The 288,358-nt window shown below is 41.9% G+C and overlaps 1 protein-coding gene and 1 long non-coding RNA gene across 5 annotated transcripts; one reads left to right on the top strand and one right to left on the bottom strand.

Moving 5' to 3' along the window:
• Window positions 1–20,555: 20,555 nt before the first annotated feature.
• On the bottom strand, window positions 20,556–236,141 carry FBXL7 (F-box and leucine rich repeat protein 7). Of its 4 annotated transcripts, XM_072035020.1 has the most exons (5): window positions 235,932–236,141; window positions 207,499–207,537; window positions 157,757–157,846; window positions 30,299–30,910; window positions 20,556–23,627 (listed from the first exon to the last, which is right to left on the bottom strand). In XM_072035020.1, the coding sequence occupies exons 4-5, from the start codon at window positions 30,894–30,896 to the stop codon at window positions 22,891–22,893; spliced, it is 1,335 nt and encodes a 444-aa protein (XP_071891121.1). In that variant the 5' UTR covers window positions 30,897–30,910; window positions 157,757–157,846; window positions 207,499–207,537; window positions 235,932–236,141; the 3' UTR covers window positions 20,556–22,890. The 4 variants fall into 4 exon arrangements, with proteins under 4 accessions (XP_071891121.1, XP_071891119.1, XP_038030569.1 ...); XM_072035018.1 differs by lacking the exons at window positions 207,499–207,537; window positions 235,932–236,141 and adding an exon at window positions 206,136–206,255; XM_038174641.2 differs by lacking the exons at window positions 207,499–207,537; window positions 235,932–236,141 and adding an exon at window positions 205,639–206,020.
• Window positions 223,838–225,866, top strand: LOC106019934 (uncharacterized). The gene is made up of 3 exons (XR_001195166.5): window positions 223,838–224,359; window positions 224,531–224,615; window positions 224,879–225,866. It is a non-coding gene; the product is annotated as an uncharacterized lncRNA (long non-coding RNA).
• Window positions 236,142–288,358: the final 52,217 nt, after the last annotated feature.

A 288,358-nucleotide genomic window follows, 5' to 3' on the forward strand; every position in this document is an offset into this window, starting at 1 on the left:
ACTGCTAGAGTCAACCCAAGACCTTATATTCAAACCTAAAAACTGCGTAAAATGAAGTTATTCCCCTGTTATATATACAGTAACTGTAGCTGTATACAAAGTCCTAAGAAGAAAATACGAAGCCAATGGTTGTGATTTTGAAGCCAGCTTCGGTGAGGTAAATTTTATACATACAGGCCTATAAGTATAGGCATTTTTATAGAGCCTTCCTTTATAAATCAAAATAAGTGTTTCTGAAAAACAGTCATCCTGATTTTACACAGAAATTTAAGAGCCTGTAGCATTTTAGCTTTTGCTACCCTGGGCCTCTGTGCTTACAAGAAGCATCTTTCAAACCGGGCTGTCAGCTGCTCTTTGGGATTTTTGTTTTTTCCTTTCGTCCTGTTCAACTTGAATTCTCAAGTGGTTTCCCAATGACAAAACAGTTTTACTTAGCCAAAGTGGAGGACAGCCAAAATATCCAGATAAAGAGATTTTCAGATGAGCTAGGGGAAGTTCATTATGCTGCAGGTACGTCATTATTTTCGGTAGCGTTTGGTAATGCGGAACAGGCAGTAGGTGATTATTAATCATAGGAACATTAGCACTTTGGCTCCTCTCTGCAACCTTTCATCCTCTTGTAGAAGCTTCCTCTGCAAAACTGAAGTGTGTGATGCTGCTCAGGAACACAAAAGCAAGCAGTAACACTATTTTAACCCACAGCACTGGGTACTACAACCCCCAGAGCAGAAGTGCGCTATGACCAAGTATTTTTCTGCTTGCATAAAAGAGAAACCATCCTCACTTACTGATATATATAATAAAAACAAATAATTTGGGGAGGGATTATGGACACACTGGAGGAAGGGATGTGCCAGTGGATTACTTGCACAAGGTCTGCACCCATGTGAGTGGAAATCAGAGCTTTGATACAAATACTTCTACCTCTTTTAGCAGCTTTATGGCACAGTATTTGCAATGAGTTAAAAGATACACTATGAGAACAATAACTTTCTTTCCTGCAGGGTTATATGAAATGTAACCTTGGTCTAACCTGCAAGATAGATAAATAAACCTTGATGATATCTGGAAAATGCTGTTATTTAGAGGAGAAGTTAGAGCAGAAGAGAGAAATATTGCATAGGAGACACTCCTTCCCTCCCTCCCCAAAGAGCCTTTATGAAATCACAGGGTATTTAAATGCAAGGTTTATTTGAAGAGGACTAACACAGTAATTGAGCCATGGATACCCAAGCTTAGAGCCACTCTCTGCTTCTGAACATGACAAAAAGGAGACAAAATCATTGTACTCCAAATTTCTCTGTGTGCACCGCAAAACCAGCAGTTAACGGTGAACTGGTGTTTTTGGAGTAAGCTAAAGGATTAAAACAAGTGAACCTAGAAGATCATAATGGTGGCATGAGTGAAAAATGACTTTTGGTGGTGATAAGCAGGGCACAGCTGTAGCTTATTTAACCCAGAAAATGCTCCTTTCTGTTGTCCCTGGTAAAAACCGTGTCAACCAGCTCCAAACCAGTCGTCAGAGAGAGCATCAGTTTGCCCTGTGGCAATAAGCTCAGCAGATCTTAGCATCTTCTGTAAAAGTCCATCCTTCTGCATGCCGGCCACTTTGGGACAGCAAAATACATATGCTACATCAAACATAAGGTATTTTTTAGGCTGTTTCAACCTACTAACATTAATTACCTAGAAGTCAAAATTATTAGACCGAAACCATAACTGTTTCTCTGGCGTTGAAGTTGGTGTGCTGCTGCCTTCCTCCCTTTCCCCCAGAGGTCAGCTGCTTTAAATTGACATTTGAGGACCATGTAACATAAATATGAGCCTCACTACAGGTAATAGGGGAATAGGTAAGCTCCCACAAAGGAGCTCTCCTTGCTGACATTACTTCCAAGCCAAAGTTCAGTCTTTGCAGTCCACCAGCGGATCAGGTTACTTGATGATCATGGAGTTTTCGTGAAGTCTGGACTGGGATCCCACTGTATATGCACAAATTTGTTTATCCCTGATACCTGAATAAAATCCAACCTCAGCGAACCACAATATCCCCTGCACTCCTGGGCCATTTTGTCTGGAGAGAAGAAGTAGATGGCTACGGGCAAGGAGAACAATCCTAGGAACAGCAACATGAAGCAGCACCAGATGAGCTGGTCCATAAAGTAAAATAGAGCACATGTGTGCCGGGCTGCTGCTTGATAAAGGGGATGAAACTGAATGTCTGGGATTCAGACTCTCACATCACAGCAGGATTATCTCAGCTGAGAGAAAGAGTTTGTTCTCCCCCACTAAAAAATAGTGGAGGAAGAAAGTTTTGGTCCTCTTCACATTCAGATGACAGGTTTGTCTGTGCTCTGCAGGTGAAGAACGGAGCGATGAGCACTGATGCAAACACCTCCAAGGAACCGGCTGCCCGCTCCCTCTCCCCACACCCTGCAGAGCATCAATAGCCACGTGCAAAGTGATATCCAATTTGTTTGATAAGTGTTTTCTCCTCTAGAGCCAGACATAATTGAATATTGGGTGCATAAGCAATTCTACTACCTAAATTGCCTATAATTTGTTCTTAAAAAAGAACATCCACTCGATTCCGCTGCCGTGCGGTGCCCTGTTCAAGTCAGGTTAATTAAAGCAGTGCCATTAGCTGCACAGGAAGGCATTTTCAGTATAAGCAGGGCAGTGAGATCTGGGCCTTACACCTTCCTGGGATGACTCTGTAAAAAAATAATAATAAAAATAAACAAGTGGTGCCCATCACAAGGCAATTAGCGCTCCTCTGCTGTGATTGAGCTTAGCTCGACAGCCAGCCAGCCTCACGGTAACGCTCATCACGATAAAAGCAGGACAATTAATCAGACCACTGCAAGGACGAGAAGTTAGCAGTGCTGAAAGCAAGCAAAGGAAACCTTCCTGTATTACAATACGTGGTTTTCTTCCTCAGGGAACTTTTGTGATACCTATCGTGGAAATGTTTACCTCAGGAACACTGCGGGGGAAACGGTGCAGTGACCGCTGCTCACGGCGATAGCGTGGATGTTTCACAACATAAGCAGTCATCTGTACAGAGGGATAGGTAGCAGTTACAGTCTTCCCTACCTCTCGTGAGTCTCAACAAAACTTACAACAGAGAGGAATACACTGTGCAATTCAGAAACTGACATACTGCATCACAGATAAACCTTTCCTTATTAAAATCGGGGGGAATTGGATGTGGCTAATAATTAGCAGACACCTTGTGGTCAGCTGTAGTAATCCCCAGAGTTAAAAGGATTGGTGTCAAGGCACAAGAGCTTCCTTCTAATCCTTCACACAAAAATATACCACTTTTCTGCCTTAACCATGGCTTCTTACCAACTCTTCTCAATATCAGCAACACCATTACGGTACAGAAACGGAAGACAAATCCTTGTGAAACAAAGACTTGGGAAGCCCAGGTTCAACATCCAGCCCCTGGGCGAGCAACCAGCACACTCAGAGAAATACCTGGGTAGGAACAAACCATGTGCTGAGACCTTTGGTGCTGCACACCTGGAGGCCAAACATGATTCAGCTCCTCCACAGATCACTGCGGTTCTGCTCCGCTGCTGACAAAGCATTGACAGCATCACCAGGCTGGAGAGAGAGCACCCGTGAGGGAGAAGAGCAGCACAGATCCCAGCAAGGGGACATAGGAGGGGAGCAAGCTGGTGATTTCACAGCTGATTTGGCATCTGCCTAGTGGGTGATCCTTCTCAGCTGGCACAGCCCTGGGTAAGAGAGGGTGTGTTTTGAAAATTGAGCGCCCTGCATGTATTCAATGATCATGGTTTTGTTTGTTTGTTTTTGTTTTGTTTTGTCTGTGGCTACAAGGATGTTTCCTTCCTTGTGAGTTTATTTATTTATTTATTTTTCTTCTGCAGAAAACATGCACAGCCCCAGACAGAGCAAGTTTACAGTGGTGGTCGTGTTTCATCCAGAGCCACTGGGCCTGGGGTTCATGCTAAGCAAGTCACCAAGCTGTGGGAGGATTCTCATGTGATGAGATGACTCTTACACATATGTGGCCTCCAAGGCCCAAAGGAATTATTTTCACAAGCCTCATGGATATCCTGCAGAGCCCATAATGCAAAATGCAGTTCCATGTGTGGGGACCTTGAATAAAACCTCCTCTTTATTAACGTGTAACTGAGCTTGGACCTTGGAAAGAACAAGAAAAAATGCCATTAGGCCCATCCAGCATGGTAGGACACGGGAAACGTCACTAGGTGATGACAGAAATAATAGGCAACAGGTATGGAGAGGAGGTCTCTGTCACAGAAATAAATCTCCATCATTTTCACAAGGGCAAGGCAGACCCCAGCTGTCAGTGAGCCACATTTCTCCCTCGCTAAACCAAGACGTTGCAGCGAGCCCTACCTAAATTCAGAAGACGACAGCTCACAGACAAATTACAGTAAGTAATAAATAATAACAATAAAACGAAGAGGTAGCTGCCTGATTATTATGAGGAAGAGCTGTGAGAAATCACTCATCCTGCTGGGTGTTCCCAGGAGGCTTTTCCCCTCTTGGTACCAAGCCGTGGCATCGCCTCGGGGCGGACTTCAGTCCTTTTCCCTTAGGCGGAGCTCTTGCCCAGCGCAGCAGCCGCGCAGCCCCAGAGGAGGCTTGGCTGGACGGCTCCAGCAGCCAAGGCAGAGCCAGGCTTCAGCTGTTCCTGCTGTCAGTCTTATCAGATTGTGATTTTTCACTCCGGGAGATTTATATTAAATGAGCTGGTTTTATTAGCAAATTCCAGGCGAAGCCAGGGTGGTTGGAAAGTGCAGACTGAGCCCGACAGCTCGCTGCTGACCTGGTAGGGGATCAGGATCACAGCGGGAGTTGAAAAGATATTAAATGTATGTAAGCAGAGTTGTCAAGTAACCACGGGTTTTGCCAGGAAAGGATTACGGTCTACAGGAACCTGTAAAACCTTACGGAGTTTTGATCCAATTTCCTAGTGTTGCTTCTGACTATCAGGACGATTAGCCACTGACCTTCCTGTAAGACTCATTTATAGATGCTCAAATACTTGCAAAAGTGAGTTATGCCTCACAGGCTGCCATCTACGCAAGAGGAGTGGAGAGGGGTAAAGCTATGTCTCCTGGAAAGAGCCAACGCCAATCTGCAAATGCCATTTTCCCGTAAAGCACCGTAGGTTTCAGATTTTGTTTTACCCCGAACTAGGAGAAAACAATTTAAAAAGTGTTCACAGAGTGCAACCATACATCCAAATGAATCACGCTAAAACCAGTGAAATGCTACATGTTGATGAACTCCAAATGTTTTATTTGGAAGTTCCTATGATCCCACTGAGTTGTTTTTAAGTGTTTTTGTTCAAACAGTGAACTGAAGCATTTCTGGAAGGAGGTGGGGCAGGTTGGGAGGAAGGGAATGTAACACAGGTTGTATCCAACCCAAGATTTAAGAAGGCCAATATTAAAAACAGTTCTAAAATTGTTTTGAAAATACTTTGGTTCTGTGTCAGTGCAATTGATCTCATTTCACAATTCATGGAGATTTAAATAGTTCCATCAAAAAAAAAAAAATTTTTTTTTTTTCTCAAGAATACAACCAGCAATAGTTTTGATCCCAAAGCACCACATTTCTTGGCTTCCAGTGTAGCAGAGAACTAGATTATTATAACGAGACAGATGTTATCAATAATAGTAGGCCAAGAAATAGCTACATGCCTCAGTATGACAGAGTCCTCTGTATTTTGAATCTGGTCAGGCTATAAGGAAATACAACAGCATTCCAGGAAAATCAAGCACTGTGACACTAACTGGGGTTGCTACTTGGATAAATGCACGTACCGAATATTCTGCTTTCACACTGGGTGAGCAACGAAGCGTGGGTCCCCACAGCCTTAAGGCTTTATTCAATACAATAAAAATATTTAGTTATTGATGATATAGAACCAGCAACTTTTCATCAATTGGAAGGGAACCTACCTCATCTTGAGTTACCTGCATCTGGGTGCATCTGACAAAACCAGCATGCTCCTTTTCTCTGAGAAATGAAGAATTAAAATGAATTGCTGCATGCCAATAAATCTTCAGCAGAGGAAAGGTTGTTCAGACTGCAAGGACCAGTCCAAGGACCACTGTTTCCAGGCACCTGAAGAAGTCTCCTTTGCTCTCATAAAAGGTGTTTTCATCTCAGCATGATGCAGGTAGCAGAAGCCTGCAGACCAGCTTCGCGAGATGAAAGAAACACAAACAGCAGAATCTTAACCATAAGCTATCTTGTAATGGGTGACATGATTTGTCCTACTGATTTAATTTGCCCAGTGTGAGAATGGACTGTTACAGGAGCCACAGCTTTTAATCTAACACTGCTGTGACAATATGTGGATTCATTTAGGGTAATTTTTACTACTTAAGTGAATAGAAATTTGATCTTCTTATTCATTAGGAGGGTTTAATCTTATTAAAATGGCTGGAAAAGGAGAGAAGGGAAATTTCCTCTGCAGAATAAATGCATTAATACCTCCTTCTAACAAAATAAAACCAGATAATCTTCCTGAATGTTATGAGGATACCAAAGGCATCCCTATCTTTTTTCTTTTTCCTTATTTTCTTTCTTTTTCTTTTTCTTTTTCTTTTTCTTTTTCTTTTTCTTTTTCTTTTTCTTTTTCTTTTTCTTTTTCTTTTTTTTTCTTTTTCTTTTTCTTTTCTCTTCCTTTTTCTTTAACATGTCATTGCTTAGCAACTATAACTGATATTGCTTTCAATGTATCACAAGCACCACAATTCAGCACAAATATTTATCATTTTCACATGAATCATTCACCTTGGGTAATGATCCAGGATGACTGCTTTGCAGGAAAACATGCTTAAACCAGAAATGAATTAATTTCATGCTGTCATCAGCCACCAGTTTTTTTCCACACAAAACAGCTTTTACTTGTGAAGAATCTATCGACTGTTTAGCTACTGAAAATAATACCATTTAGTGGGTAGTTTTCAGCATTTTATAGTCTGAAATCATGGAAAGCAAGGCCGCTGATCCTCTTTTATACATGCAGTTAATGCTTTATGGTAACATTTTCCCAGCTTGGCCTGCTGAGGGAAAAAATAAAGAACATCAAAGATTTCTGAGAGACCTTCAGAGCATCTGCTTGGTGGAATAAAAGTATGCTGATTTTAAATAAAAAATAAGCATGTAGGATGTGAAAGCCACTGCAGAAGCAGGAAAGGAAAAATGAGGAAAAAAAATATATCTAGGGAACAAATAAACAGAACAAAGTGACTGTTTAATAGCAGATTATTTATTGCTGAAAAACAGGCAGCAGTGTATGTTGCTATTACCTCGCAGAACATCCTGCAGGCAAAGCAACCTGGGCAACTCTTGCGACACCCAAAGCACCTCGGTGTGCAGCAGCCAGGCTTTCTGCAGCAGCAGGCAACAGGGGCCAGGGAAAAAGGGGATGTGGAGCCCTCCCGGCCCTGTCCCCGTGGAGGTCCCCAGCTCCCCATGCTGAATTAGGACTGCTCTCACACAAGGCTCTGGGGCTCAAGCCCTGCAGGTCTTGCTTCTCATCAGCCCCAGCTCGACACCCCATCCCTTGCACCATCCTCAGCAAGGCATAGCAAGATAGAAAGTATCTCCTGTGCAGGGCTGCAGAGGAGCCTGAGCCTAACCGCAAGGTGCAACCAGCTCTGCGTCCCCTCCAGTCCCCCTGGGGCTCAACGTGAGACGCTGTTTCTTCAGCAGCTAAATGACAGAACCTAAAACAGAGCAGAGCTGTGTCCTCGCAGCTATTTTAGGTGTTAGGATATCCTCAGCGATTCCTAGACTATGACTCAACATCCCCTCCCCTTCAGCTGGGGATGGAGCCAGTGCTATGGTTTCAGATGACTTCTTCACTCAAATCCCAGAGAGGGGCCTGCAGACCTCCAGGAGCAGCTAAGATGTCTGACTTTTTTTTTTTTGTTTTTCTTTAAAACATCAGAAACCCTTTGGTTTTGAAAAGGAAGCCTGAACCATCCTTTCTCAAAGAGTAAATATTTGCATAAAAGTTGTGGCAGCCAGCTTTCCAAAGTGACCATATGCTCATATGACAGTCATCTCTGTACTTGCCTGCGTAGCCAGCCATTTGTGGCTTTTCTGCATGTGTGTTTGTGGCCCAGTGCACAGCCTGCCTGACATAACCCAAACAGATCTGCCCTGTAACTTTTGGAAGCACGTTTGTCGAGATAAGGACAGCTCAAGCCATGGAGTTGAGGCACCTGCCTGGGCTCCCTCTGCCAAAGCAAAAGGGCACAAATCTTCCTCAGGGTCTGCCTCAGCCCTGCCAGTCTTCGTGGATGTCTTGGACAACCTGCTGCATCTGCAATGGTAATGAATATCCCTGTTTTGACAGATGAATTGAACCCTTGGTCTAACGCTTTTCCTGAAATGCCAGCTCTGATAGGGAATAAATGCAGGCCTGCAGATGTGCTAGGGATCCAAAAACGTGTAGATTCCTTCAGAGTGACAGATGTCCCTGCAGACTGCTGCTCCACACTGCTGTGAGCTCCTGCAATACGAGCCCATGTTTATATTAAGCTGTAAGGGGCACTGCAGGAAGAACACCTTATTAAAAAAAAATAAAAAATAGAAAAGAAGGACAAGCTGAGATTACATAGCACAGAGTTCTTATTGATGACCCTGGAGAGGACACAGGGTATATTTAAGCACCAGTACTGCTGCTTGTACATTTTATCTGTACACTGTGCATTACGGGGCAAATCGTATTAAAGTATTGCAGGCATTTCTGTGGAGAACATTAGGTGAAGTACAGGAACATTTCAAATAGTGTCGCAGTACCCTAAGATCAGCACAGGAATTCTGTTTGCACTTTTTTCCTCTCTCTCTCTCATCTTAAAGTATGGGTGATCTCAGCCATCCTCAGAGCAAGGACTTGACCCCACTGTATTGTTATATTATTGTCCATCCTCCTCCTTTGCTTTCAAGTATTGCCAATGCTCTGTGACCTACAGAACAGCACCCTGAACAAACGAATGTGTATTTTGGCCTCAGAACAGAACGAGAAATAGACATGATTTCCCTATCTTCTTAGATGTATTTTAACTTCAGTCGATAATGGTCTTTCCTTTCCTATTTTTTTATCCAGGTTTCCTAAAAACAGTACTGAAGAAAGAGTTAAGTTCTCCAACACTCCAGTCTTGGTCCAGTCTTTCATTTAAGTGAGAGCATTTGGGGCATTTGTCTGAAAACCTTGGTGTACTTTGACATCCAGCCGTGAAGAGAATGGACTCATTTTTTCCAATCTTGGCAAGAAAAGCACTCTTAAATCAAAACAACTTAGTCATATTATGAAAGCTGAGACCCTTGTGAGTTTATATTCCTTGCTGTGTTTGGGTATTTGTGTGGGCCCAGGGCCAGTAGTAGGCAGAAGGTTTTTAAGAAGCAGAGGAGTAACTTTATGTTGCTGATTTGGACAGCACCTCCGCCTCCTTCAGGCAAGTGTGGGAATCACATAGCCATGAACTGCCACTTGGTGCTTGCAGTTTGTACCAAATTTGTGTTCACTGGCCATGCCCTGACTTCCAGGCATCTAACAGGGATTAGGTTTTGTTGTTAAGCACCAGAGCCAATTCTTTAATACTGCTAAATACCTGATGGAGCAGATAAATGCCCTTACTTGGCCTCTTATGTCTGAAATTAGCACAGCAACAGAATGCTGCTTTTAAAAACTGATAGAGGAAAGCAGAGATGCTTAAACTTCTTTGTCTGAGCAGAGGCTGCAGGCAAATTGTGGTGACAATTACAAAGATACAGCACAGCCATCTTAAAGAAATTGAGCACTTCGAGGGGTCCCAAGTTCTCCCTGTAGGTGACAGGAGTCAGCAGGACCTGAAAAAGCAGTGTATCTTTGTGACCAGCTTCCCCAGTCTCACTTCCCAACTTGTGTGAGTCCAACAGAGTACAAAATACTTCAGATGGTCTCTCTTCTGGGCCAGTGTGAGCAGGGACATATTTGCCCGCTCGCACCAGATTTGCTACAAGAGATATCTTTGTTGGAGAAGGGGGAAGGCAAAGTCTGAGACTTATTTTTAATGGCTTTGTTGACTTACTCACATGGGCCCTTAAGCTACGGAGAAGGGTTATGTCTCCGTTACATTTGTCTTGAGCTTGGAAACAGGTAGTCTTTCACTATATCAGGTTCCTTGATAAATAGCCGGGGGCTATGAAACTGAAAACTAAAATGCATCACTGATATTTTACTGCATTATCACAGCTTTGCATCTGAGAAGGTAGCAGGGCTCCTCCATAAAGCTGCAGGTGTTGTCATGGCTTATGTACTGGAAGTCATTACAACACTGGCTGGGACAGAGAATGGATAGGCAATTTCTTTCACATTCGTATTTGTCAGCTCACCTCTTCTGCTTGTAACTTTCTTGCCCTTTGTCTGTCTTGTCTCTTTTAGCTATGATTTGACATGAATATTCTGTAACTACATATTTACAGAGTGTATTTCCAATGGCTTTAAATGGCTTTTTTTTACCTTGGCTTGAAAGTACCCCCTGTCCCTGGCTCCACTTTGGGAACCATGCAGATGACCATAAGTTCTGCAAATGGCATCGAAAAAGCAGATCTCCACATGCTGGAGCCCCCGTTAGAGAAAATCCAGAAGCCCAACTCAGCTTCCTCTTTATTCAGGGGCTAGTAGGTAAGAAATATAAAGAACATGACATGCACAGGGGAAAACCATACAGAAACATTAAGCCAGGAATGTAATGGCTTAGGACACAACGTACTGGCATCCTTTTTGATCCAAATACACAGATACTTTTGTTGTGGTCCTGCAGCATTAGGGCCAAAACACGCAGCTTACCCAAGCCCTAGGAAAATTTCAAGTGCATATTTCCATGAAAGTCAGTAGAGGAGGATGTTAGCTCTTGGAAAAGAGGGTGCCAAATATATTTAATTTGAAGGACCTTGAGCAACTCTGACTAACAGCATGGTGACCAAGAAGTAAGCGTGTGTTCTGCATCAAGGATAGACTGAGACAATACCGAAATATGAAAACAGATGCTGACAAAAGGTCCATGTAGCTGAATGATCTGTCTGACAGTAGCCAAAAAGCAGATGCCTGGAGAGAAGTGTAAGAATAGAGCAAGCATATTTTCCCAGAATAGTCTGCCAGCCTCCAACACTTTGTGCCGCAGGCATTTCCTGAGCCAGAGGTTGTCTGTTTTATTTAATAGCTGCATATAGACTTCTCCTCCATGAACTTGTCCAGTCTTTTCTTGAACTGATGAGAACATTAAGCATCCACAGCATCCTATGGCAAGAGTCCAAGGCCTTAATAAATGGCAGGCAATAAACTACTTTAATTTGCTTTGAATACACAACCGGCTGGCTTCCTGTGATGCCCCCTAGAAGTAATTGGCAAATATTCAGTCCCCTTCATCCCTTAATCTGTCTGTGACTCAGTGACCTTTGTCATATCTGTCATACCCTCCCCCAGTTATCTGTTCTCCAGGCTGAGGTGTCCCAGCCCACAATGTGATGCTACATGCAGAAGCCATCCTTGAACCTTTTCCAGCTCTGGTGCATCCCCTTCACAGATGGGACACAGCACACCTGAGATGAGGCCAAGTCAGGGAGAGGGACATAGCAATACCCTGCTTTGTTGTCTGTTCTTTCTGAACATATCCTGATATTTCACCTTTTTTTTTTTTTGTTTGTTTTTTTGCCTGCTGCTGAGCATTGTGTGGATGTTTTCTGTCAGCACCTCAAGACAAGACCTTCATCTTGCCACAATTGTCCAAGTCCAACACAAAGGTTTGTTTTCTCCTTGCAGTGTGGCACCCTCTGCTCACACTGTGTTTAGTCTGCCATTTTATCATTCAGTCACTCACCTCTGAAGTTTTTGCACTGCTGATGCTTCTCTCTACTACCACCACTGCCAAAAAGCTGCATCTCCTCACTCATCAGTCCCTTTTCCAGCATATTTATGAATATGTTGGAAGGCTGGTGACCTCTCCATTGTGATAACTTACCAGTTATCCCTAACTTCTCTTTGTTTCAACCTTTTGTCTCTGTCCATGAAAGGGTTTTCCCTCTTATCCCAGGTTCCCTAGAGCCTTTGCTGAGTCACCTCATTAAAAGTCTTATTGAAAATCCAGGTAGGCCGATTCAGGTGCCTCCTGTCATGGCCCAAGGGCACCACCAGTCCCTCCCATCCCTGCCCAGGCCCAGGCCCCACAGCAGCCCCAGGGCCCCTGCCCCACTGAGGCCGCAGCAGGGCCAGGCTCCAGCTCCCCACAGCCCTGCCCTGCCCAGCCATGGCTCCTGCCCAGCCAGGCCCACCCGCGGGCCCACAGCCAAGCCTGGCCTCAGCCCAGCCCCAGCAAGGCTGTGGGGCTGTCCTGGTGCCCTGGTGCCCTGCTCCTGGTGGGCCCTGCCTGGCTCACCCAGGGAGCTGCCAGACCTCACAGTGCCCTGCCAGGTCGCCCCCAGATATCTGTTGACTCATCGTGAGGATTTCTTGCAAGAAAAGTTCTTTTAGTCTTCCCTATTGTCACATTTACCCATGTGCCCTCTGCATATAATCTTTATGATAGATTTTAATTTACCCTCCTGCAGCACGGTTGAGTCATAAGGGAGTAAATATTTTTAAAGTACAAGATCATGCATTCACACAGTACCATCGGCAGCACAGCTTTCAGCCCTGAATTCCTTTACTCTCTTCATTGGGAGTTTTGATGCAATTTCCCCTTGCTTTTTCTTACTATTATTTTTTTTTCTTTTATTTATTTTTTAGCAGTGGAAGGGGAGGCCAGATAATCCTACTCTCCAATTTAACCTGCCAGAGGTTTATGAACTCTGCAGGCTGAAAAGCCTTCTTGTTCCTTCATGAATTTGCCTTACAAAAAGAAAACCAATGTTCAGAAATCAGACGCCATTCTGATTTAAAGATTAGCCAGCCTCATGAAGTTTCTGAATGAGTTTTACCTATGGACTGTAAATAGCCAGCAACTCTAATAGGAAAAGAACAAAACAAACAAACAACAACAAAAACTAACAAAGAACAGAAACAAACAAACAAACAAACAAACAAACAAACAAACAAAAAACCAGAAAACAAAACCACCCCATCTTGTGTATTACAAAGAAAAGATAATTTGAACTGTATGCGATTTTGTATACAAGGGAGTCAAGCTGCTATTCGGGCAGATGAGATTTGCTTGAATTTATAGCCACATAATATTCATGTTTCTGCTGATTTAGCTAAAACCATTAGAACCAAGCACTAGTCCTGGTATTAGTGTGGATGCAGCATGTCCAAGGAAGATGCATTTTCCTGAAGGCAGATGTGGAATGGGCATGTGAATGGGGAGAGTGTCAAGAGGGCAAAAATCTTGCCAAGGCACTGGTGGATTCTAGGGGGTTTGCTAGTCAATTATATGGAATAGCAGCAGCACCATGCATATGCAGTAACACAAAGCTGGAGTGCTTGGAGCATCTGATGCATGGGTTCCTCTTGCACCTTCAACAACGTCTCCAAATTCTTTGTTTTGTATCCTTACTGCCAGTCAGGAAACCTATGGTACCTCATCCAGGCTTTTCTGATAGGCAGTACTCCCCCTTTGACTAGTGCTAAGCCCAGCTCTCCTGTCACAGCTACAAGGTTCTCCTCCCTTGTTACACCCAGGTGGTGGCCAGGCCTTGAAAAGTCCATGCTTTGAGCAATTTACTTCAGCTTCTAGGGATATGGAAACACCAAGATGTCACCTACAATTGAAGTTGAGGCTGCTGCTGCAGCTGTAGCAGGGAGACTTTCTGTCAGGTTTGGTAGCTCCAGTGCAAGCCATCTCAACATGGTTGCCTCTGCCTTGTCACAGCTCCCTTTGCTGCTTCTGAGCTGTCTCTGCACAACATACACTGCAGAAAATCAGACCCATCCAGATGGAGCTGCAAAATGAGCATTTTTCAGAGGAACCCCTGTCACCTTTTCTTCTCTCTCTCTCCTTACGTTAAGACAGAGCTGACAGGCCCAGCAGCGAGGACCCCTCATCCAGTCATACCGCACCAAGCAGATTTACCACTCATTTGCAACTCCAGTATCCAACAAATGGCATTTAAGTGTCCCCACCTGTCAGATACCTGACAAGCCATGGCAGGAGGGCCAGAGCTTCCCTCGCTGTCAGACCCAGCTCCCCTGGGAAGGACTGCATTCCTTCTCCCTTCTTGCTGATGGGATGCCGGCAGTGGGCTCCTTGCTTTAGGACTCCAGGTCCCTCTGCACATATAACCATGAAAATGCCTTGATGACATGCTGGAAAGCACTTTTTGTTGCAATGTCCTCTCCATGTTTTCATTGCATCCCAGGCAGTTTCAGGCAGCTGCACTGCCAGGACACTCCTCACTGTCCTGACAGATGAAGTGCCTCTCTGCTGCTTCCCTTCCACAGCTGCACAGCTCTCCTGCTAATGTCATACTCCAAATCATGTGCTTTCTCTTCCTTCTGGGCTCTGGGAAATGCAGTGCATCACATCACAGTGGCACCGCTCCTCTGCTGCCAGTGTGAAAGAGGGAGGTTACTGCGGTGAGTGTATTTCAAGGAAAAGAAAATGGAGAGGTGGCCACCCTTCAGAGGGAACGCTGGTGAGGCTTCAGGTTGAAGCAGCGAGAGAAGCTCTCAGCATGAGCAGGGAGGGGGCCACAGCTGAGATACATCCTGGCCTGAACCTGCTGAGAGCCCTGCTATGCCCCAGCCCCCAGTGCCAGCTCGTGAGGGGAAAGGTGCAGGATTGGAGCTGGGTGGATGGAGATTTAAACACAAAACACAGAAGCTTGCCTGTCACTTGGGAGGGCAGATATGGAGAAAGAAAGCTTGGATCATTTCTCTGCTCTGTGGGCACAGAAATACAACACCAGAGAGCAAAAGTCCTGCCACACCAGTGTCACTGAGCAATGACATGCAATTTTATAAAAAGTCACCAGGAGCTCAATCTTAATACTGGAATCAGAGAACGCTGTTGTGGCTCATGATACCTGTGCACCTGATTTTCTACTGTGCTACTTTGACAAAGGGCTTTAATTATCCAAATATGCAGACCCACCTCTCTGCCCCTGATTCATCCTGTAGTTTTATATCACAATAAGAACAAATGTTGGCAAGCATCATATTTACTGACATTCATGCATGTACTTTCTGACTCCACTGTGAAATGTGTGCAAGATTTGGCTACTGAACGGTTACTGACTTGCAGTCAGTCACCTCAGTCCATCACCTGGACTGCCTGCCAAGCAAATGGTTTTACTCATCTTGTTAGCACTGATCCATTCGCCACTTGTATTATCCATGTCTACAGAGGTGAAATACCTCAGGCTCTTGCAGGAGCTTGGATTAGTCTCTAAGGCCGGAAAAGGAAAGGAAAGAACATAGAGAAAAGGTCACAGCTCTGTGTCTTCATCAGAGCTGGTGTTCAGGTTAGAGTTTAGGCCTATAATTTATCTCCAATAAAGCAGAAGAAAGCTTCATTCAGTCAAGGAATGAGTCACGGTAATGTACTCACACTGCTGTGGTTGGGCATTTCCAGGCCCCCAGCAGCCAGTTAGTTGCACACGACATCTGAGCTCTCCTAACTGTTAAATGTAGCATACGTATTGTGTTAGGCAATTCTCTTTAAATGCTGAAATGCAGCTAGCCACTCTGCAGACTCGTGAAATACACAGTATGATTCCTGCTTCCCACAGATGAGGATTTCTTTGTCTTTGTGCAGTGAACACACAGCCTGTCCTGCTCCCTCCCCATCTCCCTTGCCCATCCTGCCCTCTGGATTGCTCCTCACACTCAGCACAGGGACAAGCACTGGGCATGCCAGCTGGTGAGTGGGGACCAGCAGTTCCCTACCCATGGGACCTACTGGCAGATCCTGCCACCAGCCTGGTCAGTCTCCGATGCCCCTACAAGCACAGGTGAAAAGTGATCACCTCCCTGTCCCCATAATAGCTGTTGGTGAAGCAGTTCCCAGTTATAAGTGCAGGAAAACAGAGTTCTCATTTCAGAAGCTGCATAAGATTATGAAAATAAATACCTACTTTTTTTCTTTTGCCATACTGAAGATTTCAGTAATTCTGTTCTGTATCAAGCCATGGATTCCATAGTGGGACAAGGAGGTTCAAAAACATGACAGCTCACTGCACGTGCTGAAAAAAAATCCGTACAAGTAAAAATTTGCTTTTTAAGTGAAGTCCATCAAGATTTGCCTTCCTAATGCTCATGCCCTTTTTCTCCTTTAGCACAACTCTGAATTTAAAAGAGCATTATTCATGCCTTCATCCTAATGCAGGAGCATGACGGCATTCTGTGGGTAGATGTACTTCTGATAAGCACCTTCAAAAGAAATTGAGAGGTATCAGGCTATGACTTTAACACAAGTAGAAAACAAGCAAAAGGAACTCCCCCCACCTCTTTTATTTCCACAGTGCAAGGAAGGCTTAGGACAAGATTATTATTATTATTTTTTTCTTGTCTTGGCAGACTGAGAGGGTGAGCTTGTATGTGTGTCTAGAGCCTTTCAGCAGCACAGACCCTCTGGGACTCCACCTTCATTGCACGTCTCTACAGAGCAGAGCGCAGGGGATACAAGTGGGCAGCTTAATGCGGTGTTAGGCTCTAGGGACACACAGCCAGCAGTAGGAAATAAGACCAGTTATGGACAGACATTTCAGGTTACTAATCCGCAAGCAAGAGTTCATCATTTCCAAAAGCCTCAGCATAATTCAAGACCAGAAAAAAAAAAAAAAAAGCTGTTTTCCTCAAAGTATTTTCAAAGCATACAATACACTATGATCAGAAAAACAGAAAAATTTGGGTGTAGAATAAATACAAATCATGATTAAAATAGCAAAATGTTTTATAATCTATTTTATCAGCCTGATAAAGGCTTAGGATATACCTTTTATATGAGACAAATGATAAAAATGCGGAAACACTCAATAAAGAAAAAAAAGTATAAAACATAAGTTATCTATTATTCATAGTAGCTAGAAAATCAGGCCTTCAAAAATCAGATATATCTATCTGCTGAGGCAATTAGATAAATGAAGTATATTCAAGATGTAATGGAAACTTCTCAAGAATGGCCATTTACTTAATTTTTAAAAAACATTTTAGGAACCATCAAAAATGGATAATGCAACATTAAACTGTTAAAAATGTTCCTTCCTTCTGGCATAAATCCCTCTTTCCCTTCTCTCTCATCTTTTTCAGATGACTTTTTCCATCTTTACCATTCATGTGAGCTTGAGACTACAGCATGTAGTATTTCTTTTAAAAAAACAAAGGAAAACTAATCCATTTTAAACCAAAGAAAGCAGTATCATTAGTCCTAGAAACAAGGGTTAAGGTTTCTGTTCTGCATTAAAAGCATCAGGGACATTTATACAAGCTTTTTTTTTTTTTTTTTTTTTCTTTTTCATTTTCATTTCTTTTATTTTTTTCTTTTCTTTTTTTTCTTTTTGATTTTCTTTTTGATTTTTTTTTTCCTTTCTTCTTTTTTTAGAACAAGAACCCTCCTTCTGGTTTCTCTGGTTCTCTCTCTGGTGTCTGCTTAGTAACTTTTATATTTATAATGGCTTAATTTGACATATCTATGGCCAACTGGATCGTTGCACTCATAATATTTTTTTTTAACTTGTATTATCAGAGCCTACTTGGAAAAGATTTCCATTAACTAGTGTAAATCTAATATGCGCCTCCATGATCATCCAGAGGACAAGGGAAGAAATGACCTGGTATTTCTGTCCAGTTCTTACAGAAAACAAAAATAGAGGAAAAACCTGCTCTGAAGCATACAGCTATACAGCAGGGGTGCATGAAAATAAACATCCCCCAATGGTTTTATGGAGAAAATTGATTTAATCTGTTTAATAGTGAGCAGCAATGCAGTCCAGATAAATGTATTTTGTTAAGCTAAATTTGAATTCTGATGTCTACTGCCTGGCAGTAACTTGAACCTATTATTATTATGCCCTTTAACAGTCATCAAAAGGACAGGAATTTGAATCCACACTGACGCCTGCACCTTGGCAAAGCAACACAGCTGGTGCTGCTGAAACACAATGCAAAAGGAAGCACTGAAGTTAAAAATCTGCCTTGCTGTGTTATTCTCAGTGGAAGGCCTTGCACGAAGGTATAAAGGCAGCAACAAGACACTGGGATTGACAATGTTGTAGAACCCAAAATGCATTTGCAAAGGCAAAAGGTCTGCCTATAAAGTTTTTCTGGCTTCATAAAATATTAAGAAAGGGTAGATATTGGATGCATTAACTCCAAAATTACTATTTAGTTTTTGAAAGACTGTTTCAAATTTGAGACATACCAACAGAGTTTGCCAGCCCTTCTCTGAGACTTCCCTGGAGAGAGTGTGCTGTATTTACATAATGTTCAGGCAATTTTCTTCATGTTTCTGCTCCTGCCCCAAACTTCATTCTTCGGTACTTGACTCACATTTTCTCTGGCCCAAATCTCTCTGTCCAACAAGTCACACAAACCCAGATCTCTTAATCCAGCCCCATTTTCTTTACTGAAAATCATTCAATCCCTTCTCATCTCAGTCCCAGTTCCCTGCCTAGGAAATTTCCTTCATCCGTCTTCTTGCCCCAGTTCTTCAAACCTCGTCTTTCAACCCTGCCCTGACTTTCCAGGCAGCTTCCACATAATTCAGGTTGTTTCCTCCTTCACACTGCCAGAGTGATAAACGCCTCCTAGCCTTGCCAAATCTCAGCCTCACCAGACTACAAGCTCGGAAAGATCCAACCATGCCCCTCTTCTGATTATGGAGTTGGATATGTTTGAAGACATGCAATGTAGCTAAATTTGGGTGAATTTTAATGGGGAGATTAGTAAGATACGTCCTTGTCCCAGAGCTGACCTCCTGGCAAGGCTCACACTTTCACTCCAAAAGCCGTCGAGGAGATGGAGAGCAATGAACTGTTTCCAATGGAAAGGTCACCAAGAGTTTAACATGAGCAAAATGACATTTCCTCCTAGCTTTATTTACAGAACCAGATGAACCATTTCAACTAACATTTTCAAAGCCCAGCATGGGAAGTTTCAGCCTGAACAGCTAAACTGAGAAAACTACAAAAACCTAAAGGCGGGTTACTTTTCTGGGGAAGGCGGGGGAAGAGAAGCTTGCTAGCTTGCTACCATAGGATTTTTCCCCTTTTAACTAACACTGGTAGTGACGGGGCAGCCAGCCTGCAGTCCAAACGGTCACTATATTTCTTTTTAATGAGACTTTGGACCTGCTTCAAGCCTAGTGCTAAAATTAGTTTTTTTTTTTTTTTTTTTTTTTTTTTTACTAGCTTTTTAGTTTTCCAGTTCAAAGGCTACAAGCTTTCAGAAACCACTACTGAAAGGTTGCAGCCTGGACCAACATTTTGAATCCAAGACAACCAACAGAAGCTGTTTCAGATTTTGTAGAAAGCCAAACATGAGTTGAGCATAATTCAAAAAGACAAAAGTGTTGCACTTCACATCAATCTCAACCCATTACCACAGGGAAAATATAGTTCCACTTTTTATGAAAACCAAGGGAATGAGAAGAACAAATGTCTAGATACATAGCTCTGGCTGTAATCAGTGTATGGTGGCTCTGATGTGCCTTTTCTAAGAGACCTCTTTCTACACAAGTTATTTGAGAGTCGTAAACAACACGCCAGCCTGACTGATGTGATTCATGGTTGCTTGCTTTGTTGAGATCACTACATGTTATGGCAGAGCAGAAGAAGCTTCAGTACCTGAGCGTGAATTTTATGGTTCAAGAATCAACAATGTTTAGGAAATTTAGTCTTTGCCAACCCCAAACTGGAAAAAAGACACATCACTTTGTTGCAACCTTTCCAGCAAACTCAGCTGCACGTGCACTATTTTCTGGTCGTACCGTTTTGCAAGTAGACATTGAAAAAGGTTAAAAGTCAAAACAAGGAAGCCATATCTTTAAGTTAAATTCAAATTTTCTTGAAATAAGTAGCAGTCTCAGAGTAGCAAATCAGGCTATGTAAGGCTATATACTTAGAAATGTCTGGCTTAAAAAAAACCAACAACCTTTATTCATTCTCCACTAGTGCCCCCCCCAGAGTGGCTTTTTTAGAACATTCACAGGAAACATTGCACTAAGTGCTCTACCCTTGCAGTCACGCCATTTTCATTTTCACATCAAGTATGTTAACTTGCTTTTAAAACAGTGCAGAGGCCCTCCTCAACTTTTTATATGTGTGCTTTTAATACGCTGTTTTTTCTTTTACTTACACTTCCAGTTACTGGTTATGTTTCAGGGTCAAGAAGAATCACATGAGGAAAATCAAATTTTAAAGAGACAGATAGGCAAGGTCATAATCTTTAAAAGTTCTTCTTTTTTTTTTTTTTTTAATAGTCATCCACTTACTTGATGTGATGATGTGCTCGTTCACCTGCCTGGTTTCAATAAAACAAAGTTTTACACGTAGTTAATCTTTTCATTTTCACAAGAAGTTAATCAAATAGTGCAAATGACGATGCATGCTCATAGTTACCAATATATTGCTTTATTTCTTGGTAGCAAATTAAGGCTTTTTAGTGAGATTTGTACAGTACAGGCCAATTTAAACATTAGAAACCTTTAAAACCATGTAGCACTATTCATTCAATTTATCGTAGCCAGAAAAGTAGCTTTTTTACTTTTTTAATTATTATTAAAAAGTTAAATGTTACTAATGAGGCCTTATATTTCATGAGTGCAAATGGCTCAAAATCCCACCATCTTCAGGAATGGGCTCAACATTTACTATTTTGGGGGCCATTTTCAGATAAAGGATAAACAGAGAGTATAGCTGGCTCGGATAAATATACTGTAATACTTGCTGGAGAAGAATCTCTAATTTTAAAAATACAGAAAGGAAAACTAAAGTGATGTTAACTCCTCAAAGGATGATATCACCCCCTGCTAGCCACTGGCCAGTAATAGTAGCAATGACAAATTCATTTTCCTTGGCCCTCCTTGCTTTAGGATAACCTTATTTATAATTCAGAGGTGATGACATCCCATAAGTTAAGAAACTCAAAATTGGAGGAACATAGATACATTACAGGACTCTTTGCCCAAGAAGGACAAGTTCCCTCTGCAGGGACATGTCCAAAGCACTGCTTTTTTGTAATCTGAGAGAGCATTGCTACAAGTATTTCCTCAGCAATTATGTATTTTTCACGAGCATATGGATTTTCACTTCATATCAATGATTTTATTAGTGTTGTCTGGAGATGATGGAACTACTGCTTATGAAAACCAGACACGGTGCTTCCCTTCTTATGTTCTCTACCAAGACATTTATAGCATTTGAGCTGAACGTATGAATTCACCTGTCAGTCACGCACAGGGGGCCTCCCTGAAAATATCATCACCCCTTACATGTCTGGCTTTCAGATCTGAGCATTACATGTGAAAATGCAGAGAAACGGCTGCCAGAAAACTGTGAAGAAAGTAACCATGAAATGACCGTGTGCTCTGGGGAAGGAGGCAGCAGATGGGGGAAGCTCCCAGCCACACGTGCTCTTGCATGAGCACGAGTGACCATGAGAGTACAATGGGCTTCCAGTGTCACAGGGCAAAGCTGGCACCATGATGCCATGTTGAACAGCAGCTTTTCTCCAGCTTATGGGAACATGCACAGAGAAGGAGTCACAAAATTTAAACCTATCATGTGAATAACATTCCAAGCCCTTCTCTCCCCCAGGGTGTTATCTAACGCCTTTGAAGTCTCAAGATCAGCTATCTGTTGAACTGTAAGGCCACAGAAAAGGGTCAGGTTTCCACATGTACTAAAGCACGTATTGAACACAGCTCAATGCAGGTGCCTGGTTTGCTCAGGGAACATCAGCTGCAGTGGTGCCATGGGTGCTGAAGAGGTACCGTGAAGGAATAAAGGCAGACTTTCTGGCGGCGGCAGCACAGTGCAGTGACTGGGACTGCCTTGTGCAAAGCTCTCCACAGCACCTCAGGGTCCCTGGTGTACTACAGCACTAGCTTAGCCTGATGCAGAATTACAGTGGCTTTCTGGGTGGATTTGCTGGCTTTTCCCCTTGCCGGGCCATCAATCTCTCTATTTTCCTTCACTAAGGTGAAAACGTCACTGCTTATCAGACCCTGCAGCCCCTGTCTGCTACCAGAGGGTGGTACTGCACATGCAGGAGGGGCAGATCTAGAGTTGAAGGCAAGTAGTGATGATGCATGAGTGACCTGGAAGTGAGCTTTCCAGGAGAAACCATGCCTGGGCACAATCTCCAGGTTCACTCCGCAGAGTGCTTGGCAGTGACCAGCAGGTCTTATTCTGCCTCTGTGAAGTGTATTTAAGAACATCACCCAGTATTTCCTGAGGGGTTACAATGATTGGCTACCAAGGAGAAACTACTTGGAGATAAGGGGATGCTTTATCAGCCCTGTTGGAAGAAGTTGGGGAACACAGACACATATTGCATAGTCAGCTTCAAGAGCACAGCTGGAATTCAGATGCATTTGACACAGCTTGGTAGCCTTTCCAAAGGAGGATTACGTGCTACTTCCTTTGGAGGTAGCTACTTTAGCCTGGGACAAGATCGTGGCTGTTAAGGAAATGGCACCCCGACAGGGATGCCGAGCACTCACTGCTTTTGCATTAAGGCAGCCTCTCGACGGAGACCCACCGCACCTTAAAAAGTGATCATACAAAAAGCAAACAAAATAGTCCTCTAGAAACCCCCCCACCAACAACATACAAGAAAAGCTGACTCCCGTGAGCTATAGAAAAAACAGCATTACCGAATATGGGAGCATGTGTTTATACATCAGTGTTTTTAATACTGCATTGCAACAACGGGTGTGTGGTATCCTTTCAGAAGAAGGCAGGGTTGGTGTGCTCTATAATACAGCGCTTGCAATGTCGTTTTACAAATCGCAGAGCATCCACAGACACATCGCAGTCCTGCACATTCAACATCTGCAGGTCAAAACAGTTGGCGGCCACAATCTGCAGGCCTTGCCCAGTGATGCTCTCACATGATTTCAGACTCAGGCGCTTCAGGTTGAAGCAGTTGAGGGCTAGAAACTCCAGGCCGGTGTCTGAGACCAGAGGGCACTTGCCAATATCTAGCGATTTGAGTTTTGTGCAATTTTTGGCGAGGTACTCCACGCCGTGGTCCGTGATGCCCTCGCAGCCCCGCGCATTGAGGTAGCGCAGCTTGCTGCAGTACTTGGCGATGTAGCGGATGCCCACGTCGGTGATCCGCCCGCAGTGAGCGATGCTCAGGTATCGCAGGCGCGACTCCAGCTTGGCGATCTCCCGCATGCCGAAGTCACTGACGAAGCGGCAGTCGCTCACGCTCAGTTCCTTAATGGACGTGCAGTAAATCATCAGGTAGCGGAGACCCTCGTCGGTGATGCGGACGCAGCGGCGCAGGTAGAGGTGGGTCAGCTGGGTGCAGTGCGCGGCGATGGTGTGCAGGCCTTCGTCCTCCAGGACAAAGCAGTCCGTCATGTCCAGGTAGCGGATGGAGATCTGCTTCCCGTGCAAGGGAGACAGCTTGATGGAGGCTTCGCGAGTCAGGCTGATGCATGTTACCTTGGAGCAGCCTAGGTGGAAAAACAAGGTCAATACAAGCAAGCAGACAGCAAGGCCAGAAAGGTGGCCGTGACATTATGCACTGAAGATAGCTTCATGCTGCACAAACAGATACGTCCTGACTGACCAGCCTGGGTTTGCTGTGATGTGCACCAGGGGAAATAATAAACTCCATCGGAGTGAGTTTGCTTGGGGATTTTGAGTACCAGTAAAGCCACAGACCAATTTCGTCCACATCCCAAATATAAAATAATGGCCCTAGGTTTACCTAGGGACACTCTACGGTCTATTACTGCAATAGACACTCGGTGACAATTTGAGAAAATGGTATTACATGACAACCATGCAGCTTTTTGATCCGAGGCAGTCTCATTGCTGACGGGCTGAGTTTGTAAACCAACATCAGAGGCTCTTTCACCATCAAACCCCATTATAAAAGAGAAGGAAAACCCCACCCACCCTCCAAAAAGCATTTGGGGAGCAGATGTGAATCCAGCCCCAAGCCTGCAATGTGGGAATGATGCAAAACCATGGCAAGAAGATGTGTTTGCAGAAGGGTGGAGATTTGGGTAACCTAAGGAAAATGGGGAGAGTCAGCAGGAGCCTACAGACTTGTAAGGGCACGGGAGGACAAGGACAGACACAGAAAAGGACTATTTCAAGTGAGAAAGTCTGGCCATGAATGGCTGTAACTAGACTAGAGGAGAAACACCAGACCTTGCAAGGGAAGAGAAAAAGCTAGATGAAAGGGAAAACCACAGTCACAGACTTCCTCCATTTTTGATCTCCACTCTGTGCATGTTGGTGAATGAAAGCTTTTTTGGCAAGTGCTGTTTCTGCTCCATTGCAAACTGTAGTCTCAGGGCTCCTGAAGGGAAATTCTTATCTGTGTCCAGTTCGTCTGGATACATTACATTAGCATGGCTAGAAATAGCTGCGAGGATGACCTCCTAGTGCTCAAGGCCCATCAGTTTCAGCCACAAATGTCTACCCAGGCAAATTCTGCAGCTTACACCTAAAGAGGTGCCCTCAGGTACGCACAGAAGGAACTTTTCTGTATTGCTAAAATGCTGGCCAACAGCAATGAACTGAGCCATGAAAAGCCAGAAAGGCTAGAATGACAACCTTAGATCTCCACGGATCATAAATGCTGCACAAATCCTGTAGTCTGGAAAAAAAAAAGCATGCCAATCTTTGTATAAAGTCCACCTCAAAAACTCGGATGACCCAAACCCATACCATTTGTTACAATAGGCTCTTATTCAGAAGCTTACTGGAAGGTTTGAATATGCTTCAGAGAAAAAAAAAAAAAGAAAAAAAGAAAAACCTTCTGATAATCCAGAAGGCTCACACAAATGCCCTAAGAAGCATGAGATATGGACAGCTTACAACCTACAATTAGATTCCTACATTCATTGCTTGAGTTTGCAGCTGGATTTTTAATTTAGACTTCAAATCTATGTGAACAGATGCAAAGTTTACCTTAGGCCTCACCAAATGAAACTGGCAAATTGTCCACAGGTCATGCAGAAGCTCTGGGACCTTGAGGCAAAGCACCTTGTTCACAGAACAACATCTTCTTAAAACTGAATGCAGCTAATTCCTCCCCTGGCTGGGTTGTAGATCCATCTGTGCTATGGTGCAATTTTTGGAAATATGTTTGCCTTCAAATAAATAATATTTACACGCTCCAAAATACAAAGTGTTTTCACTAAAGGGAAGCAGAACAGTCCAATATTAATAGTTTAAAATTTCTCCCCTAATACGCTCTTTGGAGTAGGCAAAATGCAAAAATGCACAACCCGAGTCCCCATCCTTGAGCTGGGTTTTCATAGAAAAAACTGGCACCTAGGCATAAATCTGTTGGATCTGATATAGCTGTCTCTATTGTGCTAGCACAAAGAGGCTGCTGGATTAAGGGACCAGTCCAGAAATTTCACATGCTGACCAGAATTCAGTTTTACAATGTGGTTAAGTGAGAATGAAGGGTTGATGAGGCAGAGGAGAATGTTCTGCCTGCTGTGGGTCCAAGAAAGGGGAGTGATGTAATGACGACAATTAAAAAGTGAATAGGTCAGAAGTCTCTCAGCAGGGTTGGAGTCACTGTACAGAAGAGTGTGATCACTGTTTTGACAAGCTCAGCATCGTCTTGTCTAGTTACTTTGGCCACAGTGTAAAATATTTCAGGGGAAGGGTATTCAAAATGGTTCCACCAGAAAAAGAATCCATGTCGATATACAACTGGCTGATTTTTAGCCAAAATGACAAGTTTCTGGGTCTGCAACTATTTTTCTGTCCTTAATAATAAAAAATGTAAAAACAAAGCTCTTGTAGCAGGATTTTCCATAAAGGAAGTATAACTGATTTTTAAATGGGAGATGAAACTTCCAAACAGATTAAAAAATTGTTGGCAGGCATGTTAGATAATAACTTGCAGTCAAGCTCAACCAGCTTCTAGAGATATCTCCGACTTGCCCACAAAGTGGATGCTGAGAGTGACAGAACTTGTATTGTGGAGAGCTCTGAAAGTTAATACGAACGTCTGGTTCTGACATTACATATTTTGGTACTTTATTGCTGCCAAGTAACCATCCAGGAGGAGAGGGATTCAACTCGATGTACGAATGTGAACTGGGTTTTAACCAGCTAGCTGCAAGGATGGTGTTATACTCCAGCACAAGTACCTAATTTTTCTTGCTCAGTGTGAAACCCGATCAGCAAACCACTTCAGTGCTGAGATTTACTTGAACATCAAGATGAAAGCCTAGTCCTAATTACTCCCTGGACCTGATTACAGAAGCAATCTTTTCACATGAGATCTCATTTTAGCTTCAAATTTATGCAAGGTCCTAGAGTGCAACCCCATTTCAAACAAGTCCAGGGAGAGCCTGTCTGTACAGCAGTCAAAATTGCTGTCTGAAACCTTGTTGGAATTCTTTTCATAAGACACTCAGGTATGAAAACAAGCGTCATTTTTCTTTCTTTTTCAAGTGTTGTTTTTCTTCCCCACCCCCCTCTTTTTTTTTTTTTTTTTTCCCTCTCTTTCTTTTCCCCTCCCCGGTCTCTTTTCTGGCCTTCCCTGTCCTACCTTCTATTTAAACTTGGTACCCCAGGGGCAGTAGGAGAGCAGTCTGGCACAGTCTGAGGAGGGCAACTGCCTTCACACCACAATGCAGACTGGTGAGTCTTGGGCCCTGACCTTTGAAGACGACTACTTACAACCACAGATGCATGGATTGCTTTTCCCAATTTGTTTGTAAGCTCAGGGATCACCTCTTCTCTTTGAGAAAATGGAGAGAACAGAAAGAATGAGAGCAAGCAAAATCACTTTATAGGAAACATCCCCAGAGATGGACAAGGTGAGGCTTTAAGAAGCACTTTAAATCTGCCCAACAGCATCACTGTATGTTCAAGCAAGGCTTTCTCTTGCTTTGGTCCTTGATGTTCACTAAACTAATTACACTTTTTTTTTTTTTTCTCCCTCAAATCTGTTTCCCCTCTTCACAGAATATCTGCTGGACCTGGCTTTTCCAGGTGCTGTAAGATGCCTTTTCCCTGTCAATTCTGCAATTTGTTATTGAGCAGAGGTGCCTTTGTGGTGAGACTCCAACAGGAGTTCCTCACTAAAGATCCATGTGCTGACAGAGGGGGTGTCCTGCCCTTCCAGCAAGGAAGAAAAAAATGGGGCATAATTGAAACGATTAAACTAGTTCCTGTGGATAACACAGATTTTTTTTTTTAAATGGAGAGGTTGGCATTATACACAGAGCAATCTCCATAGGAGCCAAGGAGCCATTACCTTGTGAAGGTAATGCAATCAGTGGCACACGTAATATGAAGACAGATCAGACTCACCTTTCATCTGAGCACACTGCTGTGGCGTATTCACCACTGTGGGCTTTGCTACAACTGAGGTCACTCCTAACCCTATCAGATAGTGTTTGGTTTGATGAGAAGGGTTCATTTCCCCTTCCTCTGCCACCAAGTACAGCACTGTGTGTGAAGCACGTGAAGAATAAAGTTACTCGTGGATCATCACTACATATCCTGACAAAGTGCACAACAACCCTTAAAAAACAGAGTGCCCCACGGAAAATAATCACAGAATGGTTTGGGTTAGAAAAGGCCTTAGAAATAACCCAGTTCCAACCCCTGACCATGGGCAGGGACACCTCCCACCACAACAAGTTGCCCAAAGCCCCATCCAGCCTGGCCTTGAACACTTCCAGGGATGGGATACCCATAATTTCCCTGGGCAACATGTTCCAGAAGAAGTAAAAAAAAAAATAAATCTTTATGTATTTGATTTCAGCCAGACAGGAGTGGAAAATGGAATCCCGCTTCCAAAACATTCTCAAAAATTACCTGCACCCGGAATGAAAAATGCAGGCTCAAAACAAGACCCCAGAGATTCACTCCCCTCAATTCATGTGCAGGCACACGCTGCAAAAGCTGTGTCTGACCCCAAGCACCCTCACCTCTGAGACTGTTCAAAACCAGGGTTTCTCTCCCGTTTGTTCCAAAAAGGAAGGAGCTTGTTCAAGAAAAATCTGAGATTAAAATTACTTTCCTGTCCCACTCTGAGACAAAATTTGAGGAAGACAGGTATTTTACACCACCCCCATCTTCCCATCCCTACCCCCTCCCCACATTTTGGGCCAAACCAACGATCCCTTAGGGACAGTCACCATCTTCAAGGTCTGAAAGTAACAGGCTTGGGGGAACCACCCAGACAAACCTCCAAACAGAGCGTATTTTGAGACTTGGTCTCATCTTTTCTTTTCCCCTGTTTTTGCAAAAATAACTTTGCATATCTATCAGTAGAAGCTGTGGACCTAAACAGTCTCAGCCACTCCCATGGAAAGGCTCTGAGCCTTTCCTCTGTGTCAGCTAACACACTGGTTTGCTGAAGCAGTTCACCCTCAGCTCAGCAATTCTGTTTCCTGCATGTCCAGGCCCAGAATATTTTGAGCCCGTCAACTCTCCACACCACCCTAGAAGATGAAAGTAAGAAAAGCATAAATGTGCACAGGATACAGCCAACCTTCCAAGTGGTATGTAGCTCCAGGTCTAAATCATACAGGCATTTACTCCTGATATTGGACACACTTCAACCTGAGTATGTTGTAGCAACCCACAGCTGATGTCTGTATGTACTGACAATAAGTAATTCAAATGCAAGGTCGCTGTGAATAGATTCCCTGGGACAGAATTCCTCATCACCTGTCAACTGTGGACACTGGTCACAAAAAAGCGAGTAATTCTGATTTGTTGCTGTTTGCTTTATTGCTATCCATGACATTGTGCCATCCTAGCAAACACTAGGTGAAAGAGTTGGACTAATCAGTTAAGAAGGAAGGAAGGAAGGAAGAGAGAGAGAGATAAAGAGAGATAAAGAGAGAAAGAGAGAAAGAAAGAGAGAAAGAGAGAAAGAGAGATAAAGAGAGAAAGAAAGAGAGGAAGAGAGGAAGAGGAAGAGAGAAAGAAAGAGAGAAAGAAAGAGAGAAAGAGAGGAAAGAAGGAAGGAAGGAAGGAAGGAAGGAAGGAAGGAAGGAAGGAAGGAAGGAAGGAAGGAAGGAAGGAAGAGAGAGAGAGAGAGAGAAAGAAAGAAAGAATACAACAACCCATAAGTAAATCAGTGTGCACCAGCTGGGCAGTCTTGGAAAAATCAGCTTATCTGGGCACAAATGACTCAACATCATTGCTTCCTATCCCTGCTTTGCCCTGCTTTGTTGTGTAGCCATCAATACCTCTGCAATGGCAAATCTGGTCTAGCTGATCATGATAAACAGACTATTATTAGACTGATAACAAGGTGGTATCACAAAATAAGTACTGAACATTAAATTTATTCTGGTGCTCTGCTTGGGTGCATCCTTTAAACTAAATGTCTGTGTATTCACAGAGAGGAAAATGCATGTGTCTGACCTTGGGAAAAAAAATCTTCTATCCACAGACACATCTGGGAAAAATTGTCTAAAACATTTCAGCTGATCTAAACAGCTGCAGTGTGATATATTGAAACTGTGGTCAAAGAAAAAGGAGAAAGTCACTAAGCAAGTGTATACACTATAAAAAAAAAGTCACAGCTAGCTACATCTGGTTAAAATAGGAATGGAAGCAAGAGGACCTTGAAGTTTAGCTAGGGATGACATTTGATATTTTTACCCAGACAAAAACCTAGGACTGATTCTGAGCTCCTTCTCAATTCACTCACCAGATTACAGATATACACATCATATATACAGATGATATACTTGTACATATGTAGAGATGGTATCATCTACATACAAATTATATATATATATATACACACACACACAGAAGATTTTAAAACTTTTGCTCTTGCTCCAATAGCTAGCCTTTGCCATGCTACATACTACCAACTGCAACATGGACCCCTGTAAGGCTGCTTTATGCAAACACCTACAAGAGTACTCTTGCTGTTTGAAGGGGTCCCCTCTGTCAGCTGGTCTCCATCAGAGGGGGCCAGTCCGCTCAACTGGTGCTGCTGGCATCTGGGGCATGGGGACTGACACGGTGCCTGGCACACCATGGTGGTAGGAGATGAGCACTCCTACCTCGAAAAACAGCGCAGAAAGGGAAAGAGCGCAGTGTCAGGGAGCAAGGGTAGACTAGCAGGAGGCGTTTTGATGTCTGTGTTTTAAGTATTTCCTGTTACCTGACACATCCAGGTGTTCCAGGTTCGGACACAGTGACACGACATCGAAGACCGCCTCGTTGGAGATGTTGTAACAGCCGGACACCTCCAGCCTCCTCAGTTCTGGGCAGCACTGGGCAATGGTGTAGAGTCCTCTGTCTGTGAGCCGCCTGCAGCCACTAACAATTACCGTCTCCAACATGAGACATACGTTGGGTGTATCCTGACAAAGCCTCCGGGTCAGCACTTTAAGAGCCCTGTCTACGTTGATCGTCTCGCCGGTCAGGCGTATAGTCCTCCAGAGCCGTGGGTCCCAGGCGAGATTGTACCAGCGGCGGCACACGCGGGCACAGCGGCACAGCTGGTTGGTGGGCAGGAAGGAGAAGATCTGGATCATGGAGTGATCGGGCAGCCGGTCTACGTTGGCCTGCTCCTTCTGGTGCTTGGACGCCAGCCGGATGAGGGGATGAGTGAGGCGGGTGGGAGGCGGCGAGTGGACCATGGCAACAGTCTCCCCAGTGACTGAGGATGACGAAGTAGACGAGCCTCGGCCATTCTGGAAACCCTGGGTATTCGGTGGGAATATCAATGCTGGACTGGGCGTGCTGAGCGTCCGCATGCTCAGGTCGGAGTCTGGAAGACAAAACGCAGGGATCAGTAAGCGGCCGGAGGCTGCAGAGCCTGTCCCGCTAACCTGTCTGCTCATGGAGAGAGAGGGGCTGCGGGGTTTGGGCAGGGGGTGAAGCAGGTATTTTTAGCAGGTCGAGTGGGAACACACACTCCCAGAGCTATCTCCGAGCACCACCCCATCCGCCCTGGTGCTGCCACACAGCAGTGACAAGCTGCCCTAGCACAGGGCAGGCTGCAGGCCTGAGCCCTGCAGCTCAGAGGAGACAGCAGCACAACACTAGGGATTTTACATCTTCACACCCTCAGCTGAATACCCCAGGAAACGAGGGCAGCTGAATCAGAGGCTTGTTCGGTGGGGAGGAACTGCAATAACCTCAGCAGCACCTGGGAGCTGCTCAGGGAAGAACAACGCGGGCCTTCGCCTCTCCGCTCTTCCAGGGAGAAGCCGGAGAAAAGGGCAGAAGGCAAATGCTGCTTTGCTCAGCATGCCTGGGCAGATGGGAAAAACACAACCACATGCAAGCATCCTCATCGTGTCGTTAAAGAAGTTCATTTCTCCTGCATGCCAACGGGGACTCAGCAGGTCAACCGAGAGCCTGGCAACTGGCTCTTGAGCGGTTTGGCTGTGCTGCTTCTTGCATGGGCAGAAAGGCACAAGGGGAAAAAGGAACTGCGATCGGGTTTCAAAAAGCAAGACCAGAGAAGTAAGTGGCGAGGAAACAGCACGCCTGGAAGTTTGTTACAGAACCACTGCGCAATGTTTACACCATCTTTTTCCTAGTGCTGCTGCCAGGTTGAAAGCCATCAACCCAAAAAACACACAAAACTATTTGCTATTTCTTTAACATCTTGCAGGCATAAAAATAAAGGGAATCTGCTGCTAAGTAAGCTTGTCTTTGATGAAAGTTTATTTCAACAGTTTTTTTCTTTCTGCTGACATTGCTGCCCAAGAGTCATTTCCACTCCTGCTCCCAGCTCTTCAGCTATGCAGTGCGACAGCAAGTCCTAGACTGGAGAGAACCAGGAGGCATTTCTGACTGTCAAACAAATGCCATGGGTGATACGCTTAGAGACCCTAGGGCATCTCAGCAGTATGCTACACAAAACGCAACCATCGTGTGAGATGAGAGATGGATGCTGGCACAGCTTGCTCATTCCCTCTCTGTCTGACCTCTCCATACCAATCACAACAGAAATGCTTTACAAAGAAAAGCACTGTCCAGATGAACACAGGAACCAAAATGTAACACCCAGCAGAATAACAAGTACCAAGAATGGAGTGAGAACACAGGTTTCACAGCATCAAGATTTCCTCCATGCTGCATCTTGTGCCATCTCTTCAGTGTTCAGACATTTCAGGGAAGCATGCAAAGCCATCTCCTTCAGTAACACCAGCTCTACAGCTTTGCAACTGTGGCTGAATAGAAATGGGTTAAGCAGGGCACACCCAAGAATGCATTCAACAAACCCACACAAATCTGGGTTTAGGCAGAGTTTTCAAATAAACTAATTTTTAGATGAGCTGGATCAATGTTTTACACAAGAATTTCCCCATTCGGCTTTTACTTAGTCCAGCACAGGCATGGTTTCACCTCACTAGCTGCAATAGCAGCAAACAAAGGGTTGCATTCTCACAGTGGGTCTGCAAAGGAGAGAAGCACAACTCCTTAGGTGAAGAAACCAAGGCACAAAGTCCATCAGTTTGCCCAAGACCACCTAGTTCAGGTGAAGACAGATCAAAATCATCATCTCACCCTGTGAAGAAAAATCCCACACTACACAGCTCCTTCCCTCTTCCTTTTTTTGTGTCTTGTTTCACTTAGACAGAAACTCAGTATTTCAGCTAGTGACAGGAAAAACATTTTTTCTTCAAGGCCTTTGAGTCTATTCTATGGCTGTGTGGATCTAACCCAGGGATTTGTAAATTGCTGAGCGAGAACTGTATCTTAACACAGAGTAGGTTTTGCAGACACTCTGCTCCCCTTTGAGACCTCCTAATACCCCCCTGGCAGCTACAGCAAATAATTGCACGGAGGAGTGTTATTTGGAAAGCGTGTAGTATACTTTGGTATTTTAAAAATGAGATTTACAGCTGTAGAGGAAAAAAAAACCACCAGCAGCAGCCAGGCTCCTGCAGACAAGTACTGACTCCACAGACCACTTAGGCAACAGCCCCCTAGATTAATTGTTGCAAGGACTTACCATGTGTTTGACCTCCCTCACATCACCACCAATGACAATGCCTGAAGTTAAACATGTGCATACGATATGGCGGATCTGGAGCCTTTACCTTTTGTTCTTTTCTTCAGATTTTAAGACAAAGAAGCTTCTAATATAAAAGAACATGCATTTTTTTTTTCAAGTGCTGGATGTAGTTCCTACCGCTACATATATTTGGTATTGAGAATTCCTCCCCTTTCCTTTTACTTTTTCATTTGCTTTGGGGTTTATTTTATTGTTGTTGTGGTGTTGTTATTGTTTTTTTTTTGTTTGTTTGTTTTTTTTTCTTAAACCAGTACAAAAAGGAGAAACAAACCAATAAAAATAAAACCCACATGAGAAACACTTGTTTCTACACAGCAAAATAGATGGATGAAAAATCAAAATCAAAAAGTTTCATTTTTTAAATGTTTGCTATCAACATTTTCTACCACTGTGAGAATGTGGTTACCTCCTGTAAGACAGTCTCCCAGCACAACTTGAAAGCATACATTTTTAGTCTGTGATTGCTGAAAACACCAAAAGATCTCTACAGGGTTACATTCTTCCCTATGCTTATACTTCAGTATAAAAAAGCTTTTAATGCTCCATGATGCTCCCTCCTGTGATCAAAGCATCAAGCTAATACGGCTAATCTCCATTCCTTTTGGACCAAAAAATGGCATTCCTTCCTCACTCCTTTGCTAACTGTGCATAATCAATACCTTAGACATTCCGGATGCATAATATATTACTAAAATGTGGTTTTTAACTTAGACCTAGAGCTAAAAAAATGTGACCTTCTGTTTTATGGTAACACTCCGTGCTTGCTTCATGCTCTCCTAATTCTCTCATTAGTATAGCTGTTCCAGATGTGCATCCTGTATTTCCTTTACCTCTAATCCTGAAGGTGCTCCATGTGAAATTTGCTCCCCCCACCTTCAGGACACGGACTTCCAAATGGATACACACACATGCATACGCACGCACCTCTTCCCAACCCTTTTCTTTCCCCCCCCCGAAACAACGTTGTCATTATGTTCAAACAAGAGAGGTGAGGGAGCATTAGTGGTCTGCTGAGTCTGTAACGCAGTATGCTCCTAGGCAGGAATTTTGCCAGTAGCTTAGCTGAACTCCTTACAGAGGTATTCCCACTTACTGCTTGTCGTGCACCCCTGAGAGGAAAAGAAAAAATAGCAGGTGAGTTCAGGAGGTTTTTGCCAGTAAAAACTTGGAAAGCTTTTTGCTAGCATTTAAAACTTCAGCAAAACCCTTGGTCTATTGTACGTTTTCCAGGCTTTTCAAGTATTGTTGGGAGGGACTTCCTGCATATCCGAGCTTCTAAGACTTTCATTCAAATTTTGTTCTTCACCATTTGCTGAGTGCCAGCTAACAGACGGAGCTGGGCCGAGACAGGGCAACCCACTGACAGCATGCCATCAATAAACGCCATCCTGCAACTGCAAACGAAGCTACTGATTGCAGTTCTCAGTACAATCATTCCAGACACATACTGTAACAAGCACATCTTTTCCTGAAAACCACTGTTTAAAAGCCCAAAATGCAGCTTTGCATTTTCGTGATCTTCAAAAGTAAAAAAATGTACAAAGCAGCCCTGTGTCTCCCTCCCTACAACCTCTTCTACCCCTCTTCCTCCCTAATTACCAATGCATTTCTGCAAGATGCTTTTTATTATGGCTTTGTTCAGGCTCTGAAAACTGTTTGTTGATACAAGAGAAAATTTCTTAACAATCTTTAAAGAAATCTCAAAAGACGCGTGCCAAAAACACAACTATAAAAGCTGACACAGAGGGAGAAAATGCACTGGAGGGAGTTTTCTTATTCCATCAGGAATCTGGTTTATTTCAAAGTTGGAGTTTTTTTAGTTCTTTTTTTCTTTTTTTTTTCCCAGTTTGGTTTCCCAATGTGTACATACATCTGGGGAAAAGGAGCCTTACCTATGTATGACTCAAACCAAGGCTAGGTCTTTGTGCATTCTGGCCTTGACAGCAACACACAGTCTCTGGTTTCGGGACCAGAGGAAGAAAACAATGTCATGCTTTTGTTCGACCAGCAGTGGGCACTAACACAGGACACCTGATGTCCGGATCCCAACGCGGACTTTTTGAGATTGAACCACTGCCTGTGTTTAAAGTGTGACTCCGTGTAACCATAGTTTTCACTAGGGAGCTGTGTGCACCTGTCGTGAAGTGAGTGCTATACTGCGCTCCCCAGCTTTACAGAACTAAAATGAAACTTTCAATAAATACCAACAAAATTTCAGGTCCTTGTCTGACAACTGAAATGCACCCTTCATGTAGATCTGCTGTCACTGCTGAGGCTTTTAGCAACTCAAAGGAGAGAGTTAAGCCAAAATATGTGTAGCCTCTGAAGAGTCAGTATAGCTGAGAAAACTTAAAAGAAAATGGCATTTTTATTACAACATTAGATGCAAAATAATGTGTGCAAAAAAACACTTAAGCATAGTATAGACACAACACAGTCTCCTCACCAGTAAAAATGGTGCATAAATATTGGCTATTTTACTAAGTGCAATGTTGGTCTAGACTTCACGTTTTTACTATGATACCATCCCCCTGCCCATGCCAAAACTACTTGTTTTACTGAGTGTGTGGAGAGGGGAGCCTATAGCGGCTGTCAAAGCTGTAGAAATGGGGACAGAAGCGACCTGCAGCAGGAACACTATGAGCTGGTTCAACAGGAGACTCCTGAATGCGACAGACTGATGCCAAACACGTCTGTCTTTGAGGAAGACACCACAGCATGCAGCTAACACAGCAGGATGTGACAGGGGTGTTTGTACTCCAGGGTCAAGGGCATGGGGAAGTCCCAGAAAATCAGGCACCTGCAAAAAAGAGTGTCTTCCACATCCGAAAAGTCCTTACACATTTCCCACAGGCTGAGGCACCACCACCGACCTCGCATTGTCCCAGCAGGGCTTGGAGAGTCTGTGACAGCGAAGAGGCAGCCGGGACAAAACTCACTGCATGACCTCGCACAGGGCTGCAGCAGTCAAGGCCGCTAGCAAGGGTTGCTCAGCAGAGATACCGACGTGATTTTGCAACTTTTTATGAGTGAGAATGTACAGAGCGTGAAGCAGGGCTGGATTAGCTCTCTTGAGGTCTCTCTCCAAGAACACTTAAACCGTCTCTGATGTACATGTCTGCCCTGTTCTTAATTTCCAGGGAAAGCTATAACTCAACTCATTGAGGTGCCTGTTCCAGTGTTGTCACCTTATCGAGTTTCTAAGTTTTTCCTATTACCCAACTCATGCAAGAAGCTGTTTCTTCCCTTCTCCTAGTGCTTGTGAACAAGGAGAGATCTTCCCTCGTTCAGCAAGGATTTCTGGCAGGTACTTACTCAGACTGCAGTCCTTTCCTCCCAGTCACATCACCAACATTGGCAGTGTCTCCTTGTTTCTCCTTTAGACTTTTCCAACCTGTGTGTACATCTCCTCAAGCCCAGTGCTCCAAACTGACCACAGCACTCCAAGCCAACCCCAGCAGTGGTTACAGCAGAGTCCTTCCCTCCTGTATTTCATGGAAATCACACTGTCAACCTTCCAGACTTTAACAGTCTCAGAAGAATGATGCATTCAGTTTGTGATTCAATGCATCGCCCAGATTCCCACGTGTCATACAGCTGCCTGGCCAGTTATTTTCTTCTATATCCTCTATTCATCTTCCTCACACCTGTCTCTTTTGAGAGTGGTACTTTTTCTCTCCCCTTAATCTTTAATATTTTCAAGAGCGTTTTAAGTCCAGAGCAACCTTCTCAAATTGTGCTCATTTTCAGTTTTCTAAACATACCACATGTTCAGTGTCACAAAATTTAACCCATTCCTCCAGTTTTGTGTGTCAATTTGATTCAAACAGACGGCTTCTGGAGAGGGATGGAAAACCGAGTAAATTATTAAAGAAAACTGTAAGGTATGGCAGGGCAGGTCCCTACAGGGCTCTCTTTGAAACACCATCACAGTCGACAAATACGCAGTGATAACTATGCAACATGCAATTCCCCTTTGGTGGCCACGTTATGATGATTTCACTTAGTCGGCATTGTTTCCTGGCTCGCTTCCAGCACAGACATGCAAAAGTCTAAATAACCCTGAGATGGGTTATATCCCCCGTTTCCCTCTCATCAGACTATTTGTCCTTACTAGCACAGAAAATCAGCCTGAAAATGTAAGTAAGATGAAGGGAACAACAGATCTTTAGCAAAGTTGAAAACTTATTTCTTATCCTGTGAGAACTTGTAGGTCAAGCAACTCTCTTTTCGAGAGCAAAGACCTGTGACAAAGCTCGATTTTTCAGTGTAAAAACAAGCAGCATCAGAGCTCATGAAGTAATTGCATCCACATGCTCCTGGAAGGAATGGTTCCATGGAACTTAAAATAACCCTTTATAATTTTTAAAAACCTCCCACAGAACGTAGTAAGAATGTGTACCTATTGTACAAGGCTGGAGACAGTGTTACAAGGCCACCTGGAAGAGGGATATGTTAACCTAGATGTGAAGCCACCTCATAGTAGTTTCTGTGTGACATTTTACACCTTGGATTATACTGGTGTAACTTCCCGTTGATGTTGAACTCCAGTTTTCTTTAGTCCATAAACTCCTCTAAATACCTTTAGAGACCTGATCTCGCATTCCTGGCATATTCACACTAGATACTTAAAGTCAAACAGCACTGCAAGTGAAATAATCGTTACAGTTTTATTAAGCAAATAATTCTTCCTTACAATGCATTTGTCGAAAGCTGGAACTAATTTGCCACCTATTGACTTTGTCCCTTGCCACTTGGCAACAATTAAATTTATCCCCACGGTTTTGAACAGAGCCAAAAAATATGAAGACTGTGGGGAAAAAAAAAAAAAGGAAAAAGTAATCTTTCATCATATTAATTGTCATTGTATTAATTCATCATTTTAATTTCTGAAGTCAGAGCATCTTAATTTTGCCTTTGGTACCACCAGTGATACTAGCACATCAGTTCTGACAAAAGGGTTCGTCAGTGTGTCATTTCTGGTAAATAACATAGTGATAGATGGGATGGCGTGTTTTTTCCATGTTCAGTAAATATCTAACCCCAAAATGAATTCCATACATGCTTAAGAACAAGCTCTTCTTAAACCCCTTAAGGTCAGATACTTTCCTGACTCCTTGCTGTATGCCAGGGAACTCCTCCAGCAGAGTCAGTTTGTATCTACATAGGCAAGGAGTGCAGCCCAAGAAGAGGAGATTTATGGATCAAAACTGTTACTGCTGAGAACCTGACAGCCACGGGTCTGAGAAGTGGATGCTTGTTTTCATGCATCTAATTTCATCCCCAAACCAGACTGCTCAGCAGGTGTTGTCTCCTGGTACTTCAGGTGTTCTGTGGAGCATAGTTTTTGCCTTAGTTTCATCTGAAAGTAACTGTGCTCATACACCTGTGGTGATAACTAAAGATGGTAAGCAAGGACTAAGAGGAGAGTTGTCTCAAAATTGAGTGCCTGACCTGCAAAATGCGGGTGTGCCCACTGGCCAGCAAAGCAGCACCCACCATCCATCTCCTCCCAGCCCAGAGTTACCACTTCCCAACGTAACCCACACCACTTGGGGGAGACGCATCCTGTTCCTGCTAGGTTCTCAGTACTGGATTATCCATGGACTGGACATGTCGTGTTTTATCGTTCCCCATTTTCAGGATTACCACATCAACAGGGATCCAGTTCTTTGCTGTTAAATGCATTGATTTGAAATATGCAAAACACAACTGTAGTTAAAATGGAAATAGGCATTTACAAAATCCCATGCCATAAAGGTTTAGGATAAAATTAGGCAGCAAAATGACATCAAGTTTGCTTAACTTCACAGTCATACTGAAAAGCTTACCATCCTTTCTCTCTCCACCTGTCAAGTTGTTAGGGAGGCATATTTAACCTCCAACTCCAGCCTGGAGAATACAAAACACCTTCCCAAATCATCCAGAGAACATCCTGGTTCAGTGAAACGGGTTTACAGCTATGTTCTGTCTTTCCTTCGAGTTAGTCTGAGATGTTTGAACAATTCCAAGGTCAAGATTTTGTAAGGTAAAACATTTATATGCCTGCCTGACCAGGCAACATTTATATTTCTGTGTTCCACTTCTTTATGTGTTGATCTTCACTTTCAATTTCAAACCTGCTTTACATGAATATAGATGAGTGCACATTATTCACTACTGGCTCTCACGCTACAAAGATGTGGCCAGAACCAATCACTTGGAGTGACACTGAGCTGGAGCAAACAGATCTTACTCTGCCTTTGAATGATGCGCAGACACGAAGTTCCTGTTGATACAAACAGACCTTTGCAATTTACTTGGAAAACTTGAACAAATGCCTTGTGACTCCCCACTTCAAAATGCAGAAATCCAGTCAGCTGTTCCGGTCAGTTGTAGCTGTTCTAATACTTCACTTCTCAAAAATGGGAACATTTAGAAAAAAGGATTTATCAGTTTCCATTATTACAGAGCAACTTCAAGCCAAGTTGCTGTACACTAATTTATGGGAGAGAAAGATCTTCAAAAAACTTCAAGTTGCTCACATGGATTAAAACCAAGCAGACCTGCAGAATCTGAAATTTAGTTCTGTGAGATGTGCATTGCTCTAAGTGGAAAATAATATACAAACCAGAGGAATGCTTTCCTTGGGGAAAGCTGACAACAGAAAGATATCCTCACTTTGTGGACATATCAAGATGGCTTGTGTCCGCAGTTGGTAACCAAACCTACAGCAGACAAATAATTCCCCAAGAATGACTGTCTCCAGCACATCCACCAAAAGTTAATTCTTTGCGGAACAGAACATTGCTTTTCATAATCAAATACTTGCATTTTAAAAATGAATGACTCTCAGAAATGATGGATTAAAATTAACAGGGGATCCATGATATGACCTCCAAAGCTGCAGAAGTACACGATAAACAATAGGGTAAACACAAGATGGAACAGTAGCAATATATTTAAAACCACAAATTTGTGCTCCTCTCTTAACATTCAAGTTTCAATGCTAAAGATTCATTAAATCAATGTAATTTATAATAGTCCAAATATCCTCCCTAAAATAAATTCAGGCTTTGTAAACATAGGCTTAACTGATAATCTGTGAAGAGACAACCCTCCAAATTATGGGACAGAATTGTACACAGCAGGAGAAGAGGTCTCTAGATTTAAAGGGGAAAAAGAGACAGAGGAAAAGCAAAGCAAATTCTGATTCAGCTTGGTTCAGCCCAGCTCCCACTGGATTCTCCTGTGAGACAACTACAAAGCACCCAGATGAGGATTCATATGCTAAAGCAGATGAACAGGGACACCTCCTCTCTTCCACTCCACCTCCACATGCCTCTCCCAGCTGGGTTATTGCTAAGGGAGCGGTAATAAAACACGAATGAAAAAAGCTGCTGATGGAAAAGAGAGCACAGCCCTCTCCTGTAAAAACTGCTGGATTAGTTGCTGGATATGTTGTTGCTCACTCCAAGGTGACCTTATTCAGGTGAAGTCTTCTGAATCCTGTAGGAGATTACACTGAGGTGGTGAGCATTTTCCAAGCTTTTAGGAATCAGAAACAGTGTTTACTCTCAGGATAATGCTTTTGCAGGCTGGAAGACGTGCCACCGAGAGCCCAGCCTAGATCTGGAGTATGGCCACGGATTGCTGAAAATCAGCTGAGTTTTGCAGAGTGTAACTGAAGGCTGACCTGAAACACCTGCTCCTGATCAGCTCAGATGTGTTTATACTTCAGTTTCCAAAGTTTATTTTCTTTCCTACAAATGAGATTCCTTCAAAAACACCTGCTAGCATCCTGGCAAGCATTCTCCCATTTTGCGGGCAAATACCTCATTTCTAGGGCTGCATCCCTCTCCCTTTTGACACATGGCCAAACTGAGAAAGCAAAGCTGGTCTCCAGGGCTTTTCAGGGGAATGGTAGAAAGCTCCACTTAATCCAGTTTTATGTTTCTTACAAATCCACAATGCTACCACTATGCTTACAGACAAAGGAATAAATTTGGCAAAGATCTGGCCAAAGCCAGTTCCCCAAAGCATCGGCTCTGGGACCTTAGTGACAAAAATTCTCTGGAGGGGAGGAAAGAAAAGAAATGTAGGTCTCCAAAGCAGAAACCCAGGATACCAGCACTAACTTATCCACCACCTTTCTGCCAAAGACAAACAAACTTAGGATTTTTTATAAAAGACATCTCACATCATAAAAGGACTAAAATGATAGTCGGCAGTCCCCTCTTCTGTTGCACACACGTGCGATATTCATACAGTGATGCACCGAGCATGCACATAACGCTTATTCAGAACCACAGGGATTAACATTTTGTTTATGGGAAATTCGGGAGTTAAGCTGGGAAAGAGACACGGCCACTGGCAGCTTTCTCCTACCAGAAAATGTAGCTGGCTGCAGCCCAACTGTGCTAAGTTGCGTGGATTCCTGACCACCAGTGCGATGCAGTCCCAGACTATGTCAAAACAGATGGTACTTACAACGGAGAGAGCAGTGCATTAGCCATCCCCTAAACCCAGCCCTGCCGTCTGAGTTCCCACTTGCTGTGTCTGTGACTTGTGATGTATAAATTGTAGATTGCTATTTATATGCAACAGCATATGGTGCTCTGACATTTGAGGAGTATCAGATGTACGTACATGTAAATAAATCAAGAATTCTGCACTCCGTATTTATGGCAACTTCAATAACTTCCCGGTCTACTAGAAGCCATAATAAATAATTGCCTCATTTTGCATAAAGTATTAACTGACTGCAATTATTCCTTTTCAATTTAATTTCAATTTACTGAAATGAGACAAACAAAACTGTTCACTGATTGTTTTTCTGCTGTTTTGACATCATTAAATCAAAATCAATATGGGGAAAAAACCCTGATGTTTACATCTGTACAATCACTGAAACAGTTATTATTCAAAGCAAGAACTCTAGAAAAAAATAAAAAAATAGAAAAAATAAAAAAAGCATGATTTTAATCCTGCAGCCTCTATGTTTCATATTAACCTAACTGTATCAACCACCATTGCTGACTTCTGGCTTTACATGCAATTTCACATTTATAATCGGATTTAATATGACCAGTTTATAGAGACACCTTAGATATCTACTTTCTTTTACAAAGCCCCCAGAAAAGAACCATGCTGAGGAACCTCATCAACTTGTAATACATACTTGAAGGGAGGGTGCAAAGAGGACGGGGCCAGGCTCTGTTCATTGGTGCCCAGTGCCAGGACAAGAGGCAGTGGGCACAAACTGGAACCCAGGAGGTTCGCTCTGAACACCACGAAGCACTTCTGTGTCTCAAAAATTCCAGCAGTAGCCCCACATCTGACAAAAAATATCAGGTTGACTTGAACATAAGGTTAGTGTCCTATCGGTAAAAAAATCCTCTTCGTTAAAAAACAAACAAACAAACTCAACATTACATAGATATCATCTCCCCTAATTTCCTTTATCAAAACACTGTTGAATTACAGACTAGAAGTGAACAGTAAAGAGGACTGAAAACTGGCTGAACTGCTGGGTTCAAAGGGTTGTCATCAATGAGACAACGTCCAGCCAGAGGCCAGTCACTACTGGTACGCTGGGGCCAATACCATACAACCTCTTCATTAATGGCTTGGATAATGATGACACAAAACCAGGAGCAGTGGCTGATACACCTGATAGGTGTGCTGCCATCCAGATGGACCTCGATGGGCTGAGAAATGGGCTGACATGACAAGAACCTCATGAAGTTCAACAAAGCAACACGAAAAGTCCTGCACCTGGGGAGGAATAACCCCACATACCAGGACTGCCTGGGGGCTGACGGGCTGGAGAGCAGCTTTATGGAAAAGGATTTGGGGGTTGTGGTGGGAAACAAGTTGAACATGAACCAGCAATGGCTTTTTCTTGCAAGAAAGAAGACAAGAAGCTTCCTGGGCTGCATCAGGTGGAGGACTGCCAGCAGGTGGAGGTTGTGATCCTGGCCCTCTGCTCAGCATGGGTGAGGCCACACATGAAGTGCTGGGTCCAGGTCTGGGCTCCCCAGTGGAAGAGAGACATGGAGCTACTTGTGAGAGTCCACTGAAGGGTCACAAAGAAAATTAATGGACTTGAGCATCTGACAAGAGGATGCTGAGTGAGCTGAGAAGAGAAGGCTCAGGGGCATCTCATCATGATGTATAAATACCTGAAGGGAGGGCGTAAAGAGGATGGAGCCAAACTCTTCCTGGTGATACCCACTGAGTGGACAAGAGGTAGGGGTCATAGAAATACAAAAAAAATCCTATTTAAAGGAAGACTTTTTATTTTTTTATTTTTTTTTAATGGCAGGAGTGGTCAAGCACTGCATCAGAGTGCCCAGAGAGGCATGGAGTCTCCGTCCTTGCAGATACTCAAAACCTGACTACAGAGTGTCCTGGGCAACATGCTCTATTTGACCCTGCTTTGAGCAGGGGGTTGGACTCCAGAGATCCCCTCCAACCTCAACTATTCTGTAACTGACAATTCAATTGAACTCACACTGCCTCTTCTCTCTGAGGCCTCACACAGCGGAACATATACCTCATTAAAGCAAATCCAAACCTTATGGAAATATAACAATATATGTGTTAATTCACAAACATTGCATGAAGAGGTTAGGTAATCTTGACCTGTGCAGCAGAAGATTGAAAAGGACATGCTAATACATCCCATTACCTACAATGTATTCAGATAAGAGACAGAGGTGATGGAAAGGTTACCGTACTTCAGATGGCACGTAAAACGGAGCAGTAGCAAAGTTTGAGACTAAGCGAAAACACTATAGTTGAGAGCTAAAAATTATCATAAAACACACAGTTAGGTCAAGGTATAGGCTGCCTGGAGTGGCATTTGGGATTGACATCTTGAGCTTCCTAGGAAACAGTATGATTAAGAAGACAAAAGAAGAACTCATCTACAAAGAAAATTCTGCTTTAAGTTGCTGTTTAGACAAGGTGACCCAAGAACCTTCACCATCTTTAAGCCATGATTTATCAGTCATCCTTGCCTTTCTAAAACAAATTAGTAGAACCCCACTGAAAGAATTTAGTGCATGCTGGCAAGGTGCATGAAAAATAAGGCAAAACAACAGACTGTAATCAGTGCTTATTTTCAGAAGTGAACCTCTGCTACTCTTCTATCAGGTCAGTACAGGGATGCACAACTTTCTCAAGGTCACTTCAGCACATACTTTTGCAGATTTTGCACTTATGATTCATTCTATACTGATCAAATTCCATTTTAAAAGAAAAAGAGGATGAAGTTCACTGCAATGTACATGATCCACGGAAGCACATTAAACCCTGCTTATGGGGGTTGACAAGACTGCCGAACTTCAGCGAAAGTTCCTCAAGAACTCTTTTTCCTATAATACGATGAATATACTGAAAATCTTTGCAAGTTATAATTTTAGTTTGAAAAACAGCATTTTCTGGCATCAGTTCTGGGACTCCTGGGTAGCACATACCATTGCTAATCTTCCTCCTCAGTGCAGAAAAAGTAGTGTATTTATTCTCCATCTCCATCCCTTTGTGGTAAAGGTAGAGCTGAGGCTAAAGACTTCTTAGTTGGATGGATTATTTTAAGCTTGCGGATGAGGACTACTTAAACTGCTAAATTTTTACTGAAGTCCTAGGAGGCTCCCTTAAGAGAGGCTCCCTTCAGTTCAAACAGCACTCTTCCTGTGAGAAAGACTTCAGAAATCATGCTGATTGACACGAACCACAGGTGAAAGTAACACTCTGTTCAGCTGCACAGGGAGCAAAACAGTGCCCTACTGACACAGCACTATTACATTTAAGCAGCAAAGTCATGACAGGGTTGTGTTTACAGGACGTGTGATGTAAATTAAGGTGTATGTAATGAGCCACAGGTTCTATGTAAGGCATTTGATACTGTGCTACAGTTGCTCTAGGTACTGAAGTTTCCGGACAACTACAGTAATGACTTCATCTCTTTCTCAGTTGCAAAAGACTTCAAGAAAAAGACTTGCACAACGAAGAAATCATATAAAAAATGTATTTCTAGCATTTTTTCAGTATAATTTGGAAACATGGAGCACAGCCAACAACGAGAGATCAGTCAGGCACATTTTAAAACTTCTAATGAGGAGGTTGAAAGAGTTTATAATAGGAAATGTTTTAGAGACCCACAGTGACTTCACATTTTCCAGCTCACTGGATTTACAAGCAAAGAGGCTGATACTGCAGTATCTGGATGCTGAGTACTCCCTAAGATGTGCAGAGTCCCTTGCACTACCAGAGACTACCATAATGTTACAGCAGTCAGCATCTCAGAGGACCACGACTCCCCCACCCACACTCACTCTGAAGCACTCCCGCCTTGGTTCACTCTCTCTGGTCTATTTGTGGCAGCGAGTCGTTTTCTGCTAACATCAGTAATTGCCTGGAAAGTATTCCCCTCATTTCATTATGCTGAGCTACACTCCACTCATGCTGGATTAGTGACTATTTATAGTGTGCACCATGTATAGTAACATGTCACTGTGAAAGCGTCAGTATGAGAAACGCTGATTTAAGAAATGAGACTGCTAATACTGGCCCACCAAGCTACTACGATGAAGATAAAAAGTTACAGTGATTATCTACTTGTTCCTTCATTTTAATTCCATTTACAGAAAGTGTGAGCCATAGACAAGGCAGTGATAATACTGGTATTACACACAGTTCAGGAAAATACTTGTGTAGCCCCGAGGGTGATTCCAGAACTACTACAAAAACATAGTCTTTTGCTATTTAGTCTTATCTAGTTTGGAAGAAAGCAGTATCTGTTGCCAGCTCCTCATTACTCTGGTTTGTGGGTATGGGTGTCTGCACCAGAAGCCACCTCTCTTGTTCACTTTGGCTTCACTGCTTTGACACAAGATATGGAAGGAGATGGCAGTGGCAGGGGCGCTACTCCTGAAGGAGGACTTTTTCACTGACAGGAGTGCTGATGGCAGCTTATGTCTCACTCTGCAGCACAGAACTCCTTCCATTTGAATTTTGTGCTCTTTTGAGCAATCTCAGTTAGTTAAACTCTACACAGAAGCATCTCTGTACCACAAGAAATGGGCCTTCTGTTCACTACCTGCTGAAATCAGATGACAGTACCTCAACCAGGAGCTGGAAAACAAGCTATCAGTGGTCACAGAGCTTCTCTGCACACAGGCTTTGCAGTATTTGAATTCTGCCAGCACAACATCAGGTTGTGGTTTAACTGTGTAAACCCGTGGCATGAAAGTAGCTCATACCTCACAGCAGGGTGCCTGCCGCAGGGCCTGCACCAGCAGCAAGCAAGGCCGATGGTCAGGCAGCCTGCTCAGCTCACTGGGAGCTTTTCCTGTATCGAACAAAACCCCATCTCAACCATCCTGCCTTTTCAAGGAAAACACCTCAGGAGGCTTTAATTTTATTGAAACGAGGTGACAAATGCGTGTTTCTGAAGTGATATTTGACTCACAAGGCCTTTACAGTGAATGGCCTCCATTGATTTAGAAACCCCTGTTTCATAAACACTGAAGGAGAGAAGCCTGTGTTCCCAAGCGATCTGCTTCATTATAAAATAGCCAGAAGCCATTTGAAAACCACACAATGAGAAAAGGCATCAGAGAGGTGCACAGTGCCCCTGCTCTGACAGCTGATTACTGGGCATGGACCTGAGCTTTTCCTTCCCCCAAAACAAAGATGTTATGCCTCCCTTGGGACTGAGCCCTGGTCCCAGCACACCCCGGCCAGTCAGTCATTTGTCTTCATTACTCTTTGTATCTGCAGCACTCACTGGTGGCGTGATGATGGAGCCCTCTGTACCCAGTATAACAAGCTTCATGCAAGTGCAGCAGCATCTGGGGAACGACTGAGGCAGAGAAAGTTATTTTAACTGATATAGTGGTGCTGATCCCCGATGCAGAGTTCACTGACTGCTGATTAGCTTCACGTCTTCACTCAGTTCATGTATTTTAAACTGAAATTAGGATGAAAGCAGTTTATTAATGCAGGCACCGCAGCGGCAGCACAGTCTGGCTCTCCAGCAGGGAATCACAACCTTGGTATAATCCAACTATCTCTCCAGACATCTATGTATATTATTTCCATATAAAGCTATATTTGGCTGTATTTATAGGCAGATCACTACAATTACAGATGGCCAGTAAGAAAACAGCGGTTCTGAATTTTCTTACTAAGTATAGAAAGTACTGGAAGCCACAGAGGTGCCACGACTGAATGAAAAGCTTACTTTTCATTTATAGAAGTGTGCGGCAGGGAACACTTAATATTATATAACTACTATGACTAGGAAACCAAATTAAGGACAATTAGATATATTTAAATATCTTGCTAGGGAGAGGTGTCAAAATCCTTATGAGGATATTCCAATCTCAATTTCAACAGAATGATTTTGCCCTATTAGCTTTATCTCTCCTCTCTCTCCCTCTCTTTTTTTTTTTTTTCTCAAAATACTTATGATCAAGAATTGGCATGCTACCATAGAAAAGCTTCTTTGCAGAATTATAAAAGAAAATGAACCAGAGGCACACTGGGAATGACTATTTGAAGCTTTAGGTTTAATTTAGCTTATTATGGTAAAATGAATCAAAAATTAATTAAATAAGCCACAGAATATTTTTTTCTGACAAGAATTTGATAAATCTTTACAACAAGGGTACTTACATAGGTTTCATCTATGTAAAATGAAAAGGAGACACTTCCACAGTACTGCCCAAAGAACACATATTTCCTGTAAAACTTTTAGGAGACTCCAAGTACAGAAATACTGTAACTGTACATTTACACCATGAGCAAGACAGCTTCCAGGGTGTGTCCAGGGCAGCTCCTTCCAATTCAGCCAGGCAACTAACCATGCTACCATCTTTTCCAGGTTCCTACCCATGTTTTAACTGAATTCTCCCACATTAATCTCCCCTTTCATCAGAGCAGCACCAGCAAAGGGCCAAGGAACTAAAAATGATCTCAGGTAGCATCTGGTCCTCACCTGAGCTCCAGTGCCACCAGCAGGGGATACACAAATGCAGGACCAGAACTTCCCATCACAGGAAATACAGAGCCAGGGATGGCTGCAGACAGCTCAGCTACTGTTGTGGGAGACAGACTGCAGAAATGGGACACGTTCCCAAATTATGGAAAGCATAGTGGTTTCTGAGGATAACACACAATGAGCTGGCTTCAGTACGAGGGTAAAAAAGTGCTGCCATTTCACTCATTTCCCTTTTGTAATCCCTCTGTCCGAACTCACAACTCCACTGCACAATACAATGTCAAAAATGTCTTACAGATAATGACGAATGGAGCCAGAGGACTAAGCCAGACATTTATTCTTATGTTTTATCCAATGCAAAATGGATTAGGAAATTCAGTTTATACTTAATTGTATATTTTAAAGTAAGCTGCTGTAACTATTACACTAACCTACAAGGCATTCAGAAACTGTTGGCTGTCTCGGCAACCTTGATGTAAATTCATATTCTGCTTTTTTCAAAAGGCTGTATCCAAAAGAAACACTGCATCAACATTCCTCATATATGTTGCAAAGACTTATCCCAGCACGTGTTTTGACATTCAGGCATAGTTTTATGACTCAGGGTGGTTGAGAACTTAGGTAAGAGACCTGATGCTTCCGCATCTGACAGACTCAGCACTTGGAGAAAATAAGTTGCCTCTCTTCTTTTGACAGCTGACCAGGACACCTCCACAGCTTGGCTTCATGCTCCCTGCCAACACACTCACATCAGCATTCTCCAACTGCAGCAGCCAGCCAGGGCTGAGGGTCTCCCAAAGCACCCACCAGGGCTGAGTGGCCTCTTCTGCAGCTGGCACTTAGGTGCTCCTTGTAATGTGGGAGGAACAATGTAGCCCCACTGCACTTTGAGAAATCTATGCCCTCAAAGCCAGCTGATGGGCACCTAAATGCTATCAATCATCTCCAAGTCCTCCACAGTATTTATTGCCTCATGCATTCCCCACCACAGCTTTGGCAGTTTACTTCAATCACATCAAATTAGTGAAATCAACAGTCACTGGGCAGCCTGAAGAGCAGCCCTCAGATGGGAAGCACAGGCAGGGCTCAGAAGAGATCTGTTTCCTTGCAATTCTGCATTCTGCTGCCACGGTGCCAAGGCAAGTGAGGCTCACAGAGCTGAAGAAAGATTTTTTTTCACCAGAGTGCCAGAGTATGACTACATGGGTCCCACCAACCTGACTGCGTCAGCTATCTCCTGAAGGCAAGGCAGAATATGATGTATTGGAAACCACAGCTAACAACACATTTAACACTTGTGCTCAGCCTGCTATGCTTCTTCCTCTGTGCATCTCTATGCATCTATTCTTAGCATTCAGCTGCTGCTGCTGAGATGCAATCTGCTGTTTCCCAACACCAGCACTAAAACCAGTGCAGCTGGAGCTGGGCATAACTTGCCTACCATCAGGAGCAGTAGCTGCGGCAGCTAAAATCTGAATATACAGATATAAAGTGCTTTAGTTTGAAGGAAAAAAGCAGATTGTAGATGCTTGGGAAAGAAGCTGATACATAATACAGCACAAACTTTTCCAAAGCATAACATTACAGATGCCATCACATTTAAAATACAGCCCTCTGGACACACCATACTACATGGAAAACTATGCAGCTTGCAAGCAACTCAGAAAAAAATGGGAACCCTAAGGCTCATTATTTGACGTTCAGGAGATTTTCAGCTCCAGCTTTGTTCACCTGCGTGGCCAAATGCATCCAAGATCAGACATGATATGGAGATTCTGCTACTAATTCAATACTCATGAACAGTCTTCTTCTTGTACAGACTGTATTAACTCTCACCCGTGACCTCTTCCAAACCCTTATCAAGAAAGACTAAATGCTGTTTTTTAAAGATGAGAAATCGAAACAGACAAACTGACCTAAACCACGGAGTTATCTGGTGTCAGGGGCCTGCGGTGAGAAGGCCAACTCATAGCTCTTACTACTGTTTTCTACCATCTGGCCAAACATGACACATTTAAGTTTCTTATATATTGTACCATAAACACATACTAAATTTAACTTTTGTATATGAGCCTTACACCTGCAAAATCCACAGCACGGAGCCGCGTGTAGTAACAGAGATTTACCATCCGCAGGAGGGTTTGTTTGTGCCTCTGCCTCCTCTCTCAGCACCACCACCCATTACCATGGCTTTCTGCAGAGCATCTCCCAGAGCTTGCTGCTTCATGCTGCTATAAACACATACGGCAAAGCGCTGCTAGCAAGTAAACTTGGCGGAGGCTCGCCAAACACACAACTTAACAATCAAGGGCCTTGTTGAGTTGGGGCTTTTATTGAACACAACCACGGCCCTTGTCTCCCCTCTCTGTTTATAAGGCTTACCAAGTATATAAACTATTGCTCTTAAATTATGAGGACCCACATTTATGAGAGCAATTATCCTTTGTTTGTTTAGAAAGGCTATTTGTCTGTCTCCTGTATTTTAAATGCCTCCCTGCCTCTTTTGCCCAAAGGGAAGCAAAATGTTTGGATTTTTATTTGAGGGTGGGCTCCATCTGAAGTTCCCTTAATGAGAGGAAATCTCAGCCATAACTACGGGACGGGGGAGGAGCAGAAGGGAGAGATAAAGCCCTGTTCCAGCTCAAATGAAAGCTGGGCAAGGGAGTTGTTTGGAGGAACAGATAAAGTTTTTGCTTTTATACCTCTATAAAGTTCATTATAAAGTCGGGCCGGTTTTGTTTAAAAAATTCATTCTGCAGATCAATGAAGAAGTACCTCGCTGTCCCTCTGCACTAGGGCAGGGGAGGACTGAGTGTTTGCCTGGCCCTTCTACTGTCTGCGCAGACGAGATGAAGAGTGAAAATTCACTGCTGGGGGATTAAAAAGAGCACGCTATCCCTAGAGGGTGCATGAAACTAACTTCCAAAAGAATAAAATATATCTTTGTAACACTGCTCTCCACTCAGAATTAACACTGCCAACATAAAACACATTTGAGGTCTGCAAGTAGTGCACTTGGCTGACTGACTATGCTTCCCAGTGAGTTGTCAAGTACCTAGCGTGGATGGATTTCCTTTAACAGGTTCAGAAGGATGATCCTACATATCCGCTGTGTTGTTCCTGTAATTCCAAGGAGCCTTTAGACCTGAACAGCCCTGTGGCCTGCAGCCAACCCCGAGGAATGCTGCTCTTCCTTCCTCCCCAGAGCTTGCATCACGCGCCCTCTGCTACACAAGGCAACACTCAAACTGAGCCTTTGAAACCCTCTCTGTAAAGAAAAGGCAAGCTTAGCTGCCTGTCCAACAGCAGCAGCAGCAGGAAAGTTGTCCTGTGCAATGGGGCCACACTTCCTCAGCTGCACACCTTGCAGCCAGCAATCACCAAAGTGACAAAATGACCATGCACAGAGCCACTGCACATCTACCAGCCACTGGAACATGGAAAAAGTCTTACAGATGAGATGATACCTGATGAGAGGATACCTCGGAAGTGAAATAGATTCATACCTATTTATATATATCAATACATACTATCACTGCATTAATGTGTTATATTTATATATATTATAAGGGGACTCTTAATTAAATGATAAGGAAAACGCATGCCTTTAACTGCAGCTCAGTGGTGGTTTTATTTTTCCCATGGCAGCTGCCCATTGCCTAGGAGACTCTTATTCCCTGAAATTCAATGTTTTAAGGCAGAGAGAGGAAAACACCAGTTGCTTACAGGCTGCAAGTAAGCTTACAGGCTGCCCTTTGTAAGCCAAAAGTTAGCGATGTTCTTTACATCAGTTTGCATGTCCAAATGCAAGACGATTAGCAGAGATCTTCTAATGGGACTTTATGATACCCTTGTCATAGCATAATAAACAAACTTATCTTCTATGACACTGGATAACTTACATTCTCACAAGACACCTCTGAAATAAAATCCGAGTTATCCTTTTTACAGAACCTGTTTTCCAAGGCTAAATGATTGCAGTCATTTTTCAGTAGAAATATGAAACATTAATCCTGAAAAGCATAAAGATGAGATCACACACGAACTAAATACCATTCTACTTTCCAGAAGCGGTCTTTTTACTCCCCTAGTCCTCAGTTTATGTTTTTGTGTTTTGTGTGTTTGTTTTTGTTTTGTTTTGTTTTTAATTTTGGTAAAACATCAACAACTGCTTTTATGGAACAACTTTACGCCATGTCCTAAACATGAATTTTATGGAAAGCTTTTGCTGTAAAAGAGTTGTCTGGCTTGATTAATAGTCATCTTGAACAGGAAATACTTGCATAATGTGAATACATCTTGGACGCAGATCTGGCTCACAGTAGGTCTTTTGTGCTGCAGAGACTAACCTGGAACCGTTCCCACTGATACTGCCTTAAACAATACTGCTGGACTGCGAAGTGCAGGAGACCAGCATCTCCTTCTGCAGATTTGAAGCTATCCAGCTTCAGAGGGGGCTTTATGCAAGTTCCACCAACCACGGACAAAGAAGAAAAACTGCCCCGTTACTGAGCTGTACGAAGTGGTGTTTCAGCCAGAGCTCTGGACACAGAGGGGCAAAATATGGAAAATCTTGGGTTACCTGCAATCTGGCAAACAAAACCTCTGCAGCTAGCAGCCTCAACAAGAAAAAGTATGAAAAAGACAAAGAAGGATCTGGTGGATATAGCCCACTTGAATGTCCAGAAGATGTTCACTCTTCCTGAAAAGGTCTTGAAAGAAACTGAGCAGCCACAAGGAGAAGTAGGAAGATCTCTGAGGCAGAGTTTTTATTTATGAGGAGAAGAAACAGAGTAGGACTTGCCATTAAACGAGGGATCCAGACTGTTCAATATGCTCATAAGTAATCTAGACGATGCATTTAATGGGAAAATAATGAAAATGATGGTTGATAATAAGCTGTTCAAGGAGACAAAGGTAAGGCTTAGTCTGAGAGACTGCGGAAAAATCTTAATCATACTCTGTTACTGGACATTACATTGACAAGCAATTTAATGTAGATACAAATGAAATGCAGTTCAAATAAACTTAAAAGCATGCAAACAAATACACAATTTCCATATAGAGTGACACAGCCTGAGCTGACAATTGCTGCTCAGGAAAAAGATCTTGGCATTACCATAGACAGCTACATACTGTAGTTCCAAGCAAATGCTCTCTCAAACAAACAAAAAGCAAAACCAAAATGCTAGCAAAGGAATAAAAAAGCAGGAAAAGAAAAATCAATTTCCAGAGAGACAGTACACGTCAGTACTACGTGCAGTTCTTGCTCTTTCCCCTCACAATTCAGTATAAGCTGAAATGGTCCAGAGAAGCACACCGAGGGCAATCAAAGGCAAGGAACAGCTTCTGCGTTTAAAAGAATTACACGTTCTTCAGTCCGATAGAGACAATTGACAAAGAGTATGATGGAGTGCTGTGCAGTCACAAGCAGCACTGAAGCGTTTATTCTCTTGCACTAGAGAACAGAGGAATCAAATCAAACCAACCATCGACGGGCTCAGAACAGATGGCAGCGAGATGAGACTTCACACAAGCTGGAGTTGGATGATGGCAGCATGTGCAGAACAAGACTCATCACCTGTCCTCCTATCCTATTCATAACGCTCGGACTTCTTGCTCAGCTCCATCACTGTTTTACGTCTTGCTCCTTCCCCTCCCACGTGGTTTTTAAATCATGCAAGAATGCCATATAAGCACTTCCAATAAGTGCATGGCTGAGAACACATTATTCTGCAAAGTGTAAAGATTTGTTCTCTCTTCTATAGAGTACTGCAAGCATGATTAAAACTGATGACTGCTCTCAAACCCTAAGGCTGACCAGAAGGGGCAATTAAATGTCCCTTTTTGTAAGGACAGCTGGAGCCAAATGGTGGAGAAAAACTGGTGAGGGCCATAAGTCAAGTAAGTAAGCTGTGAACCAGGTCAAGGAAAGGTTAAGCTGTAAGCAGGCAATACGGCATTTAGAACTAAAAAAAATAATGTGCAGTCAATTGCTTAAGCTGGTAAAGATTAGGCTCCCTAATAAATGTCTGAAGATAAGAGAAGAAAGCACAGCAAGAGATGGGCATTTTCTGGCAGCGACACAAAGGGAAGGCAGAGTGAGGTAGCACAGAAGCTACTGACATGACTCAGAGGAATGGCACCTATAGACAAGAGGCAGGGACACCTCTGGCTTGCTAGCACCGGTGTGTTAAGGCCTTTCCGATGACGAGAGAAGTGGAAGAGTAATTCTTAGACCAATCCTTCAGCTCTTCAAAGAAGTTCTTCAAAGCTGACGGAGCTTTCTGGTTACAGTTTTTAAGTTTCAGCCAAAGACCACCTGTAAAAATCACACAGGAGAGCTGTGATTCATTCCTGACCACCTGCAGTGCTCTACCAGAGCTCTGGTGGAAACAATAGAAATTCTATTTCCTCAAGGCCCTGCAAGAAAAAAAAACATCCAGAAAATGGTTGGTTTGACACTGCTTTTATTACAGTCCAGTCAAAGAGGAAAGGAGAATATTTTCCCAGCTACCCAAATCTCAAAATGAGTAAACAGAACTGTAGCAGGTATGTGCCAAGAAAAGACAATGCTGATTGTTCAATACTAAAGAGAACACTAAATGTTTAAATACTTATGTGATCTAAAAGTTATTGCTTATTAATTTCAAAGAAAAAAAACACCAGAATGCACAAGAAACACAGCTCGTTTCTGCAGGACACAAGAGCCAAAAGAAAGTGAGGAACAAGCTTACACAAGAAGCTGGCATTTAGAAGCCACAGCCTGGGAAAACCTGATGTGGAAAGAGCAATTCATTTCCAGAGAATGAAGCAGCAAAAGCTGCTGTTGTCACCTGAGGAAAGGAAAAGGGTGTGGTGTGGGAAGGAAGAGTGACCTAGTGAAGTCCTTGCATCTGCTCCGGGACTGCAAACAGAGTTATCAGGCAGCCTAAGCCACGCTAGGCCATTTACAGAGTAAGTGTGCAGTGACATTTCTGCAGAATATATTTCATCCCTTTCAGTATCTCCTCACCCAGGCACACACACGTGATCAGAGATGCCCCCAGGGCTCCGGATGAGCTCCCAGAGAGCGATGTGCCTTGCAGTGAGCTGTACTGCACACACAATTTTTGCTGTCCCACAGCTGCAAGTGCTGCTCTCGCTTGGAGCTGGATCACTGCTGAGCAGCGTAAGCGGCTGAGGGTGAGCTGAGGGCGCAGGGAGAGCATGCCTGTGGAGGGCTTTAATGCCAGGAAGGGAGAAGTCAGTTTTAAGCGAAGCTGATTCAGTGAATTGTTCGCGCTGACCTTCAAGGCTGCCCTGATTTTACCACTGCAGAAAGGTCACTGGTGCAATTATGTTCTCAGCGCTCCTGTTAAAATAATGTTTTTGATAGAGTTGCACACAGCAGCTTTGTAATTGATAAAACAAGGAAACTCCACCAAGGTGTTTTCAAAGGGTTTCGTTAGAGGAAGAAGGTAGAGAGGGCAACTTAATGAAAAAGCAGCAAAACAAAACACGTAATGCACAGAGTTCACTGGAGTTCAGTTTCCATATTTTAAGGCATTTTTTTCAATACTATTACTGTTTCTGAAATGATCTGCTGTACGCAAGGAACATCGAAGAGTCCCAGAAATAAATTAGCTTAGAACCAGGTTTCCTCTGGGCTATTTGAAAAGGAAGAGATATCATCTAACAACTTTATTATAGTTGGGCTTTGTTGTTGCTTAAGTACACTGAACACCTGTAGGGAATGGATACGTAAGGAATCATAGGTGGCTTTTACACTGGCTGCAACAAAACACTACTAACTTGGACTTTAAACCAGGGCTCCAACAGCCTGTACACCAGAATCAACCACGTGTTAAACCTTCCTGTGCACGGTGTATGGGGGGGTTTAGCACCGGAGCTCATAAGGGTCTCATCTCATGAGAATGAGGCTACCTGATCTTCTGACCCAAAACTTTCTATGATTCTGTGATACCACAGAGGAGAACTGCACAGGTTTACCTGATGTTATTTAGTTACAGGGAAAAAAGAAAAAGAGAAAAAAAAAAAGAAAAAAAAAGAAAAAAAAAAAAAAGAAAAAAAAGATCGATATAGGTAAGCTTACACTCACCTCTAAGTCATCACTTGCTTTAAGCCTCATCCCTGCAATGGCTATCTTTATCCTGCATGGTTATTTAAAAATAGTAAATTATTTAGTGTGTGTAGCTCGCTCCGCTTTATTTGATTATCGTCATCTTCTGAGCTTCATGCTACGTCTGTTACTTCTTCCTGACAGACTGCTGTTGCACTGTTTAGTGTCCACTTGATCATTGAGTGTAAACATTTATGCAAGAGAGTAACCCTAAAGCTGTGCTTACCAGCAAAACCCTGCTCAGCCCTACCTTTTGATTGCCATCCCCTCCTCTACCTGAGCAGTATGCATTTTGAAAGATCTTACTTGAAGAAGGTTTTCCGCACTCCCTGAAGCCCCCTGACCCTTTTGCTGTTGCCCTTTACTCAGCTGACTGCTACCCAAAAAAGCAGCCTCAGCTCACCCAGAGACTCCGTCATTTCACTTGAGTTGCAGGGAGGTCACTGAGCTTCTCTCAGACTCTCCTCCAGTGGTTTCTCCCAGCTCAGGCAAAACCCTTTCCTCTTTTTTAGCATTTATACATTTTCTTTCTTCTCTGACCCCAGGTCTGGAGATAGTAAGTTATTCACAGCTGGAGGGAAATGTGCCTCTGCTCACCTTCAAAACCTCCCAGATACAAAGCTCACTGTCCTATATTCCCAGTTCTTTACGATAATAAGCTTTTTATAGCCTCCATCACCTTTGCACATTCAGGAAGGAAACAGTATCAAATTGATCAGAAAAACAAAAATGTTAAAGAAAAAAACAGACACTTGCTGGCTCATGTGGTAAAACACTGTTAACACTTCTACAAACCACGTTAATTGAACCAAATTATGAACCAATTATGAAAAAAAAAGTGTCTTGTCCTGTCCTCCCTCCCTCTCCCCCCCAACACACCCTCATGCTGGAAAACCTTTTCCTTGTCAGAAACAAAGAGAAGGAAAACAAAAGCAAAGAGTGTGTGGCCTAAAACACTGAATTCAAAGTCAAACAGTTGCATCAGACTGAAACACTCATGCATGCAAAACCAGGTTTGACTCTCCTACGTGCCTCTTTGCAAGAAGAGGTGGTGTTGAACAGAACATTGGTTTTTAAATGTCTTTCAAGAGACATACTTAAAATTTCAGATTTTACCTTCAAAAGGTTTACTTTAGCTACTGAAGAAGTTAGCATTCACTGCATGCAAGCCTCTACTAAGTAGCTGGATGGGAAGCACATTGCAACGTCAAATAAAGTGCACCTGATCCTGCATGTAGGACAAGAAAGATGTTTCATTGACCAAGCCATGGTATATTAACACCTGCAAATATAAAAGAATCAGGAGTTTAAGGCTGAGGAGAGCAAAGAATTAAAAACTTTTTTTTTTACTTTTTTTTCTAACATACAAAAACCAGGGACTTGAAAGGAGGTTACAAATTTATAAACAGCTCGGAATTTAGACCTTGTGCTGGTTGACCTGAATTGTTTTCAAAGAATTCAGACTCAATCTTTATGCGATAGGCTAGAATTCCTTAGAAATATTTTATTATTATTATTATATTTGCACAAGACCCACTCACTGCTAATGTAAAACATTATTTAATCTGGAACTCAATATTTATACTTACAACTTCTTCCAAAATTGCTCAAGTTTACGTTCACACCGCATAGCGTTATGAAGCACTGCTTGTACTAAAGAGTGGCAAAGCTATTCCATTTTCACTCTGATTTGATGTGACTATAAAGTTTTCCCTAACGTAGGCCTTCACTCCAATACAGAAACTTTTGATCTTCATAAAAATGTAATGACGAAAGGAAAGGACCTGAACATACAACGGTCTTAACCCAGCCAGACCAGTATTTAAATTTTAATGCGTTTTACTTTAACAACGTGTAAGTGACTCTAGGGAGAGCAACGTTAATAAACATGATCATATAAAGTTTATAGTGAAAATTCAATTTTACCTTTAATAGCGTCTGTCAAACAGTAAACTTTATTATAAGACCAATAATTCTTAATCAGATTCTACCACCAAAATCAGGTGTTTCATTTGCAATTTTTAATCAGTTTGTCCAATTGCTCCTTGGAATATTTCATGCCCCAAATAAGATAAAAAATGTCAATGAAAGCGTCAGATTCTGATGGGAACTGGAACAATGCCTTCACTCTTCTCTGTCCAGGAAAATTTTTCTTGACCAAGAAAAGCATTCCTCTTTGCTTACTCTAAGATTCCGTATCTGAGAAGCAAAGATACTAACACAGGAGGTGAAAGACTAGAGTTTGTCCAGAAAGCCATTCTAAAACTTGGGTTAATAGCAATTTCGGATTCACACTACTATGAGATGAGAATTTGGCCCATATTCTATCAAATGACAGTGAGAAAATAATTGTGATAGAAGTTGATTGTAGGTCTCATGTTTGCTTGTTCTATTTAAGTCTCAATAACGCCCTACACCGTATTCCTCTGCACTATCCTCCTCTGCACTTACTCCTCATCTTTCCACTTGAAGTTTCCAGAAATGCTCCAGGGCATTTTCACTCTGCCCTCATCACAGCATTTGCAGCACACAGATGTGCACAGCCTGGGTTTTCCCATAAGTCTACTTCATGTTTTAAGACACTATTGTTCTTTACATGCAAACCTATAATTTGCCAGACACTAATTTCTTTCTCAAGCCATAATGTCTTTAGCATATTTAAAGGCAACTCCACAAACTTTATATGCTAGGTTTGTGCATCATTAACTTTTTCAGGGATGCTATTTACATCTCCTTCCCAAGAACACATGGAAGAGCTCTTGCCCATTTGGAAATTCTGCATGGAGCCAAGCTTTCCATACTTAATGCAAGCACTCAGAGTTTTGGGAGTCACCAGTTCTAAATGTTCTGTTCAATACACTACGCCCAGACTTGCCATAAACAGTTGCTTGAGTTTCTGCAATGTGGCATAGGAAAGAGAATGAGGATGCCAGCATAAGCTGCTCTCCCGTTGTCACATTTCAACCATACCATGGGAAAAAAAAAATCTGATTGACTTTCAACTGCACGTAGCTGAAGTGTCTCAAGAAAAACAGCAGTCTTTGATCCACACATGCAATTTGAAGTCAATGTTGCTATAAAAACAGAAGAAAACAAAAACTGTCCCTGCTAAGTCAATGCTGAACATAAGCACCCTATATACAGCTTAGGAACAAGATACTTGGATTTTGCATGCTTAAGATTTTTCCAAAACACAGAAATAGTTGACAGGAAATAAAAGCTGTCTTACACAAAGTAAGTCTTTGCAGTCCTATAGACTGTCAGGAAATCATGAAGTACAAGAAGCTTCCCAGAAATATAACTTTGTTATGACTGAATCTTACACTTTTGTCTGACCATTGTTTCTGATAACATTGAAAAACAATGGTACAGACTGACTTTGGTATAGTTACACCCAAGAACCTGCCATAAAATCAGTACTTATAACATGGAAATTAAAAGACGTGGCGGCTATAAAATGTGTACATTTTTGTTATGTCATAAAAATATCCTTTTATGTACATTTCAGCCAGTTATAGCAACTATTTAATTTTTAATGACTTGCTAAAGGTAGGAAAGAATGCAAATCAATCGTATCCTCCTCCTTTACGTGCTACTGTAGTTGTAAAAGACAAACCTTGCATATGCAGTACTATATGGATGGGCTCATCTCTGCAATATACTACATTACCCACAGGCACAAACCAACCCTTCCATGCACTCTGGAAAGAAAAACACAACCAGTTCTTGAGAAATTCCTCCAATCCGTTACCCTGAGATTCTGGACAACAGGGATGTCCATTTCCAATGCTCACTCCTTTTCTAATAACCTAACAGGACCACGTTCTCTTAAGATAATTCAGACTTGAGAAACTATGTGCCAAGGTGAAGGAACTGCAGTGGCATTACTTGGGCATGCATGTAGACAAAAGTGCTCCCCAAAGTCAGCAGCATTAAGGAGCAAAGCAATTATTCTCACAGAACACAGCTCTGCAGCATTTAACAGAAACTCTGAGGAACAGATTATTTCGCAAGGTAAAATGTGCGTTTCTCACTGCTTGCAGAACATTTTTAAAGTTCACAGACCAAAACAGCAGCTGCCCTTGATTAACAGCTTGTTTCTGCTCTTCTGGAGACTGCAGACCCGTCACACCACCAGAGGACGGAGTTACAAGATAGACTTTTTTCAATGCCAAGCCAGAGGCGGGAGGTTCCAGCCTGTCAGCTGGGTTGATGCGACTCCAAGTGGAGCCGCATCGCTCACTACATTGCCGAAATGCTCGAGCTGTAAGAGCATCTCATTGTGGTGTCACAGCACCGCACGACTCTCACAGTCGAGTCCCTCCTCTCAGGAGTTTGGCTCTAGCTCACGTTTCAGGAAGGCAGCACCGCAGTCTCTTCTCTCTCATGCCAGAAGAAATGGATAAATGAACCCCTGGTGGGATGTGCTGTGCTGCAGCCAAAACGAGGACAGTTTTAAGAGGCCAAGAGCAGCCCTCAGAAGTGTGGAGAGGTGTCTTGCTCCCCACCACCTCACACACTGGTAGGGGCCACAAGCTAACCCAAAGTTTGCTATAGGGAGACATGGTAAGCAAATGTTTGCTTGTCATGAACTTGGACAAAGCATGGACAGCCACTGCACCTTCAGCACCAGTGAGGCATGTTGAAATCGGGATATATGCAGCAAGAAAGAAAACAGATACAAGACCAGACGCACAAATCAGCTACAAAGACCTTATGGCCAGTTAGTTTCGTGACAGTGAAAGTGCAACGTGAAGGTGCTTACGGAGGTCTGGCAAAGGATTTCCAGTGCTTAACCTTTGCTTTCAAAAACAGAATATCCAGACATTGGAAAAGAGATGAAGGTATAGGTTCTGCACCACTCTCAGCCTCTGCAGACTTGTAAGATGTATGAAATAATACACTTTTGTTCCCAAACAAATGTCTTTTAAATGAATAGTATGGAACCACTGCAAATTCTCCATGGGGAGAAACGTTTTAAGTACTCGCTGCTCTTGCCATACAACTACCCCAGACACTATACTTGCTGCTCACAGATGAATTCAACTGTTTAGTGAGTTTAGATGAGTGTTAGAAGCAATTTTTTCCGCTGCCTTTACTTTTCCATCTTTATAAGCTTCTCTTCCTACACACCTCCTTGCTATTTTGTTACAAAGCATGCTCCCATTGTGAATTTGACTGCAAAGAAAACGACATTGTTTACAACAGGATTAATTCAAATTATTTTAACAATTTATAAATTGTGTTTCTCAAAACACAGTATATAAAATCCCAGTTGCCTCAGTAGGATTAAAAGAGAACATGGAAAACGTGCACAAAAAAAATTAAGTACAATATGCTTAAATCCAATCTTATTTAGTAAGCACATGTTCCACACAGCTGGATGGGTTCCAGAATGACGCTTCACACTACTTCCAAATAATCTTTACTGCCCTATAAATGGGTCCATTGTATGAACTTTTTGGATTGGACACATAAGCAGATAACACAGACGCATTCATTTAATACTGTAACTAAAACCAGGCATATATTCAGTACAAAACTTGTCCCAAGGTCAAGAATCACCCAAATGCTTTGGCCAAACTAATGAGAAGGCAATGAGAGTCCTGAGAAACTAGATCTGAAGGCTCCCAGTCCCCTTCCCAAGACACAAACTACACCCCTGAGGGAGGCCTTCCTCAGATCACTTCTATCCTGCTACTGTCAGGGCATCTCACCAGCTTTTCTTAGAGATGCTACAGAATAAAGCAGTTGCCCTTTCTGCCTGATGCTGTGAAGAGGGCTCCATTGCATCCATTCTCCTAGCAAAATTCCTCTTGGTCAATGCAACCGAATGGCACAGTGAAATATCTGAAGTTTATTTCTCTGGAGTAGCACTGCGACAACAAGAAATGCTCAAGTAGTTGTCAGTACTTTTCCTGCGGGATGTCGGGGTGCAGCCACTTGTGCAGCCTTGCACGGAGGCCCCAAGACCCCACCCCCCTGAGTCCTGCTCCTGGTGTGTTTTGCATTCATGCTGCTGGCTGACTGCAAGACTAAAGTTTGGAGCTCAACTTACAACAAAAAGTGCAACGCAGGGACAAGGTTCTGGTCTTATTCAGACGAACGTAACATGAGAGAATGAGGACAGAGTCTAAACATTTTGCTCGTATCTCTCCATGCCAAGGCACAGGTACGGTCCCTGCGTGGCTGCTGGACAAGTCAAAGGAAGCGATGGCAGACAAGAACCGGACTCCGTGTTTCACCCCTGAGTGGCAAAGTGGCGACGTGCAGCCAGATCACCTCAGCTAAGCAGAATTGCAACTACAACCCATACTGGCCTCAGAGAAAGGTTTCCCCAGAAACCTTCCCCCATCTCTAATTACACTTTTAAACAAGCCCGCAACTAGCTAAATTCATACAATATCAGAAATGTATTAATGCTTTTAAGTTATATGAGCCAAAAGGAACTAAACCATGCTTGGTCTAACACATTTTTCCAACACATTTCCACAATCGTGGTGGTAAATCCCCCTTGCAACACAATCAGCAGCACAACAGGAGCCAAGGCTTGTGCATCCCAATAAGCAATACGTGTCATCTGGTGGACAAAACACTCTCAGGGAAGCTCTGTGGGTAAGAAAGAGCTGCCAGTAGATGTCTGAGTGAATTCATAGTCGATAAAGGGCAGAAATATCCAGTTACCAGAGAGAAAAAACACACACACACATTCACTCGGTCTGGATCCTTTAAAGAAATATGTAAAATCCCTTCAGAAGAGAATCTGGAAACTAAAATTCATAAAGATTCTACTGGATTCCAAAACATAAAATAAACAAAATTACGGACTCGACAGGAATATTGGTTTTAGGGTATTTACAAGTCCCTCTCTCCTCTCAGCTAGCCTCTCCACTATCCAGAGGCCAGGTAAGTTTCGGGTCATGCCATTTTCCATACAAGCAGAGTGCCTGTCCACCCGGCCTGCTGCTCTACGCTCACTGATGGCTGCTGTGTCAGGTGGTTGGACCCAGCAGCCCAGCTACGCTCCAAACACTTGTTAAACTGTTAACGAGCTGTGAAGACGGCTGCAGCTATTTTGGATCCACAGAAGGGCTTCTGCATCCAAAAGCTTATCTTCCCCCCACCCATTATATTATATTATTTGGGCCAAAAAATAAATTACCTCTCCTCACAAATCCCGCCTGTGAAACTTGAAGCGCGCTGCCCACTGCAAAGTGGGGTGCCTGCCAAAGCTGCATCAGGAAGATGCAGCTCAGTGCTGCCCTCCAAGCCTGCAGCATCCGTACCTTTATCTAAAGTCACCTTTAGTTGTTTCCTGTCCCTAAATCAAAGCACTTCATGCTGCCAGGCAGGCCCTCCTCACCAACATGTGATTTACTTAAGCAATACTAATGATTCATCTGGACAAGGTCTTTAAGGAATGTGGGTTATTTTCTGTGCTTGTATCTGCACTAGAAACTTCTCTCTTGTTTGTATTTCCTTTCACAGCCCCCAGACTGTTTATTAAGGCATCAAATATCAGTGCTGTCCTCCAGACTGGTGATGCTCTTGGCTAACCACACTGATTAGACCAAGGCCAAAGTGTGACTGAATTGACACATAAGTCTGTGGTAAGAAAGATATTAAATCCCTTAGGGAGAGGCGCTTTATCCCAAATATGCAGTAAATAAAGATACATATACATTTAATGAATGATGTGATTGCTTGGTTTCATTTAACCTCTTAAAAAACAATGGTTTAAAAAAAAGTGGTTTACAGAAAAAGAAAAAAAAAAGATTCTTCCAATTCTTTCTCCCTCATTCATTTCATTTCCTTGTTCTATTGTGCTCCAAGTGTTTGCTTCACTTGTCAGCAATTAAACTCGTGACTTACACATTTCTGGATGTTAAGCCTATGCAGTGAGGTAGGATCCAAGTACGTCAGAAGACAGTGGGTTGCACTGTGGCAGCGGAAGAGGCGGTTCCTAGCTGGCAAAGATGATGTAACCCATTTTGGAGGTGCTGCAGGTCCTGCTGGACCCAAGTGAGATATTGTCAGGGCGGTGCCCTTGTGATCCAGCTCAGGCACCTCTGCTCTGCACTGCCAGGTAATACAGATTCAAGTGAGTGTTGAGACACCGTTTCTGCCAGGTGATCAAAATCATCAAGATTTCTAAAAGGCATAGAAGAAATCAAGTGTTGCTCAAAGAAGTCCGGTTGGGAAATGGGAACATCATACATACCAGCATACTCTCTCACATGCAGGATGGGATGCAATCAGGTTTTGTTTGTTTGTTTATTTAACTCTCTACATCCCATCTCCCTGCCCCCCAAATCCGCAGAGAGTCACCACAGCTCACCCTAGAGCTTGCCTCTTCAGCACAGGAAAAATACCAATTTTAACTCTGGAAGTTCCTAGTCCCTTTCATCAGCATAGGTGGTACCTGTTACAAGTGGTCCTCATCAGGATTTAAACTACACTGCCTTTCATGTATCCTCGTACCCTTTCTTGTGATGTCCATGGAAAACAACCCTGTAAGGGTGCACTGCAGATAGCCCTTTTAACACAACACAGACAAGAAAAGCATCTGTTACAGATTCCAGTCAGGGTTCCTCTGTTCAGCCAGAAGGCAATTGCAAAGGTACTAGATTTTTATTCCCCAGTTCCGTGGAAAAAGTACATAATCCAATATTACCATCTTCCATGAGTAACCACAGCAGAGTTGTGGTTTGGTACGCGGATAAGGAAATGCCAAGCAGGAAGATGATACTGCCCCTACTTGGCAGTAAGGCAACCTCTGCTAGCATATCACGCTGTTCTGCCGTCCACAACACAAATAATATGGAAAAACTGGAGAGAGATCAAAAAGAGCCACAAGCATGACTGAAACATTTTTTATCAGACCAGGAAATTTAAGAAGCTCAAGATATTTATCTTACAAAAAAGGTTCGGGGTTGCTGTTTCTAAATGCTACTAGGAAAAAACAGATTTGACAGAGGCCTGCTCAGCTTTGGATATAAAGCGTATGATTAGGTATAACATCTGGAAACTGCAGTAGACATTCTTACTAGAAATAAAGTGTTGCATCTTTTTTTGTTTGCTTGTTTTTAATTTTTAGTTTAAACATCAAGTCCAATGAAGCTCTGGAACAACTTACCAAATGTTGAGATTGATTTCCTCCATCAACTTTTTAGCTGATATGTATGGTTCTAAAAAACATCCACAGACATATATGGAAAAAATGCACTCATGACAGTCCCTTCTGGTGAAATAAATGACAAACTTCACAGAAGCTTGAAAGATATTTTGAAACATCTTTAAAGAGATTATTATTCTTTTGGAATCAACACTGGTTAGGTCTGGAAATAATTACTGTTATGCAGAAATTTGGTTTCAACTTTTTAAGAAAAATTATTCTGCCACCATCTTTGTAACCACTTAAGCAATATCCCTGAGTAAGTACAAAGAATGAAAGAGAAATGCTGGAGAAGAGGAAAGAAACCAACCAACCAACTGAAAAAAAACACAATATATGATCATTGACCTGCCTAACGCAAGAGCATCTCCCATAGAATTTAATCACTTTACTTCCTAAATGTTCCAAAAAAATGAAAGAGCACCATTTAATTCTCATAACTCACATTACAGTTCAGTAGTATCTGAAGCCCTTGGCTCCAGGAGCCCAAACCTCCCCTGCACAGGCGCTCAGCTGCCAGCGTGCGCCTTCTCATCTGCTCCTGCCAAGCGCTGCCTTCCCCGCTGTGGTCACCAAGCTGCAGCTCCGGAGTATCTGGAGAGCTTCGCCTGCTGCTTATGTACTGTGTGCTCACCCACTGCCATCCAAAATCACCATCTGGAGGCTAACCTGCAGAAAAGGAATCTGCTTCTCTGCTTTGATCTCTTCCTTCAGCCAAGCTGCCGGCCGGCGACGGGCCCGGGGCGCAGCCTTCCCAGCCCTCCTCCTCCATGGCGCGAGACGCCGCCACATGTGTGCGGCACATGAGCCGCCTTGCCCCGGCCTCCGGCGGGGAGGGCAACCTTGTGGCCGATAAGTGTAGAGGAGATGGTGACTGCTTTGCTCCACCACACGGAGGTGCTCGGGGTGGCCCTGAGGCCAGACGCCTGAGGGAAGTAGCCACCTCCGTAGCCCTTTCCACCCAGGGGAACCTCTTTGCTCCAGCACATGGAAGGACACCGGTGCTTGGCGAGGCCAATCTGTGCTTGAAGCCATCTGTGGCTATGGGGGCCTTGAGAGGAGTCACACGAAGCCAGGACGAGCCCTGCAAGGTCCATTCCCCGCCAGCACAGCGCCAAGCGGGAGAGGTCTGGACAGGCCAGAGAGGCTGCGAGCGCCGCTGGCTTGCAGCTTCGTTTGCTTTAGGAATCCAGAGGGGAAAAGCAGACCCGTTTATGAAGGCATGAACCATCTGCATGTGGAAATTACTTCACTGATTCAGAATCCGATGGACAGTTTGAAGAATACAAACTTAAAAAAATAATAAAAAGGCAATGATATAATCTGGCAACTTTCTGCTCAGGAAAGAGCTGGGGGGAACATATCCCTGCTGATTATATGTGTAATAGCTCCAAAAGCTGTGTTCTGTATCAAAGAAAGCTGTGCAGCACAACCCTGTCTGCAAAAGGGAGAGCAATTCTTTAACAACTGTCCACCTTGAAATGATGTAAGACTTCTACAAGTGAGCAAGGGAAAAGAAAAAACAACACAGCCTTATTTGTGAAATTAAGACATATGCATTGCAGTAATATATATTAAAAAAACATGCTGTTAAAACCTACACTATTCCTTTACCACACCACTTGTACGTACCAAAGAGTGAGACAGTACGTGATACTGTTGAGCCATGTGAGAAAAAAAACATTGTGCCATGAAAACCAAAATTAGGGAAAAACACAATGGATGTTGCCCTACTATTGCCCAACAGACTGCTACATTAAGCACTTACTAACATAAGAAAATTATTAACCAAGGTCAAAGGATTTACTTTGATGGTTTTAATCACTGTGAGCAAAAAGCCAGAAACATTCATTCTAATCCCAGCTCTGACAAAGCCCACTTTGTAATGCTAGACAAGCCATTTAACTGCCTAGCCAAGCTACACTATCAAAAGCCTGGGTGACGAGTCAGAAGTTACAAATAGAATAAATGCATATTTAATTTTCCTTCAGAGGCAGGCATAAGCACCTGTCCTTGGAATATATAATGGTGCTAATTATTTAATCATGGTGGCTTTTAAAATACCAAACTCCATGTACCTGAAATATTTGTGGTAAAACAAAGGCAACGTTTTAAGAATTCAGACTTAAGCTTTGTCCCATATTTGAACAAAATGTAAGTCTATTCTCCGCAGAAAGGCACCTGAAGACGTTTTTTCAGAGGCTTTTGATTATTATTATTATTTTTTTTTCTGATTTTGACAATGGATTAGAGCACAAATCAACAACAACAAAAAAAACCAAAACAAAACAAAAAAAAAAAACGGAGACTTTTCAAAACAAACTTTTCTGTGGGAGGCAAATATGGCTCAACATGCATTTTCTAGTGTTGTGGGATGTGTATTCTCATTTGCTTCCCAAACTGAACTGAGAGGTAGGGGAGCACCAGCACTTTCTTCTATAGCTCAGTTTCAAAAGGAACACCTTCACTCAACATCAAATGGGCGGATCACTATGAGCAGTGCTTCAGAGCAATGTGTGGTTTGCTTCCTGCCAGGATCAGGAGGCCTTCTGGCTCATCCAGCTCAGCAGCAGTAAGCACTACTGCTCATCTCAGGGAGCCTACTCACACTTCCACTGCACGCCTGTGCATTATCACAAGCTGAAATGTGTCTGACTGCACGGGTTCTAGAGGTTAAACAAGTGGTTCTCTTGCAAATGAATACACATCCAAAATCCTTTAAAATCATTAAGCGGTTGTCTCCTAAAGTCCCTAGAGGATCAAGAGTTTCCGAAATCAGACAATTGGCGGACCTGTGGTTCTGCTCCAAGCGGATGCTGGCCAGCTGGAATGAGATGGAAGAATTTCAGCTGGATCCTTAACTCGGCTGACAGGGTGGCAAACCCTTAAGCACTGAAGAAACTGAGGTGATATTCTTCCTTTCCTTGATGCTACTACTACATTGAGGGGGAAAAGAAAAAAGAAAAAAAAATGATGAAAAGCTTCTACTGCATTTGGGTGCCCTGCCGCCTAACCCATGCAGATTTTGCATGGGTAATACATTATATCCATGCATGCAGGAGGAGTACATATCTGCCCTAAACCTTCCTCTTCTCTGTAGCTCCCACCAGCTTTGGATTTGTTTCAGGAGACCAGGCATTTCAAACAAGTTTAGGAACTGTGAGCAGCAGTCACTGATTGGCCCCAGTGCAGGAGTTTGCATGGAGTTCTTCAGCAAGCAGGCTGATGGAACAAAACACGGGAACTGCAGGGGATGGACTCCAGATTCAAAATAAATAAAGAGTGGCCCTCAGAAAGATCAGTATGTCTGTAGGTCACTATATCTTAGACAACTGAGGATAAAGGTCTCCATGTTTTAGACTCATTTTCACGATCAAGCCTGTCGTTAACCTGTGGTAATTGCAATAACTCCAACTAATATTCTATTAAATATTTCACATCTTTTGTATTTTAAACAAGTTCTGAAAACTGTAGAGGAAAAAAACACCAAAACTGTTCATATTTATCAACTACATCTTAACTGGCATACAGAAAAAAGTTAAAAGCCCTGTAGCAACTAATGCAACTTTTCATTTAACTCTCTTTAAGCATTCAAGTTCTTCAGTCACGAGGACAACTGTTTCTAAAACCAGATGAACAAAGTGGTTTTAATCCTTCATTTTAAGAACAAAGACAGTGTAATCTACTCATTAAATATTTGATGATCTAGTTTAGTCACATGTGAAAAAAGTGCCTTGGAACAGCCTGGGGAACATGTGCTAGCAAGAGCAAAGATTCCCATCTTGCTGTAATAGAAGAAAACCCATGCCAGGCCACTAAGAGGCACTTGCAAAAATCGAGCCTTTAACAACAGAGATCAGATGGCTGAATATCCTAAAGTACAGGATCTACATTAGCAACAAAACTATTTATGATAACTTGCTAGAGAGGGGAAACAAAGAAACAAAAACAAGGCAGAGACATCCTAAGCACACAGTAATCCCAGAGACCTTTCCCTTTGATTTAGCATTAACTGAAGTGAATGGAAATGGGGGGATGGGATGGGGAACATAAAAAAAGGAAGGCTAATATATAGGGTTGTTGTGTCTACAGACTCTAAAAAAGGAAGGCTAATATATAGGGCTGTTGTGTCTACAGATTATTCTGTAACACTGCAAATGGTAATATATATATATATTTTTTAAAGAAGCAAGCAACAAAACTAAGAAAGCAAATACTGGCCACTGAACAATAGCTGAAGGTGCTGCTTCATTAGAAAAATCTGAAGGAGATCTTCTAACTGCTGACCGTGCAACTATACATTCTGTTGCAATTGCAGCCTCATCAGCTGTGTAATTCTGGAAATGAAAGCTTTGGGGATGTACTAAGAACACCATGAGAAATGTAAGCAGCAACCTAATCTAACACAGATCCACATGGAAAATGTGAAAACACTGAGAAGCAGAAATATTCGGATGACAAAGCAGGGGGAAGGCCGATTTGCTTTCAGAGAGCCAGCATTGCCCAGAACACTCCCCAGACGACTGCTGCCCTGCACTGAAACCTGCCTGAACTCAGACAACCGCCCGCACCCGAAATACAGTGTTTGCATTTAATTACTACTTTCTACTACTTCTACTTTAGATGCAGAGAAGTTGCTCACTGCCTCTGAGAGGCACTGAAACCCGCGCAGAAAAACTCCCCAGCGTCAGCCCCAACAAAGGCTCGAGCTCCTCACTCCCTCCCAGGTCAGACACGAGAGGGAGCCAGCAGTATGGGATCGGCAGCACAAGAGATCAACCAAAAGCACGTCCTCAAGCTCCCGCCGAGATTTTCTGATATGCTCTTAACGAAAATTAGGACCGCTAAGCGAAGGGAAGGCCGCATGTGCTCGGCTGGGCACGGCTGGGGCTCAGCAGCCACACCAAGACATTGTGCTTTTTTGGTTGCACAGGGAGGGGAGGCTGTGTAAGAGGCAGGCTGGCACGTCCCAAGTGACTTTAGGGTCCACTTCTCATCTGCACCTCCCCAGCCTTCCCCTCTATGAAGCAGCAACCTCTTAGCAGCAAATAAAAGAAATGAATTGAAGGGTCTGAATGAAAATCCACTCTTTTCCTTTTTTTGATGGTAACATCAAAACACAGGAGTGCTTGGCTATTTAGCGTCTTTAACAACAACTACACACAAGCTCCTAAAAAACAGTCACAGATCACAAATATCAATCACTGCCTCAGTAACTTTTCATCTCTTACACTTTGCCTTTCTAATACTGACGTGTCCCATTCCCCTCCCTTCTGTATTTATAAGAAAGGTAAAACCACCATTCTCATTATGTAAAGTATTTATATGCATGTGATAAAACAGCCTTCCCAGGTTGGCTTACAATCATACCTCATTTTTACTTTCTACATTTTCTATCCAGATGTTTGTGTTATCCTAGGCGCCTACAAACCACTGCTACTGGAAGAAGCACTGAAGACGAGTTTGCTTCAAACATACCAAAGGAAACAAGCAAACAAGAAGAAACAAACATCCCCCTCACACATACAACACCAACCAACCAAAAAAAAATCTGTTACGAGTTTCTGCTGGCTGAGTTGACAGAGCAATTTTAGCACTAATATCAGACAGCACCCAAAGCAATTGTGTATGTAATTGGCACTTTGAATTGCCTACTAGTCTGGCAATTTATGATACAAGATTATGGTTTTATGTCTAGATCCCAATGGAAGGCTGCTTTCATAATCATGATTTTTGGTGTTGTGAAACTTCTAAGCTCTCCCTGATACTCAGTACAGCTACAATAGAAGCTATTAAGAAGTAAAGATTTATCAGTTGTTACTAAGAAGTTGCCATGAAGTATTTTCTCTGTGTGGAAGGCTCCTGCAACACAGCCCTCAGCATGTCCTCAACAACAGGGAAGAGAAGGGTTTGGTTCCCACGCAGATGCCTCCACTGCATGTAGAAATCCTACGACACCATATTCATGCAGGAGAGGATCAAAGAGGTATAGAGCAAGATTTGGGCAGCACCCTTTTCAGCTGGGCCTTCGTCTCTTAAGCCTGTCTTGGCTTTGAGTAAGCTTTGAGCTGGGTGTCAGCACTGAAGGAGCCCTTTATCATCAGAGTAGTCTTTCTAGAAACTTATTTACCTACTCATTACTGTACTTCTAACACTTGCAGATGAAGACTACAAGAAACACTACCAGACCTCATGTTTTCTGACATCAAATGTTCCTAGGTCAGCTAGGAACAGGCCTCTTCCCCAGACCACAGCTCAGCATATGTATTGGGCACATTCTCTCTCTCAGACCTCTCCATCAGGATACATGAAAACACTGTGCTGGAGACAGAAAATCCTCCTCATGTGCCTAACTTGTGCATTTTTCTTGTACCATCAGGGCCATGGCTCCAGGAGGAATTCCCCTCCCAGGTCCTGTGACACTGGAGGACACACACCGTGACAGACCATGGTGTTAGCGGGAGAGTCGACTCACCCTCTCCTGGAAAATATGTCCTTAGTTCTCTGCCCTGTTTGCCACGGGCTCTGAAATAATGCCCCAGAAGGCCAAATAAAGACTATAATTACAGATTTCTTTTGTGCCACATCCAAGATTAGTGATGAGCACTGCCCTCTCCTCCACGGATCTGGTGCAAGACACCAGAACCTGAGTCACCTCGGACAAGGGGTTGGACCACGCAAGTGAAGTGTAGGAAGCAGGCCACACTTATTTTAGCTATATTACTCACTTGGAGCTTAATTCAACTTTGAATTTTTGCCTGGCTAAAAAGCTGAAACCACGTAAAACCATCAAGTTTTACATGTTTCCATCCACAAAGAATAAACTGACCTAGATTCTCTCATTCTTAGATTCCCTCACGGTTCTGGCCAGATTTTCAGAGGCTTGCTAACCTTGGCTGAGTTAAGGGTTTATAATGAAACACTAAAAACCAAGTATGTTTGAGCTGGTTTGGATTTTATTATGAATGTTTTGGATGGCTGTAATGTTAGAGTCAATTCAGACATTCTGGGTACTTTTCATCCAAAAAAATTGCTGCTTGGAAAAAAATCCCATGTTTACAATAAATTACAATCAATCATTATTTTGGGCCTGATTCTCCACCGCTCTATTCCAGCACAGCATCTGTTTTCAGATTAGGCTCCTGCAGTTGCAGTGAATGTACCTTGTTTTTATATCCTCTTACTCACTACAATAACAAAAATAAAACATTCATGGAAAAAGTTACTTGCAACTTCAAAAGTATAAGGTGGCAGACATAAGGGTGATGAATGCAGAAATAAAATGCTGTGAGAAAATTCAGGCAGAAAAAATAATGCTGGCAATTCAAAATATATAAGTAGTAGACAAAAAAAAGTGTCTGCAGTTAAAAGGACAGTATCTTCAAGCTCATAAGAAGACTTAGCACCTTGAGACACCTACAAAGACACCCCATTAAATTAAGTTTCAAGGAAATGGCTTCTGATTTAAGTAAGAGCTTTATCCTCAAAAAAATTAACCCAAGACATACCTTAATTGCCAATGTACAGCTCTGAAAGAATTTGAAAGAATGTTATCTGAGGTACTGGTATTGCAAATAAGAATTTTTAACATGCTGTTAAAGCAGACAGGGCCCAGCTAAGAGGGCTTAGGCTAATTAGACACGGCATATGAAGGAACTTAAAAGTTATCATGAATACACCATGCTACAAGCTAAATAATGAAATGAGTGATTTTCAATACCTGAAGATCTCCCATTCTTTAATTCATAGGCTGTGAAGTTCTGTTGGTGTGTACTGTAGCCTAATTTTTCCCCTTCTGTCAGAATGGTGATTTCAAGCAAAGACAGTAGGATATAGAAGAAAAAAGAGGTGAATGATGCTGATACCATACTCTAACTTTGGAGACATCAGGCCATGCATATGCTACCTTCATGCACTTTTAGCACTTACTTTAGTTGTTCCTTCTAAAGCAAAATTCGTTCTCCTAAAACAAACAAATCAAACCAAACCAAAAAAACATTCTTCCATGCTCAACTCCTCAAAAATAAGGTCACAAAAAAGAGAAGAGTTTCATAGCAGGAACAAAATATTCTATAGGATGCTAACACTGTGCTTACCTTAGCAATAGACAACAGAGATGCCTGTTTTCACTTACAAACAAGGACAGAGTAATTCTTGGTTAATTTTGTCTGTGCTTTATTGAAATAGTTATGAAAGGAAGAAGAAAAAGCATGCTTCAAACTTTGCCAATATCTAAACAAAACAAACAGCAGCAGGGTTTTGTTTTCACTTTAGTTTCATTATACTTCATATATAGGGAATTAGTGCAACTTAAAACTGTTTTGTATTTAAACACATGTGTACAACAAGAGTCGCCAACACGCTTATTTGCAAGTGGAAAAGTCTTACTCTTGCCATTATTTCCTAGCATAATGTGTTTTCATATGTTCTGGGAATCTTTTTCCTAAAATACAAGTAAACCTTAACAAATTAGCAGACGTGAACCAAAAGCCCAGTCAAGAAATCTGAACTTCACGGAGTTTGCAATTGCTTTTACAATTTTATGGCTGATTTTCTTCTCTGATAACTGAACTTGGGTAACAGTGGCAAGAGAACGCCGGTCACACAATGTTGTCTGGAACACAGCAAGCAAAAAGCAGCCTCGGCAGGGCTTTTGCAACTGTCTGAAAACCAAACAGCCAGCCAGGAGCAAGCTACATTTTCCGTAAGTCAGTAGAGGTTTGTCAACTGAAAGCTCTTTCTCTTCCTTGATGCTGTTCATGCAGTTTGGTAGCTGAATCATGTCCTCTTGATTTGTGTTACAGCCCACTGCAGGCCACTGATGTACACAATTTTTATTATTTCTCTTGCTGACAGTCACTAAGTTCAGCAAAATGCACCAGTTGTAGGTATCTCTGATGAAAACAACTCTCAGCCAAAATGCAACTCATGAATTCGATAATGTACCTGTGAAGGCTTGGAAGTTACCTGGAAAACATTACATGCTGGGAGACAGATTAACCTTGCAAATGTTAGTTTCTAAATGGGAATTCAAGATGACTAGTCATATATGGGTGACAGGCACTTCAAATAAGCAAGCCTGGAAAGAATTAACTTTATGCAGAGCAGCAAATTCACACACATTAAACTTCAGACAATTCATTAGACAAATGCATGTTCAAACAGTACATTTTGCTTCTTTGTTACCTGCTTGAGTGGCATACTCATTCTTCTTACATCATCAAGAGGAAGATGTGATGAAGTAAGGTAAATGAAAGGGCAATTAGGTTTCCAATTAGTAGAGGGAGCGACAGGATTTTCACTCTTACTGAAGTGGAAAAGACAAGAGCTCTCCTGAGCCAGCTTCTCTGTTGTGTGTGTTAGTGCTTACTCAAGAACTCTGAAGAAGAAATCCATCAAGAAGCCCCTATAAAGCAACCATGACCTCATGTGATCTGACTTAACAAGGAACCAGAGGACAGTTTACAACAGTTTCCAAATTGAAATTGCTCAGTGGCATTTCAGCCACCAGTTCATTGCTGAGTCATCCAACAAATATTAGGTCTCTATTACCATATTTTTGTGCCAATTTCTCAAGCAAGCAAAACATTTCTCAAGCTTCCTCCACATTCTGACCATCTTTCTACCAGCAGTCGGTCAGGATACAGCGTGGCCAACTTGTGATACAAGTCAGCACAACTTTTGTTATAATCATAGGGTGAACAAGAGCCTATAGGCTAAAGGCAAATGGCTCCATGTTTTCATCAGCACTCTTATAGCACCTGCTTCCCATCTCATTGATTAGCTTAAAAAATAACAACAACAGCAATCTCAGAAGTACCTTACAGAGGCAGAGTGGCCGTGAAATTTCCACCACACATGCTTCAAAATGATAGCTCCCTTCCCCACCCATAAGCTAAATGAAAAATGTTAGAAGCAAAACTTAGAAAGTAACCACATTTTCCCAACTTGCATGGTGGGAACTCCAAAGAGTTTGGAAGGAGTGATAACACAAGTGGTCTTCCAGTTGGGAAGTAATGGGTATGTTGCAAAGTGGATGGATATTAAACATAAACGATGCAGAGTGTTAAGACAGGAGAATTGAGCAAAGTAATGAATTAAAGATTGCCAGAACTTTCACAGGCTTTTCAGAGATGGGAATAAATTGTGAGGATGAAGAAAAAAGATTAAAATGAGAAAAGGTCTTGTAAGACTATTGGAAGCACAATACAGTTGAAAAATATCACTTAGATCCCTAGCATTTAACATAAAAGATTCAAAACAAGAACAAAATCATCACTTTGAAGATACTGAGAAACCCTTAAGAAAAAGGAATCTCCAACTGACACAAAGTGCAGGTGATGCTCTGAGATGACAACACACACTATGACAGTCCATAAACATTTAGGAAAAGCTATTTGGTCTCATTTGTCCCAGTTCATTTAATATCTAAACAGAGAACCTCATCTTCTCAAGTTAAGACTAATGAAGAATGAATTTATTCAGCCTAGTATGTCAAAAGTAAACATGTTTATAATTAAACTATTTCCAAAACACTAAAAATAACCCTACCCACGCAGATGTTCACAGTCATCCTCCTTGCCTGAAAGAGTCAGTCCAGACCTGACTCAAAGTTTCTTGCTTTGAGTTTTGTTCCAATCCAACGCCATTACCGTTTAATGCAATCAACTGCAAAATGTATATGCCATCAATTTACTGGGCAGATTTAAAAATACTGAGTGGTCTCACTGTGACTGAAGAAGAAGTTGATAATTTTATATTGCTCAGAGAGCCTTAGATAGCAAGAATCTCCTTCCCGGAAACTGATTGATGAGTCCGCTATTAATACTGTTTCCAGCCATGCTCCTGCTTCCCCTTTACCATTAGATCCTTCTGTACAATCCCACAGTTCTACCAAGGGTTGGGCAAAGTATGTATGAAAATGCTGGAAAAAATCTAAAAAACCTACCGCCTCCACCAACAATAACAACAGAGCAACAAAACCACCACCATTTAAAACAAAAAAGCAAGAACAAAAGAAAATAACACAAAAGAAAAACAAAACAAAATAAAACAAAAAGCCCCACAACCCAAACACAAGCAAAAAAAAAAAAAAAAAAACAAAACAAAAAAACAACCCCATATCTACCCAAATATTTATTCTTTAGAATTTTATACATCGCATTAAGTCTAACCTGAACAAGGTACGTTTTTGGAGGACTTCTCCTTCTAACCAGCATGATGCAAATACAAGAGTGTAGTAGCTCTTTTTCAGTCAAGTTTAGCATTACCATCAGCAGTAGTGCTTCTTCATGTAAACTGTGAATTTCAAATTAATTTAAGAGTCACAGTGAGAAATGCATTTAAATGTCTCATTGTGTATCAGGTCAGCTTCAAAAAGCTTCCAGGGACCATCTAGGCCATCCCCTGAATATGCAGAATCTACTTGAATAACGAGACAGTATCAGGAGATGTTATATGGCTGCTATTTTTATGAACATGCCACTGAACGCGCGTTTTGCTGCGTTTCACAGTACTTCTGTGGTAACCAGTACCACACAAGTACTGGGAATAGCAATGGCAAGTTGGGCAGTAGGGTATAACCTCTGCTTCTGAGGAAACACAGAATCGCCAGGCACCTGACAGGCCGCGTGACAGCACAAACTGAGGTTAATCCACATTAATCACAAAGTAGTCATAGAAACCTGTGGTCTCCTTCATACAACAAAATGTATTTCAGATGTTTAAGTTTTTCTTTATGACCCACTTTGCAACATCTGTGTTGATAAGCCCTCCACTCACTACTGCTTTGCTGTCATTCAATTTAAACAACAGTGGCCTTCCAATTTCTGAGCATAGCTTCTGGGACAAAAGCATTCATTGGTACGGTAAATGCCATTAAATCAGTTTTGTACACTGGATATTCATATTCCCTGAAGCAAAAGTGAATTCTAAAGGAATTGGAACTACATCTGAATTAAAGCTAATGAATTACCATCCCACATGATAAATTCAGACGCCTTTAAGTGGAGGCAATTCAGTGGGTATTTGATCAACCCCACAGCTGATACAGTGGAGCACATAGATCAGGACCCTAACTATCCAAATTCATGGCTGAGGCTTGCCCCTTCCCCACAAGCAGGATGTTGCACACACACAACTTCTCTCAGTGCCCGAAAGTCCTACCCCTCCTGTTTCATTTGCTGCTATCACTGCTTGGGAAACACCTATTTGATGGTAAGTATGAGAAGTTCTTGCCGAGAAGAAACTCATTTAACAATGCCGAGGTTTTTAATCTTCATGAAAATTGACAGACCATGCCTGCAGGGGGTGACGGGAGCTTATGAATTATCTGCGAAGAAACTAAAGCCTTTCCGCTTAAGCATTAAATTACATTTTCTAATCCAGCCCTTCATGCGCTTACCCTGCTTGTGAGCTTCTCAATGGGATGAAAAGTTATTAATGTAGATTATTACCTGTAATGGACGTTTCTATAGAAATAGACTTCTACAACAGGCAAACAGCTTAGCTTTGAGAACATGCGCTATTAGCTAACACTGCTTCCAGCAGCAAAGAAATACTTCAGAGGCCTGTGTCTCCAGCAGTGGGAGCAAACAAAAGGTATTTTTGTCCTTGTGGTTCAGTGGGCCATGAAACAGCAAAAACAACTGCAAGGAAGACGGCATCCCCTGGGGAATCCCAGTCACCTCTGAGCAGTCAGTGACCTTAGCTCTTCCTAAATCCCTGCTTACCAGGTTGGTCAGGAGAAGCGACAAGTGCAGTCTCAGCTTTTAGCTAGCAAGAGGGGAACTCCAAGGGATCTTTTTCAGTCATGCAGACAAAAAGCTGTAACTCCCTTAGAAGGGAAAAGGGAGCGAGAGAGGTAAGCTCCTGAACAGCGTTAAGTTGTGAACACTGACCTGGCCCTCCAATGGACTGGAGGAAAAAAAGGAAACAAAGCACCACTTGCTTTTTTTTTGCTCCTTTCCCCGTGACATGTGCTTGGCACTTCATGTAGACGAGTCTTATTTTTCAACACGGGCCCCTGTGCAATGCCGCTGCTGAAGGAGCCACAGAACAACACCGTATGCTCGAAACACGCTCTGCGTGTTACAGCTGTCACCCCCAGTGCTGAGCAGCTGATCAGGGCATGACAAATAGAGAACACAGGAATGGATCAGGTAGTTGTGGTAAAATAGTGAAGCTGTTTACATAACACCAAGGCAAACGCATTAGGCAGGTTGAAGGTGAAGCCTCCTCCAAACCTGCTTTTTTTCTTCCTGCTGTCATTAGCTTCAACTAACACTTAATCAACCGTGTTTACAGCTCATTTATAGTGAGACAGTTCACAGATACGGAAAGGGTTTTCAGTATTGTAAGCAAACTCATTTCCTCCTCCAAGTCATGTAATTGCTTTATGAAAAGAGCATGTTGGCCACGAGCTGGTAGAACCTCTCTGTTCAGCATGTCTTAATTTTTACATCCACTATAGAAATTGGGGGAAAAAGGTTACATATTTAGTACAGCAAAACATCTCTACTTCCAAATTCAGCAACAGAGCACAGCCTCAAAGGAGATGACACAGCTGGAATTAGAGCAGATCTCCAAATGAGACAGTATCAGCCTTTCCCTTAGAGATAGCAGGATACATCAAAAACCAAGTTACAATTACAGTTCTTTACAAACAGAGTCTTAAAAGACCTGCAAGAGAAATTTTACCAAAGGGAAAATCACTTGGAAAAACATATTTTCCTATTTTTTTTTCTTCTTTAGATGCTAGAAATAGCTGTACAACCTTTTCAGCAAGCTATTTCAGCAAGCTATTTAGGCAACTGAATATTAATCTACTTAACATTAGGATAAAGACATGTCTCTTCAAAGATGTTTTCCTGAAGACTAGGATTTGCCTTACTCAAAGATAGGTCAGGTTTGGGTGCAAATGTCCCATGTCTCAGACAAATACCCTTAGTAATTGAGCTTCTGGCTACTTCAAAATCAGATAGTACCTCCACTTCTGCAGACGCACACGTTCCTATTAAAAAGTTTTGATTCCAACAAGTCAGCATTTTCCAAAGAAAAAAAAAATCTCTCCTCAGAAACATTCTCATTGTCAATTGGCAGAATAGTGCCTTTGACATCCATCTTTGAAAATATTAGGCAACTTAAGTGCTTTGTACTCCCTTATTAAATTTCAAATGACTAAAGGGAATGGAAAAAGGAGAGCTCAGTCCAGCAACACAGACATTCTCTTAGAATAAAGATGCTTGGGTTTACCTATGGCCATGCCTTTGTGCTAACCTCTAGGATCAAGCACTGTAGCTCTGCATCTAAATCTTGTATTTGTTAAGCTCACCCAGAAGGCAAGAGGCATTTCAGTGCAAACCATCTGCTCTCTTCCCTCTCCAGTTTCACAGTGTATCATCAACAAGTACTAGTGAATTTTGAAAGCACGAGCACTTAAACATATACAATGTGCGTGTGCGTAGTGTTTATTTTAAACATACATACATGCACACACAGTTTAAGAAAATCCCTAGAAAAACAGGAACAGGGGAACATGGATTCTAGCCGTATGAAACTGGATTACACAGATGCCTTTGAATTCATCAGCTGTCAATCTCTGCCACCACAGACAGGAGAGGGCAATGGGAACACTATTTACAAGCAGCTTAACTCACTGCCTGCTATAAACAGAAGATCTGTGTCAATCACCTGACTTCTCTGTCAATCAGTATGTTCATGGAAGCTTTCTTACTCAGAGCTTAAGAAAAAAGTACACAAAAATTAAAAACAAACAAACAGAACACAAAAGCCTACATCTTTATAACTCTGCAGGCAGACCTGGGCCAAGCTTAAACACAACCCAAACTTCCCAGAGAACTGAAGTTTTGAGCACATTGGAGAACTTCTTGTTTAGGAGCAGATGTATTATGCACTTTGTGAAGCTTAAGAGAAGGCTGAGAACTCCCCACAAATTTTGCAGCCGATGCCCAAAGCTCCCCTAATCACTCCCATGCTCACCTAATACTACGTATGTCCATATTCTTCACCACAAACCCATTTTATTTCTCCATTTACTTCCATCCTACCTGCTAGAAGCTGCCACTTAGAATATATGGATAAACTCGTTTACTGAGTTTAAGCAGTGCTAAGTTGATAAACTCAACAGTGTAAACTCAGTAAACAATGTACATTCAGCTAACACGATTTAGCAAGCTCTATGTACAGATAGGAAAGAGATACAACCATATTTCCACTCTCACAGAAAAAACACAGGATCTGACTTCTGTGGCCTTAACTTCTATGATCTGCAAGATTTAACTACCACTTGTTTGATAACAAGCTATGCTAACAGCATATCTTGCTGCTTCTCAATCAACACAAGAGCCTTTTTCCTTCCTCCCTCCCATAACAGACTTCTGATTAGAGAACAATTAATCCATCTCCCACTTCGCTTAAAGCTTGCATTTAACATTATAGTTACATAACACTGTTAACTAACTTAATAAATACCCCAACATCTCCTGCCCTCGTTGACTAGGATCCCTAACACCTCCTGCAGGCAAGCAACACCTGCTGTCACTCGCCACGACTTCAATACCAATTCACAGCATCGAGCACCTCACAGGCCTGGGCCTTTCGAAGAGCTCAGCAGGTCTGCAGATATAATGGAGTTAGTGAGGAACGATGTTTCCATGGAGCAAAGAAAGTTATTCCTTGGATGAAAACTGCTCAGAGATGTTTATTAAAGTTTTTTGCCTTCTAAGGGTTATCTTGCATCTACTTCTCTTCATGCACACAAGGGGGTAAGTAGCACCACTGGCAGCGCATGCCAGCGAGGACAAGGTGTTTTCTCCACCCATGAGAGGTGGGCAGAAGACCCTGTGAGGGTTTAGGAATGGAAAGGGCACATCCAGCAGCAGTGAAAAACTACACACAGCTTTCCCCCATAAGGGCACACACTGCTGCAAATTGTAGTCCCATAAAATACACGCTTTACTGTTATCTAAGGTCAAATGGTCATGAAAAAAAGTGGATGATTAAACCATGTGCATTTTCCAAAGTGATTCCGTCTCAGGGAATGCGGCAGCGTAACAAAATATCATGCCCACAAAATAGTCAGATGTGGTGGGCTAGTGGTCAAGGTTTTTTTGTTTGGTTGGTTTGGTTTTTGAGAAAGGAGTGACAGAAGAAGCGAAAGAGAAGTGGGATCCTGCAACAGACTTTGGGGAAGATTAGAGGGAAAGGACAATAGTCTGGGGAGAACAGAAGGACCGCTTTGTCTGATGCTTTGCCAAGCCTGCATTAAATAACAAAACAAAGTGCTAAAGGAATTTGTTAAAGTGGCAACAAGTCTCTCCTGGTGTGATGAAAGATAAGGCTCCGTGAAGCACCACTACTCTATTTGAACACCAGTTTCTGCTACCTGAGCTAAAACCACAAAGCCTGGCTGCTGGAAGCCTGCTCGGTCAGGATCTGCCTCTCCACCACCAGCTACCCCACAGCAGCCTGGAAGCACTGGGAGTTCAGCCCAGCAATTTTCAAGTCTTTTTGGAGGACCACTGCTTTCTAAAGCCACCAACGATTATCTGCAGCAGTTTCAGTCTGCAAACCAAAAATGCCCGGCTGGCTAGAGAAATCAAGCTACGCCTTACTAATCTGAAGATCACATTTTTCGGGAGAGCTCTTAATATCTTCTGATCCCACTCAAAAACACCAAGCGAATAGAAAAAACTCCTTCACTGAAAGTCTCCTCTGTCCTCTAAGCTATCCCCAGCCGTACCCACCTGAGCTGGGTATTTACGTTGTTAGATGGCACCTCTTCTCAGTGCAGTAGGTGAACACAGAGGCTCTGCCCCCAGAGAATTTCTCCTATTTAAGCCAGGATGAGATGAAGCGAGATGGGGACGACTAACTGGAAACACTGCATTGGAGCTATGTGGTTAAGGGATGGTGTAAAGTGACACCACAGATGCATGGGGAGGTGGCCAACTGGTATCTAGCAAGATGCCACTTTACATAACACCCCACGAGACACTAGATTCAAACGATGACTGTCAACTTGAGAACAGCACCTAAGGAAGGATTTCTACATGCAACTGCTTCCCGTGATATTCAGCATATGGTTATTGACAACGAGACTCTTTTTTTCCCTTCCTATAGTACACACTTCTGATTATGTTTGTCTTCTCTCCTAAAGCAGAATTTTCCATGGAAAAAAGTCATGAAAAAAGAATCTTGCAATGAGAAAGTGTTACATGCTCAAAGCAGCACCTCCCTCCTCTCCTATGAGCATCACAGACAGCTTGTACTTATCTCAGTCACCAGCGTACACATGCAGCTCAAATCAAGGCTGCGAGGAACTTGGCAGCGTTTGTCTTCGCAGGCTGGCCACTCCCAGGATTTTCTTGCGTCTTGACCACAATTACAACACAGAAGCAGAAGCCAGAAATACCTAGTTTTGTTTGACTCGCGTCACAGCAAAATGAAAAAACGCAAATTTGTACAGATAAGGTGGAAACTGAACTAGCCACTTAATTTCCCAGAGCTTGACTGAAGTACAGATCCCGTAAAAACAGTTTGGAGAAACTGGGATTTTCTTTTCCTAGGACAAACTTCAGGTTAGGACTGGAGACCACACTGATGTTTGTATTCAGTTCCTGATACACAGTTCCTTTCAAGTACAAGGAGAGACAAAAACATCCACTACTACTGCATTTAAGTAAGTATACCAGAATTGGGGTCTGTGCTCTTTATAGCCTATGAAATAAAACTATATATATATATATATATAAACATATATAAACAAATATACATGTATATATATAACAGGATTTTATTTTCTACCATCTAAGGAAGATAATTACAGGATTTCAGTTTTAACACTTTCAAACTTCCAGTGCTGTTTGTGTGACCTTCAAGACTCCAGCTACCTTAGAAATGCAAAAAGAAAAAAAAAAAAAAAAGTGAAATTGCGTTCAGCATTTTACAGAACTGCTGCTATCACAGGTCACTAATGGCTCTTAAAAACCTTCCAAAAGCGCAGAGATGCTGGGAAAACACTTAAAAAAAAAAAAAAAAAAAACTGGCCTCAAAATAAAAACAACAATACTTGATTAAGACTAAAACAGTGCAGTGGTTTCAATGTCTGTTATTTGCACACAAAAGTCCAGGGAATTATAAACTGAGCTAGGAAGGGAATATGATGGGACAAGAAGAGGCATAAACCCAACAGCTCCTACCCTAAACTGTCCATTTATATATAAAAAGAGAGAAAGTGCTTTAAGGCAGAAGTGTGTTTGTGAATTTTGGCTGCAACTGTTGCTGCAGCACACAGACAGTTGGGGATCTGCCATCACAAATAAAGCACACAGTTTGCCAACAGCATACCAAACATTAGTGGTCTCTAACATAACTACAGGTTTTGCTCATGATAGCACTGCCAAATGACAGCAGGGTTTTTGTTCGACTGCTTGCTGCACTTTCTCACTGCAGAACAACTGCTTGTCTAGCGATTTGAAGCTATCCATCAATAAGCATGTTTTGTTACATGCATACATACAGTGAAGCCATGAGGTTTTTCAGTCATTAGTGCTCAGCTCCAGAGCCTTTAAACACAAATGTTTATCAAAACACTGCGTGAACAGTGGAAGGAAAATGCTGCTTTCTCACAACAGAGACTAAGCAACCCAAAACTGGAGATTTCCACAGCAATACTCAAAGTACACAGCAACTCTTCAAGTTTGTTGGCTTCCTTTGATTGTCATTTTACAAGCAATAACTCTCAGTTTAAGTATGGTCTTTTTGTTTCAGCGTGGTCAACCCTTACAGGATCGCTTATAAGCTCTCAAAGGTAAAAACTGTTTGGGAGTTCCCGTTGGTGTAAAAAGAACAAAATACTACACTGTTCTGGCTCAGGACTGTATCGAAGTTCAAGTGAAAGCACTTCAAGTTCTCCAGTGAAGCACACAGAGCAAAAAGTCAGGTGCCTTCTTTAGTCAGCTAAACCATGTTGAATTCCCACTGGCATAAGAGCATGTTATGGCCAACGTGTCTTGTTGTGGAGGCAGCATCAGTCACAAATTCTAAGCAGTCTCCTGGTAAATGCTATTAAAGGAAACTAAAGGCCAGCTCAGCACTACTTCTGGCAAGGTTCATTAGTCCACACACACACAAAATAAATAAATTATGCAACCAGAGATATTCATGTCTTGTCTTTGTCAGTCTAACAGAGTAGAAAGTTCCCACATCTGTCTTCTCCTCCTCCACGTGGAGCCACATCCCGCAGTATGGAGGTGGCCCTAGAAGCTGTTGTGCCACAAATGCCACCTCTCCACTACTCAAGCCTGTCATAGGGCCCCTCTGAAACAGACTGGGGGGAGGAAGGAGAGTGTAAGTCTGACAGCAAATGACAAAATAGGGTCCAGCCACTCTTTCCAGAGCTTTGCATACCCATCAAAAGTTATATGACATTTGAGGTATTTTGTTAGATCATTACTTTTCAGGAGTGGATTTTCCTAGAAGTGGCTTTATACACTAGCAGACTAGAATGTGTCTCCCAGAAAGGACTATTATGTACTACTTGTTATACCTCAGCAAGTCCCTAAGTATTTTCTTACTGCGGTATGCTGCTCCTACCAAGTGTCTGAAGCCTCCTCAGTCAGACAGAGGAGCACACACCCAAGGTCTGGTTGCTCCTCCACTAGGATTTAAAGATTCTAAAAATCTAAGCCTGAAAAAAAAAAAATAATAATAACAACGAAAGTTTCCAGAGCTACACTAGTCATAACATCAGCTCACAGTCAGAAATCTACCCTACCTGACTTTGCAGTTGTATCGTGGAGTACACTCTCTATGCATCGGTAAAAGACAGCGAAATGAAAATGCAAACTGGAGAAGCCATTTCCAGAACAAACTCTTCATAGCTCTCTCCCGCTTGCAGCTAAGCCAACCTTCTATCTAGAGGAAAGACCTTTGTGATTTTTTCCTGCTTTATTATTAGGCTGGAAACAATAGCCTTTTTGTTCTACAGCAAGAATACAGGAGCCGAAGCCCAGCGCACAATTGTGTGATCATCGCGCAGCCCCGTGTCCCAACCTTTCTGAAACCCTGCAGGCACAAAGCTAACCAGCTGACTAGTGAGAAGATAAAGGAGGGTCCAAGGGAAACAATGAACAAAATTGTCACTTTGAACAATGCAGAAGGCCACTTCAGTATTCCCACAACCTCTTGCCAATTTTTCTTTCCTTGTGTGATTTCCTCCATCAAACAACAGCTGTCAGTTTTGACTGCTTAAATGATTAATTATTCTTACTGCAAATGTTCGTAGGAGAAATGAGAACACTGACCTAAAGCCGGAATGTTTGACATTTTTAATATTTATCCTCACTTTATGTGGTTGAATATGAAGGAGGCTCTGAGACACGGAGCAGTTTACTCCCCAGGTTGCAAAACGCAGCCCCTGCCCTGCTTGGCACCTCTGAGGTAGGTTCAGCTTACAATGGCCAGCGTCCAGCTCACCTAGTCACTGCAAAGGATACCCACATAACAAAATTACTTCACAAGCCAAGGCAGAAGTATCATTCCAGAGACAGAGAGACTTTTCTAGAAGTGTTTCTGGCTGGTTAGGATCTAATTAGAGCCTGCTGGGCGTGCAGCAGCAGTCACTGTGCAGATTTTCAGCTGGTTGATGGCTGTGTCTGCTCTCTGCAGCACTCCAGGGCCTGATGGCATCAAAGGCTTTCAGTTAGCTGCTTCATACAGCCATACTGCCAGATATCACGGTAATAGGCTGTGCCTGAATTGTGTGCTTCCAGTAGGTCTGAGTCTCTCAAACAGCTATGAATTTTTTATGTTGTTTGTTCATAAGAGCAAATTGTCCCACCTTGGAGAAAGAAAAAAAAACCTATCAAGGGAGAACTAGATTGCCTTCACCTCAGAGAACTTTTCAGTTCTGCATCTAATAGACCAAATGTAGAGGCAGGGCTGCAAAGTGCTTCTGGAAGTCCTTCACATCCACTTTGTAGAAGTACACACAGAGCTTAGTGGTGAAGTTATGCACAATTATAACCTTCTGCTGAAAAATACATGTTCTCTGCGTACTGCTAGGTGAAGAGATGCTCCAGCACTGGACCCAGCACTCCAGGTGAGGCCTCACCAGCGCTGGGCAGAGGGGCAGGATCACCTCCCTGCACCTGCTGGCACCACTTGGCCTCACACAGCCAGGATACCCTTGGCCTTCTTGGCCACGAGGACACAGTGCTGGCTCGTGGTTAACCTGCTGTCCACCAGGACAACAGGACCCCCTTTCCTTCTCCACAGAGCTGCACTCCAGCAGGTCAGCCCCCAGCCCGTACCGGTGCACGGGGCTATTTCTCCCCAGGTGCAGCACCCTGCACTTGCCTCTGTTGAATTGCAAGATGTTCTCCTCTGCCCATTTCCCCAGCCTGTCAAGACTCACACTGCTATAACTTGACAGCTCAGGTACTTGTGATCCAAGTTTGTCTCTTTATTCATGTGCTGAGGAGGAGAAAACTCATCCTAAATTCACAGAATCACAGAATATCCCGAGTTGGAAGGGGCCCACACGGATCACTGAGTCCAACTCCTGGCTCCACACAGGACCACCCAAAGATCAGACCATGTGTCTGAGAGCATTGTCCAAACGCTTCTTGAACTCTAGCAGGCTCGGTGCCGTGACCACTGCCCTGGGGAGCCTGTCCCATTGCCTAAGCACCCCCTTGGTAAAGAACCTTTTCCTAATACCCAGCCTGAAAGTCAGTACAGTTCTATAACAGATACCATTCAGTCTCAGACTGATTATTTTTCTTTGAACTCTATGCTTCGGTCACTCTCTCTCTCCAAAAACAAAAAAAAGGAACAAAAATTTGAACTAGTTTTTTCTTCACACCTGACTTCTTTCCATTGTCCAATGTAGTAATCCTGCTATACAAGAGCCTCATGGAACATTTACCTCTTGTATTGCTGATGTTCAGCTACTAAATAGTATCTCATTTAAAATGCACTACTCGTGGTACACAAACCACATACCAGTAGCATGCAAGCATCTTTTAAGCAGCACTAAAGCATCACTGTTCTTAAGGCGAAAAATCTCCTTCCAGGCACTGAGGTAAAAATAAACACTGTATTTGGGAAAAGCCCCTCCACTTGCTTCGCACCATAAGTGCATGATAAATGTTCTGCAATTCATTTACTTGACTAAAAGTAGACTTGATCTGCAAAGCAAAACCAAAGTAAAATAACACAACATAAGCTTGATAAAGAAAAATATTTAACGTATTTCATTTTTTTAACATAATATGATATAGCAATGTATTTTAATGTTAAAATAATAGGTACTATAATTTTATATCAACATGACAATTATGGAAATTGAAAAATGCTTTTGATTTCAAACGTAACATCCATTTATTTTCTAAGCAACACACATTTAAGGAATTAACAGCATTACATTAGACATTACAAACCACACCTTAGACATCAGGATGCACGTGAAAAAACAAGAGTGCGTGTTAAAACTACATGCAAAATGGTCAGTCCAGAAAGAATTTCAGGTGACCAGTTTCCAAAAATGACACAACTCTTAAAAATCATGTAAAGTCACATTACAGTAAAATTATTACTTTAAAATTATTTTAGAAATTTATGTATAAAGGCAGGAAGTAGCAGGAGTCACTACAAGGAAATCTACAACCAAAAGGCAGGATCTTTGGAGAGGCTGTGCTAATCAGTAAGAAAACTATATATAATGGAGGTTTAACTGTGGGCATTTTTGTTTCCCCTCCTCACCTTCACCATCCGAAATAAAAATCATTTGGGGAAACACCCTACCACTTATATTATACAACACCTTCCACAACAGGGCTCCCAGTACGTTTTGCTGCTTTCAGGTCCTGTGAAAGTAAGTGCTGCAGTAAGAAACGGATGAAAGAAAGCATTTCCTCAGATATCTGAAAGCTAACTTGGCAAAATGGTTACTTATTCCTTACGCAGTGTTCCCTCTAATGACACAAGGCAGAATTTATGACCCTGAGGAACAGTTATAGGGATCTCACTGGAAAATGAACTCAAAACACTGGAACATCCTTTTTCTCAAATATTAGAGTACCTTTTCCTTAGAGTGATGACTTTTGTAATACAGTCCTTGGCAAGAAAAGTAACTGGAGAGCAAACAGCATTTTTTATAAGTACTTTATGCAGTAAGATGTCCTAAGAAACATCTGCACAGCTTCCCCTATCAGCCCACTCTGAAAGAATTAATATTGCAATTAAACTTTACACAGACTAATGTTATGAAGTTCAGTTATAGTTATGCACACCTGAATGCTATATGCAAAATAAAAGCAATTCTCAAACTCAAAGAACACAACTGGATGCCTGCTGGTTCTCAGCCTCTCAACTATTTGTTGTCATGAAACTCAGAACAGTCACTGAATTAAAGGCTTTTCATTATCAGATCATCCTTTTTGAAATCCAGAGTGCAAAAAATATGCTGGAAACACTCCCTCTAGTTTAATTTTAAATGACTCCGGTATTTGTGTTTCTACATTTTACACAGGCAATTGTTTTACCAATAGGCTCCAGGACTCAGCAGCTACCTTTTGCCCTCAGGTAACATTTTCTTGGTACTGTTTTGCATGGGCATCATCTCACTCTAGTACTGGTCATATCACTCGTGCATTAGTGGCCCTGCGAAGTCTTCGCTTATCGTGACAGAACATCGTGCCAAATTTTGTCTAATTTGGTCAGGTAATCATTACCTCCATAAAGCATAGCAAATGGCAGCTTTGTGAAGACAGAGCACAAGGAATGGATTGCAAGGACAGAAGCTACAGATAGTGTAAAAAAAAAAAAAAAAAAAACCACAAACAAAAAAACGTATCCGCCCGCTGGTGCGTTTTTCCCATTTACACTGAGAAGGCAGAGAACTGATTATTTTGGGATAAAGTCCTAAAGACACTGGCACAAGGAAGTCTACTGAGAAATAAGAATGCTAGCCATAACAACTTATATATCACAACAGCTGAAGGCGAGAGGATGACTTCATTGCCTAAGAAAAATAAGCTCATTGTCATTTACTCCTTGGCAGTGAAACTAGAGCTAGCAGTACCTTGCTTGCATGGACACTGGTGACAGTCGGGGAAGTTTAATAAAGACACTTTTTCCTCACTCATTCACTCTCTACTAAATTTTAACCCTTCTATAAAAGCATAGCCTGATCCTCACCACCACAACTATCTATACAGATGGGCACAAGCTACTGGAAATGGCTGCAGGACAGCTACGGCACCAAGGCACGATGCATCACTGGAAGCTCTGCAGCTGAAGCATTCAAAAGGGAAATAGGGAACAAAATACAAGAACTCAGTACACATGTCAGGAAGGCATGGCAAAACAGCCCAAAGCTAAGTGAAGTGTTTACGCTGCGCTTCTAGAGATGTAAGTGACAGGAAGCAGCAGCAGCTCACACAAATCAAACACTGAGCCTAAGGATGCCAGTTTGCAGCCCTTCACTACAGAGGTTTCAGGCACTTATTTTAAGTTAGTATTTTAGCGAAGGCACTATGTAATTGTATATGATGACAATGGAAGCCACAGTCTTTGTACAAAGATTAAGTCAGTTTAACTGCTGCTTGCTACAGAAGAAACTTGAATTCCTAGAAGTTTGATGACTTCCTAAATCCTACCGTACAGTCAAATGTCAAACACTTAAGAAAGCTGGATTGGCTTACTCATTTCACTGTAACTTCATGTTTCATGCTCATGTGCACAGATGACAAAAAGTTTTACTAAAAAACAGAAGTTGAATGGTAAGGAAGATGACAGATGAAACAACTGGAGTATGTTAAATGTGATCTTTCACTTTGGGATCATCTTCTTCCCATCTGACTACCTCTGGGTTACAAACAGTAGTCCTTTTATTAGGTTACACTGCTAGATATGTGCTGCAAAGCATTTGTAGTACTTGCGATATTAGCTTGTGCTGATACCAGAGGATACACAGTCATCCTCAAAATAGCGTAAAGCAATTCTGACAATTCATGACATACATTTAATTGTACTATCAGATTGCAAGGGGTTTCTCCCAGGCTCATCAGCCTGAGATTTAGTGGTCTGACTGTTCTGCACTGGATCCCTCGGCACACCAGCTGTAGCACTTACCACTGCAGCCTAATAGACAAAGCAATAGTAGAGAGTTGGCAGGCAAAAACAAGAATGTGATTTTATGGGCTAGCATATACCCACAAAACCAGTGGTGGAACACAAGCCCAATCAATATAGGGCCGTGGGGACCCCTGTTTATGTAACGTGAAGCCAGAACACATTAAACTCTCAAGTTCTTTCCAGTGTTAGAGGTTTGCAGCATGCGTTCTACAGACCTTGGAACGATAGCTGGTTTACTTTGCCAGCAAAAACATTACAGATGGAACTGTCAAGTCTTCTTGTTTAGTGGCGCCTGCTTTTCTAACACGTGACTCTTTTAAATAACAACCGTCACTCATCGAACAAGCTCAATGTCTTTTCCAGCACCTGCAAAAAATGTTTTGAGGACAAAGAAAGGACTTCAAAAACAGACAATCTACAAATTTCCCTTCAAAAAGCCATTCTAGACTGTTTTAAACTGCATGCTTTTCACTAGCATGTTTCTGGTTTTATTGCTGGTGTATAGAACTGGATCTGCAATTACTTAGCACACATTATGCCATTTCTTTGTTTTTCCACAGTAAGCAAATAATGGGCATGTGCTAGATGATGTGATCATTCTAGAGATGTCAGGTATGTGTATGGTGCAAAAATGGCTACAAGCTCGTCTCCTGTCCTAGAAATCCCGTCCATAATTTATTTACTCACACAACTCAAGATTCAGAGAAGGCTTAAGGGTATTCGCACTTCTGTCAATGGGAATAGAGGAAAACCATCACAAACAGTATTTGAAAGCCAGCCTTGGAAGCAGAACATCATGAAATTTCACTGGGATCAAATCCTAAAACCAGATGCTGAAAATGAGTTCAAAGTTGGAACTCGGAGTCTGGCTCCTGCTGCTTTCCTCACTTGTCCTTAGTGCTACACCTCGTGCTACACCTAACCTGAGACTTCATAGAGAACTGAAGACTAAAAAATCGTTAGTATAAGTTATAAAGCAGTCTTTTTGTTTAAATATATTACTGAAATTTTACCTATTTTATAACAAAAGAACACTTATTTCATAACACACACACAGAAAGAATGCTTCAGCCATACAAACAGAGAAAGAGTTAATAAGTAAAACACAACGTTTTTTGGGGCTTCCCAAAATTATGTGGGAAGTTTGGAAAAAATCACTGCTACCAAATAAAATCATCTAACAATTAATTTTAGAGTATAAACCTTCTATTATGAAAACAGCAGCAACAAATGCTGTTAAAAAACAAAATAAACAAACACACAAAAAAACACCACCAACAAAAAAACAACACCAGCAGAGCTGTAATTAATCAGAATACCAGGAAGGAAAAAAGCAAACTTGGAAGACTGACATTGACAAAACCCTTACTGATAAAAAGGAAGAAGCAGGCAGGTTGTGCTATCTGGCTTAAGCAGTACACATGCAAAGACTTAAAGATCTACATATGGGAAAATGTGTACATGGTATGAAAAATACACATCACACAAACAGAACAGTAGCATTTATAGAAAGGCCTATTCATAACAGGGACTTTGTTTTTTTATGATTTAATTGGTTGTTCTTGTGTCAGACTTGTGTTTTTGCAAGTTGTTTCTTGTAGTTCAACCAGATAAAATTTTACACTTCCACCACAGGTGCAGCATCAAGACCTGAAATTATATTTTTCTTGTAAATTTACTTTACAAGTACTTAAAGAGTACCACAAAAAAAGCTGAGTACAAGGAAATTCCTTTAAAAAGCTTTTCTAATGCTAAATCACACTGATTGTCGATGCTAAATGTGCAGATATTTAAAAAAAAAAAAAAAAGTCTTTGTTAAAGATGAAGTTATTTTGCTTAGGCTGGTAGGACTTCAGTCTCTCTCTGTCTAGCCTGAACTTTGATGCATTAAGAAAACGCATCTTTTGCCAAAACTGCATTTGGTATTAGCAGTAATTCTTGGTGGAAACAGCTGAAACAAACTTTACACCATCAACTGCCCTCCAGCGAGGTAGCATTTAGCAAAGCTCACCTAAAATATAAGCGACAAATAGAGCTTTAATACATATATTCTAATTCTGGCAGTGAAAGAGAACTGCAGCAACATGTCTCTGTAATAGAGATAACCATTTAATAGGAAGCAACTGTTGACAGTGGTCCATTAGATGCTTACATCTAATTAACTACACACACTAGTCAACACTTCACTCAAGTGCTCAATATTAATCAGAGCTGCTGGCTAATAAGAGGCCTATATGCTTGCACATCCACATTTATATAAACATGTGGTGCTAAACATGATACTGTCAGTCTCCTTTAAGAAAAGATTTTAAGTTTGTCAATTCAGTCCATGTTTCTTGCAGATGTTTTTAAATAAGTTTTTGTTTTTTTTTTCCCTGTTTCTTTTCTTTTTTAGGGGATTTTGGGTTTATTTCTTAGGGAGTGGTTGCTTGCTTATGATTTTTTTAGACTGTTCATTCTACCAAAATAATGTCGAGAAACTCTGTTCTGTGGAAAATCTGTATGAAGACCTAAACAGAAAAAAAAATAAAAAAATAAGACCCATCTTCATCTTTTCTACAGCAAAAAGCCAGTAACACCTTAATAACAAACTGCCTATTATTCAACCCAATGAAGATCAGAGACGGCAAAACAAAGTACTTCCTTTCTTGCAATCCTACATTGAGGAAGCTCACAGATCATTCTTGCTTCCCATAAGACTAAATTTAACATGTACTTCATTGGCAGAAGGTAGTCATCACAAGAGTTTACTGTAAGATTTCCATTTTAATTAACTGAATCTCAAACATTAAGCTATACTCCTTTTACTTTGTGTAATGAAAGTGGCTGGGAAGTTTCAGCAATCCACAAAGCATTTCCTGAAGGTGCAAGACACTGCAGCTTTATCAGTTATGACGGATCTGTCGGATCTAAAATATTAATGAACACAGCAGCCTGACAGAGTGGCCAAATGAGCAATAGTACACCTAAGGCAGCAGTGAGGCAGTTGCTCTGCCCAGAGCTTCCTGAGTACGCCTCAGGATGCTATGGAAAGGTGCTGCTCCTGGGCAACCTAGCATCCATTTTGCTGTAAGGAAACAAACACAGAACAAAGTCACTTTTCCGCTGAGAATTCTGCATTCTTCTCCCCACTTTATCTTATGCCAGGAACCACCCTTACACTCCACCAGCTGAGCAAAACAAATTACAGGTAAATTACATTTAACACGTGCTAAGTCAACAACAGTATTGAGAGCCATAAAACGACTGCCTCCATCTCTCCCCAAGGCCTTTCTCCCTCACGAGCCTCAGAACTCCCTGAGCAGCAAGAGAACATTTTTAAAAAGTTTTAAAGGTTTTGAAAACATTGCCCAAGTCATCTCATTTTTGTGAAGGCTTAGCTGTAGGAGTGGAGAAGCATCCAAGACAACTCAGCTTGGTTCACACACTCCAACATACAGCTCGCAAAGCTCCCTCCTCTTTGTGCATCTAAGGGGCCTGCCATCAATCAGCCACCAACCTGCACCTCTGTCACTGAGCAGGCACCTAAACAGCACAGGGCAAAGCAAATCACACCCTTCCAACCCAACCATACAATGCTTCATTAAAGGTAGACAATGAACTTTGTGGCATCAGTCAGCAGCATTGGCTCTGGCCGTTTGGACTAGGATCCTCACATCAGCTATTCCCAACTCCGCTCCCACAGGAATGACGACGTATCACTGTGCCAACTTTTGGCAATAAAGCTGTACACAGCTTCCCAGAAGCAGAAGGAAAGCCACTAGACCATACTGGTCTCAGCTGAGCAAAGGGCAGCACTTGTAGATGAAATGGGAATATGCCTGAAGCAGCCTGCTGTGGCCTACAGAGGCTGGAAGAGTGCCTCTGCTCAAGAGGCCTGGATCGTCCATAGCGATTATCTCGCTGAGGGCCTGAGCAGGAATCAACCACAAATACTAGCTGGCATCTGCAACTTCTTCCCTAAAGGAGGCCACGTTTCTAACACATTCCTGTGCCAAAGCCTCCTCTGGAAAAAAGTGGGGTTTTGAGAAGGGGCTTTAGAGTTTGGGTTGTTTGTTTTGGTAGCTTTAAGTTTCAGAAGGCAGAACTACAGTCAGGAAGTAAAGCAAGGAGTCTTCTGGATAGTCTAGATGTTCCTTCAGTAAAGAAAGTACTTCAGTAAAGAAAGTGCCATCACTCTGAGGAATCACGGGAATGGTGTATGTGAGATACAATCACAGTGAAGTTGAGATCTCTACATGAATGAGCGGAGCCTAACATCCCGTGATAGGTTTAAATTTTCATAGTCCTACAATGTGAAAGGCAGGAACAAAGTTGTACATCTGAACAGAGAAATGAGCCTCGTGGTAGGGGTAATTTCTTCAATACACAAACATTAGATTTCATGCCTGCGGGAAAAATACACCTAATACTCTATCTCTGCTTCATTTCCATTCTCCTTTTCTAATAAGATTCAATTCTTGACTGCCTCTAGCTAGCTGAAAGACAGGCTGATCACCAAACTGTTCAACTACCAAAAACAGACTCAGTGGAACACATGATTTTTATTATTTCCCTTTGAGATTCGTAAGATCACAGGTACCTAGGCTACCCTGTTCTGTGTCAAAGCAAGGACAGAAAAATATCCTTTCCAACTTGTGTACATACATGATGTGTTGGCTAAAGGAAGATGCCTCAATTCTTCTCCCCTCCCCTTTTGGTCTCAATGCCTTAGCCACTGCCTGATAAAAAACATATGAAAGAAGCAATGCAACAACAAAAAATTCTCACATTCCAAGCATTAGCATCGCATATGCTGAGCACCAGACTCAATTATACTTTTAAAATGCATTACAGATGTAGCTCAAACCAAATGGGTGCAAGATGTACAGTGAGATATGAATGTACAGACGAGTGTTAGCTGGCAATAGGCAAGCAATGTTGCTTACATGTTGCCAACCCAAATCTTCTCCCTTTTTTCTTCCCCCTCCTCCTTCCTCTTGAGGAGTGTTGGCAGCTTTGTCTCAATCTCTTCAAATTACTCTAATTGGATGTTTCTATGGAAACAGACTAGGAGACACAGTACCTCTCCATTAAAGAGCTATAAAAACAAGAGGTGCACCATGAGAAAACAACAACAACAACCTTCTTACCAACCAGGAGAAACTGTACAGCCTTTAACAGTTTAATGGCACATGGCAAACCAGGACCATACTGAAGCTGCCAAGTTACTGTGTAACCAGCTGGGATTCTGCAAGGATCACTTTTGACTGAAGCAGAGCTTTTGTGTTGTTTTCTTCATGAAATCTCTGCAGGCCCCAAGTACCTAAACAGGTGGCCTGATATTACTCCCTGTCAGATCACGTTCTGTAATACCGGATATGATCCTCTCATGACTCCTCTACAACCATTTATGTTGACAGCCAGTGCATTTAGCATCATCTCAGAATGGAGGTTTCTTGCATGGTGTAGCAAAGTGTTTGCAAACTGTCAAGAAAGCTTACTAACTACATCCAACCCCTAATTATCTAAGGCACCTAGGTTCACTCAGTGGGAGTTGCATTACAGAAGATGAGCACAAGACTACAGTCTCATGGCTTTGTAGGTGGCAGGCCTTTCCTGACTGCAGCAGTAGCACAGCCCCTCTTGTTCCTAACACCCACACAGCAGAGAGCTGGCTGTCCATGCTCCGATGATGGCTGTGAGAAGCTGTAGCATGTTGCTGAAAACACACCAGGTGCCACTAGCCCAGCAAGGGAGTGCTACATGGGATCCAAAACAGGTGTGCTTTAGCAACAGGATTTCCATCGCTTCAGAGTCTGTGCCTATTGTGAAACAACTGAGATGCACTGTCTGCCGGTGAGGGAATGTCACAGCTGCCACAGCTGCAAAGCAAGTGAATTCACAACTTCATTAAATTACAGCATTCCATAACCACACAGCCCATAGCAGGAAGGGATCGGATGAGGAAAAATAAACAAATAAATCAGTTCAGAAGAATAGTGCAAAATTAAGAATGAAGGGGGAAGGGTGGGAAGTAGACTAACGCTTCATTACTGAAGAGGTCTATTTTGCTGATTTTTTTAGCAGGAGTCTAGGAGCATTCAAGAGCTTTGCTTTGCCAACCAAACTTACTGTAAAACTGGAGCTGTAATAGCAACACCAGGCCTTCAGCACTTTCCAGCCCTGGTCACAAAACATGGTAATGACACCTCATTTTATTTATTTATTTTAAAATGATTCTTCAAACATTCTTCTCTGCTTTTAGAAGATACTGAGGACTATGACCTTTGGTGAAAATTTTTCCCATCCCCCTAAATGTGATACATGCCTTTAACACCTTTAACATCTGCGTTTACTAACTCCACCGCCCCCCCAATTGTTGACCAAAATGTGTCAAAAAAGAAGTCCTGCTAAATATCCAAGGAATTTCTGCCTTTAAACAGTGCCAGCAGCTGCTGCTATCCCAGCTCTGCTCTCAGCTATGTTGAAACAATTTAATGCTGCAACTTCACCAAAGTAACAAAGCTGAATATGTCACTATTTTTTCAGGGTAAATAAAGAGGAATTACACTTATATTACATGCAAGATTGTAATTTATGGTAAAATAAATAATCCCTACACCATTGCTTTTTTAAAAGGAATGTATTTATTTCCAGCAACCAATGAGATAAAGGCAGAATTTATGAAACAACCTTTGACGTGAAGAAGCAGCACTTAGGACAAGTCAGGGATTTTTAACCCTGAAATATACATCTGAAATCCACTGTAAGTTTTATGCTCCTGTAGCATCAAGGAGTGAAACAATGAAATATTTTTGTTCAGGTTTGTTATGTTGGCTTTTGGTTGAAAAACTTGCTAGAAAGCTACACTGAAGACTGCTGTACTTACCAACATAGAGACTTTTAAGCAATATAATAGTTTTCTAATCTGATCTTGCTGCTGCCAGAGTCTAGGAGCTAAAACTGAGGTCCAAGGCAGACAACAGTAGGTCATGAAGGAAATAAAACATTAAATAAAGTGGCCAGCTGCCAAGTGTTGCCTTGACATCAGGAGTTTATTCTTCACCCTCATCCTACCCCACCTTTTCCAAATAATTCTCTTGAACAGGACAGTGTAATTTCACACACAATTAGTAGATAAACCACCCCAAAACTACCATACTGTTGGGAAAAGCTTTCTTCTGAACTATAACAGATCGCTGCCCTCTTCCATCCTCTCCCCAGAAATTTCTCTACTGTATTTGGAAATATAGCGACACAGGTATTTGGTAATTCTGTCATCCTCCTACTTAGACGATCACAAGCTTGTCTCCCAGAAGCATCAGTTTCTCCTGTCTTCCTAACAAATGTAAAAGATGGTAACAATTGCCCTGCCAGCACAAAGGATGTTCACATCAGGGAAAGGGTGCACTGGATTTCAAAACAGAAAAGACTTTCAAAATTAAGAAAAGCTTCTTTTATTCATCAAGTAAATGTATTATGTATGACAAGTATTCATCTTTTCGTACAGTGCTACAAAGAGTCTGTATTTTCATCAGTTTCTTGATTAGTCATCTGAATTTCCCCAGTGTACTGGGAACTCAAGTCCTTAACATCTGGAGTTCTTGTCTTTATACTGTAAGCCGTCTGTTAAGAAAAAGGCTGAAAACAAAACCCCAAATAAGACAGCTAATGATTCATTTTTAAAAACCCATTGTAATATTCCTTTAGTCAGAGAATATTCTCACGCCATGCTCAGGAAAATCAGTAGCAAAAAAGTACATCTCAAGGACAAGTTCCCCGGTTCTCACTACCAGGAGTGAAACCACCTGGTATTTCAATAGAATTGAGAAAAAATATCCATTTCCTTTAAGTGGACAGATATAAAAAAACACGTGATACTTGCGGAAAAGTTGACAGCTTCCTTTCTTGAAATCAACAGCCTATAAGCTTGCCTTTGAACAAGCAACGTAATTTCATGAAGCCTTGTGCAGCTTCACACAGATGAGAGAAGTAGTAGGAACTTGTACTGCTGAGCGCATGCACACAAACCGAAGAGTTACAGGGCTCTCACACAGGCAGTAAGCCAGTTGTACCTAGATACAACCTGAGCCAGGCTACTAATTTACTACAAAGTCAGCTGGGTTCACTGTCTAGAAAAGTGAGCGTTTGCATGCACATCCAAGATAATTCCAGCTATTTCCGATGTAGAAAACAGTTCCCATATAACACAACTCCCACTTATACACAAGTAATTCTTGCTGCCACTGTGCTGGACAGCTGTGGTATGTCATTGCCATTTTCCATCTCAACCCCAGACAAAAAGCAGTGGTAATTTTGCTGCGCACACTGCTACAATTATTTTAAAAAGGAGAGAAAAGGAAATTACCTACTTAAAAAATTAATGCTGCATATTACTCAGCAATGCACTGAAACAAGGGAGAGGAAATTGGAGAATCATGTTCTTTCCAACGTCAACGCAATACATTACTTCTCATAACATCCTGGTCCTCTCTGCGCGCACCTTCTGCTGTACCTGCCCTGAACACTGAGCAGAAGGGGACAGCTTCCAATTCCAGCACTTTGAAGGATATGTGTAACTGCGTACACATATCAAATACACATATCAAACCAATCCCATTTCCCTGCTTTCATGATCAGCAGTTGTGCACTTTACATTGTCTTGTGACATCTCTGCTCATCTCCCAGCTTCTTCTGAAAAATGCACAGGGAGCAAGCCATGGACAGGGGAAAATTCAGTTTTGGTATGAGCCAAAAATAAGCAGCTTTTTGGATGACACTAGCTCTCAAACTGGACTTGAGACTAGCTGGCACATCTTTGCAAAGTTCCCATAAAAGCCATTAATTCTGGTCTATTATTTATTATTACATGTTTAATATTATTTAACATACATTTAATATTATTAAACTTCTTGCAACAGGTAACTGAGATGCTTTTAGCAAATATTAGCAAATAAATCAATACATGCAGAATCAAAACACTAATGACCAGTTTAATGGAGGTTGTTTCCGACTCATCAGGCCTAACAAATTATGGGTACTGCTTTTAAACTGCCATAAAGTTTGACACACCTTTCCTTTCTAGAGCACTCAAAGTCTTTTGCTTCCAACTCGAATGCACTGAGCTGTATTAAATTTTTACAATAGAACTACCAAGTCTCCTGCAAGCGCTACCTATTATGTTTGTTTCTAAAATGTATCACTGACACTTTCTGCCCATTCCAAGCCCTATACAATTGTCACTCAAAGTGGTGACATTATCTAGCTTTATAGAAGTCTGACAACAATTTGGATGACAAAAATATTCAGCCTTTCTAAAATTAAAAATAAAATACAACCACCGCTGAGGCACTGCACACGAAGACAACTGAGTATTGTGTATTACCAATTTTAATTTTTATTCAAGTACTTACCATCACGTTTCTCTTACACTAACTGATGTACTTATTCAGCCACCTAAACTTTAAGTAAGCTAATTCTATCATATGAAACTGTGGTTGAGGTGGTGTGAAAAAAAATCTCGCTTTGATTGTCCTAGTGGCTTATATGCCCTGGAAGTACTTGGGCATAGCAAACCAAACTCAGCACAGCTTGCCCAGAAACACTTTTTGGTGTGAGACCAGGCATATCCTTGTTCAGATCTGATACTAGCTTGCTTTTAAAATATATATATATATATATATATCCCAGAGACAGCACATCATAGCCTTAAATAGGCCACCAATGGTCACTAAATTGATCTAGTTTACTTCAAGCAACAGGATTGCAACTTCTGGGGTTCACTAGGGTTGTTACAGGAGCATTGCTCAAATAGGCACAGTTGGCACTGAGGTTTAAGCCTGGATAGGGCTAAGCCAGCAGCACCTCTAGACTGAATGCTGTGAGAATTTGCAATTTTGTGCAAATCCAAGTACTAAGCTTGAAGATAGTATACGGAACTCATGAAGATGGGCGGAGGGATTATTTTCTGTTACAGGACTTAACAGAGAACAAGCGTAGCACACTCACCTAACTGCATTTTAAAATCATGCATTGCTTTTTGTGCAGAGTACTGCCATCTCAGTCCTCTAAGCACCTTTGAATAACTTGGCTTAGTATCTTTTGCAAAAAGTTATTGTCAAACATTTGGAAGGACTGTGTGTGCACGTGTGTTGTTTCCAAGGGAAGGAAAAACGGCTGGGCAGGGTGGGAGAGAAGAGTTTCCTTCATTTCCCCAGAAGGCAGCAAAGAGCAAGGAACACCCTCAGGCACACGGTGCCATATCATACGCTGCCTAAGCAATTTCATACTTGCTTAGAAAGTTAGAAGGAAACGTCACAATTCATCTGGTGGAACAGCAAACATAAACCAGCACCTGCCACAGCTTAAGTGATTCCTCTAAGCCCTGGATGGGCAGGAAATGCCTTTTGTTCACTCCTTATAAACACTCATTGCTGCGATGTCACTAAAAATGCGATAATATTTTGGCAACCAGCTGGCTCTGACTGATGGTGTAATGCCGTTTAGTCACTCAATTTATATTCATCTTATGCTTCATCGGTACTTACATGGAGCATATCAACTCCTCAGCTTAAGCCAGTTAAATAATTTAAGATTAAAACTCTCAAGGGTCAATATTGAGGTCAGCACTGTTTAACATCTTCACTAAGGACTTGGATGATTGGACTGAATGCACTTTCAACAAGTCTGTGGTCAGGACAGGGCAGTCAGCACACTGGTGGTTGGGCTGGTATTCAGAAGGATCTTGACAGGCTGATAAAAATAAAGGCAAACACAAATCCTATCAGCTTCAGGGGCAAACAGCAGGTCCTGCAGCAGGGGTATCACCCGTGGCCAGGGCCACAGCTGTGCAGAAGAGGACCTGGGCAGCCCCATGCACAACCAGTTCAACACCAGTCAGAGGCGCACCCTTGCAGCAAAAGCGGTTGCCCACGGACACTGGAGCTGCCACAGGAAAAGCACTCCTCCCCTATGGCCAGCTCTCACCAGAGCCCACCAGGAGGACTGAGCCCACTTGGGGGCAATGAGGATATGACCAAGCTGCAATGAAAAGCCAGGAGGACCTTCAGGTGAAGAGGCAGGTGGAGCACAGGGCCTACAAGGGCAGACTGACACAGGTAGCTTGGGCCTCTCTGAATGGGGAAGGCCAAGGGAACAGCATCCCGCTCCCTTCAGCTATCCCCAGGAAGACTCAAGAAGAGATGCAGACAGACTATCTTCAAAGGTGCATAGTGACAGGATGAGATGCAAAGGGTACAGGTAGCAAACAACAACATTTCAAATAGAGAAGGAATTATGCTTTTTCCCTGCCACCTTGAGGGTGGTCAGATATGGGACTGGGCGTGAAATCTTCATCTTTGAAGCAAGCTGATGCAGTTGAGCCAGATTTGAGGAGGAAGCAGCACTGTGTGATCTGCAGACATCATTGCAATATAAGTTACTACTTGATTTTTGGTAAAATGGTACAACAACAAACAATCAAAACAACAACAAACTGAGACATTTTTCCTTCCCCCCGATAAAGCAATCATACGATTGCTATCTTCAGAACTTTCAGCAACCTGGTCCTCAAAAACCTCTCTTGTCCTTGGCTTTCATTTCAGAGGACACTAGGACAGCTGCATGTACAATAAGAGTAGCCTTTATAGAATGGATAAAGCCAGACAGGTACAAATCCATAGCAGTATGCCAGAAAATCACCAAATACATTTTAAAATTAGAAGCATGTAGCTAATTTTCTCGGAGAAATAACCTGTGAAGAAATGCAAGCAAGGGTTACCACTTGGACATCTGAAGAATCAATTAGAAGTAAGGCATCCGAATATTCCTTCTAATAGTCAACAGATAACACACGAGAGAAAAAAAAAAAAAAAAAAAAAAAAGAAGATAATTATTTCTAAGGAAAATGGTATTATTTAGCCATGCATTCAGATCACGGGATGGTTGAGTTTGGAGGGGATCTCTGGAGATCATCTAGTGCAAGTCCTTGCTCAAATCACGGCCAAACAGAGCAGTCTAATGTGTTTTCTGATGTTTTAACAAAAATATACCTTTAAAAGGATTAGCTTAACTGTTTTGTAGTACCTTAATGATGCTTAAGGGTTACAGTGGTAAAGTTGTAAGCTTGACATCATATTATCCAAGATGATTATGCAAGACAAGGAAGTGACCCGTGACAGCCAGCACGGCTTTACCAAGGGTAAATCATGCCTGACTGATCTGGTGACTTTCTGCAACAGAGCGACTGCGTCAGTTGAGGCAAAGGAAGATCAACCAATGTCATCCACCCGGACTTCTACAAGGCCTTTGGCAGTCCCACAACACTCTGGCCTCCAAACTGGAGAGAGATGGATTTGATGGGAGGACCATTCAGTGGGTAAGGAATTGGCTTGAAGGTCATACCCAGAGAGTGGTGGTCAATGGATTTATGTCCAAGTGGAGGACAGTGATGAGTGGTATACCTGAAGGGACCAGTACTATTTAATATCTTGACCTGTGACATAGACAGTGGGATCAAGTGAGCCCTCAGCACATTTGCAGATGACACCAAGCTGAGTGGTGCAATTGATAAAACAGAGGGAAGAGATGCCATCCAAAGGGACCTGGACTGGCTGGAGTAGTGGGTCCACGTGAACCTAACGAGGTTCAACACGTCTAAATGCAGGGAACTGCATCTGGGCTGGGAAAAACCTGGACATGAGTACAGACTGGGAGAAGAATTCAGTGAGAGCAGCCCTGCAGAGAAGGACTTGGGGCTTCTGATGGACTAAAAGCTTGACGTGAACCCAGAAGGCCAACTGCATCCTGGGCTGCATCACCAGAGGAGAGGCCAGCAGGTACAGGGAGGTGATTGTGCCCCTCTACTCTGCCCTGGTGAGGCCCCACTTGGAGTACTGTTTCCAAGCCTGGAGCCCCCAGCACAAGAAGGATGTGGAGCTGTTAGAGCAGGTCTAGAGGGGGGCCACAAAGACAATCAAGGGCCTGGAGCACCTCTCCTACAAAGATAGGATGGTAGAGCCGGGGCTATTCAGCCTACGAAAGAGAAGGCTCCAGGGTGACCTTGTTGCAGCCTTTCCATACTTAAAGGGCTCTTATAAAAAGGATGGAAACAGACTCTTTACTCAGGTAGATAATGATAGGAGAAGGGGAAAGGGTTTTAAATTAAAAGGGGGAAATTTATATTTGAGGTTAGAAGTAAATTTTTCATTCAGAGGGTGGTGAGACACTGGAACAGGTTGTGAATGCACATCCCTGGAGGTGTTCAAGACCAGGTTAGATGAAGCCCTGAGCAATGTGATATAGTGAGTAGCATCCCTGCCTATGGCAGGGGGGTTGGAACTAGATGATCCTTGAGATCCCTTCCAATCCAAGCCATTCTATGATCCAACAATACTAACAGGAAAAAGCATTTTCAGGCTGGCAGGTAAAGAAATGAAAAGGAAGGCCTTTTGAGATTGACTCTAATGGAAGTTAAATGCTGCTCTTTATTTTCCATTAGAGACAAAAGACATAGGTGAATCCATAGTTAAAAGCTGCAATAACATTTCACTTATGATACACATCATACTGTCTGTCACAAGTTTCTCAAGATGCTTGAGAAGGGTGAGAGTGGTCTTAAACTCCAGCACTGAAGACTCCCAGTTTGTAGTTGGGAATGCAAATAATCCAGAATGAGCTTCACAACCCCAGCTATTCATAATTTTTCTGATTAATCCAGTATTATTGAAAGTGAGTATTCGTTGAATATGTTGTTTGAAATATCTGATGTCACATTTATGTCTAGCATATGGAAGGACTACTGAAAAACCGAGTGAATCTGCAGTGGCTCCCAAAACTCTGGCCATACAGGTTCCTTGGAAGGTGATGTTCCATCCACACTAGAGCCAACAAGCTCCTACAGCCACCCAAGGAAAAGTGACGTGTCATAAATTGACCTGGAAGGAAAGCACTCAGTTTGAAGAGTAGCGAACAAGTAGCAAACATATTAAGAACTACTTAAAGACAGTTAATAGAGTAGGAGGAGGGCTGGCTCAACATTTCAAGTGCTTGAACTCAAGAAGTTATCCTACATGAGAAGTACTCTAGAGGGAAGGAAGTCTGTAAGAAGGGACCACTCATTTCCTTGAAAAAGTGACACCTAAGTACCTTAGAATACAAGGCGGTGCTGTTAGAGAATATGACAACACCAAAGGAAGTACTGATGACAGGTCAAGAAGCTAAGGGATAAGCAGAAACTGCCGTAAGTCAATTTATTTAGACCTTGATTAAAAAGATTATAACATCTAGTAAAATGTTCAACTGTATATATATATAAATACATATATATATATATATATACATAAATACATATATACATATAAACAACAACAAAAAACCCTCCCCCCCATGGAAAAGGTAAGGGATGCTATCCAGAAAGAACTACAGATGAAAATCATTTAAATCATTTAGGAGTAGCCCAAAAACTAAGATACAACAGCAAGAGAAGAACTGTTTTTACTAAATGGTATTGCTTAAGAACAAATGGGCATTTTGGCCCTCAACAATTTTAGGCTTTGAATGAAAGAAATATTCTGGATCCTTAGAGAAATAAAGCTTTGAAATAATTTCCCACAGAAATAGAGGGGAGGAGAAGTACTTTCAAGAAGGACTCAACAAGTTAATGAAAGGGATTGCATAAAGCAGAGCAGTTGGCCCAAGTGTCCCAAGCCATCCCTTTGAATTCTTTGTTCTCCTCCAGAAAAAGCCAGTAAAACCCTTGCCCACCTTTATTACAATAGTCAGTACGACATTAACACAATGATTTGCAAACCTTTTTTAGCTGCATAAGTATTACTTCTTCACTATGTGCAGAAAAAAAAATCCATCTAAAGAACAAAGTATCACTGCTAAAGATCAAAAGCTTTAAAGAATTGTTCTGCATAACCTTTTCCCCTTCACATATAGTTAATACATCTCCAGAAAATGGATCTGTACAGAAGCCAATCAAAAGGTTGCTAAAATCCCAGATCACTCTACAAGTAAAGAGACACTAAGAAGTATTTTTTCCATCCCTAACTATGTTGGTCCCAATTCTGAGATATACTCAGGACAGTTTGTTAACATGTGCAACTGCTAACTCAGTTATACAGAAAAATGTTTGGAAAACCTTCAGAGGAACCACTTTGGTGAGATGTAGTTCTCTTGAAACGAGTGTCTTTTGGAATAATGGTCAGCAATTTGCCGAATTTTAGAAAGAAGGCAGCAGAATGGCAGAAGACTTTCAGAGGTAAATATTTTTTTTGTTGTGAAATCAATACTTTTTTTTTTTAATCAGGTATCAGCAAAAGCAGTGTTAAAAGTCAAAATAGAGAAAGTTTAAATTGATGGTAATCAATTCAAAGTTCTGATAATCAAATGAAAGAGTATTCCTTTTTGGAGTAGTCCTATAATGTGAACTATCTTTACAGCAAATTTTGATCCTGAGCTTGCTCTAGCAACTCTAGTCCCTTACTGTATAAAACCACCACAATTTCTAAACCTGTACTGTCTCTCATCCTGATGACAAAAGACAAAAGTTTGCTTTAATGAAAGTTTACTAGATATACTAGGAAGAGATTAGCAACTGAACGCAGAGAAGACCTCTCCCCTTGCAATAAAGAAACTTGACTCTCTCAGTCAATTAAATACAGACTTAAATTGCTCAGCTGAATGCAGAAATCAGAAGAAAAGCAGAAGTGGAGCAAGCCTTTGGGAATGTACCACGTCTATTGCAGCAAAATGCTACAGGCACATGCAATCGCAATACAAGCTTGGGGCAGGAAGAGTTGGGTCCCTAGGTTTGCAGCATGCTTGCAGAGGACTTCTTTTCAGCTGCTGGAGTGTCAAGTGAAAAGCGGAACAATGTAACTTAAGCCTCCATAAATTAAATACTATTCTAAACTGCAGAGAAGTTGTTCGCTGCTACCAGTTTAATAGTCCCTGCTTGGTTTCATCTTCAGCTTTCCGTGGCTTACATTCCTTGCCTGGATACGTCAGTCTGTATAAACCACAGCAGAAATTGTTAAAACTGTGGTGTCTAGGCAGCTGTGCATACCCAGCCAAGAGCAATCAAAAGCATATATATAAATACAGATACAAGGAAGAGAACACTATATATATATATATATGCTTAAAAAACAACAACAGACTCAGCACGGCCTGTAGAGGAGTCAGATTAAAGTCAGTCACTCATCTCTGCTGGAAACATCAAGAACCATTTCAGGGCACATGAGCACCATGGTGGGAACTGGCCTAGGCCCTGGGGACCCCAGAGAGCAGAAGGGCAAAGGCAGGAGGGCTGGCGGGGCACTAGGGGCATCGGCTTCGCTGGACAGCCGCACCTGGAGGCCTGCTGGGCCACGGCTGAGTGGGGACAACACAGCTGATAGACTCAGCTGGGGACAGAGGGTTACAGGGAGCTGAAATCTGTCGTTTCCAGGAGCTTGTGCTGTGTTTGAAACACAAGGGTGCCAATGGAAGAGCCCCTTTTCCTGCTGCTGGAACAAAGCCATGAGGGAGCGCAGAGGGAGCTTGGCAGGAGCAGTGTCGAGCCTGGAGGCCTGCGCAGAAAAACAGCAGCCCCCACGCAAGCAAGCAGACAGCAAGGGTGAACAAAGCTGGGGATGCCAAGCACTGAGTAACAGCACTGGAGTGACTGCTGGGGAAATTCCTGATGCCTCCTCAAAGGCAGCGGGGACATCTCTGCCAGATATTTAGCACCTATTGGGCAGTTAGGAAACCATCGGCCAATTCAGTAGTTGTTTTGAAAGTTCATCACAAGACTATTTCTTGCACCACACAAAGCATCTTTAATGTGACACTCTGCTGAATGCTTCAGTCAGCCCTGGATCTGGTACCAGGGCAATGCTTTGTGTCAAAATAATTTGCCTGTTTAGTATTCAGTCCTGCAGCGCTGTTAATCTGTATTAGCACCATTAGGCAGGAAAATGCACAGAGTTTACAGCTTTGTCAATGAAATTCTTTACATGGCAAAGCCCTTGGTATGAGAAACTGCAGCAGAATAATCATCCTGCAAGTAACTAACTTCCTGAGCTGAGCCTATCCAGCTCCCACTCACATCACCTCTCCCATCGCAGAAGAGGGACCAATTTCAGAGTTCACATGGGTCCCTCTGGAACCCTTGTCTGGGCACAAGTAATATAGGAGAACAGCTTTACCAAGGGTAAATCATGTCTGACCCACCTGGCTGCCATCAGTGACTGAGCAACTGCGTTTGTGAGCAATGGGAGAAAACAGATGACATCTACCTTGACTTCATTGAGCCTTTCCATGATACCCCCTTGTATAGGGAAACATCACTACAGAGTTATTTGTGCACCCAAACACGTAGCGGATCTGCTAGCAGAGGCCTACATTAGCTCTGTGTACGCAAAATTTTCCCAGCATGAACAACTCATACTCAACACCATGAAAGAAATACCACCCAAATTTTACAGAAGGGTCTATGACTAAGAAGCTCAAGAGTGCCTCATAGCATAAAATCATTCATACGGTTGCCCAGTACTAAAATTGTTAGAAATATTTTGTACAAAAGGAATGAAACATCCCTGGTAGAACAAAAAAGAGGTCTGAGGCCTGTCCCACGCGACTGGATTCCAACTTCTGTGCAGCATTACAGCCAGCTCTATCCAATGGGTTACTATCAGCAGAAATATTAAGAGATATTTCTACAATTTGCTTTCATCAATGACAAGGTCAAGGCCTTGCACGCACCTCACCCATGCACTGGACTTTACTCAGTATGTCTTCATTCTGCCAACTACTGAATGTTGAGGTCTCAGTCCCTCAAGATACTCTTTATAACAAACTTCATACCACAAGTATTACAACATCTAGTAACCAAAAAGATACCTACAGCACATATAAGTACCACGTCACTAAGGCCAAGTCTATGCTGAAAGCTACCTACAAGCACATAAAAAGTCAGCCAAATTAGTCTGGAAGAGACTAAAACAGAGTGAAGGCATTTATTTCCAGGTATCGCCCTACTGTACTATATACTTCTTTGATTCTTATGACATATATACAATAACAGACCTTTACGACAGCATTTATTGATATATTATGCTATTCTAAAGCAGAAAATAAGTGTGAAAAATCTTACTCTCACAGTAAAAGCATTGCTTTTGGGGACAGAATGTTTTATTTTTACTGGATGGAGAGGGAGGGAAGAAGATGCAGATCAAAGACTTTCAAATGATTCCTAAATCCACAGATTTTCCACCTCCATCATGTGGAATCTTTGGCCAACCACTACAGTTTGGAAGCTATCTAAGTAATTACTCACTTTTGGAATATTCCAGCTGTCCCTGATCTACTAGAAAGATGTCTCAACAAATTAAAATGCTTTAGCATGAGTCTGGTATCTCCAGCCAGAAAAACCTCTCATTAGTAAGTCAGTTTTATTGCAAGTCTCGAGATAGTGCTAATATAAATGCATTTTGTCCCCTGGGTATCAGTATGTCTCAAATTTTGGGAAGGTTTCTACTTACCGAACCGGACAATATGAATTCATAGAAATTCAAACAGCTAGCACTGCTCCAACACAACAGTGAGCACATACCCACTGGCAGTTCATGGAACCCCAAAATTATTTTTAGAAATCTGGACTCTGAGAGCCAGTTTCCAGATATTTCTTCTGGAATAGGACCAGAATTGCACTTTTAAGTGTAGGTGAGAATGGCAAAAACTTTCTTTTTTTTTTGCCACTACTGCATTCAAGCTTAATACTGTAAAGCTGCACTTCTGAAATAACATTTAGCTCTTCTGAAAGGTGACAAGGTGCCTTTATTTCAGAGCTGCTTACTCTTCACATAAAAACATTCTAAAAGCATTACTTCCATCACATGGGAGGGATAGGGAAGCTTTCAATCATTTGCAGATTCAAGTTACTGCATATACTTAAACACCTGATTTATGGGTACAGGCACTATTTGCCTCTGCACATTATGGTAGGAGGACTTCACATTTTATTTTTTGTGGCTCCAATTTTGCTTCAACAAGTCAGTTGTGGGTGGAAGTAACCAAATAGCATATAAGATGCCAAGTAGAGGCCTCTGCAAACTTGGCCCACAGCATACATACTTGCTACAGTCTTCGGTTTGCTGTTCTCATTTTAATCCCCTGTGCTTCTAGCATCTGCAAATTGTTTAGCAAATTTAAATCCTTCATTTATCTACTTACAACCCAGCCTGCTTTCCTATAATATTTTATCATCAGATTTGTGGAGCTGCTATCTTTCCACTTGGATGTGAAATGAAGTTGCATAGTGAATGACTCTAATTTTCAAACTATTGCCACCAGGAAGTTGCAGGTATCAGCAAGAGCACTCACTTGAAATATTGCTGCCACAAGATAAAGGGCAGTGTGAAACACTAGCAGCATGTTTGAAAGGGCCTTAAATACAGCTCCACCATATCTCTAACCATTTTATTTTATTATTTTATCCTGTCAAATTACTTCCTCGTGATGCATAAATATGAACCGCTAGGGAGATGTTAACTACGCTACAGATTACAGATTTCTGAAGTTGATCTTTTTTCCCCTCCCCAAACACAAAACAGAGGAAAAGATGTGCTTATCTTGTTACATTTGTAACCAAATTTTGTACAACACAAAAACACATGCTGGAATGATATCTTAAGCTCATATGATCATTTGGCCTACACTTCCATATAATATCACTGTAAGGAATTATTGCCTTTTTTAAATTTATTAATATTTTTCCCTTGTAGAAAGGAACAACGAATAACATGATATAATTACAGCAGAGACAGTGGCATTTTTCTGGAAAACCTGATGCAGAACTTTCTTAGAAAACCCCACACAAACACTGAACAAACAAGAGTAAAGCTTAGAAGCAGCTCCCCATTGCACCTACAAAATAAAATAAAATACAATAAAATACAAAAGGTGTTCAGCAGAGCAAAAGAAAAAAATCTTTCCCTCACTTCAGATGGCAATGAGTTGCACATTTCCAGACAGCTGTTCTGCTTCAAACAATTAGGCTAAGTCTGCCCCTGCATATGAATGATTTTCTATTAACATGTTTTCAGCTAGATAGGGGTAATCTGCCACTAGGCACCTATATCTGGATATCCTAATGAACCAGGATTGCACCCCCATTACTCAAAAAAAAATCTGTCAGGAAACACATTCGTACTGTAAGTAAGAAATGCTATGGGTAGCTTTATTGCCATGGCATAGCATTGTTCCTCAAGAGCCCTGTCTCGCACCAAAAGCTTCTCTTGCCTTGCAGATCTGCTTTCCAGTTCCTAGATGGATTGCAAAAACGAGTCCCATGGAGTTCTGGGTAATTCACTTGGCTCTCACTGCTCTTCCAGCCCTTCCAAGACCGCAACTGTTCCAAGGCAAGCACAGAAACCCAAGCATACTTGCCATTTGATGTACTATGTAAGCAAATAACATGTCTCTCTTCTGGAAAGAGACTCAAGTCTGACAACTGCGTAGAGGAGGTTGGCCTTGCTTCATGCTGCTTAATTTATTTCAGACCTGAACAGCTAAATGACTTAATTGGTCTCAGCAGCTGACCGCTATGATTTGATGACCACATATGGCCAAATATTGAGGGAAAACGAAGGCCCGAGTTAGCAGTTCAGAGAGAGCTTTTAAATGCACAACAGGTGAGAATACAAAAATCATCTGGTTACCCAAGACAGTCAGCTGCAGGCACAGAAAAACAGGACAGCTGCTTCCAGTTGGTAGCATTGACTGCTAGAAAACTAATTTTCCTTACAGACCTATACATTTGTAATAGATATCCCCAGGAAGATGACTAGAAGGGTACATAAGGATTTTAATTCCCTTTAAAAAAAAATCATAGTAACTCAGAATATCTATAACTGATATTCATTTAAAAAACAAACAGGAAAAAAACGCACACACGGAGCCCCCAATCAATTTTTTTCACCTGCAAGATTTGAATGAAAAAAAACAATAATTACATTTAATGCATAGCATCATACATGGACACTTGTAGCACAGAAGATGCTGGTTGACAAAGATGCTAGCTGAATCCTGCCACCAGACAAGAAACCTGGAAATGCAGACACAAATCTGTACTTTAAGACTTGAAATCTGCAATTGTTTTGAGTGGCAAAGCACCCCTCTCTTCTTTCCATAAAAGCGCGTGCTACAAGTCAGAAAAAACTGTTCATATGACAAAAGGAACAGTAGCTGACTAGTGGGAGAATTAGAGAGTTGCAGTGTGCATAGCTGATGTCTGAGAAGGAGAAAGCATTGTGGATATAAAAAACAAACAGCTGCAAAGTTACTTTTTTTTTTTTTTAAACATTTGCCAGAAACAACTTTCCAATATTGAATTATACTTTTTTTTTTTTCTAAAAGAGTGAAAGAAAACACAGAACAAGAAAAAGACTTGAGAAGATTCACCAATGGGGTTTAAAACAACACATAATAGCAGAGTGAAGAAATGGCTTAAATATGGTAACATGCTGGAGAGAATTTTTCTCAACCATGAAGTATAATTTGACATGACTATTATTTCTGGCAATAGGCATCCATAAATAGCATCATCAAGAGTGTGCTATTGTGCCAGAAAAAGTCATTACCAATTAAACAAATTCAGTCTCCCCTTCTTCCCCCTTTCTCTCACTATATTCAACAGCTCTGCAACACGAAACACACAGCTGAATTTTAGCTAGTAGCAACGTACTTAGAGCAAGCCTTCCTGAAGTACGGGTTGAGTAAAAACCCAGAGGTTCATCGGGGACAAAACTGATCTTCCATGCTACTTGGGTGAGAAACACAGACACTTCCAATTTATTTTGATTTCACCCACCCCATCCCACAGCTCCACACCCCGTCTCGTACAGCAACATTAGTACGGACCTTGAGAAGATTTCATTGCAACTGTGCTGCCATAAAAGAGCAGAATTCATCAACCACAGAAGCCGGCCAGCCTCACCTGAACCAGATTTAAAACTGGATGCACTAGTACAGAACCAGATGACCTCGCACAGCGATCTGAGCCCTCTCTTGGTTAACAGCTATCAACTCACTGAAGTGCCATGGGGGTTGAAAAAAAAAAGAAAAAAAGGAAAAAAAAAAAAAGTGGAAATCATCCTTCCTTCCAGTTTGCCTTCTGTGTTTCTACGCTGCCCTGCCTAGTTGTACCAGATAGAGTTAGCATTTAATGGGTTAAAAGTTAGAGAAAAGTTTTTCCAGGATAAAGAAAAATGGGTGCACTGGGGGTTGGAACGAACAATATTTCTGTACTCGAGATAGGCGCTTTTTGTTTTTTTAAACACACGAGTTAACTCTACACAGGAGCAGCACATTTAGGTGAGGATTTCTGAAGCAATCTAAGGTCATTAAATGATCAGGTGAATTATTATCATCAAGACTTTGTAAACAGACTAATTGCAAGCTTACCACTTATAAAGATGTTTTTATAACAGTTAACTAACATGAGCAAAAAATTTTAAGTGATGCTCATGCTCAGAGTTTACAAACATATGTAAGGGACTTGACTTTTGGCATAGATGAATGAATCAAGTACTTTGAAATGTAATGTCGAGGCTAATGGATGCTGAATCTAAACGCATTCAAATGGAAATGTACTAACACTGTAAGAGTCCATTTACTTCTTGCTTCTTTTACCAGGGTAAAGAAAGGGCCTGGGCTTTGGTTTTCATTCAGTTGCACTTCTTGCTGAATAGCCTGAGTAGGCAATACTGCAGAGTAATATTTCAGTGTAAGGAAACCATTGATCATACAAATATTTGTTAGGTCATAAAAATCCGATTATACTGCAACAAGCCTGTTCTAAATCAATGCTAAGTGCTGGATTTTAATACTGTGTGTGTGGCAAACATTCACTGAGAATTACGATCAACTTTGTTTATGCCCATTTTGAATGCTTTTCTCCTCGGATGATTTATAGTTTTATTTTTTCTTTCAGGGCTCAGTTCCTAGAATTCTTAAACAGTTCCATCTCAACCACTTCCAGATTGTTCATTAGCTGTTCCATCAATTTTGTGATCTTATGGTGCCCCTTCAGCATTCCTGTCACTGTCTCTTTTTCAAACGAGAAGTGAGTTTTGAGGTTTAGATGATCTGCATAAGGTAGCATTCCAGTGAGCATGCTGCCACCACACGGGTATTTCTTTCACAGTATCCTCCCAGGAGCCACTTTTGGACTTGTTTGGAGATTCCAGACTCCAGTCACGTTTAGCCCACAAGCATCCCATCTCCATCAAATCCCACATCTATTGAACAATGTCAGAAATGTAGTCTTCCTTCATATTCCCTCCTGGCTTATGCAAAATATCCCTGCCTTTGGGCAGCCTAGCCACATCTCCTCCTCCTCAAGTTGGGAAGAACTTGGAAACAAATCTCTCTCACCCTGTGAGGGACTGATTTAGAATAGCCCACTCATGTCCAAATCAACACTGAAAAACACCTCTTCTTTCCAATACAGCGGCAAGGCTTTTATAGGAGGCACTTGAGAAGCCCAAGTATCACCACCAAGCCTGTGCGAGGCCAGTCTCCACGAACCAGGAAGACTGCTTTCAGTCATAATTCTCTGTAAACACAAGCAGAAACATTTCCACCTTCCCAAGAACACCAAAAGCGGATTGCACAGTACTGCCCTGTGTTCCCTGGCTATAACAACGGGCTAGTCACTAAGAGGATCGACTAAATGATCAAATGTACATCATGAGCTCTATAGGAAGACTATGAAAAAAGCCTGCTAGAATCAGAAGACTTTTTTCCTCAAAACTTTAATACGGTTTCCTATAGATAGTTATTCAGAAATACATCCAGAATATCTAACTTCTAATGTAAATTCAGGTCTATATTCAGAGTGGGTCACTACATTTTGTTGAAAACAGGCTGCAGTTGCAACAGTTGCTTTTAAATTCACTTTTAAAAATTGCTAACATTTTTATTAGCTGCTTTTTATTAAAGTTCAATTATACATAGCTTAAGAGATTATTAAAATGCATGTTATTAATGAGTACGATTCAGGCTTGCACATATGCTGCATCACTTGAAGGTGTAATAACTTGTTTTGAGTAAGCATTATAAAAATCCACTGATCCACCAATATTTCAAAAGGATCCTTCTTGAATTTTACATAATTGGCATGACCATACAATGTAGAGTAATACCTGGAAATACAAATGCAAAAAAAAAGTATATTAGTGCTATTTAAGCAATCCTAGATAAGTAGAAAGCTACTTTGTTAACATCACATTCACTTTGACTGTCTGAATCCCTCTAGATTTTTTTTTTTTTAATCAAGTTGTGTGGATAGCCTTTAGATGGAGCAGCTTTTCCTTCTCACATTATCTATTGCTCATCCGGTGATTCACAGTTAAGTGCTGTGCTGAATTGCTGAATTACACTTTTTTCCCCCCATTTTTCCAGCAATTCCTGTAATGTTCATGCTGTTCAGATTACAGAAAGGATGTGCTTGATTTACTCCTCATTTTCTTGATAGCGTGGTTCGCTTTGAAGCCTCCTAGTAGCCACTAGAAAGTGAGCCATAGCAACAAGCCTCTCAAAGGTAACTTCAAAATACTTCCAGTTCAATCAGTATTCAACTCTCAGTAAAAATACAATCATTATGTGCCACTTTTTTTTCATTTTTTTGGTACCTTCATAAAGTGGGGAAAGACTGGAAAAGAGTACCTGATGCCATTACATTACATGCACTTCCTTCAATTAAATAAAAGGCAGAAAAAAAATCAGGCCCATCAGTCACTCCGTAGCCTACATATAGAAATATATGCTGGCAATGCATGGTCAGCCACATGCAAAACAAACTGCATAGGTTGATGAATACAAATACCGTTGTTCACAGAAACCCGTGCTTACCTGGAACATCAGATACGGTATACTGGAAAAGGCTAACACTGATCAGTGCTTTTTCGAGTCCGAAATTAAATATATTGTACATTCTTTTAGGTATCAGATGCCTCCAGGAGACCAATAAACCAGCATTTCAATGGGAAATTCCTGGATTAACAAAGTTATGCACGTGGAATACTCCTCCTGTGATCACATGTTGACTGTAATGCCTCTGAGAATGTTATATTTCATTGCTAAATAAATCACTGCTCGTTACCGAGACATGTCATTCACCTTCACGAGAAACAAAAATGTCATGTACTAGAAAGAATAAATCTCTTTAATAAGTCTGCCTAACAGTACTTTCCCTCAGCACTACTGCGTTTATTACTCATGATTCCCATGTAATACTTATCTCGTACAGTAGCCAGTGTTTAGGTACACCTTAATTCCTGCAGAATGAGTGCCATCACTCAAGGGGTGAACTCCGCACTCACATCGCAGCAATGCTTGTTGGAAGCCCAGGGTTAAACTGACATAGTCTGAACAAAACAGAACCAAGTAACTTCATAGACTGGTGATCAGCCAATAGTCTGCTACTGGAAAAAAAGTTATTTACCAGCTTTTGAGCAAGTAGGCACTCTCAACCAGAAGAAACAAGACTCTTGAAGCTAGAGGATTACATTTAGATGGCTTTCACTAATGTACATTTTCTCAGACAGATTATAAAGGGCCAGAGAGCATCATGCTGCTGGTGCACATTTTGTAACCTAGGTCTCCACATTAACACAGAAAGGTTTGGTTTGGTTTTGTTAGAATCAACACTGACTGTACCCACTCAGTTTGCTGGCATGTTTCACTCCAAGTAGGGCTGAAGCCCACATACCAGGACTCCATAGGCTTAGTGTTTTCTGTAAAACACTGAACATCTTTTGCAAGTTGGAGGTGTGAAACTAGAGCCCTGTCAGGAGTTCACAACTCCCGATAATCTCAGAAAAACAAAAGGGACAGTCTCTAACTTCTCTTCACATTTCCACAACAGCTAACTCTGCCAAAATAATCTCAATCATTTCAGAACACTTCCTGTTTCTGAAACTCTACATTTACAGAGAAGGATAACTTAAGATACTGCATTAAGGGACCTCCTCCCAAGCCCATGGACTTGAACGCTTCCAGCACCGCTACCAAGAACAAGACTTGTGTCACACCAGTAGCTGGAATGCAGACAAGCAATGTTTTTGACATTACAATGTCATGTTCAGCTGAGGACTTGTTTAAAGAGAATATTTCATTTAAATTATTTTAATCTTCATCCAAAATACGAATTTAGCGTATTAGCATACCAAATTTTCAATTATTTCTTCTGCTTTGCAAAGTTGCAAGATTCCTTTCTCATCAAGCTAATACTGCACCGGTCTCTGCTGTCCTATGCAGAAAAAAAAGGGGAGTCCTAAAACTCCCCTGGCGTAACTTTAGCCCATTCCTAAAACTCCCCTGGGAATGGGCTAAAGTTACGCCAGGGGAGTTTTAGGTTAGATGTTAGGAAGAATTTCTTTACTGAAAGGGTTGTGAGGCACTGGAACGGGCTGCCCAGGGAGGTGGTGGAGTCACCATCCCTGGAAGTCTTCAAAAGACGTTTAGATGTGGAGCTTAGGGATATGGTTTAGTGGGGACTGTTAGTGTTAGGTTAGAGGTTGGACTCGATGGTCTCTTCCAACCTAGAAATTCTGTGATTCTGTGAAAAATCACCCCCACTATGCTATGCTTAAGAGAAGTATGTCGGTGATAATAATCCAAACTTAAAAGTTGCTGCTGTACTTTTAGAAAACAAATAATGCTTGCTTAGCACCATACTTAAAGGATAAAAGTAGGTTCCAAACCAAGCAACACTGCATCAAACATTTCCCGTACAATATTTTATCCACTAAGATGTGTTTATTTAAAGCAAAACGTTTTTGTAGTTGCAAAACCAAGCCATGACTTTAAAAGCCATAGGTAAAGCCCTGAGTTTGAGTTGGGAGTCTTCAGAGGCTTGTTTTGAAACCTGGCATGCAGATGGGCGCTCAAGACTAAAAGTTGCCATGCAGACATTTTTGCAAAGTGGTTCTGTATCACTGGAAGTCTTTGTTTTTCACCCTACACTCACTGAACGTAACAGTCAATTTGATGCATATGAGCACTCCATTACACTCTGTCACTTCAGCAGTTTCAAGTTAATCATGCTGCTTTCCAGTGGTTCAAGCACTCTAGCCATTGTTAGCTGTCAACTGCAATTACCACTTCGATCTACACCCAAATAATGACACATTTTTACTCCAGTATTTCAAAGGTCCCTCAAAGCAAGGCTCCACCATGAAAAACATCCTCAATTCATATGTGCAATGTTCATTAGGATGTCCACTACTGAATAAATGAGATTTTTCAAAGAATTAAAAATTTCCTCAAAACTTGGATTCCAAGTTGAACTCAAACCCCTGAGTTGAACTAAAACCCCAGAGACAAACTGCAGGTTTTAGTTTGTAATGCACCACGAGAATGTCTCATCCTTTTCATTACGAGTATTATCTGAAAAGAGATTTTAGAGAGGGCTAATGGCTTCCAGAACACAAAGCGCTTGACTCCAAGAACCTACTGTTCTGTCAAATCTCTTGGTCTCCTCTAGGAAAGACGTAAGAGCAGAATAGCTTATTATTCCATGTCAGAGCTGCTCAAAATTTTACATTTTCCTGGCATGCACGTTTCCTCCTTCCTTAATAACACCCATGGATCTGAATCTAATCTCAATGGGAAACACAACTGAAGCTGACAATGTAACAGCTTAATTATTGCTGCCTGCTTACCTTCCAAAACAAACGAATCCGAAAGAAATCAAGAGGAAAACTGAAAGCAACTGATTGTGTCTCATGAGCCAGAGCACAGAAAACACTGGAATAATGCAAATAGGATAATGATTGAAGGATATTTTTGTAGTAACATTAATTGGTATAAATTTTATTCTGGTAAAGCTGTAGCAACCATCGGTGTTATCATTCACCCTTTTAAACTGATGGTGTAAACAGGCACTTCATTCCTAGGCAGTGTCAGCAGTTTAATTAATAGCTGCTACCGCCTTCCTGCAAGTCTTCGAGCACAGCAGAACACGGCAGGAGCAGTATCTCAAGTTTACTTTCCCTCCATCCTGAGAGAGGAAGCACGTTCAATCACTGCGCCGGCTGAGGCTGAAGCCGAGCCAAAGGCGAGCATGCTTCTTTTGGGCTGGGTGCTTCGGAGGGAGCAGCCACTTGCAGCTTTTGGCCAGTGCCAGTCTGGGCTAAACTTGAGCTGCTGCTTTAAAGAAATAATTAATGCAAACAACAACAAAAAAGCCATAGTTTTCACCATTTCTTCAATTCAGTTATACAAGGAATGTAAGCCCCAAAATTGAAAACCGGACTCCTTATACTTTAACTTGCAGGACTGCACTGAACACGTCTTTTTCCCCTCTCCTTCCAGCATGTGGAAGGCATTACCTGCAGTAACATTTTTTGAAGTGCTGCTGTTTACAGAGCCATTCTCATATAACATTTTATTCAAGTTTCTAAAAAGAGAAACCTTGCTGAGAATTCTTCCTTCTGTTATCACACGCACAGGTTTAAGGTTTTCAAACAGTCAGCTCACAAAACTAAGCCTGCCCAAACATCAAACTGCATTCAGGTTTTATTGTACATCACCTCCAGGAAAGGCCATGTAAGCTAATGCTGTGCTCCAAAGCAGTACTTCTGCAACTCCATTGAAAGCAGTACTCATTGCCTAAATGCTAGTAAACAGAAATCGCTCCTTTGACTAGTACAATAAAAAACAGATAGCACATGCCTGATTAAAGCACCTTGCATGCAGTACTTTCACGAAGCCACACTTTGGCATGGGACTTAAGTCATCTTTGGAAAGTGAATAATGGTCTTCCTCTAAGCAAAGCTGCTACTGCCACCTCCCAGGAACTGGCAGACAGCCTAATGGCAATGTGTTTTGGTTCAAAACAGCCCCCGCACCAACACGTGTCCATCCTTGCTGCCTGAAACAATATCGAAACCACCCTAACATGGGACATTCTCACTAGCAGCTGGTCCTCCCAGACAGGACGGGGAATCAGAGAATCATTTAGGTTGGAAAAGACCTTAAGACCAACAAGTCCAACCATCACCTAACACTACCAAGGCCACCATTAAACCATGTCCCTCAGTGCCACGTCCACATGTCTCAAACACCTCCAGGGATGGCAACTCCACCACTTCCCCAGGCAGCCTGTTGCAATGCCTCACCACCCTTCCCAAGAAGAAATTCTCCCCGATATCCAATTTAAACCTCCCCTGGCACAACCTGAGGCCATTTCCTCATGTCCTATCAGTTGTCACCTGAGAAAACCTACCAGGCACCTTCCTTGCTGCAGTCTCCTCTGAGGTAGTTGTAGAGCAATGAGGTCTCCCCTCAGCCTCCTCTTCTCCAGACTAAGGACCTCGTGATGGAGGACCAGCAGGTAACGCTGCTGCACGCCCACAGAGATCTCAGGCTGAATTTGACCCATTCCTGGGGGTGAGGGGAAAGCTGAAGAAACCACACAAATGGTACTCTGACCTTTGCTCTTAAAAACAGAAAAAAAAAAGAAAAAAAAAACATACAAAGGCCTGAAATACTCCCTGGGTGGCACATGTGGCCTCTCATCTCTACACAAAGGTTTGTTTTTCTCCTTTGATCACACTCGACTGGTCGGAGAGCAGCACTGCCAGCAAGAACCTTTACTGTCCAGCTACCCCATGCTGCATGCTTGCTGAGGACTCCAGCTCAGATTGCCAAATCCCGCTATGCTGAGACAAAGTTCTATAAAATATTTGGCTATACTTGGAGAAAAGTCTAAAGACCAATTGCTCTTGCCATAGAGAGAAGGCACCGTGAATTAAAACTGAATGGCAGTGCTTTGAAACATCCCATCTTACACTAGGTTGGTGGTTCCCGCTCCAACACAGCAAATATTACACAGCGCTCCGCAGCTCGCCAGCACTGAGATAATTATTGCTGCTAGATTATGTCAGCACAACCCATAAAATAATTTTATTTGAGGCTTCTGTTTACATACAGCCCCTAAGGTATTTTCTTTGTGTATAGGTTGCTTTAAAAGGGCTTCAGCACAGCTTCAGCATTAGCATTATGAGCTCCATTTTCAAACAGGGTTTCTCTGACCTGATCTAATGAAATAATTCATCCACAGATGCAGGCAGTATTTATGGAATCCCTGTGTGATCTTAAAACAAGAGTCATTATCCTTCCATGTTTGCAAAACAGCGCTGATATTTATTTTAAACACTCAAATGCATCTTCCCTCCCTCTTCTTTCTCTCTGCAAGAAGAAACCTATTATTTTCACAGCTGAACACAGTAATTTCTAAGTGGGAAAACATTAACAAATTAGAAACTTCTGATTATCACCAAGGCTTTCAAGGTTATTTTGTTTGTGTTTTGTTTTGGTTTTGGTGGTGGTGGTGCTTGTTGGTGTTCTTCCCCCTGTTCTTGCCAACAACCATCTGCAAAGAGGGCAATGTGTAGGAAGACACAATTACAGGGAAGCAACTCTTCAAAGCATTTACGCTTTTTCTAAAAGCACCACTAACACAGTTCACATTTGGCACTGCAGTTGTGCTCTGCTAATCTTAGGATAGGAAAAGCACTTTACTCCCAGCACTTGGGGTAGGAGCATGAGCAATCTTTCAAAATCTTACCTATTGAGTAGTAGCAATTTTCAGACTGTTTTTTTTTAATAATTGTCACAAATCAGAGGCTAGTTTCTGCAAGAACCATTTTTGGCCTAAATGTTCTTAAAGGTTGAATTCTGCGAAGTGAAAAGAGTAGTTCTGGTTTTATACAGGCTCTCCTCCACTGCTGGTCCTAAAGCTGCCACCAAGCAGCAATCATACGAAGATTACCTAAAACAAGCCAAATCTTTGTTCACAAGTCCTGTGACCACACAGATGTAAATGTGCTGAACCCCACTCAGTTTGAAAGGATTCCAGCACTAGCCTAATACAGAAATTCTTGAATAACATGGACAACACGTACTGGAAGAAAGACTCAAAGGATGGAAGCATGTTTGGTTGAGTACAGATGATCATAAAACACAAATCAGTTAATATCAAGGGAAAAGCAGAGTACACGCAGCTTTCCCAGAAACTGTCAGGAGATTACGTTAAATAGAGTTTCTCCTTGGCATTTCACCACAATGCAGAGACTGCTTTTATAACTATTGGTGGGACTTAGATTTGATTTTCTTAAATTGATTGAACTGAATGAGAGCAAACTGAATTCAGGTATATTATATATATCAGGTGTATATATTGAGGCCTACATAACCAAAAAGTGCTCCTTTTCAAGAATATGTATTATTTCAGGTTAACAATAGGAAAAGTAATATCTCTAAACTAATAACGACAGTACACTCTTTATCAGGTTATATCAGATTTTTTTCCCTACAGGATTTCAGGCTAAAACAGTAAGCACTTCCTTCATGAAGGAAGCTGTAAGAAGAGCATCGCGTGTAACCAGGGCTGACCAAGAACTCAAGAGTTACTATTCCCAAGAAAACTGCATTTTTACACTTGGCTTTACCCAAAATAATTCTTCAAAGAATGAAGTTTTATAAAGCAGATTCTTCAGACCCTGACACACCCTTCTTCACTGAGCTGTACTGTCTGTTTCTAGAGTCCTTATTCAGCCACCACACCCTAGCTGCAATCTGTCACTCACACCTATTTGAAATCCACAGCATACCACAGTCTGCATCATGGCACACTGCCAGCACAGATCACCAGATAGAGCAGAAGTACAGAACACTGAACTGTAACTCATTGGTTGTTAATTATCAAAATGCTTAGCTCAAATTATGGGTAAGCCTAGTTTGGAAGTACCATCTTGTGCTTCTAGCCACATCCACTCCCTCCAAAATGTAACGAACATGAACAGTAAAGGCTTCCATGTACTAACCCAGCTACCCACAGCAGAACCAGACTTCAAATATTGGGCTGTGTTTTTGGAAACTGCTCTACAGGTACAATATAAACAGTGAACAACTTGATGGCAGGAGCCGCTCTGTACGTGTGATAAAGACAGGCTTCTCTAGCACACAAGTGTGTTTTCCAAAGGTATAACGGAAGCACTTCAGGTTTGGTTGAAGTTACTTCACAGTCAAATCATTTTTGTCTTCTTGAAAGATCAAACAAGATGTATCCATGGTCATTTTGCAGCTATGCTGTTGACATACTTTTCCGACCTTCTACCTGCTAAGGCATGTCCCTCCATTCAGAAATGCCACAAGCACCAAAGAAAAACATCACCTGCATGGGTTACAGTGAAGGGTTCTTGAAGTACCGATTAGGAAACGGGCAGTTAAATGCATGCAGTCCCTAGTACAAGTACAGCTCTTTTGGTATTAAACAGTGTGCACTGTATATCCTGGTATAAGCTACATACTGAAGTTCATCCTTTCCAATCTGCTTGCTGCTCACCTGGGATCGCTCCTCCTTGCAACAAGGGAAGTTTTTCTTTTCTCCAGGCTAAAACCACCTTTGAATAAAACCTGCATCTAAATATAGCTGCCACGCTGCTCTAGCTGGGAGTTCATCCACGAAGGAGCTGCTGTTGTGGCAGCCTCCAGCTCCTCACCCTGGGCTGATGCTACACAGCGCACAGGAACGCAGACGCATGCTCTGTGAGAACGATCAATTCTGCATGCAAACCAAGCGGGGGCTTGGATGTATTCTACAGCTGGAAATTTCCATTTGTGGCCATAATTCTTCAAGGCAGGTATCAAGCAGCGCCTCAAAACTTTTGGTAGTGAGTTAGTTACAAGGAACAATATTCAATGAAATTGCTCCAGAAGCATCTTGTGTTTCTACAACCACCAGGCTGAAGATTCCACCTACCAAATACATAATGATTTCATAATTTCAACCTGAAAAAAATAAACTAGCTCAGAGGGTGACTCAAATGTTTGAAAGATCACAAGTAAAATGTAGGCAGTTTTGAGGTTCGGAGCCTTAAGCCTGTCTTCCACCTATCTGTTCATAAATACATTTTAATCTTCTGAAGGACTTAATACTAGTAAAACCCATTTGTCTATCAGGAAATATAGGAAGACTTAAGTGGAGACAGTAGTGCTGCTTTTTCAGAGAATGAATTCCAACCCCCTATCTTTTTAAAATAAAACACTAATACTCCCTATGCTTTCTCGGCCTTTGGTGTATTCCCAATATTGATTACGATTAACCTGAGTTACTCATGAGGCCATTAACTAGATTCATGGATTCAGTCTACAAACAAAACGGCTTTTCAAAAGCCTAACCACAATCACTTCCTTTTATATTCTTAATTAAGAAAGCCTGACGACCTTCCATTCTAGAAGCGTGCCCATTTCAAAATCATACCTTTGACAAGTGGTGCGAGTTCACGTGGAAGATGCCTAACTAACATAGAAATTAAGAGAGTGAACCAAAAATTAAATTATGCTATAGAGCCTGGTAAGAACATATGGTTTTTCCTGAGATACCGCATACAATCCCACAAAACTACCACCTGCAAAGGAAAGCAGTGATGGTGAGGTAACACTACGTTTGTCCTTTCATTGCGACATTGTCCCTACCTAGCTTCACACATTCCCGTGCAAAGGGAGTAGTGCTGAAGAAAGAGAGGCAAAGAACAAAAACACCATGGGGTAAGGACTCCCTCTGCTCAAGCACCAGCAGTAACTAAGTTTTGACTTTAAAAGTTAAAAATAAATACATAAATAAAACATTTGACCTTGAATGCTAGATCACAGTTAACTGCTAAATGTCTGTTAAAGAAGGGTTGTGCTTTTTGGGAGGGGGGAATAGACGGAAAAATACTTCAGGGGATTAAACCCCCTCAACTTTGTAAATTCTCACAAAACCTCACAGCAAAGGATAATGAGAACCAGCAGAAAGTTGTAGATTGGGAAAAAAAAAAGGGAGTAGGTATGCACAGGAAATTGAATTAATTTCTATGGGTATAAAATGGAATGCAGACAAGAATAAATAAAGTTTGGAATTTTAAGGATCCAGAAGGACACAACCAAGTACTGTAAGCAGCTGAGATTTAAGGGAGAGAAAAATACAAGCAAAGACATGACAGGGAAAAAAATGTTACATTTTCCTTCTTTGAGCCAAGCCTAAATACCTGAAAGCAAGGGTGTGATTGCCATAGAGGACATTTGGTGGTGATGTGAATGAAAAGGGGAAGGAAATCCAACATGTGGAACCACTCAGTAGTTTTTACACAGTAACAGTCTTCTCCACCCTAAGTACTCTACCCAGGGCCCAGTGGAATTAATTCTGATGTATTTACAAGCAAGTTACTAGCCAGAGGATGCATCCCAACTGGGTTAGGATAAAAGCTGGACTTGGGGAGAATTTCATTCAAGCCTCCCCTACTCTGGACTGTAACAAATCCTCTGTAGGGCTTTGGAGCTCAGCAGAAGCATCTCCATCCTCTTCGGCTTCATGTTGCTGAGTCCTGAAGATGATCATCACTCCTTTGCTTTTCCTGCATACTAAACCGCACAGCAGGTTTGCCAGTGGGCATCTAGCCATACATTTTGTGGCACCACTACAGTGGTGCACTTATGCACACATCAGCAAAGAAACATCTTCAAGTAGAGAGGAATGCTGATGGACTATAACCTACCCTGTGACATGTCCTGTGCTCCGACAGGACAGCTGATCCTCATATTATCAACCAGGTTTCATTAAGCCTGCTACACCAATTCCATACTTTACAGTAAGCCAAGAACCCTGTGCCTGCAAATAAGGTGCTATGTGTGCCTTTAGCACTTCCTCATAAACCCACGCAGGAAAGTAAAGATCATACTCTAAAGAAGTGCAAGTTCCTTAGCTGTAAGTGAGGATCTTCAGATCCTGATGGCACTGAAAAAGGAATATCCATGCCTTTATTGCACTTGAGGAATCTACTTAACATATTAAGCATGTGTGGTGAAAATTCTACTTTTCATTTTGCCTTTAAATGAGGAAATGCCTTGAAAAGAATAGTCATTGCACAAAGTGACTCCATGCTGTCTTGTAGGTGCGATTTATGCAACCATGAATGTGATCATCTGTGTTCTTGTTCTGGTCTCTCATTGCCCAGTTGCAGTGTGTAAACCGTTTCCCCAAAGTTAAAAAGCACATCTACTTACTTTTACATTTCTTACAGACAAGACATGAAAAACTGCTAAGAAATTCAAAGCCTGACACCTGTACTTCAGATTTATTATTGCTCTGAGTCAGCTTTGTTCATTTCAGTTTCCAGGACTGACTGCGAAACATACATGTACAGTTGTACTATATTCTGTGGTATTCTTGATATAAGGTCTAAAGATGACTGGTCTGTGTAGAGTAAAAACATTTTGCATCTTCTCAGTTGTACCTTTGCCTCTTTAAGTAATGGTCTTCACTTGCATGAAACAGAAATGCAGTCATGAATGTCAGGGCTGAATCTTGCACTGTGAATAGTTAGTTGAGATTGTAAGCCATGCCAGCACTTCCTCAATGCTAGACCAGAAATTTCCATAAATGTATGCTTCAATCTCAATCCTACTCACTAAAGAAGTGATGCTGCAATAATAATTACCTGATCAACTCTAAGATGGATGCTGACGTGCAGAAAAGGAGGTTATATTCTGATTACCTGACTGTTTTCTTCTCAGGTATAAAGCATGACTTATTTTATTCACTGGTGTTAGTGATAAACTGAGCTTATCTTATGCTTTGTACCTTTGTGTTTTAACAAATGCTTTGGGGCTGCTCTTCCAGTTGTACATTGATGTCTAAAATATAATGTCATGGCTAAACCACGTAGATGTGAGTCTCAGTACACAGAACTGCTGGTTCAGACAGTTTAGGATTATTCTGCTGCTGTAATAATATAAGTAGCACTAAATTCCCCTTAGACTATGCTCATTAGTGAGACAAAAAGATATTAAGTAGATGTTCTTTGCATAGATAAAAATACGTTTGTCTTAGTAGCCCCACTTAGAATTTAATTCATGATACTGTTATACTGATGTAAGCACTAATCCTTTTATTTTTAGGCTTCTGTTAAGTAACCTGCTACGTAGTGGTGTGAAATAATTTAAGGGACAAAACCAGTATTTGTAAGCTTTCCTTATGAACACTCAAATTTAACATTTTTAACTAGAAAGTGGAGAACGCTGGAGCTGCACCAAGACAACACAGCACATATATTTTTTCCCACAAATTTGCCTCATTTATTTCTCATCCACCTATTTAGCACTATAGATCGATTTTCTGCTCAAAACATGATTTGTTGCACTTTGAAGTATGCTAAAATACTCAAAACCAATGTGAGAGTGATACCACATGTTAAAGTGTAATATAGATTCCTGAAGTGCATTAAGGGCATGGATACTTCTAATTCTGAGAATCACGGAATCCGAGAATCCAAGAATCTCCATATTCTCCAAACCTCCGAATCTTCAGAATCTCAGAATACGAAGACTGTGAAGGTTCTGAGACTGTGAAGGTTCTGAGACTGTGAAGGTTCTGAGACTGTGAAGGTTCTGAGACTGTGAAGGTTCTGAGACTGTGAAGGTTCTGAGACTGTGAAGGTTCTGAGACTGTGAAGGTTCTGAGACTGTGAAGGTTCTGAGACTGTGAAGGTTCTGAGACTGTGAAGGTTCTGAGACTGTGAAGGTTCTGAGACTGTGAAGGTTCTGAGACTGTGAAGGTTCTGAGACTGTGAAGGTTCTGAGACTGTGAAGGTTCTGAGACTGTGAAGGTTCTGAGACTGTGAAGGTTCTGAGACTGTGAAGGTTCTGAGACTGTGAAGGTTCTGAGACTGTGAAGGTTCTGAGACTGTGAAGGTTCTGAGACTGTGAAGGTTCTGAGACTGTGAAGGTTCTGAGACTGTGAAGGTTCTGAGACTGTGAAGGTTCTGAGACTGTGAAGGTTCTGAGACTGTGAAGGTTCTGAGACTGTGAAGGTTCTGAGACTGTGAAGGTTCTGAGACTGTGAAGGTTCTGAGACTGTGAAGGTTCTGAGACTGTGAAGGTTCTGAGACTGTGAAGGTTCTGAGACTGTGAAGGTTCTGAGACTGTGAAGGTTCTGAGACTGTGAAGGTTCTGAGACTGTGAAGGTTCTGAGACTGTGAAGGTTCTGAGACTGTGAAGGTTCTGAGACTGTGAAGGTTCTGAGACTGTGAAGGTTCTGAGACTGTGAAGGTTCTGAGACTGTGAAGGTTCTGAGACTGTGAAGGTTCTGAGACTGTGAAGGTTCTGAGACTGTGAAGGTTCTGAGACTGTGAAGGTTCTGAGACTGTGAAGGTTCTGAGACTGTGAAGGTTCTGAGACTGTGAAGGTTCTGAGACTGTGAAGGTTCTGAGACTGTGAAGGTTCTGAGACTGTGAAGGTTCTGAGACTGTGAAGGTTCTGAGACTGTGAAGGTTCTGAGACTGTGAAGGTTCTGAGACTGTGAAGGTTCTGAGACTGTGAAGGTTCTGAGACTGTGAAGGTTCTGAGACTGTGAAGGTTCTGAGACTGTGAAGGTTCTGAGACTGTGAAGGTTCTGAGACTGTGAAGGTTCTGAGACTGTGAAGGTTCTGAGACTGTGAAGGTTCTGAGACTGTGAAGGTTCTGAGACTGTGAAGGTTCTGAGACTGTGAAGGTTCTGAGACTGTGAAGGTTCTGAGACTGTGAAGGTTCTGAGACTGTGAAGGTTCTGAATCTCAGATTATCAGAATCTCAGATTATCAGAATCCCAGAAAATCCAGATTCTCAGAATCTCCAGATTATGAAGATTCTGAGAATCTGAGATTCTGAAGATTCTGAAAATTCTGAGATTCTGAGGTTCTGAAGATTCTGAGATTCGGAGAATCTGGAGATTCTGGCAATCTTCACAATCTCAGAATCTCAGATTCTCAGAATCTTCATAATCTCAGAATCTGATTCCCAATTCTGAAGATTCTGAGATTCTGATAATCTCAGATTTTGAAGATTCTGAAGATTCTGAAATTGGGAGATTCTCAATCTCATATTCCCCGAATCTTCAGAATCTCAGAATTTTCAGAATCTTCATAATCTCATAATCTCAGATTCTCACAATCTCAGAGTCTTCAGATTCTCAGAATCTCGGAGAATCTGAGATTCTGAAGATTCTGAATCTCCAGAATCTCCAGGTTGGAAGAGACCTCAAGATCATCACGTCCAACCTCTGACCTAATGATGCTAACCTCTGATGCTAACCTCTGACCTAACGCTAACAGTCCTCCACTAAACCATATCCCTAAGTTCCACATCTAAACGTCTTTTAAAGACCTTCAGGGATGGTGACTGCACCACTTCCCTGGGCAGCCCGTTCCAATGTCTAATAACCCTTTCAGTAAAGTTCTTCCTAAGATCCAACCTAAAACTGTCTTGGCACAACTTTAGCCCGTTCCCCTCGTCCTGTCACCAGGCACGTGGGAGAACAGGCCAACCCCCATCTCTCTACAGCCTCCTTTGAGGTATCTGTAGAGAGCGTTAAGGTCCCCCCTGAGCCTCCTTTTCTCCAGGCTGAAGAAGCCCAGCTCCCTCAGCCGCTCCTCGTAGGACTTGTTCTCCAGACCCCTCACCAGCTTCGTCGCCCTTCTCTGGACTTGCTTGAGCACCTCCATGTCCTTCTTGTAGCAAGGGGCCCAAAAATGAACACAGTACTTGAGGTGCGGCCTCACCAGAGCCGAGTACAGGGGGACGATCATCTCCCTAGCCCTGCTGACCACACTGTTTCTTATGCAAGCCAGGATGCTGTTGGCCTTCTTGGCCACCTGAGCACACCGCTGGCTCATATCCAGCCAACTATCAACCATCACTCCCAGGTCCTTCTCTGCCTGGCAGCTTTCCAACCACTCATCTCCCAGCCTATAGCTCTGCTTGGGGTTATTGCACCCCACGTGCAGGACCTGGCACTTGGCCTTGTTGAACTTCATGCAGTTGACCTCAGCCCATCAGTGCAGCCTATCCAGATCCTCCTGCAGAGCCTTCCTACCCTTGACCAGATCGACACACGTACCTAACTTGGTGTCATCTGCAAACTTACTGGGAGTGCACTCAATGCCCTCGTCCAGATCATCGATGAAGATATTAAAGAGGACTGGCCCCAGCACCGAGCCCTGAGGGACGCCACTAGTGACCGGCCTCCAACTGGACTTGACTCCATTCACCACAACTCTTTGGGCCCGGCTATCCAGCCAGTTTCTAACCCAACGAAGCATGCGCCAGTCCAAGTCAAGAGCAACCAGTTTCTTGAGGAGAATGCTGTGGGAGACGGTGTCAAAAGCCTTGCTGAAGTCAAGGTAGACCACATCCACAGCCTTTCCCTCATCCACCCAGCGCATCACTTTGGCATAGAAGGAGATCAGGTTTGTCAAGCAGGACCTCCCTTCCATAAACCCATGCTGACTGGGCCTGATCGCCTGCTTGTCCTGCCAGTGCTGCGTGATGACTCTCAAGAGGATCTGCTCCATGAGCTTCCCTGGTACTGAGGTCAAACTGACAGGCCTGTAGTTCCCTGGGTCTGCCCTCCGGCCCTTCTTGTAGATGGGCGTCACATTTGCTAGCCGCCAGTCAACTGGGACCTCCCCCGATAGCCAGGACTGCTGATAAATGATGGTAAGTGGCTTGGCCAGCTCCTCTGCCAGTTCTCTCAGTACCCTTGGGTGGATCCCATCTGGCCCCATCGACTTGTGCACATCCAAGTGCCGTAGCAGGTCACCAACCATTTCTTTGTGGATAGTGAGGGTCACATCCTGCTCCCTATCCCCTTCCACCAGCTCAGGGTACTGGGTATCCAGAGAACAACTGGTATTGCCGCTAAAGACTGAGGCGAAGAAGGCATTAAGCACCTCCACCTTTTCCTCATCTCTTGTAACTATTCATCACTTCTCATTTTTCTTGAGGGTTAAATTAAAACCTCTCCTGCTAAAAAAGGAAGAGCTTTTTTTTTTCCCTTGCTCCCTTCTTATCCGACAAAGAAAGGACTCCTCAGTTGACTGGTGGCTAGCAAACATGATGCCCATCTACAAGAAGGGCCAGAGGACAGACCCGGGGAACTATATATAACCCCTCTTTCATTTGATTTAAAAATGGTATCTTAAGAAACCCAGAGGTTTATAGGCACACATGCCTTCTATTACATTGGTGTCCCCCCATCTTTGAGGTGATTTCTAGTTTAATATAAAGTAACGGCATTAATAATTTAACCCTGCTTCTTGCATGTTCTCAGGTATGTGTTTAGTCTTAAACCAACTGCTTCTGAGTCATGTGAAACAGCAGCAATGTTACGGAGATGCAAAGAAAACGAATGATGAATGAGGATTAACTTGGTTTAAGAGTGATAGATGATCTCAGCGTTTGTTTAAAGTCGTGCAGTGGTACATAACTGCAAACCCCTTCTCCTGTTTTTGAGTAAGAGCAGCGAGTCCTTTAAAGGAAACATTTGGCCTCAGCTTTTAACAAGGACAGCTAACTCATCTCAATCAACTTGATACTTCACCTTTTAGCTAAATATGAATTCCCATTTCCCCTCTTCCCTTTTGTCCAGTGAAGTCCCCACAATGGGCATCCCAAAATGCTGCCCCTCCTCCTTCCCTTCCCCCTTCCCCAAAACATCAGGCATGTTTGGAAATAACAGAAGGCTGGTGAGCAAATGACTTCAGAAGAAGTAAGCTTTGAGTCTCCTTCACTCTGGGACTGGAGAACAGCAAACTGGGGAAGGGATTTTGCTGTCCACAGCTGTGAAGTTTCAGTGGTCAATTGACCACATGAACTTCAAGCTGTCAAATTTACCTTCTTGAACAAACCTGCAGTATACAGGTTATAAAACAGAACACTGGCATTAAGGGGAAGCATCTCCCACCTACCTATATGTCCTTACGCAGCTTACGGTAAAGCCTAGCTCCTGGGAGACAATCACCTGAAGAAATAATTACAAGGATAAATGGTGCTTAATTTTAAGGAACTCATGATGAAAGGGCAAGGAACCACATTTACCGTGTTCAGGTAATAAATCAAAAATAATCTACATTCTCTGTTTGGAAAACACGAGGTTTTCTAACTAGCCTGTGTTCCCAGAACTCTAAAAGCAGGCATCCGCAATCGGAGTCAAACAGCACTGTTGCCGATGCTTAAATTCTCTTGTTAAATCTCCCCCATTTTATAGCTAATCACATTTTTATAGCAGGCATGAAGCACTCTACAAGGCCCTCGCTGAGCTGTTCCTGTAAATCAAAACCTTATTCCATCGTTCTGCTCGCTGGCAGCGGAGCAAGGTTACTTTTACCATTTATGGTTGTAAAACCCATCCAGCTTTCCCCCCCTTCAGTTGCTGCCTTTTTTCTGCTATTCTCTCCTTCCCCGTCTTGCTCCAAGAAAGATATTCCAAGCTCAGCTAAACAACTTCAGAGCTCATCTTTAAGCTTCTTCTTGTCTTCCAGTACACTTACAACCTCGTGAAAACATCTAACAAGATGACAAGTGAAATATTAATGCAGTATCAGGAGCCTCCTTTCCCAGCTGAAGTCGCATGAAACAAACCAAAGCCACACAAGAACAGCAGCAACTCAAAAGCTCTTTATGCTGAGTTATCACTACGTGCCCCTTACATACACCGGCTCATAAAATAAGCCCCAGGTCAGACTGGAGGTGCCCAGAACCATAGTTTAGCAAAAGATATAAACACTCAGTCCAAGGTACGAGTGAAAATAAAGAAGCAACACAGTTACATCTTACTGTCAGACCACCTCTAAGCAGCTGCCACACTCTGGAATAAAGCAAGCTTGAAAACAAGGGAAAAAAAACACCTTTAAGTATACTGTGCATGCACAATCCTGGAGCACCAGGCATTAAACTCAAACAGCCTCTCCTCTATTTACTATGGCTACAGACCAAAACGCCAGATTTGGGTTTTGCCAGGTCTGGTTCTGCTCTTCCCCTCTCCTGCTCACAGCCATCATCCTGCCACAAAACCAGAAGAATGAAGGGGCTGTCTCTGCCCTTCCCCAAGCCTGAGCGGGGCACTTCTCAGCACCACTAAGTAAGAAGCTTCCACTTCACACAGAAGTACAACGATGGAGACTCCTGAATTCCCAGCTAGAAAGGACTCTAGCCCCCAGCATGTACGTGAGCAGTCTGTGCACACACAGCATGACAGGGATGTTACTGCAGGAGGACACATGGCCGGTTAGAAAAGCAGAGCAACCCTTGCTGTTCAGCACTAGAGCACTTGAATTCATTGCTTTTTCCAGCTGACCTGAAATCTGCACCACCTCACAGAGATCGGGGCTGGTTATATAGACTGAATCTGATTTCAGTCTGATTTGACCGTAAGGAACAGTCTTTTTCCTCCAAAACAGCACTCCACACATAGCAGCCTGTTGTTTAAGTTGTGCCATTCAAAAGGAAGTTACGCAGACCTCATTCCCATTCCTGTTTTCATCTCAGCACAGGAGGTGCTGAATCTCTGAGACACCAGCACTGAAAAGTTACTGACCTTTCAGTTTACCACTTCCTGGACCTTATCGATGAAATGAGCGAGCTAGGGAGACTGTAATATACACACGTACAGAAAAGGGCTTTCCAAAGAGACCATTCTTCACATTATTAACTGGATGGCTCAGGACAGCAAGCTGGTTTACAAACCCATGCTGCTCTAAATCTGCCTGCCTCAGCAAAAATCTGCAAGCAATGAGTAGAACTGATGCAACTACCTACTTATCAAGTGGGTTCACTTTTTCTGACTTCTGGAAGCATGCCCTAACTAACGTTGCTCATTGAGATGTTTGATTTTGTGTGTAATTTATTGTCTATATTCTACGCAGATGCAAGAGTAACTAAGTGTTGTTACCATTTTCCACCTGGAAAAGCACAGTGACTGTACTGATTAATGGTTCCATGATGATTACATCATTCCTGACTTTGCCCCTTACAGTTAAATACATTTTCTGAATAATGCAACAGTGCTTGATCAAAGGAAATCAATTTGCAAGGTCGTAACTTCTTGATGCATACAGACCACCAACACGTGGTGCTCAAAATATCTTTGCATCCTTAACTCTTAAGGGAGCTGAAGTGTCTCGAATAAGAGCTGGGTGCCTGGCACTGGGGGAATGGAGACACACAATGAGCAAAAGGCATCCACGCAACACCCTGCTCTGTCTGCAGAAGCCACTACTCAGCTCCCTGGGCCCAGAAGACAAGGTACCATGGAGAAAACTTCCTTTACCCCAGAGATGGAGTCCTGGGAGAAGAGCTGCAAAGAATGTAGACTTTTCAGGTATTTTCAAGCTTGCATTTTCTCTTTGATATAATAATTTCTTTTCTCACATAACTTCCTGAAGATGACTAATGCTAACACAACTGCCTCCTCTGGTTGTGGTCCTCACAGCTGCTAGCTTTACCTTCCTGTCAGGCAGAGGCATTAGTTTTTTGTTCACTGATGTATAAAAAACTTCAGAAACAAGGTTGCCTACTAAAGCTGCACTTTCTGGTAAGAAACTTCAGGACAGCAGTCCTCTCTCATGCTTAAGCTAATTAGCTACAGATGAATGCCCTTGAGAGCTCATCAACAGAATGGAGAGAAGGAACTTGCCGCAACGTTCCAGCTCCACACCCCTCCTATCCCAATCGCAGAACAAATCAAACAGGGTTGTTTGTTTGGTACGAGGTCAGGTTACACTCCCCCAGTGAGATGAATGAATACCTGAAGTTACTCTATTAAGTCAATGGAGTTACCCTGGATTTGCACACAAGTGCAAGTGAAAAAGATTTGACTCATTATATCCCAAACTGCTTAAAAATGTGGCTGACATCACGATGTAGCACAGTAGCTGGAAGTTTTAAAGAAAACTCTGCTTGGATGTGCTTGAGCAAAAAGTGCAGAAGGTTAGATGCAAATCCTACCGTCAACATAGCAAGGGTCAACAGTAATATTTTCTTCTCTTATGTAATGAATTGTCAGACCTTAGCTACACTGCTGTCCCATTATCTCCTGGGAGGAAGGATAAATTGGCTAATAAAGTTCTTTCCAAAAAAGCCTTCAAAAGTAGAAACATCTGCTACGTTCATTAGTCACTATTTGGCCCCAATTCAGCAGCAAGGCAAACTACAAACTCATTCCCTTCTGTTACCCAAAGAGGTCACAGTAAACGGGATCCTAGTTTATGGGAGCAAGAGCTGACTAGAAGGAAGGCGGCCGTGAAGCTTGCAGATACGCTTTGCTTCCAGTTTGGGCACAACAGCATACGAATGCATTCGCACACGCCAGCATCTAATGGTCAGTCAGGAACTCGTACGATTTATGGTAGAGAGGTTCAGTCACCCCCCAAAAATCTTTAGATGTAGCATTTAACAAACACAGAATATATATTTAAGTGTACGTTATGAGCCGGTTCAAAATCTAAGCCTGTCACACTGAAAACTGGGAGAAGTTGCAGAAATCAGGCAACATGAATCAGTCTGATGCAAAGCTGGGAGTTGAATTCAGATGCCAGAAGCTTGGGTTTAACTCTGCTGTTCACTTGAGACAGCTGAAGAGTGCTGCCATAACACCAGCCTCACAAATTGCATGTTTTCCCATTTGCTGGGTGCCCAGTGCACAGTCTGATTTCCAGACACGATGCTAAACTTTGGCCGATGGATCCGTGCTTCAAACGATGTGGTTTTCTTTGAAAAAGCAAGCCCTGCATGTCTGGACATGAGCACACAAAGCTCTCTTGATACAGTGGAAAGAAAGGCAAATACTATCCCATCCAAAATATGCCAGGAGGACTACACACGAAGTACTGGTACCACAGTTAGAATGACTGAAGAAAAGGTTTAAAAAACAAAAACAACAAAAAAAAAAATCAAAAAACATCAAACCAGCAGCTTCTTGATTGACCATTGATCTTAATACCAACCAAGGCAGAAAAGCTCTGAAATATAAAATTTTAGAATGTGTAAATATGACAAGAGTAAGTTGAAGTTTTACAGAATTTGCTAATTTTTGAGTGCTTGAGTTCATAACCATGACAGTCATTTGAACTTGTGGTATAAAACTTCTATTTTATTTTTTTTTAAAGACTAACATAAAAATTTAATTTGCAGTCTTGCATTAAGATTTGCTTGTTTCAACAAGTGTTGACCACCTTCCGATCCACTACACAAACCTCTGCTATTCAAGCAAGCGGAGATTCAAAACGAGCAGTCGTCACTTACCATGGTGAAGGGCACCAAACTGGAATGAGAACTGGCCAGTGAGTGTTTGCAATAGCCATTTACAAACATGAGACACCAAGAAACCCCACCATATAATTTGGAGGTTTTCTACCCCGTCGTACCCTTTATGACCAGGCAAGAAATCTTACTATTTAACCTTTTGTTCTCATTTTTCTTCCCCTTTCAGATAACTGTTCAGCCTCCTTATCAGAAATGGCCATAAAACACACGCTTCCTAGCGCACTGAATCTTCTATGGTTTATAACTCAACACAATTTGGATCAGGCACCCCAAGGATACATGCTTCTGACAAACACTACCCTAATTCCAAACCAGGGACTCCACATGTCCACACTTAGAAAAATAAGCAATTAACTTCCAGTTAAAGTTTTATACAATTATAAAATATTCTTCCCACTTAACCTTGTCAGATATAGTTAATCTGTTGCAATAAAAAAAGGCTAAAAAAAAAGATAGATAAAAATCAGCAATCCATACCGCAATCACACACTGTCAGTTCTACACAGCACCATTATGAACATGTATGCGTGTTACGTCAGCTGTAGAAGGCAGCGGGAAAGATATTCTACATCTGGCCAATACTCTAAGCCTACAGTCTTACCAGTTCACTAAGAAACCTGAGATTTTTTGAAGAAAGCTACTACAAAGTAGTAATAATTGTCAAAACAAAACCCAAAACCAAACAAGAACAGTTACTGAAGACAAGAGGCAACCTACTGTTGTCCCTTCCTAAACCAACTATCCTCTATCAACTAACCAACATGCTAGGGCTTAAGGAAAAGCTTTGATCTATTATAGAAATGCCATTTGATGTCTAGAATTTAGAAATAAGTTTTAAGGCAGCTAAACTTTACAGTGAGGTTAACGCCGCCAAATCATATCCTAAAATAGGGCATGGATATGTCAGAACCTACAAGTTTTGACAAAACAACTAAGCAGATTTTATTAGATTTTATTAGCGTACCACCTGACCTTTTTGTCTATAGAAAATAGTGAGCCCTATTATCTACGCATATTTACTCTCACAAAATAATATATTCATTTACCATGCATCATATTTTCAATGAATCAACAGATTTTCATATATGTCACTCCTTCTCATGAAGGACAGAATATCTATGTTCTGTTTTATCTTATGTGTTTTTAGGAAGAGAGGCCAAATCATTTTTCCATTTGCCCTTCTGCTAGATTTTACTATTGTTTTAATGCCTCTGAAGTCGAGCCAACAGCAGAACAGGTAGATCAAAGACACTGAAAGCTTCCTGGAGTCCCTTTACAATACATCTCAGCCACCTCAGAACTACCTTGGAAATTACATTGTCAGTGATGCTTTCCAGCCTGTGAGGCAACTCAAATCTATTTTTCTTTAGGCTGGTATTCTCCAAAGGCAAAATCCAAAATTCTGTAGTAAAGCTGGAAAGATGTTGACTTCCACACAGCCCAAAAAAATGAGTAATCACAGTTTACAAATTAAGAGTGTAATGTTCAATTTACAGGTTACAATTAGCACTACCATAAGGAAAATGTTCATTTGTGAAAAAGCCTGAAAGGACAGCAGGTAAGAGGAGGAGAAGCAAAAGGTCTTCAGTAGTCCCTTTTCATCATCAGCTGCTTCACAGCAGCATTTGCTACGACAGCATAAGTGCCACAGGTATCTAGGCCAATCTTTCCTTCACATCTCCAGCAGACACACCAGAACCTGCCGCCATCTAATCCAACACATACAGGAAAAGTCTGATCTAGCATTACATCAATTTTTTCCTTTCAGATCTAATTATCTTATCCATAGCAAGCTTGAATAGCTCTTAATCCTTTCTTCTTTGCAATAACCATTTCTGTACTCAAACACACCCTTGTTTCCTCTTCTTTTGCTACTTATCATGGACTAAATAAATACAGGTCTTTTGATTATCGCAATTTTGGGGGGCTTCTGTTCATTCTTGTTATTTTCCCTTAGATTTACTTCAGTCATTACAATTCTAATGAAATATGCTCATAAATCCTCAAATCAACCACCAAGATGCTTCTTAAAAGCAAGCACGCCCCTTAAAATGCAAAGTACTCAAATTCAGTTGTAAGAGAAGGTTGCTTATTTTATCTTAGTGCTTTGCAAGCTGAAGGAAGGCATTTGAAGTGCCAATGTGAAAGAGTGTCATTTACATTTGCTTTTCTTAAAACGCTGTAGTGCTTGTTGCCACCTAAATTGCAGTTTTTACTTTAAATACAGGCGAGCTTCTAAGGTGTCAAAGGGTATAGCTGTGCCTAGCTCTGTCCCTTCTTCCTTACCAAGATGAGTGAAATCCCACCTACATGCTGCAGGACGTGGAATTCATTCATTACAAAGGTACTTGCCTCTTGTGACACCCGATGGACCACATATATCTGAGAACGGAAATGCCTCTAAAAAGCCCCATGGTGTTAGAAAGTGCAACACTGGACGAACTAAGCTATTCCACTCAAGTTTGTTTTGGCAGATTTTCAACCCTCTAGTCTATCCCTGCCTTGTTTTCACACACAAGACTTGGAACAACTCCATTTATCAAGTCTACCTAGATGGAGAATTAAGTTGGCCTCTAAAATGAAACAGGGAGGAAAAGAGAAAACAGTAATGCAATTCAATACTGCTGACAATTTTCTCACTATGGTTCTATGTATGCAATACAAAGGTGGAAGGTGGACATGAAAAAAAATGAAACCTGAAGACTCAAAAGACTACTTTTCAAGTCATGCCATGTGACATAGGACAATGTTGGCTAGGTATGACCTTTTTCCACAAAAATAGGTTTTCACAACACACAAATACTGCCTCTGAATTGTTTTCTGCTAAGGACACAAAGAAAAATATGCTTAGCTTCCACAGTTAAGGGTTTTACTACAATTGCCCAAAATAGGTATTTGCTAAAAGTTCATACAGGACTAAAGAGTTTCCAGTCATGCACACGTTTTATGATATCTATAATATACAGATAAATGAATTCTAAATTATTTATAGCATATAATGTCAAAAAAAATCAGCTTCCATTTTATTCTCAGACGTTTCAGTAAATCAAAATCAAGTTGTCACAAATAAAGATTTTAATTATGACCAACTAGCTTTGATTTAAATTAAATAAATACTTATGAAAAGTAAGCTACCTAAAGACACATTTTATTTTTTTTTTTTTTTTTTACTGTGGCCTGAATTTGACTCCTACAAACCAGTCTACTTTGGTAGACATTCATATTGACAAAATGAGAAGCACAAGAATACAGAAAGAAATGAGGCAGCGTTGCTCACAGGCATGTAATTTTTCTTCTTAAAAATTCTCTAGTAATCTTGTCTTGTAATAATTTTGCTGATTAGTTTACAGACCTTTAAAGAAGCTGTTATTCTTACGCTCACACAGTTCCTACAACAACTTTGCCAAACCTATTGAGCATGTTTAAGCACTGCTCCAGGACACACACTACATCCTTGCTAGCGTATTTTCTCCTCTGTGACACAGCTAAATTATCAAGTAGACCACATGCTCAAAGCCATTCTTGTGCTCCAAGCTTTTGCTAAATATTACAGTTTTATTTGGATCTTTAAACTTGTGTCAGAGCCTGTGAGTGTCAGACCAAGGTATCTTTAATACATGTTTACTCAAATTAGAAATAAGTTTATTATTTACAGGACAAAACAGACTATAATTAGATAAGTCTAATATTATAGGTTAACATCAATATTTAATGAAGTTTACAAAACAAACAAGAACCAACAAGCAAAAACAAACGAACAAAAAAACCACCTGCTGCTATGGCAGATAACTGTCCTGCTTCTTTTCTGGACCACAAAGGGATTGAAATGATAAACGATGACTTAAAGGGATGGGTTGTAAGATATGCAAGTTACCTGATTTTAACCAAAGTAACTCCATTTTCAGCAAGGATCTCATTGCATCAGAATTTTCTCCTTGACTTGGAAGTGACAGGGCTTCAGGACTTTGAGTATCAAGGATGTCAAAGAACATGTATAAAAAAAAGTTGACCTATTGTCAGCATGCTTAAATTCACAGTTGGACTCTGTACTCCATGGATAAATGTTGAGGTCTGCAGATCAACAAGTTGACATTCACAGTACATTACTTCAACTCTGTTAACTGTTTTGGCAAGCAGTGACTCCTTGTACAGTCATCAAGAAGTATGGGCAATAATTCTTACATTCTTCCTTCTAGGTCTGCACAAGATGCTTAATTAATAGTGTCTGAGTTGCACTAGTAACCTAAATTGAAATATGAAGTAGGAAAGCCATATAAAATTGTTTGTCCATAAGTAGGAGTTAATCACACAGGTCTTGCAGGAAGATAGAGCTTACAAAAGATGGGGCAATTTGCAGAAGGACAACAGACTGGTAACTCCCCACAAGAGCTCTTTGGGAAAAGCACTGCAAGCCTCATTTCACGCAACAACAAATAAGCAGCTAAGTCTCAGTAAGGTAATATTGCAAGCCTGCGCTTTCTTCTGTATTAGCAGAATAAACAAGGAACACTTGCAACTCCTGAACTCATTTACTTCAGGTATGTTCATTTTCAGTGTTTCCCGCAGAACAACTGAGATCAAGCTACTCGGATACAGCTTTGCTTCTCAAAGCAATTTAACCAGACATTTAAATGATCCAGGACAACAGTTTAACCACTTCTAATAATTTAATGACCTTCGGAGCAGGCTACAGGTAAATCATGATTGCTGAGGCTGAGGACGTTCACAAATCTGAAGCCCTACAAAGCTTTTAGGTTAAAAAAAAGAAATAAAAAAAAATCGGGCAAGGTTTTCACACCTTCCTTGTATGACATTTTGTGGAAGAATAGTTACAGTTGTCTCTTCGGCAAACAAGCCTATCTTTCTGCTTTTTGAAATAGATCAAAAAGCCATTACGTTTTTGTTTGTTTTGTTTTTTGAAATGCATCTGTATGGAATGTCAATTAGTTTCAGGTGGGATTATCAAAAATTCAAAGCCTGTAACTCCAGAAAAACTAGATAAGCATTTATTTTCTGGATGAAGAGGCATTCAAGTCTACTTTACAATTGCACAAAACTCTGTCACGCAATTCCATTTAGTTTTTGTCTCCTGCAGGCAGCCACTTCTCACTCCTTTCTCCTGTATTTTCCACATACAAATAGGCCAGGTACAGCCTATGAATGTTTCAAGAAAAGCAATGGGCCACTACTCCACGCCTCCGTCCCTCATGCCAGCTGGCCTCAAAGTCTTTAAGAGACCCTGAATCCTCCTGCTGGCCAGCCCAAACCCAGCATGAAGAAGGAAAGTGGCTGTACAACAGAACCAGTCACTGTCCCTAAACCAGCCCTCTCAAAACAAGAACAGCAAGAAGTAGGTCTCCAGCCTTACTGTGGTACCATGTCCAGAAGTGAAGCCTCCAGAGCTTTGCTCAGTCTCAGCCAAGATGCTTTGACTACATGAACACACTCCTTTGAGGACTCCAGAGAAAATGGTGACTCATTTTGTCTTTAATCCTGTAATTGAATACAAACTGCCAAAAATGCCTCATGGTTCTACAGTTAACTAAACTTTTGCAAAGTCATTTGTCTAGCTATCATTAAAAGAAAAAGCTTAAGGTCTTCATGCTCAGCAATTCCAGCCCAGAGAACCAAGGCAATAGAAAGGGGCCATGCATACCAGTGGCTTCTGACACACACGCAACCAATGGTCCCTCTCACCCTCAACTTGTAAACCTCAGTGCAACCATGCTTTATACATCCTTGGAGAGGATTAATTTAATTTTGATTTCCTCTCTGTGTTTGCTTTGGAGGTTTGCAGCTTGAGCAATATATATATGACTAAAATTTGGCAGCCAGCTTGTAATATGATGTATATCATTTCAGCCTGGCCAGCATATTCAAGAAAACAACAAGCTGGCAGGGAGCAGAGCCTCATCCCACATTCAGAAAGTGAAAGACTGATGCAGGAACAAGCAATGGCAGGACACTTTCAGGAGCTAAACTTAAGAGGGATGGGGTCCAATATTGTCCATGTGGCTAAGAAACCACAGGGCCCAGCAAAACAAGCTTAGAGCATTTTGGAACAGAGGAAGAGGAAGAAGGCATACAGGTCTATAAACCTGCAGCCTTTCCATCATCCAATGGAGTTGTTAGCATTTTGGTTACTAGTGTAGTCCAAAGCTTGCCAGAATGATGGTAGAACTAGGGCCATGAAAAGAGGTATTGTGGCCACCCAAAAGCAGACAGAAATAAAAGGATTTCGCTGGGCTGACTTGTATATTTGAGCACCATGCTAGGTTAAAGAACATATAAATCATTTTCTTCAATGAGAGAAATAGGAATTAAACTGTGAACTGTGCTGTTTCCAATGTAAACTTCTGTGAAACATGACAAGTTTCTGTCTCAACTTTTACTCCATCAGTTTCTTCATGAAGAAGCCATAGCATGCGTAACACTGAACCCGTAATGCTCCGTGCACAACAGAAAGCAGCTTCTATCGCATTCCAAGTACACAACAGGGCCTTCTTTTTCACTCAAGCATGTCATTTTTCATGAAATGTGTTTGCTGAACTGATTCAAATACTCAAGATGTAGTTCTTGGCAAATAGTGTCATAACCTTAGCATTTAAAACACTTGGTAGAGTGAGAATGTTTCCCAGCATCTGTAACAGACCATCTCTAAGGACAGGCAAGCTTCTGACATGAAGTGCAGTGTTACATACTTACAGTTGTAAGCTCCAACCAATGCATACAGAAAGCAATTATAGCGTAGTGCAAAACAATCCAACCATCCTGACACAGACAGACCTTGCTCCAAGGATAGCACAGTGCATGAGGACTCTTCAATGGGTATAAACTCAGAATTATTCATCAGCACAAGCTATCATTGTTTCAATAAGCTACTAATCTTCTAGCATGTCCAGATTTCTACTCACCTAGAATAGATAAGTTTCCTTTTATTAGACCACTGGTATTAGTTTCATATAATGGTTGTAGGTTGGAAGGGCCCTCTGGAGGTCATCTGGTCCAACCCACCTGCTCAGTCATGGCCACCTAGAGCAGGTTGTCCAGGACCATGCCCAGGCAGCTTCTGAAGATCTCCACAGAGGATGCCACAACCTCTCTGGGCAGCCTGTGCCACTTCTTGGTCACCCTCCCAGTCTTTCTGGTCTTCAGACAGCACCTCCCACGTTCCCACGTGTGCCCATTGCCTCTTTTCTGGCACTGGGCACCACTTAGATGAGCCTGGCTCTGTCCTCTTTCTACCCTCCCTTCAGTGATTCGTGGACGCTGATGAGATCCCCCCTCCCCCCCCCCCCCCCAAGCATCCTCTTCTCCAGCCTGAACTGTCCCAGCTCTCAGCCTTTCCTCATGGGAGGTGCTCTAGCCACTTACTCATCTTTATGGCCCTTTGCTGGACGCTTTCCAGTACATCTTTGTCTCTCATGAGGTGCACTCTACCCCCATCATCCAGGTCATTAACAAAGATGCTAAACAGGACTGGACCCAGTACTGACCACTGGGGTACTTCACTTGTTACTGGCCTCCGACAAGACTTTATCGAGATTATGTTGTTGTTTCCACCAGAACTTTTCTGTAAAGGGACACACGGATGGAGCACAATGGCCTTTGTCTGCCTTGATGTCTGTTATCACTTCCTTAGCAGTTTCTTGCTCCTACATGTGAGACCTGAAACTATATCTACCTTTCCAGTACTATACAGCACTGAAGCTTTGTTTTTAGCTTATAGCTTACTACCTCTTCTATTATCTTTTGGCATCACTGTTTCATTTTCCCAGTCGGAATCCAATGCCTTTAGTTCAAGTAGTCCCTTCTCTCCCCAAAATAAAATTCAATTTGGTACTTCTAATATGGTACCAAACTAACTAAGGGCAGAAATGGCAAAAACAAAACAAAAAAAAATCGTAGCCCATTCAGACTCATTAGCTTTAGTATTGAGCTTGAGACTACGTATGACCGTTCAATTCAATGCAAAAGTTAGACATGAAAGAACAGGAGTTACCAGATTCAAAAAAAAAAAGTAACAAATTAGTGTTTAAGTTTCCTACACAGTATTTTATACAGGCCCAATATAAAAAAAATGTGACCTCCAAACACCAAGAATCAGACCATGTATTTTATTGCCTATGTATAATCCCCTCCCCCCCCTTAAAGCTTTCTCACAGAGTGCTTCATTACCCTTGTTTTGGTTCAAATACCTGTATGTGAAGACTACCATCGTATGGTTATTTAAGACCAGATGATTTACAAGACGGTGTGACAGTTAACAAGCAGCTGGTTTTCCCTGGCCTTGTTCCGTTAGCCTACAATTCTTTCCTCGAGAAAAATCAAAAAATGCTGATTTTTCTACTACTTCCAGATGTAGAACAGGAATGCCTTTGACCAGGATACCTGAAGCTCCAAAAGCTTCAGCTAATCCGCACATCTGCATTCAGATGAATCACCCTAAACACATCTGACTGGGCAAGCAAAGGCATCACGGTACACTTTCAGAGTGCTGCATAGGATGTCCAGGCAAATCTGGGGGTGCTCTTCATTTGGATGAAGTCACCACAGACACGATGTACCAAAGAGGAAGCCACACTAAAGCAACAAAACAGTCCACAGGCCCAGGATTTCTGAGCCTGGTAGAAGATTTAATCCTGAGCTGAGCAAAGCTGTTCACAGAACGGAAGGGTGCCCACAACACCAAGTCAGAATTGAAACAGCAATTACTGTCCAAGGAGCAACAAGTTATCCCAGTTGATATCTAAGACACACTAGTCATTAAAACACACTCAGAATTGCTGTTTTATTTTCAAGAAGCAATGAAGGCAAAGTCTTTTAAACTGTCTAAGGAGCAAGCACATACCACAGAATGGTTTGGGTTGGAGGGGACCCCTAGGGATGACCTGATTGCAACTCTCCTCCCCCTCCACCGTGGGCAGGAAACACCTCCCACCAGACCAGGTTGCTCAAAGCATCCTCAGCTTCTCTGAGCAACCCATTCCACTGCCTCGCCACCCTGAGTAAAGAATTTCTTCATAATACCTAATCTAAGTCTTCCCTCTTTTAGTTTAAAGCCATTCCCCCTTGTTCTACCAACGCACCCCCTGACAGAGTCCCTCCCCAGCTTTCCTGTAGGCCCCCTTCAGGTAGTGGAAGGCCGCTGTAAGGTCTCCCTGCAGCTTTCTCTTTTCCAGGCTGAACTCCCTCAGCTTGACCTCCTTGCGGCCTACAGCTTCCTCAACAAGCGGGAGCAGAGGGGCGGCCGCTGATCTGTTCTCGTTAGTGACAGGACCTGAGGGAAAGGTGTCAAGCTGCGACAGGGGAGGGTCAGGCTGGATATCAGGAGGGGGTTCTTCACTGAGAGGGTGGTCACGCACTGGAACAGGCTCCCCAGGGAAGTGGTCACTGCACCGAGCCTGTCTGAATTTAAGAAGAGATTGGACTGTGCACTTAGTCACATGGCCTGAATTTTTGGGTAGACCTGTGTGGTGCCAGGAGTTGGACTCGATGATCTGTGTGGGTCCCTTCCAACTCGGGATATCCTATGATTATCTTCATAGGAGAGGTTCTTCAGCGCCTTGATCATCCTCATGGCCCCCCTCTGGACTCATTCTAATACATCCATGTCCTTGTCCTTGTGCTGAGGGCCCCAGAGCTGAGCGCAGGGCTCCAGGTGGGGTCTCATAAGAGCAGAGCAGAGGGGGAGAACCATCTCCCTTGTTCTGCAGGCCACACTGCTTCTGATACAGCCCAGGAGATGGTTGGCTTTCTGGGCTGCAAGTGCACATTTCTGGCTCACGCTGAGCTTCACCCATCACATACTGCACACTGTTGCAATACAGCATGCAGAGGTGAGGACCGTCCAAGTGTTTTCAGCTGAGCATCCTCCCATACCAAGCTTTTAGAACATTCCGGAACACTCAGAGGGGAGGAACTGAAGCTCATCCAGATCTTGAATTTAGTTTACTTGAATTTAGTTTAACACAGTATAATGAACATGAACCTAAATAAACAAAACCATACATGAAAAGCACCTAAAATATACACATTTTCCTTGCTATAGAGAAATCCATCAGCACCCAAATGGAAATTGGTATCACTGACAGCGCTCCTTTTCATACCAAAGGTGACCTTGGTCCTGAGGCTAAAAGAAGCTGAGAAACAGGCCTTATATTTGCAGTGATGCTCCAGCTGTTTTATTTCTGTAGAGTTAGTAATAAAACATTACACAAACTCCAGGGATATTATTTTTATACATCCTTTTAACGAAGGAGTAACTTTTTGACCAGTCCAGTAACAACTTCATAAAAAGATGGGTGTGCTTTTCATCCATGAGACCCCTACCCTCGTGGAAATGAGTTCTTACAAGGAAGGCTCAAGCAGTCAAACAGTCCCATTTTTATGGAAACTTACCGATGGAACGTATCCATGAGATTACACAACACCCTTCTTAAACATTAACTGAACTCTTTCAAAATACTGAAGAATCATGGCCTCTATTAGGACTTGAAATTAGTAACTTAGACATTTACTCTTGAATTTGTTGAGATTAAAAGCAATTCAATCCAGATTGATAAGCAATACTGAGACAGATATATAAACTATTTTTTAAACCACACTCAATCTCAGGGTAAAAATCAGGAAGTTTCACATAGTTTATAACTTGTATTTTGGATTCACAAAGACTATCTGGTTACTGAAGCAACGCGATGCATCAGTTTTTCCAGGAGTCACTAAATGCCAGAGGTTCACCAGGATTACATGTGTTGTTAACTAAACCATCCGCTACAAAACGCTTGTTTCTCTGACTTAAATTGGCTAAGCATTCAGACAAGGGGACGCAATTTCTACAAATGGGCCCAAAGGAAACAATTTATCCTTTCAGCAATATCAGCCTGCTTAGTTTATAAGCATAATACATCATATTGAGCAATAGACAGTAGGATACAAATGTTTGGTTAGTCATATTTTTAACCACTTTTTTTTTTAATAACTTCACAGCTAATATATTCTGCTTTTCAGTTTCTTTCACCTAACTAGCTTTACTGCTTGCAGTTCCCTACTATGCTCCCCTTCCCCCTCAACCCTCATCAGACCAATATTTTAAGCTACGTTTTGTTATTGTTCTTTCCTAAATAGAATAGTATACAACATACTTAAATAGGGTTGCTCTGATTTAGAGCTCATAAATATTAAAAGGTAAGAGTTCACAGCATATTGTCCTTCTCTGCTCATCTTATTTTGACGAAAACATTTCTGGCTTAGAGAGGAATAAGTAAGCAGTTGCTCTATAATTATTTTTTCCAATTTAAATGAAACTAGCAGGTACAGAACCAAAGCAGCACAGAGCCACATAGGATTCTGAGTTGAAGCATGCATAAAGAGTAGCACAGTTACAAGAATAATCTGTGCACTAATTTATCAGCCAGTTTGAGAGGACATCCCTGTGCTTCTCATTTGCCACATGTCCAAATCAGACCTAAAATAACCAATAACATAAATCTAGACATGAGGTAAGTATCATGAGTTCTGAGTTGGTTTGACTTTGAGTTCACACAATTTCGAAATAGCAGACAAACACTGGGCACCTGTAGGTAACCATGATGAATACTTCATTAGCTTCTCACAGCAGAATTGTGTGATGCTTACTTTTGCAGCCTCCTAGTCTCTTCCTTAGGAACAATATTCTTCAAAAGTCTGGTATCATCACAGTAACACAGGAAGATCAGTTAAACTGTCAGGTTTTGAGTGTTTCAAGTCTCCCTCCCCCCCAAAACACACATGCACATTCCTTAAAAAGAAGCGTACAAAATTAGTAAGTCAGTATAAAAAAGCATTAACACATCAGGCTGAAGAAAGGATCAATTATCATCCCTCATTCCAAATAGCCATTAAATCTGATCGGCAGAGCCTGAACTCACCAACTGAATGGCAGTACTGTTACTTTGGTTCAGATACAATTTCATCAGGGATGACATATTCCTAACATAGCCCAGCAAAATATTTAGATTTCATGGAATGCTGTGGGAATCTGTCTTGCTCGATTAGATGCTGACAGAAATGATCTTCATTAAATACTGAAGGACACCAGTGTATTTATCACCCATCCAATACCACGTCAGCAAAAACAGATATTCCTCTAAAGACTTTTTTCCCCCCCAACATAGATTAGTCAAGTAGTTTGACAAAGCAACAGCACCAATTGACACCTACTGACACCAGTTCTTTTATTACAAGCTATTAAAGCGGATTCAGTGCAGCGAATTTCGTTTAGATCCAAACTAATCTCCCGTTAAAACCAGATACACCATCTAATTGATCAGTCAGATTCACATGCCTAATATTGCAAAAGCCTTCCAAACACAAATGTGAGGCAGGAGTAAACATGCAGTACAACCGTATCTGAGACACAAGGGCATAAAAAAAGCACTGTGAAAGTTGACTCTACTAAAACAGCAAAGAGAAGGCCCATTCACAGTTAAAATCAGATTGGACTGTAATTTTGGCTGAGATTACAATGACTTAAGTCTTGTTTAATAGCAAAAGGGTCAACAGCAAAGAGCACAATCATTTCAGAAAGCAGAGTTCAAGCTAATGGTTTATCTCAGACCACAGTAAAGAAGGACCAAGTAACCATCAGTCTCCCGAACTACAGCCAACTGATTACAGTCCAAATATGCTTTTATCGTTTAGATCACATTTGTTCCTGGTCTGAGGAAAAAAAAAAAAAAGAAAAAACACCACACACCCACAAATGTACTGCTGAAAGAGTCCTTCCCTGTGCCAAGTAAACAATTACTCCGCACTGTGCAGAGCTTCTGAAGGTTCAGGTGGCACACAAAGTTTTGATAACTCAAGCTGGATCTAAAAACCTAGATCTAAAACCTGTCAAGGCTTACACATGTTTATCTTGCCAGTTAGGGGAAATAATTTATATATATATAGGCTATACATAACTATTTACATGTCTGCATGAACACAAATATTTTCAGATTAAGCACATCACAGTGAGGAAGAGGAAGAAGGCTCCCACAAAATACCCAATAGTACTGGAACATTTCAAACTTTTATATACAGTATGAAAACTGATTTCAAGTTAGGGAAAACCAAAAAAAGGTATAGGTTAAATTAGGCACTGCTAAAAACTGAACCTTCAGTATCATGACTCTGGTGATAATTTACAGTGGAGATTTATGATTTATCCAAGTCATCACAAGCAGCATGACAGTCATCCAATAAAGCCACTGAGCTTCTTCCTAATCAGGCATTCACATCTGTAAGGCAGCCTAAACGCATCAAGGTACGCTTGGCTTTGCTGGAGGGTAGTTCAAAACTAGCTTCTCTAAATACACGTAGATTGCCAGATCTTACAGAGGATCATTTACACGTATCTCTAAAGAAATCTTTCCTGCCTTCTGGCAAGGCCTTATGTACTGACTAGATGCTGGAGTAGATGAGCAGAAGTCTCCCAGCTCAGCTAGTTATCAGCCGCCACAGGTACTCATTTTGCTGTATCAGAAAAATATATTTTATTTAAACCATTAAAATGGCAATTATACTTTGATCTTCTTCAAGGGGTACAAACTGCCAATCCATCATCACAGTTAAATACAAAAACAAACCTTAAATGTGAGAGAAATACCAAGATGGGCAACTGCTGACCTTGCAACAGGCATACCACCACAACAACACAGATGTTAAATGTTGAACTGCAGCTGATTAAGGCTTGAGGAATACGTGAACTGCTAATCACCAGATTATACTCAGGCTCATAACTTCTGCTTATACCTAATCTGCTGTAATTGCCTAAAGCTATAAGGATCCACCAGTCAGAATTAACAAGAACATGCAAATTATCGTTATCTGTTCTTAAACTGCCATTTCCATCAGCCAATCTCAGAACATGCTTCAAGGTAAATGTGAAGAAAGCAGCAGAAACAAGGCGATGCCAAAACAATAATGTGAGAAAGCCACTATGGTACCACACAGCGAGAGGAGAACAGAACGAGTCAGCAACACTATGCAGGCATTTATCTAGTTTTAGCAAATCTATTTTGTATAAATTATACAATTATACATCCGTTTGATAAACTGGCAAAAAGATAAGACGACACAGGAAAATAGAGGCAGGATATTTGATGTAATAAATGTAAGCTGCAGTTTGGCATCTTAACAGGGATTGTTAAGTTAATGGCAAAAAATGTGCTGTTCCAATTTTATTTCAATCTTATTGTCAAGTTTTAGAATTAACCTGAAACAACTTGCTAATATCAGCTCATAAATTCTGGAAAACTGATAGCCCCAATGTATTTAAGTACACATTATTAGGTTATATATATACACACTACAACCAGTTCAGAGACAGTCTAGCATTTAAGTAAGATAGCTTATTAGACTAGCAAAGGTCGTAGAATCATCAGGTACTTCAAGATGACTTCACTTTGCAGAGAAGGAAACTACTTAAAATGGCCAGCATACGCAGTAACATACAAAGAACAGTTTAGGGTCAAAAACTCCCCACAACAGCAGTATACAAGTAGGTTGGTACAGCATTTTACAGAAAGAATTACATTTGGGATCTTGGATTCCTTAAAATCAGATTTACAGGTAATTGAGTAGCCTGTAATCACTCCTACCAAGCATCATTCCTTACTTTGGAAAAGCTAACGCCAGGTTTTTAAATTGGGGTCATTTCTCTCTGACTGTACTGTAAGTGCATTTGCTCTGGTAGGTCTCACATTTCAGGCAGCAGATCAAGTAAGACTGCAGTTTTATGTACCTTTCCAATTTGTTCCTAGCATTGTTTGGGCAAGTTTTAAACATTTGGCTATAGCATTTCAGTACAAATTAGCCAGAATAACGTAAGGTTTCAATTTGCAGCTTTAACCTTGCCAACGCCCCAACCACTTCTGCCTTGTATCTGAACTCTGATTTAAATGCCGATTGCAATGGTATTGTTACAATTAGCAGAACAGCTTCACAGGAACACTGCCTGTTAGATAGCAAAAGTACAACAAGATGTGGCTAAACATGAAAAATAAGGGCTAAGAACAAGCCTCTGTACTACCTTGTACCTCTACATGCTGCTTGAGGTGATTATATTTGCATATGCATTGAGATATGTTGGTTACAGGAATTTAAATAGAGAGCTCTGTTTATTCTGCCAAAGTGTTTATAGTTTTGGATTTATTAACTGTCATGCCTCCCACCCCCCTCTTATTACTCCCCAGTTTTTTTGGCTTCAAATGATTCTGTTTTGGCACATTCAGCGATGCAACATTTCACTTTTCTAGAAAACTCCACCGTTAGAAAAGTAACACGAAACCCTAGGAAGCTTACCTGGTCTCCGGTTTCACTACCAACTCAAAACAGCCACAGTTCACTCAAAGCCAACTGAATCTCAGCCCAGTTCCAAGCAAGCAGGGGCAAATTCAGGAATTCGTATCAAATTCAGACATGGTTTGTTGCTCAGAAACTCTACTTAGACAGTACTTCAACGGGAGGAGCAAGAGCATGAACTCCCAGTCAAAGACACGAGGACAGAAAGAAACAGGGAGAGAACTGCCACCAAAAGAACTAGGAATTACACACATGCTTACGTGCATCTGGAAAGAATATAGATAGGTTCACAGTTCTGATACTAAATGAGTAAGCTTCTAACGTTAAAGGGAGGATGAAAGGAAAAATATTAAAGAACCAAAGTGGGAAAAGATTTCTTAACAGGTGTTAGACACGGGAATGGATCTAAAGAGCTCTTCCTGCCAAAAAGACAGTCAAGAAGAACTGGGTGAAAAACAGCACCTCTTTTAAACAACAATCTTTTGTCACAACACATAATTAGTTAAACATCCACAGAGGACATGAGCCGTTCAAATGCTTCAGTGTATTGAACATAGCTACTTATCTTACCCCATGAACACAGAGGAGTTGTCTATTCACTGACTGATTCTCTGGGATTTTACCTACCTTTGAAATAACACCAGTATCATACTCACCTGAATTTTCAAGCTCAGATGCCTCTCCATCAGGAAGCCACTTGAAATATCAAAAGGATTCAAAATCAAAAGGACTTGGTTCCATCTTTCCAGTTTTTTCATAGGGTCCATCATTGCGTAAAACAAAGATCCCCTTAAACTCACTGAATAAGTTACGAGTTATTTGGGAGATCTTAAGGCACACAGCCTTTTGAAAGAACGTGATTATGAAGCCAAGAGAAATTAACAGCATGACATCCTCCCTGAAAAGATCCTATAACATGGACTTTGTCTAATTTTCTTCCCTCACCGGTAAATGTGAAACTTTGTGTTCAAGAAATGATACTTAATATATTCACACACACAGCAGTGACAAAGGTTTTCTGATCCAGAAGTCAAATTTGTCTTGGCAAGGAGATTCTATAAAGTTATCTTGGAAAAGAAAAAGATACCACTAATATTCTACACTTCAGAGTATGAAATCCAGGGACAAAAATGTCTACCACTCACGACTGCCATTCTTAGATAAAATAAGCAAGGGTGCGAAACTACTGTTTTGAAAGTTTTCCCACATGGATAAAGCTCAGGCTGTCTTTCCACAGTTCATGAAAATTATTTGAAAACTAGTTGCTTGTTCCATTATTTTCTGCAGTTCTCCAGAATAATATTTTAGGTGTCAAAGTAGGAATGGTATGACTGAACATTCTCTACTCCTACTTTCCTCAACTAGGTAATTAATCACACATTAATTCACTTGCAGTTCATAGAATAAATCTGCTTTTTTATTTGCTATTATTACGTGAACAGAGGCTCACTTCTCTTGGAAAAGCTTATCCAACTGTGCTTTGTTCTTGTTAAACTGAATATAAATCCAGTTTCAGCTACTTAAGTAGTTGATATTTCTATAATTAGGAAACTTTAATGAATACCTGTAGTTATATATCCAGAATAGCAGTTTCACTGAAAACTCTGAAATCCAGCAAATTTGCACCTAGCTTGAACTCTTTCCACTATTTTTTTTTTTTTTTTTTTAATTATTTTTGAAGGACTTCAGCAATTACAGACACAGCAGAATGAAAACCACAGCTAAGAGAAGGGTACTTCCTCATTCACAGACATCCTTTCCTTTGGAACTGACTGTGTATGCCAAGGGGAAGACGACAAAGGAGAAATTGCATGGCATAGACGGACTCGCTAACATACCAGCTGCTTAAGTTTCAGTATCAGGAACCCACAAGAGTAGGACGCTGAGGGCCACAGCAACATAACCTGATTGACTTCAGCTACGTCATCCCACGCAGTGTTCAGTAACACTCTTACGTGAGTAACTAAGGCATTAAATATTTGTAAAATGCTACATTTTCCCATCGCTGACCCCCAAGCGTGATTTAACGAAGGGAATGGTTCCTAATGCATGTAGTTATTCCAGTCATGCCATTGAGCCTGCTTCTCAAATAAAACAGAAAGGAGGGTACAACTATCAGAACTGTGACAGACTCTGTAGTTCTCAGGGTACCGCAGAATGGAAAAAAAGTTAAATAAATTTTCAAAGTCCCTAAAAGTTGGCATCAGTAAAAGCAGATACAAATTTAATTTCTGCAGAATACTGCAGCTGACTTAACTGTATTTCCACAGAATTCTAAATAACAATTAACAGACTATATTTAGAGGTATTTCAGCACTTAACCCTTCTGCTAAAACAGCGTTTTGTTTCAGGCCTAACCCTCCAATTTGATTTTACAGAAACTAACAAGTAAATTATAACTCTTCCATGGAGCTCAGACATGAGCTCTCAATTTAAAACAGCCTCTGGATTATCATTTAAAAGCCATCTAGACATGAAGTGCAAATAGGATCGATTATTATTATTTTTTTAATCTGAAAAACAGTCGAGTTAATATGAAGCATCCAGCCTGGACGTAACATTCCACACTCTGCAAGTAAGTGTTAGAAGAAAGCTCCCTGACCAAGGTAAACCAATAGAAAAACATTCAGTCTAATCTTCTAAATCAAGCTTTAAACAATAATATTCCAGCTGAGACTGTGTCTAGCAAATTGCATTTAAACGGCCCACAAAAATCCATTTAGTCTTTCACTTGCCAGAACAGCAACGGGGGGTAGCAAAAACTCATGTGTTCTCAAGTTTCTAACTCTAATTGATTGATGGGGTAAAGAATTGCAGACAATGTCTGAAACTGGAAAAGAAGTAAAATGTAGTGTATATTCAAAGCTAAAGAAAATTGCATCCTCAGAAGAGGAGAAAGGGCAGAAGCATCATCATACGTGCACATCCACGGTCTGCTATGCTTTCTTCCGAGCCAAGCTGCAGCCAAACTTCCTCTATAGCTTATTCAGTTATTTACAGAGAGAAGACCAGACATCTGCTTTTTGCCTTCCACCCTCCACTGAAATACAGAAAGTAAAAGCCACGATGAAAGCAATTTAACTGCAGACTGAACGCCAGCTCCGCCTCGTCGCTGCATCCTTCTCAGATGCATCACTGGTACCCCTCAAGTTCAGATTTAGGAAGTTGAGTGGTCCGACAGCTGCTGTCCACATTCCGCCAGGTAACAGAAGTAGAGGACTTGTTGCCATCTCTGATGCATTGCTGAGCGAAACTAGTTTGGCTAATAGGGCTGCTAAGTACGGGCAGCTCTTCCCTGGGAGAGGCTGTGCAGCTCACCCAGACACATTTGATAGCGTGACATGCCTCCTACCTCTGTGAAGCAAAAGATCACCCCCCACAGATACAGAGGTGTTCAGAATCTCTCATTCCCACCTAAAGACTGAAGTGCTGTCACTTCAATAGCACGCCTAGGACTGGAACACCACATAAGCCATTTCAAGCCACCAGTCATTCATTTCTTGAGCTCATCCTGCATGGAAACATCACAGCACTGAAAATTCACAGACAGAATGGGTACAGCAGACAAGAGTAGAAGTGTAGTTCGTCTGATGGCTCAGACAGTGAGATAACACCTGCTAGGAAACAGATAGCTCCTGAGGTGCTTTGCTCTTTCAAGGAAGAACCCTGCCTTTTTGCACTCTTTGGGAATCTATACCTGCCTGAGAAGTGTTTTATATGACTGCTTCTCCAATGTTGAGTGCCACAGACCTGACGTGGATCAGCCTCACAGACTTCCTTCCTAGCTGTTTTAAGGCTTTTCATTGATTCAGCTTCAACAAATGTTGTGTCAACTGTCTTAAGGAAACAGCAGAGAAGACATGTTGTGCAGAACTGAGGAGAATTAGGTCTGTTTGCCAAGCTGGAAAGGAGGAGACAAAGGCCTTCAGCCTCGCACACAAGTTCTGTGCTCTCCACAGAGCTGGGCACCCAGGAGTTCAGCCACCACTAGAAACTGAAGGCTTGCAAGGAAGCTGTCTGCAACTTGTGAAGAGTATTTCGTGCAACAGTGAAGGTGAAGAAAAGTTCACCATTTGGAGTCCTTCCTAGTCCAGACCTAGGACACACATTTCACCACACAGGCCTGACTCATTCATTGGACAGCATACAGCACTATGAATTCACACTACAGAGTTAAAGCAAGGGGCAGAATTAATAATTTATTTTTTGTCCCTGCAATAAAGCTGCATGAACTTCAGCGTCACGTTGAAGAACAAGATGTGCATATCAATCTCTGGGGTGGGCAGGTACTACTGTATCACGACAAGCAAATATTAGAGCATGAAGCACTATGAAGCTAAATTTTACTAATGGTTATAAGAAGTTATGTGAACACCCCAATGAGAAGACATAACTGCTACTGCTTGTACAGTGTCCAACACAATACAGCTCCTGTTCTGAGCTGGCCCCTAGACACTGCTCTGTAACTGAATTGTATGAAAGCATTCAGTCCTGCAAGCTCAGAACTCTACTCATCTTGCAGAAGGTATGAGTCTCTCTTTTACTTGAATCCTCCTACGGGGTAAGTCTACTGCACATGGGGAAAAGATGCAGCATTAGTTAAAAACACCACCAAAACAAGCAAATACCCACAGACGCACTGGTTGATAAGCATGCCTTTCAGTAACAGCACTGGTTTATACAAGCCCTGTTCCCCCCACCACCACCACCTCCAATTCTCTGCTCTCACACTCACTGGTTAAGTCATTTCAACTATCTGACAGATTAAACAGCAATCCACATTAAGGCAACTTATATTAAACTGACTCACATCAACTCCTCAGCAGAAGATCTTGGTAGCATAGCAGTAGTAGCACAGGCAATGGACTACCACTGCTGCTATCAAAATAAACACCATATGCTCATCCTCCTATTTACACCCTTCTATGGCACAGAAAAATTAGGCTCATATCTGAAATTGCCTCCAAGCATGAAAAACACCAACCTTCACTGCTCTGAACTCTTATTGATTTTGCATGAGAACTCAGAACACATCTTTACTACAGCATCTGCTGGCCTGCATTTAAATTTAAGCCTTCCTTCACTAATTAATTAATCTGCTGCAAACCAGTGGTAAAAATTTCACAGCAAACACTGGTACCCACTGGCTCTACACTGGGCTTGATAAAGAACATAAATCTCAGAGATTAATAAAAGATTATTTTGCATTATCTGATTTGAAAATACAGGGGGAAAGCATGTTTTACTGATTGAAGTAAAACAGAAATTTAAAGCAATTGTTAAAGGACTGACGTCAAAGTTTCCACTACTCCTTTACGATTTTTTTTCCTCTGGCTGTCATACAGAAAAGCTAAAATGCTTTTATACATTTCCTGCATTTACTTGGCGTCTTGGCAATTCACCTCCTTCATGTACCTCAAAACCTGTGGATCTAAGGCTTAGAGAAACATGAACTCTACTATTCAACTCATCTTTATTAACCATATTCATTTATTGCTAAATTTATTGTTCAGACTGAAAAGCAGAGACTCTAGAACATAATTTCTCATGATTCACAGGTGCCAGATCTTCCTTCCTGATATGGGATTGTGCATGCCTAACAATAAATTCTTCTAACTTACACAGTCATTTATTACTTACACAAACTGCTTTTACTGTACAGGTTCTACAGTCAGAGCCAAACTAGAACTATTGGAAGGCTAAGGTTTCCTCTAACCATAAGAAATAAAGCCAGACTGAGAGCAATCAGAGTTTGTAACTTAATTTGTAATTGCAGAACCGTAAGAAATCGGAATTAATATTTGATAATTACCAAGTACAACTGATATATCATGAGTGATTTGAGTAGAGATAGTAGCTATGGTGTATAAATGCATCACTTACAAAAAAAAAACTTTCAGTTTACATCATTGAACTGCATATAGATTTACTGGTTTCCTCTTAGCCTTCGAAGACACTCTTGTAAAAACTAGAGCCAATATGCTTCCATTTAACAGAGCACACCTACTCATACGTAATAAGGCAGAAGGAAAGGATCGGCATTTCTCTTTTCATAGGTCAGTTAGTGCAATGTCACATTAATCTTGACACACAAAACATCTCCTTCCCCTAGACATTAAAATCTAAACCCAGGTAATCACATATTCTAGTAACTGCAGGTGAGATGCATCAATCTGATGAAATCCTTGTCCTTCATGCCCAATCCTTCATGCCCATAATCACACTTCGAAAATTCAGTACAAACGACTTGCATTTTCATGATGTTCATGGTATGAAAGCAAGAGGCTGAGTTTTAACCTAGAACAGATGCCAAAACACCTTCTATCAAGTATACTTTTCACAAATAAATTCAAAATCAGATCACATCAAATCTTAAGAGTAAAAGCCTTCGCTGAAAATGTAACATGAAACATTAGTCAAAACCCTCTATGCTTTTGTTCTGCAGAAGTATCTTAAATCCTTTCTCACAAGCTTAAACCAGGAAAAGCAGCATGTAGGAGCAGAAACAAAGTTCTTTTCATTTCTAGTATGCTGATAGCATTGTACAAAGAAAGAACAAGGAGGAGGAGGAGGGATTCCTTTTCTGAAAATAGCCGGGATTATGCTGGGGGGGGGGCCTGACCTGGGTAACGAGTACCAGATGCCTACCTTCACTGGTAGCTGCATTTTTCTGGGCTTTGGTGGGCGTGTGATCTGTACTTGAACTCACGTCGGATGAGATGCTTGAGCTGCCTTTGCCTGCAAAGAAAGAAAGGGGTGGAGAGGGTGAGAGGGAGGAAGAACAAACACGAGTATCAACAGTGAAGATGACAGACCTTCCATATCAGAACCTGGAACAGTTCCAGGAAGCTTTAAAATCAGTTTACTGCAGCTGATGTTCATTTTGTACACGAGGGTGGAAGCTAACTGTGCATCTTTATCTGTACTAAGGCTGTAAACAGCCTCCTGGGTCAGAGGGGCTCAATTGCATATTTGGAAAGCTTCATTTTAAGTGAAAAGTTTCTGATTAAGAGAACTTTCATAACCAGATTTCTCGTTCAAATACTTCTAAAATAGATCTGGAGGAACAGACACTGACCCGCACCAGCACTAATGATGAAATTCAGGATGCATTAATGGAGTTTACATCACGTCAACACATAAAACAGAAATCTGTTCAAGTCTTTTGCTCATGTGAAAATGAAAGCAAGGTAACTGCTGTTTCCTCCTACATCACATTCACTGCTTGAAATAATAAATGCTTTTGAAACCAACACTTTTATGGTTGCTATTCTTCACCACAACTTTTATGCCCCTCTTAACTGGAAATCAGAACAATGGAAGTGTCTTTTCTTATTTTCTTTTCTAAGACTTTTTTTCTGCATTTTCTACATCAGGTTCCCCAGTCCTCTGTGTAAGGTATCAGACCAAGCAGAAATTAACAACAGGAAAAAAAAGACCAAAAAAAAAATATCTTAGGTGCTGCAAAAGAACAGAGGGAGCTAAAACAAAGTTGTCTTTTTGTTGACCTCTGAGGATCAGAGAATGATTTGTTTCTCTTCCCCTTCACTCGCACTACTCAATAACTACTAGCAGGGATACACACACTCTGCTACTCCAGCAGGAACTGGAGCAGCCACTCCAAGCATTACATGAAATAAATCTAGAGAGAGGCAAGGTAATGAATGCTGTTACATTTTCAGGTGTTACCTCTCCCCACACACACTGCATCGGTGAAGCCTTTAAGAGCTATGTTAGTTTTTGAACCAAAATTACACTGCAGGCAGAAAGCTAGCTGACACCGTGTTTTTGTCACTTGAGTAAACCTATAATCACAGGAATGTTAGCAAGAGACTTTCCTGATCTGTTATTTCAATCAAGCATTCCTCAGGGTTCTGGGTTATAGTCTGCCTGGTTTTCATAACATTTAGATGTAAGGAGGAGGTCTGCTTTTTAAAGGTGCCACAACAGAACGAGGATTTAAGTTTTAATGGGAAACGACTGGAGAATGTGCAAACGTAGGTTGCTGCACAACCAAGGTACTGCCACCACTTAATCCGTCAGCCAACCCTAGAGGATCTTTCCCCACATAAAGTTGCTTAAGTTAACATGCTTCGATTTGAGAGAGGACTACAGAGTGAAAGGATATTAAAAAGGCCAGAAGGAAGTGAAAAAGAGAAAGAATGGCTAAAGCTAGTAGTTGGGCGGGGTGAAGGGAAAAAGAAGTGCACGTTCAGTGATTCACAAACTGCTTTTTGCATTCCTTTAAAAAGTCAAGCAAACCCAGGAAGCAGTGCCTCCAGAATATCACTGGACTGCTTGCAAGCTGTGGCACGAGGGAGTAACGCACTGTGGTCTTTCTAGAACAAACTGCCTCAAAATAGCTCTCTGGCTAAGGGCAACCAGGGTTGGGATAGGAGAAAAGCAAATGAGAAAAGAGAATAACTGCAAAATGCTAATTCCCAGGAAGAGGCCAGAGAATTTGGAACACCTGCAGTAGCCGATAAGCAAATAATGAATTATGGTGTATGTATTTAGATGGTTTTGCTACTACCAGGAACTGCTCATTTGCCAAACATTAGAGCTGCAAAAGCAGGAAAACTTCCAAGGAGTATCAACTCTCCTGACAGAAAGAAAAGAAAGAACAAAGAAATCAACTCAAAATATGATTTCCTCCAAGCAAATAAAGAGGACTTGCTTCCTCTGAAGGAAAAAAAAATCTTCTGGGGGAAAAGGAAGTCAGTGATACCAAACAGCAGCAGAGTTGCTAGCTGGGCATCTGTGGCATGGGTTATTTTCACAAAGTCATTGTTTCCTGCAGCTACATATCTCCCCCAATAACATCAATATTAGACTGCATTCAAGTAAGCCTCCAAGAGCACGACAAAAATGTTTTACCCACTGTAGGGTGCTGATCGCCAGTACATCCCACAGCAACAGATTTACAAGGGCACACTTCTGTAGTAACTGCAAAATACCAGATATATGTCAAGGCAACTACCATTTCTGTCTACTTTAATATTAAAATATTTTAACTCCTTGTAAGAAGTTAAAACTGGAAATTAAGAACAATCTATTCTTGTTACTGGTGGCACTGTATAAAAGTTCCTCCTGCAACTATACTTTGAATATTTTGTGATAGCTTTAGAGTCTTCCCTTACTACACAAACCCCAAACAAGCCTTTCCCTGTCTACACTGAAACACTCCCTTTGGGTAGGCAGGGGAAGCAGGAGATGCTTTCTAGTAAATTTTCAACAAATATTTTAAATAGATCAGCAGGCCCTATTCTTGTAAAGCAAAATAAAGCCGTTCACTTCTAATAGCCTAGAGGTTGCCTGCTGCAACCTCACGTACACATGCAGGAGCTAACACGACAGCGTGCAAGCATTCCACAAATGAGTCTGGTGGTTGGAAAAAATGCACACTCAGCAAGTTCACAAACGCCACAAAATAAGCCGTTGTGGTTCATGCACCAAGATGTCACTGCCAACCAAGGGACCTTCACAGGTTGAAAAACGTGCTGGCAATAGCCTCAGGAAGTTAATTCGACAAAAGGAAATGCCAAGTACTGCATCTGGGGAGGAACAACCCCATGCACCACAACACATTGAGAAAGCAGCTAGACAGAGAGAGACATGGGGGTGCAAGGAGGACACCAGGCTGCAAGGTGAAAAGGAAAGAGGCAAATTATGATACAGCATACGGGACTGGTGCTGCCAGGCACCCAGCAAGTGCCGTGATGCCCAGGGCCCACCCGCTAATTCCTCTGAGGCAAGGCTCTTCTGCAGCACTCCTCAGGGCACCACCTGCCAACTGCACCATGTCAGCTCTCAGACTGCTCCTTCCCCACTGCCACAGGACAACCTGACACGGCACGTAGCGCCGAGAAGTTCATCTCTGCAAAACTGCCCTGAGAAAGCCTCAGCAAGCAAATACAGGGAGTACTATTACAAAGATTACAGAAATAAAGAGTATTTGATTCTTTGCTTTCTTTATGTAACTCTTCATAAGATAACAGCCTGCAAAATGTTTCCCTAGCACTTGAGATTGTCTCAAGTTTCCCTTATGCGTTCCACTGTTTTTTATTTCAAAGCCAGAATCACAACCCAAAAGACAGCACACCCCACTCTGGTAGGAGGTAGGTAGAGTAGAAGACAGCGATTTTCACATGATAACCTAATGCACAGCAGCAGCAAAGGTAGCATGGACTTCACCACACCTAGAAGAAATCATACAGCTACACAGTCGCAATTCAAATCATGTCTAACCTGCTTCTGAAGAAGCAAGAGTTTGTGTTTTGTGGTTGGTTTTTCCCATCTACTAGTGCCAAAGCCTTACAATAGCTGTAAGAACAGCACTCCAGCCCTATAACCTAGTATCCTATTTCCTATACATTTTGTTTTGATCCCGCTGGAAGGAAAATTAAAACAAGACAAGCACATCACAGATGCTTCCCCTGAACACTGCCACCAGCACTTTGTCACCAAGGATTTTTTTCAGTCATAGAGGATCTTTGTGCTTAATAGCCCTATAACCCTACCTGGTAAATCTACCTGGTCTCTTTTTGAGTCATGATATTAAAATAATGTGTTCCAGTTTTGTTTTTTTTTTTTTATCACAGGTGGCTACATCAACTAGAACATCAGTTTATTTTTAGTAAGTGTTTACATTTTCTGTTTCACTACAGCAAATTTCTTATTAATCAAAATAATGCTACAGATTATCCAATGAAATATGACTAGAAGATTATGCACAGAATTGGCTGGTCTTATTCCATATTTCTGTATTACTGCAAAATAAAAAAAGTTTTTTTTCCCCAGCTGCTTGCATAACTATTTTTTTTCCATGAGCACACTGACTGGGGAATTATTTCTCCAAACACCTCAGTCCTTCAGGCCAAAGACTTGCAGGATGTAAGACTCATATGCACAAGGCATCTTAGCCAAATGGAAGCATTTAATAAACACTGGAAAGGAAAAAAACACAAACTCATGAAAAGCAAACTTTGTATTCTGCCAGTCATGCTCACTGCTGAGAAGTGTTGAGGCCATCACAAGTCCGTCAGGACAGAAGCAATGCAATTTAAACTCATCCAGGGAAGTACAGTCTGTAACTGTCCAAGACTGAGTGAAACACTATTTTTCCCCCTAAAGCATATATGCAAAGCCTGTCCTAATATGGACAGTGTTTCTGACTGTATTACTGTCACCTTTTCTTTTGACTTTCAAATTTTGTTCACTGTTACAGCACATGCAACTAGCATAAACAGAGGCTGAGTGAATTAGGTGATGAAATTTAGGTGATGAAATTCATAACATACATGAAAATCATTGACCTATGTGATAGAAAAAGGCGTGGGCTGGCAGTAGGTCGCTTTCCTTCTCCTTTAGAATAGATTTACCATGGTGTTTTTCTTTTTTTTTTTTCCCCCAGCACAACTTAGCTGTTCTTGATGCATGTTTCCATCTCTTAGGGGTTTCTTTATTGGTTTTTGCTCTATCTTACATGACTTTCTAACACCACAGAAACAGGCTGTCTTCTTAGAAGCTACCCTGGGAAGACAATAGCAACACTGCCCTTGGCAAGAAGTTTTAATCCAACAACACACCTGCCTTCACCAGATAGTTAAAGAGTTAGCTCTGGACTTAAATGGAAATTTGAGCCATATCCATAGTTTGTCAAGTTGACATGAAATGTTAAACAAAATGCTAAAACCAAAAGTATCAGAAAAAAAAAATGAGCAAAAAGCAGCAAAGACTAAAGTAATAATAGCCATTAACATTTGAGTTTCCAAAAAGTATTGTATTGCAATGACTTGATATGAAAAGCCTGAAAGGTTTACTTGAGAAGTCATCAATTCTTGATGAATGATATTATTCGAATTCCACTCCACAAGGAAGTGAGTATGTATATGGCTTTTCTACTAGAGGGTCATTACTTTCTCTTTTACATCTCCAGACAAAACTTCTTTTTATCAAATGTATGTTAACTACATCAATAAGAGATCCAAGGAGGGGAAAAAAAACAAAAAAAAAAACAAAAAAAAAAAAAAAAAAAAAAACACACACACCAAACCTCAAACCGTCAGAGACCATGCAAGGAGAAAAAAATCTTTCCCACCGACTACTTCCACAAAACATGTTATCCTGATCCAAGTCTCCAAAACTTCAAATGCACTCTTTACAATCTGTATGCCCAGAGATAGGAAATTCCTGGTATGTTTTTAAGTATCCCTATGGAAAATCAAGAACTTATTACAACACTTAGACTTTAAGGATATACGGCATCATTTAAAGATGCAATACTTCAATTAATTTATCTAAACTAAATGCAGAATTGGACTACACACTTCAGACAATCATTCTGCTTGGACTTCGCATTTCTATCAGTGGAAATTATACACCATAAAACTGGCTGGTTTCCATTTTAACTTTTAATCACCAAGCAGACTACCACCAGTCTAACAGTAAGGTTAGCCATCTACAAGCACTGTCATTCACTGAAATGCTTTCAAAATGGGTTAAATGTTATTTTACAAATCCACCCAGAATCTTAGAAGCAAGTGAGTTTTTGAATCAAAACATGGGCCAGCATGACACACACACAGGTTACAAATTTCATTCCAGCCAACATTTGTCAGGATGTGATAAAACAAACAGTAATCTGAACAAACTCCAACCCTCCATAAAGGAAATAAACCAAATGTTTCACAGGATACATTGTGACAACTGAAGGGCTTGCAGATATTTGATAGCACTGGCACTTCAGGACAGTATTTGTCTCTTAAAATTTTCACAAGTACCATCTTTATGCACTTTTTTTTTTACACACACATTTTCTTTCAGTCAAAACTCCAGCTTCCAGGACTGATTAATTTGGCTGTCAAATTTGCCATAACTTGGCTATGAAATAAAATACATAGTTTTAACATTTCCAAAATACTGCAGAACTAAATTCCACCTTCAGCCATGTAGGCCAATTTGTGCCTTGCTGTTGTTGCTTGTCTTCCTGGCCATTTTTAAGTGCCACATTATGTTACAAAACCCCATCCAAATGCATGCGGAACGTAACTGCATTTACTACAAATGAATACAAAACACACTCCAAGTGAAAAGGCAAATAATATAATGAAAAGCAACTAACAGAGGCAAAAAAGTGCTTAGAGTTTAGAGAATTCACATACCCAGCTGGCAAGGCAAGAGCCAACTGGTTACTTGCTGCTCAGCCAATGGAGAAAAGAAACAGTAATTAACTTAATTGCCATAGCTGAGGCAGTTACATGAAAGCAGAGATGGTCTTGTCAGAGGTGTCACACAGCTGAAGTTTCTAATAATCTGTTTGATGTTTCTGTTCAGTGGAAGAGTGTGTTCCTTTAGCTTAAGGCACAATTCAAACTACTTAGCAGCTGAAGATATCCACATATCAAGATCTCTTGTATGTCTTCTGTCACCTTACTCATTTTTAGTACCCTCAAGGCATTCACCCCAGGTGCAGGAGGGATGGCATACTGGGGGTGTAGCCAGGGCTACCCCATGCTGGCCCCAGTGCAGGTCGTGGCTGGGCCCAGCAGCCAAGATGGTGGCGCCTCGCCTCAGGGACAGCCTGGGGAAGGGAGGGCACAATGTTGCCAGGCAGCTGGGGGGAAATGTGTTGGTTTTATTTCATCAAATGGCTGAAGTTGGAAGGAACCCCTGGAGGTCACCTGGTCCAAGCCCTCCTAGCACCTAGAGCAGGTTGCCCAAGAACACAGCTAGATGACTTTTGCAGATCTCCATGGAGGATGACTCCACAACCTCTCTGGGCAGCCTGTGCCACTGCTTGGTCACCCTCCCAGTACAGAAGTGCTTCCTAGTGTTCAGATGGCACATCCCATGTTCCAGCATGTGCCCACTGCCTCTTGTCCTGGAACTGAGCAACACTGAGAAGAGCCTGGCTCTGTCCTCTTTCCACCTTCCCTGCAGGGGTTTATACACGTACACACTGATGAGATTCACTCCCCACCCCACACCCTGATCCTTCTCTTCTCCAGGCTGAACTGTCCCAGCTCTCAGCATCCCCTCAGAGCAGAGATGCTCCAGGCCCTTCATCATTTCATGGCCCCTCACTGGACTGCCCCCAGTCTGTCCATGTCTCTGTACTGGGGGGCCCAGCACTGGACACAGCACTCCAGGCATGGCCTCACCAGTGCTGGGCAGAGGGGCAGGATCACCTCCCTGCACCTGCTGGCACCCTTTGCCTAACACAGCCAGGATACCTCTGCCCCCCTTTGCTACGTGGGCATATCACTGTGTTGTGTCCAGCCTGCTGTCCTCCTGGACCCCCAGGTTTCTTTCTGTCAATACACTTCCCAGCCCCCATTGTACATTAGGGCAATTTGTCTGCGTTTCTCACTATCCAATTCCATTTTAACTGACAATACATCAGTCTTCCCCAGGTCAAGTCTAGTTTGCCCATGATAGTGATTTTTTTCTTCTAGTCTATCTCCATCCATGAGTTTTTTCATCACATATTCTCCCCATCTCCTGTTGTGGAGGGGGAGTGAAAGAGGAGCTGGGTGGGCATCTGACAGCTGAAAAAGGTCAAATAACCACAGAATTAAACAACTGTTTCAGATGAGAAATGACATATAGCCAACAGAGAGCACACTTGAGAACCAGAAAGCACAACATTTCTACCACTGCACTGTTTTTTCACATCAGAAGACATGAAAAAGCTGTTTTTCAAATTCAACAGTCTTGCATTAATAGAAGTCAAAAAGCAGTATCCTCTGCTCACGATTCTTATTGTTCATCTCCATGTGCTCTGCTAGCTTTCTTTGAACAACCTCTTATACAACCAGTCTTCGGTTCACTCTTGTGAACAGCACCTACTGGCAGTACTTGGTTCACCTGGCCAAATACCCTTCTAGAGTTTCTTAATATCCTGATATCAAGATACCCTGAAAGAGACAACAGGGCAATTGGTGCACAGTACTTATGAACTGCAAATTGCTTCTTACAGCAAGCCCAACAACCAGTAGTTAGAGGTTCTCCAACACAAATCAGATTCTTAGAAGAGCATTAAAAATTATATAAGAATAGGACAACACTTACAACCAATTGAGAATAACTAAGTCTTGAGATACAGCTTTTTATTACTGCCTTTTTTAACCAACATTACAAAAAGATTCAACAAACCACTGGCAAGGTGAAGTTGTAATAACAAGGGCAATAATGATTGGTTTAACTCTAATATAAATACAACTGTGGAAGTTCTACATCCAGCAAGGCAATGATTTACCCACTATACTGTAAAATGCTTTGAAAACTTACATAAAAATGGATGTGTTGGACTGAATTTTTCAGAAGTGTTTAGCAGTGATGCCCACTGCCAGGAAGGCAAACCTGTTCAGAAAGGCTGGATTAAAGATGTGAAGAGTAAGTAGGGTTCCTGGTATGCTGACAGTTAACTAGCTCTAGGAGATTCTGCTTGCTGTGCCTTGATGGAAGCCTACTTGGACTGTAGTTTTAAACTCCTTAATGCACATCTTACTGCCAAGTTACTTACTGTGATTTCAGAATGGCTGGAGACTTTATATAATGAAGTCTTCAAGCAGACACACGTAATCTAATCTAAAGGGGCAGAGCACTTTATTTAGTTTTCTTAAATAACCTGTCTCACTCCCGTGCCTTTGCTTCTCCAATGTAATTGATGATACCGAACCTTTTTCCTAGAAGGATTTCAATGCTTATTGTGGGAATTCTTAGCTAAAACCTGTTCAATGGTACAGTATACTAAAATCACCATAAACTTTCTGAAGATAGCATGTACTATCTTTACTCGAGTATTTCAAAATACAGATGGATGACTAGCACACACCATTGCTAAGTTTATAAATAAGTAATAATATAGAAAACTTATGGAAGTTCTTGAAGAGCTGCTGCTTGTAGGCAGCCCCCACAGGCTCAGTTTGGGAAGGATGGCATCCATGGGGAGCAGGGGCAGAGTAGGACCGTGAAGGAATGCTGGGGACGAAGCATCAGGGACCGACTGCAGCCCCCATTCCCTCGTTCCTCTGTGCTGTTCAGGGGGAGGATTTAGAAGGTGCATGGGGGGGAAGGTGGTTTTTTTTCCCCCTTGCATTTCATTCTTCACTGCTCTAGTCTGCTAGTGATAGGTAATAAATGACATTAACCTCCCTATGCTGAGCCTATTTTGCCTGTGACAATAACTGTTGAGTGAAGTCCCTGTCCTTATCTCAACCCTTGAGCCCCTTTCATCGTATTTTCTCCACCCTTTTCCTTTGATGAACAGGAGCGAGAGAGTGGTTGTGGTGAAGTTCAGCAGCCCAGCTGGGTAAAACCCACAACAGCAAACATTTTAACTCAGATTACCCATGATCACTGTGGCCAAGACAGCCACCATCATAACCCCCTTTTCTCAAAGGACATGTCCAGGAGGGCTCCTTTCCTGGTTTGGCACTTGTGACAGGACGTTATCTTCAACATGCTTTAGGAATTTCCCAGCCTTGTCATGGCAGTATGATATTCCCTGTTTGTATCTGGGAAGCTGAAGTCTCCCATTAGGATGAGGGCAACCACTCACGACAACTCCCCAGAGCCTATAGAATAGCTCATCTGTGCCAACATCCTGGGTAGGTGTTCAATAGCACACACCCAAGACAGCATTTGCTTTGCTATCCACCCCATTCAACCCCACCCAGAGGCTCTCTGCCACAACATCCCCAATGGTCGGTCTAATCAATCTAATACCCCCAGTCTAATCTCTCCATATACAGCACAATACCTCCACCCCCCCCCCAGACCGATCCTAGTTTAAAGCCCTCTCCATCAGTCTTGCCAGATTACAGGCCAAGAAACATTTCTCCCATTGAGACAGGTGGGTCCCATCAGGCCCCAGCAGACCTCTCATCTCAAAGACTTCCATGATTTTAAAATCCCAAATTCTGATGGAGAACTCAGTCTCAGAGCCAGTCACTGAGGACCTGGGCTTGACCATTTTTCTGTCTCTCCCCATTACTGGGAGGACCGAGTAAAACACTACCTGTGCTCCTGAATCCTCTAGCTGCCTTCCCAGGGCCCTGAAATCTCATTTGATAGACTTCAGGCTTCCTGTACTTACATTGCTGATACACTCTTGAAAGAGGAGGAAGGGGTAATAGTCTAGAGGCTGTATTGTGCTCAAAAGCTTGCTGGTTACACCATGATCTGAGCCCCAGGGGGACAGCAAACTATGTGAGAAGGGTCTGGCCTGCAGGTGGGAGCCTCCCTTCACTTCAGGAGGGAGCCACCTCTGTCTGCAACCCACTGCTGTTTCTTCATGGTACTGCTCTTGATGCCGCACTTGCTTCAAGGCTTTGGTTAATCTGACCTTGGAGGGCAAACTTGCATGGATGCCTCCTCTTCCCTCTTCTCACATCCCTCATCTACCATACCCAGAGCCTTGTACCCATCCAGCAGTGGAAGCTGAGCAGGCAGACTGGCTCCTCTTTTGGCTCCGTGCAGTAACTTGCTTCCCCTCCTCAGTGTCCCTCAAGCTGCTGCCTTTATCCCGGTGCAGATCAGATGCCAGGCATCCTGTGGCCGCACCAGGTTAGCTGCCTGTACTCTAGAAGCCAGTCTCGCTCTGTAGCCTTCTACTCCACCATAGACAACTTCGTCCTTCTAAGAAAATCCAGTGATTTGTAGGAAGCTCTTTCATTTATTCAGTTTTGGTCTTCTCAGTACAATGTGTCTTCCAAACACCAAAATATTTTGAGAGGGGTATTTACTCGTGATACATTGTTCTAAAGTTTGCTTAAAAACACTTCCTTAGTACACATCTCCCAAGCACCAAATAACCTTACCTTTACTCTTAATCCAACAGGCCAAATTAGCTATTAAACCAACACATGTGGATTAATCAACATGATTGAGTCATATATATATATATATATATTTTTTTTTAAACTTAGTATGATCTCTGAGACTGTCACTCCATTGCCAAGATCTCCACTGAATTTGTTTGTTTGTTGCCTTCCCACCCCCAATTTTCAACAGAACTCTGGTCTTTTGTATGCAGAAAAGGCAAGAGCTGTTTAGTTCAACGCCAAGCATAAATCAGCAGACTTCATTTGTACATTACCATAGGAGGCTGTAGCAAGGTGGGAATTAGGCCCTTCTCCCAAGCCCCAAGTGATAAGATGAGGGGAAATGGCCTCAAATTGTGCCAGGGGAGGTTTAGGTTGGATATTAGGAGAAATCTCTACCGAAAGGGTTGTGTGGCATTGGAATAGGCTGCCCAAGGAAGTGGTTGAGTCCCTGGAGGTCTTCACAAAACGTGTAGATACAGAACTCAGTAGCATGGTTTAGTGGTGGACTTGCCAGTACTAGGTTAACAGTTGGACTAGATGGTCTCAGAGGTCTTTTCCAACCCAAATGGTTCTATGACATGCATTAAAATGCAGGGTACCTATAGGTGTTGCACAGAGATGCTATGTGCACAGCCAGAAGCAGTTGTGAATATTCTGGCATCAAGGCCCAGCTGTTCTGCTCAGAACTTATACAAGACATCAGTCTTTGATGGAGCTTTAATCGGCACTTGAAGATGCAACTTCACAGACCCTTTCCCTAAATACAGCATTTGGTTCCCAGTCATACCTCATATCTCCCTGCACCCCTCTCAAAAAAAAAAAAAAAAAAAACGACATCTAAAAGTAGAGTTAGCTGGTCAGTCTGGCTGCACAGATCCACATGCTCCTCTGTGAGGAAGATTCAAAGTAATTCATGGTCCCAACCCACTTCCCCCTTTTTGATAGCTGGTAACTCCTGCATTGAAATCTTACAAAACATTACAGTTCGTTAATTTCACCAGATCTTTTCCTGACTAGCTAAGCTTTCCTTGGTCCCTGCTGTCAGCCTCTCACATGGACCTTCCTTCTTCACATGACTAGTTTGCAGACCACTGCTTGGGAAAGTCAACAAGCAAAGGCAAGTTCTCCAACTTACCAAAACAAGCCCCTGATGCTGGAAGTACTGAAACATATGTCTGGCTGCACTGCTGTGAGTTGTACCATTACCGAGACAGCACAGAAATATTATTCTGGCAATGTACACAATGAAAAGCAGTGCAAAATGCTTTCACATCACAGCACAATGTGAAAGCCCCAAACCATTTTTTTTTTTATATACAGTAAAGAAGAACAAAGGAATCTGACAGCTGAAGAGAAACAGACAAGAATCACTTTACTCCTTTAGATAAGCACAGTCACTTCCAGCTTTTCTTCACTGATGGACATAGGGAGGGGAAGTGAGGGAAAGGGAAGTAGCTGACTTAAGAACGCAAGTAAAGGGAGACCTTAAAAATTACGGGATTTTGAAAACTAAGTAAGAGTTTTGTGGAAAAGGTCTACTGATACAAAATGGTATCTTAAAGGCAATTAAAAGGGAGGTGACTAGCACACTTGATAAGTCTAAAATTTTTCTATAGTATCAAGTCTATCAAAGTTTAAAGCCACATTTAGGTTCAAAAACCAAATCATCAGCATAACTACATTAAAAACAGAAAGAGTATGAGGGACAACGCTTACAGTGGCAAGACAAATCACGAATCAAACTTAAAGCTTCACACTACACATATGACTACCAACTTTGAATTTTCACAATGCAGAGAAAAAGGAGAAAGAAACCTAAAGAAGCTCTAACTCTGCTGTAACCACAGAACATCTGGCAAAGTTAGCAAACAAAACTTAAAAAAAATCTTTTAAAAAGAACATGCCTGAATATTTTATTTTCACACTCATTTTCAACTAATAAAGTATTCAGCATCAGTATAAAGTCTATCAAATATGGTTTGAAAGCTGCCAGCAATGTAAGACTTCATCATAACAGATTATTTTATTACAATAGAAGTAATTACATTATTCCTGTTGAAAACTTTAGTTTCAATTGCATAACAATCATCTTTTGGTCTTAACTCTGTACAGAGCCTGCATGCAACACAGCTACATAATTTGCTGCTGTGGTCACTGCCTGAATACTAGGACTGACTTGGGAATAGATGCTTATCCAAAACAAAACAGAGGCTCATCTATCCCCATAATATGAACAGGATAGCAATTCTCCATTGAAATAACATAGCTTCCAGGGCTAATTCAGCATTTTTGTTTCCTCTGAAGTATTATCAATTTTTCAGCTGTTTTCCATATAAACCTGCCTTTCAGAAGAACACAGTACAGCAAAGAAACTCTCAAAAGAGTGAACTGCAAACGTATCAGTCGCAATACAACTTCCTCATCTATTTTAAGCACAGTTTACTCCAAGCTATCCCAACAGTCTAGCAACAAAAAGACAAAGGACAGTTTTTAGTCTGCCCTATTATCTTCACCAAGGCACATTTATAACCCAGATTGACATTCAACATGGGAAGGACACAGACAAAATGATCAACAGGCTAGATGCTAGCTACCTTCAATCAGTAATTCAGTTTTACTCATTGATAATTTTTCCATTCTTACTAGGTAGCAGCATACGTGCTACTGACATAAAGATTGTTTGGTTATAGCCTGAGGGTAAGAAAATCCCTTCTGAAATATATCTATGAAGCTCAGACTGAGCGAAGTAATTGGGTAAGAATTTCAGAATGGCACTCCTTTCACAGGTGTTTATCTAGCATCTCTGTGAAAAGACAGTCTTCACTCCTTTCTTTCTGGCAGTATGGACAAGAAATAATTCTGTCCTTAGGAATGAAGAAAGCAAGCTTTAAAAAAATGAAATGTATTCCTTCAGTAGTATTCAGTATTAGCACCTCATTAGAAAGAGAAAAAATGGAACTAGTGTAACTTCTGCAGCAGAAGTTGAATGAACAGAAACAACTGGACAGGCACTTAGAGCCAGAGCCAAGATAAGCAGCTGGAAGAAGGACAGCAACTACTTAACCTTGGTTTAGTGCAGCCAGAGCAGCTCACACTGTTCCACTTTAACCAGCCTAGATTTCTTACGTTTAAGGCAAGAACCAAAAAAGATGATGAGAAGTAGATTGAATCTGTAAAGTCGCACAAGCCTTTTGGAAAGGTGTAGAACGAGTTGGCTTGGGACCCTGAAAGCCAGAGGCATTAGCCGAATTTATATTTCCAGGTATGCTGGTGACTATTACACAGTACAGTCCAAACAATCTCCAGCTGGGGATGTTCCTGACTGGATGGTTTCTGGAACCAAAAAGCACACCACAGTCACTCCCCTCCCAGCCCCGAGGGCACTCTGTTCCCTGTCTGCCCACCCCAGGGCCTCCCTTCTCCCACCTGCCCAGGCCCTACACCAGGCCCTGCCCCAGCAAGGCCACAACAAGGCCCCGTGCTCCAGCCCTGCCCCACACCGATTCCTACAATATCCATTTAACTAAGCCAAGTTGCTTCTCTCACCCAACTCATCTGTACAGAAGGAGGGGCCGCCACTTGACACCAGATCTTCACATCGCCTTACAACGGCGTGCGTGCACCCTGAAATGCTTGGTGTAACCTCAGTGAAATCACCTCTGTTTCTTGATCCTGTTTTGACGTGTTTTAATCAAACAGCACAGGTAAAAAAAAAAAAAAAAAGAATAAAAGCCACACCAAAGATAAATATCAAAAGTATTCTCTACAGACAAACAAAAAAAGAAAAACACATTGTTAAGCTTTACAATAACAGAAAATTGTTGAGAAGTGCATAGATGGCATATAAAGTGGTGCAACTGCCTATGGCAACATAACAGCAACAAGTACAGAGGAAACAGTTCATTATCTCGACAAAATGCTATGAAAACAAAACAAAAAAAATCACAAGGTCTCGTAGCATGGCAATGAAACTAGAAATCGAAACGGGACTGTGAACTGGTCTGACACTAATGGAAAGCGCAGACCAGGCTCTGTGGTCTGTAGGCTAAGGTCCAAGCATGCTATCTGCAAGCTCCTTCCGGTTCTTTCCTTACAAAATCTGCCACTCAGTTACTCAGGGTGGTGGTTTTCACATCATGCTGAAACCAACTGTGCTTGCTAAGTAGCACAATGAAGGGAGATGGCCCAGTTGGCTCTATGTAAGGGTTAGCACCTTGCTCCTTGTGACTCTGAAAGATGTGACCTGATGAAACAAATGAAGCAGAGTCCACAACAGCTTTTATGACAGGCTTCTTAGGCCAGAGTATCTAAGTATGAGTACTATCATAATTGAACAAAATACAACTCATTTTCTTCCATTTTTTTTCAGTCTCTCTGGTTAGCTTAATTCTGCTGAAAGCAGCCATCAATGGTAAATCATTTCTGTGAGAAGTGCTGTACTCCTCAACCACAATCCTACCAGCAAGAGACATTCTCAAAGCAACCTTCAAGTGTGGAATAGAAATGCTGGGCAATTTAGCCATTCAGGATTTATTCTGCATCTTCCTGCCTTTGCTCCAACTTGTCTTATGATTTCTACCAATTGAGTTCATTAACATAATTTCTAATTTCAAGTTTTTGGTAGGAGACAGAGCAGGTCAGGACTTCTGTACGCAAAAGCAGAGCACAGAGCAGTAGAGTTATGTCCTGGGAATTAACTACAGTTGCGCATTTCCTCCCTGTCCCTCCTTTTTGAAAAAATCTTGTCTAGTGCCATTTGGCACCTTATATACCTAAGCACTTCCTTAATTAGTAAGCATCTACTCTTGTAGTTGTAGGTAATAGCAAGCTGCATTTAATTTCCAGGGAAGCACAGAGTTTACGCGAGCCAGAGGGAAACACCTGCATCTCACAGACTTTGTATGCCCATGCCTGCGCATCAGATCAAAACATAGCTGATGTCAAAGAGACACAGGTGCAGGAAGCTTGCTCCAGTGTTCATTTCCACAATATCCTTTTAAAAGAACAGCTTATCGTTTGCTAACTACACTTAAGAGAGCTGCTAACTGCTCATATGATTTTTTTCTAACATATGTTTTAACTAAATGCCACTATAAAATTACAGTTTGAGAAATGCTGCATACTATGCCAAGAACCTGACCTACTCCTTATGAAGTTTAGTCTTCAAAAACCACCTGTGCTGTGACAATAAGGAGCCATACATCTTGTCCAACTTAATTAGAAGTTTTGCTGATTTACCTGGTTCTCCACCACGTTATTCAACCTGCATTTGTTGAAGAATCTAAGAGCTACTCCACCCATCTAACAGAGGAAGAAAGGGTCTTTGGGAAGTTTTAAGATACTCCTCAACCAGTTGACTGGTATGTAAAACAAAACATAATTGACTGAAACACAGAAGCGATTCTATATATCATGGAGTAATTGCCAATGGGATATGCATTAATACCGAAACACAAGCACACATTTACTAAAGCTGGCTTCTACAAAACCCTAAAAGATACTGAAGCTAATAGTGAAGCAGCAAATTCTCACTTAAACATTATCTAAATATTTCCTTAAATACCACCTTCATTAAAGAAAGTCTGAATGCTTTTCTAAACTTTCTAAAACTTTTAAGTACAAGTCCTACAGCTGCAAGGAAGACCACCACAGCCCTACACCAGACTGGGACAATCAAGCCCACTAACTCTGTCCAGGGAGCACACTGAGTACCCTGACCATGCCCTGGTACAGCAGCAGTCCACATTTGATTACCCCGTCTTCAGCTATTACCTCGCCTGTGCTGATGGTAAGCAGTGCTTGCAACACAAACAGAGAAGATGACATCTTGCACAGTAGGTGTCTCAATGAAAAAAAAAAAAAAAAAACAAAAAAAAACCAACGAACCTCTACATTAGCTCAAGCCAACTTCAGTAGCATTAAAAAAGCCAAATTTTTTTTTGAACCAATAACTGCATGTTCATCTTAAATACACTACCAGAGGACCTGTGAGAAGGCAAGAATACTTAAATCATCACAGCTGTTTTACCACTGTCTGTCATAGCCTTTGTCAAAGAGAGCAAGCTTTATTAGATGTTACTTGCTCAAAACATATGCACTGACTGTAAGGGAAGGAAGAAGTAGCAAAGAATACAAGAAAAACTTATCCTATGCCTGTTGTCAGAAAACAACTAGAAATATATGTAAAATGTGGGGTAGAAAAGATGAGATTGTATAAGCAGTGTTTTATAAAAAAAAAATACGCTTTCACCAATGTAGAACAGATGTTTGTACTAATGGAATGATTATACTGTACCTCTGAAATAAACCAAAATACACCAAGGGAAGTTGCTGTAGGAAAATAACTGAAAATAATTATGTTTTTAGACTGCAAAAACACCACTGTTCCTTTTCTAGAAAGATTCTCTCTGCAACCATTTTACTAAACATAGCACATAATAGATAAGGATGGCACATCCAATAATCCATAGGTAAACCCAGGAGTAAATGCTGTTTGATCCATGCTGACCTGAAAGCTCTGTGAGGGGCTTTATTTCTGCATATAAATATGCACACCCAGATGCATACAGAATCACAGAATTTCTAGGTTGGAAGAGACCTCAAGATCATCGAGTCCAACCTCTGACCTAGAGGTTGCTAACAGTCCCCACTAAACCATATCCTTAAGCTCTACATCTAAACGGCTTTTAAAGACTTCCAGGGATGGTGACTCCACCACTTCCCTGGGCAGCCTGTTCCAGTGTCTAACAACCCTTTCGGTAAAGAAGTTCTTCCTAACATCTAACCTAAAACTCCCCTGGCGCAACTTAAGCCCATTCCCCCTCGTCCTGTCACCAGCCACGTGGGAGAACAGGCCAACCCCCACCTCTCTACAGCCTCCTTTAAGGTATCTGTAAAGAGCAATAAAGTCAGCCCTCTGAAAGTCCAATACAGCGGTTTTACTGGTCCCCTTCCTGGCCTCGCCAAGAATAGAGAGCTCCACCATTTTGTGGTCACTCTGCCCAAGACAGGTCCCAACAACCACATCCTCCACCAGTCCTTCTCTGTTTGTGAAGAGAAGGTCTAGCGGGGCACCACCCCTGGTAGGTTCACTAACCAGCTGTGTCAGGAAGCTATCTTCCACGCTCTCCAGAAACCTCCTAGACTGCTTCCTCTGGGCTGTGTTGTGCTTCCAGGATATGTCAGGGAAGTTGAAGTCCCCCACGAGAACAAGCACCGACGATTTCGCAACTTCTGTCAGCTGCCTGTAGAACTCCTCATCCGTCTCCTCATCCTGGTTCGGCGGTCTATAGCAGACCCCAACCAGGACACTAGCCTTGTTGTCCCTGCCGATCCTAACCCAAAGGGACCCGACCTTGTCATTCCCAGCCTCGAGTTCCACAACATCGAAAGACCCTCTAATATAGAGAGCCACACCGCCACCCCTTCTGTGCTGCCTGTCCCTTCTGAAAAGCTTATAGCCAGTCATTGCAGCACTCCAGTCATGAGAGTGGTCCCACCACGTCTCCGTGATGGCAACCAAGTCGTAGCCTGCCTGCTGCACGATGGCTTCCAGCTCCTCCTGTTTGTTACCCATGCTGTGTGCATTGGTGTAGATGCACTTCAGCTGGGCCATTACCTTATCCTCCGGCCTTGCCATTGTTCCCCCTGGCACAGCCCCAACAATCCTTGCTTCAGCCCCATCCCCCTTCTTACCTAGTTTAAAGCCCTCTCAATGAGCCCTGCCAGCTCCTGGCCCAAGTAGGCTCGATGCCGGAAAAACTAGCTCTGCCTGGCCCGATCCCCCGCTCCGCTGCAGAACGCGTCTGCCCCGGAGCCGATCGCCTCGGCAAATGTAGTAGTATTTCCATTTTTAAAACTCTTCAAAAACTAAAGTCTTACAATGCAACAACTGCACCAGTTTTTCTTCTCTGAAATTCATGCTTTGTATTTCCAATGCCAGTGAACATCTCACAGCAAACTATCTGGTTACTTCTTAAGATATGGCAATAACTACTTCTGTAAACCACCACATTTTCAGTTAAAAAGAGTAATTTGAGCCCCAATACTAACAGCCAGCTTCAGAAAGCATTACCATAAAATCTGAAACTGTAGAGACAGGCGTCTATTAATGGTGCAAACATCTTTGGTGTCAGTTCATTCACAAATGACTGCATACATTCAGAATCCAATACCTACAACATTTAAAAATGCACACTACTATTGAAGAACCTTTGCCAAAATACCTCTGGCACATAAAGGAAGAGATGGATACTGTGCATGCGTCCACCAGACTGGGTCAGACAGAAAGGTCGAGCCGTCTCACAGTTCTGGCTGACAATGCCAGACAGCAGACACCCTTTTGGCACAGTTATCGTGTTTGACCCTGCAGAAAAGCACACCTCCTCCAGAAAGGACCACCATCACACCTTTGTCATTTTTCTTCCCTGAAAGCCAACTAACAAATAACAACTGTAACTAACAACTGTTAGTACCTGGTTTTAAATGAATGTTTTTGAGGAATTCATTATGCAAAACTTGATTTGTCACCATGGTGACCTTTCTCTATGCAAGACATGCAACGGGATAAGCCTCAGCCTGAGCATTCATTACCCCCCTCCGCTGGTTTACACCAGTGCTGAATAACCTTCCTTAAGCATTTTGGCAGTCTCCATTTCCAAAATAAGTATTCTTCTTTCACGCCACCAAAATTAACTTAAGGCAAGAACTAACACTGCATGCACTATTCACATTTAAAATAAACACAGTAGAACTTATCCCCAGACACAGTGCCTGAAGGAGAGGTACCACTATTTGATTTAGACTCACTCCATTTGCTATAACATGCCAAACAAACATCTCTTTCTGCACAGTCTTCAAGTCCACCTACTCCCCAGTGACATTCCCAGGCCACAGTCACTCTCATGATGCCCTTCAAGCCCATGAAATCTCCTCAAAGCTACCTCCCCCTTAAGTCTCTCAGCAGAAATCCTTGACTTAAACAGTCTGCCAGCAGACAAGCAAATGTCTACCAAGCCATGTAGTACTAAATACTGTTTGTTTCCTCAACTCTGTCTTTCTATAGCCATCTGACACACGGCAACAAGATCTGGAGGAGTGGAATTTTATTCTTTCCTTGCAATCTAGTAGCAGGAACAACCAACCCAATGTTTCAGTTCTGGAAGAGACCACGAAAAGCTTTTTCTCCTCTTTGCTGGTAAGGGCAAACAGTTAATCTTCTAATTCTTTGCTGAAAAGAACAGCGGAGAATTAAAACCTCTCTTGCAAGTTGATCAAGTACCCACCACAGCGGGTAAAACAAACAGCCAAGTGACACGTAACAGGATCCCTGCAGAGGAATGCAGGGTCATGAAAAATGTTATCTTCCACAATGAGTTATTCCTTCAAGAAAAGCTGTAAAAATCAAGGGATGAAGTAGGTGGTCATGTCACTCTCTTCATGTAACAAGTCTGCACTGATATAGCACGCTGAACTCGGCTGGCTTTTGTGGCAGCATTGTAAAAACATGCAGGAGTATCTGTAACTGACAGACAACTGAGCTGTGTGCTTGCAAATAGCTACTTACTGCTTGGAGGAAGAGACTCAGCTCACTGAAAGCTTTTCAGTACTGCAGAAAAGCTCATTTGCTCCCCCCATCCGTTCATCCCTTTCCAGTCTGTCTGAACTGACAAGCATCCTCTGGAGAGCAGGATCCCCAGGACACATCAGGTTTCTAATCAACACTGACTGCCTGGTCAGAGTCTGCCTGCAGAGAATGTTTCAGTTACATCATGCTGGAATTTGGCAATAGTCCTGACGTTTAATTAAGCAGCTGTTTTTTGAAGCAAAGCCCACAGTAGGGCAGACCAAGAGATGCAGAGGCCTAATCACATACCTCTTAACAGCTCTGTCGCTGCGGCACAGTACAGACTTTGTGAGCAGCCCTGCTCTACCAGGCATGTAACTTTTCAGATAACTGGGTGCCTAAATCAGGCTACAGGGGGTTATCTATGGCCAGGAGTACCACAGACACTCACATTTTCAAAGACCAGTGAAAACTGTATTGAATCTGACTTCTGGCAAGTGTGACCTGTACAGCCAGCGCTGGGAGAGGTGGTCTACATCCTTCCAGATTCCCCTCTCATAGGAGAAAAGGTCCATAGAGTAGCCATGCCACCACGTTTCCATACACACAAACGTAAGACCCAACAGCAAGACAATGAAATAGCAAGCATGATAGTTAGGATGTTCTAGGCATTTTTAATTAAGAAAATTACTTTCTCCCCAGATTACACAGAAAAAGGTCAGCACCATGACAGTGGTTTAAAGACCTCTTGCTTTAACTCAGCATCCCTGCTTCTGCTGCCCAAAGGTAAAATTTAAAACTTCATTTTCATAATCAGGTATCACAACTTCTAGTTTCAACCTGTTTTTCCATGACTGATTTCCATCCCCCTGAATTTTCAGAGGGGGACCAAGGATGACTTCCCAGCAGCACACACAGAATAAGCACACCAACTCTCAGCTTTGTTCTGCCTCTGGGAAACAAGGTCCATTTCTCGTTTCACAGTCCCAAACACACCACAGTTTTAAAGAAACCGTACATGGAAGGTGGAGTTGCCACTTTCTCCAAGCAATGTAATAGCACTTTGTGGCAGTTGTTCTGGTTTATATTAAACTGCCATCTGAGCTCTTAAACAGGCTCTTTTAGAGAGCCTCTACTATTCTTTTATGAAAAATACTTCCCTGATACACAGTATTTTTTCCCCACCTCCAGCTATACCATGCTGACAATCCATGGTCAGTTTACACTCGAGCAACACGCCCTGGATCCCTCTCAGCTGCCTGCAATCAATGAGCTGCCCAGTAAAAGTTTTATTGGGGTGGTCTCCATGCATCACTCAGCATTTTGAAGCACTGAATTCACGTCATTTCTACTTTCCTACTCTGCAGTGCAGTGTTACTGTAGTACTGTATAGTCCTTTTGCAGTAGGAACATTGCACCATTGTTATTCACAAATTGCTAGAGCTTGTTATTTCACAGACAATATTGAAAATATTAGTCAAGATAGGTCTCCAAGGAAACATCATTAGTAATGTCTCCATTGTGGAAACTCCCTCTTGAAAATAACTTATACTCTTCACATCATCCATGTTCTTGTTCACTCAAAGATGAGTCTCATTTCAATGCCTTTTTCTTCCCCCCAACAGGAAGCTGTACCAGAGGATTTAACTAAATCTACATCAGTAAGTCTAACGCAGTGGATGCAATCAATTGTCTTATTTTTCAAGAAAAAACATCCTAAGTATGCCAAGATAGTGTCTCTACATTTAACTCCTGTGATTGATCCACTTGCTGACAAAAAAAAAAAAAAAAAAAAAAAAAAAGCACAGAACTGGAAGGGATGTGAATCAGTTATTTCCCACCAGCACTTAATTTCTCCCTTCTCCACTCAGATCGCTTACATTGGCTTCTCAACCTGCAAGGCTACTGGCACAATGCCACTATAAAGCTCTGTACAATAAAGATACCCTTGGGCCTCTACAACAGGATTACCACCCTAGGCAGGAAGAGGATTCTCAAAGAGGGATGAAGGGTTAGACAGATAAAGAAATAAAGATTTACTCTCTGTTCAAGTCCTGGAAAGACCTGCAATGAGCAAGATGTCCAAAGGCAGGAATCACTACTTGAGAAGATTCAGACTGTCAGGGCAGCAGCACCTGCATGCTCAGAGGCTAGTGCCACTTCCCAGGAACCAGGTTTGCAAGGGCTACTGGTGAAAGAGGAGGAACAGGCAAGGCAGCAAAGAGCTGCAGAGACCCTGCATGTTCTGGCTAGCACAAAAATACGCTTCTTTGGAAGACGTGTGCCTTTTCTGAAGCAGGAATTAAACACGGTGTGGTGATTTTACCAACTTGGGCAGCTAAACTCCACCCGCAATTGCTCTCACTCCTCTTCCCCAAAGGAGGGAAGGGAGAAAATATGAAAAGTACTTTAGGGTTGAAATAAGGACAGGGAGTTCACTCAACAGTTATTGTCATAGGCAAAATAGGGTCAGCATAAGGAGATTAATGCAATTTATTGCGTATTACTAGCAGTTTAGCACAGTGGAAAAAAAAAAAAAAAAGGAAACTAAAAACACCTTCCCCCTATCCACCCTTTTCTGTGCCTTCCCCACAAGTGGTGTGGGGGAACAGTGAATAGGGGCTGCAGTCAGTCCCTGACACTTTGTCAGTGCCGTTCCTTCACGGTCCCTCCCTGTCCCTGCTCCCCGTGGGGTCCCTCCCATGGGATGTCGTCCTTCCCAAACTGAGCCTGTGGGGGCTGCCCACAGGCAGCAGCTCCTCAAGCGCTGCTCCCACACGGCTCCATACCCAGGGTCCATCCATCCCCCAGGAGCAAACTGCTCCAGCACGGGTCCCCCACGGCTGGGCGGCAGCTCCCCCCAGACCCCCTGCTCCTGCGGGGGCTCCTCTCCATGGGCTGCAGCTCCGGCCCGGGGCCTGCTCCTGCAGGGGCTCTCCACGGGCCGCAGCCTCCTCCAGGCCACATCCACCTGCTCCAGCGGGGGCTCCTCCACCCACGGGGGGGCTGCAGCGTGGAGATCTGCTCCATGGGGGACCCATGGGCTGCAGGGGGACAGCCTGCTCCACCAGGGGCCTCTCCCTGCACAGCCCGCAGGGGAACTGCTGCTGCCTGCCTGGAGCACCTCCAGCTGCACTTGCCTTAGGGTCTGCAGGGCAGCTTTGCTTGCCTTTTCTCACTCCTCTCCCCCAGCTGCTGTTGCCCTTTTTTTCCCCTTCCTTAAATCTGCTCTCCCAGAGGCCCACCCAGCGTCACTCCGTGGCTCAGCTCTCATCATGGGCAGGTCCATTTTGGAGGCAGCTGGAATTGGCTCTTATCTAACACAGGCCAGGCTCTGTTCACAGAGGCCATCCCTGCAGCTCCCCACTGCCAAAACCTTGCTGCATAAGCCCAACACACATAGACCAACTAAGGCTGAGTTTCCTTTCATTAAAGCACTGACATTGGTTTGGTTTTGATAATTACATATTTTTTCCCTAATATTCAATTTGACCCCCAAAAGTTTGAAAATATAACTCAGTAGCAACATGTTCAACATGACAATCATTACTACAAATATTACAGATAGGAATCTGTAAGGCTTTTGTGAACTGTCTATCATTAAATTCTGATTGCATGTGGAGAGAAAAGATAGAATTAAGGTGCTGAGTGTGGCAGATCTACTTGAAAGCCTCCTCTCCCTTTATCAAACTCCTTTTAATCCCATTTTAAAAAAGAAAGTATAACAGTTGCCACCAAGCACATGAGGTCAAAAGAGGACTCATGCTGCTGATTTACAGCCAAGCCCCATAAAAGTGGCACTAAATTTCAAATTTAATCATAGAATCATAGAATATCCTAAGTTGGAAGGGACCCTTAAGGATCATCAAGTCCAACTCTTGACACCGCACAGGTCTACCCAAGTTCAGACCATGTGACTAAGTGCACAGTCCAATCTCTTCTTAAATTCAGTCAGGCTCGGTGCAGTGACCACTTCCCTGGGGAGCCTGTTCCAGTGTGCAACCACTCTCTCTGTGAAGAACCCTTTCCTGATGTCCAGCCTAAACTTCCCCTGCCTCAGCTTAACTCCATTCCCGCGGGTCCTGTCGCTGGTGTTAATGGAGAAAAGGTCTCCTGCCTCTCGACACCCCCTTACGAGGAAGTTGTAGACTGCGATGAGGTCTCCCCTCAGCCTCCTCTTCTCCAGGCTGAACAGGCCCAGTGCCCTCAGCCGTTCCTCGTACGTCTTCCCCTCCAGGCCTTTCACCATCTTCGTAGCCCTCCTCTGGACACTCTCCAACAGTTTCATGTCCTTTTTATACTGTGGTGCCCAGAACTGCACACAGTACTCGAGGTGAGGCCGCACCAGCGCAGAGTAGAGCGGGACAATCACCTCCCTCGACCTACTAGCGATGCCGTGCTTGATGCACCCCAGGACACGGTTGGCCCTCCTGGCTGCCAGGGCACACTGCCGGCTCATATTCAACTTGTTGTCTACCACGACCCCCAGATCCCTCTCTTCTAGGCTGCTCTCCAGCGTCTCATCGCCCAGTCTGTACGTGCAGCCAGGGTTTCCCCGTCCCAGGTGCAGGACCCGGCACTTGCTCTTATTGAACTTCATGCGGTTGGCGATCGCCCAGCTCTCCAACCTATCCAGATCCCTCTGCAAGGCCTTTCCACCCTCATTCGAGTCCACAACTCCTCCAAGTTTGGTGTCATCAGCAAACTTGCTCAAAATGCCTTCTATTCCTACATCCAGATCGTTTATAAAAATATTGAAAAGTACCGGCCCTAAAATGGAGCCTTGAGGGACCCCACTGGTGACCGCCCGCCAGCCTGACGCAGCCCCATTCACCATAACCCTTTGGGCCCTGCCCGTTAGCCAATTGCTCACCCATCGTATGATGTTTTTATTTAGCTGTATGCTGGACATTTTGTCCAGTAGGATCCTATGGGAAACCGTGTCAAAAGCCTTGCTGAAGTCCAAAAAAATCACATCAGCTGGTTTCCCTTGGTCTACCATACGGGTGATCTTATCATAAAAGGAAATCAGGTTAGTTAGGCAGGACCTACCCTTCACAAACCCATGCTGGCTGGGACCAATGACTGCTTTGTCCCCCAGGTGCGCCTCAATACGTTCGAGAACCATCTTCTCCATGATTTTACCAGGCACTGACGTGAGACTGACAGGCCTGTAATTGCTAGGGTCTTCTTTCTGACCCTTCTTGAAAATCGGCACAACATTTGCCAGCTTCCAGTCTACCGGGACCTCTCCAGACTCCCAGGATCGTTGAAAAATAATTGAGAGAGGTTCCGCGATGATGTCCGCCAGCTCCTTCAGCACCCGGGGATGAATCCCATCCGGACCCATGGACTTGTAGGGATCCAGGTGGAGTAGCAGATCCCGCACACGTTCAGGGTCGGTTGGGAGTTTGTCATCCCCACCGTCCCGGTCCTCCAGCTCGGGGCACCCTGGGTCCCGAAGCCCATCATCGGCATTGAAGACAGAGGCAAAGAAGGCGTTAAGCGTCTCTGCTTTGCCTATGTCATCGTCTGTGAGAAGACCTTCCCTGTCAAGGAGCGGCCCTATGTATTCTTTAGTTCTCCTTTTTCCATTCACATATCTAAAGAAACCCTTTTTATTATCTCTCACAGACACAGCCAGCTTCAACTCTAGGTGTGCTTTAGCCACACGAATTTTCTTCCTACAGACACGAGCAGCATCCCTGTATTCTTTCCATGTCACCTGGCCCTCCTTCCAGTAGCGAAACACTCTCTGTTTCCGCCTAATCTCCATAAGAATGTTCCTGGTCAGCCACGACGGCCTCCTGCCCCGCCTGCCTGACTTGCGATATTTAGGAATCGCCTGATCTTGTGCTTCTAGGAGGCATCGCTTAAAGAGTGACCAGCACTGGTGGACATCAAGGCCTTCAAGAGCAGCTTCCCAGGGGACCTTGCTGACTAGTTCCCCGAGCAGCCTGAAGTCCGCCTTCCCCATATCTAGGGATGAGGTTTTGGTGGCACTTTTCCTTCTGTCACCGTAAATTTTGAACTCAACCACTTCATGGTCGCTATGACCGAGGCGGCCACCAATCACCACATCTCCCACCAGACCCTCTCTGTTTTCTAGCAACAGGTCTAGGAGGGCACCTTTCCTAGTTGGCTCCGTTAGCACCTGCACCAAAAAGTTATCATCTAGGTGCTTCATGAACCTCCTGGACTTGCTCGTGTCAGCCGTGTGGCACTCCCAGTTAACGTCTGGCAAGTTGAAGTCCCCCATAAGGACAAGGGGAGTTAATCTCGAGGCCTCTCTTAGTTCTGTAAAGAATAAGTTATCGGCGCTATCGTCCTGGCCAGGCGGTCTGTAATAGACTCCCACAACGACATCCCCTTTATTCGTTCGTCCCTTGATCCTTACCCAGAGGCTCTCAACTTTGCCATCGCCGACCTGAAGTTCCACACAGTCCAGCCCCTGCTTCACATACATCGCCACCCCACCACCTCGCCTACCCTGCCTGTCCCTCCTGAAGAGCCTGTAACCGTCTATCGCAACACCCCAGTCACAGGACTCATCCCACCAGGTTTCGCTTATGCCGATGATGTCGTAGTTGCGGGACTGGGCCAGGACTTCTAGCTCATCCATTTTATTCCTCATACTGCGTGCGTTTGTGTAGAAGCATTTCAGGTGCGTCTCCTTACACTCAGCACCTTGTGGATCGAACCGAAGGACCTCACTGGCACACAGCCCCTCTGATTGTAGCGTACCATCCCTTAGGTCTTCACCGGCGTGCCTGGTTTTAGCCCCTTCCCCCTTCGACTCTAGTTTAAAGCCCTAAACTAGTAGCCTAACTAGTAGCCTAACTTTAGTAACTTTAGTAGCCTAACTGGGCTACTAAATGCCTATTATTTTAAGTACTGTCACAAACTCATAATCTGGATATCCTTTGGGAGCTCTGCAACACCACTTGCATTAAAAGCTACCATAGGACACTCACGTAGAAGTGAAAACCATTGTAATGAATACTAGAAGCTCCCTGGAAGTATTCTGACTGCCTCACAGACATGCTTCAGAAAAACATACTAGTAGGCTAGAGCTTCATCTTGTATGTAAATGCTTGGGTCCTGTGTGGTTACCTCTATCACCTCCTGATCTTCAGGCAAAACCATATTAAAGAAGCGGGACACCCATAATTACTAGCCAACAACTTATTTTCAGGACTTAATATAGACTTGCTGCTAGTTCGAACAGCAGAGGCATTAAAACAGCCTAGACATGCTGCTTTAACTTCTGAGTCCTACGCCTGCTGCAGATCCCCTGAAGATCTGGAACAAAATATGAACAGAAAGAGAAAACTCATGACAATAGCAAGCCTTAGCTCACAGACCCTATAACAGAAGGCATAATTAAGCAGAAAACAACAGATGGGTTTTATATTTTGCTTATATTTCCAGAGTTACAAGTTCAACATTATACCTAAAATTCAACACATGTATGTCAAAAAGATTTCTCAGGACTAAGTTTCCGCTCTGCTCCTGCTGCTCTGAAACACATTTCCCTGAAGCATGTTTCTCCCGGCTTGAATTGGCTATTACAGCCATTTGCTAATCTGACATGGGGAAGGCCAGGGCATGCAGAAGAGTTGGAGTTTCCAGGCGCCAGCTACTCTCTTCAATTCAGAGTATTAACACAGACTGCCCTGCGTGGAGGCAGAGCCATGCTGACATGCCTGCAGGTATCTGACATCCAACTATCAGAAGCTGTTCCTGACAGGTGACACAAAACATGAACAAACGGGCCAGTAACAAGACTGCTCTTTGGAGAAGAGCAGCAGATGCTAGCTCTTAGTAAAGTACCTGAAGTATTCAGAGCACTTGGCATTCTTCTTTAAAGAGCACAGTCCAGGAGAGTGTAACAGACCCTGTTGGGTCTAAAGAGAAACATGACCTGCAGAAAAAGTTCAACCCTTACCACATTTATTGAGGTATGGAGCATCCTACCTTGTAATGGGAAAGAAACTCTCAAAACCCCTTTTTAGTCCTGTATTGCAGGAAGCACTTGCCATGCAGAAACTAGCATTGAGGAAAAGAAAGCCTCAGCCTAAGCAGGCTTAGATAATGACAAAAAAGAGACACATGCAAGTTATGCAGCTTTGCATCAGAGCTGTTATCAAGCTACACAGCCCACTTTTTGCAGGATTCAGCCAATAATCACATACAGTAAATGTGTCCATTCTCCTGTCTTCTGTCCTTACCAAGGAGAAAAGATAAACCCAGCAATCCTAATCCTCTTAAACCTCTGGAATGGTTTCAGGTCCATAAAGGATTTCTGCACAAGTTATTTGAAATTCACAGGCTTGATCAACCACAGAGACCTTAGCTGAAGTACTGATGCCCATTAGCAACATTGCTTCCCGTGCAAAGCTCCTATATGGACAAAGGATCCCAGTTTAAACAACTGTACCAGCAATATAAGAACTCTCCAAGGGTACTTCACCAGATCTGAGGAAACCTTCACACGTTATAATTCAGAGATGTCCTTTTCCCAGTATAAGCCAAACATAAACGATGAGAACTTGCAGTTATGCCTTGCTGACTCCGTCACGTGGCAGATTCTCTCGCTCATGTTTTAAAGGCTGTCTTGCTTTTTCCAAGCAGAGCAGGGACTTCCAGAAGAACAAAGTGCACCTTCTGCATGCACCTAGAGGCTACACTTGCAGACAGTCACTCTCAGTCAAAGTCGTCCCAGTTGGACCCAACAAGTCCAAGCAATGGCTGGGAGATACAGCAGTCCCATGTGATACAAGCAAAGTATTTGAGGAAAAAAGCTATTTCAGGGTAAGATGAACTCAAGCAACGATACGCTTCAAAGCTTTTATTGTAAAAATGTTTTATAAAACCCATCCCTTATTGAGAGCTATTGAAAACAGATGAACAATAAAAAATGCTTATGCAGGAAAAATAAAAAGCTTGGAAAAAGGCAGCTTTATTTCTTATAGTCCATAAATCCCATTGTTAGGGATGTACTATACACGTGATAAAATTGGATTTCCAGAACCCTAGAAGGGTCCTTCATAGTTCAACACAAATTCACGGAGCTTCAATTAATTTTCTCATCCTGAAAGGAGAAAGGATGAGTACAGACAACAAGGTTAACATACTGTCACACAACAAGGCTGCGCTTTTAGAGTAGAGCCAGAAAAGCAGCATTATGCAGCAAGGAAAAACAAACTCTCCCCCTCTAATGAAGCTTTTCCTATTGCTGCTGCTGTGAGGCTCAACCACAAGGTGTCAGAAACAATCATTTTTAATAACTGTAGGAGATGCATGATCTCAACGTGAAGGATTTAAATACAAAATATGACTGAAGCTTTTCACACATGTAACTACTTTAGCTGTAGTCATACAAATAAGGACCAATTAAGAACAAACAAAAAAAGCACACCTGCATATAGCTCAAATTCCTGCTTCAGATACCAGTCATACCTCTAACAAGTATTCCAGCTTAGATTCTGATGTGCACTGTATTCGCAGCCTCTGTGTGAAGGTACTTCCAGAAGCGTCTTTGCAGAGAGCAATCTCACCCATACAGCCCTTTTTTCCAAGTTCTTACCACTGCCACTGGTAACAATTGCAGCAAGACTTCACTTTAAATCACTATTCAATGGACACACAGAGTTTCTATGCAAACCCTGCACTCTCAGCCTTGAGATGTGAATATCACCTGCATGATCAATGCACGTTTCTTGACATAATAGCAAAAAATTCGTGTTAAACTCCAAAAGAGAAAGGAAGCAGCACAACACACTGAGTCTCTCCCTGATGGAAACTGACAGAACAGCACCACTCTGAAGGACTAACACTCAAAAGCCCACGTATTACAGAGAACACAAATAGTCCCTGCAGCAGCAGCAGCACGCTTTCACAGGTCAAGTACATGCTTTGGGTTAGCAGAAAGCACGCTAATGAATCCCAAGGAACCAACCACCATTTGAGGTTAGTGTCAACCAAAAATAGAGAGGCATTCAAATCTAAACAGCATTTACACACCACACATGTGCAAACAACACTTTGAGATAAAAGTGGTACTTTGCTACAAATGAGGCATAAAGTACTTCGTAACAATTTATTTTATTGTCATTAAACATTCAGAGAAGCAGCAACTCCTAATCTGTTTACTATGGCCAAATGCCCAGATTTAAATTTTTAAATTTTTTGCATGCTTCTGTTTAACCTAAAGACTGAGCAGTTTCAGCTGCAAGAAAACAGAAGTCAGAAAATATGAACGACTTTGCCTTGAGGCGAGGGAACTTAGCAAACCTGGCAGGTCATTTCTCTTTAGAGAAAAGTAAATGAAATTTTGCCATGACTGGAGATTCCCAATTAATTGAGGCAATATAGGATCATCCAGTATTCTACATCAGCTTCCTCACATTCAGACAGCATATCAGTCCTGAGCATCTTCCACTATCATCTTCAACCCTTAATCACAAGAAGAAATCAAGATCATTTACTCTACTAAGTGAAAGTGGAAAAAAATCCTGCCTGCAGACTTGCCCGTAGATCTGGTACTTGCTTGAGAACTCACCTGCAGAGTTGGGAGATTTTGGAGGAGAGAATGGGAGGTTTCTCCCTTTTCTACTTGATAATCTGGCTCTGAACTTCAGGCCTCATTTTCCCACTCCAGTTTTCTGGAGTGGAGGAGCCCTGACCTACTTGTGTCACTAGATTTATGGGCAACGTGCAACAGAGACGCAATGGGCAGCAAGGCTCAGTTCTGTCACTCTGAACTCTTCCTCTGGTTCAGAGGAGTTTGCTGGCTGCTCTCTCTTATTTCCTTGTGCCTCTCACAGACAATAAACAGAAATACTCCAGACGTTACTTTTTGTCTGGATCCCAAGAAGCATTTTCAAGCCACCACCAGTTCTTGCAGTGCCCACTCTTCCACACCCCTCCTCAAACAATGCAGTAGAAGATAAATCCTCATATTCCTCTGAAGAGAAAACTAGGCCATTAAGCGAGGGGAGAACAGCATCTTGACCACTTTGCAACTTACTCAGAGCAGTCAGAAAGTATAACCACAGGGTATTACTTCCGGATGTTAAGCATTAACTCTGTATTTCAGACTGCCAAACAGAAAAACACTACCTGAGCTGCAGTCAAGCAGCAGCTGCAGTCAGCCAACCATCATCACACAGGGACATAGCCAAGGCTTTATCTGCTTTGCAGGCTGTCATTGAACTATGAAGGAACTGTTGTCAGACTTAACAAAAGGCAACTGAATTAACAGTGAAACCAGGGATCTGAGAATCAGAGACAGCCAGTGATGTCTGACTCTCAAAATATAGTCAGGTGAGTCCAGATTCATCCTTAGATTGACATCTGCTTTCAGCTGCAAACAGACAATTTGAGAGCCAGGTCTTGAAACAGCAGTATCAGATTTGACCCAAGAACACACAACTCAAATTCCTTTGAGAACTTCTGCGTGGATTCTTTACTTTTTTTTTTTCCAGCATCATTCAAACATTGAAAGCCCTACCTGGAAAAGTGACGCCTTTCCTACCTCATCTTAACTCCAGAGCTTTAGCAGTTCACATATCAAGGTAGCAGAGGAAGTAAATCAAAGTGGCAAGCTTTCATATGTATGTATATATATACACACACACACACGCAAAACAACAAGCTTTTTGCAAGCTTTTGTCACTTATCTAAATGGTGTTCTCCACTCATATAACGTTATCAAAGCATAAAACCATTATACTTCAGAATAAATCTTCGTGCAAGTGGCAAAGTAACTAAAAATCATAAGATAAGAAAAGTTCATTTACCTCTCACAACTGATATGATCTGCTCAGATGAGAGAAATTAAACTGATGCAACTCTTTCCAACTTAGATAAAAACACTTCAGGACTGTCTGATGTGCCAGATCCTTGAGGTCTCTTGGACCACAACCAAACAGGAAAGATAATACTAAGCTACTCTAACTCATTCCACATATTGGGAAAAGAAAGATGAAAGTCAGTTCTTCAGCCAATGGAGGAGAACTACAGATTTGTTTAAGCTCACAAAAGCTACAATTGTACATACAGCTCCACAATGTAGGAGTCACTCTGCCACTGCCCAGATGCAGCATCCCTGTCTCCATTATTGCAAAACACCCCACCAAGAAGTCCCAGGGGAGTACTCAGCTTATTACATCTGGTGTCTCATCTCATCTCCATCACAAGAGCAGCAAACAAGGAACACATTACATCACTGAAATATTTTTAACCCACAACTTTCCAAAGAGGATAGGCCTACATAAAAAGACTATGACTCTCATGGTTCACTGGGTCAATTAAATCCACTGCATTAACATATCTTAGTGCAAAACAATTAGTGTTAGCATTGTTTGCATGCATTGGAATGACAGTCACATTCTGCTTTTAATAAAGATATTCTAAGAGCTTTTAATGCTGCCTTTTTTTTTTTTTTTTCCACACTGCTTTGGTGCGGGATGAAATCAACTTGTTTAAAAAACAAGAAACACTAGTGAAGAGACAAACACCCTACATAAAGCCCTTCAGAGTCTAATTAAAATTCATCTGTTGGAAAGCACGGATTTTGCCATGCCTTCTCTGTTACTCGATTTCACATAAGAAAAGTCAGAGGGCATATCTTTTCCTTTCCTTCTCTGCTGAATACCAAATACATAATGGTAAACTGTTTACAGAAAAGGCAATTAGTTGGTTTCTGGTCTGCTGGCAACTAGAATTATCAGGACTCAGCTGATGCATTTCAGAAGACAGCCAGAACTTAATGACTTTCCTGTGTAACTGATGTGGGATAGACAGTCTCAAGGAAAGTACTGAGTCTGGTTTCCAGCCTCCTCAACACATTTTGTTCTTCTATCACTTGTGCTGAGTCTCTCCCCCCACAGACCCATAATGCACAACTCAGTATGGGTGAGTGTCCCTATCAGGATATTACTGCATTTTATTAAAAAAAGAAGACACCATTCTATTACTCAAATTAGTATTACAAACACAAGCCATCCATTTCGTATCGCAAAAGTCAAAACTGATCACAGAACACTCAAAATCATATTGTCAACCTTAACTCCTCAAAGCCAAAGCACTGAGTATTCTGATATTTGGAATGTCTGTGGCTTCAAATTTTGTAAGTTATGTTAATTTAGCAGGTATGCTGAGAAGAACTAGGGGCTTGAAGAAAGTTGTGAATGCAATTTCTTATAAATACTGTACTATTAAACTAAAAGGACAGAATATCAACACAGGATGCTGTGAATGCACAATATCATTATATACATTGAACTTTTAGAACTTCAAATTTTAAGGTTAGTTTCCTAAAGAGTTTTTTTTGTTCAGGTATCTCTAGTCTCTGTCACACGGCTTTGCAGAAGTCCGAAATGTATTACCCACATTACTCCCAGTATCATTAAGATAGGACTTTAGCTGCTGGCAGATAAACTTAAAACCTAAACTCAAGAATTAAAACTTCAGGTACCTTAACATGCTATTTTTTTAATCTTTTCATAGCTCCATCTTGAAGGTTGAATCAGAAGAAAAAGTTAAATCCTTTTTAAAAAAAGGTATTCATCTGAAAAAAGCAGTCTCTCATTTGCGACAAAATAGACTCAGCCATACCAAGAGATAAGGTCCCATTCTTCAAGCTGAAGCAAATTCTACTTCAAAATTGCTGTGGCAAAGAACATTTGATGTCATTTGCTAATCCTCCAACATTTTCTATCATCCAGGCATACACATAGTCAAAGATAGGAACATCCTGGTTCACTTGATAATTCACTTGTGAAACAGGCTGACCTCCTATCTGTAAGATACTCACTCAGGCAGTATTTCTGTTAATTTCACTTCGTCAGGAATCTAGCAGGGACATCCCTTGCATAGTCCAGAAAAAAAATACTTAACCTTCGACACATACATACCCTTTCTGTTGCAACCACACCTCTGTGTTTTTAGCTGTAAGATTCACAAGACCCTGAAATCTGTGCTTGAGATTATACTGAACTTTTTATTGAAAGTTCCTTTTTTCAAGTCTACAGAAAAAAAAAAAAAGCCTTACAAAAAATCCTGAGATTGGACCAGTGTATATTGTTACAACACAATAAATGATGGGGAAGAGTGATCTTTATCTTCATATGACCTTAGAGTACCTACCATTTGTCTAGTGGGGGACAGGAGGTGGAACAGTTCTGTTAGCCTTAGTTGTGGCATCCAGCTGTTGTCAGCAAAACGTTAAGTCCCCAGTTCTCCTACAACCCTACTTGACTTAAGGTATCGATCGTCTTTATTGGCAATATGCATCCAAATTGATGATGGACCGTAAATACCTAACGTCTCTTCTTGCTTTTAACCAAAAAGATTTTTTCATTAGACACCACAGAAACCCAAAGAGATCAAATCCCAACTGGGTGAAGTATAGCGCCCGCAAAAACAATTTAGATGAAACTATGCATATTTTTTGCTTCTGTAGAAAAGTAAAGCTCAAGAGAGATGAAAATGAATTGCGGAGGGCTCCAGGAGCAGTTCAAAAGTGTTGAATGCAAAGGTGTGACAGAGCATCATTGCATACTGTGTTACAGTTTCTGGAGAGTGCACTAAAAGCAGATTAGCAATCAATAACTATGAGAATTCTTTGAACTTGCCTTTGAGCTCTCACATTGATCATCCTGTGCCTCTAACATTGGTACACGTTACAAACACAGAGACCAAAAGCAGATTTGTCAGGTATGACTCAAAAAATACAGCACAATTGCATAAATTTGGCTGTGCTGCCTATGAGTTAAGGATGTGTCAAAGACTGAGGAGCTCCAGGGACACCACCCTTGCCTTCACCCTGCCCTTCCTTACCTGGCCACATTAGACAGGCTTCCTGACCAGCCACCCGGGACTACAGGGCTAGATTATTTCTTATCAATGAGGGAGCTTGGTCTCTCCTGTTTGGTACAGGAAACTTTTGTGCTAGACTGTTGTCGTTGTTTCTGGAGAGCACTACCCACTGAAATACTTCATCATGGAAAACAAAGAACTTTACTCATCATGTCCAAAATGGTTGCTTCTGAGAGTGAGCCAGCAGCCACTGGAGTGTCTCTCCAGTCTAAGAACCACCACTTCCAGACCTTGGTAAATAGGGGATTTGTTTAACTATCAAAAGAGATGCTTAGAAGAATGAGTTCTACTGGTTATGTGGGGATTTTTGTCCACACTTCACTTGCTATCCACAAGCCAGCCAGCATTTACAGGGTTAAAGCAAGAATGCGTAAGGATTCTTCTCCTCTTCAAGTGCACAGTTAAAAACCCAGTCTTGGCTCCAAAATACCTCCTAAATTTTCAGAATCCTTCACAATTTGTCTTACATTTCCTCCCACAGTTACTCAAAACTGGATGGCTAGAAACAAGCCAGTTAATTGTATGGCTCAGCTCACAGAAAGACCAGCCTCTGCATCCTACCTACCACCTCCCCTTCAGCCAAGTGCTGATACCTGAATTAGGAAGAAAATCGAGGAAAACATGGATAGGATTAATCAGTGCTTAAAAGGGACAAACAGACAAACCACAGAGTCACTAACTGCCAGCACTCCTGCTTGAAAGGCTCCTGTGTCTGACCAGGCTTGTTCTGGTTTAGACGCTAATCCTATGGAAGCTGAACTTCACTTTCTAGGAATGCTGCTGCTCATGTAGGGACTTAATTAAGAAACCCTACACTTCAGTGAAGGACGTGGTGGTTGGCAGGGGGAAGCAGGAGATCTTATCCACAGAAAGGCATGAATTTTTTTAAACAGCAAATGAGGCCTGGCAAATGAAGCAGGAAACCCAGAAAGGAGAAAGTCTGTGGCACTCACTTTTGCCCACCTTCTGCTGCCAACATTGCTTCCTGTGCTCAATGCCGGTAAGCAACAGGATTGTTTCACTCCACCTTGCTTGCTGGCCCACAGCTAGAGAGACACGTTCAGTTTTAAGGTGGTGGGCAGTGATTCCAGCTCAGCTGCCGGAGACAGAAATACAGCTCGGCATTCTGTGGGCTTCCACGGTGAGAAGCAAACGACATCACTGCCAAAGAACTACATTAAAACACAATACCTAAATCAATAAATCCATAGACAACCAAGCAGAAACTAACCCTTCCGCTAACTCCCGGTTCCTGTCTTGCTCCTCGATAAGCTGTAAACCCATTCACAGTTGGGAACTTTCTCAGAGGTGAGAAAAACCACATGCAGCCACTCGGAACCAGAGGCAAAGCTGGAAAGATCAGCAATTGTTTGAGGGAGAGGAAGTTTCACATTCACCTTTGTTCCAGCGGTTCCTGGCAAGAGAAGAAAAACACCCACAACAAGCATTCATGTTTCCCCATAAATACTACCAAATAGCGCAGTAAGGAGTACACCCACATGAGAATAAATAGCAATGATTTCCCAAGAGAAATGAAGACATAAGCAAAATACTCTGCCCCTGCCTACAGAGTGCCAATGAAAAGTTCACATCAGACTACGCTGTAGACTCTATACACACACTAATGCAAAGAAAATCTATTTTGAAAGAATTTAAGGGTGACATTTTTCGTGTCTGAACCTCAAGTCAGGCACTGGGTGTAGTCCTGATCCCAATGACCTTCAGAGACTTTGTTATGGCATAATAGGACATCCACCCTTCCATCTCACTGGAAGGTTACCTCCCCTACCACAAATAACAAGTGTTCAAGGAATTGAGAATACCAAGTGAACTAAACCTAAAGGTAGCTTTTTGGTACTAAAATCAAAATGTAAATTCCATTGCCAAGTAGCATAACATACCAATACCCCAAACTTGCTCTTTTGTGTTGTGCACAACTTCAAGTTTAAATGGAAAACACTAAGCTGAAAAGGATCTCCTAGGACTTAATAGCGCTAAATTAACCGCATCCTCTCATAATGACTTTTTGCTCATTTGGTTTTAGCGGAAAACTTAAGACAAATATTTCATGATTTCGGTTATGGAAAAATATGCTGCTGCTTCTAAATTTGAAAGTTACCTACACATCATCATAATTTAAACAGTCTTTTTTTTTGATCCAATACCAGAATATGTGGAGAGAAGCAAATCTTGACTCCAGCAGAATTACTGTCCAGTATTTCTACCAGGATTCAATGAAGTCATGGCTATGAAGAACTTGAGAACTGCAGAAATTTTTTCCTACCATGACTAATGCAGAAGTAACTTCTTCATTAAAGCAATGATCTCCACTTTCTAGGACAGTAAAACACATGAATCTGGGCTAGTTATTACTTCTAAAACAGGCAAAACTTAGAAGCAGCTTTTCCTGAAGGCCATTCATACTGCCAGAAACAACAACAAAAACAGAGCCAGATTCTACCACCACAAGTCTTAGAAGACACTTTCACTTTACCTGTTCTCTGCACAGAGAAAACAAAATCAGTCTGAAGTGCAAGTTCCTTTTAACAGTGGAAAGGATGGCTTTCTTTTTACCCTAATCATGTAAAAATAAATTACAGCCAAGAACCTCCAAACCGGCTGCAGACACAAGTTTACAGAGCAATTTTAGAGATAATCAGCTACTTTGAGTCAGCCTTAGCACTTGCCAGGACTTGCTATAGTTGAACACTCCTTCTGAAAGCCTGGCAGCACCCTCTGTAAATGCAAGCAGCCAGTACAAGTAGAGGAGGATGGAGTTGGAGAACATTTAAACAACCTGAACAGACACAAATCCATGAGACCTGACTGGATGCACCTCTCAGCACTGATCGAACTGGCTAATGCTGTGGCAAAATCCTATTAATTATCTTAGAAATATCATCGCCAGTGGGAAAGGTTCTTGAGGACTGGGTTTAAGCAAAAGGCAGCCCCATCTTCTACAAGGCAAAGGAGCACAGCCTGGGGGACCATAGGCTGTCCAGCCTCACCTTAGTCCTAGGAAAGTAACAGAGCTTTCTGGAACTGTTTCCAAAGATATTAAAGTCAAGAAGGCGACCAGAAGTCATGAGCATGTATTTACAAGGGAAATTCATGCCTAAGCCGATGGACTTTCACAGTGAAATAACTGGCTCCATAGACAAGAGGAGTACAGCAGATGTATTTTCCTCTGACTTTAGTAAGACTCACCAACTGGTTTCCCCTACATCTTCATAGATAAACTCATCAAGTATAGACAGCCTAAATGGACAGCAAGACGGACTGAAAAATGATGGATGCTGCCAAGCTCAAACAGTGGTGAGGAGCAGCATGAAGTACACCCGGAGCCCAGTCACTCGTGGTGATCTGGATGATGGGACAGAAGGCACCCTCAGAAAGTTTGCCGTGATACTAAACCAGGAGGTGCAATTGATACACCGAAGGGTTGCTGCCATTCAGACAGACCTCAACAGGATGAAAAATGGGCCAAAGAGAGACTCAAAGTTAGTTCAACAAAAGGAAATGCAGAGTCCTGCATCCTGGGAGGTATAACCAGCTGGAAAGCAGCTTGACAGAGAAGGACCTGGTAGACACCAAGTTGAAGATAAGTCAGCAACGTGTCCTCATAGCAAAAACGCCAGCAGTATCCCGGGCTGAACTACTGGGAGCATTACCAGCAGGTGGAGGGAGGTGATCCTTCCCCTCTGCTCAGCGCTGCTGAGGCCATACCTGGAATGCTGGGCCTAGTGCGGGGCCCCCAGTACAGGAGAGACTTGCTCCAGCACAGCGAAGGGTTTGGAGCATCTGACAAGGAAGGAGAACCTGAGACACGGGACAGTTGAGCCTGGAGAAGAGAAGGCTCAGGTAGGGGTCTTGTCAATGTGTAAAATACTTGGGTCAGACATCTCCGGAGATGTTATTTCCAATCTGAGAGTCCGTACGCTTCAGGCTTTAAAGTGTACATCAAGATACGGCCAGGAGTTGATTGGAAAATGTCTTAATGTAATTTTACTGCCTGTACTGATCCTCGCTGGTACTCTAATGATCCAGAGAAGAAAACAATTCCTCGGCAAGAGGCTCTGCAGCAGGAGCACCTAAGTACTCAAACCCTGCTAAAAAACAGATGAGGGCCCTCAAGCTTGTTGGCTACAAAAGAGCACAATCAAACATGAACTCAAGAAGGAAGGTCAACTACTAGATCTTCTTGACGTACGAGAGCATATTGTTAGTTTCAACTTAATGCTAGCACTGCTAACTGGAACCGAGATCCCTCTGCTCTGAGGCTTTTATTTATACCTCTTTTAGTAAATCCTGAGGTTCCAAAAATTCTAAAAGCATGAGTCGTAGTAGTATAATATCAACAATTTTCACCACATATTTCAGCAATAGCTTATTGTTTCCATCATCTTAGTCTAAGAAAAAAAAAAAGTTATGTTGATGCCACAAGCAATTTCCTTATAAACTGTCAGAGAAAAGGCAAATGGAAAACGGAGAGCAGAAATAAGCTTTTACTAGGTACTACAGAAAAGATCATCTGTTCAGTCCTTCTGTTGGCAACCAGCTGTTGTCTTTAGCCTTGCACTCCAGCAGTGAGTTAGATCAAGTACTACCATCACTGCACAGTGAGAAAGCAATGACATATTTCATGATAAGCACTCGTGAGCACTGTAAGTAACCCTCAAATGCATGCACTTTCTGTTCATCAGCTCTCACAATAGCTTTACAGCCTCACAAGGACAGAAGTTAATTGAAATACTAGTTCAAGTAATTCTTTACACAATTTAAGAAAAAAAAAAAAAAAAAAAAACTCTTAAGCCCCTCCATCCCATCCAGTCACACGCAGAGTATGCAATCTGGTAACGAACACGAGAGCCTTAAACAGACGGTTTGCTTCAGAGTACAGGCAGCCACACAAGTGTGAGCTTCCCATACAGGCAAGACTACATGTCTAATGTGACAACTAGACTTGATCCAACATCTTCTTTCACTGCCATACATGACTGTTTGACTCTTGATTAAAAGCGGTTCTTCTTAGCTAGCTGTTATTGATGCTATACCAACTTTTCCAGCTTTTCCTGATATTTTTTGTTTCTTAAAACAAGACACCTGAGCTTCTCCTTTCATAGTCTATCACCTCCAAATTTCATTAGCATGCTTGGAGGAACAAAGAAGAAAATTGAGGAAGAAGAGTTTTAGAATACATTCACTGGAAAAGATTATTAGAGCCCTGTCCTCCAAGTAAGCATGCGCTTTCAGAAAGCTTCAACATAGTATTCCTTCAGCTAGCGTACACATTTGTGCACAAATCCCTGAGAAAGAAAAGCATCACATGATTTAAGATGTTGATATGACAAATCTGTGCATTGTAGACAGGAATTTCCTGATTCAGAACACAAGCACGAACGAGAGCTTCCTGTTTCTCTCTTTACTCCAGGAAGGTTCTTCGGAAGGATTTACTGCCACAGCATGCCACTAATGCTTTGCAGCACTGAGCTCCAGGTTAAGCACCATGCTAACATGAACACTACTGGAACAAGGATATGATGGCAACATAAGTCTAACCGCATGACTCCTGGGCTCTAAGGAGTCACTACCTCACCCCTTTCTGAAGGCAAGTTGCTATAACCATTACATTTTTTTCACGCATCGAATCTCAGAACAGATGTGTTAGAACAAGCTCACAGCACTGAACAAAGATCCTCTAAGATCAACTCCACACCTGATATTCCTCTGCTTAAAAGGAGGAGAGAAAAAAATCTGGGGTTGCATTTTCAGCCAGCAGTCCAGCTGAGCACAGGAAGGAAAAACATTCCCAATGCCATGCTGACTCCTGCAATTTTATGCAGTTAACATATGGACCCACGTGTTAAACATCAATTTGCATGGCAATACAGCCTTAGAACATAGATTTCAGCTTGGTGGCTTAGGGAAAATGCACATGAAAAAATAACCAACGAGTTTCTCTCCACATTTACTTGTTTAAGGCAGAAGTCACAAAACTAGGTAGGGTGTGGAGACCTATTCCACGAAGAAATGACTGTTGTTGAGCTTGGCTACTGGTACCAAACTGAAGCTTTCGATATCCAGTCAAACACAGCTAACTCAAGTCTTCCCTTAGGGCACTACTTTGAACTGCGCACTTTCCAAGCTCTCCTACAATTCAGCCTATGTGGCACAGCCACAACAGCAGCACAACACCTCCTGATAGAAGATACCTGAGAGCATTTCTCCAGTCAAGAAAGACAGGTTCTGCTTGTTTCTGCTTTAGAGTTTCTTGGAAGTGAAACCCTTCCTTTGGTCAATACACAGACTTTGCTAACTTCTTCAGAAGAATGGCCATGGTCTCCGCTAAGTTCTCCTTTGTATGAGCAGACACCTACAAACACCACAGTGGCAAGCACATAAGGGCTGCAATCCAGGATAATGGGAACTTCTTTAGTGATCTACAGCACGTAACTTCAAGATCACAGCACCTCCTCCATGCTTCAGCTCCTCCAAGGAGATCTTGTAAAATTGTCCTTAACATGCTATCTTTGCTGCAAGACACACGGGCAGACCTGCAGCTGAAGTGCAGGACATTCAGACAGAACTAAACACTTCTCCCTGAGGTTACCTAGAGCAGTACTACCAGCACTCACCCTAAAAAGCACATCTATCCAGTCACACGTTGAACATCTGTATTCCTAGGAAGTGCTGCACGTTTCACTTTCGTATGAAGGAGGAGCAGATTCTGCTGAAAACCCACCACCCACTCTTAAAGCTCTGAAGGGTTTTTACTCCTTAAGGTTGCCCCAATGTGACAAAGCACATCCTGTATTAAAGAATACTGGCATAGCTTGCTACAATACAAAGAGCAGAAATAAACCACTCCTTCATTTCAGCCTTCAAGTGTGATCCCCTGCCTTCTGCCAATCACTTCCCTAACACAAACAATGCCCACAAAGAACCAAACCAACTCCTAGTTAGGAATTGTTAGCAGAAGCAAGGAATCCACAAGTAGCTGAAGTACTGAAAATGCCAAAAACCTAAGTTCTCTGAGGAGATTTTTTGAGTAGAAACTTAAGACTTAAAAGCACATAGCCAATTCTGAATGCATGTCAATGTTTTTCCACAAGTAATATGACAGCATCAGCTTCAGCTAGGATTTTATGAAGTTCAGTCTGGGAGAAGGACAAGCTTGACAAGACTACAAAAGAGGTGCCACAGCACCCTCCTTTCCCTCCTCACCTGTGGGGAGCAGATAAAGAATGACTAGGACGTGCAAATCTTGGGCTCCTGCTACCTTTGCGGATCAGCTCCAAAGTTCATTCAAGCCTTCCACTAGCACCTAAACAATATTTTTTATCTTTGCAAACATACAAAAAGAAATAGCACCCAGTTACTTTAGCCAACTGTACTCTAGGGTGGTTGTTTCAGCCCAGTGCTATCTTTTATTTGTTATTTTTAACAGATGTAAGACCCAGCCTTCCTCCTAGAAGGATTTTAAGAAATGAGCAGCAGTTTATGAAACAACACACACAAGCCACTGTTACTTTCTAGAAAGCTGCAGGTAACATTAGCAACTTGAAAGCCTGGATCCACCACAAATATTTTACCTTTTGTGCATGTGTGTATAAACACACATGCGCACACAGACACAGAATCCCAGTTTAAGAAAACACTGTATTATAAGAAACTGGAAACAGGGCAGCAGCTCATTTGACTGCAGCACACACCCCACCACTGTGAAATCTGGAGAAGCAGCAGTAACGTGAGCACACAGCTTCGAGCAGATTTTCTTTCTGGAGACAAACTGAGTAAACACCCAAACACAATCCTTTTGTGCCGTTCAGTTGAAAGTTGCATTAAAAAAATCATATCATAAGCAGCTTTCACAGACGTTACTTTAGGTTGGCAGCAGTTGGCCACTGTCAGAGCAGAAGCTCTGGGAATTCACTATTTAAAAAAAAATAAATCAGTGCTGCTTACAGGACTGACATTTTGAATTTGGCTATCTTTCCTGTCAAAATCTTGCTGTTAAGAGACAAAACCTTTCACTCCCTGAATCCCAGAAGAGCAAAACAGCCACAGGTAAAATGCAGGAACCAGCCCTGACCGAGTGCAGTAAGACAAGCAAGCACAATGCAAGAAGCGCCACTGAGTGGCACCGTGATATTCACAGCAGCCCTACGGAGGGTGTTAGGGTTCAACAGCAGCGATCACACACTGGGGAGGTGTAAGAGACAAGAAGCCAAGCCAGGACAAAAACACTTATCCACGAATGGCAAGAGCAGCACCTCAACAGATCTCCTGAGGAAGGATGGATCAGCAAGCAGGACAGTGCTGAGAGCTACGTGCTAGGCTTCACATCAGGTGTTTGTGTGTAACTGCAACTCAGACATCAAAACAAAGCAGGGATAAACTGCACGGCCTAGGAACCACTTAGCACCTAACTGAACTCTTCACATCGGCCTATGAACTCATGGGGTGGAAAAAAAGTTAAATACCAGGCTCAAGAACTGCCCTGGTTGCACGGAGAAGACACCTCAGAGGGGAGGTCACAATTTCATAGTTAATTAATCCAATACAAACTGACTTACTGTTTTTTCCATTCCCTTACCCTCATTAAAATATCCTGTGATGCCCCTCAGGTTCTAACAACCAACATAAGCCATCAATATAATCTGATACACTATTACAAATTCACTCTTCCAATAAAATACCCTACCCATCACTCACAGAGCTTCTCTAGCACAAACCCACCCTGTTATACTGCTGTTCAGACCTGATGTGCATTGCTTGTCAGGTTTACCTACAAACAGTCCAATGCAGAAGTCACTTGGGAAGAGGACAAGCACTGAAGAGTTATTAATAAGAGTCATTATTCCGAAGCCTGACACTCCACCCATACACCACAGCTTCCTTTGGAGGTGCGGGCACACAGAGCCTGCTCTTCAGGCTCATCTCACAAACCCAACTGCCCCACAAAACAGAAACCTGCAGTTTTTAATTCCTCCCCTCCCTCTTTTCGGCTGCAAAAATGTCTCAGGTTGTAAGGTCAGCGCTCGGTGCCCTCTTCCCAAAGAAAGCAGGACGATTTCAGCCGCTCCCCACTCTGCACTGGGCCCTGCAGCCAGACTCCGGCCCAGACCCCCGCTGAGCACACGTGAAGCTATTGAGGAGCCCAGAAGGGTTACAGAAAGCAAGCAGCATGGTACAGACAGCAGCTGCCGAGGTGTCGAATCAACTCGGCAGCAGTTAAAGGTAGTGCAGTTCAGCCTCCTCATCTGTGGCGATGAATCACGCCTTACTTATTCAGCTGCGACTCTCCTCACAAATATATTCTAAACAGAAATCCTTGAATATAAAAACTGGATTTCGATAGCTGCTACAACAACAGGCTGCTCCTTCCACTATCAGACATAAGCTCGGCAGATCTCTGCTTACCTAAAAATCAGGCAGAGAATTACACCAGTGACAGAAAGGTGAAGGATTTATCCCTAGGGCAAGAAAGCAAAGGACAAGTACCTTCAACAAGTACCCTCACGAAGGTGCAAGCCATGCTCAACTGCAACTGCTCCGTGCTCAAAGGGATTTCTTGCTCTGGTAACCTGTTGGCTGCAGTCACGCCGCTGAAACCTGACTGCTGGACGCATTCACAAGGACTGGCTTCAAGCATTAACACTTCAGTCAGGATCTACCGCACACTATGATAAGCCTAAACTCTCAAGGTCTGTATTTTTCTAGGGAAACAAGCTCTCATAAGCCATCTCCCTTAAGGAAACATTTGAAAAGGCCGAGTGATGACTAGAAAAATAAACTTTATTTAATAGTTTACTCTAAAAACCAGGTAAATTCCTGTAGACAAGATTTGGTATTCTACAATTTGTTTTTTCCCTTTGAAAATAAGAGTTGTGCTCATACCCCACTTGTACTTTGTGAATTTCCAGAGAAGCGATTCTATTGACTTTCAAGATTGGCCATGATCCAGTTTTCTCCTGTCTCAGAATTAAGTTATATCTGTGGAAAACAGATATACTTATCAGAGGTGCCAGGAACTATTCACTCAGACTCTGACAACAAATTATTTTAGACTACTCAAACATCCAGCTCTCTTGTCTACTTAGCATGCCAATTTGTAGCTTCTAATATGATTCTATTCAATAAAGCCTTGGACAAGCAAAACAAAAATGAAATAAAAGGAAATATAGCGTAACTTATGTGATTAGTCACAAACACTTAGGATACCCGCCTGAGATTTTACATGTATACAACATACATGTGATTTTGAAAAACTGTCTAGTTCCGATAAGCATAACAAAATGTAGTAATCCATGCAAAATATAATTTCCTATTAATAAATGTTATCTAGTGCTGTCTTGTGTGGGAGTTGCCATAATGCATCTCCTCATCTTCGATTTTAGAAGGAATTTGAGCAGACAGATTCCCAATTTTCCACAGGCTTCCAAGTGGGAAGACTAGAAGGTAACATCCATTAAAAACAAAACAAAACAAAACAAAACAAACTTTCAGTTGTCCTCTTGAAATCTCAGTTCAGGTATCACCAAGCAGTAAGCAAGATGACAGCATCCAGCTTTAGCTAAGCAAAGGTACATCCTTCCATATCACAGAATTTCTAGGTTGGAAGAGACCTCAAGATCATTGAGTCCAACCTCTGACCTAACACTAACAGTCCCCACTAAACCATATCCCTAAGCTCTACATCTAAACGTCTTTTAAAGACTTCCAGGGATGGTGACTCCACCACCTCCCTGGGCAGCCTGTTCCAATGCCTAAAAACCCTTTCAGAAAAGAAGTTCTTCCTAATGTCCAGCCTAAAACTCCCCTGGCGCAACTTAAGCCCATTCCCCCTCATCCTGTCACCAGGCACGTGGGAGAACAGGCCAACCCCCACCTCGCTACAGCCTCCTTTAAGGTACCTGTAGAGAGCAATAAGGTCGCCCCGAGCCTCCTTCTTCCATCCCTAAACACCTGGTTTCAGTCCCTAAAACAGTACACTGCAATACAATAGTCTACAAAGCACACAAAGCTGAAAGTAACATACTTAAATACAAGTGCCACTTCATCAAGTTCAACACAGATATTCGTGTTGCTTTTAGGGCACAGAAGAACTGGATGTAGGGACAGTGCTACCCTTCCACTGGGGGTCGCAATCACATCCTGTTAAAAGCAATTTTTATGGCAATTGGGTAGTTCAGTTGCTAAAGGTACGAAAAGTCCCAGCTGGGAATACAGAGTACCTTATATTTAAAGAAAAAAAAAAAAAAAAAGCTTCCTTTTAAGAGATTTAGATTTGCTCTCCTCCCCGTCACCCAGAAAGACAGCAGTGATCAAGAGTGCCTCACTGTGATTGATGCTGTACAGAATCTGCCAAGCAACCTGGATCTAGAGCACACTAATGATGGGTGGAACAAGAGACCTGGACTGAAAAACCAAAGCATGGGCCACAGTTTTGATTGTGGTGGTTTGTGGTTTTGTTTTTTTAAACTGGTTGGTTTTAAACCAATATACCGCCTACTATTCATCAACTCAGGTAATGCTCTGCGCTGTATAAACAACTTTGCCAGACGTGCCAGGAGCTTCTGCCGTCAGCCTTCCCAGGAGCTGCCCTCTGCTCCACTCTGGACGGAGGGAAGGGGGGAATTACTTAGGAACACCCCAGTCCTCCCCGCAGCTACTACCGGGCTGTCTGAGCACAGCAAAGCTCTCCTCTACCGCGCTCTGGGCTGCGGAGGATAACCCTAACCCATCACTTCCATCCCCAAGGCTTTGAAACAAGCGTTCCCGTGGATCCACGAGAAGGCTCGGGGACACAAATGGCCGGCCCCATTTACTCAGAGGTTACTCCAGCGACGGCACCGAGTGCGCCAAGCCCTGCTACAGGGACTCGCCGAGAGCGTGCAGCTCCCGACTCCTCCGGCTCCTCCGAAAGCGGAGCTCGCTTGGCACCAAAGGAAAGGCACCGCAGAGCCTGTAGGAGAAGCGGTGCTTCTCCTTCCCTCGCTCCACCCCGACACAAACCGGGGGGGGCCCGCGGTGCCCCCACACAAACTGGGGGGGCCGGGCTGCGCTAGCAGCTGCAGCGCGTTACCCCCACCTCCCCCTCCCCAGCCGCCCGCGGCTCCTCTCCCCCTTCTCTCTCCCCTCTGCCCAGACAGGAAGCAGCCGCACAGCTCCGCCAGCCCTCACAAAAGGCTTTTCGGCAACAAACGCCCCCTCCCCAGCCCCCAGCCCCCTTCCCCGGGGCTCACCCTCGCTGCCGTACTGCTTGCCGTTGCCTGCGCCCATCCCGCCGGCTTCATGCCCGCCGCCGCCGCCGCCGCTGCCCGCCGCGCACCATGGCCACCGCGGGCAGGGGCAGGGACATGGGCAGGGGAGCGGCGCCCCCCGGCTCCCCCCAGCTCCTGGCCGGCTCCAGTTGTAATCCACGGGGCCCCGCCGCCGTCCGCGGGGGCTCCTCCGTCTCCTCCTCCTCCTTCTCCTCGCAGCTCGGCTGCCTCCCCCCCGGGAAGCCGCCGCCAGCCACTTGTTGCTGCCGGGCAGGGACGCAGGGAGGGAGGCCGCCGGGCAGCCCCGCCGCCGGCTTTTGTTAGCGGCAGGCGCCTCCCAGCGCCGCCGGGACGGAGGGAGGAGGGAGGCAGGGAGGAGGGAAGGAAGCGAGGCCCGGCCCCGGCCTGGAGAGACGGGGAGGTTGGGCCGGGGAGAAGCTCGCCCAGCGGTCCCCTGCAACCCCAAACTCGTTAATTACCGAGGGGAGGCTCCTCTGCAGCTCCCGTACTCTTTCGCCTCCAGGGACGGGCTGCTGTGGGGTCCCAGCTGCCTCTGACAACTGCGTTTAAGGGGGTGGATTCCGTCATAAAGGGAGCCCAGCAGCACCCTGACACCACAAGGGAGCCCGCCTGGCAGGCACACACGGGAGAGGGAGGTGTGGGGAGACCACCCCCAGCAGAGGGTGCCTGTAACGCAGTGTGCCCCCAGCCTCATATGTGTGAAAGAGCCTGTCTGTGTAAATGTCACAGACTCACTGAGGTTGGAAAAGGCCTCTAGGATCATCACATCCAGCCTTTAACCTCACACTGCCAAGTCTACCATTAAAGCCTGTCCCTAAGCGCCACATCTACATGTCTTTTGAGTACCTCCAGGGGTGGTGACTCCACCACTTCCCCGGGTTGCTGTTCCGATGCCTCACAATCTTTCAGTGAAGAAATGTTTCCTAATATCCAACCTAAACCTCCCCTAGCACAACCTGCAGCCGTTTCCTCTTGTCCTACCACTTGTTGCTTGGGAGCAGAGACTGACCCCCCACCCCAATACAGCCTCCTTTGGGGTTGTTGTTGAGGGCAAAAGGTCTCCCCTAAGCTTCCTTTTCACCAAGCTAAACAACCCCAGCTCCCTCAGCCACTCCTCATTAGACATCATCTCTAGGCCCTTCACCAGCTTTGTTGCTCTTCTTTGGACACACTCCAGGACCTCCATGTCCTTCTTGTAGTGAGGGGCCCAAAAATATATCCCAACACACGCTGGACAATAGATAATATGTAGATAATTTTGAGCAAATCCTTTCTTGGTCAGCATTTGCAAATGGAATATGAAACTGCAGAGCCTGAAACATAAACACTGGCAGCATTACGAATAGTTTCTAAAACCTGAAGTTTTGTGGGTATTTAACTTGAAAATAAATATATATGTGTATATACATATATGCATTTTCATTAAGAGGTGAGCTAATTACCTGAAGCTGAAATGAGTGCCGTTAGCACTAATGACCGAGAAGTCATCAGGCAACTTTAATTATACTCTAATCCCATCAAATACAGGTCATTAAGGCTTCTCCTTGCAAAGAAGTTTTGGTTGTGATTCAAGATGCCTACATACATCCCTCAGTTCTCACAAATCAGTGAATGACTAGGAAAATCATTCCTTCTGGGGCCAGACTCATTAGATTACCATCTGAGCTTCCTTTGAAAGACAATGTGAATTAGCCTAAAAATACAGTTTTCTTGACTCAAAGGTTAATTTCTAACCACTAATATTAAACCAACTTTGTCCTGTGCCAAGGCAGGCAGGCTTTGACACAAGTGTCTGCTTTGAATATGCATTTTGAGCATTACCTCTTCAGGCCATGGGGAAGAAGCATCCCGCCTTCAGATCTGTAAAACAGGAAAAGATAACGGTACATGGTTACAATTTGCTCTACGTACTGCCAGCAAAGTATTCCTTCTCCTGCAGTATGGCTTGTAGGGTTCGAAAAAACCCTTCCAAACACTTGATAAAAACTCACCCAGGCAGAGTTTGAAGATTAAAAAAAAAGCCATGGCTTTCTGCAGGGCAGCAGCGTACCTCATCACTCAAGCCCTCGCCTCCAAGTCAGCAATGGGAGCCCGCCGTGTCATCCTCCCCTGAGCAGACACGGCAGGGCAATGCTCATCCCCAGCTGTGCTGAAGCCAGCATGTGTCCCAGCTCCATGTGCAGCCCAGCTGTGCTTAATCTTATCCTGAAATGCAGTGGCAGGAGTAGCCACTGCAAACTGCTCCCTAGGCAACCTCTCATCTCTTCATGGAACGTCATGTGCTGTGCATCCCGTGGTAGTCAACCACCTGAAAGCTTTCCTGTGGGGTTCGTAGGGCCAGGAAGGCCAACAGTCTTTCTTCTGACTCCCAGAAAGTTGTACAGTGGTTGCAGCAGCCTTTCCTGTATATGAGAGAAATTTCTTAGACTGATAGGGTACATAAACTCACATAGACCCAAGTTCATAGCTATACTTAAATATTTGTTATGCTATTCAGAAAGAACAGAGCTGCTGTGAGGAGAAACACCACGTTTTCCCTCCAAACTCAAAATATGATGCAACGTAGTTGAAATGAATCCCTTTGTCAAGAAGCATTTTTAAGAACAGCATGGAATGATGCTTTGTGAGACATGTTCAGCTGTCAAGGGAGCCTTGTAAAGAATAAAGACATTAGACAAACAAATTACCACTCCATCAAGTTTATGGCACAAAGCCCAGGAATATTCTGACATGACCAGAACTAAAAGGAAAGAAGAAGGAGAAAAAAATAAAATAAGAGAGAGAGAGAGAGAGAAAGGAAAGAACATCTTGGTATAGGAGATCTTGGTTTAGGAGCAGCTTTCAGATAAAGGACTGAATATTTCTGCTGTACATCCCATTACACTATTTCCAGAGGAGAATGAAATGAAGGGCGTGTGGAGAAACAGTAAAGTACAGAACTCATTTTGGTACAAAGACATAAAACTCTCAGCAGAAACGTGTTTGTCACAGATGATACAGCTGAAAATGCGTAACCCTTTTGTGCTAGGCATTTAGGACAGTCAGTCTTGGAGCTTCATAAGCCCAAAAGCTCACAGAGAAGTCGGGAAACGCTAGTTCAAAGAGGACCTACACGTCTTAGCTAGGGCTGAGTCATCTTACAGCCATCCAGTATTTACCAAACACTTGGTTCATTCTGGGATACACTGTGGGAGGCTGGGAGGCCTGTTATCCATAGGCATATGGTTTGGGGCTCAGGGCCATTACGGTGCCTGTGGATGAGACCTAAGAAGATTTTTTATTTTTTAACAGTTTCATAGGTGTTTCACCCCTTCTTGACAAAGTTACAGAGTAGCCTTTTTCTTGTGTGGTTGTTTTTCTTTTTGTTGTTGTTCATTTGTTTTGTTTTGTTTTGTTTTGTTTTGTTTTGTTTTTAATCCTTGTCTTCTAGTTGGTCAATACCTTGTTTGTGAACAGCTTGCTTATTTGGCTCAAACTACAAATACAGTATATTTGTACATCAATACGGCAGACTGGTGGGAGTCTCTGGGCTGTGACTAAGCTCATCTCCCTGAGCCACATGATATAATTCCTTTGCAAAACTCTTTATAATGACCCTTTAAGATACCCTAGCCTTCAAAATGGTACAAAAGATCCGAAAGCACATCAGTTCTGCCACATTTTCAACAGTCAAAAGGAGAGGAAGTACTTTCCATAAGGACAAGAACAACTTTGTGGTTTGTTGTCTCTTAATACAAGCAGCATGCACCCACCAAAAAGGGGAGGAGATGGAGTACTATCAATTGCTATTCTTACAAGAGTGGGAAAGATTTATCATTATATGAGATTTATCTTCCTATAGTGCCATTTTCCTTCTTCATGAGGAGACATCAATGCCTTTTTCTTAGACTTGTATCCCATCCCAGTACAAGGAATTTAAAAATTAATAGGGCTGAGAAAGAAAAAGAAAGCTATGGGCCAAAATGTTTCTATTTGGATGTGTTGCTACAATCCTTCCTGGGAGTGTTTGCATTACATCTCTATTCATTATGGGCCTCCCTCTGTGGTGCATTACATGTCTCATGATGCACCATGTTTCTATTCCATGAATAAAACCACAGCAATTTTGGAAGAAGTAGCCAAAGAAAGGGTTCTGAATAAAGGAAAAATAAATAAATTTGAAAGCAACTGAACTATTTCCATAAGGCATCATCACAGCAATTCCAAGATTAAATATTTTGGCTCTGGAATTTTTGCCACAGTTGTGGTGGTTTGTTTGTTGTTTTTTTTTTTTCTTCTCCTTCAGTTTCAGCCTAAGTTTTCCTTTTTGAATTCCACCCCTCCCTCCCCAGAAGGAAGGAAGGAAAGAAGGAAGAAAGGAAGGAAGGAGTAAAATAAAAAAAAGAAAACCTTCCACCTACTTCCAACTAGCTTTATGTTGAACTTCAGTTGGAAAGGCATTTGTATCCCAGGACGTCAAAATTCAGCAACAAAACTAAGACTAGTCTTCTCTAAGACTAGCTTCCTATTTGTGTAGGAAGCTTTGATTTTTCACACTTGAGACATTTTAAGCATTTGTTTTCACACTTTGTATTTAAATAAAATGATGAAAAAAATAGTATTTTTTTAAAGACAGCACAAGCCAAGTAGTATTTTTCTAATTAATTCTACTTTTACATCAGCGTGTTCATATGGCTGCATATATTTTGTGAACACTCCATGATAATATCTGTGTTGACTGCTTTTGGGCACTCTGAAGTGAAAAAGAATCCAAAAGAAATTTGACTAACAAGTTACTGGCAACTTAAAGCAATTATCAAAAGCATATTGTTTTATGGACTACAAAATGATCCATGAGTATTACCTACCTCCTGAAGGAAAGAAATGTCTAGCTTATCTTCATCGTTACACATGAAAGTTAAGGCCCCATTGCCATATGACCTGAGATTATGTGTCATGTTATTTGTCAGTAGCCTTACTACAGAGCTGGGTGAACATGAGATCTACGTGGCTAAGAAGCTGCAGGTTCTCGCTGGGTTGTGTTTTAAGAGGCAGGGCTTTTGGTGAAGTCTGCTCCGCAGGAGGATAACTCTCGCAGTGTATCCTCACATGAGGTCAGGCTGCTCCAGCCACGCCAGGGCTCTACTCCCAGAGTGACTTCAACAGGTTTCATTAAAAGGCATTAAATCAAGGTGGTGCTCCAGTTCTGGGACACTTTGGACTTGAGCACGTTTGTCGTATGATCAGTGCTGATGGAACCGCACAACAGACGAAGTACAGGCAATCCTACCAAATAACGATCCAGTTTTATTTGAAGCTTCTTTCAGATGTTCAACTAATTTAACTCTTAATAAGTTTTCAACCCAGCTGAGATTTTAAGATATTTTTGCTGATTTTTCATTTTTACAGGAGGAAATCCCCACTTGGACCTGATTTTTCCCTTCTTCCAACAACAAAAGCAATAAATAAACCTCAGACTGTGCTGAAACATGTTTTACATTACATGTAAAATCTGTTGAAAAGAATAGCAAGCTTGCAAAGTCAGGCTCTTAAGTCTGAAGTGTTAGAAAACACAAGAATGAAGACTGTGTGCGACTCCAGAACCACCATCCTGAATTCCCCTGCCGTGTCCGCAGTACACCTTCCACAACAAACAAGGCTGGGGCCCACGGCCAACGCTGCAAAACCACTTCATTTCCCAGAAGCCGTTTGTGATTATGTAAATTATGGCATTATAATGCATAAGCACAATGGAGACATAGTAGGGCTGTGCAGGCAAAATTAATCCTGGCATTTCATAGCTTGTGTCTGACCTTGCAATTTTAATGTAGGGTTTTTTTGTTTGGTTTGAAACAAGGGGTTGGCTGGTGCAAGCTCCAAGAACTAAGCAAGGAATGCACTCGTGGAGATACATTGCCTCATCTCATTGACATCTACAGCAATCATTTGCAGGGCTGGAAACCTACGCTCGGCAGAACAGACTGCTGTTAGCTGGACTAAGAGAAGAAGCGATGGCAACAGAAGATTTTCCGAGTGCCTTGGCTATGTCTACACCGTCCTCGTTGGGAGCCCTGGCTGGTGTGGCCAGATTTCCTCTCTGCAAACACAGGGCAGGGTGAGGGGGAGTTGTGCCTGAGCTGACACTCACGCTGTGGACACTCCCCGGAGAGGGACCTGAACAGATTGAAAACCCCTGTCTAGAAGCAGCCTACAGGAATCAACGCTGGGGAGGGAGAAATCTTAATTTTAGAGATTTGTGCCTTCTCCAAAGAAGCAGGAGGCACTGCTGGAGCATGGGGTGCTGGACAAAGGAAGCAGCATTAGGGCCAGCGTTTTCTGACTGTCTCTATAAGCCCGGTTCCTTCTGCTTTGACCTTGGTCCAGCTCCGGTACAAAGAGTGCCACGGTCACACACGCTGGTGCCTCATTTCACAGGTTGTTCTTCACAGCTAGCTAGCTGTAGTCTCAGCTTCTCAGACCCTGTTTATCCCAAGATACCTCCCTCAACAAAACTCCCTTCCTCTCTGCTGGTCCTCCCTTCTGCTTCCTACCTCTGCTATCTTCCCTCCCAAGGTGGTAGCCAGTAACCTCTTGGATTTCCACAGGATTTTTCTCCTCAGCACCAATCTCCAATGACTTCTCTGTGCATCCAGGCTTTATCAGTGCTCCCTGAAGCAACTGCTTTCTTCTCATGGCCTCTCTCCTCCACCACCACCAGTTCCATTCTTCTGCCTCAGACAGATGGTAATGCAAAACATCCTAACAAAACTCACAGGCTCTTGAATAGTTCAGCCCTGACGGGCTCCCTCCCAATTCCTCTTCCTTTCATAAAGAGAGGCAGCACAATTTAGCAACACAAAGAGGAGTTTCACCAAGTTTCTTTCAGGAAGTTTTATCTTATTTCAGAGCTTGCTGAACTATTGCACCTGAGTTGTCCAGCCTGCAGCCAAAACGCCTCATTTTCCCTCAGCGGTGTCTCTCCCTGCACACAGACTAGAGTTCATTTGTACCCCAGATTCACTTCCCCTGGTTTTCAATAAAGAAGTCACTGATAGGTCTGCCCAAGGCTCGCAGGGAGGAAAAAAGCCACACACACACACACACACACATCTCTTTGATGTCCTTAGATCTCTGTGCAGGCCTGGCAGATATCTTGACCATTTGCTGGTCGCCCAGTCACAGGTGGAGCTGAGCTGGGTTTCCTCTGCCGAGGCAGGTTGCAGCCACTGAAAGCAAGCTAAGCGCCTTCTCCCAGAGGTAAAGCCAACAAATCGCATCTCTGGTGGCAGTAACACCACTGCCACTCTGCCACCACATCCTGCATTCTTTTAAACAACAACCAGGACTTTGTTATCAACAGTATGATGCTGGTAGAAAAATGAAGCAGCATTAACAAGAAGCTCTTTCAGTACCGTAACCTGGACGACTGGGCTACAACGCAGGAAAAGCGCGTGCCCACGCAACCGTCAGCATGTAGCTTTTGAAACAAAGCTAAGGCACGAACACCAGAGGATGCTGAGGACACTGCCGGCAGCTGTCCCAGTGCAGTAGGACAAAGAGCATGCCTGCTTCCCCTTGCACAACAGGACAGTCGTGTTTGTGTGCTCTGCTAGGAGGCTCCTCAAGTCATCGCGGAGCACGTTTCCTCTGCCTGTGGCAAATGTTCCAGCAGAGCGGCTCTAGCACGCAGAGCATCTAGGTTCAGCGGAAAGGCCCCCTGCCTCCTCCAGTGCTCATCCCCCAGCAAACAGCCTGCCTTGTCCCATGTGTCCATGACTAATTTGGAAATTTACCATAAGGACAATGTCCACATGTAAAGCCAGCACAATTAGCATGAAGTTGATATTTCCAGACATTTTATGAGCCATCATCTAGCAGGCTAATTTCTGGCTTAATTAAAATCAGCCAATTGCTTCTGGGAAATAAAGTGTCATTGCTTCGTTTCTATCATTCAGATCTATTATTCTAAATATTTTTGCTCATACATATTAAATCACTTGCACATGTCCTTCACAGTTAAGAAAGCTATTACAAGGATCTTATCATGAAGTGAGCCAGCAGCTGAAGCATTGCTATTTCAATTTTATTTTCATTGATACTTCTGCTTTGTGAGACTCTGCCCTTCAGAGAACAACATGCCTCTCACTGACTGCCCCAGGAGCAGTCTGCCTGTTTCATTGCCACAAAACTGGGCTGAAAGAAACACCTGATGACAGTGCAAAGAGTGTGACAGACAAGGGTAGGTCCTTTCTTCAGGGTATGATGGAATGAAGTGAGGAGCAGGCCTTCATCTCAACTGGCAGATCACAGGAGTTGGGATCAAGTACCTACCTCGTCCCTTTCCCACAGATAGATCAAATAGATCAAGCAGATAGCAATAGCAATCAGTACAAGAGTCTCTGACATAAAACGGTAGCTCCTTCGTTGAATTGTTGTCTATCACTTAGGCCCCAAATGTTTTCTCTTTAGATGTTTTCTTCCACCCAACTGTCTTCTCTTTATATGTCAATAACTGGTATTATACTTCTTAAAGGAATATCAAAATTAATAGCATAAACTTAAACAGTCTATTTTCAAAGCTGACACGTTGCATCTGCTGGTCACACACTAAAAACTGCCATGAATTGTTTAGAAGCCTTTAGTGGATTTCGTTTGGTAGATTTTTCTCTGTAAGTACTGGATTTTCAACATCCCAAGTTGTGTCCCCTCCTGTCTGAGAAGTCACTGCTCTGTTGCCAGCAGGGCTTAAAATCTGAGCACTACTCCTCAGCTATATCTGGCCAAGGTACCAGGTATTAATTTAAACCATTAATAAGTGCAGGCTTGTCTTAGCACACCGGAATGACAGGCCAAAACTGTGGTCAACATGGTCAAACATGGTCAAACTCCCCTTCTGCTTCACCCCAGCCTCAGGGGCAGGGGATGGACATGGCAAATACGTGCAGGACAGTGGGATCTTAAACTGCCACAGCCCTTTGCTGGGGAAACATGAGCCAGAATCCTAACCTAAGGCAGCTTCTAAGGCAGGAGGAACAGGTAGTGCTGGCAAGGTTGAGGAGGAGCAGGAGGAACAGTGAACTTCAACTTTCTCCCTCAGGCCACAATACTGCAAGATACTTAAGATGCACATCACAAGAGCTAGTCTGAAAACACAAGCTTATGACGCCTTTAAAGTAGATATTCTCAGCAGAAGTGGTGGACCATCAAGGCATTAGCAGCTAAGGGCTACTCCAACAGGGAGCACTTGGGGCTGAGCTCAGAGAAATTTCGGACCCTGGCAACCTTGCCAGCACTACCTGTTGCTCCACAAAGCCACAGGGAGCTGCTATAAGGTCTGATGCAGGGCTGCACATCCTGTAGCACATTTGGAAGCACACCCATGTGGACGTTGTGGATTTTCCTTATATCCCTTCCAGTCTCAGGCTGTGTAAACAAAAGTTTGGGGATGCTTACAAAAAAGCCACTCTTACTACCCTGTTTGCCAGCCATGTTCATGAACACCTGAACAGCTGGAGCCGTAGCCCATGGTGTTTTTGTGGGACACCTCCCAGGAGGGGCAGCTCATGAAGACAGGCTCCCAGTGCTGATTGTGAAGTATCTGTCCCTCTGGCCCCGCCCAAGCATGATGTGATTCATTTCTCCATGTTCTTCACAATTCCTACTTCTTCCTTCCTGACCTCTTTCTCACCAAGTCTTAACACCAGGACTAAGCACAATGGGTTAATGTCGTCATTATTATAACTCCTTGACTTTGTAACCTGCTAATTCTAGAGTTTATCAGATGGGACACTTGGCTGCAGTCACCAGCAGATCTTCTATGGAGAACACACAAATCAATAGTTCTTTTAAGTCACTTTTTCTAGTATCACTACTAAAAGAAAGAGAAGCTTGGATATCCCAGTCTTAGAAAAATTATTTGATATGACCAGCCTTAAATCCTGTCCCACATAAAATGAGATACACAGTTTATGTACTTCATTTATGAGGTAATGGGATGCTCAGAGCTGAGAACAATGCATATACCGCCTCCCTAAAGGACTCAAAAACCCACTTCAGAGCCAATATACTTTACAGTTGGTGATACCATTCACCAGCGGAGAGGTCACTCCAGACTCACATGGACAGGAGGGTGATCAGCGAGGACACGGTCTGTACAGCTCTTTGCAAGAATAGCTTAGTGGGTTCAAGCTCCTGCCTAGTAAACAGAAGTCAGGTTCAAATCCCAGAAGCACCTTTCAGCCAGGCTCTAGCCTCAGCGCATCACAGCCACAGAATATATATGTTTTTACAGCAAGGGAGACGATCACGTTCAGGGAGGCATGCTAACAGGGTGATGGAGCTCACCTGAGGTTCTCCTCGATTTGGGGAACTGGACTGCATAGTTCGTGGCAGTAGGGAAGATGTATTCACACTCATCTCCAAGTAAGAAAATAAAACAAATAATCCACTGTATGACAGTTTGACAGATCTAAGTGGTGCTTTTTTCTTTTTTAACTTATCTGAACTAAAATGTAGACAAATGTACATGTTACCAACTGCTTGTCACAACTGCTTACCATAGCTATATTCATATCCTCAGTGTCACTGTTGAACGCCCATTCCATGAGGTATTTCGCTTTAAAATCAGCAAAGGGAGCTTAAAAGCCCACAAAAGTACCCAAAGGTCAACCCAGGCTTTGCCTGAGGCCAACTACAGAGCACCCACAGGAACCCTTGCTTGCCTGGAGCTGCTCATGCAGCTTTCTAGCACAGCTCAGTACGTCGGAGATCAAAGTAATTCAATCACGCCCACTCTCCCCCATACTGTAAATCCAATTTAGAAAAAGGAAAATTTCCCCCAAAGTTTCCAGTTGCTCTTGCACCCACGCTTATCTAGCCATAATGGTAGGGAAGGTGATAACTGGAGCCCTCCAAGAGCTTGAGCTGAGAAGTCATGCTGTGTGACACAGGAGAAAGCTGAGGGAAAGGCAGCCTCCTGTTCTCTTGTTTACATGGCAGGCTTCTCCTCTTCTTCCTGTATGAGTTTTTCCAGCCAGGGTCTCCTTGCAGTAAAAGCTCCAAGAAGCACCACCTACATCTGTTTATACCCCAGGTGGATCAGTGGTTGACAATATGTTCATGCCACATTTTTCTTCCTATCCTATGGTTTCTGTTCAAACTTGCCAACAGTTTTCAACACAAAGACAGCCCTACTCAAGTCACTTTCTGTATGGTATGCATTTCATTCAGGACAGTGATTTTTCAACATTTCTTTGTATGGATCACCTTTTAATGAGGGTAGACCATCATGTCTTACTCCATTGCAGCAACTCAAGCAACAGCTTAATCAAAGGTAAACAGCTCACACTGGTATCTCCCTCCATCCCTCAACAACCCCGGCCTGTCCTCCCGTGCCCACAGGTTGCCATTATTTTTCAGGAACAGGGAGCTGCAAGATGTAGTAGCTACAACCTTCCTTTTGCCTAGACACTTGCCCTCTTACTATGATAAAACCTGGTAGCAGACACATACCGCATGTGGCACAAGCCTTGACACTAGCCCACAGCCTCGCCTGCATCTTTGAAGGTCTCAGCAGTCTGTGCAATTCCCCCAGTGATGGCTTCACATCTCAGTATTTGCCCAGCAGGGCACATCTGGGCTGATGGCCAAAATTAACTTGGTAGGGCAAGTCTGTAGCGCACACTGGTCTTACTTGAATGCCAGTGAATGTACTGGGTCATCAAACACCATCATTTTTAAGACTTTTTTTTTTTTTTTCCTCTGAACGTTTGCTGCCACCAGCAAGGCTTAACAGTATCCAAAGTTGCATTTTCTAAAATGGAGGCTTCTGTGACTGTCATCCTTTAACTACCCCTTTCATTGATAGGGATCAAGTTAAAGGCTGAGGAACTTAAGGCGTTTCTAAATCCATTTGTTGGCATTTATGAACTCTGGCGGCTGGGCTAAGAATGGTTCATTATAACGAATAAATTAATGAATAATTCAGAGCCACTCATGGAAGTCATGCTCGGCAATTTTCCTCACATCTCATGTAGCAAGCAGTGAAGACAGCTACAGCGGCTGGCTTTATCGGGACATTAAAGCTGCTACAAGGGTTTAAAAGATAAGAATAGCACCACGTGTAATTTCAACTAGAAGTTACAATGTACATGGTGATATCAAGCCAATGTTTTCATGAAAGCATTCATTTAGTGAGCTTAATGAGGGCAATTTGTCAACAATTTCACACACCATTTGCCCAGAATTCTCCAACGTGGAATTTCACTGCACCCGCCCCCCCACTCCCCTCCCCCCGAATAAATTGCATGTTGTGTATAGTTTTGCCTATCATTAATCATCTTTTCAGCACTGCAAGTTCAATGCTGCTTTCCCAGTAGGGGACCAAGGGAGCAACCTAGCCAAAAGAGGGAAAAGTCATGGGAAAAGAAGAATATAAACGTTCACTTTGACAACAACGCACAAAGATGAGCAAAACCCCCAAGCCCTAGTAGGACCAGCTCCTTCTGCCCACAGTAACTGCTTCCAACAGCAGTTTCTGGAGCTCCACTTCTCCTCGAGTCAAGAACAAAAATACAGCATCCAAATGAGGCTTCTTTCAGCTAAAAAGAAAATCAACCCCTGGAATTATTACATTTTTATTTTTCAACTAGGTACAATTCAAAGATGATTCTTTCTTTAAAAAGGCGGGGGGGGGGGGGGGGGGGGAAGGGGGGGGAGGTATTTATTGAAACTGTATCTGCAAAAGGCTTGACAATAAATAACTAACTTAAGAAGCCATTACTGTTGATTGTCAGCATTTTTCTGCTAACCAAGATGCCTGAGGGAAAAGCAGATGGAAAGTAATTAATAAGACCAAGAGTGAGGTTTGCTGGATGTAACTGATACTGTTGGTAAATCTGGGACTCATAAATGATTCTCCTCAATGAAAGGAGACAGATGTTTCTGCTATTTCAGCAAGGAACTAGGAGAGAGCAAGTAAAAATAAAAATAAAAATAAAAATAAAAATAAAAATAAAAATAAAAATAAAAATAAAAATAAAAATAAACAATGAGCCCATAAATAAGCAGTGCAACAGATATTGCACACTTCCTTCTTTTCTCCGACACTCCTCGTAAGTTTGAAGAATTTAAGAAGCAGAAAAAGCAGATTCTCTCGAATAAGTTATTAAAATTATTCAATATGGCAACAATTCAGACTTGCTGCATCTTACATGGACTTGTCTGGTAGGAACATGAGCAAAAGAAAGCATTAAGTTTGCTTCTGAATACCTTAACTTTTAAGGCAGGGTCTGATGAATTGCCGAATGTGCAGTACAATGCATCTTGTGCTTAAACAGTCCTGAAGAGCAGAAATGGAGTAAAACAAAAAGGTGGAAAGGAAATAGGTGGAGCTGTGCACTTATCCTCAGCACGGGATCCCTCCCCGTTGCATTTAGGGACAGGCATTTAGGAAGGCTGGGAGAAGGATGTGGCGGACAGGGGGAGCAGTAGGGAGCGTGTCTGAAGACATGACTCACGCTGCAAACCATTTCCACCGAGACGAGACGAAGCAAGGCTGTGATCTGCAAGGGCAGCCCTTCCAGCCCAGCGGTCGCTTTCAGAGGTGCAGCAAATCAGGATTTTAGCCGTTCAGCCTTAGGCAGTTATCAACAAGTATGTTAAACAAAATGTGGTTTTGTTTACATGCATAAGAATAGCTGTACATGTACGGCAGACAAACACACATACTCTTTAGAATTTTTAGATATCAGTTTAAAGGTGTGTGTGTGCCTCTGAATACATAAAAACTTAAAGAAATACTTTAAAAAATTCCCCAAATATATGTTACTGCACCTGAAGGAATCAAGATGTTTCATCTCAGCTTCTGTAACCCTCCAGGCCCCTGAGAGGTTTTTGTCTACAGAGAAAAAGCATAAATCCATAACGAAAGTTCAAGGATAATTTTTAAATAATAATAAAAAATCAAGAGACCAACCTTCTAACCATTCTAATATACGTATTTTTGTCTTTCTTGACCACTGTTTCTTGGAAACTATAAACACAGCTGACAATGATTGGCAAAAAGAAAAAAAAAAAAAAGAAGAGCCTGCCTCTCCCAAACCCAGGTACAAACATCTTCAGATCAATCAAATCAAATCCATTGCAGAGAAAACAAAACAAAACAACAAACAAAACAACAACAAGCAACAACAAACCAACTACAACAAAACACCCAAATGCAAGTTTTTTTTCTGTTTCCTTCTAGACCAAACCCCTTTTCTGGCTGCAGCAGTACCTGGTGAGCTACCACCACCACTGTCAAATTCAATAAAGGAATTGTTTAGAAGCTCCAGGTGTGAGCTTTGAAAATGCAGCTCTGGCCGTAGTTTACAGTGTAGTTAGAGTCAGAAGGTTATTGCAAAAATGACGTGAAGAAGGCGTAGTACTGCCAGCCATAGAAAATACAGTTTGCTCAGTTAACAAGGTGAAAGGCTTTTTCCTTCTCTTTCACTCCCACAGTACAAAATTCAGCATGCCTAAATGGCTGCAGGGTGCATTTCTGAGTCAACACGTACCAAGGGGAAGAAAGACCAACTTCACATTTTGATGGATGAAGTCAGCCTGTCACCATCTAAGGGCTACCTGGAAATCACTGGAAGCCTTGGGCTGTACTCACCTTTTACCAGCCGAAACCTCCATGTGCTTAAATCCTTCTGCAAGGAGGACCTGAGAGAGCCACAGGAAGCCTCAGTGATTGCTCCACCAGCAGCCTCTCCTGCCACAGAGATGGGACTGCACCAGGAGCCAGCAGAAAAGCTACAAATATGTGCAAATTAAGGGGCAGAGGGAAAACTGCCCTCCTGGTCCATGTGTCCAAGCTATTATTTTGGTGTGACCAAAATGCAGGAAACAAAACTTTCTAGAAAGAAAATCAGAAAGGCAGGCTCCGGGGTCCCTCTCACGAAAAGTCTCACTATACCTCTTGCACATTTTGTGGAAATTGCTGCCCCAGGAAATTGTGGAGATACACAGCGTCATTGGGTTCAGAAAGGATCACACAAATTTGTGAGTGGTAGGTCCATAAACAGAAAAAAAACAGGATGAATGGACCCTTTAACATCCTGAATGCAACAGGGGTGGGTCGGGGGCAATGAAAGGGGGGAATGAACCAGAGGAAGTGACTAAGTTTGCATAGTCTCACTACGTAGCAGCTACAGTCATTTGTGCTGCTGAAGAGAAAGTGCGCTGGATGAGATGGCCCACGGGTCTGGTTTTGTAGAGCATTTAGAGTATTTATGTCCCTCTGCCCAAGCAGTTAAAATCTGTCCTGCTTGCAACGGCACCACCAGGAACCTACATGACATTTTGCAGACACACCTCGAAACTCCCGAAACCGTGTGCCATCAGTTTCTGTACTGAACAGAGCAGGGTTAACACTGATATGTTATGGGCAGCTCCACAGTTATTTCATTATTTCAGAAGCCTGAAGAAAAACAGCATCACGGTTTTGTGCCCTTTTATCCACACTCCTGTCTGCAAAGATGCTGGTATCAGGCACCAGTCTCCTGCTTAAATCTAGCGTCTCAGCCCTGTCCACCCCCACAGTGCTGTTCCTTAATGCATGCTTGTGACAAACTTGGAAAAACATCTGACCTTCGAGTCCTCTATCCACTTCCCTACTGCCTGCCAACAAATTCTGGCTAGCACTTAACGAAGATATCTCACCACTGACCTGGCACCCTGAGTTATCAGCCTACAGTGAGGCCCCTGCAGTTTAGTACAGCAGTGCTCTCCAAATACCCCAGGGCTCCTAACCCGGCACGCTTGCACCCCATGTTTATCAGAGAGGTACGAGTCATCTTTATTATTGCATCCTTGTAAATTTGAAGTATGTGTGCTCTTTTGCCTTGAAAAATAAAAGCGCAAGTCTGAATTGAAACGGTTAGAAAAGCACGAGGGACTATAAATATTCAGACTTGCATGTCAAGAGCTCTCTGTAAGTGCTTCATTATTTCAGATAGGTTGGTGGAGGCAAAGTGACTGACCTCACAAGCTGTCTCAGGACTGTCATGTCCTGAATAGCTACACCTACACCTAGAGACACATTTCTTCTTACTAGGATCGTCTGTCTCTGCTCCAAGCCTTTCTGGAGATGTTGCTAAAAATTTGTGATTGTGTATCTTTAGATAAGAAACGTATAAAATTCTTCTGAAATTTAGAATGTCATATAAAAACAGCATTGCCCAGTTAACAAATTACAGCAGGACTAGGTGCTTAAAGAGATACCACAGTTTTTAGGCCATCTCGTTGCATTATAGAATCACGGAATCTTCTAGGTTGGAAAAGACCTTCAAGATCATCAAGTACAACCATCAACCTGACCCACTATGTGGAATACACCTTAATATTTCACTGCAAGTTTTTTTTGGAGAAAAAAAAAAAAAAAAAGACAACCCAACTTTCTATGTTTTTCAGATACAGGAAAGGATGAGCATAGATTGTCTCCTGACAGAAATCTCAAGGCTGTTAACAGTCTCAGAAAATCACCTAAGAAAGGCAGGGAATACCTAGATTGTTCCTGACCCACGGTTATTTAGTGCAGCTGCAAGGACTTCAGGTGATGAAATCTGCTTACCCAGTATGTCCATATGCTTGTCATGAGAAAATTTTTTCCTGAAGCTTCATTGCTGCACCTCACCATATTTTGCTCTACCTGCTGCGGACATGAAGTGGTCACGTATGTGAGCTCAGTTATTGTACCTCCTCCTCAGCCTTCCCACCTTTGAGATGAAAAACCCCATTTCATTCAGCCCTTCCTTGTGAGAAACGTCAGGATCCCTCATCATCCTCATGACTGGTCTTGTATTTTCCCTCCTTAGTCCGTAAGAGTCTCAAAGAGCAGTGCCCAGCACTGGGTGCAGCACCCCAGTGAAAACCCTTCCGCAGCAAGAGCCTCCTGCATAGCACGGGCGGGTGCCTCACACATGGGCACCGCTCCCATTTGTCCCCCAGCACGTGGGATTTGCCTCTTGGGTGCAGCCTGATGCTGCTGATCTCCGTATAGCTTTTAACCTGCCTAATAGGCTCTGCTACAGGAACAAGCAGATGCATTCCCTTGCCTGTTGAAATTGCTGCAGCCTTGGTGGAAGTGATAAATTGGCTGCTGTAGATTTATAGCCAGTTAGCAGATGACTCGAAATTGCATGCAGTTCGCCTTTACTTTTTCTTTACTTTATCAACAGACTGAAACTTTACAGAGTTTGCAAGCGTCACGAACATTTCTTTCCCTCTCACACTTATGCAGGTCAGAGGATGGGGATACGCAGGACAACGCACATCCTGCATGCCCTCATGTCCGAAAAAACAAATTTGCCTGTCCTCAGGAGTATAGTCCTCATGCGTAACTACCTCTTTCTTATTCGGAAATAGTCAGCAGACTTTGACTGATTTCATGAAGCGTTTAGCTACTCAAGACTAAATTGTGATCCCAGGTGTGTAAGCAAATCGTCCGGCTTAAACAAGAGGCAGTACGGACACGTGAGAGTGTTGTGGAAAGAGAAGATGGCTGACCTCACACTAAGGGACTGCAGATCGGTACACATCAAACCGAAATTCCCAAACCCTGCAATTAACACAGCGGTGGCACTGGGACAGCAAAGTTCCTAGGAAACTACTGATGATTGTTTGGAAAACAGGAAAAAATCATGGAACAAGTGGTTTTAAGAAGCTCAGAAACCATTCTCAGAGTCAAAAACTACAAGAGAGGGGAAGAGGGAAAGAAAATACAGAAAAGAATCTGGAAAAGGAAGGTGATATGATAAACATGAGGTCTCTTTTTAAAATTATTCTTCGAATGAGAGAATATTTCTCATAATACAGAAGCAGAAAAATCTGGTCTGTTCACAGTATTCTACAGTATTTGAAAACAGGAAAAAGACAATATAAAAATAATCTTCAGCTGATAGAGAAAAGCTGCCACAATATCAAAACACAAAATAGCTACTTCAAAGTTGCTGTGGTTGTTCATTGCCAATTTTAAAGTTACAGTAGAAAAGGATTCTTACATATTTTTAGATTAACTTTTTCCACTATAGTAAATCTGTAAAAAGAGTGAGATATTAATAGGATTCCTGATAGTTAGAGGGCGTTTTCTCTCCGAGTACATAAACCAGATACTTGCTTAGAGTCAGTTTTAAGACGTAAAAATCCTTCAGAGGCTCAATTCTACCTGCTTCCAATTTAATTTCATATTCCTGAATATTACGGTCAAACCCACAAGCTATAAAACATGCCTCTGAAAAGCCAAACACAACTGGCATTTACTCTCACCAAAGCCAGTGGCACATTCAGTGGCCTCTCTTAGCCCGAAACCCCGGGGGGGGGCTTTGGCTGGAGGGTGAGAACAGCCTGGCCCAGCAGGAGAAGCTGTGGGTTGCTCGAGACGTGGTCCTCATGTCACTGCAATCCCAGTGACCTGCTCTGCAAAAAGGCAAACCATCCACCCAGCCCGGCCCGCAAGGAGCAGAACAGCACCAGCGCTCAGCTGAAAGCAGCCCTGTTCCCCACCAGGCCTCTAAGCAAAGCCTGCAGGGAGCCCCTGGTGCCTGGGTGGAAGCAGGCGAGAGGGTGAAAAGATGAGAGGAGGAGTAGCAGCGGGCTCAGCACTATGGGGCAGACCCTGGTGAGTGAGTCGCAGCAGCCCAGCAAAGCTGAGTACAACCAGGTGTGTGCCACACGGCTGCAGGGCTGGGAACAGGCAGACAGCAAAAGGAACAGGGTCAGGGGGAGGAGGCAGCTTATTTTATTTCACAATTTCCCCCTGCAGTGATGTCCTTATGAATTATTTTAGTTCTAGCTCCCGGTTCTCCATTTTCAGCCTTCTCTTACCGTGCAGTTTTTCAGACGAGTAAATGGTGAAGCCCATACAAACAGAAGAGAAGGAAAAAAGCAGAACTGAGGATGCACTGGTGACTAACCAGGTGAGCAGTGCAGGTTTCTTTTCTTTTTTCTTTTTTTTTTTTTTTTTAATAAACTTGTAAAAAATACATACCCCACAAATACCTACACCAGTATAAATGATTTACAGAATGCCTATAACTACTGGACCAAGAGCTCACAGAAATAAATAGTCATTACCAAAAAATGCTGCAGTGATTATTATTCTTACATCAGGGAAGGAAGACATTCATTCTTACTATCAATAAAATTTGTTCTTAATGCCTTTTTTCTTTCCCTGAGGAAGCTGCTTTGCTGGAGATGTTGACTTTTTACCTGGACTGGAAATTACCCAGAGCATTGCTTTCTTAAGAGGTTAAGTTTTAAACCACTCTGGACAACTGGCCTCAGGATAGGCTGTGCTGGCCCTCAGCATTCAGTTCAACATACAGAGAGAGCTTTAATGATGAAAGGCACATTTAATGGACAAAGTCAAGCTGTGTGAGAAAGGGTTCTCCAGGTGTTAGGTGAAGAGGATCTCAGAGTAGAACTATTGCAGCCAAATTTTATTGTTCATCCATCTTGTTGCTACAGAATTAAATGCAACCACATCTATCATCAGAAACCTTTTCCTCTATTAAAAACTGTACATCAGACATTGATTGATGGGGCTATACTGACTCAGTGATGGAAGTGTCAGCAATATGTCTCAGAAAGGGAGCCAAAAGCATGAGGAATAGTTCAACTTATGGGGTGCTGCTGCTAGAAATCTAAGAGTTTATGTAAATCAACCCCAGACTTCACTGCGCAAGGAGAGAGGAGAACTTGAACATCGCCATGCAGAACGATGTGGTCCCACCGCATACTCGAGCGTGTTCAGTTTACTGTAATACCCAATCTGCCAATATTAATTTCTTAATGAAAAACTTACATGTGGGAAACTACATCACCATCAAAGTGACAAAACCCACATCCTGCTTAAATTTCATTCCCTTGAATGACATTTCCATGGAAAATCACTGGAAAGAGAACCAGAACTACAACAGAAGCAGACAAGGAAAAAGCACTGTGTTTGCTAAAACTGAAAGCATGTCTTTCTTCAAAGAAGCCAGACCAACACTGTCACTAGGATCTACTCACTAAAAAAAAATACTAAAAACAAACAACAAAACCAGAGTCACTGAGGTTTTCTCTTGAAAATAGAGACCACGTTTCTAATGAATACCTCTGAAACAGGTCTTTCTGTAGTAGGAGGGAAACAGTTAAATTCTGAATATCCTAAATACTCCCACCTTCCCTGCAGCTGAAGCTGTCTGCACATAATTTGAGAAAGTCGAATTAAAGGAAAAGAATACTGTATACATAACACGTTAAACTATGAGTATGAAAAGAATGTATGTGAAAATCCTGCATATTTTTTGTTTGCCTTTAATTAGAGATGGATTCCTGATCTTGATTATCCTAAGCAGAAAATCAAGACCAGTCCCTGAAACCAAACAGTCTTCCCTTTGTGGGCCTCCTCTTGATTTATGTAGGGCTTTAAACAACACACACACACACACACACACACACAAAACCAAAAAAAAAAAAAAAAAAACAGAGCTGGGGTTACTGTTTTTTCACATTAGTTACTTTTTTGAAGATGCAGATGGGCCTGTGTTTTAGGGTATTTATTTCTCGTTATGCCTTATAGTACAAGAAAACAGAGAGCTGGGAGAAAGCACTACTGAAAATGATATGCTTTCAAAACCATATTTTGCTAATAATTTTAACTCTCTTTTGAGCAGTGGTCCACCCAATTCAAGATGTCCCTCACAGCAACCCTTCCTGTTGGTTTGGATACTGTGGTGCCACTTTTACGAAAATCAAAAATTCCCATTGCAGCATATTTTGTGATAAATTCCCTTGGCTCATTCAAAACTGAAAAACAAAAACAAAAACACCCTGAAAATAGCCCCCTGATACCTTGCTTGGATTGTTTGACTTCAGTTGTGGCTTCAGTCATTTTGCAACAGTATTTGAGGCAATGAAATGTTGGGAGATGACACATTTTCAGCTCTGGCACACACTAAATGAAAAGACAAAGCCAAACTTCTGAAATAGTTTGCCTGTGTCGTTTATAAGTGGCAGAGGGAGGGACAGGAAGAAGGTTAAAAGAGAAAGGGAAGAGTACTATGCTCAGAATAAATGACATTAACAGGGTGAATTATATCACACACTCTAGTTGCATGTTCTCTTTTTACCTGCATGGGGAAATATTTGAGACCCAGAGTTCCCCCATGAAATCTTGAAGAATTTAGAGTCCTCCTGCTCTGTGGTTACACGGAGGAGGAATACAGGGAGGCTGAAGCTGCCCTCCATTCCTATCACCCTCATAAGTAAAGCAGCCCATTCTCCCTGCCCTTAGGAGGGGCAAGAGACTGGCTGATCTCTGAGGAGCTGCAGCACAGAGGGAGGCTGTCATCCAGAGCCTGGGAGGGAATGCTGCAGAGAACACCTTGAACCAAGGGCAGAGGAATGAGGTGTGGCTGATGCAGGAAACTCACCTGCTTCAGTGCAGAGCAGCGACTACATTGCCATCAGGGATGCAATGACCCAGTGAGCTGCTACACTAGGTGTATGTGCTATATTACAGAAGTCAATACACAAAATATCCACATCTCAGTTTTTTTCCAAAATGAGAGAAAATAGCAGGTCAGTATAACGTGAAATGCCAAGACCCTGGGCAAATTCTCCTTAACTGGAGAGAGAAAAATAGAAAACCTGTTTTGCATTTATGCTTTCTTCTACAGCCATAGACTAACACATTGCTTTGTGACACCGACGATTTCTGAAGTTATCATGAGATCAGCCATTATATCTCATCTTTGTTTTACAACTTTTTCATCTGTTTCACATTTCTTGGCTCTTTTACACGGTACTTTTAACAGAAATCTGACCACCATAACTATAGCATTCAGACTATGCAACTAGCTCGGAGGATATTTACGTCTCATCAGTGAGAACATATGAGGAACACAAGCCTTAGCAGACTGATAAAATCTTTGTCATGGCATATTTCACTTTGCACAGCAAGAGCATGTGCACAGACATGCAGTACGAGAGCTCTGCACCCCTTGCCAGAAGAGCAGAGCATGCAACGCGCCTTGGCTTGGCTAGCCCCAGGTCCCACGCCTGCCGTTCAGAGGAACCAGTACCTCCCATACTGGTTCCTCTGGAGCTCCTGACCCTCCAGTGCAGTTACCACAGTCCTAAGGGTTTTGTGAAGTTGCTCCCTTAGTTCCATTTCAAGGACCTGCAGTGGTGGATTACATAGCTGGTAAGGGAACTCAACCAAGTCGTTCTGCATTCGGGTAACCTTTCAGCAACATTTTTACTTCTGTAATCTGAAATTTACTTCCAGTTCCAATTACTTTTATGAAAACTGTATTTTCTGTAGATCTTTAACACTGAAGCACCAGATTCTCCTTCAATTACCTTTAATGAGGTAACTAGTATCATTAATCACATGCGGCTTATTCAATAACCTTGTACAGGCAAAGAGCTGAATGCTTACACTCGGTCCTATTCTGACGTGTGTGCTACTGAGTCACTTTACAAAATAGCTGTGTGAACTATTTTGTGTATTATTATCATTGGTGCATGGGTCCTCAGGGATGTAAGAACAGCGTTTCACATAATAATTGAAAAGAATGGGACAAGTTTTATTTGGAAAGCAGTATTGGCCAGGGGGGAAATACCAAAATTGCATTGGAAAAGGAAAGGCACCAGTCATCGTGATCTTCTTCCAAAGAAAAGTTACTATAATCATTATGCAATTTAAATGTAAAAGCTGTACTCTAGGCCTGACTCCTCTCATGGGCCTGCAAATGCACACTGCATAGCAGAAGGCATAGGAGAAAAAAGAGACACTGCAGAGCTGTGTCACAACTTGTATCACAGGCCTAAAGGAAACAATCATCTCAGTAAAATATATCTGATTCTTCTAACTGTACGGCAAGTGTTTCTCTTCCATGAAAAACAAAAAAGTCCCTAAGAAATGTCAGTGTCGTAGATCAGCATGTGGCAAATTTTAAATTACCAAGTAGTATTCTGCACTCTTGAAGTACTGCTGAGCTGAATGGTCTCAAAACAAAAATTACCCTTTTTGAGTGATTCCTGTAATGCACGTTTCTGTTTATCTGCTTTGAATTCACATTTAAATGAACTGCTTACACTGTGCTATAATCAAATACCTGAAAAAGCTAGGCCCTCTAAAACTTGTGCAGCCTTCACTCTTAGGCACATGATGCTGTTCAATATCCTGCATTTCCTTACCCAACATTAAACTCCCACACTCATTTCACTACTAACAATCTCCACAGTAAAATAACCGTGTGCAATACTACTGACATAGTAAAACAAACTATCTCAAGAGCCAAGACACAGCTCTGTCCTTTGGTGAACACAGGAGCTGGACAGAAAGATGCCCCTCAGGAAAGGGACGATGGGGACAGAACAGTCAGAACAAGTCCAAGCTGTTCAGCCTCACTTCCCCATCACCCAGCGCAGGCAGATTATATATTCTTTTTGTTGCCAGCTTAAATGGGCAGGATGGGAGAGAAGGATGAAAGGAGATAGGGAGAGACATCACTGCTGTGATGCTTCATTTTTCAAAACCTATTTTCACCTTGATTCAATGTTCCAGAGGCCACTAGAAACCCTATCTCAGTACAGTTAGTAACAAAGTCCTTTCCAACGATGAGACAAAAAGTTTAAAATTTTTCTCTAAGCGAAACACTTTCTTATGAAACAACTAATAGGATTTTATGTTTACCTAGGTGCTTTACTTCGGAACAGGAGCTATGGAGCACTAGAGATCAAAAGCAACAGTAAGAGGAATTCTCTCATATTTCCTTCACCTCTAATTACTGATGAGAAAACGAGGCCTCACTGTTTGAAATAACAGCATGTTGTTAAGAACCATAATACTGCAGCAGAGTACATTGAAGTCAATACCCCAGCTTTGCTCAGTCAAGGCCAATGTGCATTTACAGTGCTGTGGATCTAGAAGCTATAAAAGCTTGCTTACTGTAATAACAGTGGAGTTACCACACTGACATACACCTTCACATTTCACCATTGGGACCCCACAGATATTCACTGATCTTGTGCAAAATTACTTTGCATTAAGTTTTTCTCTTTCTCATTACCATGTTGACAGGATCGACTTTCCCTGTGAACAGGAAAAAGAACAGCTAGGGCACCTACTATCTGTTCGTGAGGCTCTTGCGGCCTCCATGTTCAGTGGAAACACCAATGTCTGAGCAAAAGGAGACAGTACTTGTTAAAAAGTTCAGGTTAAACAAGATATAACTGGGGATCAGTTTACATACAAGATTTTTGTTCATTCAAAAAAGCACAAACAAGCAAAGACATTGGTTGCATTTGTTTTGTCAGCAGTCTGAGGGGTTTTATTGGGAATACATGACTAATTTTGTTAATATTAACAGTAACCTCTGGGAGCAGATCTTTTTGCTCTAAGTTATCTAACTTCCATGGAGCAAGTGCACATTCATAATAGGATCCTGCTTTTTGCTTCCAGTGCCTCAAATCTTTCAAAGAATACTGGTGGTGGGAAAAGCAGGTTGTTAGGTTTATGTCCTGGAACCAGCACGTTTGCTTCCAGTGCAGGGTCATGCTTCCATAGGATAGCCCAGAATCCTAGACTACCCCCAAAACATTACAAGGTATACAAACCTTTACAAGCAAGAGGCACAAAGGGTGAAACCCAAAATAATGTAAACGTCACAGAGTTGTCTTTAATATGTGGGTGCCTCACTGCCAGGGAGGGATACAAAATCTAACTCAGAAGTTAGGGCTCTTTTTACATCACGCTGCAAGAGTTACAGATTTGACAAAGGAATCCAAACTAGTCAGCCTCTAAGTCAGAAGCTGCTTAAAATCAGACATTGAGTTGAGGTCACTTAAAACTACCTGATAAAAGGTAGTGAAGAGTACATGAAAGTACTCAGGGAGAGGCGGAGCAGGAGGAGGAGGTCAAATTGGCTGCTCTCTGCTGATCGGATGGCTTGCTATTAGAAGGGACAGCTGCCTCTGCTTGAGAACCCGACTGCAGGTCTCTCCTGAAGGAAATGCCTAAGCAGGAGCAGGACAGCAGAAAAAGCACACTAGGAAAGATCCTAAGTGGTTCCAGGAGCAGGAAATTAAACACACGATTCCACTCACCCACGCAAATCTTGTTCACAGGCAGCCATGCCTACCTCTTGCATGGCAGCTGAGATTACTTCGTGTTCTTTGTGGCAGACATGACCAAAGATGCCAGAAATTTCACTCTGCAGCACACCTGACCGCTAAAGCAATTGGCAGAATACTTGGGAAATGCAGGTGTCATACTCCCTCAGGCCAATGAAAGAGTTGGATCTGAGTTTTCTGAGTTACTTCTCAAGAGAAGAAATGCTGTAGTTATTATCTTGCTCCCCTTTTCTGCTCAGTAGGGAGAGAACAGCAACCAACATGGAATCTGTAGACTCTCATGAGGTAGGTCTGCTCTAAGAACATCTGCAAAGTTAAGTTTCTTATGGGAGGCAGGCAAAAAAGGTAAAATTTCTTGCCCTACACCCTAACATAGGAGTTAGCCTGACACTTAGACCCGAACAGACTGAGCTGCTTACAGTCACTGCCAAAACTGAAACAGGGTGGTGAAATACAGCTCTTAAGCATAGAAGTTAGGGAGAGACTGAGCTGGACCTCCGTGGATTGATTACTATTTTCCATCTTGAGCAGCCTGTAGGGGCAGATATTGCTGGGGAGGAATAATACTGTAGAAAATTTTAACCTAAGTTATACCTATAAAAGCAATTGGAACATCAGACTAGAAAATTACAAAAAGTCTACAAAATTCACTGGGAACATCATGCAATTTGACTAACTGCTTCAGATGACCCCCAACCATCCCACCAAAGAAAACAGCTTATTTCAAATCTTAAAGAGATTTCCAAGAGCATTTCAATTTTCGTTAAGCAAGGGAAAAATATTTCATATTGTTCAGCAGTTATTTACAATTAAGCAACTGAATGTATGTAAAATAAGTTGATAATTACAAAGGAAGACCAATGAGCACTTCTGTGAAGGTATTCCAGCTATAAGAAAAACAATGTTAGATATTTATGCAATGATAAATATATAAGTAACTCTATATATTTTAACAGTCTCTTAAAGGAGCCAATCTAGCAGAATTGGAGAGAGAAATTAAAGGTCAGAAACCTGACTCAAGCAAACACTGATGACCTGCTGGCAATATACAGAACATGCTGTTTTAATGAATTCCACTGCTGGAACAAAAACTTGGTACAACCAAACAACCATGTTTGTTTAGCACCGTTGTGGGCTTTTTCGTAATCTATTCAATGGTGCAAGAAAGAAAGAGGTCAAAGCATACTGTGTACAGAAATGTCATTTTAATTGGACAAATCCATTTAAAGAATTTTTCCCTGATTAATCTAGTCCTGAATGTGTGAAGGCATTACCTAAGTTTATTTTCTATGGGTTTCTTTACGTTTTGATTGGCCTTAGAACTCAGTCTTCTGCAGGATAAATTTTTAAATATGCTGTCATAGCTTCCTGTGCATAAAAATCCTTAAACCTCAGGATACCTTTTCAAGAGCCCACGAGCAATGCAAGAATTATACAGATACTTAGCACATCAGTGTTTGAAAACTGACAGTGTCTCATGCCTGAGGCTGAGGACATACCATAAACCTATCTCAGTGATTCTCAGCAATTACTGTCTGTTGGGTCATGCAGATCTAAATATGTGATGTACACAATGGGTAGAGCATGTCTCATGGTGCAATGATAAAACCCAGACACACAAGGCATCTGGTATGCTTATGTTCAGTGGCATAATTAGCGAAGATTTCCCACTGTTGCTACCACTATTAGAATTTAAACATGAAAACCATGGAAACAGCTCCACACTTACAGTCATGACTGAACTACTCAGACTGCAGAGCCAAAGATATAAATGAACTGGAATTGTCATACTGATTGGTAGTAAAACAGCCAGAATAAAGTTGACAGATAAAGAAAGACGTATTCTGCCAGTTGCATGGCTGACATATTTCATGCATATTTGTATTTTGTGACTGAAAATTTTTAAAACACTGATGTGTCAGGTGAAAAGTGATGTACATGGGCCGATTTCGTATTCACTTTGTGATATCATGAACGTATTTCCAAAATGGGGTGTCTCTCATCTTCAATGTTCAAAACGGTCAAATGAAGTTAAGGCTATGATGTCTATAATCATGCAATGATTTTGGATAGCCCCAAATGTTCACTGTATTAAAAAAAAAAAAAAAAGACCCTGTTTCAGGCATCCTCAGTTCTTGAAATATAGGCATAGCCATAATGATCTGGAGGCATGAAAGCTTGCTTTCATAAGAAGTACGTTACAAGGCAATTTTGGTTCATTCAGCAATTAGCAATTAGTCTTCGGTAAGAGAGAAATCTAAAAGAGCATGACACAGGTGGTACATATTCCACAAAGTACCAGAGTAGCTCAGTGGTCTAGAAAGCACCAGGAACTTTCTGCTTTGCTTCCCATATTAATCATTATTAACTAATGATGGTAAAAGGTCAGTTTGTCTAGTGAAACTGGTAGAAGCAAATACAGTGCTAATTTGCTAGAAATAATGAGTACTTCCAGTGTAACCTGCAATAACAGCATTGGCACACATGGACGGCTGTCAGCAGAAATTCAAGGTAGCAAGTGTATTCGCTGGCTGGGGTAGGGTAGGGCTGGCTTTATGACCCTGCACCCGGCAGCCTTGGCTGGTTTCCCTGCTTCAGAGTTTTGTCACCCCCTGTGCTTTCCAGTCATCTTATTTCCTATTAGCATAACATGTGCAGCCTGCCACTGTTGTTCAGCTGCTTCTTAAATGGTTATCTTATGCTATTTATTAAAGTATCTCATGCTAGCGAAGAGTTCAAGCCTATTGAGAGGCAAGAAGTGATAAGTCTGTACAGTCACGTGGGAGTTTTGATCTTGGGTGCTGAACAAAGGCCAAGCTAGATGAAAGAGGTCAATAAGGAGTACAAAAAGAAGGCAGGAAGGCAGACAAAGTAGGAAGCAAATGGGAGGGAAGAAAAATTAGGAACTGGATGAAGAAGCAGGGAAGAAAGATGACTAGAAGAGCTTATTTTGCAACTCCCTGAGGAGGGAAGAACAGATGGAGGAGCCAATCTCTGCTCCCTGGTCACGGATGACAGAGCTGCACCAGGGTCAGGTCAGACTGGACACGAGGAAAATGTCTTTTCCATGAGGGTGGTCAAACACAGGAACAGTCTCCCTAGCGAGGAGGTTGATACTCTGTTCCTGTTGGTGTTCAAGAGGCATTTGGACAATGCCCTTAATAACGTGCTTTAACTTTTGGTCGGCACTGCAGAGGTCAGGCAGTTGGGCTAGATGACACTTGTGGGTCCCTTGCAACTGACCTACTCTGTTCTGGCCCGGCCTCTTCTATTCTATACCATTCTATTCATCATGAAGGCTGAAGATTTCAGTGAGCAAGAGGAGATGCTCCCTCTGCCACAGCCGGTTACACTTAGCAAGTTGGAAGCATAAACAATTATTGCCAACATGCCATGCTCCGTGATACTCCTCGTGTGCAAGAAAACAACAGCTGGATGAACACGCTAAGGAAAAGCAAGATGAGAAGGAAGGCTAATTAACGGGCAGGCAACACCAGTGCCTGTGGTGAGGAGGAGGACCAGTATGCTAGTGTCCTAAAGGACTTGCTGCCAGCTACACAGGCAGGAGGGAACTGGGATCCACTGGGACAAGCTGGTTTCTCCGGAGCAGCCTTTTCCTTAGGACAGACAGCAGAGATGCCTGTTAATAGAAAGGCAAATCCCATGGCAAAGTACAAATATCAAGATAATTATTGCACTTTTTAGATTCTGAATTAACACAAGTAAGTTAACAAAAGGCTGGTTTTTAAATAGGGAAGAGAATAAATATATTTTTCTACCCTTTTATAACTGTGAGGACAACCAGAAAATGCTTCCAAAATTGATACCATACGTGCAGATTAAAAACAGGCTGCAAGCCAAATCCTCCTCTTCGGTTTCACTGGCGGAGCCCAGCAGACTGCCACAGAGCTACACTCGAGCAGCAGGGGAAAGAATTTGACCCTTTGACTGCTGCATCAAAAGCAGCTAACTTCCCACTGTACTTGGCGGCCTCAGTATTAAAAGTTACAAATGGCTTTGTGCTCAAAGCTGTACTGTTTTTCTGCTAGGGTATTTAGGTGCTGGTGCCCTCCTGCCCTGCTCCTTCCAAAATCAAATTCTCTTTCCCTGCAGAAGCACACCTGGCATCTTCGCTGTCTACTGTAGACATATTAGACTGTCGTTAATAAAGGAAGGTTTCTCCACCTTGTCAGTATGGCATACAGCATAGCTATGTAAGAGGTGGGAAAACCAAGAACAGTAGGATAATTTACATATTTTGGAATTATGTCTTTGATATCTTCCTTTCCCTTCATCCACTGATCATTTTCCTAACACAGAAAATTCATCAAAATAACAGACACATTTTCAGTGTGCCTATCATTTAACCTACTCATTATTGCAAATGGTCCAATGTCATACCTGTGTACTTTAGTTCAACACTTGCTATCAGCCATTTCCAAAATCAGGCTATTCAAATGCTAGGTTTTATCTCCTGATCACAACTGGTTAAGATTTATTTTTTAAGTAACGGAGGCTATATATGGTATATATAAATGAGAATGTAAATTCACAAAAAAAAAAAAAAAAAAGAATATACAGTACTTTGTGGTAAAGCTAAACCTTGAAATGCAAACCTTAAATTAGCGATGCTTATTTACACCGAGAAATTCTGGAATCTCTCTGTCTCAGTAAAGACCAAAGACTGGGTAATCTTACTCAGATGATAGATAAAAAAGTATTCCAAGTGAAAATAAAATAAAATAAAATAAACACATACAGCATGAAAATAGCCCCCCCCCCCTTTTTTTTTTCTACCAGAAACAGTATACGTTGCATTCAGACACCTTACAAACACTAAACCTGCTAAAGCCAAGCAATTAAAACTTTTGCTTTTGCTTATAAAGAAGTCTATGCTGAGTCTTCAGATGTAACCTCAATTTGTCCCTTGATGCAATAGGTGCTTGATACAGACTGAGTTAAGGATATCTGCCCAAGCATCTTAGAACAATTCAGGAATGCCACCTACCCAGACTTTGCACAGGCTTATCCTGAATTCAGTTTTCAGGTGACAAAGTCAAGAAAATGGGAGAGAAAGGAAGTGTCTTGGCACTCAATTTTCTAACCTTACGTCCCTGCTGCAGCCGATGAAATTATCTTCAGCTCCTTTTGCTTCTGCCACCTTCATTCCAGTCTCCATCTCTCCTCTCAGCAGCACTCGAGGCTGAGCTGTATGGATGCTCCCCGGGAGCACAGCAGAAGATTGAAGCAGAAGTGCAGAACAGCTCTAGCTTCCACTGACAGCAAGCAAACTATTCTCTCCAAGGCTCAAACCTGGTACGGGCCTTTCCAGAGATGGCAGATGCCACCTGAGGAAAAAAAAACAAAACAAAACAAAAACACACACACATGATTTTAATGTATTATGATGTTTTTTCTCCATAACTTCTATTCTCAGCTATGATTAAAGTGTTTTGGCCATTTGTGAAACAGTGCAGTGCAGAGAACATATCAATTTTCCCTTCCTTTCCCATCCCTTCCCTCCCCTCCCCTTATAACTAGACATAACATCTCTAAGACGAAATTCAAGCAAACACCAATGTCCATAATGACTGACCTGCTTGATATAGTGCAGAGGATACTGGTAAAAGAAAGTAATCAAAAAATTTTGGAGTGAATGCTGATACTTATAATGTTGAAGGAAATAGTATGCATGGGGCATCTTAAGCAGCCCAGCAGGACTATGGCAGTGCAGCTCAGGAGCATCTCTGCACAGGGATCTGTTCCCCCACAGTACCAGGGCCCTTCTCTCACATGGGAGGCCACTACAAGACAACACAAGCCACCTCCAGACTGTTTCTGTAGGAGACAAGGTAACACAGCCTTGTTAGAGATTAATGTAACCAAAAGTGTTTTATGAATTTAGGTTTTTCATGTCTTTCCAAAATGAGAATGATTAGGTGATTATAAAACATGACCTGTAAGGAAAGATCAAAGGCACGAGGCTGTTTAGATGGAAGAATGAGAGACATGACCACCTTCAAGATGTAAAGGATAAATTTGACTAAGACAAGCAGCATATTTTACATATGCTTACATATAATTAAAATTCATAGACGAGAGTGAAACAGCAAGGAGGTGGCTTGTCCAAAGCAGCTCAGCAAAGCCAATAACAACATTCAAGACTTGCCATGATCAGTCCAGAGCTCCAGCCTGTAGCCATTATTTCTGCTACAGTCTGTGTCAGATGCTTTCTGAATGGAAGATAGTTAATGACTGTCATTGTATACACAGAGCAAAGTTTCTCCTGTGGAAGTCTTACCTGAGACTGATTTATCTTTACAGTTATCACTTGTTTTCTTTTCAGCTATTCTCGTTCTAATTTAAATTACATGCATCCAATCATATATACTTCCCAATAAAACAAAAGTATGGAAAGCTGCCAGAAAGCATACTTATGAAAGGAGAGAATAGGCAAGGGATAAATAGGACAATATAGCAATCAAGTTGCTGCAATCTGGTGACAATCACCCTTCCCTTCCATATTTCTTTTCCTAGGTCAATGTGAACACTTTTTGTAAATCACAGGGGTGTATCTACTGCAAGTGGTAGTTCTCTCAACATATTTTTGCTGTCAGGTCTAGGTTGCAAACACTGCAGTTTGAAACTACAAAATAAGTTAATGGGATTCACCACAATATCAGTGTTTCAGTAAAATATATCAGTAAAATATCAGTAAAATATCAGTAAAAGCTCAGCATTTTTAAAGGTAGCTCCCTGTAGCCTGGAGGAAGAAAGTCTGCACCTTGGCTACGAATTTGTACCTGAAAGTTTGAGGCTGGGCAGTGAGGCTGCCTGCAAGCCTGTTCAGTTTGCTACTGGCTTGGAATTTGCCACAGCTTAACCAAACTCCAATAACAATAAGTTTGAAGAGACATCTCAAATCCTAGAGCCATGGGATGACAGATGCCCTGTCAAAGCATAATCCTGCTCTCAGGCACATCACAGATACAGCACTTCATATCTTCTCTCACTTCTATAGGAGTGCTCACTGCACTATTTTGGCCCTTTGAACAGTTCAGCCAGGAGAGTGATAGGATGAGCAAAGCACTGCTATTCAGCTACATCTGGCTTCTACAATGGGTAGTGATTTCTTAAATGAAATCAACATGCTGAGGACGTGCCAGCTGGACACAGTAAAACAGGGATAGCATTCCATTAAGCGAAGAAAGAATAAAGAAGATAGATGTTCAATGAAGTACATTTGGCCCTTTGTTTGAAAGCCTAAGTATGAAAGTAACTGTTTACGGGAATGTCTCAGAAGGAGAATCTCTGAAGGCCTGAAAGCCAAAGTTTTCTAGTTAACTATGCAGCCAAATACCAACCTCAGCATGTGGCAGATAGTTTGTTAGTAAATAATGCATTCTAAATTAAGTTGGCTATCCAGCGAGCAAGTTGCTTTTACTTAGGTGTCAAACAACACCAGATCCAAGGAAATTAGGAATTACAGAATTAGGATGCTCAACCATTTTGAGGCTATACCCAAGAAAGGAGAACTGTGCTATAAACTAGGCAGAACTTACCGTTATCCATTTTTTCCTTCTAGAAACCAAACTCTTACTTGCCATATGAAGCAAAAAACTCTGATTTACAAACAGTGTTATTCAGAATATAATTTCTTCAAGCGAACCCTTGTTAGGCACTATGTGCAATAGACCGAAATGTAAATCATTGCAGTAAGTCATGGATCATCATAACCACAGTTTCCGTTGGCTTGCTGGAACCTTTCTTAGATTGCACATGATTAGCGTAAGTTAATAATATATGCAGTCACTTCTTAGTATATCACTTCTTAGTATATGTAGAGTGTACATACTTTAACAGATGGAACTGCCAATAAGCAGGTTTGTTTTTTCTTTTATTTATTTATTTTTTTTTGGTAGAGAATAACCTCCTCTTTGGGACTGGGAACAGTATGCAAGTGAAAATCATCATTTATGTCTGAAAGTTTTGCACCTGTCTCTGACAAGGACTATATTCCCTTGCTGAGAAATATTACCAGTTTGACATTTGATGTCCTTGGGAACACTAGAAGCTTAAGCAAACATATGCAATTATAGGGAAAGGTTAGAATTAGAATTAGAATTAGAATTATTAGAATTAGAATTAGAATTAGAATTAGAATTAGAATTAGAATTAGAATTAGAATTAGATTTGTCTCTGGGTTTGTACATAGCTGTATTCTTCATTTTTTGTAATGCTTCCTGGGATTCATAAAATAGGGAGGTCATCCTTAATCCCATAGAAAGATTTTTGTTGAATAGCTAGAATTCTCAAACGCTGGGCACTGGTGTGAGAGATAACCCCTTATGTGGAATGCTTCCAGGATTAAACTCTTACAGGTGTGAGAGACTATTTCAGGTACAGAGACTTTAAAAAAGGGATCCTTAAGGTCAAACCTAGTAATCAAGGAAGACTTGCATACAGCAGCAGGTGACTGTGAGATATGCATGAGACACAGGGGAAGAGGGGAAACAAAAGTGGATCACAGAAGAATATTTGAGAGTTTTCTCAAAGATATTCCACCCTCTGGCAAATCTACCACACATCTGATCACAGCGTGTGCATAAAACACCACATCCTATTGTTACTGTGCTAAAGGTATAACAAAAGAACAAATTGAAAGAACAGACCAGAATAATTTGCACTATTTTCTCCTAAAAAGTCACATACCAGACAATGTAAATACCTCAAAGTTTGAGTTCTGTAGAAACAAAACAAAACTTTTCCCCTGCCCACAACTTCACATTTTGTTGCTTTCCAAAAATCCCGATATAAACACTTTTTTATGCAAGCAAGCAACAAGCCAAACAAACACTGGAAGAGTTTTGAACCATGACAGGGTACTGATGTCAGCCAGAAAACAGAATTCATCATGAATTAATAAAAAAGGGGGGGAGGAGTTATTGTCAGTAGGTTTTAATCATCTGCAATGAAATAATGGAAGGAAAAAAAAAAAAAACAAAAAAAAAACAAACAAACAAGAGAATAGCAGCTCTAGACTTTTTCATTTGATACTGCTAGTAATGTAGACATACTGGTGTACTCTACGGGCCTGATATTCAGGAAGATTTAGTATCCAAAACTCAAATGTACCAGGCATTCTTTGGTTAACTTTGCACTTGTAAAGTCAGGGTGTTTCTCGCTTTTCACTTTCCAAATACACTGCCCTCCTAAAACATCCTAAGAAATTAATAGCTGAGATTGACATATCCCATGGTCTAACTCATATAAATGTTTATATATATATATATATATATATATATATATATATATACACTTTTGTTTTGTGGAAGCCTCTGCTGAGTGATAGAAAGTTAAATTTGGGTCCAGGTTAAATTTAATAAATCTTACTGTTAATTTCAAATTTAACACTATAACCTTACAGGAAAAAAAATAGTTTTATCTGCAATAGTGGTTCCCAATTAAAATAACCTCTCTTGCATGAATGCCAACATTAGAGATGAGAGACCAAACTAATATGCTTTGCTTGGCTGGTTATCTAAGTCTTTCCACTGGCACTTTCTCAAATGACAGCAGTGGAGAAAGGCAGAGGCAGCAACAATATTCTGGGGTTTGCTATCAAGATGGGAGAGAGAAGAAAACCACGAGCAGTGCTGCAGGAAGGGTTGAATATGGCTGGGAATCGCTGGTGTGTGACTGGTTCTGACTGAAACATTTCATAAGCATACTTAACAAATGTTTTGCAATTTCCTCAAGTATGCCCCCCTCCGCCCACACACACACACCTCTCTCGTTATGGACTTAGCGTGCAGTGCAAGCCTCCCCCTTTCACCAGTGCAGCGAGAGAGTTTGGACACATGAAATTCTTGGACACTACTGCAAATTTACACGTGTGTGTGCCCCTCTTGCCAGAATGCAACCAACAGCAACGAGGATGAGGCTTGCTTTCAAAGGAGATTTTTAAAGAACACTGGCTTGGCCTTCCACTGGGGAAGGGGGGAAACCCTTCTGGGCAAGTAGCAAGGACCAGTGTCACCTCAGTAGCCATGACATCTTCCTGTAGCTGGTCCCGCTATCTGCCATCATCTTTTCCTCCCTCTGCCGGTCATGCATCAATGCACCCCTCTTTCCAACAATGGTGATAGCTTCCCTGCTGCTCTGCATGGAGGTTTGTTATTTCAGCTCTTTAAAAAGCGTAGATAACATGGAGAGCTAAATACAGTCTGTTAGGAATCTCCCTAAAGGTGATCCTTCACCAGCTTTCATTTCTCTGCTCCCAGGAAATTCGTAAACTTTTTCTCTGCCAGAGCTTGCTGAGCACTTAAAAAAAAATCTCATGTCCCTTTCTTTTCCCTTTCCACTTTAACCTTTGCACCTCAACACTGGAAGCAACTCCCACATGCCAGGGGTTGTGCTTACCTCAGGCACAGGCAGGGCTATCTGTCCCGGAGTGCTGCATACTGCTACAGCTTTTCCCTGCTCCCTTCTGAACAGAAACTCCTCTCAAGCATAACAAGGCATGCAGACCCAATATGTTTTAGGCTTGCCCATTGGTCCCACTTGTGTTGCCCTCGCTGCCTGGAATGGAGACACAGCACTTCTTTTTTCAGGTTTCTCTGCCCCCTGGCATTTGGGCAAAGGAGGGAAGTGCAATGCAAGGGGTTAATTTTCAATTTAGTCCTCAGCCAACAAGCTTTTATATATAAAAAATAAAACTTGAAGGTTTACCCAGTCAGAATAAGCTGGCGTAAATGTCATCTTCTGCAGCCACTCAAGTGATCTTCTACAGTGTTCTTGACTGCTCTCAAGAGCCTGAGAAAAGATGGAAAAGAGCCCCACAGCAGAAAAGAAAGAGAGATACAAACAGATCTGCATCTTTGCCCACAACTACGAGAGAAAACAGGAGAGAAGGTATGGTACGTGATGTGCATGACCTCAGGCAGGCAGCTGCATGCTGGGAAGTAGAAACAGTGAGAAGGGAACATGGAAATTGTCTGGTGCTAGGAAAAGCAGAGACCAGTCCAGGTGAGAAAACCCCTTCACAACATAGGAGCAAGGAGGATATAAGAAATTTGGATACTGCAGTGGAAGGAGTCCAAGCTACCCTGAGGACTGAGAAGAGCTGAGCACTCAGCTGTTTCTCGTCTGGGAAGAGAGATGCATCCACACTGCACGTGATTCTTGCACTGCTGCCCTCAGCATGGGTGTCAAAGAGCTTGGTACCTGCTTTGGGGAACTAGCCCAAAACAGCCCTGTGTCAGGAACTGGAAAGTCCCAGTCCCAGCCCCAGCCCAAAGCAGCACACAGGACCCAAGATCCTGCCATCCCTGCTCTGCCCCTGCCATAAATGAAATCTCAATGTCTTTTATAAAGGCTAATAAAGGAGGTGACACTGAACGGGCCTGTGGCTTCTCACATGGACAGAAAGGCATTGCAAACACAAAACTGTCAGGGAAGTAGCTAGGGGGTAGGGAGAGATGTCAGGTCTGTTGTCTCGGCTCCATTTGCTAAGTCCCTGGTTTCCTGAAAAGATAGTGATTGTCAGCTGAACTGAAGCAATGAGCTGCAGCTACAGGGCTGCACAGACACACGAAGACTCTCACTCTGTGCATTAAAAAATGGAATAAGAGAGAAACTACTAAATTCCTTGTTTTCTCTGGCACTTTACAAACCCCAGGTCTGGCAAAGACAAGTGTTAGGTGCTTTTGGCTTATGAGTGGGAAAAAAAAGAACACCATCCCAATGAGTAATGTACCTAGATGAATTACTGCTGAGAGGGAGGGAGAGAGGGAGGGAGAGGGAGGAAGGGAAAAAGAAGGAGATATGGAGGGAGAGCATATAACTGCAAGCTCTTTCTTCCGGGTAAGTTTATGGAAAATCAGAATACTTTCTGCACCTCCACATCTTCTGAGGTTGTCAACCAGAAGAGCTGTCTTCTTCTCATGATGCCTATCCACAAAATCCTAGAGGTTATGCTTTAGAGAATTATTGCTGAAGATGGCACCTAATTATTTTTTCTAGCTTTTTCTTTTTACCACATAGGAGAGTCATGCTCTCTTGTCCACAGACAGCAATCTGAAACTTCCTAAGTGTATCTATGAGTTGAAAGTCAATTGCCTTACTAAGCTGTACCTCACCTTAAGCCAACCTGCAGAGGGAATCAACAGGTCCATGTTACAGAAATATTCAGGAATCAGGCACATTTCTCCTCCCCTGACATCTTCTGCAGTGCTTCATTCAAAAACTTTCAATACTACTGGAAGAATAGCGTTAGGAGAAGCTATCCCTAGCTTGGTAATTGTATATACCAAAATAATTATCTGCTACCATCGCTTGTATTTCCCTACACCACATTCATCCCTTAGAAAAATAGATTTCAGATCCTGCCTAATTTCTGAGAAGGTATTATTTAACCTCCCCCTGTAGCTAGAAACTGCTGCCTTGAAACCAAGGTTAAAGACCTGGCACAAGTATCATATACTGTCAGATAAGTAAACTGAATCAGTCAACTCAGAAAAACTATACAGTTCATGGCATGTCTAATTCACTACAGTATCTGAATCCAAACAAGAAACCAGAATCCAGATCACTCACAAGCTGTGAATGAGAAAAAAACATTTAGAGGTTGATACATATCTGGATTATTTCTTCCAGGTCCGATTAAAGAAATGTAAAACAAACCAAGTCTGCTTTTGGGTCCAGCTGACACCCAAGTGAAGATGTTGGCAGTAGAGCCTGTCATGAGATCCTGGTAACCCCAGTTCCAACTCCCAGTGCTCCCTTGGCTAGTTTTCTGGGACTCATTTTGTTTCTAAAAAAGTTATCTTGTTCTTGCATCTAAACTCCAAGTTTAAAGGCCAGTGTGATTCCTCCCCGCAAGCCTTTTCTGGGGCTGGAAGGAGAGGAGTGGAAGCAATGAGCTACCACAACTGTGCCTGTGTAGGAGGTTAACATGGTCAAAACCTGAACCCCACAGAAATAGGACAGGTAAGTACTGCTGGCTGCCTCAGCCTCTCAGGAGCCAGAGGAAGGAAGATGAGGGCAGCTCTGAGGAGGAAGGCTCCAATACCTCTGGAGCCCTAAAAGTGCAAGGCAAACAGGAGGGGGGACAGAAGGGGTTGGGAATGGTATCTGCTTGCTCAGCACGTGGCAGCGGCAGCAGGGGCTATGCAGCTGACTGCTCTTCCCCTGTGCCACTGCAAAATAAAATTACCGTTTGCTTCCTCTTCTGCCTGACTGATTTATACACACGTAACCTTAGAGCTGTCAGACTCCATTGCAAATAATGACATCCTGACAGATGAGAAGGTCTCCCCATGTCCCTTTCTGAGAGTGCAGCTGCCAGTCAGTGCAGCTCCAAACCTCTCAGCCTCCTCATTAGTAATACTGGAGGTGCTACCAAAATCTTAGGCAATATGTTTTGGATAAATTTCAATCATCTCTGCTGCTGACTCAGTGCTTATTTCTCCACTTCAGCCATGTTCCCTCACCCACCCGCTTCTACACCCACAGCCCTGACATATGGCCTGAATTATACCTCCACTTCAATGCGGGATTTAAATCATCTTCCTGCCCAGCAGCCTGTCATGGATCAGCCACCAAAATGGATCACCTGCTGGGGTCTGAGGAGATCACACCTGAGAATGCCAGGCCACGCCATAGGGATGGCATGGCCAGGCAGACTCAACAGCTGCCTCCCTGTGGTAAGCACAGAAGAAACATCAGAAGTTAAATGATGGCTTTATCCACTGCCCCAACAGATTCAACTTGCTCAAGAGAGAAACCTAGCTTTGTAACCCCCACCTCCCCTGTTGTTGGTGGTGGTTTTAAGTCAAAAAACTCCTCTCTTTGGCTACCACAAGTTGGTGATGGCCAGGCTGCTCCTTTTATAAACACAGCAGACCTGCCTTGAAAAATGAACAAGACAAAAAGGGAGTGTCCTGACGTGAACACGTATTTAGTTTTGTAAGCATCAGTGATTTTTGAAGGTACTGTAGGAATATATGTCTCAGTTTTTTAAAACAGATGATTCCCTCACCTCTTGGGTACACTTGTTCCTTTTCCTCTCTTCTCCCTCCCTTTACTCATCTCTTCTCTGGGAAAGAGACAGAAAGGAGCAGTTGCGCAGTACCAAACTGTTCATTTCAGTTAAATGGTTTGCAATTAAAGTTAAAATACCTCAAAGCTGCTGCTTTCCTCACATGAGAATTCCTTAGGCTTTTAAATAACCACATGCGCTTAAATCCTGATAGGTAAGTCAAAAGCACAGTCCTGGAACAGGTCTAGTTGCTGGTTTCAGCCCACAGTGATGACAGGGGACATCCATGAGAGCACTGGCCTTCACCGTCTTCTCACCACAGCCATCACAGCAGCAACAGTGCAACACATGCTGAACATAACTGCCCAATAAATGCAACATCCTAAGGAAATGTTTCCTAGGTTAATCAATTGATTCAGCAGAAATTCATAAGGTATTCCAGCCTTGTTTCTTCCTTATGCAGATAACACGAACTGTCATAGGATGGTTGGGGCTCCTGTCTCAGTAAAAGTGCCACTAGGCCTGGTTAGAAGACAAAAGCATCCTGTGGGAAGTACCAGAGAAGGGCTCAGACCATCGCTGCTGATATTGCAAACAATATAATTGACAGCAATAACCTAATCTTTCCTATAGTGCAACTGTCAGCTCCTCATGGCAGCGTAATCTCTTGTAGGTTCCTCCTGGTTGTCCCTTTGAGGTCACAGCCTCCAGGCAGAGTAACTGCTGTGGGTGAGACTGCATGCATCTGGCATTCGATGGGGTTGGTCCCTAATTGAGTGCACCAGCATGGGACATGCCAGTGTCTGTCAGAAAGCCCAGGGCTCTGCAGAAATACCCTAGCATTCCAGAGATGTAAATGGAGGAAGAAGTCTGTGCTACACTTGGTGAAGAGAAATGAGAATCAGTCTGAGAGATTTCATCTGTCCTTATTATTCCCTGTGTCTGTGTTTGAGGGGGACAATCATGAGTATAGGTATGAGCTAGAACGGCATGCACGGACCCAAGGAGCAAAGCATCCCTCTAGAAAGCCACCATTGGGCACAGGGAATCACTGCTTATAGATGGAAGAGTGGCTCCTTGTTTGAGGTGATCGGTTTTAGATATTTGATAGATGCATAGTCTTACTGAAAACAATCTATTAATCAGAAAAAATGAGCGTTGCCAGCTTTGCCAATGGCTCCAAGGATCTGCAAACTTGGTTTGCCTGCGAACTGTGCTTTATGTCACCGGGCTTCCTATAGGACTTGTGGATGTAATACAGGCCAGAGTCTACCGTGAGGCTTTGAGATTTGCTATACTCAGACTCAGATTTGATCATCTATTTATAGATTCTGCAGTGTTTGTGGCTAGTCTCATTTCAGCAGCCACTTAGCTGAACATGTTTTATAGAGTTTAGAGGCTGGAATTCAGGCTCCTAAGACCACTTTTGAGAAGACTGGAATGGTCTTGTGCATGTACAGATAATGAGATGGCAGTTCATGAAAGTGAATTAAGTACTATGTAAACAGCTGATTGTTTGGACTCCTTTTCAAGAGCCTGTCCCTTATCATCAACAATATTCAAATCAAGTCAAAGCACTTAAAATGCTCTTGCATTTCTCTCAGACTAAACTGCAGTCACTGCTCTACTGGGAATGAAGCTAAATGTTAAACAAGTTAATCTTCATCATAACAGGTTGTAAAGCAGTTTTTCTGTGTAAAAATGTAAGCTACTTAAGAAATAAAGTGTTCAGGTTAATACCATGACTGTATGCCCACATACTTCTCCTGCCACAGTCTCTAAATTTGTTTGTGGTTTTATAGGAATAAATGAGATGCTAGATACACAACAAGAGCAAAACATCACCTCGTGTCATCACTTCTCTACTGCAAATTCTTAGTAGTCACAACAGGAAATTCTGCTTACATTTTGAGGCTACCAGCTAGGTCCAAGGTTTTCAGTGAAGTCTTCTCAGTGAAACACAGCCACCTCCTTTGGCCTTAAACAAACAAACAAATACATAAATAAATAAAAAGTTTAAGAAATTGTAAGAAATTTATTATGTTTACTAACACATAGCAAAAAGAGAATTTTGTGGCAGGGGGTGGCAGCCAGGAAGATGTGATATAAAATTAACTATTTATTCTCTTGACAGGCAAACCAAGTATATATGACGACCTGGCTCAGCTAGGCTTTATCCACTCCCCAGGATGGAAAGCCTGTGTCCAGGAGGGTTTCAACAAAATGGATGCTTTTGTCTCTGAGCCTGAGATCTGTCAACCTGTCTCTCCACCCATCCTGCACTGAGTCACCACAGCAGCTCAACTTTTGCTTCAGGGACTGCCTACAAAAACAAGGCCTGAAGATTGTACTGCCATCTGGGAGCACGTTGTGGGGCAGCAGTCTGCTACTTTAATTACATCTGTGTGTTTAAAAAAGATGATGCTATGCATTAAACAGACCAAATCCCTTCAGTTTATCCATCTCGTAGGCTACTTACATGATTAAGACTGGCCCGGACCTAGGCTGTGAGTTAATGCTGCCCTAATTTACCAGCGTCTTAGGGCCGCCTTGCCTCCCACTATTCTGGAAGTGCCTGTATTTCTGACTGTCCTCAGTCTCTCACAGTGCAGCTCCCAACTGTAAACAGGCTGTAAGAGCCCAGCTGGTTCAGCAGAAGTGGGATCCAGGAATTGCTATCTACTGTGCATAAGCCAAAAATAGCTTTGGGGAACATAACAGAAGTGACCAGAACAAATCTCAGGCTATACCACTAGTTTGTTGCACTACTGAAACCCCAGGATCCAAGGGAGGAAATACTTCCATGAGAAGCTAATAAAACAAAATAAAATCTCATGTTTACAGATACACATGCTTTCAGGCCTTTTTTTCAGGTCTGAAGAAAATCTGCTGTTCTGACTCCTGCGTGTCAGGTACTGAAGAGACTGTGGAATGACCCAGCCCAGCACAATGCCCTTTTCATGTACTTACTAACAGGACCCTTCTGTGCAATTTCCTTTTTCATTTAACCTGTTCTAGAGTTGTCATTCAAACAGGCTGAGGAGAAGTGCAATATACAATAAAGCACAGTCATAGCCTTGTACAGGTAATCAAAGGTCATAAACACTAATTATTCAGTAGACAACTTAAAGTCTTATTTCCTGACTCAGCAGTACAGTTGATTTATCCTGCACATAGTCCATTTCACCCTTAACCACACAACCTGCTCCACAGCTTTTTTTTTTTTTTTCTTTTGCACAGGCTTTACAGCTACATCAAACTTTGACAAACCATTTCTGCCCATTCTTAATTGAACAAAACTTCTCTAAGACTGTAATCAACCCAGAGGCAGAACCTTTGCTGTGAGGGCATTATTTGTATCGCATCCTAGAAAGTAGTTTAAGACTCAACAGCACCATCTACTGAGACTGACTTTTGTAAATCCTAGTACACCTTTCAATGTTGGTACATTTGGCTGGTATAAACACTGTGTTATTCTGGAATATTTGTGACAATGTGCTGAGTAGGAAAAGGAAAAAATATTTCATCTTGTCATGAAAACCGTTAAAGTTTACCTATAATTGTTGCTTTTCTTGAGGTTGAGGAAGAAGTGCTCCCATCTCAGTGCTCAAGGTTAAGAACAAAAAATCATTTATGCATCCTATAAATGAAATACATTGTGGCTCAGCTGATTAAAGTGTATCAGTGCATACATATGTCAAAGAAAAAGGGAGAATCAATGTAGTTGCTCCATCCTAGTAATATAAAGCTAGCTGCTACTGAGATGTACAAACATTTAAGCAAGTTTTCAATGCAAGTAAATAAGTAAGAAACTACTATTTTTTTTTTTTTTTTTTTTTTTTTTTTTTTTTTTTTTTCCCTGGGAAGGAGGTAGTTTCCATCAGCTTCTTTGTAGACTAGATTCAGGTGATGCATGATTGTGAATTGCCTGAGAACTACTGATCAGATGGCATTTAGTCCTGGATGCTGGATTAGCTTAGTATTTCAAAACATTTTTCATTGCCTTTTCATGACTTACAATTCAATCTCTCTTCTTCCTGTTTCATATAGTCAGCCACAACTGTCGCAAGATGATCTTTCAGTATTCTTTTTTTTTTTTAATCTCATATATATTATTCCTAGGCACTCAGCTTAATATGTCTTGACACTGTCTTTGAGTCAGTGCCTAAAAATGCACACTCTGCCTGGCTAGCTGCCTGGATGATTTGCTTAAATCTGCCTATAAGAAAGACTGAAGACACTGAGATTCTGTCTCACTTGAACAAATAAATACAGTCTGCTTTGTAGAAAGAGATACTGTGTGTTTCCGCTTTCTCTATTTGTTCCTGTTTAATATGATCTGGAGACTGATGAAAGAAAAAAAAAGTCCTAGAAAATGTTTTGAAAGAGATGAAGCTATACTCATGTCTATGACAGATTCTGCAGAACTTCACCAGCTCTGCTCACAGCTCTTCTGTGGCTTGATGCACCTTAGGCTACTGTAAAAGACAAGCAAGGAATACTGATATACTGTGCCCAAGAAAGGTATTTTCTTTAATCAAAAGTCTGACAACACACAGGCAAAAAGGAACCCTGGGCAAAGAATATAATTCCATCTCCTTTTGCTTTCCAAGTGCATTGTTTGCATTTGCCTGGACCTTGGGTACTGTCAGCTGCCAATCTGGATCTGCATTTCGACATTCAATCTCACCTCACAATCTCACTTTTCTGCATCCTACCTAGATTGGTTTTTTATGCCTTTGGATCTGGATTTTAAAGATTGGTCCATGTGAATTAGGTAACACTTAAGTTATAGCTAAAATGGTACTGTAAAACCTCTGTAGTTTCAACATAGAGCATTTTAACCACATACGGTCACGATGGCATGATTAGCAAACGTTACAGGATTTATATAGCAATCGCATGCAAATTGCACAAGGAGACTGTTCAAATTGGACTTCACTGCACTAAGGCAAGGGCAACTGCCAAGCGCAGCCTCTGGGCAGTGAGCAAGGACAGAGGCTGGTGCCCGCCTGGCTGGGAGCAGCTCTGCAGGAAGGGACCTGAGGGTCTTGGCAGACATGAGCTGAGTGCGGGCCAGCGGTGTGCCCCAGCTGCAAAACAGCAGCAGTGCCCTGGGCTGTTCTCATGGGGTCACCCCCAGGACATCAAGGGCAGGAGTTATTCCCCTCTGCTCAGCAATTATGAGATTTCATCTAGAAAGCTGTTTCTGATTTTGGGCATGTGGATGCACATCAATAACTGTCAGAGAGTTCAGTGGCTGGGGGCTATAGTGAGGGCTGAGGAACCAGAATTTGTCAGCCTGGAAAACAGAAGGTGTTGGAGAGATCTAGCAGCAGTTTTCCAATACCTACAAGGAGGACACTGAGAAGACAGTCATGCTTCACTACTGTGCAGCAGGAGGATAAAAAGCAAAGGACATTAAAACCTTAAAAAGAGAACTTCAAAAGATATGTGACTACAGTGAAGGAATGGAACAGGTTGCCCACAGAGGTTGTGAAGCCACCAACAATAGCTTACTTTTCCTGAATGTACCTTCCCTCATCACTTAAGTACTCCAAAGACTTAAGCATTAGTGCCTCTTCACTCTTCATCCTCATCGTATAGTAGCACTGAGACCTTTTAGCTATCCATATGTTCACCTGCGATAATGCTTCAAGTCTGATGAAGATATCAAGTTTAAGCTACAACAATCTGATCACAGAAGAAAAAAAAAAAAAAAAAGCAAAAAAAAAAAAGCTTGATGTTCATTTAACACTGTAACTCACACACTGACAGATAAAAACATATAAACCACAAACAGTTTTTTGTTTTTTGTTTTTTTTAATTGCTGACAACGAGAGGAAATTAGAGTAACACTCCTCTTTCTACCCATCTACTATCACCCCCCTCCCAACTTACTCACAGTTCTGTTTGTGATATTTTTGTGCAAGTATCACTGTTCATGCTGTTACCTTAAAAAGCCAGTCTGCCAAATATTCCTTCCATTCCCTGCATTAACATTTTCACTATGGAATTTAAAACCAGCTCAGCCCATGACCTCATAAATCCCATGCTGCAAAGGACTGGGAACAAGAGCATTAGAAAAGCTTGAAATGTGAAAATGTGGAAGAAATGTTCAACAGGGAGGCTAAGGTGAACACAGTGAGGATTCTGTCATAACCCACACATGCAAATAACCCTGTGTGAAAACTGGGGTTAGAGACCATGCTATATTATTTCCTATACAGGAAATGGGAATCATCCTAATCCTTCAATGCCTAGGAGAAATAATTAATTCATATTCCGTTAAATCTTCACACAAATAAAGACATTTTGTCCTTCACGTGAATTGTCAGAACAACCAGTGAAGACAGAAGTTGCCATATTAAATGGAGAAGCTTTTTATTTAAAAAAGCTTAAGCTTTTATTAAAAAAGTTTAAGATTTTTTTAAATAAAAAATAATAAAAAAATAATTAAAAGCTCCTTAAGCATTTAATTGTCCATCCTCAAGAGACAAAGATGCTTAATGGTGCCTCTTAGGAAGCTTTCTTTTTTCTTAATCAAAAGATGCAAAACTTAAGCTCAATTTGCACCCTTTGGTTTGTGTTCAGAGATGGTATTACTCTTGGAGTACTTGCACACAAATACATCTTATATATGCAAGCTAAGTTAGTCTGTCCACCTTACCCAAAAATCAGCCCTGTCATATGTCCTAACCAGAATTGCATTTCTTCCTCCCATTAGCTTGTTTCTAATCAGTCTCTCTTTGCAGCGATCACTGAATCAGCTCATGGGAGCAGGGAATATCTTCTTGTCCTCCACTTGTGCTGAGCCTAATGCAACAGCTCATCGTCCATGACATGGGCTCTCAAGCACTGCAGCAACATTAATCCAAACAAGTAGGCATAGTAGACTTGTGTGCATTATGAATAATGGAATGTGTTCCTTGGCAATAAAAGCTGTGCCAGATAACCATCAGGCCATGCATGTATATAATTATGCACATACAACTGGGTCCAAGTTGAATAGCTGCTTTAAAAATAGCCTTCAAGGCCACATTTTTGAAGTTCTTCAGTTTCACATAAGCTAGGGCATTTAAGAAAGAATAATCTTATATGTACAGCTGTTTTGCTCCATCTTGCAGCATATTGTCTGCATTGTTGACTCATTAAAAACACAAACATTGGGAAGGTGAACATAAATGCAAACATGAACATGAAGGACCTTTAAAAGTTTGGCTCACAGATTACTAACATAAAAATTTTTGAGAAATCACTTCATGTATGATGGTTAATGTTAAGGTATGTTTTCCATTCCTGAAGGATCCTGCCAAATCTAAGGGAAGGGAGAAGTGTGTGGGGGGGAAAGATATAAAGTACTCATTGTTACTGCTAAGTTTCCTTCTTGGGTTCTTTCATTTTCTAATTTACAAAGAGTATTGTTTTACTTCAAAAAGAATTATACAACAGTGAAGAGAACTTGGACCCTAAATTCAGGGAGTGGACTTTATCCAAACTTTGTATGGACAGTTCGTGTAACTTCAGTGTAACTCTCTTTGAAGGTTTTTTTTGATCACTTCTGCAAAGAAGTTGTCCCACTCAGTCAAACATTCTGGAAGGGAGGTGCCAGCATTACCAAGAAATTTATTATTATTATTATTATTATTACTTCTTCTCCTTCCTTCCTTTGTGCTTGGCGTCCTGCACAGGAAAAGCGGTGGAAGAAAAAAGTAAAAGGAACAGTATCTTTGTGGTGGGTGAGCAATGGAAATAATGGAAACAACAACAGAAAGTAGTAGTCTGGTCTGAGAACGGTATTTTTTTCTGCTTTTTTTTTTTGGTTACATTAATAAAAAAAGAAACATGACTTTATTTTTTTGTAAAAAGGATGAGACAATCTATTTTACATATGTGAGGCTCGTGGTCAAGAGCTGAAAGTAAACTGGAAATTCTGGAGTTAGGGCTATGGAGAAGGAAAATACATGAGTATGAACAACAGGATCAAAACGAATTAGCAGGAAGGAGACAAGAAGGTGGGAGGCATGGGCAAGAGCATCAATTCTATAATGAGTGAAAGGAAGAGCAAAACAAGAAGTTCAATCTTCCTGATACAAAGGATTCAGCAGGGCCACAAAGTCAGGTTATATAGTTATCGAATACCATCAGAACAGCAGGATCAGTGCTCTTACCGCACAACACTGGGAGTGAGGCATGTATGAATAAAAAGCAGAATTGCTTATACATGTAGGTCACTAGGTATCACAAGATTAAGAGCAGATATTGGAAAGACATTGCCTTATTTGCAAGCATTCACTATTACATTTGAAAAAAAACAACTGTCAGTAAACATTAGTGACAATGAGACAAGCATAAAATTGCAGCTATCATGCAATCAACACCACAAAACAGAAGATGAGGGAAAAAAAATCTACAAGGAGATTTCCTAGGGGGAAATATAGAACATATCCTTCACTAGGAGAGGAAAAAAAAAAAAAAAAAAAAAAAAAAAAAGCAATTACAATAACATCTTGTTTCATTGTTTTAGACTTTCACTATGAAAAGTTCACATTCATGTAAATTTCACATTTACCCTTAGTGCATCCAGATATCAATATTGTCTGCCTGTAGCATCTGGCAACTAGAGGACTGCAAAGCTTCTTAGCCTTAAACAACAAACAATGCAGGACGTGCATTTTAGCTCACAAGTGAGATGCAAGTTTTCTCAGACTTCCAGTCAGGGACATGCATGCATGAGGAGTGCTCTCAGCCTCTACCATGAAATTACACCTGGCTATTAAGTTGTGTGATATTTCACAAATAAAAATACCAACCCTGTGCCAAGGGTTTCACATGTCCACTTCATCTACTTTATAATTTTATTTCTTCAATACAGTGTTCTACAGAGACTTATATTTTTGAAACTAAGCTTTTTTTTTTCTATCAGCTGTACATGTAAAGTCATTCATTCAATGTCAGTGGGGCACAGGTGCTAGTTACTGAAGTTCATAATACAAACTCGAAGTCCAGTGATCACCAGACCACTAGAAACCCTACAATCTGAAGAAAAAGCCACATGGTACACCTTGTGCTGTATGCAAATACCCCAGACCAGAAGATGATACTACAAACTTACAAAAACACACACACAAAAAAATAATGCTTGAAAGTTCACAAAAAGTTCACAACTTAAATCATAGAAATGCAGCCCAGAAATGGGCAATTTTCCACACAGAACTTTAGTAGTAATCACCTATATCTTCCTTCCTAAACCTCTAATAGTCAAAGGTGGCACCGGACTGCCATAGATATAGTACATGTTAAAAATAAACTCATGTTTATGTTTCTTTTCCCCTTGGAGAACACAATTTATATCAATGATTTTTTTTACAACAGCATCTGCTCCAGAGTTGGCCCAAAATATTTTCTAAAATTAACACTGTTATTCCCCAAAATAAAATATTTGAAGTATTTCTATGTTTATTAGGCTTCTTCCAGGTATTGTTCAACAGTTAAGAAGGACTGGATTAAATTGTTTAGATAGTCCTAGGAAAGAAAAACAAAATAGCATTTGAGTTAACCCACTTTGCCAAAAACATATCCAAGGCTCAAAATTAGCATTTATGTTCTGTTTGCAAACAGAAAGCCATTTATCCTCCATAGGTTACCTGTTACCATTGTCTTCAACTTTTAGTTTATTTCTCAGAAGAGGAAAAAAAAAAAAAAAAAAGAAAAAAAAAAAACGAAAATCATGGTATAAATGTAAACATCCATTATTTAAGCAGCCTGAGAGAGAAAGTGGTGTTAGCCTGATCAGTTATTATACACCATAAAAATCACTGAAGTTGGTACCTCTGCACTCCTGAATAGCAATGCAGGTCACAGAGAGAGATGGTGGATTACTCTCCATAGCTACTCAAGTACCATAGCTCACTCAAAAGCCTACATCATTACTTGCTATTTTGGCCAAACATTTAGCTTTCTAGACAGGATATTCACTGAAGAGACAAAGTAAGGATCTGTGAGGTTCATGGCTAAGAAAAACCCAGGTCTTATGCAGATCTGAAAAAACATTAGTCATTAAATGATATTCTAAAAAGTGCAGAGATCAAATTCTAATGGGGAGTAAAAATCATTGATTAAAGTTTTCCAAAGGAGACCACTAACTTACTGGGCATATAGAGTTCTTCTGCTTGACATTGTATCCAAGCAACTTAAAAGAATGCTTTTGTCTGGAGAAATTTAACAGGGGAAAAAAAAAAAAAAGTTCATAAATACAACTTGATGAAACACCCAAGCATATTACTACTGATTATTGCATTGTTAAGAGAACAAGTACAGAATACATTTTTTTCCCTGCTATCCATCATTCCACAAAAATACTATTACTTTTTTAATTCCACAAAAATACCATTATTTTATTCCGCAAAAAAATAATATTACTATTATTTTCTAGTTGAAAACACAGGGCACAGAGATGCCTCCCCTTGCTGTCCCTGAGGTGAGGCGCCGCCATCCTGGCTGCTGGGCTTTGCTGGGCCCTGTGGCGGGGCTGGTGGAGCTGGCACGGGGCAGCCCCGGCATCGCCACCCAACAGCTGGCTGCAAACCCAGCGCATTTGGGCCATGAAATGATGAAGGGCCTGGAGCATCTCTGCTGTGAGGGGAGGCTGAGAGCTGGGACAGTTCAGCCTGGAGAAGAGAAAGCTCAGGGGGTTCTCATCAATGTGTATAAGCCGCTTAGCAATGGGCACACACTGAAAAACAGGAAATTCTGTTTAAATATAATAAATATATATATATAAATATCTGTGGTCTAACACTGGAACAGACTGCCCGGAAAGGTTGAGGAGTCTCTGTCCTTGGAGATCTTCAAAGCACGACTAGACATGGTCCTGAGTGACCCTGTGGGTGCTGCTCTGAGCAGGGGGGTGGACTAGTTGATCTCATTGGTCCCTCCCAACCTCAGCAACTGCATGATACTGGTTTTGTTTAAGATTAGTACTCCCTCCATTTAGCTGGTGTAACTCAATGACTATTGTTAGAATGTGCAATAAAATTGTGCAACAAGGCAAAACGTATCTTCTGAATTTGGATTGAAATGCTAAACTGGAAGCTTTGTTTTTATCAGCTGAGTGCCAATCTTGCCGTGCCTTAAATCTAAGAGTTATTTGCTTAATCTTGACATCTGCATATATACAGATGTCCTTCTTCTCTGAAACAATAGCCTAGGACACATTGGACAGCAGGGGGAACTGAAGGTGGGGAAGGAGAAAGGAGAGTAAAAGGGTATTATGAGAAAGACTGGTTTGAAATGACCAACTATCCAGATATTTACTAAAAAATAATACATTAACCTTGCAACTTACTTATGCATACAAGTCAAATGTAATTAAGTAACAAATGCCTCAATTGAAAAACCAAGCAACAGAAAAGATTATTATATTTGTCTTTTAGAGGTAACATTAATTTAACTTGACTCCCAGGTTCAAAATACACCATCATTTTGGGTTGGTAGCTCATATTTCACTGACAGACGTTCCCCAGAAGGATACCAGTAGGGGTTTAAACTTCTCAGCACAATTTTAAAAGATGTCAAAAGCTTGGCATCAGCAGTACAGCCCACATTCAGCATGTAGGATAATCTGGAAAAGGCAATCCTTTCCCACTCCTTGTCTTCAGAGATATTGTTCTGACCACCTTTGCCTCATTAGCTTGTCTTTTTCCTTTCTCTGAGTTATCTTGTAGAATTAATTGTACAAGCAAACATTCTATATGTGAAGCAATTCACCTGTCAGAAGAAGGAAAAATAAGCATGACCTAGAAATCTGATATCTTAGTTTTATATGTGTGTATATATATATATATATATATATCTTTTAGTTTTAAAATATATGTTTGGTCAGTATAGATGCTCCAAGTTATTCAGAAATTGAGATTTTCTCTTAGTGACACCGTTACGTGCAGGAATTAGGTAAGTCATGATCATACCACACAGACAATCATTTAACATATTTTATAATCGCAGCAGCCACAGTCAATCAGTGTGGATAGGAATTACGCAGGGAGATGGAAAATGTTCAGTACCCTTCTTTTCTCAGAGCTCTTGTCTACAATCACCACCACACCAGAAAGCTCACTCTCCAAGCAAAGAGCAGAGAGTGCAGACTTCAAATCAGGCCAGCACTTGGGGATGCACAAGAAGAGTGGACTGTCTCTGAGGATGTCTGTCCACCTGCCCTGGCTTTGATTCTTTCCTTTCTGTTACTTGTCTCCAGTTTGTTACTTGTTCCAGTTTGCCTGGAGCACCAGAGAGCTCAATCCAAGGCCAAGAAGGCAGAAAAGAGATAAGGGAGTGAACAACAGCTCCCAAGGTGCTTTAGCTTTCTGTATGCAGTTTAACCTTCACCTTAAGACCTGAACATTTCTGAGAACAGTCTCAAGAATTTATCTAAACTGCTTTTGAATTCAAGTAGGATGAACAGAAATGGTTAAAGAGTTTTAGAGAGAAATAACCTCTTAGGATCTCCATTTAGACAGTCTAAATTACAGCAGATTATGCATAAACTTGGAAAGCTTCAAAGATAAGGCACCAAGTTTTTCACTTTGAACAGCATTGTATGATTCTTAAATGTGAAACAAAATCTCTTTCACTGGGGAAAACATCAGAAAATAATAACTTCTAAAAAGACACAGAAAAAGGAAATCTGAAGGTTAGCTTTCCCTGAGTCCAAAATTCAACAGTGAATGAGACTGGGGAGCACTGTGTCCTTTTTAAGACTAAGGGATCTCTGTCTCTAGGATCTCTTAATAGTCACTGCTGACAAAAAGCCTCTCTGCATCTACGAACTCATTTCTCCCTTAACTTTCAGCCTACACTTTTCAGTCACTGTCCTAAACATTTCTTATTGTAACTTTATAGCTTTATATATTCTACCACATCAAAGCCTCTGTCAGTCTGAGAAAATATTTCTGTGTCCAAATGTGAACACACATGCCGCTGGAAAATGGATCTAAAAAGTGGGTTTGGTCCATTTACTTTTAAAATGTTGATTTAGAAAAGTAGCTATACCATTGATGTAATCATGAGAATTACATATAATTTTAAAATACACATCACCTGGAAAAATGGCTTACAGATTACAGGACAACGGAGAAAATATCTGATGCCATATGAAGACAAGGGATTATATTTACAGTAATGGCAATGCATGAAAGAATCACAGTGAATTATTTCTCCTTTCATAGATAATATAATAATGAAGATGAATTTAATTTACTGACTGACAAGTTTTAACCTGTATGAGATGCTGTTATTTCTACTTTTAAATTAAATTACAAGTTCAGATTGAAAGGAAATGTCGTTTTTAAACTAAAATGCGAAAGGCAAGTCATTCCCATACTTCAGTGGTAAGATGCAAGATGAATTTCCAAGATGATAGGATAGAATTTATAAAGCAAAATAAATTGTGCTTTGTTGATATGACTAACAGTGCTTGAGTTTTACAAATTAATTAACTAAGGTAAGTGATGAACATGAATCTCGCTGATCGAGTGAGTTACCTAGGGAGTTTTTTTTTACTCAAACACTGGCAGTTGTTTTCCAAAAATTGGAATATGTTTTGTTTGTTTGTTTGTTTGTTTTTAAAAAAGTATGTGCTTAAATTAATTTTATGAGTTTACTTACGCTAAAAAAGTTTGAACATGTGCAATAAAACTTCTTAATGAAGAAGTATCTTTTAGGGCAGTCCTTATATACTATAATTTTGTTCCGTATCCAATTCCCAGAGATTTTGGAGACTGGAGGGAAAAGGTAAAAGGGTACATTGCAGTCAGAGATAAAACATTTCCCAAGAATATGGTTATTCACAAAGAAAATTCCTTGGTCTTGACAAGCTGTTCATTTATATTGCAGTAACACTGAACAGCTTCTGAGAATAAATCCCTTTCCTAAACAATGTCAAGAGATCTACTGTCATCTAGACTAGAAATTTCCTGGGCTGAATGTGCAAAGCTGGAGTCCACTGGCAGGACCAACATCAGAGTGGAACATAAAAGATGAAGAGGCTGAAGTAATCACAAGTGGTGGGATTAAACAAAGGCCTTGGAGACAATTTGGAAAGATACTTGAAGAGGAGAATACTGAGAATAGTAAAGTTTTCAAGTGCAGTCCCTCCTCCTTTACCTACATGCAATGCACATAAAGCAGCAGACGCAGAGGGCATACACCACCAATTTACAGCAATATAGATGCTGCATGGGACATAGTGAGGAAATATTTCAGAATTGGAAGACCTTTCCTAAAATACATTCAAATTTTTCAGGTGATTAGAAGTGAAATTAGAATTATTTTCCAGTCTGATAGGTCTCAACAGCTCTCTCAGAAAATATACTCTGCAGCAGATGTAACTGGAAATGTCATGAAAGATTTGCAAGAGATGGCACTGGATTTCCAAGGTGAGGCGTGGGCTTTAGGTAGTAACCAGCCACCTGCTGGTGCAGGTTGATGAGTCACAGGATGCCAGCAGGTGTGTGAAGAAACAGATTTGAACTGATTCAGGACATATGAGGCGCACTTCCAGAATAGTGAAGACGTTAGTGTAACATCGTAGTATCAGCTACAAGAATAAGTGAGGACAGGATGAAATCTTGCTCTCTCTTACATGATTTCTCATCATGGTCTGTGATACCCAAGCAAACTAGGATGGGAACTCCTGGGCATGAATCAAGAATCTGTACTTATCTTTGGGAATAAAAACAGCAGCTGCTCAACAGTGTGAAATGCTCCTTTCTTTCGTATAGTACAAAAGCCCCTCCTCTCTCTTGCAAATATTAGCAAACAAAGCAAGGACTTGGCATATACACAAGCTATCTTTTCCTCATGTTCTCCTTTAAAGGCAGTGTCTAAATATTGACCTTTTATATTAAAAATGCAGCAATAACACAGCATACAACAGGATATCAGTACTAGCTTGTTGCAGTAGTTTTATCAAATTTGGTTTGTGGCTTCTGTTAAACCCAAATGCTTACACTAAAAATGCTAAAAGAATCCAGAGGAAGGAAACAAAGGCATGTATCAGCCTTTTCATCCTTTCTGCTGTATTGCCATACATGTCTTGCACTGACTGTTTAAATTATCCCATATTAAATATTCTGGTCATACAATTCAATTAGCAAGTCACAACTAAAGATAGCTATCTACTTCATAACAATTTAAATATTTAAAACAGCCAACCCCCATGCATATAAACATCAAAAGCTATGTAAATATCCGGGAAATATAAAGCATGTGAAAAGTTGCAGACAGAGCAATAGGCTCGTTTTTCAAAGCCAAGAAACTCTCAAGTATCTCCAAGCTCTAACCCAAAGTATCTTGGAGACGGTTCTCATAATTCCACCCATCCCTCCCCCAGAACAGCAGGGAAGAAATGACATCATTGATTTTGCTTTCTGAAGAGCCCCATAAGCAGCTAAAACATTACACAGTAGTTTTGCTTAACTATTGATAAATCCACAACAACAGTACAACAGAATAGTCCAAGCACTTTTCTAAGCAGAAGATTTTTCTTGCTTCTGGGCTCATTTAAAAAGGATTGTACCTAGTGCAATGGGAAGACAAAATTGAGCTAACATAAGAGCCCATACAGCAAGCTTTCATTTATCAGTATGAAGACATGAGAGAAAATGGACATTTAACACTAATACCAAATAATAAGGCTGTTACATAAAATTCAGCAAGCTCAGCAGGGAGCTTTTCATGCCTGACTCTTTCAAACCACTAATTAGCAGAACTGTACAGCATGTGCATGCCCCCTACATTCTTCCTTTTATTGGAGAGAAGTAGCAGAGTTGATTTCTCTTTTAATATACTGAGATCAGCATCATTTAAGACAAGTACCAAAATCCCATTTGTTGACATCCTTCTGAGCCCTTGTGCTGGTTTTTGTGCTGGTCTGATGTTTGTGGGGAACTGTAGAATGCAGAATAAAGAGAATTGGGATCTCCTTGCCAGGAGTGGCAGAATAGGTACCACCTTGCCAGTATTTGAGTGCTTCTGAGTAATTCTCCCCTTTTTACGGATTCTTGGACACTCAAGTAGCAAAAGTGTATTTAAATCCCTTTCCATGAGGCAGCTGATCCAGAGAGAAGAGCAGCCTGGAACACAGCTGAAATCAGTGAGCTGTGCCAGGAACCAGCAGCTGCCCTTTCATGCAGCAGCAGTATTAGGGCAATGTTACACTTTTTATAGCAGTGTCATGAAATGCAAGATGCAGTAGTGCTGTGTAAGTGTAATAAAATCCCATCTAGGATATGTTAAGCTTTTGCTTCCTCAGTAGTTACTGCTGAAATGCTGCTAATCCCTCCATAAACATCTGCACCTTGACAAGCTCTTCAGAGGTAACCATCAACTTCCTCTTGGCTTCAGCCAAGCTGATAAATCTGTCTGACTACCAGGTTTACTGCTTCTCAGAACAGCACGAATGGATACTAGGACAAAATATTTCTCTTTATTTTTAAATGTGAAAGTTCAGCCATCATATGGCATCAAACCAGAAAGAATATAGTAAAATATTTCACTGTTTCACTCTCTCCAAATAACAACTGAATTTTATATGTGCTTTCACTAGGGTGCGGTGTCTTCACACCTAGCAGTTTCCTTTCACATGTAAAAACGTGTTGTTACTGTGGGAAAACTGAAAGAAGAGCATTTAGAAACCAATAGTACTAAACATTTGATTCCTTGGAAGCTCTTGAATTCATTTAGAACTTCTCTTTCCCAAATTTTCATTATAAAAGTATGAAGATCTACAATTCAAGAAATTATTTTTTATTTTGATAACATCTTTTCAGTTGAGTTTATCAGCCAAAAATGACTATCACGGTCTATCAGAATGCAGCAAACGCTGCTCTAGAAAGTGAATGCTAAGCAGCAAACATAGGTAATGAGAGAGGGTCTGTGTTCAAGAAAGGCAAAAAGCAAACATACATTAAACAATACAAGTCTCATTAAGTTGGAGAGTATCTTCCCTAAAGAAACATGCACTAGGTTCTTAACCCTTCCCTGCTGTTTTCAGAAACATGACCTTTCCTCCATCCCTTAAGGCGCTGTGGGACACAAAGCCTACACTGACTTCGCGTTTTGATAAAACATGAAGTGTTACAAAGAATTAACACTTGATCTAGATATAGTAGGTTTAACTCAAGCATAACTGATCTCATGAAAAAAAATAAAAATCAACCAAAGCATGAAACCTGTGCCACTGTAGTCAAGAATATACTACGTCCTCTGTCCATAAATAAGTTTTTGTTCTTTAGCGCGTGTAACATTCAATCTATTATTTCACTTTTTTTTTTATTTACATCAAATTACCTATTGCAGACCAGTAGCTGAAGAGTAGTCAAGACACAATAACCTCCTACTGAAAGCCTTTCTCAATCTGCCCTTTTTCATTCAGACACCAACAACATTCCCAGAAGTCACCAAGCAATATTCATCTTTCATCACGCTTTTAAAGGTATGTAGAAAGTTTTGGAAGAGATCCGCCAAAGCATATTAAAACTACAACGTTTCCCTCAAAAGCCCAAACTAAATAACAGGAAGCTAAGCATTAACAACCTACTGAACTTTAAACTCTTAACATATAATTTTTTCCTGGTCTCTTAGACTCAAAAAATCAGAATCAAAAGATGAGGATGGGATTTGGATGGAACTGTACATCTGTAATGCAGACTCGCATCTGTGATTCATGGTTTTATAACCTGACCTGATCTTTGATGAGCTTTCAGTGCAGTGAAGATGTACTGACCTCCTGAGCCAGAGACTATTCCTCTGCAGAATTTCATGACGGAGTTATAGCACAACATGGGAATCTCAGGCCCCATGAGATGAAAATGAAAGGAAAACAAGTTCCTGCTAGCTAAGAAATAGAGAGAGGCCAATTCCAGTCAGCTACTGTGGAGAACAAAACAACTCTTTTGTGATTACAGGATGCATAGCTATGTAGTTACAACTTAATAGCTGTCAGGGATCGACAACAAAGAGACATTAGTGGAAGAAGAGGAAAAGTAGAAAATAGCATAGATGAGGAGCATCCTAACAAACAGCGGGGAGATAAAGATATCAGTCTAATAGGAGGAAAAAAAAGGCATAATATCACAGACATTGCAGTGAGGGCACTGGCCTCCACTGGAGGATCTCCTTCACACTGGAGGTCAAACACTAGCTGTGTTCAAAGACCTGATCTGTCCTTCTGAAACGAGATTCTAAGTATGGTTTTTGAGAGAGCATTCAGTGAAGCTAAGACAATAATTATTTTTTGTCGTTGTTGTTAAATATTTATTTATTTATTTTTATGTCTCTACCTTTTGTACCTAGTTTTGAAAAAAAAAATAAATTATCCTGAGCACATCCTACTGCAAGGTATCAGTGCCCACAGAAAAACAGTTGCTTTTTCCAAGCTCTGTAAATCAGCTAGCAAACAAACCATTCAGTATTCACTCGGTGCCAACATACAAAACAAAACTCCTCTTCAATGACTATTTGAGTTTAAGCTGATTGTCACTGTGTAAACTAAGAGTCTACACACTCCCAGTAACCAAGTCCATGTGGCTCTTGCCAGAAGCTTGGAGATAAGTTTCCCCAAATCTCCCTTTTCCAGCCAATACCAGGAAGTAGCAACAGGGTGCCCTGAGCTAGAGGACCGGGACGGTGGGGATGACAAACTCCCAACCGACCCTGAACGTGTGCGGGATTTGCTACTCCGTCTGGATCCCTACAAGTCCATGGGTCCGGATGGGATTCATCCCCGGGTACTGAAAGAGCTGGCGGACATCATCGCGGAACCTCTCTCAATTATTTTTCAACGATCCTGGGAGTCTGGAGAGGTCCCGGTAGACTGGAAGCTGGCAAATGTTGTGCCGATTTTCAAGAAGGGTCAGAAAGAAGACCCTAGCAATTACAGGCCTGTCAGTCTCACGTCAGTGCCTGGTAAAATCATGGAGAAGATGGTTCTCGAACGTATTGAGGCGCACCTGGGGGACAAAGCAGTCATTGGTCCCAGCCAGCATGGGTTTGTGAAGGGTAGGTCCTGCCTAACTAACCTGATTTCCTTTTATGATAAGATCACCCGTATGGTGGACCAAGGGAAACCAGCTGATGTGATTTTTTTGGACTTCAGCAAGGCTTTTGACACGGTTTCCCATAGGATCCTACTGGACAAAATGTCCACCATACAGCTAAATAAAAACGTCATAAGATGGGTGAGCAATTGGCTAACGGGCAGGGCCCAAAGGGTTATGGTGAATGGCGCTGCGTCAGGCTGGCGGGCAGTCACCAGTGGGGTCCCTCAAGGCTCCATTTTAGGGCCGGTACTTTTCAATATTTTTATAAACGATCTGGATGTAGGAATAGAAGGTATTTTGAGCAAGTTTGCTGATGACACCAAACTTGGAGGAGTTGTGGACTCTGTTGAGGGTGGAAAGGCCTTGCAGAGGGATCTGGATAGGTTGGAGAGATGAGCGATCACCAACCGCATGAAGTTCAATAAGAGCAAGTGCCGGGTCCTGCACCTGGGACGGGGAAACCCTGGCTGCACGTACAGACTGGGCGATGAGACGCTGGAGAGCAGCCTAGAAGAGAGGGATCTGGGGGTCGTGGTAGACAGCAAGCTGAATATGAGCCAGCAGTGTGCCCTGGCAGCCAGGAGGGCCAACCGTGTCCTGGGGTGCATCAAGCACGGCATCGCTAGTAGGTCGAGGAAGGTGATTGTCCCGCTCTACTCTGCGCTGGTGCGGCCTCACCTCGAGTACTGTGTGCAGTTCTGGGCACCACAGTATAAAAAGGACATGAAACTGTTGAAGAGTGTCCAGAGGAGGGCTACGAAGATGGTGAAAGGCCTGGAGGGGACGACGTACGAGGAACGGCTGAGGGCACTGGGCCTGTTCAGCCTGGAGAAGAGGAGGCTGAGGGGAGACCTCATCACAGTCTACAACTTCCTCGTAAGGGGGTGTCGAGAGGCAGGAGACCTTTTCTCCATTAACACCAGCGACAGGACCCGCGGGAACGGGGTTAAGCTGAGGCAGGGGAAGTTTAGGCTTGACATCAGGAGGGGGTTCTTCACAGAGAGAGTGGTTGCACACTGGAACAGGCTCCCCAGGGAAGTGCTCACTGCACCGAGCCTGACTGAATTTAAGAAGAGATTGGACTGTGCGCTTAGTCACATGGTCTGAACTTTTGGGTAGACCTGTGCGCTGTCAAGAGTTGGACTTGATGATCCTTAAGGGTCCCTTCCAACTCAGGATATTCTATGATTCTATGATTCTATGATTCTAAGCATTAACCTAATGTAAAATTTCCTTTTCTTCTCACCCAGGTAACTGTCAGTTTTTCCACTACAGCAAAGGCTGACAGAGTAGAACACACTTCTCCCTGTCCTAGAATTAGACCTCCAATGTTATGTTCCATGCTTTATCATGACTCTTGGGTTTCCTGTTCTTAATACTGATTTTCAAGTCTGCAAAAATAAATATAAATAAATAAATATATTTTTTTCTATAGTTAGCATGCATACTTAGGTAGGTAGGTAAGTAGATGAGAAAATCAGTATAATAAAGCTTTTATTAGTTCTGTTCCAGCTGTGTCTGATGTTACCTTATTACTGAACTGTGGAATATTGGGAAATGTTACAAGATACCCCAAAACGCCAAGAAAATAAATATTCATTAAAAGAACTTGTATTATTGCATCTAAGATAACAACAGTTTATGGTTGCTTTGACTTGCTAATAATAAAAATAACCACCCCGAAAAGATCAAAGCAGCATTCATCAATGTTTACCAGTTTAACCCAGAACTGCAAGATAAAGATAAAATTTCTAGGTGAGTTGTTAGCAGTGCAAATCAAGGTATTTCTTGATTTGAAAATGTTTCTCTCTCAAAAATTGAAAAGACTCAGGTGTTCCCAAACCAAACCTACCAATTCATGAACTTTATATACCAGCCACGGAAGAAAAACAAAGATCAGTAGTACATAAACCAGAGCATCATGAGCTTGCTTCCAGCACAAACATTGTCAAAACTCCAGTTCTAAAATCAAACACATTCTTGGTTAATGTTATCAGCTTGGTTATTACACTAAAATTAATTTTCACAAAGGAAAAGAACTGTTAAATTTAGGCTTCAAATAAATCTTGAGCAGCAGAGAAATTCCAGGAATAGCAGCTCAGATCTCTTATACCCAAAGCACAACCCTGCTTATAATAAAGATTGCTACTAAATGTTAATGATCAGCATGCATGCATGGCAATGTAAAGCAGTGGGAATATTTTGAACACTGCCTGTCTACCGAGGGCACAAGAGTGCATTATAATTAATGAAGCAGTCATTTTGCCATCATTAGAAACATCTGTACTAGAATCATTTGGCAATTGATTGAAATTCAGACCCTAGCAGCAATTATTCCAGTTGTGTGGTGTTGATTTTTTTTTTTGCAAGAAATTAAAGTTGCAGTTGTAACTTGTTCCAAGTTTAACATAGCTAGTAATTTCAGACACAAATTTATACAGCATTAACTTCTTTTTTTTTTTTTTAATTCCTCTTTCTGGCTTGAATTTTCCACTTTGATACAATACATGACTTCATTTCTGCAATATACATATGTATGCACATATCTAAAAAAATAATAATTTGGCAGTATGGATGCAAAATTAACCTTAATTTGCTTTTTCTTACATCTCCCTACATATATATGTATGTGTACATGATATTGTATTGCCTTGTGCTGTATTACACCTACTGACTTTTTCCACGGGATGCTTACCAGATCACAATAGGTAAACAGTATTCTTTTCCAAAACAGTTTTTCAACTTTTTGTCTTTTCCTTTCTGTTCAGTGCATTGCCCTGACTGTATTTACTGCATGGTATGATTTTATTTCTTAACACAATTCCGAATAAATTCTATGACACTACGTCTAGAACAAAAGTTCATGAAAATTAGTTTGCTTTCATACCCCAATGCAGACCTACTCCCAGCTTCCAAAGGAGAAGACAAGATACAACCATAACAGCATTGTAAGCGCCAGTTAACACACTGCTCAAAGTCTTAGTGTATTTCATACAGTGTAATAATTAAAAATCAAGTGAACTATGTTGTGGACATATGAACAGCATCATGTAACTTTTCCAAATACTTGCTCTTGATTCAGTTGCAATTTTATTAAGATTTTAAAGGGCTTAAATCCTAACCAATTTTGGATTTTTTCCCCTCCCTAGATGAGCAGCAGGGTATGTAATATGAAGGTTACCTCCTATTAAACATCAAGTAATTTCTTCAAAGCACAAGGCTGCTAGACTATAAAAAGGAAGAAGATATCATTCTCTTTGTTCTTTGACATTGTTTAGTCTTTTTCAAAGGAGTTTTAGCCCCTTCCCCATCCCACGTACACCCACTTGGGACAGATATCCAAAGTAGAAAGTTTCAGTTCAAACTGTTAAAGCCTGGCAAAAAAATTACAGAAGGCCGAGTGCAAAATTTTACAATAGGAAATCCTGGGCATTATGGACTGTGTTATCACTTATACTAATAGTGTGTCCAAACATTAACTTTCAAATATCCCAAGTAACACGTGTAAATAATTGAACAAGCTTTCCAGTGAATTACAGGTCTTCTTCATGGGTTTGGATGAAGAGAGCACACAGCTGTCAGGGGGCTGGAAAGTGACCTGAAAGCAGCAGTTTGCTGCCAAATTGTTTCAGTGAGCCCTGATGAGATCCAGTTTTGGGGATGGGGTGGGGATTCTCACCATCTTCATCTTAGGCCATTTGAATCCCACACTACTGCCCTTTTTAGATTATCACAGGTTTGTGGCATCTTTGTCATTGCCATATAACAGTATTTGTTCAAAGGAATTCTGTAACTATAATCTGGAAATTTGCCTGCATATGAAAGAACCTGAAAATTTTGCCCATCCAGATGGGGATGAAACATATACGTATGAAACAGAAAGCTACATAATTTGAACCACATTTTAGCTGTTAAGCACTGTTTTACCAAGATATTCTTTGTTCTGTGTGTGCATGTGTGTGTACATGTATATAAAACAAAACAGACATTGGTCCAGATCCTGCAGCTGACCTCCCCAAATGTGTATATGAATGTATGGGTAGGCATGCAGAGCAGGAGGAAATTTCACGGGGAATAATATAAGGACCAATTCTGGGGTTAGGTACAATTTATAATTACTGTGCATATTACCTGGTGTTTATCTGTTGCCAAGGGCTGGTGCTGCATATCTACATGAAAGAAAGCAAGTTTAAACATTTTATAGCAGCAGTAAATTAATGGTTACTAAAATTATTTTTATGAGGTGGACATAAAATAGCAGGCGCTTTCAAAAATAAAACAAAACAAAACAAAACAAAACAAAATAAACAGTACTGCCCATGTTTAGTAAGTTTCCAGCTGAGTAAGATCTGTATTAGTTTGTCATGGCATGACTGGGGACACATGCAGAAGATCTCCTAGAAGGATGTGAAACAGAAAACACGTTTTCTGGACATGAGGGTAGGTATGCATTAGTAAAGTGTGCTAATATTATCATGTCTAAGATATAAAATAGAAAAGGCAAGGGACTTAGCATTAGCTATGCTGTGTATCATCATGCCTCTGAAGCAATTAAATCCCAGAGCAGCAAAACAGTCATGCATTACAGGCCTTGGAAAGAAATGCGTAGTAAACAGCACATGGAAGGGAAGTTATGGGATTGCCCAGCCTGCTTTACTTTTTTAATGGGATGTTTTACATGCAAAATCTCTGGTAAGCTCGAGTCATATGGTCACATATGACATGTTATGTTCATGCACACAAATTCCTTTCTGTGCTTAAGATCTTCAGCAGCAGGTTAACTCCCTCCCTCCCCTGGAATATAGCCCCAAAGGCAGCCACCTCTTACCAAAAACAAAACAAAACAAAACAACATGGGGCACAGGATGCCACCAGGAGATAGAATCAGAGAATTGTTTAGGTTGGAAAAGACCCATAAGATCATTAAGTCCAACCACCAACCTAGTCTACCATGTCCCTAAGCACCACATCCACACATCCCCTAAATACCTCCAGGGATGGTGACTCCACCACTTCCCTAGCAGCCCTTTCCAATGCCTCACTACCCTTTCCATGGAGAAATTACTCCTGACATCTAAACCTCCCCGGCACAAATTGAGGACATCTTCTCCTGTCCTGTCCCTGAAGGACTTGACCTCAGTTCGCTCAAGAGGGGTAGATTCAACGCGTTTGTTCGCAAAAAGTAAGCTCAGAGCACCAAGCCACAGATAAAGCTTCACGTGTCCTTTTGCCACTGTGCTGCTACACATTAGAAAACATTTTCTAATTTTCTAGTTTTCTAAGATTTTCTCCCACACGGTGGGACGGGGGCCAGAGTGTTGCATGGACAGAAGTGTCACCAATGGGCAGCGCGAAGCCCTCTAACATCCCAGTCCTGGCTGTGTTGGGTCATAAGCACCTTCACCTGCAGGCACTTCTTAACACAACGTATCACCAAACTTCAAAAAGGGTTAAGAATACACCCTGTCAGCAGACATTAAATCAAACCTGTGGCCTTGCTCACCCCAGAAACCCATGTTGCTCCCCAGTAAGTGCCAAGCAGGTGGCTTCTTGCAGTGTGTCCCACAGGTACCTAATGCAAAAGGGTAGAATTGCTGACCTGAATCATTCACAATGGCTCAAGCTGAGGTTTGTTTTTTTTTTTTTTTGTAGAGCTGGGGATGTAAGCACACGTGAAATGAAGGCCATATGCTTAAGCTAAAAAATCCCTTCCATTCTGTGTTTTACAATCAGGTTGTATTTTACAGCCTTATTTAGATTTATGAATAGTCAATTTTATATTTATAACCATCATAAAAGCTGAGCAGCTTATTGTTTTTGTAAACCTAATCTCAACTCTAAGCCAAGAAAAATAAAACTAATAGCTTTCTAAAAGAGGAACATTGTTCTTACACCGACAGAATAGATAGAAAAATAAAATGTCTAAAATGAAATTGGCCTTCCTGATCAAGAGAAAGTAGTGTCAGGCAAAGAGAAAACATGGTTCCTAGTCAAGTTTGCCACCTGACCTCCTCTTAAGGCTTCCTAACCCTCAGCTGAGCCCGCTGTAAGGATACTAACCATCACACACAAGTGGTTATCCTGACCTCCTTCCCTCTGTGTCTTTATGGGAAAAATAATTTATCACTAGTAGCTATGACAAATTCAAGAACTCACACCCTTGGAAAACTGTTCCGTGGTTAAGCTGAGATGCTTGGGAAAAGGGAAAGTGGATACTCTTCATAATGCAAGTGCTAGACTGAACAGGAGACGTGGTTGAAAGATAACAAACCACTCTGTACATGTATAGGCTATTTAGTACAGCACATACTTCATATTGGTTCAAGACAAAAAAAAAAAAAAATCTCTTATTTTTCCACTAGTTCATAAAATGAGGCCATCTTAACAAACATTTTATATATTTACAGTGACAAAAGCTACACCAACCATCTTATCTAGTATTCAGAAGTTTCAAAAATGGAGTGTTGAGGGTATGTCAGTCCCACAAAATCTCCCATCGTGGGACTCTGTGATGCTGGAAGCTGCATTAATAGCTTCTCCCATAGACAGTAAAGTTACCACACTAAAGCGTACTCAGAATCCTTTGGGAGTTATGAGAAAACCCAGCGGAGAAATCTGTTACGGACAGCAATTATTTACGACAGCTTAGCAGTAGACAGGTTCCCTGAAAAAGCAGCACAACAGTTTTCTCAGTAAAGCACAGCTACCAAAACTGAACATGCACTGCACACTGTTAACCACGATGTGAAATCTCTGAATTTTAAGGAAGGAGTTAAGGAACTTTTCTGAAACCCTGAAATTCAAAACTTACTTTGAAAAGTTTCCAAGTACTCTTTCCGCTTAGGCTCTCTCTCTCCACTAAAACCATACGTCATATATCCTAAACTCTGCTCCTGCAGGGCAATGAAGTTGCTGCATGCTAGTGGCATGGGAAGAAGGTAGGCACATCCTTGTCATTCTGCTTTTCCCATGAGAGGTGGGGCTCGCTTACCTCTCTTATGGTCACACCACTTCCTAGATGCCAGAACTAAAAAAAATAAACTGGACTCATTTTCTGCCAGTATCCAGAAGGCTGATGATAGGGAAAACTGCTGGCAGATAGGGACTGTTAAAACCAGGAGAGGATGGAATTCAAAACAGAAAGTAAATGTTCGAGCAGGGCAGGGAGCTGAGTGAAAAGAAAGTGCTTGGAGAAGAAAAAGAGAGAGGAAGAAAAACAACAGAGCAGAAGTACAGGCAGAGAATGGAAGAGCGAGGAAGAAATGAAAATACTGGAATATTTGAACCACTGGTCACCATTTCAGGAGGGGAGCACAGCAACGCGTCAGCCCTGTCTTTTCAAATTCAGATGCTGCTTACAGGTTCTCCTCTGTACATGAGCTGAAGGACAGGAAAATGCAAAGAAGGTTGCAGTGTACGTGGCACTTAAAAGTAAATAAATAAATAAATAAATAAGAACAAAACTAACCAAAGTTGGAAGTGCAGGTTATCAGTCTAGACCTTCCCAAGAGCCAGAAGTCATTCAAGTTTTTGGTTTAAAACTCTACTAGTTTTCTTACAGCAACAGAGAAGCATTTACAACATGAAGGAATGGCAGAGGCCTCATAACTGTGCTATCCAGACAACTCACCAGGATGTTTCCATCTCCCACTACAGTTCATGTCAGAGCCCTGCAATATCTCCAGCTGCAGACCGTAATAGTGATGGATGAGTTATGCTGCTGATAGAGAAAATCAGAGCGTACAGCTTGCCTTACTTCATCATTCCTTGGATATTTAGCATAGCTTTCCCCTCCTTCCCCTTACAATTCACAGAAAGGCAGATGGCTACATTTTTCCATGCTTTGATGGCAGAAAAGAATTGTCAGCTGTTTGCCTTTATTTAATCGTTGTTTCAAAAGCTCTTCAGCAAAGAAAGAAAGACAAAAAGAAAGAAAAAAGACTCCCCCAAAAGCAAACCACTGCAATATTTCCAAGCCAGAAGGCACAATGTGATTAGGCCACTTAATGAAGGGAACAGATTTTAACTTTTACCAGTGGATTCTTTGACATGGAAGGCTAGGTCATTCTTTCAGTAATGAGGTGACTGTTTACAATGTTTACGTATGAAAGCTTGGACACTAACCTCTCGGCACCAGGAGGTTTTCTTGTGTTTTTGCTATGTAAGATCACTCTGTTGCTTCTCTTGGCATTACTTAAATGTGGTTTTGGGATGAGGAATGCAAAATGGACATTTTTTTATTTTAATCAGAAACATACTGCAGTAACTGCATTACTATTTGCCATTTTTAAGCAGTTTACTTATTGACAAAGCAGTCGCCCTTTGGTTGCCCATCTGCCTTAGAGCTCAGTGGAGCTCAGATGTGAAAGTTGTCCCGTTTTCCAGAAAGCTATACACAGCAGGAGCGGAAACACCAGAGTAACATCGCTAGTAAGCAAAGTCCCCAGTGGATTAAGACCTATTCTTCTCCTTAAAGGATAAATGCACATATAAATCCCAGTGTTTCCATAAACCATTTTTATTTTTATAACAGCAGAGCAAACATGGGCCAATTGCAGAGATTTTATTGTTTGCCTTCTGCAGAAATATGAAATCTCAATCATTCTTCTTTTACAAGAGCTTTTGCAACATGCACATGTGCCTTGCTGAATTAGCATTGTTACTGTCTGGAAAACATATGCAATTAAATTGATATAGGAAAGAAAAGACAGCCCATTGTCTATTGTTTCTAAAAAACACTCGTGCTCCTTAGAAATAACAGCCAATGCATGCAGAATAAGTAAAGAGCAGCATAGGTTTGCACTGAACTTTCTGCCTTCCAAGGAAGAAATGCTGGGGGGCTGTAAAGGCTTAGACCATTGTAACTTCCTGCTTTAAGGTTAACCATCTCTTCGAAGCAATGTGGAAATGCATCAGGTTGTTTTATTTAACTTTTGGTACAGCTCCAAGAATAAATGAACCGATGAGAAAAAAAAAAAAAAAAAAAAAAAAAAGAAACACGTGTTCAGGTAGACAGATGAAGTAGCCAGCTAGACTTTTCTCCCAGCTCCCTTTATAATTAATGAAGCAACAACCTAGGCATGAGACCTTCAGAAAACATAAACCAATATTCATGGCTCCAATAAAGTCAGAGCTACACCAATGTATGCCATTGATAACTGGCTTAGGAGGACAAAATGATTCATCAGTTGAGTAAGTCTTCACACTAATTACTTACAGTTATTTACTTCTTGCATCTTTCCCAGAATTATAGCTCATAGAAAACATGCTCCCTAGCAAGGGCAAAATAAAGAAATAAACGTTCACATTTGCTGGTATTTTACTATCATTTTACCAACAAAATTAAGATGTTAGAATGGACATTGCACCTGAATGGAATCTGGACAGCTTAACTAGACACACCAAATAGATGAAGGAAAAATTTCTTAAACTTAAACCATTAAAGAAATAAGATGCATAAGGAAAACATCCTTCCAATAGGTTTTGCACACACACCAATTTCCTTACCTCTAGTGTTTCCAGTGAAAAAGTAGAGATCTAAACTGGAACAGCCATCTTCCACTAAGGCCTTTCAGGAAGATGGAGTTCAGGATTACATGAGGTTTTGATAACTCACATTTTGTGACACATTTTGATGATAAGATTTTTTAGCAGCTTCAGGAATAGAACAAAAACATCTCTGCCATGACTAGCATGTTTTGGAGGACTAATGCAAGAATTGTAAGTTAACTATATGTTATCATTCCTACAGTGACGGTTTCTAATGGTCTATCATTAGAAACATGATGTATGAAGGGCAGAAAATATGCATTCAAAGAAGCAAAGCCAAGCTATTCCTTTATCCGTAAGCACAAGTCTATATCCAAAGCATCTTGGCCCCCACACAAAACTGTGCTTTTCATATAACTTTTCACGACAAGTTCCCAAAGGAAAAGAAACCCTGAAGAAGAGTTCTCTAAAGTTGAATTTTAGGACAAGATTGCACAAATAAAATAAAATAAAAAAAAAAAATAAAAAGTCTCAACACTGGCTTAAAGACTAAGGTCAATTTATTCTTGCAAGAAACCGGATAGCTAGCTATAAGATGTGCACTTGAATTCATGCTCAGAATCTCAGAGCCCACCAAGATGTCCATGCACGCTGGAACAAATGGAGCTGCAGCAGTCACTTGTGACTGCTCACCAAGAGACTCATGTTTGTAACATTGTCAAATTTAAAACATGGAGTTGAAAAATGTCTGTTCCTATTCAAGATTTAATGTCATACTAAAATAAGAAGATTCCTCTATAAAGAAACATCTATCATTGAGTAATACTTCATTGTGTCTAATTTTAGTTTGTGAGTTTCATTAGGATCATATAGAAAGATTAACAGTTCAAAGCTCGGATCACCAGATTTGACATGAAGAGGGTAAATCATCCTTCATCTATATCATCTCGTTCTGCAAGTTTAATTGTATGCTTAAAATTCCTCAATCTCTGTATCTTCAGTAGGTATCTAAACAGACCAACAAAATGCTGAGGCTAAAAAGTCAAGAAAAGAAGAATCCAGCTCTATCTTGACAAAATTTCTGTCTTTTTTTTTAATAGGACTGTTATCACAGTACACCTCCTGCCACTTACTACTCTGAAGCAATCAGCAAGTTATGGACTGAAACAGTACTTCTGAGGATTTATGGAGGAGTGTTGTCCATTCAATAAAAACACTTTAAGTTCTCTACTATATCTTTAAAAGATTCACACTATCTGGGAATTAGCCAGAAGACAGTGTATCATGATACCCATTCACCTGTTTTCTATTATACAGCCCAATTAATTTTCTTAAGTTAAAAGAACAAAATATGTAGAAATTAAGTGTATATAAAGCTTAGGTTTTCCAATGAAATGCAATCCCAGTTAGCTGTGATTTCTGAAAGGGACAGTGCACTAAGCAGAAATTTGAGTAACTCTTCCTTCTTACTAAAGGAAAAACAAGGATTTCAGCTGACTGCAGTGAAAATCTGAACTAATTGACATGAAGCCTTTTTTGTTTTACAGCACAGGTGAAACAAAACCTAGACCATCTGTGCTAGAAAAGGAACAACAGGTTTGAAAGCTATACTCGTTGAGTTTTTAATTACTACAGATGGCCAGTAAAACAATAGTTATATACAGTTGTGCTACAAAAACATGGAAAAGGGAAATTTAATAAAAAATCTGTTTCCTTTTTCATAATATTTTCTTTGCTTCACTAGAGGCCACTGAATGACCTTCTCTGAGCATATGCAATGTATATTTCTAGCAATATTAAAGCCAGAATTTGGGTCATTTTCACACGTTGCCAGTCATCATACAAATTATATGGGGCTGTTTGCTAGGCAGATATTTTGCTTCCCCACCCATCTTCCCCCTTTTATTTTGTGCATCACCTCTTCCATCTCACTCACTGCAGCTTTCATCACATCTTTTCTGCGCTTAGCACCTGGCCCAGCACCCTGCAACTGCAGGCATGGGTAGCCCAGCCCACAACAGTTCCCGTGGAGTCCCCTCAGGAGCTGCAAGGAGAGGAAAGAGAGTTGCATTTTGTTTTCATCATCTCCTCGGTGGGGTAGATGCTGCTGGCCCAGCTCTCCTTATCCTTTTTCACTGGGGCAAATCCAGTACCAAGACCATATATTTCTTTAGGCCAAACACCAAGATCAGGAGATTGCCAGATCTTCCTGGCCAATCACACTTTTTCCCCGTTTCCTGCTACTGGCCATTGCTGAAGCTATTTTCGATCGGAGAACGCTGGACATGGCCATTGTGTATCACTCCTGTAGCAGCCTGGCTGCCTTTGATATGGGTGCAGTGCTGGGACATCTACCGATGCAGAGCTGGAAGCTGCTGTGAGAAGGATCTTCCCACTTGCACTCTACTGTGTGCCAAAAAAGTAAAAAGAGATCTTGAAACTGCCTTATTCTTAGAGAAGGCAATAATTTGGCTCATAGATATAACAGCTAGCTATAACAATTAAAAAAATAAAAATAAAACGAATCATGAAAACGTTACTGTGATATATTAGGGCTGTGTTTTTAAGCCAGGCATCAATTTATGGAACTGATACTGTATTTCAGCCTCATCATTGAATATAACAGTAACTATTTATCTTACTATAATTAAAAATAATGTCAAAGAGTGCTAAGAATGTACTTTTTTCCCACTTTCTTTCCCAAAGAAAGTCTTTTATGTCTGCCAGTATATCACAGTATGCTGAAGATAGGAAGCATCTCCCATTCAGCCGCTTTCCCTTCTGTAAGCAAGGGCACTACATAGCCCACTGGCAACCCACTCATCCTCACCTTCTTACCATCTACCAGAGCAAACAGCCCACTTTACAGCAGTCTCATACTGTGACCAACCGTCCCACAATAAAAGAAAAAAAAAAAAAACAAACAAACACCTACCTCTTTGTTTTACTTCCCCACAGGGCTTGAAGAAAGCAGCTCCCTTCTTGCCTCCAAAAGATCAGAGGCATCAAGAGAAATAGCACACGTTTCTAAACTAGCTCTCATCCTAGTCCTCCCATTCCTCTGCAGAGTGGCTGATTTTCTCCCTTCACTCTAAGCTATGAAAACGAGAGCCCTACCCCAAACAAAATACATCCTGTCCCTCTTTTTCATATGGAGAAGTCCATCTCATCAGGCAGCTGTGGACAACAGCTGTTCAAATGCTACAAATCTGGTTCCCAGCTGTGCCACATGTGTACACGTATTTCCCACTAACAGACCTTCATCCTCACCTGCCAGGATCTGATGAGGCCACTGGTGCTGTTTGTATGCATACAAAGTGTGCCTGGCTGCGCTGATCGGTGTGGCCAGCCAAACGCACGTGTGGGTATGTGCTGCCATGTCTGTGTGCAATACTGGCAATATTGGCTCCTGGTTGGACCTGGGGGCATAGAGCTGCAGCAGCCTTGTCTCTGTCAAGCTGCCAGATTCAGGCTCCCTCTAACAGCCCCCTCGTTTGCTTTTTGGAAGGTGCCAGAAGTCTTTTCCAGTTTACTGCCTTTTCGAAATTTGTATATGACTAACAGCCACAGTGTCACTGACAGTGACTCCTCACGATGGGTTTCACAACAGGTTGTGAGCAGGCTGAGACTGTCCTGGGACAGCCCTGGGAGGGTCTGGATCAGTTTCCCTTCCTCTGAGTCCTTATTTTGGGTTCCCCCTTCCTCTGAGTCCTTATTTTGGGTTCCCTCCTCAGGACTTGTGCAGGTGGGCTTTCTAATCACAAAACTTGGCAATAACAACTTTGAATTCCAGTCCTTGTAGGTGGTAGACAAAATGTCTTCATCTCTTTCAAAGCATGGCAGAACTTCTCAAACTATCTGCTGCTCGGAGGGTTATATATGGAAGTCTTGGCACCTCAAGTTTCAAAAGAATAAATCTGACCCTTTATTATCCCAGCAAAATTTTCAGCATTTGTTTTGCTACCGTCTGGGTTTTGACTGATGCCAGAACAGTCTATAGCTAAGGTGCGTGTGGCTCAGCACTGCCGAAGAATCCTGATGCTGAACAGCAATGTCTGCACAGAGCCTCAGGCCTCTGGAGAAATGCTTTCAAAGAAAAAAAAAAAAAAAGTGAGGTACGTGGTCCAGCAGAGCTTTGGGGAGACTCCTTCAGTTCCTGAGAGCTAGCTGTTGGGTCCTGAGGCATATTTGAAGGGTTTCTGCTTTTGAGGAGTTTTAGCAGAGATGGCTGGATTAGCTCTTGATTGCTCCTTCAGAAAAGTTTTTTCTTCTCTTGCCAGACAAGAAGAACAGATTTATTTGAACAGAAATTGTTTGAAAGAGAAAGAGTACACCAAGAACTAAAAGACTGTACTTTGTTCAGTCATATTTCTTTGTTGGTTAGTTCTGTCTACATCTAAAATGACAGTAAGAAAAAATTAAACAAGCGTGTGCGTATTCTCCAGTGTATTCTGCACACTTCATAGGTTTTAGGTACTCTGCTTGCTAAGGCATTTCTAAAAATAAAGTAAAATAAAGTAAAAAATCACATACAGTAAGGAAAAACTTTTAAAAACTCATTTTGAAAGAAAATTGGTAAAAAAAAATGACACAGATCTTGAACATAAGTATTGGCTAGAACGATCTCCTTGGTTCCTAAACTTACATGAATTTGGGAAAAGCTCAGTTCTAAGTGGTTTTACAGAAAATCGTTATATTGCTTTTACAAAAGAACTTATGTTTTCAAACATCAGGGATACTGCAACCACAACAACAGAAAAAATAGGCTGGTACTTCTTCAAGGCTTTCACCTCTTCTTCCTCTCTGGATTTCTTCTGCACAAGCTCCAGGAGGGTCAGAGCATCCACAGAGCCCTTTTTCCTGTGTTCATCTTGAGCTTTTCCCTGGACTGCAGAGATCCATCTTTCTCCCTCCTTCTTCCTATACATTTAAATCCTTACCCTCACTGTTGGTTTTCCTGCAAAACGTAAGAACTTGCCTACTGACTTTGCTTTGCTCTTTGGATCTTTCTTGAGACACAAACTGAAGGATACACAAAATGCTCCAGTGGCTATTTCCCAACCAGAAGGGAGGCATCTCATGCTCTCATGAGGTGGTACAAACCACTCCCTTGATGTTGGCTGGTGTGCTGCTAAGGCTGCCAGCACCACCTGTGGGAAGTGGGAAGTGACTGGCCTGCTCTGCTCTGCACTGGTGCAGCCTCACCTCCAGCACTGTGTGCGGTTTTAGGCACCACAGTATAAAACGGACATAAAACTATTTGAGAGCGTCCAAAGGAGGGCTACAAAGATGGTGAAGGGTCTGGAGGGCAAGATATTTGAAGAATAAGTGAGGTCTCTTGGTTTGTTCAGCCCAGAGCAGAGCAGGCTGAGGGGAGGCCTCATGGCGGCCTGCAGCTCCCTCACGAGGGGAGCGGAGGGGCAGGCGCTGAGCTCTGCTCTCTGGGGACAGCGACAGGACCTGAGGGAACAGCATGGAGCTGGGACAGGGGAGGGTCAGGCTGGGGGTTAGGGAGAGGTTCTGCACCCAGAGGGTGGTCGGGCACTGGGACAAGTTCCCCAGGGATGCAGTCATGGCTCTGGGTCTGACAGAGCTGAAGAAGCAGTTGGACAACGCTCTCATACATATGGTTTGATTTTTGGGTGGTCTTGCATGGATTCAGGAGTTGGACTTGATGATCCTTTTGAGTCCCTTCCAACCTGGGATATCCTATGAACTTCAAGTGTGACACAGCTAGAGCTCCATGGAGCTCAGGTGAGCAAAAGTTCTAGAGCCTCAGCTTAAAAGCAGCTCCCCACAAACACAGAGAAATAAGCCCTTGCTGAGTCCTCCCTACAGTGCTGTCTGGCAGCACTCTCACTGGAGAGAAAGGAAACTGCTTTCAGCCACACCATCTCTCAGCTGGACCTGGACCTTATCAGCCATACCTCCTCCTTGCAATGAGCACAACAGACTAATAGGAACAGCATTCAGAATACCTGGCTAATGAACAGGACGTTGGTTTTGGTCACCAGGTATGAGCCATACAGTTAGTTCAACCTCCAAATCCCTGCCAGCATTCTGTGGTCTCAAATACATTAATCTTAATTAATGTTAGGCTAGTGCCTTTTTTTTTTTTAATAACCCTTCCTCTAAAACAGAACAAATGGACCCTGCTGTTAAACAACCTCTCAATTCCCTTAAACAGAAGGATCTTACAAAAACCTCTTTTGCTCATTTCTCCAAATCAGTTAATAAAACTTTGAAATGATTGTTCTCTCCGATAGCTGTAACTCAGCTACTTCCAGGCTAACGTTATTTCTAAGGAATACGTAAAGGGAAAAGCTGTTACTTTTTCTAGGAACAAAGAAAAACAATGGCAAGGCTAAAGGTGAATAATGAAGTCACCATCATTTCCATTTCATCCATTGATTACTTGCCCAGAGGCTGCTTCTCTGAGAAGTAATGATTTTTCATGCTAGCTCCAGCACATGAGATGGCATGTTGGACTGACATGAAACAGAGAAAGCATACCTCGCTACTCAAGTGTTTCAATATGGCAGTTAGGTTTGCCAAATCCAGTGTCTCTTTGTTAAATGAACGTACAGCCTGAGGTGAACAGTGGTGTGTTCCTTTATGTGTTCTTCATTGTAATCTTTGTGGCAATAGTGACAAAGTTGATGACTGTCGTTTTTTTGTTTGTTTGTTTGTTTTTTGTTTTTTAACATTCACAAGCACAAGGCATCTCTTAAAAAAAAAAATAAAATGTTAACCCTCATTTTGGACTCTGATAACTATTTGAAGTATCTCCTTGACAAACACACAATACACAATTAAACAGTAAATAAACCCACCGTGTCTTCCTGCATGAACTTCTAGACACAAAGACAGAAGCCACTGTTTTCAAATTCCTAAGTCCTATAAATCCTGGAATTCTGCCCATGTACACAGGATGCTTTAAATCGCCACAGATTTGTGCGTCCAGTGCCAGGATTTTAAGTCCTGAGTTAGCAAAGAATATTCCCTTCTGCAAGCTACCCCAAGGTAGCAAAGACAAGCAGCAGAACAGATTAAAGAGAGTTTGAAAGAGGCCAACCACAAAGATGATGTTATTTTCATTACAAAATATGCTGCTATGGCTGAGACTGAAATCTAATGTACATTAACATGAGTCAAATATAAATCAACAACCTCTCTGCGGTCAGTTCCTCAAGAAAGTAATATGAAGTGCATGTTTCATCTGGTACTTTACCCACCCTTTATCCTGGTTTAGAAAACAAGTGAGAAAATGCTTCTGATATTGGAGCAGCCATTGCAATATTAGTCACAAAAATGTTTCCCCCTACCAGTTTTTGCAGAGCAATACTGGCATCCAGTGGCCAATTATGTAAATCCTTAGTGGCTCTATTCTGCAGAGAAGGTTTGTCTTTACGTGACAAGAAAAGATGGATCTACAATGTTAAACCAATTACAGTAGAACCATTTAGTTTCTCATAACTACCCGTTGACTCCATTTTTCAGCTATCAAAGCTATTTATCAACAAACTTTAAGAAAATCATTAAACTGAGCCACCTGTTTTGTGTATGTTGTGCACTAGAAGTCTGTTCAGTCTTTTAAACACCAAGGAGGCTAGTTTGTGCCGTTGTACTTTTATTTTTACTCCTTCACCTTTATCGCTCCATGCAACACTGATGCTTTCAACAATTACAATTACATTTTCAATGCTCCTCCCACCCAAGCTGAAATAACAGTAAGATGTGTCCAAACAGTGTTGTATTTATATGTGGTACCTATATCGCCTCAGTTTTTGTTGACAATTGTGAGACTGTGAAAGAAGCAACAGAATGTTCTAGTTGTATGATTAACGTATTCAAAAAATTACAAACCGCAAGTTATCTAAGCTCCATCTGTTTCCTGAGGGAACAAAGTGGAAACAGAAGTTCAATGGCCAGACGTGCCATGTCAACTTTCCTTTGTAAGCTGCCAGCTGAAGCTGGTGATCTACAAACCAAGCTGAGTGCCTACAGGCTCAATAACAGCACCATATGTGAGAAACTACCCATCTCCAAAGGCAGCTCATAACTAACTTCAGTAGTAGAAGCAACACAACTTATTTCAGTAGCTGAAGTCCCACTAGACCTGAGGTAGCTCTCTTGGGTGAGAACTCCAGAACTGACCCACCATGGGAGAAAGAAGGAGAACACCATGAGGATAATCCAAGCAGTCAGGCCTTATCTGAAGCTGATGGGCCAGACGGCCCAACACCTGGAAGAACAGGCAAGCGATTTTATCCCATCCAAGAGCTTTGGGAGCACTCATCAAATTTAATGTAGTTCAACACTGGTACTGACACCAGCCTTCTAGCTAGCACTGCATTCAAACTGTGAGACAACCCACCATCCCAGGCCTGAGGAGCCATCACCTGCTGCTTGTTCTGCAGAGTTACATGAAGAACAGAGTTACTTCTGCAGAGTTAAACAAGTACAGCCAGGCCTGCCAGCTCCACACACACCTTTGTAGTGGGTGCCACAGCACCTGTGTTACCTCTGGCTCTTACCTTACTGGAAGATTTTTTTGCACCACATGACCTTCAGCAACCAAGAGTCAATTAAAATAAAAATAGCTTGACCATAATGTATATGAAAGCAGTGCCAAATCAAGAAAACACAGATAGGGGAACAGTTATGGGGCTGTACTGGGAGTCAAACACTGGGAAGAATCCTTGCCAAGCTCTGGGCTGGGGCAAGCCCAGTGAGCACAAACTTTTGGATTTAATTCAGATGGCAGGAATTCCCACTGAACCTAGGGGGTGGCAAGACACGTCTCCATCACAGGGAGTGCTGCTGCCCTTGGCAGATCCCACCTGTCAGCTTTCCACAACACAGTGTAGCAGCTTTTGAAATGAAAACTTACAAAAGCTGAACAAACAAGCAAATATACATTTTTTTTTTCTGTTATCTAACACTTACAGAATTTCAGTTCCATACTTCTCCTCCATGCCCTAAAAAACTTTAAAGAGAGACACCAAAAAAAAAAAAGTTTCAAAATATACAATATACTAAGGAAAGATTTGTTACATGAGGGCTTTTTTTTTTTCCTCCTCACATGCAATTGCATATAGAGCACAGGGCATTTAAAGATTTATCTACTTCCCTGACCCAGAAACCAGAGTTAATGCAGTTAAATATAGAATAGAGTTATACATAGAGAAGGACAAAAAGACTGGTGACAGAAAAACTAGGTATCCCTGGTGAATTCAGTATTGACTCTCTCCAGTTAAGTTCCATGCTGGGTTTTCAGAGCCTCCTTACGGTCCAATTTATTTGATGATACCAATCCAAGCCAACAGTTCTCTCTGAGTCATGCCGTCTCAAACATGAGTCAGGGAGCCCAGACACGACGGCTGAGCAGCTTCTTAAAGAGTACACCGTGTTTATGTTGCAAGAGCAAAAGAGCTCAGTAAGTATAATATTTCTGACCTATCTAAAAGGAAAACAAAGTAAACAGCAATACCTTGAACATTGGTTGCACTCATGGCAGCAACATCTCCCTGGAAAGCAAACAAACAAACAAACAAACAAAAAACATTAGAAATCTACACTATACTTAACAGTTAGACAAATGGCTTCCGACTATTAGAATCCTATGCCACCTCCTCATGTCTTGGGCTGAGTACTTAACATAGTTCAATTTGTTACTCTTGTTGAATCCCTGACCCACAACCACTGCTGCCAATTAAGCCAAGGAAATACAACACCAGAAGAATAACAAACAGAAGCGGATGATCATATGCATTGCTGTTACCTGTATGAAAGAGGAACAGAAGCATAGACTGGGGGAGATTTTCAACTGACAAGTACCATGCCAGATCATACCACAGACATGCAGCCAGGTGACTCCATTTAAGATGAGTACATCTGTGTTTTTTCCCTAGACTTGGAGAGTATGAGCACATCATCGCTCACTTAATGCTTCCAGAGAGCCTTCCCTGTGTGTACTTTGGTAGTATTTTTTTCTGCTCAAAGCTTTGCTTCCCTGTAAATTCTACTTCTGGTGCAGAGCCACGAGATCCCATGCTGCAATTTGATATGTACGTTGGCTAAGTTACCTTATTATTTGTCAATGAACCATGCACAGCTCCTGCTGGCCTGAGTTTACAAGCAGACTGACCTCACATTTCCAACTCATTTATAACGTCATGGTATGTTGATTCAGTCTGCTCCGTGACACACACTTTATTCAGAGAAGTTAGAAATTGAAGAGTTGGACTGGATCACTTAATGCAGAGCAGGGCAGAATTATTGCCCACATTTACACATTCAAGAATTGGTTTATTTCTATGTGATTTTCTTATTTTATTAAAAATAAAAAAAAAATAAAAGAAGAACATCTTACGATTATCAGTAAAGCACCTACAAGCTTGTCATTCCTCTTAAATCAAGGCATCTTCATGACATAGTTGTAAGCATAACAAATACCAACAGAACAATCAGCTACTGGTTGTTCAGCCATTTCTTTTCCAAGGAAGGACTTCAGCAAGATGCGGTGACATAGCCTACAATAACAAGTTGCATGTGTTCTTCCTTGAAGAGTTGATTCCCTACGTTTTTTTGCTATCTCTGAGAAGCAAATCTGTCTGAAAGCCTTCCCAATTCTCAGGCTTGAGTGTACACATGAGATGGCAGCCTCTATAAAACTCAGAGTAACATGCAATGAGCCATCAACAACAACATGAACAACTGTTCATAGAAGACCATGACCTCTCCCTAGCATGCTTCAAGCATCATTTCCAAAATAACAGCCTTAAGAATTCAACAGCTACAAAGTTTAAGTCTCTTTGACCCTGTTCTGGATCCAAAGGCAGAAATAAATACAACAAATACCTGCTACTGTTTTTTTAAGCTGCATCAGACACCCTTCTAAATCAAACCAAGCTAAGCCAGTGACCCTCCAGCACTTTGGGACTGCGCTGCTTCTACCACAATTGAAGACCTCCAGACAGGACAGTGAGCAATATTTCCTCAACGCACATTCTTCAAAAAACACAGAGAACATCCCAGCTTTGAGACTCTAGCCATATCACTGCTGTCAGTCTCTTATGGCTCATGCATAGTTGGCAGTTCTTGTTCAGCATGGAGTGGATTTAAAGTTATTTCCCCAATGAATTGCCTGATTTGCCATCCTATGCCTTGTCTGTCCAATTGACCCACACATTAATGCAGCAGAAAATGGATTTAACCAAACGCAAAAAAGGAAAGTTGCATTATCCTGATAGCCATTACAGGGTAAGGTAAAGCTAGGGTTGTTTGGTAAACTCAGTGATTGTTTCAGAAAAGAAAAAAAAAAATAGAAAAAAATGAATCACTTTGTTTGAGCTTGAGAATTAGTCTACCAGGTTTTATACAGATAGAGAAAATAAACTGTTATTAAAAATAATAATAATAATTTTGGCAATTCTTGGTAATTTATCAGAAGTGCTGAGGTACTTCAAGATGATTGCTTCTTCTGCCCTTCATCATAGCTGCTGCCACGTTGCCTCTTTTCCTTATGTAAAAAGCCTAGTTCTATATTTATGTAAGAGTGATTTTTCCTATTGCTGCAAACAAGAATCTTACAGTAAGAACTACAGCCTAATCATGGTTTAATATTGCTTAAGCTAATTTTCATAGATGTAATTTTTTCATAAATTAAGCATTTGATCCAGCTTGGTGTTTATTGGTATGTGGAAAACATTTACAGCTTAATTCTATTGCTACTATTTATTTTGCAAATGTGTTATGGGCATTGCAAAAACAAACAAACAAACAAAAAAAAAAACAAAACAATGTATCCTCTATTAGGCAGTTTAATTAATTTTTCATATTTAGACCTAAAAACTTTATTTTAACCGCTTGGTCTCCAGGTTTTTGAAATGCTCAAAGAAATATTCAAGTGAGAAGGATAGCCCCAAAACTGAAACACCTTATTTCATGTCCTGTAATTCAGGGAAAAAAAAAAAAAAGAAAAAAAGAAAAAAAAAAAAAGAAAAAAAAAGGAAAGGGGAAAGAAGGAAGGGGGTGATGTGTAATTACTTTTGTCTGGGAAATTTTAATACACTGAAAAAATATACACATCTAATTCTATCACATGAGTTGAGAAGGTCTCCCAGAAGAAACAGACACATTACCACCACTCCCAGCTTCACCGGACACATTGCTAACAGCACACTCACCACACAGAGGAACACAAACTCTAATTCGTCTGCTTTGTATTTGGCAATTGCAAAGGACTGAAATATCTTGTAAGTGCTTGATGAGATATTTAAATATTCTGTGCGACTACCAAGCTGCTTAAAAACAAACTGAAACAACTCATCAGCATGCAATATTTTATTTTTTTTTTGTCTGTTTACAGGTCTACATACATAAAAAGCGTTTGCAACTACTGTTGATGCCAGAGTCACACTTTTCAGCTTTAATATTTTCATCCAGAAAGCCCTTTGGAGTTCTCCTTTTCTTCTCCTGCCAGACATCTCTTCTTTATAGAAGTGGCAACCCAGTGATAGCTTTGCCATCTGTTGCTGTCTTTCAATACCATAATTCTGGCTAAAGTTGATGTAAATTTGTGCTGATGGGGAATATCCTGAAACTTAAATTGGTGAGATCATACTTCACAGTGACTCTGTGAAGACCAAGAGATGAATGTAAAGGAACCTTATCCCAACACTAGCCTTTCTTGTCCCAGGTCTTTGCAGAAAAAGTCAACTAAAATGACTATGCTTTGTACTTACCACAGAAGTATGTATTTCAGTAGGATGCATGAGATCCAAATTAACCAAGCAGAATAAGGAGATAGGAAACACAAACATCAACAAACCAGCCATCAGGAATATAACTCAGTATGTTACAGTATCTTGTGAGTATCTATTAAGATGCCAAGCAGAAGAAAAATACAGTTTGGATTTCTCTGAGCCCCCATGATTCCTTCCCTTTGTGGATTTCTGTATGGCCAGGTTTGCCACCTTCAACAAGAAACGGTCTGTTTCTGCAAGCCATTTATCAAGAACTCATGCATCCAGTTAGGATGAACTGATACTGATGCTCTCTCTACTCATGCCACCATTTCAGGCTTCATCTTCATACTTCCATATTTAAAGGGATTGTCAGAGGGAATGGAAGAAGTTTCCATTCCCTAAAATATATTGAAAATGAGGAAAAAAAATATTTTTCTGGCATCTCAAACCTGCCGTGATAGTTGAGGATCTCTCAAATGGCCATTATGAATTATGAGTTTTCATTTACCAGATATATCAGCATAGACTTGTCACAAGCATAGCAGATAAAAATGTACCTGAAGAGTAAAAATCTGAGAAATGAAGTTGAATATAACTAGTCCTTCCATTCCACTGGGATAACTGTCCATGTATATTATTCCTTCTACTCCTAGAGTTGCACTTTACCACCGAAGTCATTGCCTACACAGCAACTTTAAATAAGATAGTTTAAATTTCCACTTCATACAATGGCTGGTATCTTCAAGGCTTGTTTCTTCCAGTCACTGATTATATTTAACCTCATGTTTTTCTTTATTAAATGTTTTTCAATAGTCATTAACAGCCCATCTTGCAACAGTTCCATCTTGCAGAATGAAGCTGTTTGTTCAACTGCTTATGATAAAATCAAATGTCAACAAGTACTTTAAAAAATAAAAATACCAGGGACTAAATAAGCTTTCCTTGAAAAAAAGTACAATGCATAGTTTCCCCCCTCACTTGCCACAATAGTCTTAAAGAAAATGCACAGGACAACAAACAGTAGACAGCTTTTTAATTAGTTTCACATATTACCATCTATTGCTCTATGCAAGAACATTATCCAATACTCACAATAAAAATAAAAATATTAAAAATAAAGACATGCAACAGATATACAGCTTTCTATGGCTCCCTCCCCCGCCTCTCAGCAACAGATAAAATACAAAACAAACCACACAGAGCTGCATTAGGTTGTATTTTTTGTTCAGCATCCGTGCTCCAGTCACATTGGATGGTTCAGTGATACAGCTGTTAAAACTCTGGGAATAATTTAATCAGTTCTATGCTGAAATGTCAAACTTCTTTAACAGAGAAGAGAGAGGAAGTGCAGAGATGAAAGCAAATGTTCATGTGTTGGCCTTCACCTTCTTCCCTTTCTTCAGTGTGCTCTATTCTAACAGATGGACAGGCTTAAGCAAGTACACTAAGTATGCTCTCCAGATGTTGTAAGGAGCAATTTTGATTTCTTGTGTTCTTCCAAAAGACATAAATTAACATATGAATTTTATGCAAGTCAGCTGATGCAACATGACTTCATTCCTCAAAGCTCTGTGCTGTTAGACCAACCAATTTCATTTATTTGTACCATCACAAAACACAAACTGGTACAAAAACAGCCTTAACTTTTAGCTGCTGAGAAGTCAGAACTGCAAGCAAAGCCATCTTGCTCTTCATATATTTTCCAAAATGACACATCAAAATAAAAGAAAAAAATTACTGTTAGCAACTTTCCTATTTCAAAAATTCACCTTGCAAAATAATAGCTAAAGCTTAAAAGCAAGCATGAAATAGATAGCAACTTCACACCACAATCTTAAATGTTTAAGATCTACAACTTATGTGATAACCAACTTTGTCCTTCTGCCCTTTCTCATCTTCAGCAAAGATTTTATGCAGTAGCCATATATACTAGCCCTATACAAAGTCACAAACATCTGTTACCAACAGTGACTTCTGACAGGAAGCTTTGACAATAGATAGGATGCTCCTGCCCTGCTCTTGTTGTGTTTCTTGTGGACTTTCCCCACGTAGTCCTGCTAATGATGTGGCTGCATCAGTTTTGATCACAGTAAGGAATGAACCATGTGTCACGCACTGTTATTCACGCATCAACATTTTGACTGATTTTT

Source organism: Anas platyrhynchos, chromosome 2, assembly GCF_047663525.1.
Source record: "Anas platyrhynchos isolate ZD024472 breed Pekin duck chromosome 2, IASCAAS_PekinDuck_T2T, whole genome shotgun sequence".
Lineage (NCBI taxonomy): Eukaryota > Metazoa > Chordata > Aves > Anseriformes > Anatidae > Anas > Anas platyrhynchos.

Excerpts from the sequence above, each read along its gene's own strand:
- FBXL7 (XM_072035018.1), bottom strand. The coding sequence starts at position 206,244 with ATGACGGAATCCACCCCCTTAAACGCAGTTGTCAGAGGCAGCTGGGAC. Across the intron at positions 157,847-206,135 it reads TGCAGAGGAGCCTCCCCTCG|GCAAAGGCAGCTCAAGCATC; the intron begins GTAATTAACGAG and ends CTTTCTTTGCAG. Across the intron at positions 23,628-30,298 it reads GGAACACCTGGATGTGTCAG|GCTGCTCCAAGGTAACATGC; the intron begins GTAACAGGAAAT and ends TTTTCCACCTAG.